The sequence below is a fragment of the Ranitomeya variabilis genome, chromosome 2 (genome assembly GCF_051348905.1).
Source record: "Ranitomeya variabilis isolate aRanVar5 chromosome 2, aRanVar5.hap1, whole genome shotgun sequence".
NCBI classification, from domain to species: domain Eukaryota; kingdom Metazoa; phylum Chordata; class Amphibia; order Anura; family Dendrobatidae; genus Ranitomeya; species Ranitomeya variabilis.
Window position 1 is genome coordinate 1,105,760,789 of NC_135233.1, and position 288,358 is coordinate 1,106,049,146.

Below are 288,358 nucleotides of genomic sequence, written 5' to 3' on the forward strand. Positions count from 1 at the left end.
ACAGCAAACTCCATCTTAACAAAAGGCAAGATCGTTTGCAAGGTGATTTGGAAAACCCGGAATACTGACATTACTCCCCCCCCCCCTAGAAACGGCCTCAGGATGGTCCCGGACCAAGCTTGTCTGGGTATCTATGATGAAACTGAGCAACCTTCAGGGGAGTATTGATGTTACTTACTGGTTCCCAAGAATCGTTTTCAGGAGAGTAACCCTGCCATCTAACAAGATACAGAAGCCGGTTCCTATGAAGTCTTGAATCGATAATGTCCTGTACCACAAATTGTTCTTTGCCATCAAACAACACTGGTGGAGGGGAAGGTACTATGCGTCCCTAAAATGTGTTATGAAAGACTGGTTTTAATAAACATGAAATACTGGGTGTACCTTTAGAGTTCTTGGTGGACAACCAAACCGAGTCTCCTACCTTATACATAGGTGCCGGTTTCCGGAATCTATCTGCCGACTTCTTGTAACGCTCCTGTGTTGCTGTCAGGGAGTCTTTCAAAACTTCAAGATTACGTTGCAACAGCACCACTCTGTCTTGAACTGCCGGTACCGAAGTAGCAACTGGAGACCTAGGCAAAATATTTGGTTGATATCCCAGATTGGCAAAAAAAGGCATTACCTTCGTGGAACTGCTCTGTGAGTTGTTATACGAAAATTCTGCTAAAGGAAATAGCTTCAGCCAATCATCCTGCAAATGACTGACGTAACAGCATACATATTGCTCCAAGGTTTGATTGGTCCGTTCGGTCTGTCCGTTGGTCTGAGGGTGGTATGCAGAAGACAAGCAAACATTAATGTGGAGCGCAGAACAAAATCCTTTCCAAAACATGGAGGTAAATTGTATTCCCCGGTCAGAGATGATCTCATCTGGTACCCCATGCAGCCCGAAAACGTTCTGGATAACAAGATCCACTGTCTCTAGCTGAGAGAAGACCAGTGCAAGGAATAAAATGAGCAGCTTTCGTTAAATGGTCCACTACCACCAAAATAGTATTTTTACCGCCAGAGTAGGGTAACTCTACAATAAAGTCCATCAAAATAGACCCCCAAGGGCGAGATGGTACGGGTAGCGGCTTAAGAAGGCCAGTAGGTGAAACACGAGGAACTTTATACTGAGCACAATCCTCACAAGAGCGGACATAGTCATTCACATCTTTCAAGCAGGTAGGCCACCAGAAAAAACGACTTAAAAATTTGTTCGTCTTCTGTACCCCCCTATGACCAGCCAATATGGAGTCGTAGACCAATTTGAGAATTTGAAGTCTCACAGCCTCTGGGACATAAATACATCAATCTCTAAGCCATACACCATTCTGAAAGACAAGATTCACATTGTCAGGTGGGGCAGCAAGAAATACGTCACCATCATAGGCCAGCTTGATCTCTTCCCACAAGTCCCAGTCCTGGAGCACTCCTACGAAATTGGCATCAGACAAAATGGTCATAGACGGGGTCCCAGGCATGGAATCCATCATGTGGATTCAGGATAATGCATCGGCTTTCCCATTATGTGAAACTGGGTGGTACGAGATAATAAAATTAAACTGGTTCAAGAACAAACTCCACCTAGCTTGTCGAGGAGAGAGACATCTGGCGGACTTAAGGAAGTCCAAATTACGGTGATCTGTGAGCACTACTACCTGTTGAGTTGCTCCCTGCAAATGGTGTCTCCATTCCTTAAAGGCGGAAATGATTGCCAAAAGTTCCTTATTTGCAATGTCATAGTTCAGTTCAGCAGATGATAACCTGCGAGAAAAGAAGGCACACGGGAGCAGCAAACCTTTGTCTCCGGTTCATTGTGAAAGGATTGCTCCCAGTGCAAAGTCAGAAGCGTCCACCTCCACAACAAAAGGCAGTGCAGGATCCGGATGCGTCAATATCGGAGCCGTGGTAGAACAAACCTTGAGGCGGTCAAAGGCTCCCTGGGCTTGTGAAGACCATACAAACTTTTTCCCCTTTTTAGTGAGGAGAGTGATGGGACGGACAATTTCCGAAAAATTCCGGATAAAACATCTATAAAAGTTAGCAAAACTAATGAATCGTTGTACCTCTTTAATGTTTCCTGGTACCGGCCAATCTATGATCGCCTGGATCTTGCTGGACTTCATATTTAATCCCTGGGGAGAAATAACATAGCCTAAAAATTGAATTTTGGAGCAATGAAATTCACACTTTTCCTTTGGTGTTGAAATGATTATCTCCCAAACGTCTGAGCACGGTCTTAACATGTTCCTGTAGGGAATCAGAGAAAATCAAGATGTCATCCAGGTAAATTACTACATAATGATTCAGTAAATCCCTGAAAATATCATTGACTAAGTGTTGGAAAGTAGCAGGAGCGTTACAGAGTCCGAATGGCATCACTAAATATTCAAAATGTCCATACAGGCATCTGAAAGCTGTCTTCCATTTGTCTCCGGGACGTATATGGAGTAAATTATATGCCCCGCGAAGATCTAATTTGATAAATATTTTAGCTTGGCGAACTCTCTCCAACAATTCAGGAATTAGCGGCAACGGGTACCTGTTACAAATGGTTACCTTATTTAGCTCCCGGTAGTCAATACAAGGTCTTAGAGTCCCATCTTTCTTCTTTAAAAAAAAGATGGGAGCTCCTGCTGGTGAAGAAGATGGTCGGATAAACCCCTTGGCTAAATTCTCATCTATGTATTCTCCTAATGTCTTTAATTCTGGAGCTGCCAATGGGTAAATATGGCTGAAAGGAATCGCTGCCCCAGGAAGCAGTTCTATGGAGCAGTCATATGGTCTATGTGGAGGGAGTTGGTCTGCCCTCCTTTTGTCACATATACAAAAAAAGGTTGCACTCTATCGTGCCAAAACACGTCAAATATGAAATACATGAAATATGAATAGCAAAATGGCTTTTTGAACATTAGGAAAAAAATTTTTGAGACGCTTAGCACAGAATTTGGCCAAATAGTGTGAGCCCATCAACCATCGTCAAGGTGGTCTCATTAAACTGATGGGTACCTGACCTCCTTGTCCAAATGTGAACACTTACCGAAGGCTAATGTCTGTATGCTTGGGTGAATGTGGACACCTCTCTCAGCAAAGCCTACATATGGGTTGGCCGGAACCAAGTGTGATTAGATGTAATTAAAAACCACATGGTGACGGGAGGAGTGCTCAGTCAGTAAGCTAACATAGAAATGACAGAAAAACGACTGGCACGTCCAAACTAGTGTGAATAGGTGCATACCAGGAGCAGCTACCTCCATATATAATATACAAAAAAAGGTTGCACTCTATCGTGCCAAAATGCGTCAAATATGAAATATGAATAGCAAAATGGCTTTTTGAACATTAGGAAAAAAATTTTTGAGACGCTTAGCACAGAATTTGGCCAAATAGTGTGAGCCCTTCAACCAATTTGGCCAAATTCTGTGCTAAGCGTCTCAAAATTGTTTTTCCTAATGTTCAAAAAGCCATTTTGCTATTCATATTTCATGTATTTCATATTTGACGTGTTTTGGCACGATAGAGTGCAACCTTTTTTTGTATATTATATATGGAGGTAGCTGCTCCTGGTATGCACCTATTCACACTAGTTTGGCTGTGCCAGTTGTTTTTCTGTCATTTCTTTTGTCACAAACGTCCGAGAATTCCTGGTAAACCAGAGGGAGCGTAGTACCTTTGTTGCCTCTTCCAAGTTCTGGGTAACTGGAGCCGTTACCGTTGGACTGATGGTAGGACTACACTTTGGGAGGAAGGATATCTCCTTGGTTTCCCAATTGATGTTTGGATTTTGTGACCGTAACCAGGGAATTCCTAAAATTACAGGAAAATGAGGAGAAGATATTAACATAAATGAAAGGGTTTCCTGATGGTTTGGTTCCATCTTACACTCCAGAAGCACCGTCTCCCTGTCTACTGGTCCGGAAACTAATGGGGAACCATCCACCGTTTACATGGTGACTGGTGAAGCTCTTAATTGGGTCTTAATACCATGTTTCCTGGCAAAAGAAGAACCCATGAAATTTCCACCTGATCCAGAGTCTATCATGGCAGAACTTGGTATCCACTGTGCTTCCCACAGAATCTGAATAGGAAGAGAACAATGTGAATATTTCTCCCCTTGATCTTTAGGGGAAGTCGACATCAGTGTTGGGGGAAACACAGCATCTAGATGTAAACTGGTCTCCGAAACCTCAGACTCAGTCTCTGTATTGTCATAATCCCCTACTGCCGCCAACACCTTGTTAGGTCGCCTGGGACATTTAGGACAATTAATGAGGAAATGGTCCGATTGACCGCAATAAAAACATAAGCGCTCCCGAAGATGATATTCACGGCGTTAATTACTCTCACATTTTTGTAGTGAGTCCATTTGCATAGGCACCTCCTCAGCCTCCCGCTGGTTCTTGCTGGTAGTTTCCCTAGATGGAAGAGCAAAATTAGTGATGCGGTTTAAAGCTGCCCATTTTTCTTGTCTGCGTTCAGTTAGGCGGATATCAATACGCACACAGTGTTGTAAAAATAACTCAAACTCCTGTGGAGACTCTGAACCAGCTAGCTCATCCTTAATTGTACTGGACAAACCCTTTCTAAAAATTGGCAATAAAGCATTGTTATCCCAGTTGGTATCCACCACTAACCTATTAAATTCAGTAATATATTCTATGACTGAACGTTTCCCCTGGCGTAAGGAAAGCAAGGCAGATTCAGCAGAGGCACGGCGGTTGGGATCATCAAACATTTGCGCCATAGCTGTCAGAAAATCATCCAAATTATTTAGACAGGTATCACAACTTTCAACCATAGGATTTGCCCAAGTCAATGCCCGCGATGTCAACAACATAATAATACATTGTACCTTAGATCTATCAGACCGGTAGTAGGAGGCATGTACATCAAAGAATAATATGCATTGATTAACAAACCCGCAGAATTGACTTCGATCACCATTAAACCTGAATAGAGGCAATTTGGGCATGCTGGGGGGGTAGTGTATGCTGAGTAGATGAGGTCTCCTGGACTTCTATCAAGCTACGTAAATCTTGGAGAGCCTGACCAAACACCTGTGTATTGTGGCCAACCTGGGACTCCATGTCTCCAATCTTATTTTGCACAGCCTCCATCTCCTGCTGCAAGGAGTTAATTTTGCCAAACTGTTTGTCTGCCCGTGTCTCTGTCATTGCCCCAGCAGAATCCTCTTTTGGCTGGAGTATCCTGTAATACTATTGTAGGAACTCGAGGATTCTGGTAGCATGGGGCAATGAACAGACAGAGACAGGTTTCTTTAGTGCAAATAGTGTATTTGTACAACAGCAATAACACCCAAAACAATATACCGATAACCCGTAGAGACCCGCAATGAACAAGTCCTTGAAACCTATATAGCAAATCGTCAGAGTTCTTAAGACAGAGTCCTCAACAAATCTGATCAAAAGATGAGTGTGACACACTGGTGGTCAAATCCAGGTATGTAGTAAACACAGGGAAGTCCAGAAACAAGTTCACAGGTTAATCTCTATGTGTGACGTGTACATAGGTAAGTCCAAAAACTAGTTCACAAGTTGATCCCAGATGCAGCGTGAAAACGGGTTAGTCCAGAAACAGGTTCACATTAAGTATTATTCTGGTGATGGTTCCAACAGCTCTCCCCGGGGAGAGTGAATGCAGGATTAAGTAACAACACACAGTTCAGAAACACAGTTCTTACCAGGAGGACTGAACCAAGGGTTAAATTCCAAGGTCTACAGGCTAATGATAACACAGAGAGTGTAGCTTACATATGCAGAGAATGTCCAGAGCCATGGGTAGAAGCACATTAAGAACAAAGCAGCTGAACTGGAAGGAACCGGAAGCAGAATACTCCAGCAAGGAAGCCGACACCTGAGCTGGGTTTTAAGCAAACGAACAGGAAGTAGGGCACACAAAAACAGCAAACGCCATCTTAACAAAGGGCAAGATCATTCACAAGGTGACTTGGAAAACCCGGAATACTGACAGGTACCTTCTGCTTTGAACTTTACCGCCATCCAGTACTCCCAGCTGCAATCATCTTTTCAAACTACTGTGTTTCTGCAACTTGCATCTACTTCCTGGAGTAGACCTGCAGATTAACTGTCTGTGGAAAACGTAATGAACTGTTATCAGGACTTATTCACACTTCAAATGCTCCTGAATCAGAGTAGATCTTCTAAAAAAATATGTTTGCTTCTTCATCTCTGCTGCCAATGGCCATTAATTTCTATGCTCATTAACCCTTCATCTGATATAATAACAAACTCTCCTCTGTGCTAGTTCACATTACAAATGCTGCTACTGGACTGACAATACATCTTCAGTTTCTGTCCTTGTCTACTCCCCTGGTTTTGTGTCTGCTGTTCCACCTATCTGCCTGCTGTCCAGCTCACCCTGTTAGCCTTGTCCATGCTGTTCAAGTTACCTGCCTTGATTCCACTACTCATGGTGTCCTACGTACATAGTAAGTGATAGCTTAGCCGCTCTACAGAATTAGGGGCATGCTGGGCTGTCAATATTGTGAGTGATAATCAAGCTGCCCTATCTGGCTGGGCTTGCTGGGTTTCCTCGAAGTGTCACTTGTTTTGGGTGATTACCTGGCTATCTAGCTGGCTGAAAATGGTTAAACTATTGCCAATTGTAGCTTTGCTCGGTGGTGTCTGTTCATTCTGCTCTGTGTTCTGCTGTTCTGATCTTTGGTGCCTAACCTCGAACTTTGCCTTTTGACCATTCTTTTGCCTTACCCTTTTGACTTTGACGTGCTCTCCTGGTATCTGACCCCGGATGACTTGACTTCCTTGTCTCACAGTTCATCTGTGAGAAGTGACTCAGAGTTACAGTACCATTCAACAAGTCCTGCCCGATTTGCTACCATGTGTTCATCCTTCAATCTCCACGTCATCTTGTGAATTACAACAACTTGTTTCTGTGTTGCTCACATGTCTGTGGTGGTGGCAGTGAGGACAGACAGGAGGACATTACATGTAGTGATTTATGAAAGGTTCCTGCCCAACAAAGCAGATATCAGCGATGGCAGATGGGGATGAGGGAGACCTGAACATTATTCCTCCTGTATGTCTATGGTTCCACACTTAATAATGGCACAAATGCCACCATATTGGCTCCAATCTTCGCCTTGCATATCAACCTTGAGTTGTTTGTTAGTCGTGAGCAGCTGCACATGGCAGCCGATGTGTTTTTGATCCTCTACAATTAATTTTCTATTTGAAAACATTATTATTTGCCACTCATAAAACATATTTGTCTCTTTCCTGCCCACAAGTGACAGCTGCCACCTGCTGCCCCATCCAAAGAAACAAACATCTGCATCTATAAGAGCGGCTCGGGAGGGTGATGGTTGGCTTCTGCGGCTGAACATCGTGTGGAGCTGGGATCACTGTAAGTAAGACTTTCCTGTGAGGTATGATAATGGGGGGATGCCTGTAGGGGACGATGTTCTCTCCTTTCTGTAAGACTTCACAGTGAGGTGTGATGACAGGGAGACACCTATAGGGGACAATGGCCTCTCCTTTCTGTAAGTAAAACTTCACTGATGGGACGACCAGTGGCATAGCTTCAAGCTCATGGGCCCCAGTGCAATAGCTCCAGTGGGGCCCCCAATTATTGCAAGTCTTTACTGGTATTGGGTACAGATAATTCTTCTATACTGATTTTCCTGCCATGACACATTGTAACGGCACAGGAGGGAGCTTTGTGCTGCTGATTATTGTCTCTAATGTTTTGTTCCTTATGCACTGTAATCTCTGTCAGATGAAAAATGTATTGCTGCATGTAGACATCTAAGGCTCTGTTCACATAGTTAGCATTGCCGAAAAAAGCCATGTGTCCATCCAGTTCAGCCTATATTCCGTCAGAATAAATCCCCAGATCTACGTCCCTCTAAAGAACCTAATAACTGTAAAATACAGTTACGCTCCAGGAAGACATCCAGGTCTCTCTTGAACCCTTCAACTGAGTTTGCCATCACCACCTCCTCAGGCAAGGAATTTGAGATACTCACTGCCCTAACAGTAAAGAATCCTCTTCTATGTTGGTGGAAAAACCTTCTCTCCTCCAGACGCAAAGAATGCCCCCTTGTGACTGTCACCTTCCTTCGTATAAACGGAGAGATATTTGTATTCTCCCCTTATATACTTATACATGGTTATTAGATCGTCTCTCAGTCTTTTTTCTAGACTATATAATCCTAATTTTGCTAATATCTCTGGGTATTGTAGTTCCCCCATACCTTTTATTAATTTTGATGCCCTCCTTTGTACTCGCTCTACTTCCATTATATCCTTCCTGAGCACCGGTGCCCAATACTGGACACAGTACTCCATATGCAGTCTAACCAGGGATTTGTACAGAGACAGTATAATGCTCTCATCATGTGTATCCAGACCTCTTGTAATGCACCCCATGATCCTGTTTGCCTTGGCAGGCACTGCCTGGCACTTGCTGCTCCAGGTAAGTTTATCATTAACTAGGATCCCCAAGTCTTTCTCCATGTCAGATTTACCCAGTGGTTTCTCGTTCAGTGTGTAATGGTGATATTGATTCCTTCTTCCCATGTGTATAAGCTTACATTTATCATTGTTAAACCTCATCTGCCACCTTTCGACCCAAGGTTCCAACTTGTCCAGATCCATCTGTAGCTGAATACTATCTTCTCTTGTGTTGACTGCTTTACATAGTTTTGTATCATCTGCAAATATCGATATTTTACTGTGTAAACCTTCTACTAGATCGTTAATAAATATGTTGAAGAGAATAGGTTCCAACACGGACCCCTACGGTCCCCACTGGTCACTGTGACCCAGTTAGAGAATCTACCATTTATAACCACCCTCTGCTTTCTATCACTAAGCCAGTTACTTACCCATTTACACCCATTTTCCCTCAGACCAAGCATTCTCATTTTGTGTACCAACCTCTTGTGCGGCACGGTATCAAGATATACCACGTCCAATGACTCACCTTGGTCCAGTCTGTAGATCACCTCTTCATAAAAGCTGATTAGATTGGTTTGACAGGAGCGATTCCTCATAAACCCATGCTGATATTGAGTTACACAGTTATTCTCATTGAGATAATCCAGAATAACATCCCTCAGAAACCCTTCACATATTTTACCATCAATAGACTTACTGGCCTATAATTTCCAGGTTCACTTTTAGAGCCCTTTTTGAATATTGGTACCACATTTGCTATGCACCAGTCCTGCGGAACAGACCCCGTCGCTATAGAGTCCCTAAATATAAGAAATAATGGCTTGTCTATTACATTACTTAGTTCTCTTAGTACTCGTGGGTGTATGCCATCCGGACCCGGAGATTTATCTATTTTAATCTTATTTAGCCAGTTTCGCACCTCTTCTTGGGTTAGATTGGTGACCCTTAATATTGGGTTTTCTTTGTCTCTCAGCATTTCACCTAGCATTTCACTTTCCATCGTGAATACCGTGGAGAAGAAGGTGTTTAATATGTTAGCCTTTTCCTCGTCATCTACAACCATTCTTTCCTACACTTTCACTTATGATTCTTTTACTATTGATATGGTTGCAGAACAGTTTGGGATTAGTTTTACTCTCCTTAGCAATGTGCTTCTCTGTTTCCTTTTTGGCAGCTTTAATTAGTTTTTTAGATAAAGTATTTTTCTACCTATAGGTTTTTAGAGCTTCACCGGTGCCGTCCTGCTTTAGTAGTGTAAATGTTTTCTTTTTGCTGTTAGTTGCCCCTCTTCTTTGTTTAGCCACATTGGGTTTTTCCTATTTCTAGTCCTTTTATTCCCACAAGGTATAAACCGCTTACAGTGCCTATTTAGGATGTTCTTAAACATTTCCCTTTTATTATCTGTATTCTTATTTCTGAGGATATTGTCCCAGTCACCCAGATTAAGGGCATCTCTAAGCTGGTCAAACTTTGCCTTCCTAAAGTTCAGTGTTTTTGTGACTCCCCGACAAGTCCCCCTAGTGAAAGACAGGTGAAACTGTACAATATTGTGGTCGCTATTTCCTAGATGCCCGACCACCTGCAGATTTGTTATTCTGTCAGGTTTATTAGATAGTATTAGGTCTAAACCAATTGTGAAAGATAATTTTTTCTTGGTTATTAGCAGAAATCTGTTGCCTTTATGGGTTTCGCAGGTCTCTGTTTCCCCGTTAATATCCGGGTAAAGTCCCCATAACAAGGACCTCATTATGGGCTGCAGCTTCATCTATCTGCCTTAGTAGTAGACTTTCCATGATTTTTGTTATATTTGGGGGGTTTGTAACAGACCCCAATGAGAATTTTGTTACCATTTTTCCCTCCATGTATTTCGACCCATATGGACTCGACATCCTCATTCCCTTCGCTAATATCCTCCCTTAAAGTGGACTTTAGACAAGACTTTACATAGAGACAAACCCCTCCTCCTCTCCGATTTTTAAGATCCTTTCTCAACAGGCTGTAACCCTGTAAGTTAACTGCCCAGTCATAGCTTTCATCTGACCATGTCTCGGTTATTCCCACTATGTCATAGTTACCTGTAGATATTTCTGCTTCTAGTTCTTCCATCTTGTTTGTCAGGCTTCTGGCATTTGCGAGCATGCAGTTTACAGAATTTTGTTTTGTTCCAATCTCCTCCCTGTGGATTGTTTTAAAAACTTTCTTACCTCCCTTCTGAGAATGTTGTCTTGGGTCTTCAGTGCCGCACCTCATATCCTTCATCAGTATAATTTCTGGCTTTATGTTCGTGTTTAACTTTTTTCTTCCCGTCCCCTCTTCTTCTAGTTTAATGCCCTCCTGATGAGTGTCGCGAGTCTTCTGCCGATTGTGTGTTTCCCAGGTTTGTTGAGGTGAAGTCTCTTATGTTTTCTGTTTGTCTGATCCATATAGAACAAATGAGACTGAACAACGGAGTCAGGATCCTGGGCATCCATGGGCTAAACGGAAGCAGAAGGGTCCCATAGTGTTACATTGTATATACACACGTGGTCAAAAATGTTGGTCCCCCTTGTTTAATGACAGATAAACCCACAATGGTCACAGAAATAACTTGAATCTGACAAAAGTAATAATAAATAAAAAATCTATGAAAATGAACAAATGAAAGTCAGACATTGCTTTTCAACCATGCTTCCACAGAATTAAAAAAAAAATAAAACTCATGAAATCGGCCTGGACAGAAATGATGGTACCCTTAACTTAATATTTTGTTTCACAACCTTTTGAGGCAATCACTGCAATCAAACGATTCCTGTAACTGTCAATGAGACTTCTGCACCTCTCGACAGGTATTTTGGCCGCTCTTCAAGAGCAAACTGCTCCACTTGTCTCGTGTCTGAAGGTTGCCTTTTCCAGACTTCATGTTTCAGCTCTTTCCAAAGATGCTCAATAGGATTTAGGTCAGGGCTCATAGAAGCCACTTCAAAATAGTCCAATGTTTTCCTCTTAGCCATTCTTGGGTGTTCTTAGCTGTGTGTTTTGGGTCATTATCCTGTTGCAAGACCCATGACCTGCGGCTGAGACCAAGCTTTCTGACACTGGGCAGCATTTTTCTGTAGTATCCCTTGATAGTCTTGAGATTTCCTTGTACCCTGCACAGATTCTAGACACCTTGTGCCAGATGCAATAAAGCAGCCCCAGAACATAACAGAGCCTCCTCCATGTTTCACAGTAGGGACAGTGTTCTTTTCTTGATATCTTTCATTTTCTGTCTGTGAACATAGAGCTGATGTGCCTTAGCAAAAAGTTAAATTTTTGTCTCATCTGTCCATAGGACATTCTCCCAGTAGCTTTGTGGCTTGTCACCATGTAGTTTTGCAAATTCCAGTCTGGCTTTTTTATGATTTTTTTTCAACAATGGTGTCCTTCCTGGTCGACTCCCGTGAAGTCCACTTTGGCTCATACAACGACCGATGGTGGAATCTGACACTGATGTTCCTTGAGCTTGAAGTTCACCTTTAATCTGTTTAGAAGCTTTTCTGGCTCTTTTGTTACCATTCGTATTATCTGTCTCTATGATTTGTCATCAGTTTTTCTCCTGCGGCCACGTCCAGGGAGGTCGGCTGCAGTCCCATGGATCTTACATTTCTGAATAATATGTGCAACTGTAGTCACAGGAACATCAGGCTGCTTGGAGATGGTCTTATAACTTTTACCTGTAACATGTTTGTCTATAATATACTTTCTAATCTCCTGAGACAACTCTTTCCTTCGCTTCCTCTGGTCCATGTTGAGTGTGATACCCACCATGTCACCACACCGCACAGTGAGTATCTGTAGCCCTATATACAGGCCACTCACTGATTCCAGGATTGTAGACACCTGTGATGCTAGTTAGTGGACACACCGCGATTTAACATGTCCCTTTTGTCACATTATTTTCAGGGGTCCTATCATTTCTGTCCAGGCCTATTTCATGAGGTTTATGTTTTAAAAAATTCTGTGGAAGCATGGTTGAAAAGCAGTGTCTGACTTTCAATTGTTCGTTTTCATAGATCTTTTATTTATTATTACTTTTGTCAGATTCAAGTTATTTTTGTGACCATTGTGGGGTTTTCTGTCTTTAAACAAGGGGACCAACAATTTTGACCCCGTGTGTATACAGGTGCTACTCATTTAATTAGAATATCATCGAAAAGTTAATTTATTTCAGTTCTTCATTACAAAAAGTGAATCTCCTATATTATATAGAGTCATTACACACAGAGTGATCTATTTCATGTGTTTATTTCTGTTAATGTCGATGATTATGGCTTACAGCCAAAGAAAACCCAAAAGTCATTATCTCAGTAAATTAGAATACTTTATAACACCAGCTTGAAAATTGATTTTAAAATCCAAAATGTTGTCCTACTGAAATGTAAGTTCAGTAAATGCACTCAATACTTGGTCGGGCTCCTTTTGTATCAGTTACTGCATCAATGCGGCGCGGCATGGAGGCGTTCAGCCTGTGGCGCTGCTGAGGGGTTATGGAAGCCCAGGTTGCTTTGATAGCAGCCTTCAGCTCGTCTGCTTTGTTGGGTCTGGTATCTCTCATCTTCCTATTGACAATATCCCATAGATTCTCTATGGGGTTAAGGTCAGGCGAGTTTGCCGCCAATCAAGCCCAGTGATACTGTTGTTGGTAAACCAGGTATGGTACTTTTGGCAGTGTGGACAGGTGCCAAGTCCTGCTGGAAAATTACATTTCCATCTCCAAAAAGCTTGTCGGCAGAGGGAAGCATGAAGTGCTCTAAAATTTCCTGGTAGATGGCTGCGCTGACTTTGGTCTTGGTAAAACACAGTGGATCTACACCAGCAGATGACATGGCTCCCCAAACCATCACTGATTGTGGAAACCTCACACTAGACCTCCAGCAGCTTGGATTGTGGCCTCTCCACTCTTCCTCCAGACTCTGGGACCTTGATTTCCAAGTGAAATGCTCAATTTACTCTCATCTGAACACAACACCTTGGACCACTGACAACAGTCCAGTTCTTTTTCTCCTTGGCCCAGGTAAGACGCTTCTGGTGTTGTCTATTGGTCATGAGCGGCTGACACAAGGAATGTGACACTTGTAGCCCATGTCCTGGAGACGTCTGTGTGTGGTGAAGCAATGACTCCAGCAGCAGTCCACTCCTTTTGAATCTCCCGCACATTATTGAATGACCTTTTCTTAACAATCCTTTCCAGGCTGCGGTTCTCCCGGTTGCTTGTGCTCCTTTTTCTACCACACTTTTTCCTTCCACTCCACTTTCCATTAATCTGCTTGGATACAGCAATCTGTGAACAGCCGGCTTCTTTAGCAATGACCTTTTGTGGCTTCCCTCCTTGTGGAGTGTGTCAGTGATGCCTTCTGGACATCTGTCAGGTCAGCAGTCTTCCCCATGATTGTGAAGCTACTGAAACAAACTGAGGGACTAAGGGACCTTTGTAAGTGCTTAGGAAGCCTTTGCTGGTGTTTTTGTTAATTCTAATTTACTGAGATAATGACTTTTGGGTTTTCATTGGCTGTAAGCCATAATCATCAACATTAACAGAAATAAACACGTGAAATAGATCACTCTGTGTAATAACTCTATATAATATATATGTTTCATTTTTTGTATTGAAGACCTGAAATAAATTCACTTTTTGATTATATTCTAATTTTGTGAGAAGCTCCTGTATATACACAGGGTCCTTCTCATTTCCGCTTGTTATTTGTAAAATAGATCTTGCAGGTAAAAGTTTTACCTCTGCTGTAAATCACCATGGCCTCTCGGACTCTTTTGCCCCTCGGCCTCTTCTGCCCCCTCTGTTTCCACTTCTCCCAGGGACCTCAGGAGGGAGATGCCGTTTATCTGTCATGTTTGTATGACAAATGGAAAACATAAATGTGCATGTGAACAGAGCTTGACAGAGGATTGTGTAGACTGGATGCTATTGGACCAATCCCTCAGCTGTGGACAGTATTCTGTATGTTCAGGGTGGCTGAATGTGAACTTTCCCATTGTCTGACCAAATGAAGACATCTTAGTAACTAGAGATGAGAGCAGTAAATTACTCGGGTGCTCGTTACTGGAACGGAGCAATTCCTAATACTCGGGGGCTCGTTTTGAGTAACGCGTGCAATGGGAACCAATGGGAAAGCCGAGCATTTTTCCGTCAGACCCTACAAAGAGGTCTGGGAGGCAGTGAAAATGTCAATGTTCACATGGATGGGAAAACTGCTGAATGGAAGGAGAACAGGATGGGGAAGAACCCTAGAAGCATCTCTGGGGTCACACTTTCACTCCACTTTAAGGATGGACAATAAAACATTCCAAACCCACGAGAAATTGGAGTTTACAGGAAAAAAAGGTTAAGAAACATTCCCTTCTGTATAATGACTTGTATATAAGGCAAAATGTAAATAGGGTGTAAAAAATATATTATTTAAGTAACCAAAATTTCAGTTTAATTTATGAAGGAAGCAAGAATTGTCAAAAGTAAGGGACTGAGATCCACCCTGTATTAGACATAAAGGACGGATCATACACATTCTGGTCACACTGTCATGTATTGGTCTCCTAGACTCATAAAGTCTATGCACTACTGAGGGTTATATACCAAGGAGATGTCCTCCAGACCACGGAATAATCTATGGGTGACAATATAATACCGATAAGGGGATGTAAACTTTCTGCATCTCTTGACAGGAAAAACGTAGCTGCAAAGGCAAGCGTTTTTGCCGGGTTTTTGGTGCAGAGAATTCACATGCAGCAGATTATTTTCTGCACCAAATCTTCAAGTCAAAAATACTCAGCATGTTCACGACACATCAGGTTTCTCATTCACTTCGCTAGCACCAGGTTTTGCTTCAGGTTTTGTCACTTATCCGCTCAGAAAAAATGCACGAAATCTGCATCTAAATTTTTGAAGATGTTTTTTGAGGATTATTTACCAACTAAATTGACTTTAGACCACGGAATAGTCTATGGGTGAGCAATATAATACAGATAAAATTTTGAACACGTTTTTTGAGACTTATATAGCAACGAAATATACCCAAGAACACGTAATACTGTATGACTGAGTAATGAAACCCAACAAAATTTGTAAACTTTCTTTTGAGTGTTATAAATCACAAAAATATACCCCAGAACACAGATTAGTGTATGGTTAAGAAATGTGAAGAAACAAACAAAATTTTCAAACGCTTTTTTTTTACTATTATGTAACATGAAAATGTGACAGAAAGCATGTCATACTGTATGGATGAGTAATCTAATCCAGAACTATCTTACTACTCTTTTTGCATGTTTTACATAACACCGTAATGCAGCAATAACTGTGTTAAACTGTATGGATGAGTCATTGAATCCACAACAACATTTTGAACAAAAATATTTTGAAATTGTAGTTGATGTACTTACACAGTCATAAAGGTTTTCAGAAAATGCAAAGCCAGACAGAAAATATGATTAGGGTCATACATAGGCCCCTGAAAGGCAACAACTGTCATGCTTCATTAAAATATTAAATATTGGAAACAGTTTATGTGCTGCTGTCATCTGGTGGTGTCAAAAAGTGTGGGCTAACCCAGGCTTAATTCGTTTTTATGAGAGTGAGCCTGTCTTCATTCTCTGTTGACAGGCAAAAGTGCCTGTCTGTTATGACCTCCCGGGCGATACTAAAATCCCGCTCAGTCAAGATACTAGCAGCAGGGCAGCACAGCACCTACAAGGCATAGAGGGACAACTCACTCATGCCTGGTGTTCAGCTTTGAAACCCAAAAAGTGAAAGTTGCAGTGGAATTAAGGAGTACGCTGGTTTTGTCAGCCAGGTATTGCTTGACGATCTTTAAAAACGAACAGACCCTCATCCACCCTGAGTTGGTTTCCCCTGAAGACCTTATCCCTGGGAATACCCTGACTGCCACCGGGATTGGGGTGTTCACCAATCAATACCGATGGCCTATATTTTCCCAGACTGGAATGTGGGGAGAGGGTTAAGGGAAATGGGGGTTTATGAGAACCTTGCAAAAAATGTTTTATTGGGAACTGATCTGGGATGCTGGGTTGCCCAATACACTCCTGATAACCCTCCCAGGCCTGGTAATTCCTATTATTCAAATGTTGATTATGTAAACGTTAATATGATACATGATGATAATCTGTCTTGTGGTAAAGGAGAACTCAGCCATGTCACCCTGTGGGGTGATGTTGCTGAGGATCCTCTAAAAGGAGCCAGCATGAATGCTAAGGGCAATGAGAACAGGCACAGAGTTCATGAAGCAGGTGATCCCGTGCAGCTGACCAGTGTCACAACAAACTGTGACATGGCCAGTGGTAGCTTCCCCATAATTGGCACCACTCTTGAGGTATTGGGGGGGTGGAAAAGTGATACCCACAGGCAGGCTGGTGTCAGGCTGGTGGGAAAGGGCTGTTATCCCCCAGGGAGACAGCCTACATAGCTGCTGTGCCCAGAACACAGGTGATGCACTGCCTTCTAGGCCCTCATCACCCAGTGGGCTAACAGAACTAGTTGCAGACTCAGAGCAGGTCCCATACAGTTTTGGTGAGGTTGGGGCCTTAGTGTTGCTTCTGGCTACCTCTAACCAGGAGATCCAGGTGTCTCTGTTCTCAGATGCCAATCTAGAGACGTTAAGGGACCTTGCAAAGAAGCCCATCTCCGAGTCCAATAAGGAGAGGGTATTCTGGGACCAGGGGAGGTTGTACCGGGAGTGAGTTCCATGTAACCCCCCTACAGGAGTGGCTGAAGGGAAAGACAGCTGATCGTGCCCTATCAGTTTAGGGAGTAGTTGTTGCGGATTGCACATTAGATTCCACTAGCTGGACACTTGGGGGTCAACAAAACCAAGGCCTGGCTGTTACACCACTTATATTGGCCCAGAATGGGGACAAATGTTGCCAATTACTGCTGCTCCTGTATCATATGTCAAAGAGTGGAGAAGTCGGGAACTGCGCCCAAAGCTCCCCTGATCCCTTTGTCGGTGATAAAGGAGCCGTTCAAGAGGATTGATGTGGACATCATTGGTCCCCTGGCCATCCCAAGCAGCTCTGGAAATCAGTTAATCATTACTGTGGTAGACTATGCTCCCCGGTATCCGGAGGCAGTAGCTCTGTCCTTAATTGGTGCCGATAAGGTGGCCGATGTCCATTTGGCCATTTTTCCACTAATAGGTTTTCCCAGGAAGATGCTTACGGACCAAGGGATAAACTAATGGTTTGTGTGAACGATTCAATGGTACCCTGAAGCAGATGATTAAGATGCTGGTTTGAGTCCCATGGGCGCCATTGGGAGTGGTACCTCCCACACCTGCTATTTGCCTACAGAGTGGTACCACAGGCTTCAACGGGGTTCTTCCCCTTCGAGTTCCCGTATGTCAGACAAGTCCGGGGGCCTCTTGGTTTGGCAAGAGAATCCTGGGAAGGGGAACTTGGCACCCTTGAAGTGTCCATCACAAAGTATGTCATTTGGCTCCATTACAAAATGCAGTCAATGATGTGGCTGGTGCATGAGAATATGATGCAGGCCAAGGCCAGCCAAAAGCAGTTGTATGACCAAAACGTGGGTGTACAAAGAGGATCAGAAGGTGTGGGTTCTAGTCTCAATGACCCAGAACAAACTTCAGGCAGCCTGGGAAGGTCCATACCTTGTATATCAGCGCCTCAATGACTTAAATTGCGTTATCACCATCGATCATGCCAGGAAGAGTCAGAAGTTCTCCCATGTCATCAAGATGGAAGCTCTTCATGACAGGGAGGCTTGTGCCCTTCCTGTTTGTGGCCTTCCCGATGAAAGTGAGACAGAAATACTGGTTGATTTACTGGCAGCAGCCCGGGATGGAGGGTATATTGAGGACGCAGAATTCAACCCGCAGCTATCCATGGACCAAAAATTCCAGCTGCAGGAGATGTTTCGGCCTTACCTGACCATCTTCACTGGTGTACCACGTGAACACAGGGAGTCACCTTCCAGTCCAGCACCCCGCTTACCGTGTCTCCCTAGAGGTGCAAAAAGACATAAAGGTGGAGATAGATGAAATGTTGTGTCTGGGAGTGATCAAAAGGTCCAAACGTGCGTGGGCCTCATCTGTATTCATGGACTGAACAACACAGTTCTGCATGGACTACAGGAGGCTAAATGCCATCACAGATCCTGATGCATACTCAATGACAAGCAATTGATAAGCTGCAGGATCGCTTAGCCAGTGCCAAGTACTTGACAGTCATGGACCTGAGTCAAGGTTACTGTCAAATTCCTATGTCTCAGGAGGCACAGGAAAGGTCTGCCTTCAGTACCCCATTCAGACTTTATGAATCCCTTGTCATGCCCTTTGGCATGAGAAATGCCCATTCCACTTTCCAGCGATTAGTCAACCAGTAGCTTGAGGGACTAGAGGGGTTTGCTGTTGCTTACTTGGATGAAATTGCCATCTTTAGTCCCTCCTGGAAGGAACACCTAGGGCACCTAGAGCAGGTTGACTATAAAACCAGGAAAATGTCAGATACGCATGACAGAGGTGAAGTACCTTGGTCACTGAGTGGGTGGCGGAACTCTGAAGTCAGAGCATGGGAAGGTTGATACTATCACCTCCTGGCCTACCCTCAAGACCAATAAGCAGGTGATGACCTTCTTAGGTACGGCAGGGTACTACAGGAAGTTTGTTCCCAAATATAGTGCCCTTACTAAGCCTCTGACGGACCTCATGATAAAGAAGTTACTGCAAACAGTCAACTGGGCAGCTGACTGTGAGTGGTATTCACAGGACTGAAGGCTGCCCTTGCCAGTTCCTCAGTTCTACAGTCTCCAGACTTTGAACTGAGTTTTGTAGTCCAAACGGAAGCCAGTGCATTTGATCTGGGTGCTGTGCGCAGCCAGGTAAATGGGTAGGGGTAAGAGCATCTGGTGATGTTCCTCAGTCTACCATGGGAAGTGGCATACGCCACTGTGGAGAAGGAGTGTCTCGCTATAGTGGGTGCCCTGAGGAAGCTGTAGCCCTACATATACGGGCATAACTTCACCATACAGACAATCCACTCATCTGGCTGCATTGGGTGGCCGATGACATTGGTAAACTACTGTGGTGGAGCTTGGCTTTACAGCAGTATGATTTTACCATTCAGCACAAGTAGGGTAGACAGCATGGCAACGCTGATGGGATGTCCCACTAGGAGAATGCTGAGAATGTAGGCTTTTGGAATGACCTGTAAATCAGCCCCCATGCCACCTCAAAAAGGGGGAGGTGTCATAGAAAATATTAAGATCCATAACACACTCCTGTGAGGGGACATTCACCCCCCTCCTCTCACACAGTATCTCTCAAAGATACAGAACTTACAGTCTAAGATTCCTTGATGTAGACTTGCACAGTGGACATAGGGAAGTAAGGAAATTAGGTATAGTTGGGAAGTGACAAATCAAATTAAAATTCATTTTGAAGCCCAGATTCCCTGGTGTGAACAAACAATTAATGCAGGATACCTATTGTGAGATTGGACATGAAGTCTGGTGCTTGTTTGATTAGAGGAGGGGCTATAGGCTCTCTCCAGGTTGAGTTGCTATGATGAAAGAACTTCGCCAGGCTTTATGTCTCCAATGGAAAGTTATGAATATTGGGACTTATATAGATTCGATATTGATAGGACATACATGTTCAACTTCAGGACTAATAGGGGAAGAATATGTATATGTTTTCTTAACTGTAACACCCGTCTATAAGTCCAAAATCAATATTGGCCAGTTCGCTGTCATGTTTGGTGTCTGGGTAACTCTAAAATCCCAATAAAAATATGATGGCTATATTGAACTCTTGTGGGTTATATCATAATTTTCTGAAACTGAAACCACATCCTATGACCAGCTCTACTATGAGTCATCAAGGTGAGGTGGGAAGATGTGTGGGTGTAACTTTGGTGCAGAATAAAGGTGAAGGCGAATTATGATCTGTGTTCATGCAGAGACATACATATCAGTGTATGCACAGTCCCATTCACTGGACGTTTCCAATTAAAGTGCTCTCCTTTATTAGCTAAACCATCTTTGTGCCCAGTATAGTCAGTTTCTTTTGTTAATCCTGTTTACTTTATGTAACTTTATATGCTGTATTAATTTGTCCCATTTGTAAAATCTTTTGTATATTTTTTATAAACACTGTCTATCATTCTGGATGAAATGTAAAATGTAATAGTTCTGTTCTTTTTGTTCTGTAAACTGCACCCCGATGCCATACACTACTTGGCAGGTGTCCAATCGTCCCGTATAAACGATTGGTGGTGGCGGAGAATAGTTCATGGGTTATTGTGGAGTTAGCAGTGACTGTACCTGGGTATATACATATTCCATGAGTTGAAATCAGAGGTGTATATACCATATGCTCAGCGTTGCTTCCCAATAACCTGCCTATTAGTGGAAACATTATTAACACGGTCTCAAAAAAATATTTTTTGCAAAAAAACATCTTTACAACAACTACAATACACACTCCCACTAGTATAGAGTGGAAGAAGATGATAAATGCAGATGTATACTTAAAATAAAATGAATTTTAATGAATATTCTAAAAAAGTAAATAGAATGCAGAATCAAGCTTCTGGAACCACACAAAAAGAAAAGACGCCCCCATTTGCAAAACTGCTCTGTCGGGGTGAGAACACTCTGTCCACTGTGACCTTCACGTTGACCAACATCTAGGTATTCACTGCACTCGTATACTGAAAGTTGCTTGTATCAGAACTTTATTAGGCTAGGACTTGTGGTGAAGTGATAAGCAAATTAACGGTTCGGCCAACCCGTGGCCTTGATCACAAAATCGCCGAATAGATTTTGTAGTTAAAGTAAGAACACTGTGTGGCTGAAGAATCTGATAGAGGACGCAGTTATATAAACCAGACCAGTATGGTCAAAACGCCCAGCTTGCCAGTGCAATATAAATGTAGCTCCAACCGGGAATGGAATTATAGACTTGAGGATTATGGCTGTAAAGGAATTAGTAATGCGGGTGTGAAAACTACAAGTAGAAAGGTATCACGGATTACCAATATGTGGGTGTTTTGAAGCCAATATAGTACCTGTCTTGCATATATAGTCAGGGCTACAGGTCAGGTTGTGTGGTCCCTGTGTAGCTTGATATAACCCGGGGGGAGCAGGGAAGGATAGCGCTGTAAACAAGAGAGCGATATAGGGCTGAGAAGTGGCGCAAAGAGTTGGTAGACTTATCTGAGAGCGTGGTGGGGTCTCACTTCCATCTCCCTTCGTTTTCCTGCACGTGGAATAAGCGTTGGTGGCCAAGTGGAAAGAGCCGACACAATCTGTGTCAATGCAGTGAGGAGGCAGATTGTGTTGGCTCTTTCCACTTGGCCACCAACGCTTATTCCACGTGCAGGAAAACTAAGGGAGACGGATATGAGACCCCACCACGCTCTCAGATAAGTCTACCAACTCTTTGCGCCACTTCTCAGCCCTATATCGCTCTCTTGTTTACAGCGCTATCCTTCCCTGCTCCCCCCGGGTTATATCAAGCTACACAGGGACCACACAACCTGACCTGTAGCCCTGACTATATATGCAAGACAGGCACTATATTGGCTTCAAAACACCCACATATTGGTAATCCGTGATACCTTTCTACTTGTAGTTTTCACACCCGCATTACTAATTCCTTTACAGCCATAATCCTCAAGTCTATTATTCCATTCCCGGTTGGAGCTACATTTATATTGCACTGGCAAGCTGGGCGTTTTGACCATACTGGTCTGGTTTATATAACTGCGTCCTCTATCAGATTCTTCAGCCACACAGTGTTCTTACTTTAACTACAAAATCTATTCGGCGATTTTGTGATCAAGGCCACGGGTTGGCCGAAACGTTAATTTGCTTATCACTTCACCACAAGTCCTAGCCTAATAAAGTTCTGATACAAGCAACTTTCAGTATACGAGTGCAGTGATTACCTTATCTTATGATTTATGGGACTCCTGGCCCCATTCACTGGCACCGTGAATTACAGTGATTGAGTGCTAGCTTTCTATGTTCTCTACAACATCTAGGTATGACGCTTTTTGTTTCAGCCATCTTATCCGCTGTCCAGATCTATGTTCACAGTAACATTTAGCACTTATGCTTTAGTTACTACAACCCCTGGTAAAAATTATGGAATCACCGGCCTTGGAGGATGTTCATTCAGTTGTTTAATTTTGTAGAAAAAAATCAGATCACAGACATGGTACAAAACTAAAGTCATTTCAAATGGCAACTTTCTGGCTTTAAAAAAGCTAAAAGAAATCAAGAACAAACAATGTGGTAGTCAGTAATGGTTACTTTTTTTAACCAAGCATAGGGGAAAAATTATGGAATCACTCAATTCTGAGGAAACAATTATGGAATCAGGAAAAACAAACAAACAAAAAAAACACTCCAACACATCACTAGTATTTTGTTGCACCACCTGTTGTGAATTCCGTTCTCGGGCTCCCTCCTGTGGTCATGAGTGGTACTGTGTGAGTTTGTTCTTGGGCTCTCTCTGGTGGCCTTTAGCGATATGGCTGGGCTCAGCTGTTTCATCTCCTGCTAGGCTGGGCCTATTTAACTCACCTGGACCTTTACTTTTCGCCTGCTGTCGGTGTATTCAGTCCTGATCCTGTGCTCTCCTGAATATTCCTTGTGACCAGTCTCCTGCTATGAGAAGCTAAGTTTGCTTGTTCAGTTTCTCATTATTTCCTTGAAAACATTTCTCTTTATATTATGAGTTCAGCCCAGCTTGCTTTCATGTGATTTTTTGGTTGCTGGTTAGTTCTGGGGTGCAGAGTGCGCCCCTCACATCGTGAGTCGGTGTGGGGGTTCTTGTATTCTCTGCGTGGTTTACTTTTGATAGTTTTTGTACTGACCGCACAGACACCTATCTTTATCTGCCTATCTAGTATTAGCGGGCCTCATTTGCTAAACCTGTTTCATCTCTACGTTTGTGTTTTCCCCTTAACTCACCGTTATTATTTGTGGGGGGCTATCTAAAACCTTGGGGATATTTCTCTGAGGCAAGTGAGGTCTTTGCTTTCTCTCTAGGGGTAGTCAGTTTCTCAGGCTGTGACGAGGCGTCTAGGTTTTCAGGTAACGCTCCACAGCTGCCTTTAGTGTGTTTGGATAGGATCAGGATTGCGGTCAGTATAGCTTCCACATCCCCAGAACTTGTCCTATATATTCAGGGTATATGTGTCAGGTCAGTTTGAGATCCTACCACCAGGATCATAACAGTACAGCAGGCCACAAAGTGTTAATGCAGCAGAAAAGGGAGAAGAGAAATCCTGAAGTCATTTTTTTTTTCCCTCTGCACTGTGTTTGGCTTCTCTCCTCCCCTTAATCTCTGGGTGGTTCTGAATTCAGTTGCAGATATGGACATTCAGAGTCTGTCTTCTAGTGTGGATCATCTCACTGCAAGGGTGCAGGGCATTCAGGATTATGTAGTCCGCAGTCCTATGTCAGAGCCTAAAATACCAATTCCTGAACAGTTCTCCGGAGATAGATCTAGGTTTTTGAACTTTAAGAATAATTGTAAGTTGTTCCTTTCTCTGAGACCTCGCTCCTCTGGTGACTCTGTTCAGCAAGTTAAAATTGTCATTTCTTTGTTACGTAGTGACCCTCAAGATTGGGCATTCTCTCTGGCGCCAGGAGATCCTGCATTGCTAAATGTGGATGCGTTTTTTCTGGCGCTTGGATTGCTTTATGAGGAACCTAATCTGGTAGACCAAGCAGAAAAGGTTTTGCTGGCTCTCTCTCAGGGTCAAGATGAAGCAGAGATTTACTGTCAGAAGTTTAGGAAGTGGTCTGTGCTCACTCAATGGAATGAGTGCGCCCTGGCGGCGATTTTCAGAAAGGGTCTTTCTGAAGCCCTTAAAGATGTCATGGTGGGGTTCCCCACGCCTGCGGGTCTGAATGAGTCAATGTCTTTGGCCATTCAGATTGATCGGCGTTTGCAGGAGCGCAAACCTGTGCACCATCTGGCAGTAATTTCTGAGCAGAAACCTGAGCCTATGCAATGCGACAGGATTCTGACCAGAGTTGAACGGCAAAACTACAGACGTCAGAATGTGTTGTGCTTTTACTGTGGTGATTCTGCTCATGTTATCTCAGCATGCTCTAAGCGCACAAAAAGGTTTACCAAATCTGTCACCATTGGTACTGTACAACCTAAATTTATTCTGTCTGTTACTTTGATTTGCTCTCTGTCATCCTACTCAGTTATGGCTTTTGTGGATTCAGGTGCCGCCCTGAATCTGATGGATTTGTCATTTGCCAGGCGCTGTGGTTTTATCTTGGAGACTTTACAATTCCCCATTCCACTAAAGGGAATTGATGCTACGCCATTGGCCAAGAATAAACCTCAGTACTGGACTCAAGTGACCATGTGTATGACTCCTGCACATCAGGAGGTGATTCGCTTCCTTGTGCTACATAATTTGCATGATGTTGTCGTGTTGGGTCTGCCATGACTGCAGTCTCATAATCCAGTCCTGGATTGGAAAGCAATGTCTGTGTCAAGTTGGGGTTGTCAGGGAATTCATGGCGATGCCCCTTTGGTGTCAATTGCTTCTTCTACTCCTTCTGAAGTCCCTGAATTTTTGTCAGACTACCAGGATGTATTTGATGAGCCCAAATCCAGTGCCCTACCTCCTCATAGGGATTGTGATTGTGCTATAAATTTGATTCCTGGTAGTAAGTTCCCTAAGGGACGACTTTTTAATTTATCTGTACCAGAACATGCCGCTATGCGGAGTTATATAAAGGAGTCCTTGGAGAAGGGGCATATTCGCCCGTCCTCGTCCCCTTTGGGAGCGGGGTTCTTTTTTGTGGCCAAGAAGGATGGTTCTCTGAGACCCTGTATAGATTATCGCCTTCTAAATAACATCACGGTCAAATTTCAGTACCCCTTGCCACTGTTGTCTGATCTGTTTGCTCGGTGCAACAGCTCTCCAGGGTGTGATCACTCCTTTTTAGATGTAGACTAACGAGCAGATCTAATTAGATGCAGGTGTTAGTTTTGGGTATGAACATTTACAGGGTGATTCCATAATTTTTTCCTCAGAATTGAGTGATTCCATAATTTTTCCCCTTTGCATGGTTAAAAAAAGTAACCGTTACTGACTACCACATTTTTTGTTCTTGATTTCTTTTAGTGTTTCTTAAAGCCAGAAAGTTGCCATTTGAAATAACTTTAGTTTTGTGCCATGTCTGTGATCGGCTTTTTTTCTACAAAATTAAGTAACTGAATGAACATCCTCCAAGGCCGGTGATTCCAAAATTTTTGCCAGTGGTTGTAGTATTAGTAATTGCAGGCCCCTGTATATTATTTTCGCTAACTTCCTCATATATATGCTGCTTATATTTTTGCACAATGCACTAGGCTGTTTTTTACATGAAGTACTTGTCAGCTTATTAATAATAATAATAATAATAATAATAATAATAATCTTTATTTATATAGCGCCAACATATTCCGCAGCGCTTTACAGTTTCAAACACAACAGTCATAAGTAACAACGTTAACAATACAATAATTAAAGCACAATAAGACACCCCTGCTCGTGAGAGCTTACAATCTACAATGAGGTGGGGGAGATACAAAGTACAGGTGTGTATTTACAATGATGTATTTACAATGATGGTCCAGCCATCTTCAGGGGGTGGGGGGTAGATGGAGATAGTGAATGGGCTACACATACACACAAACATAAAATGACTTTGATTAGTTAATGTGGTAGGCCGCTTTGAACAAATGTGTTTTGAGCGAGCGCCTAAAACTATGCAAATTGTGGATGGTCCTAAAATCTTGGGGTAGAGCATTCCAGAGGATTGGCGCAGCACGGGAGAAGTCTTGGAGTTGGGAGTGGGAGGTACGGATTAATGCCGAGGTTACTCGAAAGTCGTTTGCAGAGCGCAGCGGTCGGCTAGGCCGATAGACAGAAATGAGGGAGGAGATGTAAGGGGGTGCCGCACTGTGGAGAGCTTTGTGTTTGAGAACAAGTACTTTGAATTGTATCCTGTAATGAATGGGCAGCCAGTTAATGACTGGCGAAGAGCGGACACATCCGAGTAACGATTAGCCAGATGGCTGACCCTGGCTGCTGCATTAAGGATGGACTGGAGAGGGGAAAGTCGCATGAGGGGGAGGCCAATTAATAGAGAGTTGCAGTAGTCCAGGCGGGAGTGGATCAGGGCGACAGTGAGGGTTTTTGTTGTTTCCATGGTGAGAAAAGGGCGGATTCTAGATATGTGTTATGATCTGGTGGCCTAAGAGCAGCATGAGACGTACTCTGGAGAAGGTGGTACCTGTACTGACCGTAGACCCTGAACTTAACACCGCAAATAGAAGTAGCCGTGGAATGTACCTAGCGCTCCCTAGACATCTCGACACAGCCGGAGGACTAATTACCCCTAGAGATAGAAAAGGGAAAACTATCTTGCCTCAGAGAAAATCCCCAAAGGATAGACAGCCCCCCACAAATATTGACTGTGAGAGGAGAGGGAAAAAACATACACAGACTGAAATGAGAATTTAGCAAAGGAGGCCACTTCTATCTAAATAGAACGGATAGGACAGAGTACTATGTGGTCAGTATTAAAACACTAGAAAATATTCACCACAGAAAATACAAAATCTCCACAGCTAACTAAAGATATGGAGGGTATATCTGCATCTCCAGAGATACCAGCTTGGCTAAACAAATCCTTATACAGACCAAGCTGGACAAGACAAAAACATTGAAAAGAACTGAACAATAAGGCCACAGCATGTGGACAGCAAAAATCAAGGCCAGAACTTATCTTTGTTGAAATGAACTGCAAAGCAGAAGAGACCAGGCAGAGATGTGAATCCTCCAGGAACAATGGACAACTGGCACTGACTAAAGGGTGAAGCAAGACTAAATAGCCCAGTCAAAATTGCAAAAAGTGAACACACCTGATAAATGCTGCGATTCAGAGACAGCAGCGCTACCACTTACAACCACCGGAGGGAGCCCAAGAGCAGAATTCACAACAGTACCCCACCTTGAGGAGGGGTCACCGAACCCTCACCAGAGCCCCCAGGCCGATCCGGACGAGCCAAATGAAAGGCACGAACCAAATCATCAGCATGAACATCGGAGGCAACAACCCAAGAATTATCCTCCTGGCCATAACCCTTCCATTTGACAAGATACTGAAGCTTCCGCCTCGAAAAACGAGAATCCAAAATCTTCTCAACCACATATTCCAACTCCCCATCAATCAACACCGGGGCAGGAGGATCAACAGAGAGAACAACGGGCACCACATATTTCCGCAACAAAGATCTATGAAAAACATTATGGATGGAAAAAGAGGCTGGAAGGGCCAAACGAAAAGACACTGGATTGATAATCTCAGAAATCCTATAAGGGCCAATAAACCGAGGCTTAAACTTATGGGAAGAAACCTTCATAGGGACATGACGGGAAGACAACCAGACCAAATCCCCAACCCGAAGCCGGGAACCAACACACCGACGACGGTTAGCAAAACGCTGAGCCCCCTCCTGAGACAACACCAAATTGTCCACAACATGAGCCCAAATTTGCTGCAACCTGTCAACCACAGAGTCCACCCCAGGACAATCAGAAGGCTCAACCTGCCCCGAAGAAAAACGAGGATGAAAACCAGAGTTACAAAAGAAGGGTGAAACCAAGGTAGCAGAACTAGCCCGATTATTAAGGGCAAACTCGGCCAATGGCAAGAAAGCCACCCAATCATCCTGATCAGCAGACACAGAGCATCTCAAATAAGTTTCCAAAGTCTGATTAGTTCGCTCGGTTTGGCCATTTGTCTGAGGATGAAATGCGGAAGAAAAAGACAAATCAATGCCCAGCCTAGCACAAAAGGCCCGCCAAAACCTAGAAACAAACTGGGAACCTCTATTGGACACAATATTCTCCGTAATGCCATGCAAACGAACCACATGCTGAAAAAACAACGGAACCAAATCAGAAGAGGAAGGCAACTTAGGCAAAGGTACCAAATGAACCATCTTAGAAAACCAGTCACAAACCACCCAGATAACTGACATCCTCTGGGAAACCGGAAGATCCGAAATAAAATCCATAGAAATATGCGTCCAAGGCCTCTCAGGGACCGGCAAAGGCAAAAGCAACCCACTAGCGCGGGAAAAGCAAGGCTTGGCCCGCGCACAAGTCCCACAGGACTGCACAAAAGAACGCACATCCCGTGACAAAGAAGGCCACCAAAAGGACCTACCAACCAAATCTCTGGTACCAAAAATCCCAGGATAACCAGCTAACACAGAACAATGATCCTCCGAAATCACTTTACTAGTCCATCTATCAGGAACAAACAATTTCCCCACTGGACAGCGGTCAGGTTTATCAGCCTGAAATTCCTGAAGAACCCGTCGTAAATCAGGGGAGATGGCAGATAGAATCACCCCTTCCTTCAGAATCCCGACCGGCTCAAAGACCCCAGGAGAATCAGGCAAAAAGCTCCTAGAGAGGGCATCAGCCTTAACATTCTTAGAACCCGGAAAATACGAGACCACAAAATCAAAACGGGAGAAAAACAGGGACCATTGGGCCTGTCTAGGATTCAGCCGTTTGGCAGACTCGAGATAAATCAGATTCTTATGATCGGTCAAGACCACAATACGGTGCTTGGCCCCCTCAAGCCAATGTCGCCACTCCTCAAATGCCCACTTCATAGCCAACAACTCACAATTGCCGACATCATAATTGCGTTCCGCAGGCGAAAACTTTCGAGAAAAGAAGGCACACGGTTTCATCAAGGAACCATCAGAATTCCTCTGAGACAAAACGGCCCCTGCCCCAATCTCAGAAGCGTCAACCTCAACCTGAAAAGGAAGAGAAACATCCGGCTGACGCAACACAGGGGCAGAAGTAAATCGGCGTTTAAGCTCCTGAAAGGCAGAAACAGCCGCAGAGGACCAATTGGTCACATCAGCGCCTTTCTTCGTCAAATCGGTCAGGGGTTTAACCACACTGGAGAAGTTGGCAATGAAACGGCGATAAAAATTAGCAAAGCCCAAAAATTTGTGAAAGCTCTTCACGGATGTGGGCTGGATCCAATCATGAATGGCCTGAACCTTAACCGGATCCATTTCTATAGATGAGGGAGAAAAAATGAAGCCCAAAAAAGAAACCTTCTGTACTCCAAAGAGGCACTTGGACCCCTTCACAAACAAGGCATTATCACGAAGGATCTGAAATACCATCCTGACTTGTTTCACATGAGACTCCCAATCATCGGAAAAAATCAAAATATCATCCAAATATTCAATCATGAATTTATCAAGATAATTCCGAAATACATCATGCATGAAGGACTGAAACACAGATGGAGCATTAGAGAGTCCGAATGGCATCACAAGGTATTCAAAATGGCCTTCGGGCGTATTAAACGCAGTTTTCCATTCGTCACCCTGCTTAATACGAACAAGATTATATGCCCCTCGAAGGTCAATCTTAGTAAACCAACTAGCCCCCTTAATCCTAGCAAACAGATCAGAAGGCAAAGGCAAAGGGTATTGGAATTTGACCGTGATCTTATTCAAGAGGCGATAATCAATACAGGGTCTCAAGGAGCCATCTTTTTTGGCAACAAAAAAAAAACCTGCTCCCAATGGTGAAGAAGATGGCCGAATATGCCCCTTCTCCAAGGACTCCTTAACATAGCTCCGCATGGCGGTATGTTCTGGCACAGACAGGTTGAAAAGTCGGCCCTTAGGGAACTTACAGCCTGGAATCAAGTCAACAGCACAATCACAGTCCCTATGCGGTGGAAGGGAACTGGACTTGGGCTCATTGAATACATCCTGGAAATCTGACAAAAATTCAGGAATTTCAGAAGAGGGGGAGGAGGCAATTGACATCAAAGGAACGTCACCATGAACCCCCTGACAACCCCAACTAGTCACAGACATAGATTTCCAATCTAATACCGGATTATGCACCTGTAACCATGGAAAACCCAGCACAATAGCATCATGCAAATTATGCAACACCAGAAAACGACAATCTTCCTGATGGGCTGGCGCCATGTACATGGTCAGCTGTGTCCAAAACTGAGGTTTATTTTTAGCCAACGGTGTAGCATCAATGCCCCTCAAAGGAATAAGACTCGGCAAAGGCTGCAAGGGGAAACCACAATGTCTGGCAAATTCTAAGTCCATTAAGTTTAGAGCGGCGCCTGAATCCACAAATACCATGACAGAAAATGACGATAATGAGCAGATCAGGGTCACAGATAACAGAAATTTAGGTTGTACAGTACTGATGGTAACAGAACTAGCGATTCTCTTGGTACGCTTAGGGCAATCAGAAATAACATGAGCAGAATCGCCGCAGTAAAAACACAACCTATTCTGACGTCTGAATCCTTGTCGTTCCGCTCTAGACACAATCCTATCACACTGCATAGGCTCAGGACTCTGCTCGGAAGACAATGCCATAGTGTGCACAACTCTGCGCTCGCGCAAGCGCCGATCAATCTGAATGGCCAGAGACATAGAATCACTCAGACCAGCAGGCGTGGGGAACCCCACCATAACATCTTTAACGGATTCAGAAAGACCCTTTCTGAAGATTGCCGCCAAGGCATCCTCATTCGATTTAGTCAGTACAGACCATTTTCTAAACTTCTGGCAATATGATTCTGCCATTTCTTGACCCTGAGACAGGGCCAACAAGGTCTTCTCAGCATGATCCACTGAAATAGGTTCGTCATACAATAACCCAAGTGCCTGAAAAAAGGTGTCTACATTAAGCAACGCCGGATTCCCAGGTTCCAGGGCAAATGCCCAATCCTGGGGGTCACCATGCAGCAGAGATATAACAATTTTAACCTGCTGGATGGGATCACCAGAGGAACGGGGTTTCAGAGCAAAAAACAGTTTACAGTTATTTTTAAAGCTCAGAAATTTGGACCTATCCCCAAAAAACAAATGAGGAGTTGGAATTCTAGGCTCTAAAACCGGAGTCTGAATGATATAATCGGAAATACCCTGTACTCTAGCAGCAAGTTGATCCACACGAGAAGCCAATCCCTGAACATCCATACCAGCGCCGAACTCCTGAGCCACCCAGAGGTAAAGAGGGAAGAAAAAAAAAAAACACAACAGACTACTGAAAAAAAAATGGCTCAGCACTTTCCTTCCCTTCTTCTGAGATGTGGTTAACTCATTGTTGGCCAGTTGTACTGTTATGATCTGGTGGCCTAAGAGCAGCATGGGACGTACTCTGGAGAAGGTGGTACCTGTACTGACCGCAGACCCTGAACTTTCTGCAACTAGAAGTAGCCGTGGAATGTACCTAGCGCTCCCTAGACATCTCGACACAGCCGGAGGACTAATTACCCCTAGAGATAGAAAAGGGAAAACTAACTTGCCTCAGAGAAAATCCCCAAAGGATAGGCAGCTGTCATGATTCTCAATGGCGAGAGAACATAGCCCAGCATATATGAGAACTAGCTCTTGGAAGATGGAAACTATACTGACCATGAACTAAACCTGCCGCACAACTAGAAGTGGCCGGGTAGCATGCCTACGTTTTTTTATCCCTAGATGCCCAGCGCCAGCCGGAGAACTACCTAATCCTAGCAGAGGAAAAGACAGTCCTGGCTCACCTCTAGAGAAATTTTCCCAAAAGGCAGACAGAGGCCCCCACATATATTGGCGGTGATTTTAGATGAAATGACAAACGTAGTATGAAAATAGGTTTAGCAAAAATCGAGGTCCGCTTACTAGATAGAAAGAAGACAGAAAGGGCACTTTCATGGTCAGCAGAAAACCCTATCAAAACACCATCCAGAAATTACTTTAAGACTCTAGCATTAACTCATAACACCAGAGTGGCAATTTCCGCTCACAAGAGCTTTCCAGACACAGTAACGAAACAGCAGCTGTGAACAGGAACAAAATGCAAAAACACACAAGGACAAAAGTCCAACTTAGCTGGGAGTTGTCTAGTAGCAGGAACATGCACAGAAAGGCTTCTGATTACATTGATGACCGGCATGAAACTGACAGAGGAGCAAGGTTATATAGCGACTCCCACATCCTGATAGGAGCAGGTGAACAGAGGGGATGATGCACACAAGTACAATTCCACAAGTGGCCACCGGGGGAGCCCAGAATCCAATTTCACAACAGTACCCCCCCCTCAAGGAGGGGGCACCGAACCCTCACCAGAACCACCAGGGCGATCAGGATGAGCCCTATGAAAGGCACGGACAAGATCGGAGGCATGAACATCAGAGGCAGTGACCCAAGAATTATCCTCCTGACCGTATCCCTTCCATTTGACCAGATACTGGAGTTTCCGTCTGGAAACACGAGAGTCCAAGATCTTTTCCACAACGTACTCCAACTCACCCTCAACCAACACCGGAGCAGGAGGCTCAACGGAAGGCACAGCCGGTACCTCATACCTGCGCAACAATGACCGATGAAAAACATTATGAATCGAAAAGGATGCAGGGAGGTCCAAACGGAAGGACACAGGGTTAAGAATCTCCAATATCTTGTACGGGCCGATGAACCGAGGCTTAAACTTAGGAGAAGAAACCCTCATAGGGACAAAACGAGAAGACAACCACACCAAGTCCCCAACACAAAGCCGAGGACCAACACGACGACGGCGGTTGGCAAAAAGCTGAGTCTTCTCCTGGGACAACTTCAAATTGTCCACCACCTGCCCCCAAATCTGATGCAACCTCTCCACCACAGCATCCACTCCAGGACAATCCGAAGATTCCACTTGACCGGAGGAAAATCGAGGATGAAACCCCGAATTACAGAAAAACGGGGACACCAAGGTGGCAGAGCTGGCCCGATTATTGAGGGCGAACTCCGCCAAAGGCAAAAAAGCAACCCAATCATCCTGATCCGCAGACACAAAACACCTCAAATATGTCTCCAAGGTCTGATTAGTCCGCTCGGTCTGGCCATTAGTCTGAGGATGGAAAGCAGACGAAAAAGACAAATCTATGCCCATCCTAGCACAGAATGCCCGCCAAAATCTAGACACGAATTGGGTCCCTCTGTCAGAAACGATATTCTCCGGAATACCATGCAAACGAACAACATTTTGAAAAAACAGAGGAACCAACTCGGAAGAAGAAGGCAACTTAGGCAAGGGAACCAGATGGACCATCTTAGAGAAACGGTCACACACCACCCAGATGACAGACATCTTATGAGAGACAGGCAGATCCGAAATAAAATCCATCGAGATGTGCGTCCAAGGCCTCTTCGGGATAGGCAAGGGTAACAACAATCCACTAGCCCGAGAACAACAAGGCTTGGCCCGAGCACAAACGTCACAAGACTGCACAAAGCCTCGCACATCTCGTGACAGGGAAGGCCACCAGAAGGACCTTGCCACCAAATCCCTGGTACCAAAGATTCCAGGATGACCTGCCAACGCAGAAGAATGAACCTCAGAGATGACTCTACTGGTCCAATCATCAGGAACAAACAGTCTACCAGGTGGGCAACGATCAGGTCTATCCGCCTGAAACTCCTGCAAGGCCCGCCGCAGGTCTGGAGAAACGGCAGACAATATCACTCCATCTTTAAGGATACCTGTGGGCTCAGAATTACCAGGGGAGTCAGGCTCAAAACTCCTAGAAAGGGCATCCGCCTTAACATTCTTAGAACCCGGTAGGTAAGACACCACAAAATTAAACCGAGAGAAGAACAACGACCAGCGCGCCTGTCTAGGATTCAGGCGCCTGGCAGACTCAAGGTAAATTAAATTTTTGTGGTCAGTCAATACCACCACCTGATGTCTGGCCCCCTCAAGCCAGTGACGCCACTCCTCAAAAGCCCACTTCATGGCCAAAAGCTCCCGATTCCCAATATCATAATTCCGCTCGGCGGGCGAAAATTTACGGGAAAAAAAAGCACAAGGTCTCATCACGGAGCAGTCGGAACTTCTCTGCGACAACACCGCCCCAGCTCCGATTTCAGAAGCGTCGACCTCAACCTGAAAAGGAAGAGCAACATCAGGCTGACGCAACACTGGGGCGGAAGAAAAGCGGCGCTTGAGCTCCCGAAAGGCCTCCACAGCATCAGGGGACCAATCAGCAACATCAGCACCCTTCTTAGTCAAATCAGTCAATGGTTTTACAACATCAGAAAAACCAGCAATAAATCGACGATAAAAGTTAGCAAAGCCCAAAAATTTCTGAAGACTCTTAAGAGAAGAGGGTTGCGTCCAATCACCAATAGCCTGAACCTTGACAGGATCCATCTCGATGGAAGAGGGGGAAAAAATGTATCCCAAGAAGGAAATCTTTTGAACCCCAAAAACACACTTAGAACCCTTCACACACAAGGAATTAGACCGCAAAACCTGAAAAACCCTCCTGACCTGCTGGACATGAGAGTCCCAGTCATCCGAAAAAATCAGAATATCATCCAGATACACAATCATAAATTTGTCCAAATAATCGCGGAAAATGTCATGCATAAAGGACTGGAAGACTGAAGGGGCATTTGAAAGACCAAAAGGCATCACCAAATACTCAAAATGGCCCTCGGGCATATTAAATGCGGTTTTCCACTCATCCCCCTGCTTGACTCGCACCAAATTATACGCCCCACGGAGATCAATCTTAGAGAACCACTTGGCCCCCTTTATACGAGCAAACAAATCAGTAAGCAGTGGTAACGGATATTGATATTTAACCGTGATTTTATTCAAAAGTCGATAATCAATACACGGCCTCAAAGAGCCGTCTTTCTTAGACACAAAGAAAAAACCGGCTCCTAAGGGAGATGACGAAGGACGAATATGTCCCTTTTCCAAGGACTCCTTTATATATTCTCGCATAGCCACGTGTTCAGGCACAGACAGATTAAATAAACGACCCTTAGGGTATTTACTACCCGGGATCAAGTCTATGGCACAATCGCACTCCCAGTGCGGAGGTAGTGAACCAACCTTGGGTTCTTCAAAAACGTCACGAAAGTCAGACAAGAATTCAGGAATCTCAGAGGGAATAGATGATGAAATGGAAACCAAAGGTACGTCCCCATGAGTTCCTTTACATCCCCAGCTTAACACAGACATAGCTCTCCAGTCGAGGACTGGGTTATGAGATTGCAGCCATGGCAATCCCAGCACCAAAACATCATGTAGATTATACAGCACCAGAAAGCGAATAACCTCCTGGTGATCCGGATTAACACGCATAGTCACTTGTGTCCAGTATTGTGGTTTATTACTAGCCAATGGGGTGGAGTCAATCCCTTTCAGAGGTATCGGAGCCTCCAATGGCTCCAAATCATACCCACAGCGTTTGGCAAAGGACCAATCCATAAGACTCAAAGCAGCGCCAGAGTCGACATAGGCGTCCGCGGTAATAGATGACAAAGAACAAATCAGGGTCACAGATAGAATAAACTTAGACTGTAAAGTGCTAATTGAAACAGACTTGTCAGGCTTCTTAGTACGCTTAAAGCATGCTGATATAACATGAGTTGAATCACCACAATAGAAGCACAACCCATTTTTTCGTCTAAAATTCTGCCGCTCGCTTCTGGACAGAATTCTATCACATTGCATATTTTCTGGCGTTTTCTCAGTAGACACCGCCAAATGGTGCACAGGTTTGCGCTCCCGCAGACGCCTATCGATCTGAATAGCCATCGTCATGGACTCATTCAGACTCGCAGGCACAGGGAACCCCACCATAACATCCTTAATGGCATCAGAGAGACCTTCTCTGAAAATCGCCGCCAGGGCGCACTCATTCCACTGAGTAAGCACAGACCATTTGCGGAATTTTTGGCAGTATATTTCAGCTTCATCTTGCCCCTGAGACAAGGACATCAAGGCCTTTTCCGCCTGAAGCTCTAAATGAGGTTCCTCATAAAGCAACCCCAAGGCCAGAAAAAACGCATCCACATTGAGCAACGCAGGATCCCCTGGTGCCAATGCAAAAGCCCAGTCTTGAGGGTCGCCCGGAGCAAGGAAATTACAATCCTGACCTGCTGTGCAGGGTCTCCGGCAGAGCGAGACTTCAGGGACAAAAACAATTTGCAATTATTTTTAAAATTTTGAAAGTGAGATCTATTCCCCGAGAAGAATTCAGGCAAAGGAATTCTAGGCTCAGACGTAGGTGCATGAACAACGAAATCTTGCAAATTTTGTACCTTTGTGGCGAGATTATTCAAACCTGTAGCTACACTCTGAAGATCCATTTGAAACAGGTGAACACAGAGCCATTCAAGGATAAGAAGGAGAGAAAGAGAGGAAGGCTGCAGTATAGGCAGACTAGCAAGTGATTCAATTAAGAGCACACTCAGAACTAGAGGGAAAAAAAAAAAAAAAAATTGTAGCAGACTTCTTTTTTCTCTCCTTTCTCAGCCAGTAATTTAACCCTTTTTTTTGGGCCGGTCAAACTGTCATGATTCTCAATGGCGAGAGAACATAGCCCAGCATATATGAGAACTAGCTCTTGGAAGATGGAAACTATACTGACCATGAACTAAACCTGCCGCACAACTAGAAGTGGCCGGGTAGCATGCCTACGTTTTTTTATCCCTAGATGCCCAGCGCCAGCCGGAGAACTACCTAATCCTAGCAGAGGAAAAGACAGTCCTGGCTCACCTCTAGAGAAATTTTCCCAAAAGGCAGACAGAGGCCCCCACATATATTGGCGGTGATTTTAGATGAAATGACAAACGTAGTATGAAAATAGGTTTAGCAAAAATCGAGGTCCGCTTACTAGATAGAAAGAAGACAGAAAGGGCACTTTCATGGTCAGCAGAAAACCCTATCAAAACACCATCCAGAAATTACTTTAAGACTCTAGCATTAACTCATAACACCAGAGTGGCAATTTCCGCTCACAAGAGCTTTCCAGACACAGTAACGAAACAGCAGCTGTGAACAGGAACAAAATGCAAAAACACACAAGGACAAAAGTCCAACTTAGCTGGGAGTTGTCTAGTAGCAGGAACATGCACAGAAAGGCTTCTGATTACATTGATGACCGGCATGAAACTGACAGAGGAGCAAGGTTATATAGCGACTCCCACATCCTGATAGGAGCAGGTGAACAGAGGGGATGATGCACACAAGTACAATTCCACAAGTGGCCACCGGGGGAGCCCAGAATCCAATTTCACAACAGGCAGCCCCCCACAAATATTGACTGTGAGAGGAGAGGGAAAAAACATACACAGACTGAAATGAGAATTTAGCAAAGGAGGCCACTTCTATCTAAATAGAACGGATAGGAGAGAGTACTATGCGGTCAGTATTAAAACACTAGAAAATATCCACCACAGAAAATACAAAATCTCCACAGCTAACTAAAGATATGGAGGGTATATCTGCATCTCCAGTGATACCAGCTTGGCTAAACAAATCCTTATACAGACCAAGCTGGACAAGACAAAAACATGGAAAAGAACTGAACAATAAGGCCACAGCATGTGGACAGCAAAAATCAAGGCCAGAACTTATCTTTGTTGAAATGAACTGCAAAGCAGAAGAGACCAGGCAGGGATGTGAATCCTCCAGGAACAATGGACAACTGGCACTGACTAAAGGGTGAAGCAAGACTAAATAGCCCAGTCAAAATTGCAAAAAGTGAACACACCTGATAAATGCTGTGATTCAGAGACAGCAGCGCTACCACTTACAACCACCAGAGGGAGCCCAAGAGCAGAATTCACAACAGATATGTTCTTTACGTGTAAGCGGCACGAGCGGGCAAGAGATTGTATATGGGATGTGAAGGAGAGATTGGAGTCAAACATAACACCCAGACAGCGCGCCTGCTGCCGGGGTGTTATTATGGTGCCACCCACGGAGAGGGAAATGTCAGATTTACGGAGGTTAGTAGACGGCGGGAGCAGAAGTTCAGTTTTGGAGAGGTTGAGTTTCAGATAGAGAGCGGACATGATGTTGGAGACTGCGGACAGACAGTCACTGGCGTTCTGTAGTACAGCGGGGGTAAGGTCAGGGGATGACGTATATAGTTGTGTGTCATAAGCGTAAAGATGGTACTGAAAGCCAAATCTGCTGATGGTCTGTCCAATTGGGGCCATGTAGAGGCAGAAGAGAAGGGGGCCAAGGACTGAGCCCTGAGGTACCCCGACAGTGAGAGAAAGTGGAGATGAAGTGGAGCCGGAGAACAGAACACTGAAGTAGTACTCATAAAGATAGGAGGAGAACCAGGAGAGAGCAGTGTCCTTAATGCCAAGTGACTGGAGCCTAGAGAGTAGGAGAGGGTGGTCAACAGTGTCGAAAGCTGCAGAAAGATCGAGAAGAATGAGCAGAATGAGCTATTATACAGTATAAGACATTTAATTGCCTGCCATTTATATATGACACCTTATACAGAGGGCATATCCTTTTTATTTCCCTGAATTCAGATTTTGCCGGTCAGGCTGAAACTCATCAATTGTTTACATGCATTTCCACTTTATGTAATATGTAACATTTGATAGCTTTATTATTTTAGTATTTATGTCATACCTGTGGTGTAATATTTCATTAGCACTGACCACGTGTCCCTTTGCTTTTGTGTTCTTTTTTGTGTGGTTCCAGCAGCTTGATTCTGCATTCTATTTTGTTTTTTTAGAATAATCAATAAAATTCATTATTTTTTAAGTATACATCTGCATTTATTGTCTTCTTTAATCTCTATACTAGTGGGAGTGTGTATTGTAGCTATTAGTGGAAACAGCCTGCAGTCTCCTCCCTTAATCGTCGGTCCATTGTGTAATTGTCCTGACAATAGGGGGCAGCAGGGAGCTGTTTTTGACTAAAAGGTAACAGCGGGTGGATCTCCCATGCTCTGATCTTTGACAGTCACCATTGCTGAGTTTTCTCCTTTGTGACGCTTTGCCACTTTTACTGCAGTGACCTCAATTGTCCCTTGTTTGTGGATATTTTTGCCTTAAGTGTGGCCTTCAGCTTGTGAAATGCGGCTCGATGGGGTTGAGATCGGGTGATGACCCAGTCATTGCAGAATATTCCACTTCTTTGCTTTTGCAGGATTTTTTGGGTCATTTTTTATATGTTTTGTGAAGCGCTGTCTAATCAACCATGCTGCATTTGTTTGAATCTGAGCAGAAAATTTCACCCTGTATATACATAATTCATCCGGCTGCTATTCTAACCTGTCCATTTTTAAGGCTGATTAATGGTTGCACCTTGTAGTACTGCACCCCAGGGTCCTGTCATCACAGTGGTATTGCTTTCCTCTCAGGGAGAGTGATGCTACGTTTGGAGGCAAAGAAGGATAGCTGCATCCAGGTATCACAAACATGCAACACATTTCACACTCCAGACCACCAGGGGGAGCTTCTGCTCCTATTTATTAGGACACTCCCCATGTATATATAACTGGTTGTCTGTAGGGAAAGTTAGTCAGTTCCAGACAGGAGTCAGTTCCTGACAGAGCTCCAGTCAGGAGTTCTGGTAGGGAGTTCCAGACCAGAGTCTGAGGAGGACAGAAGGTTAAAGGAGCTGTGCATGCCCTCAGAGCTGCAGCTCCCAGAGAGAGATATTAAAAGGCAGAATTGTATTGCAGCGAGCGTGAACACATGCAGGTAGATCTACAGAGTCCACAATTAGTCCAACGGAACAGGTTCGGGGGCACCTCCCGATAATCCTTGTGCCTGCTAACAAAGCAATAGTCCACACGAGTCCAAGGGATCCCAAAACAATCTCACGAACGACGAGATATGTCCTCAGCTCAAGTCTCGCCCCGTTCGCTTCCGCAGTCCCAGATGGACGTGGGGTCTTGCCTCAGCTAAGAATCCCCACTCCTTCTCCTTCAAGGATCAACTCACATCTGATCTCAAAATAAGAATGGATTGTCTGAGCTCCTAGGATCTGCCCATGAAGGGGGGTAGGGGTCACACCTATTCAATGGTTGGGTCCATCAGAAGATTCTAGACGGGTCGTCTCCACTTAGTCTATGTAGTATGTACATTTGACTAGCCACCTGCTGTGAGGAAGAATGGCTATTCTCCACTAGTGATGTTGACAAAGCTTAATTATATTATAGCTTAGGGCTGCAAGTATTGGGGGAAGGAGACATATTGTTACAGGTGAACTGCCAGCACAAGAAAATACATAAATTACAGCTAATAGAAACCAGAGAACAGTTACATACATCAAATGGCATATTATTCAAATACAGGACAGGGCAAAAGTACATATCATGACAGAAGTCAAAGCAAAGGAGAGGATTCCAGAAGGGGACCAACCCTACACAGGCTGCCTCCTTCTGAGGCGCAACATCCCGGTAGCCGGAACACCGAGAGAGTAAGGACCTTATTTCCGAGACCGGCAGGACAGCTAATTGCAGGTTACCTGTACGCACCTACACCCAGGAGGCCCAGTGACACCTACAGAGCCGGGTTATCTAAGAGTCCCTATAAACAGGCTCAAGCCACCAGTCATACAGGGTGTGTCCTATCCTATATGGGGGACAGAGAGAGAGACATTACATCTGTGAGACCCTTATGTGAAGCCATAGCAGTAAGGGACTACTGTTATGGTCTGGTGATTAAGGAGCGACATGCGACTAGCTCTGAGCAGGTGGTAACTATACCGACCGCAGTTCCTGATCTTAACACAGACACTAGCAGAAGCCGTGGGATGTTCCTGTCACTCCCTGGACACCTCGTCTGTTATGACCCCAATGGCGAGGGTCTCAGAGAAACAAGTAAGTCTGCGACGTACAAATATCCAGCTCATAGGGCAGTGGTAACTGGGTTGACCATATATCTACTCCTAACGCCAACACTAGCAGTAGCCGGGGAACATGCCTACGTTGGTCGCTAGATGTCTCGCGCCAGCCGGAGGACTAACTACCCCTAGAAGAGGAAAACAAAGACCTCTCTTGCCTCCAGAGAATAGACCCCAAAAGTAGGATAGTAGCCCCCCACAAATAATAACGGTGAGGTAAGAGGAAATGACAAACACAGAGATGAACTAGATTTTAGCAAAGAGAGGCCCACTCACTAATAGCAGAATGTAGTAAGATAACTTATATGGACAACAAAAACCCTATCAAAATCCACACTGGAGATTCAAGAACCCCCGAACCGTCTAACGGCCCGGGGGGAGAACACCAGCCACCCTAGAGCTTCCAGCAAGGTCAGGAAACAGATTATATACAAGCTGGACAAAAATGCAAACAAAAACAAATAGCAAAAAGCAAGAAAGCAGACTTAGCTTAATCAAACAGGAACCAGGATCAGTAGACAAGAGCACTACAGATTAGCTCTGATATCAACGTTGCCAGGCATTGAACTGAAGGTCCAGGGAGCTAATATAGCAACACCCCTGACCTAACGACCCAGGTGAGTGTCATGATCTCAATGGCAAGAGAACATAGCATCAGCATATATAGGAACTAGCTCTTGGAAGATGGGAACTGAGCTGACCATGAACTAAACCTAACACACAACTAGCAGTGGCCGGGTAGCATGCCTACGTTGATTCTAGATGCCCAGCACCAGCCGGAGGACTAAATAATGCTAGCAGAGGAAAATATTAGTCCTAGCTCACCTCTAGAGAAATACCCCGAAAGGAGACAGAGGCCCCCCACATGTATTGGCGGTGAATTAAGATGAAATAACAAAACGTAGTATGAAAATAGGTTTAGCAAATTTGAGGTCCACTTACTACATAGCAGAAGACAGAAAGAACACTTTCATGGTCAGCTGAAAACCCTATCAAAACCCCATCCAGAAATTACTTTAAAACTCTGGCATTAACTCATAACACCAGAGTGGCAATTCCTGTTCACAAGAGCTTTCCAGACACAGTAACGAAACTACAGCTGTGAACTGGAACAAAAATGCAAAAACAAACATGGACAAGAGTCCAACTTATCTAGTAGTTGTCTAGGAGCAGGAACAAGCACAGAGAGGCTTCTGATAACATTGTTGACCGGCAAGCAACTAACAAAGCAGCAAGGTTATATAGCGACTCCCACATCTTGATGGGAACAGGTGAACAGAGAAGATGAAGACACCAGTTCAATTCCACCAGTAGCCACCGGGGGAGCCCAGAATCCAAATTCACAACAGTACCCCCCCCCTCAAGGAGGGGGCACCGAACCCTCACCAGAACCACCAGGGCGATCAGGATGGGCCCTATGAAAGGCACGAACCAGATCAGAGGCATGAACATCAGATGCATTCACCCAAGAATTATCCTCCTGGCCGTATCCCTTCCACTTGACCAGATACTGGAGTCTCCGTCTGGAAACACGAGAGTCTAAGATTTTCTCCACAACGTACTCCAACTCACCCTCAACCAACACCGGAGCAGGAGGCTCAACGGAAGGCACAACCGGTACCTCATACCTGCGCAATAATGACCGATGAAAAACGTTATGAATAGAAAAGGATGCAGGGAGGTCCAAACGGAAGGAAACAGGGTTAAGAATCTCCAATATCTTATACGGGCCGATGAACCGAGGCTTAAACTTAGGAGAAGAGACCCTCATAGGGACAAAACGAGAAGACAACCACACCAAATCCCCAACACAAAGCCGAGGACCAACACGACGGTGGCGGTTGGCAAAAAGCTGAGTCTTCTCCTGGGACAACCTCAAATTGTCCACCACCTGCCCCCAGATCTGATGCAATCTCTCCACCACAGCATCCACTCCAGGACAATCCGAAGATTCCACCTGACCAGAGGAAAATCGAGGATGAAACCCCGAATTACAGAAAAACGGGGACACCAAAGTGGCAGAGCTGGCCCGATTATTGAGAGCGAACTCCGCCAATGGCAAAAAAGCAACCCAATCATCCTGGTCAGCAGACACAAAACACCTCAGATATGTCTCCAGGGTCTGATTAATCCGCTCGGTCTGGCCATTCGTCTGAGGATGGAAAGCGGACGAAAAAGATAAATCTATGCCCATCCTAGCACAGAATGCCCGCCAAAATCTAGACACGAATTGAGTCCCTCTGTCAGAAACGATATTCTCAGGAATACCATGCAAACGAACAACATTTTGAAAAAACAGAGGAACCAACTCGGAAGAAGAAGGCAACTTGGGCAGAGGAACCAAATGGACCATCTTAGAGAAACGGTCACACACCACCCAGATGACAGACATCTTCTGAGAAACAGGCAGATCTGAAATAAAATCCATCGAGATGTGCGTCCAAGGCCTCTTAGGAATAGGCAAGGGCAACAATAATCCACTAGCCCGAGAACAACAAGGCTTGGCCCGAGCACAAATGTCACAAGACTGCACAAAGCCTCGCACATCTCGTGACAGGGAAGGCCACCAGAAGGACCTTGCCACCAAATCCCTGGTACCAAAAATGCCAGGATGACCTGCCAACGCAGAAGAATGAACCTCAGAGATTACTCTACTGGTCCAATCATCAGGAACAAACAGTTTATCAGGTGGGCAACGATCAGGTCTATCCGCCTGAAACTCCTGCAAGGCCCGCCGCAGGTCTGGAGAAACGGCTGACAATACCACTCCATCCTTAAGGATACCTGTGGGCTCAGAGTTACCAGGCGAGTCAGGCTCAAAACTCCTAGAAAGGGCATCCGCCTTAACATTCTTAGAACCCGGTAGGTATGACACCACAAAATTAAACCGAGAGAAAAATAATGACCAGCGCGCCTGTCTAGGATTCAGGCGCCTGGCGGTCTCAAGATAAATCAAATTTTTGTGGTCCGTCAATACCACCACCTGATGTCTGGCCCCCTCAAGCCAATGGCGCCACTCCTCAAAAGCCCACTTCATGGCCAAAAGCTCCCGATTCCCAACATCATAATTCCGCTCAGCGGGCGAAAATTTACGGGAAAAGAAGGCACAAGGCCTCATCACGGAGCAGTCAGAACTTTTCTGCGACAACACTGCCCCAGCTCCGATCTCAGAAGCGTCGACCTCAACCTGAAAAGGTAGAGCAACATCAGGCTGACGCAACACAGGGGCAGAGGAAAAACGGCGCTTAAGCTCCCGAAAGGCCTCCACAGCATCAGGGGACCAATCAGCAACATCAGCACCCTTCTGGGTCAAATCGGTCAATGGCTTAGCAATATCCGAAAAACCAGCAATAAATCGACGATAAAAGTTAGCAAAGCCCAAAAATTTCTGAAGACTCTTAAGAGAAGAGGGCTGCGTCCAATCACAAATAGCTTGAACCTTGACAGGATCCATTTCAATGGAAGAGGGGGAAAAAATATATCCCAAAAAGGAAATCCTCTGTACCCCAAAAACACACTTAGAACCCTTCACACACAAAGAATTAGACCGCAAAACCTGAAAAACCCTCCTGACTTGCTGGACATGAGAGTCCCAGTCATCCGAAAAAATCAGAATATCATCCAGATACACAATCATAAATTTATCCAAATAATCGCGAAAAATATCATGCATAAAGGACTGGAAAACTGACGGAGCATTTGAAAGACCAAAAGGCATCACTAAATACTCAAAGTGGCCCTCGGGCGTATTAAATGCGGTTTTCCACTCATCCCCCTGCCTGATTCGCACCAAATTATACGCCCCACGAAGGTCAATCTTAGAGAACCAGTTGGCCCCCTTTATGCGAGCAAACAAATCAGTCAGCAACGGCAATGGGTATTGATATTTAACAGTGATTTTATTCAAAAGCCGATAATCAATACATGGTCTCAAAGAGCCGTCTTTTTTTGACACAAAGAAAAAACCGGCTCCTAAGGGAGATGACGATGGACGAATATGTCCCTTTTCCAAGGACTCCTTTATATATTCTCGCATAGCAGCATGTTCAGGCACAGACAGATTAAATAAACGACCCTTTGGGTATTTACTACCCGGGATTAAATCTATGGCACAATCGCACTCTCGGTGCGGAGGTAACGAACCAAGCTTGGATTCTTCAAAGACGTCACGATAGTCAGACAGGAACTCAGGAATTTCAGAGGGAATAGATGATGAAATGGAAACCACAGGTACATCCCCATGAGCCCCCTTACATCCCCAGCTCAACACAGACATAGCTCTCCAGTCGAGGACTGGGTTGTGAGATTGCAGCCAAGGCAATCCTAGCACCAAATCATCATGTAGATTATACAGCACCAGAAAGCGAATAATCTCCTGGTGATCCGGATTAATACGCATAGTTACTTGTGTCCAGTATTGTGGTTTATTATTAGCCAATGGGGTGGAGTCAATCCCCTTCAGAGGAATAGGAGTCTCCAAAGGCTCTAAATCATACCCACAGCGTTTGGCAAAGGACCAATCCATAAGACTCAAAGCGGCGCCAGAGTCGACATAGGCGTCCGTGGTAATAGATGACAAAGAGCAAATCAGGGTCACAGATAGAATAAACTTAGACGGTGAGGTGCAAATGGAAACAGATTTACCAAGCTTTTTAGTGCGTTTAGAGCATGCTGATATAACATGAGTAGAATCACCACAATAGAAACACAACCCATTTTTCCGTCTAAAATTCTGCCGCTCGCTTCGGGACAGAATTCTATCACACTGCATACTCTCTGGCGACTTCTCAGTGGACACCGCCAGATGGTGCACTGGTTTGCGCTCCCGCAAACGCCTATCGATCTGAATAGCCATTGTCATGGACTCATTCAGACCCGCAGGCACAGGGAACCCCACCATAACATCCTTAATGGCATCAGAGAGACCCTCTCTGAAAGTCGCCGCCAGGGCGCACTCATTCCACTGAGTAAGCACAGACCATTTACGGAATCTTTGGCAGTAAATTTCCGCTTCATCTTGCCCCTGAGATAGGGACATCAAAGTTTTTTCTGCCTGAAGCTCCAAATGAGGTTCGTCATAAAGCAACCCCAAGGCCAGAAAAAACGCATCCACATTGAGCAACGCAGGATCCCCTGGTGTCAATGAAAAAGCCCAGTCTTGAGGGTCGCCCCGGAGCAAGGAAATCACAATCCTGACCTGCTGTGCAGGGTCTCCGGCAGAGCGAGATTTCAGGGACAAAAATAATTTGCAATTATTTCGAAAATTCTGAAACCCAGATCTATTCCCCGAGAAAAATTCCGGCAAAGGAATTCTCGGCTCAGATACAGGTGCATGACAAACAAAATCTTGCAAATTTTGTACCTTCGTGGCGAGATTATTCAAACCTGCAGTTACACTCTGAAGATCCATTACAAACAGGTGGACACAGAGCCATTCAAGGGTTAAGAGGAGGTAAGAAGCAGCTAGACTGCAATTAAGGGCTAGGCAGCAAAACTCTGAAGGGAAAAAAAAAAAAAAAAAATTTCCCTTAAACACTTCTCTATCTCCTGCTTCAGCCCAAACAATTAACACTTTGTGGGCCGGTCAAACTGTCATGATCTCAATGGCAAGAGAACATAGCATCAGCATATATAGGAACTAGCTCTTGGAAGATGGGAACTGAGCTGACCATGAACTAAACCTAACACACAACTAGCAGTGGCCGGGTAGCATGCCTACGTTGATTCTAGATGCCCAGCACCAGCCGGAGGACTAAATAATGCTAGCAGAGGAAAATATTAGTCCTAGCTCACCTCTAGAGAAATACCCCGAAAGGAGACAGAGGCCCCCCACATGTATTGGCGGTGAATTAAGATGAAATAACAAAACGTAGTATGAAAATAGGTTTAGCAAATTTGAGGTCCACTTACTACATAGCAGAAGACAGAAAGAACACTTTCATGGTCAGCTGAAAACCCTATCAAAACCCCATCCAGAAATTACTTTAAAACTCTGGCATTAACTCATAACACCAGAGTGGCAATTCCTGTTCACAAGAGCTTTCCAGACACAGTAACGAAACTACAGCTGTGAACTGGAACAAAAATGCAAAAACAAACATGGACAAGAGTCCAACTTATCTAGTAGTTGTCTAGGAGCAGGAACAAGCACAGAGAGGCTTCTGATAACATTGTTGACCGGCAAGCAACTAACAAAGCAGCAAGGTTATATAGCGACTCCCACATCTTGATGGGAACAGGTGAACAGAGAAGATGAAGACACCAGTTCAATTCCACCAGTAGCCACCGGGGGAGCCCAGAATCCAAATTCACAACAGGTGAGCATACAAGGGATGAATGACATACCCAGAGTCAAATCACTAGTAGCCACTAGAGGGAGCCAAAAGGTAAATTCACAACAGTACCCCCCCCTTAGTGAGGGGTCACCGAACCCTCACCAAGACCACCAGGGCGATCAGGATGAGCGGCGTGAAAGGCACGAACTAAATCGGCCGCATGCACATCAGAGGCGACCACCCAGGAATTATCCTCCTGACCATAGCCCTTCCACTTGACCAGGTACTGAAGCCTCCGCCTGGAGAGACGAGAATCTAAGATCTTCTCCACCACGTACTCCAACTCGCCCTCAACCAACACCGGAGCAGGAGGCTCAGCAGAAGGAACCACAGGCACAACGTACCGCCGCAACAAGGACCTATGAAATACGTTGTGGATGGCAAACGATACCGGAAGATCCAGGCGAAAGGATACAGGATTAATGATTTCCAATATCTTGTAAGGACCAATGAAGCGAGGCTTAAATTTGGGAGAGGAGACCTTCATAGGAACAAATCGAGAAGACAGCCATACCAAATCCCCAACGCGAAGTCGGGGACCCACACCGCGGCGGCGGTTGGCAAAACGCTGAGCCTTCTCCTGTGACAACTTCAAGTTGTCCACCACATGCCCCCAGATCCGCTGCAACCTATCCACCACGGAATCCACCCCAGGACAGTCAGAAGGCTCCACATGTCCCGAGGAAAAACGAGGATGGAAACCAGAGTTGCAGAAAAATGGCGAAACCAAGGTGGCGGAACTAGCCCGATTATTAAGGGCAAATTCAGCCAACGGCAAGAAGGTCACCCAATCATCCTGATCAGAAGAGACAAAACACCTCAAATAAGCCTCCAGAGTCTGATTAGTTCGCTCCGTTTGTCCGTTAGTCTGGGGATGGAAAGCGGATGAAAACGACAACTCAATGCCCATCCTACCACAAAAGGATCGCCAGAACCTGGAAACAAACTGGGATCCTCTGTCCGACACAATATTCTCAGGAATGCCATGCAAACGAACCACGTTCTGGAAGAACACAGGAACCAGATCAGAAGAAGAGGGCAGCTTAGGCAAAGGAACCAAATGGACCATCTTGGAGAAACGATCACATATCACCCAGATGACAGACATGCCCTGAGACACCGGAAGATCAGAAATGAATTCCATAGAGATGTGTGTCCAAGGTCTCTTCGGGACAGGCAAGGGCAAGAGCAACCCGCTGGCACGAGAGCAGCAAGGCTTAGCTCGAGCACAAGTACCACAGGACTGTACAAATGACCGCACATCCCTTGACAAGGAAGGCCACCAAAAGGACCTGGCCACCAGATCTCTGGTGCCAAAAATTCCCGGGTGCCCTGCCAACACCGAGGAATGAACCTCGGAAATGACTCTGCTGGTCCATCTAGCAGGCACAAACAATCTGTCAGGTGGACAAGAGTCAGGCCTACCAGCCTGAAATCTCTGCAACACACGTCGCAGATCTGGAGAAATAGCAGACACGATAACTCCTTCCTTAAGAATACCCACAGGTTCAGCGACTCCAGGAGCATCAGGCACAAAGCTCCTAGACAGAGCGTCGGCCTTCACATTCTTAGACCCTGGTAAATACGAGACCACAAAGTCAAAACGGGAGAAAAACAATGACGAGCGGGCCTGTCTAGGATTCAGGCGTTTAGCAGACTCGAGATACATCAGATTTTTGTGATCAGTCAAGACCACCACACGATGCTTAGCACCCTCGAGCCAATGACGCCACTCCTCAAATGCCCACTTCATGGCCAACAACTCCCGATTGCCCACATCATAATTTCGCTCTGCCGGCGAAAACTTCCTAGAGAAAAAGGCACAAGGTCTCATAGTAGAGCAACCAGGGCCTCTCTGTGACAAAACGGCCCCTGCCCCAATCTCCGAAGCATCCACCTCAACCTGAAAAGGAAGTGAGATGTCAGGCTGGCACAAAACAGGCGCCGAAGTAAACCGGCGTTTTAACTCCTGGAAAGCCTCCACGGCAGCAGGAGCCCAGTTAGCTACATCAGAGCCTTTCTTGGTCATATCCGTCAGCGGTTTAACAACGCTAGAGAAATTTGCGATAAAACGACGGTAAAAGTTAGCAAAACCCAAGAACTTCTGAAGACTCTTAACTGACGAGGGTTGAGTCCAATCATGAATAGCTCGGACCTTGACTGGATCCATCTCCACAGCAGAAGGGGAAAAAATGAACCCCAAAAAGGGAACCTTCTGTACACCAAAGAGACACTTTGAGCCTTTTACAAACAAAGAATTTTCACGCAGAATCTCAAAAACCATCCTGACCTGCTCCACATGCGAGTCCCAATCATCAGAAAAAACCAGAATATCATCCAGATAAACAATCAAAAATTTATCCAGATACTTCCGGAAAATGTCATGCATGAAGGACTGAAAAACTGAAGGTGCATTAGAGAGACCGAATGGCATCACCAAGTACTCAAAATGACCTTCGGGCGTATTGAATGCGGTTTTCCATTCATCGCCCTGCCTAATGCACACAAGGTTGTACGCACCACGAAGGTCTATCTTGGTGAACCACTTGGCACCTTTAATCCGGGCAAACAAATCTGACAACAGCGGCAAAGGATACTGAAATTTGACAGTGATCTTATTTAAAAGCCGATAGTCAATACAAGGCCTCAAAGATCCGTCCTTTTTGGCCACAAAAAAGAATCCCGCACCAAGAGGGGAAGAAGAACGACGGATATGCCCCTTCTCAAGAGACTCCTTGATATATGAACGCATCGCGGTATGTTCAGGTACCGACAGATTAAACAGTCTCCCCTTAGGAAACTTACTGCCAGGAATCAAATCTATTGCACAGTCACATTCCCTATGAGGAGGCAGTGCACTGGACTTAGACTCGCTGAAGACATCCTGATAATCAGACAAATACGCCGGAACTTCCGAAGGCGTAGAAGAAGCAATAGACAAGGGCAGGGAATCTCCATGAATTCCATGGGAGCCCCAACTTGACACTGACATAGCCTTCCAGTCCAAGACTGGATTATGGGTCTGTAACCATGGCAAACCCAAAACAACCAAATCATGCATTTTATGCAGAACAAGAAAACGTATTACCTCCCGATGTTCGGGAGTCATGCACATGGTAACCTGTGTCCAAAACTGCGGTTTATTTTTTGCCAATGGCGTAGAATCAATACCCCTAAGAGGGATAGGATTTTCCAATGGCTCAAGAACAAATCCGCAGCGCTTGGCAAATGACAGATCCATAAGGCTCAGAGCAGCACCTGAGTCCACAAACGCCATGACAGGATATGATGACAGTGAGCAAATCAAAGTTACAGATAGAATAAATTTAGGTTGCAAATTACCAATGGCGACCGGACTAACAACCTTAGTAAGACGTTTAGAGCATGCTGAGATAACATGTGTAGAATCACCACAGTAGTAACACAAGCCATTCTGGCGTCTATGAATTTTCCGCTCATTTCTAGTCAGGATTCTATCACATTGCATTAAATCAGGTGTCTGTTCAGACAACACCATGAGGGAATTAGCGGTTTTGCGCTCCCGCAACCGCCGGTCGATTTGAATAGCCAGGGCCATAGAATCATTCAGACCTGTGGGAATGGGAAAACCCACCATCACATTCTTAATGGCTTCAGAAAGGCCATTTCTAAAATTAGCAGCCAATGCACACTCGTTCCAATGGGTCAGCACGGACCATTTCCGAAGTTTTTGGCAATACACTTCAGCCTCGTCCTGGCCCTGAGACATAGCCAGCAAGGCCTTTTCTGCCTGAATCTCAAGATTGGGTTCCTCATAAAGCAAACCGAGCACCAGAAAAAACGCATCAATATCAGCCAATGCCGGATCTCCTGGCGCCAGCGAGAAGGCCCAATCCTGAGGGTCGCCCCGTAAAAAAGAAATAACAATTTTTACTTGCTGAGCGGAGTCTCCAGATGAACAGGGTTTCAGGGACAAAAACAATTTACAATTATTCCTGAAATTTCTAAATTTAAATCGGTCTCCGGAAAACGGTTCAGGAATCGGTATCTTAGGTTCTGACATAGGACTTCTGAAAACATAATCTTGTATGCCCTGCACACGAGCAGCAAGCTGGTCCACACTTGTAATCAAGGTCTGGACATTCATGTCTGCAGCAAACACAAGCCACTCAGAGGTAAAGGGGAAAAGAAAAAAAAATGAGAGAGAGAAAAAAAAACTCAGAACTTTCTTTCTTATAATCCCGCTTCTGCAATGCATTTAACATTTAATACTGGCCTGGCAAACTGTTATGACCCCAATGGCGAGGGTCTCAGAGAAACAAGTAAGTCTGCGACGTACAAAAATCCAGCTCATAGGGCAGTGGTAACTGGGTTGACCATATATCTACTCCTAACGCCAACACTAGCAGTAGCCGGGGAACATGCCTACGTTGGTCGCTAGATGTCTCGCGCCAGCCGGAGGACTAACTACCCCTAGAAGAGGAAAACAAAGACCTCTCTTGCCTCCAGAGAATAGACCCCAGAAGTAGGATAGTAGCCCCCCACAAATAATAACGGTGAGGTAAGAGGAAATGACAAACACAGAGATGAACTAGATTTTAGCAAAGAGAGGCCCACTCACTAATAGCAGAATGTAGTAAGATAACTTATATGGACAACAAAAACCCTATCAAAATCCACACTGGAGATTCAAGAACCCCCGAACCGTCTAACGGCCCGGGGGGAGAACACCAGCCACCCTAGAGCTTCCAGCAAGGTCAGGAAACAGATTATATACAAGCTGGACAAAAATGCAAACAAAAACAAATAGCAAAAAGCAAGAAAGCAGACTTAGCTTAATCAAACAGGAACCAGGATCAGTAGACAAGAGCACTACAGATTAGCTCTGATATCAACGTTGCCAGGCATTGAACTGAAGGTCCAGGGAGCTAATATAGCAACACCCCTGACCTAACGACCCAGGTGAGCATACAAGGGATGAATGACATACCCAGAGTCAAATCACTAGTAGCCACTAGAGGGAGCCAAAAGGTAAATTCACAACACTCGTCACAGCCGGAGATCTAGCTACCTCTAAAGGTAGAAGCAGGAAAGCTATCTTGCCTCAGAGAAAATCCCCAAAGGATAGGACAGCCCCCCATAAATAATGACTGTGAGAGGAGAAGGAAATGACATACGTAGTATGAAACAAGATTTAGCAAAGGAGGCCACTACTAGCTAGAAAGAATTAGTACAGGACAGAACACTGTGCTGTCAGTAATAAAAACTAGAAAAAGTCCACCACAGAGAAATGCAAAAATCTCCACACCTGACTAAAGGTGTGGAGGGCAAACTCTGCTGCCCAGAGCTTCCAGCTTAGCTGACTAGATACATACTGATAAGCTGGACAAATGAGCAAAACATAGAAAGTGCTAAACAACAAAGTCCACAACAAGTGAACTGCAAAAAGACAAGCAAGGACTTAGCTTTGCTGAAATGGTCAGAGTGACAGGGAAATCCTCAGAGAGCCATGACTCCAAGCTCAACAATTGACAACTGGCATTGAATTAGGGAAAAGGTCAGACTAATATAGCAGAGCCAGAAAGACGATCAGTGAAAACAGCTGCTGATGCTAAATCCAAGAAGCAGCCATACCACTCAAAACCACAGGAGGGAGCCAAAGAGCAGAACTCACAAAAATGAAAATGCTACTTATAACCACCGGAGGGAGCCCAAGAGCGGAATTCACAACAGTACCCCCCCCTTGAGGAGGGGTCACCGAACCCTCACCAGAGCCCCCAGGCCGATCAGGACGAGCCAAATGAAAAGCACGAACCAAATCAGCGTCATGGACATCGGAGGCAACTACCCAAGAATTATCCTCCTGGCCATAACCCTTCCACTTGACAAGATACTGAAGCCTCCGCCTCGAAAAACGAGAATCCAAAATTTTCTCAACCACATATTCCAACTCCCCCTCAACCAACACCGGGGCAGGAGGATCAACAGATGGAACAACGGGTACCACATATCTCTGCAACAAAGATCTATGGAAAACATTGTGGATGGCAAAAGAGGCTGGAAGGGCCAAACGAAAAGATACTGGATTGATAATCTCAGAAATCTTATAAGGACCAATAAACCGAGGCTTGAACTTAGGGGAAGAAACCTTCATAGGAACATGACGAGAGGATAACCAGACCAAATCCCCCACACGAAGCCGAGGACCAACACACCGACGGCGGTTAGCAAAACGCTGAGCCTTTTCCTGAGACAACGTCAAATTGTCTACCACATGAGTCCAAATCTGCTGCAACCTGCCCATCACAGAATCCACACCAGGACAATCAGAAGGCTCAACCTGCCCTGAAGAAAAACGAGGATGGAAACTAAAATTACCAAAAGAAAGGCGAAACCAAAGTAGCCGAACTGGCCCGATTATTAAGGGCAAACTTGGCCAACGGCAAGAAAGCCACCCAATCATCCTGATCAGCAGACACAAAGCATCTCAAATAGGTTTCCAAGGTTTGGTTAGTTCGCTCAGTTTGGCCATTTGTCTGAGGATGGAACGCCGAAGAAAAAGACAAATTAATGCCCATCTTAGCACAAAAGGCCCGCCAAAACCTGGAAACAAACTGGGAACCTCTGTCAGACACAATATTCTCTGGAATGCCATGCAAACGAACCACATGCTGAAAAAATAATGGAACCAAATCAGAGGAGGAAGGCAATTTAGGCAAAGGTACCAAATGGACCATTTTAGAGAACCGGTCACAAACCACCCAGATAACAGACATCCTCTGGGACACAGGTAGATCCGAAATAAAATCCATGGAAATATGCGTCCAAGGCCTCTCCGGGACAGGCAAAGGCAAAAGCAACCCACTAGCGTGGGAACAGCAAGGCTTAGCCCGGGCACAAGTCCCACAGGACTGCACAAAAGAACGCACATCCCGCGACAAGGAAGGCCACCAAAAGGACCTAGCAACCAAATCTCTGGTACCAAAAATCCCAGGATGACCGGCCAACACAGAACAATGGACCTCAGAAATTACCTTACTTGTCCATCTATCAGGAATAAACAGCTTCCCCACAGGACAGCGGTCAGGTTTATCAGCCTGAAATTCCTGAAGCGCCCGCCGCAAATCAGGGGAGATGGCAGACAGAATCACCCCTTCCCTAAGAATGCCAACCGGCTCAAGGACTCCAGGAGAATCAGGCAAAAAACTCCTAGAGAGGGCATCCGCTTTAACATTCTTAGATCCTGGAAGATATGAGACCACAAAATCAAAACGGGAGAAAAACAGGGACCACCGAGCCTGTCTAGGGTTCAGCCGCTTGGCCGACTCGAGGTAAATCAGATTCTTATGATCGGTCAAGACCACAATGCGGTGCTTGGCTCCCTCAAGCCAATATCGCCTCTCCTCAAATGCCCACTTCATAGCCAACAACTCCCTATTGCCGACATCATAATTGCGTTCCGCAGGCGAAAACTTTCGGGAAAAGAAGGCACATGGCTTCATCAAGGAACCATCAGAATTCCTCTGTGACAAAACGGCCCCTGCCCCAATCTCAGAAGCGTCATCCTCAACCTGAAAAGGAAGAGAAACATCCGGCTGACGCAAGACAGGGGCAGAAGTAAATCGGCGTTTAAGCTCCTGAAAGGCCTCAACAGCCTCAGAGGACCAATTAGTCACATCAGTGCCTTTCTTTGTCAAATCGGTCAGGGGTTTAACCACACTAGAGAAGTTGGCAATGAAACGGCGATAAAAATTAGCAAAGCCCAAAAATTTCTGAAGGCTCTTCACAGATGTGGGTTGAATCCAGTCATGAATGGCTTGGACCTTAACAGGATCCATTTCTATAGACGAAGGAGAAAAAATAAACCCCAAAAAAGAGACCTTCCGAACTCCAAATAGGCACTTAGACCCCTTCACAAATAGAGCATTATCACGAAGGATCTGGAATACCATCCTGACCTGCTTCACATGAGACTCCCAATCATTGGAAAAAATCAAAATATCATCCAAATACACAGTCAAGAATTTGTCAAGATAATTGCGGAAAATATCATGCATAAAGGACTGAAATACAGAAGGAGCATTAGAAAGCCCGAAAGGCATCACCAGGTATTCAAAATGGCCTTCGGGCGTATTAAATGCAGTTTTCCATTCGTCACCCTGTTTAATACGAACAAGATTATATGCCCCTCGAAGGTCAATCTTGGTAAACCAACTAGCCCCCTTAATCCGAGCAAACAAATCAGAGAGCAAAGGTAAAGGGTATTGGAATTTGACCGTGATCTTATTAAGAAGGCGATAATCAATACAGGGTCTCAAGGAGCCATCCTTCTTGGCAACAAAAAAGAATCCCGCTCCCAATGGTGACGAAGATGGCCGAATATGCCCCTTCTCTAAAGACTCTTTTACATAGCTCCGCATGGCGGTATGTTCAGGCACAGACAGGTTGAAAAGTCGGCCCTTAGGGAACTTACAGCCAGGAATCAAGTCAATAGCACAATCACAGTCCCTATGTGGAGGAAGGGAACTGGACTTGGGCTCATCAAATACATCCTGGAAATCTGACAAAAATTCAGGAACATCAGAAGAGGGGGAAGAGGAAATTGACATCAAAGGAACGTCACTATGTACCCCTTGACAACCCCAACTAGTCACAGACATTGATTTCCAATCCAGCACTGGATTGTGTACTTGTAACCATGGAAAACCCAGTACAACAACATCATGTAAATTATGCAACACCAGAAAACCGCAATCTTCCTGATGTGCTGGAGCCATGCACATAGTCAGCTGAGTCCAATACTGAGGTTTATTCTTGGCCAACGGTGTAGCATCAATACGCCTTAAGGGTATGGGACTCTGCAAAGGCTGCAAAGAAAAACCACAGCGCCTAGCGAATTCTAAGTCCATTAAGTTCAGAACAGCGCCCGAATCCACAAATGCCATGACAGAAAAAGATGACAATGAGCAAATCAGGGTCACAGACAGGAGAAACTTAGGCTGCACAGTACTAATGGTAACAGATCTAGCGACCCTCTTAATACGCTTAGGGCAATCAGAAATAGCATGAGCAGAATCCCCACAGTAAAAACACAGCCCATTCTGACGTCTGTATCCCCTCTGTTCCGCTCTAGTCAAAATTCTATCACATTGCATGGGCTCAGGACTCTGCTCCGAGGGCGCTGCCATATGGTGCACCACTTTGCGTTCGCGCAGGCGCCGATCAATCTGAATGGCCAGAGACATAGATTTGCTCAAACCAACAGGCGTGGGGAACCCCACCATAACATCTTTAAGGGCTTCAGAAAGACCCTTTCTGAAAATTGCTGCCAGAGCGTCCTCATTCCATTTAGTGAGCACAGACCATTTTCTAAATTTCTGGCAGTATAATTCTGCCACTTCCTGACCCTGACACAGGGCCAACAGTGTTTTCTCAGCATGATCCACAGAGTTAGGTTCGTCATACAATAATCCGAGCGATTGAAAAAAATGCATCCACATTAAGCAATGCCGGATCCCCTGACTCAAGGGAGAATGCCCAGTCCTGAGGATCACCACGCAGCAGAGAAATAACTATTTTTACTTGCTGAATGGGGTCACCAGAGGAACGGGGTTTCAGAGCAAAAAACAATTTGCAGTTATTTTTTTAAGTTCAAAAACTTAGATCTATCCCCGTAAAACAAATCTGGAGTAGGAATTCTAGGCTCCAAGGCCGGAGTCTGAACAACATAATCTTGGATACTCTGTACTCTTGCAGCAAGCTGATCCACATGAGAAAACAACCCCTGAACATCCATGTCCGCGCCCAAATCCACCCAGAGATTAAGAGGAAGGAAAAAGACAAAACAGACTAAAGAAAAAAAAAATGGCTCAGAACTCTTTTTCTTTTCCTTCTTTTGAGATGCATTCAGCTCATTTTTGGCCAGTTGTACTGTTAAGGTCTGGTGATTAAGGAGCGACATGCGACTAGCTCTGAGCAGGTGGTAACTATACCGACCGCAGTTCCTGATCTTAACACAGACACTAGCAGTAGCTGTGGGATGTTCCTGTCACTCCCTGGACACCTCGTCACAGCCGGAGATCTAGCTACCCCTAAAGGTAGAAGCAGGAAAGCTATCTTGCCTCAGAGAAAATCCCCAAAGGATAGGACAGCCCCCCACAAATAATGACTGTGAGAGGAGAAGGAAATGACATACGTAGTATGAAACAAGATTTAGCAAAGGAGGCCACTACTAGCTAGAAAGAATTAGTACAGGACAGAACACTGTGCGGTCAGTAATAAAAACTAGAAAAAGTCCACCGCAGAGAAATGCAAAAATCTCCACACCTGACTAAAGGTGTGGAGGGCAAACTCTGCTGCCCAGAGCTTCCAGCTTAGCTGACTAGATACATACTGATAAGCTGGACAAATGAGCAAAACATAGAAAGTGCTAAACAACAAAGTCCACAACAAGTGAACTGCAAAAAGACAAGCAAGGACTTAGCTTTGCTGAAATGGTCAGAGTGACAGGGAAATCCTCAGAGAGCCATGACTCCAAGCTCAACAATTGACAACTGGCATTGAATTAGGGAAAAGGCCAGACTAATATAGCAGAGCCAGAAAGACGATCAGTGAAAACAGCTGCTGATGCTAAATCCAAGAAGCAGCCATACCACTCAAAACCACAGGAGGGAGCCCAAGAGCAGAACTTACAAAAATGCTACTTATAACCACCGGAGGGAGCCCAAGAGCGGAATTCACAACAGACTACACCACCGCAGCGCAAGGGAAGGCTACTGATTTCCACCTGGATAAGGGAACTCTGGACTTGCCTCCAAACCGACCGGACTCTGCCTGCCCTGTGATCTGGTGCCCTGGACTGTGGATGCTGAAGTCTTCAGTAAAGGTAAAGAGACTGCAACCTTGTGTCCTCGTTCTTCTCTGCGCCTCTCACCATCCACCATCTACACACCGGGAAGCCCTGGGGATACACTTCACCTGTAGGAAGGTATACCATCTAGCTGCCATAACATCACCCCAGCGGACCCCTTAAAGCAGCGTCAGTCACCCTGACCGAATACCACACGTGGCGTCACGAACATAAACTTTATTCCCTTTAAAGACCTTTCACTTTTACACGGACATCCCAGGGCCACGGGCCGGGTCAGCCACCGTGACATCCCCCTGTGAACCGAAGGACCGAGTACCCCACGGCCCTTGGGGGGTGATCCAGTAGTAAACCCTCTGTATTTGCTCTCATGAAGTCATCTCTCTATGTTAGACATAGACTTTGGGTGCATTTTGTGGGTTCACAGCAGCAGCTTTAAACTGCAAATGCTACATCTGGTATCAGCTCCAGACCTTTTACCTGCTTAATTGATGATGGATTAATGAGGGAAAAGCCTATGCAGCTCATTAAAGAACTTTTGAGATAATCGTTCAATTACTTTTGGCCCCTTTAAAAAGAAGCAGCCACTGTACATATTAAAGAGCTGTAATTCCTTAACCTTTGCTGCAATTAGGGTGTGAAATCCGCTAAAATTAAAGCTGAGAGATGGCACTTTAGGCCCAGATTGATTATAGAACTTGTTCTTGAATATGCTTTGGAAAACAGCTAAAATGCCAAAACTTGTGTCACTATCTATCTATCTATCTATCTATCTATCTATCTATCTCTATCTATCTATCTCTATCTATTATCTATCTATCTATCTATCTATCTATCTATCTATCTATCTATCTATCTATCTATCTACCTACCTACCTACCTACCTACCTATCTATCTAGCTACCTACCTACCTACCTACCTACCTGTCTGTCTGTCTGTCTACCTACCTACCTACCTACCTATCTATCTATCTATCTATCTATCTATCTATCTATCTACCTATCTATCTATCTTCTATCTGCAGCATCTCCCCGTCCTGTGCTTCTGCATTGTAGTAATGTGTCTTTGTGTCTGATCTGAAGTCTTCTACATGTAATCCCATTAGTCTGATGTGTGGAGCTGTATTTCTGTACACTTTTACTGATTATTATTTTTATATTTACATAGGACTGACTTGAAGTGTTTTGAAACATAACAAGAGACGACATGACGGTAAGAAAATTGTCCCTTATTCCTGGTGACACTTTGTATATGCTAAATATGTAGACCAGAGAACAGAGGTCAGTGTTAATACTCATGGGGTGAGTAGGGGCCGCCCGTATCTCCAATAATGAAAGTAATGTAAATCAGCAAGATACTAGGTGTAAATTTCTATAAGAAATAAAGACAGCGGCTTATATGGCAAAAATATCTGCAATGTTGCATGCTTGTGTTTCCCTGGTGACAGATATCCCTTCTTGCCTCCAAACATAACATCACCTGCCCCGTGAGGGAAGCAATGCTACTGTGACGACCAGGACCCTGGGGCGCCACAATACCAATTCAGGGTGGATGAGAGTTCACTTGGCATCGGTGTGATTGAGCCCCACAATGACGGTGTCACCCACAGTAACCAACTCTGAGTTGTCACAGGCTGACCTGTTGTGAAATTGGATTTTGGGCTCCCCCGGTGGCCACTGGGGGAATTGAACTGGTGTGCATCATCCCCTCTGTTCACCTGTTTCCATCAGGATGTGGGAGTCGCTATTTAACCTTGCTCCTCTGTCACTTCCATGCCGGTCAACATTGTAATCAGAAGCCTTTCTGTGCATGTTCCTGCTGCTAGACAACTCCCAGCTAAGTTGGACTTTAGTCCTCGTTTGTTTTTGCATTTTGTTCCAGTTCACTGCTGTAGTTTCGTTTCTGTGTCTGGAAAGCTCTTGTGATCTGAAATTGCCACTCTGATGTTATGAGTTAATACTAGAGTCTTAAAGTAATTTCAGGATGGTATTTTGATAGGGTTTTCAGCTGACCATGAAAGTGCCCTTTCTGTCTTCCTGCTATCTAGTAAGCGGACCTCAATTTTGCTAAACCTATTTTCATACTACGTTTGTCATTTCATCTAAAATCACCGCCAATATATGTGGGGGCCTCTGTCTGCCTATCGGGGAAACTTCTCTAGAGGTGAGCCAGGACTATATTTTCCTCTGCCAGGATTAGTTAGTCCTCCGGCCGGCGCTGGGCGTCTAGGGATAAAAAACGTAGGCAACGCTACCCGGCTACTGTTAGTTGTGCGGCAGGTTTAGTTCATGGTCAGTTTAGTTTCCATCCTTCCAAGAGCTAGTACTTATGTTTGCTGGGCTATGTTCTCTTGCCATTGAGAACCATAACAGTTTGACCGGCCATAAAAAAAGGGTTAAATTAATTGACAGAGAAAGGAGAGAAAAGAGAAGTCTGCTGAAGATTTTATTTTTTTTTTTTTTCCCCTTCCCTTCAGTTTTGAGTGTGCTTGTAATTGAATCTCTTGCAAGTCTGCCTATATTGCAGCCTTTCTCTCTCTCTCTCTCCTTCTAATCCTGGAATGGCTCTGTGTTCACCTGTTTAAAATGGATATTCAGAGTTTAGCTGCAGGTTTGAATAATCTCACCACGAAAGTTCAAAATTTACAAGATTTTGTTGTTCATGTTCCTATATCTGAACCTAGAATTCCTTTGCCTGAATTTTTCTCGGGGAATAGATCTTGCTTTCAAAATTTCAAAAATAATTGCAAGTTGTTTTTGTCCCTGAAATCTCGCTCTGCTGGAGATCCTGCTCAGCAGGTCAGGATTGTGATTTCCTTGCTCCGGGGCGACCCTCAGGATTGGGCTTTTGCATTGGCTCCAGGGGATCCTGCGTTGCTCAATGTGGATGCGTTTTTTCTGGCCTTGGGGTTGCTTTATGAGGAACCTCAGTTAGAGCTTCAGGCGGAAAAGGCCTTGATGTCCCTATCTCAGGGGCAAGACGAAGCTGAAATATACTGCCAGAAATTCCGTAAATGGGCTGTGCTTACTCAGTGGAATGAGTGCGCCCTGGCGGCGAATTTCAGAGAGGGTCTCTCTGATGCCATTAAGGATGTTATGGTGGGGTTCCCTGTGCCTGCGGGTCTGAATGAGTCCATGACAATGGCTATCCAGATCGATAGGCGTCTGCGGGAGCGCAAACCTGTGCACCATTTGGCGGTGTCTACTGAGAAGACGCCAGAGAATATGCAATGTGATAGAATTCTGTCCAGAAGTGAACGGCAGAATTTAAGACGAAAAAATGGGTTGTGCTTCTATTGCGGTGATTCAACTCATGTTATATCAGCATGCTCTAAGCGTACTAAGAAGCTTGATAAGTCTGTTTCAATTGGCACTTTACAGTCTAAGTTTATTCTATCTGTGACCCTGATTTGTTCTTTATCATCTATTACCGCGGATGCCTATGTCGACTCTGGCGCCGCTTTGAGTCTTATGGATTGGTCCTTTGCCAAACGCTGTGGGTATGATTTGGAGCCTCTTGAAACTCCTATACCCCTGAAGGGGATTGACTCCACCCCATTGGCTAGTAATAAACCACAATACTGGACACAAGTAACTATGCGGATTAATCCGGATCATCAGGAGATTATTCGCTTTCTTGTGCTGTATAACCTACATGATGTGTTGGTGCTTGGATTGCCATGGCTGCAATCTCATAACCCAGTCCTTGACTGGAAAGCTATGTCTGTGTTAAGCTGGGGATGTAAGGGGAAGCATGGGGACGTACCTGTGGTTTCCATTTCATCATCTATTCCCTCTGAGATTCCTGAATTCTTGACTGAATATCGTGACGTTTTTGAAGAACCTAAGCTTGGTTCATTACCTCCGCACCGGGAGTGCGATTGTGCCATAGATTTGATTCCGGGTAGTAAATACCCTAAGGGTCGTTTATTTAATCTGTCTGTGCCTGAACATGCTGCTATGCGAGAATATATAAAGGAGTCCTTGGAAAAGGGACATATTCGTCCTTCGTCATCTCCCTTAGGAGCCGGTTTTTTCTTTGTGGCTAAGAAAGATGGCTCTTTGAGACCGTGTATTGATTATCGGCTTTTGAATAAAATCACGGTTAAATATCAATATCCGTTGCCACTGCTGACTGATTTGTTTGCTCGCATAAAGGGGGCCAAGTGGTTCTCTAAGATAGATCTCCGTGGGGCGTATAATTTGGTGCGAATTAAGCAGGGGGATGAGTGGAAGACCGCATTTAATACGCCCGAGGGCCACTTTGAGTATTTGGTGATGCCTTTTGGTCTTTCAAATGCCCCTTCAGTCTTTCAGTCCTTTATGCATGACATTTTCCGTGATTATTTGGATAAATTTATGATTGTGTATCTGGATGATATTTTGATTTTTTCGGATGACTGGGACTCTCATGTCCAGCAGGTCAGGAGGGTTTTTCAGGTTTTGCGGTCTAATTCCTTGTGTGTGAAGGGTTCTAAGTGCGTTTTTGGGGTTCAAAAGATTTCCTTTTTGGGATATATTTTTTCCCCCTCTTCCATCGAGATGGATCCTGTCAAGGTTCAGGCTATTTGTGATTGGACGCAACCCTCTTCTCTTAAGAGTCTTCAGAAATTTTTGGGCTTTGCTAACTTTTATCGTCGATTTATTGCTGGTTTTTCTGATGTTGTTAAACCATTGACTGATTTGACTAAGAAGGGTGCTGATGTGGCTGATTGGTCCCCTGCTGCTGTGGAGGCCTTTCGGGAGCTTAAGCGCCGCTTTTCTTCCGCCCCTGTGTTGCGTCAGCCTGATGTTGCTTTCTCTCGGTTTAATTTTGTGGTGTCCTACCTGCCGGGTTCTAAGAATGTTAAGGCGGATGCCCTTTCTAGGAGTTTTGAGCCTGACTCCCCTGGTAACTCTGAACCTACAGGTATCCTTAAGGATGGAGTGATATTGTCTGCCGTTTCTCCAGACCTGCGGCGGGCCTTGCAGGAGTTTCAGGCGGATAGACCTGATCGTTGCCCACCTGGTAGACTGTTTGTTCCTGATGATTGGACCAGTAAAGTCATTTCTGAGGTTCATTCTTCTGCGTTGACAGGTCATCCTGGAATCTTTGGTACCAGGGATTTGGTGGCAAGGTCCTTCTGGTGGCCTTCCCTGTCTCGAGATGTGCGAGGCTTTGTGCAGTCTTGTGACGTTTGTGCTCGGGCCAAGCCTTGTTGTTCTCGGGCTAGTGGATTGTTGTTGCCCTTGCCTATCCCGAAGAGGCCCTGGACGCACATCTCGATGGATTTTATTTCGGATCTTCCTGTTTCTCAGAAGATGTCTGTCATCTGGGTGGTGTGTGACCGTTTCTCTAAGATGGTCCATTTGGTTCCCCTGCCTAAGTTGCCTTCTTCTTCCGAGTTGGTTCCTCTGTTTTTTCAAAATGTGGTCCGTTTGCATGGTATTCCGGAGAATATCGTTTCTGACAGAGGAACCCAATTCGTGTCTAGATTTTGGCGAGCATTCTGTGCTAGGATGGGCATAGATTTGTCTTTCTCGTCTGCTTTCCATCCTCAGACTAATGGCCAGACCGAGCGGACGAATCAGACCTTGGAGACATATTTGAGGTGTTTTGTGTCTGCAGATCAGGATGATTGGGTTGCTTTTTTGCCTTTAGCGGAGTTTGCCCTCAATAATCGGGCCAGCTCTGCCACCTTGGTGTCTCCTTTTTTCTGTAATTCGGGGTTTCATCCTCGATTTTCTTCTGGTCAGGTGGAATCTTCGGATTGTCCTGGAGTGGATGCTGTGGTGGAGAGGTTGCATCAGATTTGGGGGCAGGTAGTGGACAATTTGAGGTTGTCCCAGGAGAAGACTCAGCTTTTTGCCAACCGCCGGCGTCGGGTTGGTCCTCGGCTTTGTGTTGGGGACTTGGTGTGGTTGTCTTCTCGTTTTGTCCCTATGAGGGTTTCTTCTCCTAAGTTTAAGCCTCGGTTCATCGGCCCGTACAAGATATTGGAGATTCTTAACCCTGTGTCCTTCCGTTTGGACCTCCCTGCATCTTTTTCTATTCATAATGTTTTTCATCGGTCATTGTTGCGCAGGTATGAGGTACCGGTTGTGCCTTCCGTTGAGCCTCCTGCTCCGGTGTTGGTTGAGGGCGAGTTGGAGTACGTTGTGGAAAAAATCTTGGACTCCCGTGTTTCCAGACGGAAACTCCAGTATCTGGTCAAATGGAAGGGATACGGTCAGGAGGATAATTCTTGGGTGACTGCCTCTGATGTTCATGCCTCCGATCTGGTCCGTGCCTTTCATAGGGCTCATCCTGATCGCCCTGGTGGTTCTGGTGAGGGTTCGGTGCCCCCTCCTTGAGGGGGGGGTACTGTTGTGAAATTGGATTTTGGGCTCCCCCGGTGGCCACTGGGGGAATTGAACTGGTGTGCATCATCCCCTCTGTTCACCTGTTTCCATCAGGATGTGGGAGTCGCTATTTAACCTTGCTCCTCTGTCACTTCCATGCCGGTCAACATTGTAATCAGAAGCCTTTCTGTGCATGTTCCTGCTGCTAGACAACTCCCAGCTAAGTTGGACTTTAGTCCTCGTTTGTTTTTGCATTTTGTTCCAGTTCACTGCTGTAGTTTCGTTTCTGTGTCTGGAAAGCTCTTGTGATCTGAAATTGCCACTCTGATGTTATGAGTTAATACTAGAGTCTTAAAGTAATTTCAGGATGGTATTTTGATAGGGTTTTCAGCTGACCATGAAAGTGCCCTTTCTGTCTTCCTGCTATCTAGTAAGCGGACCTCAATTTTGCTAAACCTATTTTCATACTACGTTTGTCATTTCATCTAAAATCACCGCCAATATATGTGGGGGCCTCTGTCTGCCTATCGGGGAAACTTCTCTAGAGGTGAGCCAGGACTATATTTTCCTCTGCCAGGATTAGTTAGTCCTCCGGCCGGCGCTGGGCGTCTAGGGATAAAAAACGCAGGCAACGCTACCCGGCTACTGTTAGTTGTGCGGCAGGTTTAGTTCATGGTCAGTTTAGTTTCCATCCTTCCAAGAGCTAGTACTTATGTTTGCTGGGCTATGTTCTCTTGCCATTGAGAACCATAACACTGACCCAACAGCTCCAACTACAAAAAATAACTACCTTAGTCATCTGGACCTTGGATGTGGAGCTCCCCTTCTGCATCTCCTGGCCATCAATACACCTGCCTGAAGGTCCCAGGTGAAAGATATTAAGGCCATATTTCCTATCACAATTGTATTTTTCTATACATATGAGACATGGCAAACACAACTTTATCCCCCTGACTGATATTAATTTTGGCCTAATGGGCCGGCTGCAAAGCAATCAATGTGAATGTTGCATTCAACATTGCTCCAGGATGCCAAAAACGTATAATTGCAGACAAAAATATTATTTAATTAACTGTTTATTTATTTTCTCATGTATTTAATGTACTTCTTATTTAATTATTTGTTTAATCATTATTCTAAAACTTTGCATTCTACCAAAAAAGTAATCTTAACCCCTTGACGACCAGAGGTTTTTTTGGTTTTTCATTTTCATTTTTCGCTCCCCTTCTTCCCAGATCCTTAACTTTTTATTTTTCTGTCAATATGGCCATGTGAGAGCTTGTTTTTTGCGGGATAAGTTGCTTTTGAACGTCACCATTGGTTTTAACATATCGTATACTGGAAAACGAGAAAACAATCCAAGTGCGGTGAAATTGCAAAAAAAACATGTTCACTAAATGCTAAAACTTAGCTGCCATTATGATTCTTCAGGTCATTTCGAGTACATAGACACCAAAGATGTATAGGCTCTTTTTTTATTTAGGTGGTGAAAAACAAAAACCAGATTTTGTTAAAAAAAAAAAAAAATTGCGCCATTTTCCGAGACCGGTAGCGTCTCCATTTTTCGTGATCTCAAATTGGGTGAGGGCTTAGTTTTTGCGTGCCGAGCTGACATTTTTAATTTTAGCATTTTGGTTCAAATATGATCTTTTTGTCACTCGTTATTACATTTTAATGCAATGTCGTGGCGACCCAAAAAATGTAATTCTGGCATTTTAACTTTTTTTTTTGTTACGCCGTTTAGCGATCAGGTTAATTCTTTTTTAATATTGATAGATCGGTGATTTTGAACGCAGCGATACCAAATATGTGTAGGTTTGATTTTTTTTTTAAATTGTTTTATTTTGAATGGGGCAAAAGGGGGGTGATTTGAACGTATATATATATTTTTTTACATTTTTTTCTATTTTTAAAAACATTTTTTTTTAACTTTTGGCATGCTTCAATAGCCTCCATGGGAGACTAGAAGCTGCCGTAACCCGATCGGCTCTGCTACATACAGGTGATGATCAGAACACCTGTGTGTAGCAGAAATGCTCACTTGCTATGAGCGCCGACCACCGGGTGGCACTCATAACCATCCGGCAGTGACAACCATAGAGGTCTGCTGGAGACCTCTGGTTGTCATGCCGACCCACTGGTGACCAGAGATCATATGATGGGGTCACCGATGGGCAGGATTTCCGGCGCGCTTGCCGGAAGCATGCTTTAAATGCCGCTGTCAGAGATTGACAGCAGCATTTAGCTAGTTAACAGCCTTGGGTAGATCGCGATTCCACCCGCAGCTGTACCGAGCACATGTCAGCTGTTCAAAACAGCTGACATGTGCCGGAAAAAATGTGGAGCCCACATCAAAGGGAGGGAGTCTGACATCGGCGTACAAGGACTCAACTAAAGTAAATTTCTTTCTGTGTTTTTTTTTTTTACTCATTTGTACACCAGGCTCAGCTGAAGGAGACACTGGCCTCATACATGAAACCCATGTTGATTTTGTCCATGTTTCAAAAAATGGAGGACATGACCAAACAACCAGCGTGCTCCTTAGAGGAGCCTGTCATCCCGCAGGAGTTCTCCCGAGATGGAGACATAATCATCGGTGGAGTGCTGCAGGTCTACAGGAGTGAAACGCTTTTGTATCCTAAAGATAATTATCCACGAACAGGGAACAATTGCATCTTGTAAGTATAAACCAAGGTGGATGCCCCCAGAAAAGGGGAAAGGAAAAAGTCATCTTGTTTTGATTGATGTAGATGACGCCTCCTACCTCATACACATTGCCGGGCAAAACCTTGCACCTGTGCAGAGACATTGCAGCTTGCGCCTGTACACTACACATTGCCCTACTCAGGGCAGAGCCGAAAACATAAGTGCGCATGCGCCAGCAGTAGGGAAAAGCACAGTGGGCAAGTGTAATAGAAGCACGTCACCACTTCTGCATTTATCACCCACTCCTGGTTTTGGCTTACAAATACTGATGTAAAATACTGACCAAATACTGCTAGTGTGACAGCAGCCTTAGAGGAATGTCGGCAATCCCAGCTCCGCAGTGAAGGATTATCTTGCTGAGGTTTGTTTGCATATTCCCCTTCTCAGCTCTTTTCCCATTTTATTACATTGAGGATCTGGGGGTCTTCACGTACACCAAAGGTCTTTTGGGTTCCTTTCTTTTCCTTCCCTCTTTCATGTATGATTGTGTGAACACGTCCGTAGCCCTGTGCATCACCCTTTGTCTGTGTTTATAATGTTCTGTTATCCTTGTGGGTATACTCTGTGTATAGCCGAGGGTACAGATAAGGACACTCAGGGACAGCCGACGTTGAGTCGGGCTGCCATTGGTACTTTTTGGATGCCAACTGTTATGATCCTTAGTGGTTGAGGATCACAAAATACTCCAGCTAAGTAACAAAACATAGGACAAGCTTTAGGGAGGTGGTAAACTGGACTGACCGCAAATCTGAACCTATCCAACACACTAGAGGCAGCCGGTGAATGTGACTAAAATCCTAGACGTCTCGAGCCAGCCTGAGGAACTAACTACCCCTAGAGAGAAAGAAAGACCTCACTTGCCTCCAGAGAAATAATCCCCAAAGATATAGAAGCCCCCAACAGATAATAACGGTGAGGTAAGAGGAAGGCACATACACAGGGGTGAAAGCAGATTCAGCAAAAGAGGCCCACTAGTACTAGAAAGCAGAAAATAGAGCAGGGGTCTATGCGATCAATAAAAAAACCCTTACAAAATATCCATCCTGAGATTTCAAGAACCCCCGCACCAACTAACGGTGTGGGGGGAGAAACTCAGTCCCCTAGAGCAACCAGCAAGCGAGGAAATCACATTTTAGCAAGCTGGACAAGAAACATGATGAATGCTGATAATCAAAAAATAAACAAACAAAAACTTAGCTTGTCTTGGAGAGACTGGGAGCAAGGTAGTCACAAGGAATCTGAAGAGCACTGAATACATTGAGAGCAGGCAAGGAACTGAGTATCCAGGTGAGCTAAATAGGAAACCAACCAAGGATAACGAACCAGCTGATGCTGCCAACCTGCAGAAAGACAACACTACACAGTACCGCTTGTGACCACTAGAGGGAGCCCAAAAATAGAGTTCACAACAGTACCCCCCCCTTGAGGAGGGGTCACCGAACCCTCATCAAGACCCCCAGGGCGATCAGGATGAGCCGCGTGGAAGGCACGAACCAAATCGGCCGCATGAACATCAGAGGCGACAACCCAGAAATTATCCTCCTGACCATAGCCCTTCCACTTAACCAAATACTGAAGCCTCCGTCTAGAGATACGAGAATCCAAAATCTTCACCACATACTCCAATTCGCCCTCGACCAGCACCGGAGCAGGAGGCTCAACAGAAGGAACCACAGGTACCACATATCTCCGCAACAAAGACCTATGGAACACATTATGAATGGCAAACGATGCTGGGAGATCCAAACGAAAAGACACCGGGTTAAGGATTTCTAAGATCTTATAAGGACCGATGAAGCGAGGCTTGAATTTAGGAGAGGAGACCTTCATAGGAACATACCGAGAAGACAGCCACACCAAATCCCCAACACGAAGTCGGGGACCCACACCGCGGCGGCGGTTGGCAAAGCGCTGAGCCTTCTCCTGTGACAACCTCAAATTGTCCACCACATGGTTCCAAATCTGCTGCAACCTATCCACCACAGAATCCACCCCAGGACAGTCAGAAGACTCAACCTGACCCGAGGAAAAACGAGGATGGAAACCAGAATTGCAGAAAAAAGGCGAAACCAAAGTAGCAGAACTAGCCCGATTATTAAGGGCAAACTCGGCCAATGGCAAAAAAGTCACCCAATCATCCTGATCAGCAGAAACAAAACATCTCAAATAAGTTTCCAACGTCTGATTAGTTCGCTCGGTTTGGCCATTAGTCTGAGGATGGAAGGCCGACGAAAAAGACAAATCAATTCCCATCTTAGCACAAAAAGTCCGCCAAAACCTGGACACAAACTGGGATCCTCTATCAGACACAATATTTTCAGGAATGCCGTGCAAGCGAACCACATTCTGAAAAAATAGAGGAACCAAATCGGAGGAAGAAGGCAACTTAGGCAAGGGCACCAAATGGACCATCTTGGAAAAACGATCACACACCACCCAGATGACAGACATTTTCTGAGATACTGGAAGATCCGAAATAAAATCCATGGAAATGTGCGTCCAAGGCCTTTTCGGAATAGGCAAAGGCAAAAGCAAACCGCTGGCACGAGAACAGCAAGGCTTAGCCCGAGCACAAATCCCACAAGACTGCACAATGGAACGCACATCCCGCGACAAGGAAGGCCACCAGAAGGACCTAGCCACCAAATCTCTGGCACCAAAAATCCCAGGATGACCCGCCAACACCGAAGAATGAACCTCGGAAATAACTCTGCTGGTCCATCTATCCGGGACAAACAGTCTCTCTGGTGGACAATGGTCAGGTCTATCCGCCTGAAATTTCTGCAGCACTCGTCGCAAATCTGGGGAAATGGCAGACAAAATCACTCCCTCTCTGAGAATACCAGCCGGCTCAGAAACTCCCGGAGAGTCAGGCACAAATCTCCTAGAAAGTGCATCAGCTTTCACGTTCTTCGAACCAGGCAGGTATGAGACCACGAAGTTGAAACGGGAGAAAAACAACGACCAACGAGCCTGTCTAGGATTCAGGCGCTTGGCAGATTCAAGGTAAATCAGATTTTTGTGATCAGTCAAGACCACCACACGATGTTTAGCTCCTTCGAGCCAATGTCGCCACTCCTCAAATGCCCACTTCATAGCCAACAACTCCCGATTACCAACAACTCCCGATTACCAACATCATAATTCTGCTCGGCAGGCGAAAACTTTCTTGAAAAGAAAGCACATGGCTTCATCACAGAGCCATCAGAGCTTCTCTGCGACAAAACAGCCCCTGCTCCAATCTAAAACTGGATTATGAGCCTGCAGCCATGGCAGACCCAAAACGACGACAACATGCAAATTATGCAGAACAAGAAAGCGAATCACCTCCTGATGTACGAGAGTCATGAACATGGTCATTTGCGTCCAATACTGAGGCTTATTCTCAGTCAATGGCGTAGCATCAATTCCCTTCAGAGGAATAGGAAATTCCAAAGGCTCCAGGACAAAACCACAGCGCCTGGCAAACGACAAATCCATCAGATTCAGGGCAGCACCTGAATCCACAAAAGCTATAACCGGGTAGGACGACAAAGAACAAATCAAAGTAACAGACAAAATAAATTTAGGCTGCATAGTACCAATGGTGACAGGTTTAGCGATTTTTTTTAAGCGTTTAGAGCATGCTGAGATAACATGAGTAGAATCACCACAGTAAAAGCACAGCCCATTTTGACGTCTATGACTTTGTCGCTCAATTCTGGTCAGAGTTCGGTCACATTGCATAGACTCAGGTCTCTGTTCAGAAAATACCGCCAATGGATGAGCAGATTTGCGCTCCCGCAAACGCCGATCAACCTGAATGGCTAAAGCCATAGAATCACTCAGACTTGTAGGGGTGGGAAACCCCACCATAACATTCTTAACGGCCTCAGAAAGACCTACTCTGAAATTTGCAGCCAGGGAACACTCATTCCATTGAGTAAGCACCGACCATTTCCGAAATTTTTGACAATACACCTCTGCTTCATCCTGACCTTGAGAGATAGCGAGCAACGCTTTTTCTGCCTGATTCTCAAGATTAGGCTCCTCATAAAGCAGTCCAAGAGCCAGAAAAAATGCATCTACATTAAGCAATGCAGGATCTCCTGGCGCCAGAGAGAAAGCCCAATCTTGAGGGTCGCCACGCAACAAGGAGATAACAATTTTAACTTGCTGAGCGGAATCACCAGAGGATCGAGGTCTCAGAGATAGAAATAACTTACAATTATTCTTAAAATTTAGAAACCTAGATCTATCTCCAGAAAACAACTCAGGAATGGGTATCTTTGGTTCTGACATAGGGCTATGAATAACAAAATCCTGAATACTTTGCACCCGTGCAGTAAGATGATCCACACTAGAAGTCAGAGTCTGAACATTCATGTCTGCAGCTGAGGTCAAAACCACCCAGAGTTCAAGGGGATGAAAGAAGCTAAACAGACTGCAGCAAAGGAAAAGCGGGATGAAAAAAAAAAAAAAAATGTACTCAGGTCTTCTTTTTATCCCACTTCTGCGATGCATTAACCCCTTCACCCCCGGAGCTTTTTCCGTTTTTCCATTTTCGTTTTTCGCTCCCCTCCTTCCCAGAGCCATAACTTTTTTATTTTTCCGTCAATTTGGCCATGTGAGGGCTTATTTTTTGCGGGACGAGTTGTACTTTTGAACGACATCATTGGTTTTAGCATGTCGTGTACTAGAAAACGGGAAAAAAATTCCAAGTGCAGTGAAATTGCAAAAAAAGTGCAATCCCACACTTGTTTTTTGCTTGCCTATTTTGCTAGGTTCACTAAATGCTAAAACTGACCTGCCATTATGATTCTCCAGGTCACTACGAGTTTATAGACACCTAACATGACTAGGTTATTTTTCACCTAAGTGGTGAAAAAAAATTCCAAACTTTGCAAAAAACAAAACAAAACAAAATTGCGCCATTTTCCGATACTCGTAGCGTCTCCATTTTTCGTGATCTGGGGTCAGGTGAGGGCTTATTTTTTGCGTGCCGAGCTGGCGTTTTTAATGATAGCATTTTGGTGTAGATACGTTCTTTTGATCGCCCGTTATTGCATTTTAATGCAATGTCGTGGCGACCAAAAAAACGTAAATCTGGCGTTTCGAATTTTTTTCTCATTACGCCATTTAGCGATCAGGTTAATGCTTTTTTTTTATTGATAGATCGGGCGATTCTGAACGCGGCGATACCAAATATGTGTAGGTTGGGTTTTTTTTTTATTGATTTATTTTGATTGGGGCGAAAGGGGGGTGATTTAAACTTTTATATTTTTTTTATTTTTTTCACATTTTTAAAAACTTTTTTTTTTTACTTTTGCCATGCTTCAATAGCCTCCATGGGAGGCTAGAAGCAGGCACAGCCCGATCGGCTCTGCTATGCAGCAGTGATCATAAGATCGCTGCTACACAGCAGATTTGCAGGTGTGCTGTGAGCGCCGACCACAGGGTGGCGCTCACAGCCACCGGCAATCAGTAACCATAGAGGTCTCAAGGACCTCTATGGTTACCTTCCTGACACATCGCCGACCCCCGATCATGTGACGGGGGTCGGCGATGCGCTCATATCCGGCCGCACGGCCGGATGCGGTAGTTAAATGCCGCTGTCTGCGCTTGACAGCGGCATTTAACTAGTTAATAGCGGCGGGTGATCGCGATTTCACCCGCCGCTATTGCGCGCACATGTCAGCTGTAAAAAACAGCTGACATGTCGCGACTTTGATGTGCGCTCACCGCCGGAGCGCACATCAAAGCGGGGGTCCCGACATGTGACGTACTATACCGTCACATGTCGGGAAGGGGTTAAACACTTTTTGGCCTGCTCTACTGTTATGATCCTTAGTGGTTGAGGATCACAAAATACTCCAGCTAAGTAACAAAACATAGGACAAGCTTTAGGGAGGTGGTAAACTGGACTGACCGCAAATCTGAACCTATCCAACACACTAGAGGCAGCCGGTGAACGTGACTAAAATCCTAGACGTCTCGAGCCAGCCTGAGGAACTAACTACCCCTAGAGAGAAAGAAAGACCTCACTTGCCTCCAGAGAAATAATCCCCAAAGATATAGAAGCCCCCAACAAATAATAACGGTGAGGTAAGAGGAAGGCACATACACAGGGGTGAAAGCAGATTCAGCAAATGAGGCCCACTAGTACTAGATAGCAGAAAATAGAAAAGGGGTCTGTGCGGTCAGTAAAAAACCCTTACAAAATATCCACACTGAGATTTCAAGAACCCCCGCACCAACTAACGGTGTGGGGGGAGAAACTCAGTCCCCTAGAGCAACCAGCAAGCGAGGAAATCACATTTTAGCAAGCTGGACAAGAAACATGATGAATGCTGATAATCAAAAAATAAACAAACAAAAACTTAGCTTGTCTTGGAGAGACTGGGAGCAAGGAATCTGAAGAGCACTGAATACATTGAGAGCAGGCAAGGAACTGAGTATCCAGGTGAGCTAAATAGGAAACCAACCAAGGATAACGAACCAGCTGATGCTGCCAACCTGCAGAAAGACAACACTACACAGTACCGCTTGTGACCACTAGAGGGAGCCCAAAAATAGAGTTCACAACAGCCAACCTCCGCGGTCAGGTAGGGACAAATCATGGTCAGGTTAGGGATTGCCTAGTCTGTAATGGAACGAGTAGTGTGCAGATTTAACATCTCCCATGTGAGTATTAGGGCTCAGTCATAACAAAGACAATACTTTATATACAGTCACATCAAAATAAAAGGGATATACAAAAGAAAGTTACTAGACCTATTGTCATAGGAAAGGCGCACTAAACATAGCGCTCCCCCTATATTTAGAAAATGGCGCAGTCCTTACAGCATGCCGTGTGTTGTGAACTATATTTGTTGGCTCCCTCTTGTGGTCACTAGCGGTATGACACTTGGATTATCTTTCCCCAGGTTGGTACCCACCTGGTTCGTTAGGCCTTGGGTGTTCCTATTTAGACTTCCTGGAAACTCAGTCTAGTGCCTGGAATCGATGTAATCAGTCTATGTCTGTTTTCCTCCTGACTCCTGGTCCCTGAGTTTTGCAAGATAAGCTAAGTTCTGTTTTCTTATTTTTGTCCTTTTGCATTTGCTCTTATTTTGTTCCAGCTTGTTCAAAATGTGATTTCTGCTTTTGCTGGAAGCTCTAGGGGGCTGATATTCTCCCCCCACACCGTTAGTCGGTGCGGGGGTTCTTGGATATTCAGCGTGGATATTTTTATAGGGTTTTTGCTGACCGCATAAGTCCTCTTCCTATTTTCTGCTATTAATTAGTGGGCCTCTCTTTGCTAAATCTAGTTCATTCTTACGTTTGTCCTTTCTTCTTACCTCACCGTTATTATTTGTTGGGGGCTTGTATTATAACTTTGGGGTCTTTTCTCTGGAGGCAAGTGAGGTCTTATTTTCTCTGACAGGGTTAGTTAGTTCTCCGGCTGGTGCGAGACGTCTAGAATCAACGTAGGTACGTTCCCCGGCTACTTCTAGTTGTTGTGCCAGGATCAGATATGCGGTCAGCCAAGTTACCACTTCCCTATGAGCTGGTTTTTGTGTTTGCGAACTTAGCTGGAACTCCTGAGATCCTCTACCACTAGGATCATAACAGCCGTGTCTCCAGAACTTGTTTTTACCAGGTACCAGCAGCTCCCACCTACCTCCCCCGTTGACCTCATTTGAGGTCCCATACATGAGATGTGGGCTCAGGTACCAAAAATGTTGAGATCCCCAATATTAAGGATATCTGCCCCCCTGAAGGTCTCAGGCAGGAGATATTTATGCCATATTTCCCATCACAATTTTAGCTGTCTATACAAATGAGACATGGCATATACAACTTTATCCACCAGGCCGATATTAATTCTGCCCTAATGCACTGGCCGCACAGCAATGCAAGTGAATGCGCTGGGTTCGTCACTGCACCACGATCCTGAAAATGTCTCCCTTCTCTATGGAACCTACTGGGATGTTATTCCAGGTACAATCATCAGAGGGCGAGGACGTGAGGAGAACAAAAGCTCACAATACACGAGGACCTGCAGTAGCAGAGCCAACACCGTTAGGTGGCAGTAGGTAGGTTGAACACACCAAGTCGTTAACAGCTGAGACCCCAGAGAACATGATTTGGGCTGGTTTTTACCGACCCCAGTGTTGTGATCACCGTTATTCATGGAACAAGGGCGACCGCAAAAAAAAGGCTGATTTCCCATTTAATTTCTCTCTCCTCTGATATGATCTAGCACATCAGAAGAGAGAGAAGTGGAGTCCCCCAAGACCCCCGGTACCTCCGGTGTCCTGGCCCCTTCTGTATCCCCCAGTCCTGTCCTTCTGCCAAAGGCATCTTCTTCCAGGAAGAAAATGGTGGGTGCATGAACCCTGCAACAATAGGAAATTTTTCCTATTGGTTAATTTTGACACTGTGATAGACCATATCAAAGTAATCAAAATAAAAAAAAGTAAATCAAACCTCCCTTTATCACCCCCTTAGTTAGGTAAAACTAATAAAATAAAATAATGTATTTATTTCCATTTTTCCATTAGGCTTAGGGCTAGGGTTGGGGATAGGGTTAGGGTTGAGGCTAGAGCTAGAGTTAGGGTTGGGGCTAGGGTTAGGGTTGGACCTAGGCATAGGGTTGGGGTTAGGTTTGTGTTGGGGTTAGGGTTGTGGTTTAGGTTATGGTTGGGATTACGGTTAGGGTTGGGATTAGGGTTAGGGGTGTGTTAGGGTTAGGGTTGTGGTTAGGATTATGGTTAGGGTTGGGATTTGGGTTAGGGGTCTGTTGGGGTTAGGGTTGGAATTAGAATTGGGGGGTTCCATTGGTTAGGTACATCAGGGGGTCTCCAAATGCGACATGGTGCCACTATTGATTCCAGCCAATTTTGAGTTCAAAAAGTCAAACTGTGCTCCCTCCCTCCTGAGCCCTGCCATGCGCCCAAACAATGGCTTTCCCCCACATATGGGGTATCAGCGTACTCAGGAGAAATTGCCCAACAAATTTTCTAGTCAATTTTCTCCTGATACCCTTGTGAAAATGAAAAAAAATTGGTTCCAAAGTAAATTTTTTGTGAAAAAAGTTAAATGTTCATTTTTCTTTCCATATTGCTTTAGTTCTCGTGAAGCACCTGAAGGGTTAATAAACGTCTTGATTGTGGTTTTGTGTACCTTGAGGGGTGCAGTTTTTAGAATGGTGTCAATTTTGGGTATTTTCCGTTATGTTGACTCCCCAAACTCACTTCAAATGTGCGGTGGTCCCTAAAAAAATGGTTTTGTAAATTTTGTTGGAAAAATGAGAAATCGCTGGTCAACTTTTAACCCTTATAACTTCCTGACAAAATAAATTATGTTTCCAAACTTGTACTAATGTAAAGTAGACTTGTGGGAAATGGGATTTGTTAACTATTTTGTGTGATATATTTCTCTGATTTAAGAATACAAAAATTAAAAAGTGCTAATTTTTTTAAAATTTTTGCCAAATGTCCTTTTTTTTCATAAATAAACGCAAGTCATCACAAAGAAATTGTAGCACCAACATAAAGAGCAATATGTCATGAAAAACAGTCTCAGAATCAGTGGGATCCGTTGAAGCGTTCCAGAGCTATAATCTCATAAAATGACAGTGGTCAGAATTGTAAAAATTGGCCTGGTCATTAAGTACCAAATTGTCTCTGTCACTAAGGCTGCCGTCACACTAGCAGTATTTTGTCAGTATTTTATATCAGTATTTGTAGCCAAAACCAGGAATGGAACAATTAGAAGAAAAGTATAATAGAAACATATGCTCCACTTCTGCATTTATCACCCACTCCTGGTTTTGGCTACAAATACTGATGTAAAATACTGACCAAATACTGCTAGTGTGACGGCAGCCTAAGGGATTAAAGCACCACTCTAGCATTTTTGGGATTTTTTGATTTGTTTTTGATCTAAGGTCTCTGACCGTAGTCATACAAGCATGGCCAAAAGTGCTGGCACCCTTGAAATTGTTCCAGAAGATGAAGTATTTCTCCCAGAAAACGATTGCAATTCCACATGCTTTGTTATACACTTCTTTATTGTGTTTGTGATTATTGGAACGACACAAAAAAAAAAACAGATGCAAATTGGACAGAATTTCACACAAATACCCAGTAATGGCCAGGACAAAATTGTTGGCACCCTCAACTTAATATTTGGTTGAACGCTTTGGGTACAAAAAGTATTCACACCCCTTTAAATTTTTCACTCTTTGTTTCATTGCAGCCATTTGGTAAATTCTATAAAGTTCATTTTTCCTTATTAATGTACACTCTGCACCCCATCTTGACTGAATAAAAACAGAAATGTAGTAATTTTTGTAAATGTATTAAAAAAGAAAAACTGAAAACTCCCATGGTCATAAGTCTTCAGCCCCTTTGCTCAGTATTGAGTAGAAGCACCTTTTGAGCTAGTACAGCCATGAGTCTTCTTGGGAATGATGCAACAAGTTTTTCACCCCTGGATTTGGGGATCCTCGGCCATTCTTCCTTGCAGATCCTCTCCAGTTCCGTCGCGTTGGATGGTGAACGTTGGTGGACGCCATTTTCAGGTCTCTCCAGAGATGCTCAATTGGGTTTAGGTCAGGGCTCTGGCTAGGCCGGTCAAGAATGGTCACAGAGTTGGTCTGAAGCCACTTCTTTGTTATTTTAGCTGTGTGCTTAGGTTCATTGTTTTGTTTGAAGGTGAACCTTCAGCCAAGTCTGAGGTCCAGAGTGCTCTGGAAGAGGTTTTCCTCCAGGATATCTCTGTATTTGTCCGCTTTCATGTTTCCTTCAATGGCAACCAGTCATCTTGTCCCTGCAGCTGAAAAACACCCCCATAGCATGGTGCTGCCACCACCACCATGTTTCACTGTTGGGATGGTATTGGGCAGGTGATGAGCAGTGCCTGGTTTTCTCCACACATACCACTTAGAATTACCACCAAAAAGGTCTATCTTCGTCTCATCAGACCAGAGAATCTTATTTCTCATAGTGTGGGAGTCCTTCATGTGTTTTTTAGCAAACTGTACGCCGGCTTTAATATGTCTTGCACTGAGGAGAGGCTTCCATCTGGCCACTCTGCCATAAAGGCCTGACTAGTGGAGGGCTGTAGTGATAGGTGACTTTGTGGAACTTTCTCCCTTCTCCCTACTGCATCTCTGGAGTTCAGCCACAGTGATCTTGGGGTTCTTCTTTACGTCTTTCACCAAAGCTCTTCTCCCATGATTGCTCAGTTTGGCTGGACGGCCAGGTCTAGGAAGACTTCTGGTGGTCCCAAACTTCTTCCATTTAAGGATTATGGAGGCCACTGTGCACTTAGGAACCGTGAGTACTGCAGAAATTCTGTTGTAACCTTGGCCAGGTCTGTGCCTTGCTACAATTCTGTCTCTGAGCTCCTTGGCCAGTTCCTTTGACCTCATGATTCTCATTTGGTCTGACATGCACTGTGAGCTGTGAGGTCTTATATAGACAGGTGTGCGCCTTTCCATATCAAGTCCTATCAGTTTAATTAACCACAGCAATGAAGGAGTAGAACCATCTCAAGGAGGATCACAAGGAAATGCACAGCATGTGACTTCAAAAAGGGGAAGAAGGTGGACCCAGGGAACTATAGGCCAGTGTCTATACCAGGAAAGATCTATTAAACAAATTATTAAACAACATGTATGTAAGTACCTGGATAAGAATTAGGTGATTACCCAGAGTCAGCATGGGTTTGTAACTAATAAGTCATGTCAGACTAAGTTAATTTCCTTCTATGACAGAATCACTGACTAGGTTGATCGGGGAAATGCTGCAGATATAGTATATCTTGACTTCAGCAAAGCATTTGACAAAGTATCTCACACAATCCTTATTGAAAATATGACTAGGTATGGAATGGACAAGGCAACTGTTAGGTGGATTCATAACTGGCTTAGTGATCAGACCCAAAGAGTGGTCGTAAATGGCTGCACATCCAGTTGGAAAAATGTCTCAAGTGGGGTACCACAGGGTTCTGTCCTGGGCCCTGTATTATTCAACATCTTTATCAATGATTTAGATGAAGGTAATGAGGGTAAACTGATTAAGTTTGCTGAAGACACAAAGCTAGGAAGGATAGCTAATACTAGAGAAGAGAGAGAGAGGATTCAAAAAGATATAAATAAACTGGAGCAGTGGGCAGCAAGTAACAAAATTATTTTTAACAGGGAAAAATGCAAAGTACTACATCTGGGCAATAGAAATGAAAAAAGCATATACAGAATGGGAGGAATAGGGCTAAGAAATAGCACATGTGAAAAAGACTTGGGTATAGTAATACATCACAGACTGCACATGAGTCAACAGTGTGATGCAGCAGCAAAAAGGGCAAATGCAATTCTGGGATGTATTAACAGAAGCATACAGTCTAGATCACATGAAGTAATTATCCCCCTCTACTCCTCTCTGGTCAGACCTCATCTGGAATACTGTGTCCAGTTTTGGGCACCACATTTTAAAAAAGACATCAACAAACTGGAGCAAGTTCAGAGAAGAGTGACCAGAATGGTGACCGGTCTGCTAACCATGTCCTATGAGGAACGGTTACAGGATTTGGGAATGTTTAGCTTGCAATAAAGAAGACTGAGAGGAGACTTAATAGCTGTCTACAAATATCTCAAGGGCTGTCACATTATAGAAGGATCATCTTTATTCTCATTTGCACAAGGAAAGACTAGAAGCAATGGGATGAAAATGAATGGTAGGAGACACAGATTAGATATTAGAAAAAACTTTTTGACAGTGAGGGCGATCAATGAGTGGAACAGGCAGCCACGAGAGGTGGTGAGTTCTCCTTCAATGGAAGTCTTCAAACAGAGGCTGGACAGACATCTGTCTGGGATGATTTAGTGAATCCTGCATTGAGCAGGGGGTTGGACCAGATGACCCAGGAGGCCCTTCCAACTCTACCATTCTATGATTCTATGATTCTAAATATCAGTGTCTGAGCAAAGGGTCTGAATACTTATGACCATGTGATATTTCTGGGTTTTTTTTGTAAATTTGCAAAAAATTCTACATTGCTGCTTTTTTTCAGTAAAGATGGGGTGCAGCGTGTACATTAATGTGAAAAAATGAACTTTTTTGAATTTACCAAATGGCTGCAATGAAACAAAGAGTGAAAAATTTAAAGGGGTCTGAATACTTTCCGTATCCACTGTACCTCTCAGTTGGAATTTGGACCACTCTTCTTTTGCAAATTGCTCCAGGTTTCTCATATTTGGAGGCCCCTTCTCCAAACAGCAATTTTAAGACCCCTCCACAGGTGTTTAATGGGATTTAGATCCGGACGCATTGCTGTCACTTCAGAACACGCAGCGCTTTGTTTCCATCCATTTCTTGGTGGTTCTTGAAGTATGCGTTTATTTTATTGAGATTAAAATTTTATTCTTTACAGATTCTGCAATTTTTTTTGCATGGCATCATAAAAAAAACAAGATAATAGACAGTATACCTTGGACCAACTACTCCATGCGCATGAGTTGTACATTGATCTTGTAGATGATCATTTCTAGGCTTTCCGAGAAGTGAAGTACAGTGTTGTTAGTGAGGAACATAAGTGGTTTAGCCATAACCTCCCTTCATTTGTGCTTACAGATCAGTACTCCTCATGGATTCTCCACCATCCATATTGTTGATTCCCAATATACAGTAGGTGGTCGGGTCAGTCTGGCATATCCGCTCACCTCATTCTGTTTAGTCAACCATTCACCTTCTGTCTTTTGGGTGTTGTATGTTGCAGGCCGTCTCTACAATACTTCCGACATCTCCTGGCTTTCCTTTTCGCCATTGAAGAAATAAACAGCAGAAAGGACATTTTACCGAACATTACCTTGGGTTACACAGTCTTTGCTTCTTGCACTTCGGATAGGAGCGCTCTTCTGAGCCTGCTGAGTATTATTTCAGGGCGGACGTCAATAGCCCCAAATTACAGTTGCTACCAAAGTGGTAAATTGGCCGGTATAATAGGACACAGACTTTCCTCCTTGTCCATTTCCATGGATAGTATCAGTGGAATCTATCGGTATCCTCAGGTACGTTCCTATCTTTATGTGACATTTATTAATAATGATGTTTGCCCATTTTACCAGGAATTATACACTGCGGGCAGCCTAACAATGTTTACTGTAGAAAGATAATGAATGTGTACGTGGGTGGAAGTCTCCTGAGATATGTTTTACATTTCATAAGTTACAGGCTGTTATTTTAAGGGTAATAAAACAATCTCTCAAAAGGTGATTTGCCTGGAAGATTCTCTCTTGGTGCCAAGTAGAGATGAGCGAACCTTTCAAGGTTCACTTCGGTTTGCCTCGGTGAACGTACCGATGTTTGCCGAACATGTTCTCCGAATGGTTCATCGAACATACCCGAACCCCATTGAATTCAATGGGAGGCAAAACCAAACGTATGCACAACACTTTAAAGGTGGACCAAAAGCTTGCAAACATCTCAAATTAGACACCATGAAAAATGTCATCCATTGACCCAGAGTGAAAAAAGTATAATTGCGCAGCATGTATGTGTAAGATGCCAAAGCGAGGTAGTCGTGTGCGAGCTTCTGTTCCCACTCGCTCTGGCATCCTACAGACATCTCGTGCTACAGTCCTGGTGTGCTGCTTGTGTGAGGTGCATCACACATACTTTAGGGCTGCAGGCCTCTTCTTCTAAGTCTAGGAATCCCTCTTCTTGAACCAGGGCTGCAATTCATCCAGGAGACTCGAGCTTCATAAAAACAACCAAACGTTTAGTGGTGAATAACAGTATTTACAGGCAGATGTAGAGGATAAGGCCCAATGGGTTGTCATCTTTCCCAGAGGTATCGGATGCAACTTCAGCCCTGGTTCTTGGTGTAGGTAGAATGTCCCTCTCACTGGCTTCTCCACCACTAGCAGTATATTCGGATTTCACCACCTTCCGCCCCATGTAGTCGGAGTCCATCTTTTCCTGTAGCTTTACAGACTGAGTTTGCGCCTCCCCTAGTATTAGGCCCACACTATACCTAGTAGCCTCGTGACTTAGGCCTGCTACTTCACACACTGCTCTCCACACTCTCACTGGCCCATTCACATCCTGGACTTGCTACTAACTTTCAGTTCCCCCCTCTCAAACTGGACCAGCTATTACAGTTAACCCTGTCTAAGCAAACTGCAGCCCCAATGGGTGTCATCCTTTTATAACATACATAAGCATCCAATGCATTTAACCCTTAGAGTGTCAGGGAGCAAACCACCAGCCCCCACCATTGCTACATATGCATGGGACGGGGTCTGGGAAAGGGCTTGGACCATCATTTCTAGCCTAAACATTGATCAGTAACAGGTGTATGAGTCACTGGTGTAGGCTTGGTGCTCTGAGAGCCCTGCCAAATTCATGCATCACACATGAAAGAGACCCAACTTGGAGTCCAAACATTTACAAAAATTAGGGGTAGACACCAGGAAAAGTGGCCTCAATTGACCAACAGTAGAACATTTTTATAATGGCGCAGTCAGCCATGGGCCATGCATGAGATATCACAGTCTGGGCCAACAATTATAGCTTTGAATTGAAGTTTTAATTAAGACGAGGTGGGTGAGGGATTGGTGTAGGCCTGCTGTTCTGGGAGCCCTGATACCTTATGCAACACCTCAAACTGCTTTTTTGCTCAGCCACACTCAGGTGGCACCAATATCAGCTTGGTAGATTACTAATGTTAGAAAAATGTAAGGATAGAAGCACAGGTAGTTGACTGAAAGTAGGTGCAGGCCTGACGGTCTGGGAGCCCTACTGCTACAGGAAACACACATGAAAGAGGCCCAACCAGGAGTGTTCACATTTCAAAAAATTGTCACACACCACTAAATAGAAACAGTATAATAAGCTCCTGACACAATTTCCACTACAGGTAACACACATAAATGAGACCCAACTTGCAGTCTCCACGTAAAAAAATTTTTTTTAATATTAGCAGCAGAAGCAACAGCAGGCACAGAAGACAAGACAAAGATGGTACAGACTGCAATAATGCGAGATCAGTGCATGATGCTAAAAATGACACCATCGACTGGGGTGCAAAAGTCATTGGACATCCATGACTTGTTGATTTTGATGAAAGTTAGGCAGTCTACACTTTCAGGGGACAGCCAGATGCACTTATCGGTCAGGACACCACCAGCAGCACTGAAGAAATATTCTGAGAGAACGCTGGCTGCCAGGCATGATAAAATCTCCAAAGCGTGTGAGGCAAGCTCAGGCTACTTATCTATTTTTGAAGACCAAAATGCAAAAGGGTCCAAATTCCTCTTGATAGCATTGATACTGAGCACAAGATGTTCCTGCACCATCCTCTCCAATCGTTCACAATGTGTCAGATTTGTACACTGTTCTATTTGTGCGTGGCTGGTCTAAACAATGTGTGAAATGAGTCAAAGAATTTGCTTATGCCACTTACACTATTGCTGCTGCTTATGTTTTTGCGGTGATGCCTTGATGTTCACAGGGTTGGAAGTCTAGACCTTCGATGCACACTATGTGCCTCACTGTTGTCTTGGAGAAAACCACTCTTAAGATTGTCTACTAGCATGTTTCAATATTCCAGCATGCATGTCCCTTTCCAGGGAGGAGAAGCATCCAGCGAAATTTACTCATGTACCATGGATCTAACAGAGTGGCAACCCAGTAGTCAGCACTATTTTTAACCCTAAGAATACAGGCATCATGTTGTAGATAGTGCAACAAAAAAACGCTCAGTGTGTCGGGCGCTTCCATGAGATCCAAGTCCATGGTGTGTTGGTGGCGTGGTAACACCCAAGCTTGTTTCCTCTGTCCCCTCCTGCCAACCACAGAAAATAGAGAGGGGATCATTATCCTCTTCATTTCTTGACTGTTGTGCGCCCATCATCTCTTCCTCCTCATCCTCCTTCATTTGTTCCTCGGCTCCTGCACCCCTTGATCACTGTAATCCACCTTCTCATGGCACCTGCCGTGCGATGACAGTTCGGAACTTAGAGATACTGTTATCCCTTCCGCATCCTCCTCTGCTTACTCCTCTTCCTCTGGGACCACCAGCTCAGATTACTTAAAGTGTGCTCCAGCATATAGATGACCGGAATAGTGATGCTGATGACGGCTTTGTCGGTGCTAACCATCATAGTAGCCATTTCAAAACTGTGCAGAAGGGTGCAGAGGTCCTTTGTCAGTTCCCACTCCGCAAGACTAATTTGCACCACGTCTGTACTGCATTGGCTCAGGCTGTGTAAAGGAAATAATGCATCAGGGCTCATCGCTGTTGCCACAGTCAACATATGCAGATTGGAATTCCGAGTTGCAAATCAAATGGTTAAAGTCCTCTGTAGCGATGCAACTCGATAACCTGTGGGGTGCAATTGGCGGAAGTGAGCACACAGGCACCGGGCTTTTGGCAAAAGCACATTCAAGCCGGGGGCGTGGTAGAGAAATTGCTGTACCACCAGGTTGAGGAAGTGAGCCATGCAAGGCACGCGTATGAGGTTGCCCCGGCGTAGGGCACCATGAAGGTTGCATTGTTATCGCACACGGCATTTCCCGGCTCCAGGTTCAGTGGAGACAGCCATTGTTCTAAATGGGCCTGAATAGCTGTCCACAACTCTTGAGCCATGTGACTGCGATCTCCAAGACATATTAATTTAAACACTGCCTGATTGCAGTGAGCCCTGGCTGTGCAGTACAGAGGTGGTGGGGATTCACTCTGCACTGTTGAAACATGTGTCTAAATAAGGGAGCAGTTGAGGGTGCAGGTGAAGGCCCTAGAGTAGGTGGAGGAGCAAGAAGTATTGGAGAAAGTGTTAGATACAAGGGCTTGTCACACAAGCCTTTTAGATTCCAAACCTTGTGGAGCAGTCCCTTGACCGCCTGCCCCAAAAGCCACCAGAGTCACCCAGTGCCCAGACAGCAAGATGTAATGACCCTGCCTATGTGTGCTTGTCCAGGTGTCAGTGGTGAAATGCACCCTTTATAGATTTTTTCAGGGAACTGGTGATGTCTGCAACATGCTGGTATAGCGCAGACACAGCTTTCTTAGAGAAGTAATGGCGACTGGGCAACTAGTACTGGGTGGACTCCGATGGCCATCATCTTTCAGAAACCATCTGTATCCACCAGGCAGAAAGGCAACATTTCTATGGCCAACAAATTGACGATAGTGGAATTTGGAATGTGAAGGAAGAAACATTCTTTTACATAGCCATAACTGCAAGATCGAGGGCTGGCTGTTGTACTGAGAGAAGGTGGAGTAGAGTGAACAGGACAAACTGCTGGACTGTTAGTGAGGTGCAGGTAGAGATGTTATGGTGGATTAAGAAATATGTTGTTGCAATTCCTCTGCTTAGTGAGTGATTGCTATGATGTTCTATGGAAACTGTTTTGCTGAGTATTTTGTGTCTTGATTGACAGCTTGGCTGTCCAATAATGTGATTGGCTTGCTGGGCTGTCGGTGCCTTGATTGACAGCTCTGCTGTCCAATCTATGACTGGGACATGCGGGACTTTCTCCAGGTGTTTGGTATTCTGGTGATTGTTCAGCTACTTAACTGAGCTGTCTACCCCTGATCCTTGCCAGATGTAGTTTGTGCTTCTTGGTAAGTGTTAGCCTGATTCTGCTGCTCTGAGTTCTGATCTTCTGCTGCCTGACCCTTTGGACTGTATTCTGACTAGCCCTTTGTCTTGACCTTCCACTTTTGATCCACTATCTCTTGTTATTGACCCTGGACTGTGACCCGACTTACAACTTCATCTTTTCCCTTGGTTATCTACAGTATGTACTCTCTTGGTATTGACCCCATCTGAATCTTCTGCCTCACGGCCCGTCCGTGAGTAGCGACTAGCATCACAGATGTGGTGTGCTCATTGAAACAAATATAGCAGGCATGTCCACTTCCATAACACTGATGAGCTCTCACTCACCCTGTGTGAGGTTTACTAGGGAAAAGATGGAAAGTGGACCCACTGGACCGTGATGACGATCCCCCCACGGACGAGCTGACCAGGTGGACCGCCCCCTATACAGGGAGAGTTAGGGGCAGGCCCATGAGGGACTATCACCACCGAAGCTGGGGAAGGAATATAGAACAAGCAAAAGGTTACGTGAGACCGGAGGAAACAAAAGAGGAACCAGACTGACGGGAGCGGGTGAAACACAAGACTGTGGTGATACTGGACTGATAGTACCGGGAAAGCAGGAGGACTGGTAACACAGGCATGGCAGGAGGACTGATAACACAGGGATGGCAGGAGGACTGGTAACACAGGGACGGCAGGAGGACTGGTAACACAGGGACAGCAGGAAAAGAGCACTGAGGAGAGGCCAAGAGCACAAGCATAACACAAGTGATCTTCAGGCACTGAGAGGCGGACGGAAGCCGCTTACATACCAACGCAGCAAGGCACTTCTGGGTGAAGATCCTCCAGGAAGAGAGAGAGGAGAGAAGGAGTGCCACCAGGAAGGTTAGAGGTGCGCACGCTGTTGTGAATTTGGATTCTGGGCTCCCCCGGTGGCTACTGGTGGAATTGAACTTGTGACATCATCTTCCCTGTTCACCTGTTCTGATTAGATCTGGGTGTCGCTATATAACCTGGCTTCTTTGTTAGATGCTTGCCGGTCAACAATGTTATCAGAAGCCTCTCTGTGCTTGTTCCTGCTCCCAGACATCTACTAGATAAGTTGGACATTCGTCCATGTTTTGTTTTTGTATTTTGGTTCCAGTTCACAGCTGCAGTTTCGTTACTGTGTCTGGAAAGCTCTTGTTGATCAGGAATTGCCACTCTGGTATTATGAGTTAATGCCAGAGTCCTAAAGTAATTTCTGGATGTGTTTTGTTAGGGTTTTCTACTGACCATGAAAGTATGCTTTCTGTCTTCTGCTATCTAGAAAGCGGACCTCAAATTTGCTAAAACTATTTTCCTGCTGCGTTTGTTATTTCATCTAAAATCACCGCCAATATATGTGGGGGGCCTCTGTCTCCTTTTTGGGCATTTCTCTAGAGGTGAGTCAGGTCTTATATTTCCCTCTGCTAGCATTATTTAGTTCTCCGGCCGGCGCTGGGCATATAGGGATAAAAAGTAGGACATGCTACCTGGCTACTTCTAGATGATGCGGTAGGTTTAGTTCATGGTCAGTACAGTTACATCTTCCAAGAGCTTGTTCCTATTGAGGCTTATGCTAGTTCTCTGGCCATGGAGATCATGACAGTTTGACCGGCCACTAAAGGGTTAAAATCCTTGGCTGAGAAAGGAGAGAAATAAGAAGTCTGCTGAAAATTTTTTTTTTTTTTTTTTTTTTCTCTAGTAGTTAGTGTGCTCTTGATTGGATCACTTGCCAGTCTGTCTATGCTGCAGTCTTTCTTTTTTTTTCTCTCTCCTTCTAATCTTTGAATGGCTCTATGTTCACCTGTCTATAATGGATCTACAGAGTGTAACTGCAGGTTTGAATAATCTCGCCACGAAAGTACAAAGTTTGCAAGATTTTGTTGTTCATGCTCCGGTATCAGAGCCGAGAATTCCTTTGCTGGAATTCTTCTCAGGGAATAGATCTAGCTTTCAGAATTTTAGAAATAATTGTAAGTTATTTTTGTCCCTGAAATCTCGTTCTGCTGGAGACCCTGCACAGCAGGTTGGGATTGTGATTTCCTTGCTCCGCGGCGACCCTCAAGATTGGGCTTTTGCATTGGCACCAGGGGATCCTGCGTTGCGCAATGTGGATGCGTTTTTTCTGGCCTTGGGCTTGCTGTATGAGGAACCTCATTTGGAACTTCAGGCAGAAAAAACTTTGATGTCCCTATCGCAGGGGCAAGATGAAGCTGAAATTTACTGCCAAAAATTCCGTAAATGGTCTGTGCCTGAACATACTGCTATGCGAGAATATATAAAGGAGTCCTTGGAAAAGGGACATATTCGTCCATCGTCATCTCCCTTAGGAGCCGGTTTTTTCTTTGTGTCAAAAAAAAAGACGGCTCTTTGAGACCATGTATTGATTATCGGCTTTTGAATAAAATCACGGTGAAATATCAATACCCATTGCCGTTGCTGACTGATTTGTTTGCTCGCATAAAGGGGGCCAAGTGGTTCTCTAAGATTGATCTCCGTGGGGCGTATAATTTGGTGCGGATCAGGCAGGGGGATGAGTGGAAAACCGCATTTAATACGCCCGAGGGCCACTTTGAGTATTTGGTGATGCCTTTTGGTCTTTCTAATGCCCCTTCAGTCTTCCAGTCCTTTATGCATGATATTTTCCGCGATTTTTTGGATAAATTTATGATAGTGTATCTGGATGATATTCTGATTTTTTCGGATGATTGGGACTCTCATGTCCGGCAAGTTAAGAGGGTTTTTCAGGTTTTGCGGTCTAATTCTCTGTGTGTCAAGGGTTCTAAGTGCGTTTTTGGGGTTCAGAGAATTTCCTTTTTGGGATATATTTTTTCTCCCTCTTCCATTGAGATGGATCCTGTCAAGGTTCAAGCTATTTGTGATTGGACGCAGCCCTCTTCTCTTAAAAGTCTTCAGAAATTTTTGGGCTTTGCCAACTTTTATCGTCGATTTATTTCTGGTTTTTCGGATATCGTTAAGCCATTGACCGATTTGACTAGACAGGGTGCTGATGTTGCTAATTGGTCCCCTGATGCTGTGGAGGCCTTTCAGGAGCTTAAGCGCCGTTTTTCTTCTGCCCCTGTGTTGCGTCAGCCTGATGTGACTCTTCCTTTTCAGGTTGAGGTCGACGCTTCTGAGATCGGGGCTGGGGCAGTGTTGTCGCAGAAAAGTTCTGACTGCGCCGTGATGAGGCCTTGTGCCTTCTTTTCCCGTAAATTTTCGCCCGCTGAGCGGAATTATGATGTTGGGAATCGGGAGCTTTTGGCCATGAAGTGGGCGTTTGAGGAGTGGCGCCATTGGCTCGAGGGGGCCAGACATCAGGTGGTGGTATTGACTGACCACAAAAATTTGATCTATCTTGAGACCGCCAGGCGCCTGAATCCTAGACAGGCGCGCTGGTCATTATTTTTCTCTCGGTTTAATTTTGTGGTATCGTACCTACCGGGTTCTAAGAATGTTAAGGCGGATGCCCTTTCTAGGAGTTTTGAGCCTGATTCACCCGGCAACTCTGACCCCACAGGTATTCTTAAGGAGGGAGTTATCTTGTCAGCCGTTTCTCCAGACCTGCGGCGGGCCTTGCAGGAGTTTCAGGCGGATAGACCGGATCGTTGTCCGCCTGATAGGTTGTTTGTTCCTGATGATTGGACCAGTAGAGTCATCTCTGAGGTACATTCTTCGGCATTGGCAGGTCATCCTGGAATTTTTGGTACCAGGGATTTGGTGGCAAGATCCTTCTGGTGGCCTTCCCTGTCACGAGATGTGCGAAGCTTTGTGCAGTCTTGTGACGTTTGTGCTCGGGCCAAGCCTTGTTGTTCTCGGGCTAGTGGATTATTGTTGCCCTTGCCTATTCCTAAGAGGCCTTGGACACACATCTCGATGGATTTTATTTCAGATCTGCCTGTTTCTCAGAAGATGTCTGTCATCTGGGTGGTGTGTGACCGTTTTTCTAAGATGGTCCATTTGGTTCCCCTGCCCAAATTGCCTTCTTCTTCCGAGTTGGTGCCCCTGTTTTTTCAAAATGTTGTTCGTTTGCATGGTATTCCTGAGAATATCGTTTCTGACAGAGGAACCCAATTTGTGTCTAGATTTTGGCGGGCATTCTGTGCTAGGATGGGCATAGATTTGTCTTTTTCGTCTGCTTTTCACCCTCAGACTAATGGCCAGACCGAGCGGACTAATCAGACCCTGGAGACATATCTGAGGTGTTTTGTGTCTGCTGACCAGGATGATTGGGTTGCTTTTATGCCATTGGCGGAGTTCGCCCTCAATAATCGGGCCAGCTCTGCCACTTTGGTGTCCCCGTTTTTCTGTAATTCGGGGTTCCACCCTCGATTTTCCTCCGGTCAGATGGAGTCCTCGGATTGTCCTGGAGTGGATGCGGTGGTGGAGAGATTGCATCATATCTGGGGGCAGGTGATGGACAATTTAAAGTTGTCCCAGGAGAAGACTCAGCTTTTTGCCAACCGTCACCGTCGTGTTGGTCCTCGGCTTTGTGTTGGAGATTTGGTGTGGTTGTCTTCTCGTTTTGTCCCTATGAGGGTCTCATCTCCTAAGTTTAAGCCTCGGTTCATCGGTCCGTATAAAATATTGGAGATTCTTAACCCTGTTTCCTTCCGTTTGGACCTCCCTGCATCCTTTTCTATTCATAACGTTTTTCATCGGTCGTTATTGCGCAGGTATGAGGCACCGGTTGTGCCTTCCGTTGAGCCTCCTGCTCCGGTGTTGGTTGAGGGTGAGTTGGAGTACGTTGTGGAAAAAATCCTAGACTCCCGTGTTTCCAGACGGAGACTCCAGTATCTGGTCAAGTGGAAGGGATACGGCCAGGAGGATAATTCTTGGGTCACTGCATCTGATGTTCATGCCTCTGATCTGGTTCGTGCCTTTCATAGGGCCCATCCTGATCGCCCTGGTGGTTCTGGTGAGGGTTCGGTGCCCCCTCCTTGAGGGGGGGGTACTGTTGTGAATTTGGATTCTGGGCTCCCCCGGTGGCTACTGGTGGAATTGAACTTGTGACATCATCTTCCCTGTTCACCTGTTCTGATTAGATCTGGGTGTCGCTATATAACCTGGCTTCTTTGTTAGATGCTTGCCGGTCAACAATGTTATCAGAAGCCTCTCTGTGCTTGTTCCTGCTCCCAGACATCTACTAGATAAGTTGGACATTCGTCCATGTTTTGTTTTTGTATTTTGGTTCCAGTTCACAGCTGCAGTTTCGTTACTGTGTCTGGAAAGCTCTTGTTGATCAGGAATTGCCACTCTGGTATTATGAGTTAATGCCAGAGTCCTAAAGTAATTTCTGGATGTGTTTTGTTAGGGTTTTCTACTGACCATGAAAGTATGCTTTCTGTCTTCTGCTATCTAGAAAGCGGACCTCAAATTTGCTAAAACTATTTTCCTGCTGCGTTTGTTATTTCATCTAAAATCACCGCCAATATATGTGGGGGGCCTCTGTCTCCTTTTTGGGCATTTCTCTAGAGGTGAGTCAGGTCTTATATTTCCCTCTGCTAGCATTATTTAGTTCTCCGGCCGGCGCTGGGCATATAGGGATAAAAAGTAGGACATGCTACCTGGCTACTTCTAGATGATGCGGTAGGTTTAGTTCATGGTCAGTACAGTTACATCTTCCAAGAGCTTGTTCCTATTGAGGCTTATGCTAGTTCTCTGGCCATGGAGATCATGACAGCACGCGCAGTGCTGAATCTGGTGTGCGTGCGCACCCGACGAGCAACAGAAGCTGGGAGCGAGCACAGCGATGAGGACGCCGCAGGAGAGAAGGCGTGCCGAGACACCGAAGACAGGTGAGTATAAGGCAGCAGCGGCAGCGGCGTAACAGTACCCCCGTCCTTACAACCCCCCCAACCCTTAAGGCTGGAAAGAAATCTAGCTAAAATACGAGGAGCCTGAATGTTTTCCCGAGGCTCCCAGGACCTCTCCTCAGGCCCAATACCCTTCCAGTCCACCAAAAACAAAGTTTTACCCCTACGCTTTTTCATGACTAAAATATCCTTAATCTCAAACAAAGATATTATCCGCAGAAACAGGAGAAAATGAAGACAAGGTTGAGGCATGAAACTGATTAAAGACTACAGGTTTAAGAAGAGGAACATGAAACGAATTGGGAATACGAAGAGAGGCCGGAAGCTTAAGCTTGTAAGAAACATTGTTAATACGTGCCAAGACCTCGAAAGGACCAATAAAGCGAGGACCTAGTTTGTGCGAAGGGATTTTAAGGCGAATAAATTTAGACGAAAGCCAGACCTTATCCCCCGGATGGAATATAGGGGAATCAAGACGCCTCTTATCCGCATGTTTCTTCATCCTAAGCTGAGCTAGTTCTAGAGCAGACTTGGTCTCCTGCCAGATCCTGGAGAATTCCCTAGACAGAAGCTCCGACGCCGGCACAGACGAGACAGGAGGAACCGGTAGAGGAAGTCCGGGGTTTTGTCCATAAACGACAAAAAATGGAGACTTGGCAGAGGCTTCACTGGTGTGATTATTATAAGAAAACTCGGCCCATGGTAGTAAGTCGGACCAATCACTATGATGAGCGTTGGTGAAGTGCCGGAGATAAGTTACCAGAGTTTGGTTAGTTACTTGGCCGTTGGACTGAGGATGATAGGCTGAAGAAAAGTCGAGCGAGATGTTCATCGACTTACAGAGAGACCTCCAGAACTGAGCGGTGAATTGGACACCACGGTCAGAAACGATATGCTGTGGTAGACCATGAAGGCGAAAAATATGTTGAACAAAAATCTTTGCCAACACAGGAGCTGATGGCAAACCTGGGAGAGGAATGAAATGAGCCATCTTCGAGAAACGGTCCACTACCACGAGGATGACGGTGCAAACAGAAGAACGAGGCAAATCAGTAATAAAATCTACTGCAATATGTTGCCACGGAGCAGAAGGCACAGGAAGAGGATGCAGAAGACCTGAAGGCAACTGTCTCGGAACCTTGTTCTTGGCACAAGATGGACAAGACTCGACAAAACTTCGGACATCCTTCAAAAAAGTTGACCACCAGTAGTAGCGGGATATGAGATTGTAGGTTTTCTTGAAACCAACATGGCCCGCCAGCTTGGAGGCGTGTCCCCAAAGTAAAGCACGTCTCTTGTCTTTCTCAGAAACAAAGGTCTTACCCGGAGGTAAAGAGGTCAGGGAGATTGGAGCTACCGTGATGACCCTGGTTGGATCAACGATGTGTGTGGTCTCCTGTTGTGAATTTGCTTTTTGCTCCCTCTAGTGGTTATTAGTTTTTTGACTCTGGTTTTTCTGTCATTCCTTTTATCCGCACCTGGGTCGTTAGTTAGGGGTGTTGCTATATAAGCTCCCTGGACCTTCAGTTCAATGCCTGGCAACGTAGTTATCAGAGCTAGTCTGCTGTGCTCTTGTCTACTGATCCTGGTTCCAGTTATATCAGCTAAGTCTGCCTTTTGCTTTTTGCTATTTGTTTTGGTTTTGTATTTTTGTCCAGCTTGTTCCAAATCTATATCCTGACCTTTGCTGGAAGCTCTAGGGGGCTGGTGTTCTCCCCCCGGACCGTTAGACGGTTCGGGGGTTCTTGAATTTCCAGTGTGGATTTTGATAGGGTTTTTGTTGACCATATAAGTTACCTTTCTTTATTCTGCTATCAGTAAGCGGGCCTCTCTGTGCTAAACCTGGTTCATTTCTGTGTTTGTCATTTCCTCTTACCTCACCGTCATTATTTGTGGGGGGCTTCTATCCAGCTTTGGGGTCCCCTTCTCTGGAGGCAAGAAAGGTCTTTGTTTTCCTCTACTAGGGGTAGCTAGATTCTCCGGCTGGCGCGTGTCATCTAGAATCAACGTAGGAATGATCCCCGGCTACTTCTAGTGTTGGCGTTAGGAGTAGATATATGGTCAACCCAGTTACCACTGCCCTATGAGCTGGATTTTTGTATTCTGCAGACTTCCACGTTCCTCTGAGACCCTCGCCATTGGGGTCATAACAGTTTGCCAGGCCAGTATTAAATGTTTAATGCATTGCAGAAGAGGGATTATAAGAAAGAAGATTCTGAGTTTTTTTTTTTTTTTCTCCTTCCCCTTTACCTCAGAGTGGCTATGCTTGCTGCAGACATGAATGTCCAGACCTTGATTACAAGTGTGGACCAGCTGGCTACTCGTGTGCAGGGCATACAAGACTATGTTATCAGAAATCCTAGGTCAGAACCTAAAATACCGATTCCTGAACTGTTTTCCGGAGACAGGTTTAAGTTTAGAAATTTCGTGAATAATTGTAAATTGTTTTTGTCCCTGAGACCCTGTTCATCAGGAGATTCTGCTCAGCAAGTAAAAATTGTTATTTCGTTCTTACGGGGTGACCCTCAGGATTGGGCTTTTTCGCTGGCGCCAGGAGATCCGGCATTGGCTGATCTTGATGCGTTTTTTCTGGCGCTCGGTTTACTTTATGAGGAACCCAATCTTGAGATTCAGGCAGAAAAGGCCTTGCTGTCTATGTCTCAGGGGCAGGACGAGGCTGAAGTGTATTGCCAAAAATTTCGGAAATGGTCCGTGCTGACACATTGGAACGAGTGTGCACTGGCCGCTAATTTTAGAAATGGCCTTTCTGAAGCCATTAAGAATGTTATGGTGGGTTTTCCCATTCCCACAGGTCTCAATGATACTATGGCACTGGCTATTCAAATTGACCGGCGGTTGCGGGAGCGCAAAACCGCAAATTCCCTCATGGTGTTGTCTGAACAGACACCTAATTCGGTGCAATGTGATAGAAAAACCGCAAATTCCCTCATGGTGTTGTCTGAACAGACACCTGATTTAATGCAATGTGATAGAATCCTGACTAGAAATGAGCGGAAAATTCATAGACGCCGGAATGGCTTGTGCTACTACTGTGGTGATTCTACACATGTTATCTCAGCATGCTCTAAACGTATAGCTAAGGTTGTTAGTCCTGTCACCGTTGGTAATTTGCAACCTAAATTTATTCTGTCTGTAACTTTGATTTGCTCACTGTCATCTTATCCTGTCATGGCGTTTGTAGATTCAGGTGCTGCCCTGAGTCTCATGGATCTCTCATTTGCTAAGCGCTGTGGATTTACTCTTGAACCATTAGAAAATCCTATTCCTCTTAGGGGTATTGATGCTACACCATTGGCAGCAAATAAACCGCAGTATTGGACTCAGGTTACCATGTGCATGACTCCTGAACACCGCGAGGTGATACGTTTCCTGGTTTTACATAAAATGCATGATTTGGTTGTTTTAGGGCTGCCATGGTTACAGACCCATAATCCAGTCCTGGACTGGAAGGCTATGTCAGTCTCAAGTTGGGGCTGTCGTGGTATTCATGAGGATTCCCTGCCTGTGTCTATTGCTTCTTCTACGCCTTCGGAAGTTCCGGAGTATTTGTCTGATTATCAGGATGTCTTCAGTGAGTCTGAGTCCAGTGCACTGCCTCCTCATAGGGACTGTGACTGTGCTATAGATTTGATCCCAGGCAGTAAATTTCCTAAGGGAAGACTGTTTAATCTGTCGGTACCTGAACATACCGCTATGCGTTCATATATCAAGGAGTCTCTGGAAAAAGGACATATTCGTCCGTCTTCTTCCCCTCTTGGTGCGGGATTCTTTTTTGTGGCAAAAAAGGACGGATCTTTGAGACCTTGTATTGATTATCGGCTTTTAAATAAGATCACTGTCAAATTTCAGTATCCTTTACCGCTGTTGTCTGACTTGTTTGCCCGGATTAAGGGTGCCAAGTGGTTCACCAAGATAGACCTTCGTGGTGCGTACAACCTTGTGCGCATTAAGCAAGGTGATGAATGGAAAACCGCATTCAATACGCCCGAAGGTCATTTTGAGTACTTGGTGATGCCTTTTGGGCTCTCCAATGCGCCTTCAGTTTTTCAGTCCTTTATGCATGACATTTTCCGGAAGTATCTGGATACATTTTTGATTGTTTATCTGGATGATATTTTGGTTTTTTCTGATAATTGGGATTCGCATGTGGAGCAGGTCAGGTTGGTCTTTAAAATTTTGCGTGAAAATTCTTTGTTTGTCAAGGGCTCAAAGTGTCTCTTTGGTGTACAGAAGGTTCCCTTTTTGGGGTTCATTTTTTCCCCTTCTGCTGTGGAGATGGACCCAGTCAAGGTCCGAGCTATTCTTGATTGGACTCAGCCCTCGTCAGTTAAGAGTCTTCAGAAGTTCTTGGGCTTCGCTAACTTCTACCGTCGTTTTATCGCTAATTTTTCTAGCATTGTGAAACCTTTGACGGATATGACCAAGAAGGGCTCCGATGTAGCTAACTGGGCTCCTGCTGCCGTGGAGGCTTTCCAGGAGTTGAAACGCCGGTTTACTTCGGCGCCTGTTTTGTGCCAGCCTGACGTCTCACTTCCCTTTCAGGTTGAGGTGGATGCTTCGGAGATTGGGGCAGGGGCCGTTTTGTCGCAGAGAGGCCCTGGTTGCTCTGTTATGAAGCCTTGTGCCTTTTTCTCTAGGAAATTTTCGCCTGCCGAGCGAAATTATGATGTGGGCAATCGGGAGTTGTTGGCCATGAAATGGGCATTTGAGGAGTGGCGTCATTGGCTCGAGGGTGCTAAGCATCGTGTGGTGGTCTTGACTGATCACAAAAATCTGATGTATCTCGAGTCTGCTAAACGCCTTAATCCGAGACAGGCCCGCTGGTCATTGTTTTTCTCCCGCTTTGATTTTGTTGTCTCGTATTTACCAGGTTCAAAGAATGTGAAGGCCGATGCTCTTTCTAGGAGCTTTGTGCCTGATGCTCCTGGAGTCGCTGATCCTGTTGGTATTCTTAAAGATGGAGTTATCTTGTCAGCTATTTCTCCGGATCTGCGACGTGTGTTGCAGAGATTTCAGGCTGATAGGCCTGAGTCTTGTCCACCTGACAGACTGTTTGTCCCGGATAAGTGGACCAGCAGAGTCATTTCCGAGGTTCATTCCTCGGTGTTGGCAGGTCACCCGGGAATTTTTGGCACCAGAGATCTGGTGGCCAGGTCCTTTTGGTGGCCTTCCTTGTCAAGGGATGTGCGGTCATTTGTGCAGTCCTGTGGGACTTGTGCTCGAGCTAAGCCTTGCTGTTCTCGTGCCAGCGGTTTGCTCTTGCCCTTGCCTGTCCCGAAGAGACCTTGGACACATATCTCCATGGATTTCATTTCTGATCTTCCGCTATCTCAGGGCATGTCCGTTATCTGGGTGATATGTGATCGCTTCTCCAAGATGGTCCATTTGGTTCCTTTGCCTAAGCTGCCTTCCTCTTCCGATCTGGTTCCTGTGTTTTTCCAGAACGTGGTTCGTTTGCACGGCATCCCTGAGAATATTGTGTCAGACAGAGGATCCCAGTTCGTTTCCAGGTTCTGGCGATCCTTTTGTAGTAGGATGGGCATTGATTTGTCGTTTTCGTCTGCTTTCCATCCTCAGACTAATGGACAGACGGAGCGAACCAATCAGACTTTGGAGGCTTATTTGAGGTGTTTTGTCTCTGCTGATCAGGACGATTGGGTGACATTCTTGCCGTTGGCTGAGTTTGCCCTTAATAATCGGGCTAGTTCCGCCACCTTGGTTTCGCCTTTTTTCTGCAACTCTGGTTTCCATCCTCGCTTTTCTTCGGGTCATGTGGAGCCTTCTGACTGTCCTGGGGTGGATTCTGTGGTGGATAGGTTGCAGCAGATCTGGAATCATGTGGTGGACAACTTGAAGTTGTCACAGGAGAAGGCTCAGCGCTTTGCCAACCGCCGCCGCGGTGTGGGTCCCCGACTACGCGTTGGGGATTTGGTGTGGCTTTCTTCCCGCTTTGTTCCTATGAAGGTCTCCTCTCCCAAATTTAAACCTCGTTTTATTGGGCCTTACAAGATATTGGAAATCCTTAATCCTGTATCTTTTCGTCTGGATCTTCCTGTGTCGTTTGCTATTCACAATGTATTTCATAGGTCCTTGTTGCGGCGGTACATTGTGCCTGTAGTTCCTTCTGCTGAGCCTCCTGCTCCGGTGTTGGTTGAGGGCGAGTTGGAGTACGTGGTGGAGAAGATCTTGGATTCTCGCCTCTCCAGGTGGAGGCTTCAGTACCTGGTCAAGTGGAAGGGCTATGGTCAGGAGGATAATTCCTGGGTGGTCGCCTCTGATGTTCATGCGGCCGATTTAGTTCGTGCCTTTCATGCCGCTCATCCTGATCGCCCTGGTGGTCGTGGTGAGGGTTCGGTGACCCCTCACTAAGGGGGGGGTACTGTTGTGAATTTGCTTTTTGCTCCCTCTAGTGGTTATTAGTTTTTTGACTCTGGTTTTTCTGTCATTCCTTTTATCCGCACCTGGGTCGTTAGTTAGGGGTGTTGCTATATAAGCTCCCTGGACCTTCAGTTCAATGCCTGGCAACGTAGTTATCAGAGCTAGTCTGCTGTGCTCTTGTCTACTGATCCTGGTTCCAGTTATATCAGCTAAGTCTGCCTTTTGCTTTTTGCTATTTGTTTTGGTTTTGTATTTTTGTCCAGCTTGTTCCAAATCTATATCCTGACCTTTGCTGGAAGCTCTAGGGGGCTGGTGTTCTCCCCCCGGACCGTTAGACGGTTCGGGGGTTCTTGAATTTCCAGTGTGGATTTTGATAGGGTTTTTGTTGACCATATAAGTTACCTTTCTTTATTCTGCTATCAGTAAGCGGGCCTCTCTGTGCTAAACCTGGTTCATTTCTGTGTTTGTCATTTCCTCTTACCTCACCGTCATTATTTGTGGGGGGCTTCTATCCAGCTTTGGGGTCCCCTTCTCTGGAGGCAAGAAAGGTCTTTGTTTTCCTCTACTAGGGGTAGCTAGATTCTCCGGCTGGCGCGTGTCATCTAGAATCAACGTAGGAATGATCCCCGGCTACTTCTAGTGTTGGCGTTAGGAGTAGATATATGGTCAACCCAGTTACCACTGCCCTATGAGCTGGATTTTTGTATTCTGCAGACTTCCACGTTCCTCTGAGACCCTCGCCATTGGGGTCATAACAGTTTGCCAGGCCAGTATTAAATGTTTAATGCATTGCAGAAGAGGGATTATAAGAAAGAAGATTCTGAGTTTTTTTTTTTTTTTCTCCTTCCCCTTTACCTCAGAGTGGCTATGCTTGCTGCAGACATGAATGTCCAGACCTTGATTACAAGTGTGGACCAGCTGGCTACTCGTGTGCAGGGCATACAAGACTATGTTATCAGAAATCCTAGGTCAGAACCTAAAATACCGATTCCTGAACTGTTTTCCGGAGACAGGTTTAAGTTTAGAAATTTCGTGAATAATTGTAAATTGTTTTTGTCCCTGAGACCCTGTTCATCAGGAGATTCTGCTCAGCAAGTAAAAATTGTTATTTCGTTCTTACGGGGTGACCCTCAGGATTGGGCTTTTTCGCTGGCGCCAGGAGATCCGGCATTGGCTGATCTTGATGCGTTTTTTCTGGCGCTCGGTTTACTTTATGAGGAACCCAATCTTGAGATTCAGGCAGAAAAGGCCTTGCTGTCTATGTCTCAGGGGCAGGACGAGGCTGAAGTGTATTGCCAAAAATTTCGGAAATGGTCCGTGCTGACACATTGGAACGAGTGTGCACTGGCCGCTAATTTTAGAAATGGCCTTTCTGAAGCCATTAAGAATGTTATGGTGGGTTTTCCCATTCCCACAGGTCTCAATGATACTATGGCACTGGCTATTCAAATTGACCGGCGGTTGCGGGAGCGCAAAACCGCAAATTCCCTCATGGTGTTGTCTGAACAGACACCTAATTCGGTGCAATGTGATAGAAAAACCGCAAATTCCCTCATGGTGTTGTCTGAACAGACACCTGATTTAATGCAATGTGATAGAATCCTGACTAGAAATGAGCGGAAAATTCATAGACGCCGGAATGGCTTGTGCTACTACTGTGGTGATTCTACACATGTTATCTCAGCATGCTCTAAACGTATAGCTAAGGTTGTTAGTCCTGTCACCGTTGGTAATTTGCAACCTAAATTTATTCTGTCTGTAACTTTGATTTGCTCACTGTCATCTTATCCTGTCATGGCGTTTGTAGATTCAGGTGCTGCCCTGAGTCTCATGGATCTCTCATTTGCTAAGCGCTGTGGATTTACTCTTGAACCATTAGAAAATCCTATTCCTCTTAGGGGTATTGATGCTACACCATTGGCAGCAAATAAACCGCAGTATTGGACTCAGGTTACCATGTGCATGACTCCTGAACACCGCGAGGTGATACGTTTCCTGGTTTTACATAAAATGCATGATTTGGTTGTTTTAGGGCTGCCATGGTTACAGACCCATAATCCAGTCCTGGACTGGAAGGCTATGTCAGTCTCAAGTTGGGGCTGTCGTGGTATTCATGAGGATTCCCTGCCTGTGTCTATTGCTTCTTCTACGCCTTCGGAAGTTCCGGAGTATTTGTCTGATTATCAGGATGTCTTCAGTGAGTCTGAGTCCAGTGCACTGCCTCCTCATAGGGACTGTGACTGTGCTATAGATTTGATCCCAGGCAGTAAATTTCCTAAGGGAAGACTGTTTAATCTGTCGGTACCTGAACATACCGCTATGCGTTCATATATCAAGGAGTCTCTGGAAAAAGGACATATTCGTCCGTCTTCTTCCCCTCTTGGTGCGGGATTCTTTTTTGTGGCAAAAAAGGACGGATCTTTGAGACCTTGTATTGATTATCGGCTTTTAAATAAGATCACTGTCAAATTTCAGTATCCTTTACCGCTGTTGTCTGACTTGTTTGCCCGGATTAAGGGTGCCAAGTGGTTCACCAAGATAGACCTTCGTGGTGCGTACAACCTTGTGCGCATTAAGCAAGGTGATGAATGGAAAACCGCATTCAATACGCCCGAAGGTCATTTTGAGTACTTGGTGATGCCTTTTGGGCTCTCCAATGCGCCTTCAGTTTTTCAGTCCTTTATGCATGACATTTTCCGGAAGTATCTGGATACATTTTTGATTGTTTATCTGGATGATATTTTGGTTTTTTCTGATAATTGGGATTCGCATGTGGAGCAGGTCAGGTTGGTCTTTAAAATTTTGCGTGAAAATTCTTTGTTTGTCAAGGGCTCAAAGTGTCTCTTTGGTGTACAGAAGGTTCCCTTTTTGGGGTTCATTTTTTCCCCTTCTGCTGTGGAGATGGACCCAGTCAAGGTCCGAGCTATTCTTGATTGGACTCAGCCCTCGTCAGTTAAGAGTCTTCAGAAGTTCTTGGGCTTCGCTAACTTCTACCGTCGTTTTATCGCTAATTTTTCTAGCATTGTGAAACCTTTGACGGATATGACCAAGAAGGGCTCCGATGTAGCTAACTGGGCTCCTGCTGCCGTGGAGGCTTTCCAGGAGTTGAAACGCCGGTTTACTTCGGCGCCTGTTTTGTGCCAGCCTGACGTCTCACTTCCCTTTCAGGTTGAGGTGGATGCTTCGGAGATTGGGGCAGGGGCCGTTTTGTCGCAGAGAGGCCCTGGTTGCTCTGTTATGAAGCCTTGTGCCTTTTTCTCTAGGAAATTTTCGCCTGCCGAGCGAAATTATGATGTGGGCAATCGGGAGTTGTTGGCCATGAAATGGGCATTTGAGGAGTGGCGTCATTGGCTCGAGGGTGCTAAGCATCGTGTGGTGGTCTTGACTGATCACAAAAATCTGATGTATCTCGAGTCTGCTAAACGCCTTAATCCGAGACAGGCCCGCTGGTCATTGTTTTTCTCCCGCTTTGATTTTGTTGTCTCGTATTTACCAGGTTCAAAGAATGTGAAGGCCGATGCTCTTTCTAGGAGCTTTGTGCCTGATGCTCCTGGAGTCGCTGATCCTGTTGGTATTCTTAAAGATGGAGTTATCTTGTCAGCTATTTCTCCGGATCTGCGACGTGTGTTGCAGAGATTTCAGGCTGATAGGCCTGAGTCTTGTCCACCTGACAGACTGTTTGTCCCGGATAAGTGGACCAGCAGAGTCATTTCCGAGGTTCATTCCTCGGTGTTGGCAGGTCACCCGGGAATTTTTGGCACCAGAGATCTGGTGGCCAGGTCCTTTTGGTGGCCTTCCTTGTCAAGGGATGTGCGGTCATTTGTGCAGTCCTGTGGGACTTGTGCTCGAGCTAAGCCTTGCTGTTCTCGTGCCAGCGGTTTGCTCTTGCCCTTGCCTGTCCCGAAGAGACCTTGGACACATATCTCCATGGATTTCATTTCTGATCTTCCGCTATCTCAGGGCATGTCCGTTATCTGGGTGATATGTGATCGCTTCTCCAAGATGGTCCATTTGGTTCCTTTGCCTAAGCTGCCTTCCTCTTCCGATCTGGTTCCTGTGTTTTTCCAGAACGTGGTTCGTTTGCACGGCATCCCTGAGAATATTGTGTCAGACAGAGGATCCCAGTTCGTTTCCAGGTTCTGGCGATCCTTTTGTAGTAGGATGGGCATTGATTTGTCGTTTTCGTCTGCTTTCCATCCTCAGACTAATGGACAGACGGAGCGAACCAATCAGACTTTGGAGGCTTATTTGAGGTGTTTTGTCTCTGCTGATCAGGACGATTGGGTGACATTCTTGCCGTTGGCTGAGTTTGCCCTTAATAATCGGGCTAGTTCCGCCACCTTGGTTTCGCCTTTTTTCTGCAACTCTGGTTTCCATCCTCGCTTTTCTTCGGGTCATGTGGAGCCTTCTGACTGTCCTGGGGTGGATTCTGTGGTGGATAGGTTGCAGCAGATCTGGAATCATGTGGTGGACAACTTGAAGTTGTCACAGGAGAAGGCTCAGCGCTTTGCCAACCGCCGCCGCGGTGTGGGTCCCCGACTACGCGTTGGGGATTTGGTGTGGCTTTCTTCCCGCTTTGTTCCTATGAAGGTCTCCTCTCCCAAATTTAAACCTCGTTTTATTGGGCCTTACAAGATATTGGAAATCCTTAATCCTGTATCTTTTCGTCTGGATCTTCCTGTGTCGTTTGCTATTCACAATGTATTTCATAGGTCCTTGTTGCGGCGGTACATTGTGCCTGTAGTTCCTTCTGCTGAGCCTCCTGCTCCGGTGTTGGTTGAGGGCGAGTTGGAGTACGTGGTGGAGAAGATCTTGGATTCTCGCCTCTCCAGGTGGAGGCTTCAGTACCTGGTCAAGTGGAAGGGCTATGGTCAGGAGGATAATTCCTGGGTGGTCGCCTCTGATGTTCATGCGGCCGATTTAGTTCGTGCCTTTCATGCCGCTCATCCTGATCGCCCTGGTGGTCGTGGTGAGGGTTCGGTGACCCCTCACTAAGGGGGGGGTACTGTTGTGAATTTGCTTTTTGCTCCCTCTAGTGGTTATTAGTTTTTTGACTCTGGTTTTTCTGTCATTCCTTTTATCCGCACCTGGGTCGTTAGTTAGGGGTGTTGCTATATAAGCTCCCTGGACCTTCAGTTCAATGCCTGGCAACGTAGTTATCAGAGCTAGTCTGCTGTGCTCTTGTCTACTGATCCTGGTTCCAGTTATATCAGCTAAGTCTGCCTTTTGCTTTTTGCTATTTGTTTTGGTTTTGTATTTTTGTCCAGCTTGTTCCAAATCTATATCCTGACCTTTGCTGGAAGCTCTAGGGGGCTGGTGTTCTCCCCCCGGACCGTTAGACGGTTCGGGGGTTCTTGAATTTCCAGTGTGGATTTTGATAGGGTTTTTGTTGACCATATAAGTTACCTTTCTTTATTCTGCTATCAGTAAGCGGGCCTCTCTGTGCTAAACCTGGTTCATTTCTGTGTTTGTCATTTCCTCTTACCTCACCGTCATTATTTGTGGGGGGCTTCTATCCAGCTTTGGGGTCCCCTTCTCTGGAGGCAAGAAAGGTCTTTGTTTTCCTCTACTAGGGGTAGCTAGATTCTCCGGCTGGCGCGTGTCATCTAGAATCAACGTAGGAATGATCCCCGGCTACTTCTAGTGTTGGCGTTAGGAGTAGATATATGGTCAACCCAGTTACCACTGCCCTATGAGCTGGATTTTTGTATTCTGCAGACTTCCACGTTCCTCTGAGACCCTCGCCATTGGGGTCATAACAGTCTCCTCCTCAGTGTCCATCAGCGAGAAAGATCTGGACAAGGCGTCGGCCTTGAAGTTTTTTTCACCAGGCAGAAAGCGGAGTTCAAAGTCAAATCGGGTGAAGAATAAAGCCCATCTGGCTTGTCGAGGATTTAGTCGATGCGAGGAACGGATGTATGCCAGATTCTTATGGTCCATATAGATTACAAAAGGATGGAGCGCTCCCTCCAGTAGATACCTCCATTCTTCCAGTGCCATTTTGATGGCTAAAAGTTCTTTATCGCCAATGGAATAATTTTTCTCAGAAGGCGAGAAGCTCTTGGAGAAGAAGCCATGAGGCACAAGACGACCGGAAGTGGACCTCTGAGAAAGCACAGTTCCAGCTCCGATTGCGGAGGCATCAACTTCTAAGAAGAAGGGTTTATTTGCTTCAGGGCGATGGAGTACAGGAGCTGAAGCAAAAGCTTCCTTGAGAGACAGGAAAACCTCTTCGGCCTCTGCTGGCCAATGATGAGGATTGGCACCTTTTTTCGTCAAAGAAGAGATGGGGGCCGACAAGGAAGAGAAGTGAGGAATAAACTGCTGATAATAATTTGCGAATCCTAGAAAACATTGGATTGCCTTTACTCCAAGTGGACGAGGCCAATTAAGAACGGCAGCAACCTTGCCTGGATCCATACGTAGACCAGAATCGGAGATGATGAAACCCAAGAACGGCAATGACGACTGTTCAAAGGCACACTTCTCTAGTTTTGCATAAAGCCGATTCTCTCTCAAACGAAGAAGAACTTGACGGACATCTCTTCGATGAGAAAGTAGATCCGGAGAAAACACAAGTATATCGTCCAAATATACCACAACACAGTTGTAAAGTAGAAACATCATTCACCAACTCTTGAAAGACTGCAGGAGCGTTACATAGGCCGAAGGGCATCACCAAATACTCATAATGACCATCGCGGGTGTTAAACGCAGTCTTCCATTCATCACCTGAGCGAATACGGATCAAATTGTAAGCTCCCCTGAGATCCAATTTAGTGAAGATGCGTGCTCCCCGTAGACGGTCGAAGAGTTCCGGAATGAGAGGCAGAGGATACTTATTTTTAATCGTGATACTATTGAGGCCACGATAATCAATGCAGGGTCGCAGGGAACCATCCTTCTTCTTAACAAAGAAAAACCCAGCCCCTGCAGGAGAAGAAGATTTTCGGATAAAACCTCTGGCCAAGTTCTCTTGGACATATTCGGACATGGCTTGAGACTCGGAGGGAGACAGGGGATATATACGACCTCTGGGAGGAGTAGAACCTGGAACAAGATCAATCGGACAATCGTAAGGACGATGCGGCGGTAAAACCTCTGCTTCTTTCTTGTTGAAGACGTCCGAAAATGAAGAATAATCCAAGGGCAGATTCTCTAGTCCAGGAACAGGTGGAGGGGAACAAGTAGGCTTGACGGGTAGTAGGCATCTATTCACACAAGACTGTCCCCAGCTTATGACGTCTCCAGTTCGCCAGTTTAGGGTAGGTTCATGATTTCTTAACCAGGGTAGACCAAAAAGAAACGGATGGGATAAAGACGGCAGAACGTAGAAAGCCGATTTTTCACGATGAAGAGCTCCGATTTGAATTTCAACCTCCTCGGTGACTGAAGAAACGGACTCCCGCAAAGGCTGACCATCGACAGAAGCTATTTGCCTAGGAACCTCCAAGGACCTGACAAGAATCCCAAGTCTTTTAACAACCTCGAGTTGGACGAAATTCCCAGCCACTCCTGAATCTACGTAAGCCTCTAAAGAGAAGTGGTTAGACCCCAAATGTAAAATCACAGACAAAATCAAAGGTGGAGAGGAATCATAACTACCTAGGAAGGCCTCTCTTACCTGTCCTAGGCGGAGCCGTTTCCCGGCTTCTGGGGGCAGGAACGTAGAAGATGAGAGGCACTGCCACAATAGAAGCATAATCCCTGCGCAAGTCTCTCCTTACGGCGTAATTCGGCAGACTTGAGGCGATCTACCTGCATGGGCTCAGAAGAAGAAGAGGCGGTTACTGTAGAAGTTTGAGGGATAGTAGCACCACGAGCGGCAGAAGACGAACTAGGAAGTCTCCTCTCTCTGACAACCTCCCGAGAGCGCTCCTGGAATCGCAAATCTATGCGAGTTGCCAAGAAGATTAGGTCATCCAAAGTAGTAGGAGTATCACGACCCGCCAGCTCATCCTTAATTCGGGAAGACAAACCTCGCCAGAATGCTCCCACCAAAGCTTCATTGTTCCACCCTAAATCGGAGGACAGTGTTCGGAAACGGATGGCGTACTGAGCCACAGAAAGGGTACCCTGGTGTAGGTTAAAAAGAGACTCGGTAGTAGATACCAGACGACCAGGTTCATCAAAAACCTTGCGAAAGGTATCCAAAAAGAGGTTAAGTTGGGAAACCACCGGATCACTTCGCTCCCATAGGGGATTTACCCAGGCCAAAGCCTCACCCTCTAAATGGGAAACCACAAAAGCTACTTTAGCTCGGTCCGTGGGGTATAACAGCGGGGACAACTCAAAGTGTAACTGACACTGATTGAGAAACCCTCGACAAAATTTAGGATCTCCACTATAGCGAGGAGGCTTGGCCAGACGAGGTGAGGGCTGCAGAGCGGAGACCTGGATAGGAGCTGAGGCAGCACCCTGAAGGGAGAGAAGACGATTATTGATGGAGGCCATAAAGTTCAAAATATGAGACTGAGTGTCTCGCTGTTGGCTAAGCTCCTGCTGCAGAGCCGCCAGCTGTGAGGCGTTACTTGGGTCAGAAGATTGTAAAGCTGCGAGAAAAGACTCCATATTTTTAAGGAAGGACATGATTCTCGTCTGGTTCTCACGCAGAAAAAGCAACTCTTTTTGAGTAGCGGAGACACCGGCGGGGTCCATGGCCTGTAGATACTGTGAGGTTTACTAGGGAAAAGATGGAAAGTGGACCCACTGGACCGTGATGACTATCCCCCCATGGACGAGCTGACCAGGTGGACCACCCCCTATACAGGGAGAGTTAGGGGCAGGCCCGTGAGGGACTATCATCACGGAAGCTGGGGAAGGAATATAGAACAAGCAAAAGGTTACGTGAGACCGGAGGAAACAAAAGAGGAACCAGACTGACGGGAGCGGGTGAAACACAAGACTGTGGTGATACTGGACTGATAGTACCGGGAAAGCAGGAGGACTGGTAACACAGGGACGGCAGGAGGACTGATAACACAGGGATGGCAGGAGGACTGATTACACAGGGATGGCAGGAGGACAGATAACACAGGGACGGCAGGAGGACTGGTAACACAGGGACGGCAGGAGGACTGGTAACACAGGGACGGCAGGAAAAGAGCACTGAGGAGAGGCCAAGAGCACAAGCATAACACAAGTGATCTTCAGGCACTGAGAGGCAGATGGAAGCCGCTTACATTCCAACGCAGCAAGGCACTTCTGGGTGAAGATCCTCCAGGAAGAGAGAGAGGAGAGAAGGAGTGCTGCCAGGAAGGTTAGAGGTGCACGCGCGCAGTGCTGAATCTGACGTGCGCGCGCACCCGATGAGCAACAGAAGCTGGGAGCGAGCACAGCGATGAGGACGCCGCAGGAGAGGAGGCGTGCCGAGACGCCGAAGACAGGTGAGTATAAGGCGGCAGCGGCGTAACACCCTGACTGTAATGGGTAAACAAGTGAAGGTTCTGTGAACGGAGACCTGTGTGAAATCATTTGGCATGGTGATGAGGAGGAAGAAGCAGCAGATGCGGTTGATGGGATCTGGTGGTTGGCGAGCCCTGTTAGTCCAAATTTTAGCACAGTGTGGTTACCAGACTAAGGCATGTTGATCACGCATGTGCCAGTTCATGCATATAGTAGTCAAATTATTGCAATTTTTGCCTCTACTGAATCTCTTTTTGCAAAGTTGGCAGATAACATGAGTTGGGTCATCCTTTTGCAGTCTCAAAAAAGGCCCAGGCTAGGCAACCCTGTTGCCACCCCTGCGAACTTCTGACTCGAGACCGGCACAGATGCAATGCTTATCATGGTTGCATAACTCCATGTCTGTGCAGCAGCGTAACCTCCTTGTCTTTCTCATCCTCAACCTCCTCTGCTAAGCTATTCAGCTGCATGTTTCTGAGTTCACACCAAAGTGGGATCTACAACCTCATTGTCATCCTCTCTGTTCTCCCACTCCTCACCCTGAGAGTCACCCTCCTCCTCTTCATGCCCTGACAGCACAGTACAGTCCACGTGCGACTCAGGAATCTGGATCTCATCAGTATGGTGACGAGGGTCTGCATTCTGTTCGAACCCTACTTCGTTTGGCCCCGGAGACAACAGGAAAAAATTTTGGGCATCGGTGCAGATGCTTTCCTCCTCTGGATTCTGTGAATCTTTGGAGCAGACCTCTGATGCCCATGGAATACAATGTGTGAACAACTCTGCAGAATGGCCCAACTGTGGTTCTCCACAATCAGTAATGTGGTTAGAAAGTAGAGACATGGGGGGAACATGGGTGATTGGCTGCCAACTATGAGGATTGTACTGTGTGTGATGTTAAGTTGGAGGAAGAGGGGGAGATGTCACTTGATGCAGCACTTTCCATCCACTGGAGCACATGCTCTTTCTGACCCTCTTCTTTAAGACGTACAGCTGTGCGGATGCCAAAGAAAGGGAGTAGAGTAGCCCATCCAGTAACAGAGGTCAGTTGTCTTGGAATAGGATGAGACAGTGTTTGTTCAAGTTGACCTTTCAGTAACATTAAAACCTAACCCATGTACACTTCGAAGCCTATTCCCCCTTCCACAATGACCTCGCTATTCCCACACATGTTGTATGTACCCTTTCCCTCTTTTAACCAGCGGTTTTACAACCTTAAGCCCGCACCTGTCAGTCACCTGTCTCTAAATGAACAACCACTATTTATTTTCTTACATAGTGTGTCTGAACAACACTATTATCCCTAACGATTTTAATTAGCAAATGGGGCCTCCTGATTTATGACTGCAACACAGTTTTAGCCCATGAGCAAATGTGGCCTCCTGGCTGAACCCCAATTTTATTCCTAACGATTTGGATTAGCAAATGGGGCCTCCTGAATGCAATACAGAATTAGCACAATAGATTTACATGCTAAAATTGTGGGCTGGTGGCTGCACCACAGAATCAGCACAAAGGATTTACATGCTGGAAGGTTGATTTGACACAGGATCCTATCTATCTGCACTAGCTGAGAATAAATCGCCTAGCTAACTATCTGGCTATTTGCACTAGCAGCAGCCTCACTATGCTGTTACACTCACAAAATGGCGCCGAAGCCACATGTCTGCTTTTTATATGGAGAGGGACATGTGACTTCAGCAGCCAATGACACTAGCCCTTGTATCTGGATGTTGTGGATGGTTTCTGTATCTGATTGACTGCTGGAATATCTATACATTAAGTTAATTAAAAAAAGAAGAAAAACAGTCCGCCGCTCTTCTGACCTTTCTCCGCCTCCTCCCCTCATCAAAGACGTCCCCCCATCCCACTCATCATACAGCACCACTATCCTAGCCAAAGTCCAAACAAAAACATTAGTGGAAACTCGATCATTTACTGAGCTTTGGCCAAATTTTGCCAATTTTGAGTAAAAATGCCCAGGAATCTGTACACAAATCGGAATGTGCAAGGTTTGTGCCGAATTTGAGATTGGCGAACGTTTTCCGAACAACTATGCTCATCTCTACATAGCAAATCTGACACACAGAGCTTTGTTGTTACACAGAAGGGATTAAGCACTGTAAGATAGCGCTACCTGAATGGGTTGGGGAAACTCGCTTGGCATCAGGATGAAAGCACTCAGGCACAGTTTCTCCACATAAACAGTCTATCTGGTTTATTAAACATCATAAACTGTGTCACAGTTCATTATATACGTCAATGGAACACATTAACCAACGACAGTCTGTTCCAATGGCAGATACGTCTCTGCCCGTAACCCCCTTTATCTGGAGTTACCTTACAGGAGCTCCTGCTCCTGACATTGACTCCTGTCAGTGCTGGTTCCCAGGGGAAAGCTGCCTCACTGGAGTCACCATCCTAGTGACCAGGGCACCTCAGATAGTCCAGACCCACAGTAGGAACTGTAGCTTCCCCAACACAGTAGCTGTCCCAGGCTCTGCAGATACTTCCTCTCCATGCGCTATTCAGGAAGTCCAGTCCCAGGCATTTCCAATACACAAGCCTTCAGTCCATCGTCTCACCGTGTGCTCCCAGGAATCCAGTCCATTCCAGGACATTCCAACACACTGACCATTCAGTCTATAGCCTCAGCAGGTGCTTCAAGGAATCCAGTCCACTCCAGGACATTCCAACACACAGGCTAGACAGGAACTTGCACTCTGAAAACATAACTCACACCGTGGTCACATTACATAGTTGTACCCACTCCCATAGATGGGAGGTGTGTGTGGCTAGTTTGACCCACCCAGCTCTCAAACTATCCCTGCAAGGCTCCCTTTACAAACTATACAAATACTTGTGGGACTACAGGTCCCAGAACAACAATACTACAGGCTTACAGCGCACACTCCCTCTGCGACACATACCGGCTATTTACAATCATGCCGGACACTGTTTCATTATCACTACTACAGATATGCCTCCATGCGTGTCCTAAGGAGCACATACACCGCCCCCTGGTTGTAACATGGGTCACGGGGCTTGATAGTTACACATCAGAGTTGAGAGAGCGGGCTTCATAGTTACACATCAGACTTGAAACAAGGAGCTTGATGGTTACTCATCAGAGGTCTAGTAAAAAGCTTGGCAGTCACGAAGGAAATATGACACAGAGTTTTTAGTTATACATAAGGGATTAAGCACAAAGATTGGTAGTTGAACATCAAAGTTGAGGCAGAGCTCAGTGGTTATACAGTAAATATAAGAAAGAGTATGGTGGTTGCGTAGCAGGGATTAAGCAGAGAGCTTTATGGTTACACAGCAAAGATTAAATGAATAATTTGGTTACACACCAGAGATGAACCCCAGAGCTTGGTGGATGCAGAGCAGAGACCAGTTACAATCTTTTACTGTAACTCAGGAGTTTGTAGATGTTAAGTGGCTTTCTTGGTCACTGTCTCAGATCGCTCACCTAATTCATAGATTTATCAGTTATTACTTGTGATAAGTGCATAGAGATGCAATTCTTGCCTTCCTTTCTTTTTTGTGAATAATGATTATAGCTCCATAAAATAACTAGTAAAAAGACGAAAAGAGTAGATGACACATGGACGGTAAAAACAAACACATCGACTATAAAAATTGGAACAAGAAAAAAGGGATGTGTAAATGAATAGGGAGAATACAAGAATTATCCAGCCCAATGGATCTACAATCGGTGTGACTTCCATGCTAAGATAGAGATGCTACCTCTCCGACCGTTATCACTTTGTCATAGATGACACCGGAGAGATCCCACAGATCCCACCGCTGCCACCAATTGTCATGGATATCACAGCTGGGGGGTCACACAGAACCCACCACTGTTACCACTTTGTCACATATGACACCGGAGGGATCACCCAGGTCCCACTAGTTTGTGTGGCATAGTGTTTATCTAACATATGTTATAGCATGAAACGTGTTGGTGTAGAATACAGCCTGTGTACAGCATGGAGTGTGCATGTCTGTAACATGTAGTATGTGTGTGTAGCATGCAGTTTGTGTAGTATGAGTCTGGATAATATACAGTGTGTGCATGTAGCATGGTGTGTAATATATGTAGCAAGGGGTGTGAGTGTATGTAACGTACAGTGCGTGGTATAGAGCATTTAAGTAACCTACAGATTATATTTGTAGCATGGAGTGTGTGTATAACATAGAGTGTGTGTGTATAACATAGAGTGTGTGTATAGCATAGAGTGTGTGTGTATAACATAGAGTGTGTGTTTGATGCTCCTGTGTTTGAACCATTGAGCCTGCGTTTTGTGGTTGTCTTCTCTGTCTGTTGAGCCACAGCAGTCACTCCTTTTCTCCAGGTGTTTAGGTTCTCATATTCTGGCTGCATGCTCTTTAAAATAACATAGGTGTTTTCATTGATTAATTTGTCTGTCCTATCACCTTTCGGGTGCAGCTTTATATTCTCTCCCCATGCTGGCATTTCCTGCTGGTGATAGTTTCTGGTGGATGTTCAGCCATTCTGCTGTAGCTTAAGGCCAGTCAGTGAAATTCCAGCTAGGGTTTATCACCATGCTGTTTCTATTCTTTACTCTGCACCTACCTTCTGTTTATTTTCAGGGAGCAGGCGGCATATAATTTAGCAGTATGTATTTTGTACTTTAGCTTTTATTTTGTGGGTTTCTTTACTCACTCTGGGAAACTTTTATCAGCACACTTTCCCTTTTGTCGGTAATTTTCACTCTGCTCTGCCGTTCGATTCTTTAGGAGGGACATGAAGCGCTCGACCACCTTTCAGGCAGTTTAGGTCTAAGCTCCCATCTTCTAGTCTGTGGTTAGGGCTATCTCTGCTCACACAGGAACCATTGGGGGCTGCAGGATCAGGATCTCTAATCTGTACAGGAATCGGTAGGGTCTACTGCAGTTTTTAGTTTGTTACCTATTTTACCTGGTGAGTTGCTACTCTAAAATAACAATGTGTTTAGTATAGAGTTTTAGAGTATTATTCAGACTGTGTTTAGCATAGAGTGTCTGTAATATACAGTGAGTGCATATTTGTGCAATATACAGTGTGTGTTTGACATATAGTATTGTCAAGGAGTCAGCCGGGAGATCACCAGTTGTCAGGGAATCCCGGGCTGATAGCAAACCAGCACTCCAGTGCCGTCAATCATCAAGACAGTTACACAATTAACTGACCACTGATGGACAAGACCACTGCTGTGTTCACTAGTAGGCCAATTAATGGGGAACTCACAGTGAATATTGTTCCGTTTTTCTTTTTAATAAATTTGCAAAATTTCCTACATTTCTGTTTTTTTTCCCAGTCAATATGGGGTGCAGAGTGCACATTAATGAGATAAAAAATGAACTTTTTTGAATTTACCAAATGGCTGCAATGAAACCAAGAGTGAAAAATGTAAAGGGGTCTGAATACTTTCTGTAACCACTGTATTGGGTGTAGCATGGAGTGTGTGCCTGTGTGTGTAACATACATTTTGTGTGTGTAACATACATTGTGTGTGTAGCATTGATTTTGTTCCTGTATGTGTGTAGCATGGAGTGTGCTTTGCGTTTGTCTGTGTAGCATCCACATTTAAAAGTTCTGGCATTGCAGATGAGCATTCATTAGGGTAAACATATTGGAAATCACTCAACAAATAAGGAAAACCCTAATTCATCGGATCGTTTATGCCGGAGCAAAAATCAAAATAAAAGACGCCGGTAAATAAACACCAGGGGACCTGGTTATGGATGATCGATGCTTGTTTAACAGTCTAAAGTCATCATGTGTAAATGCACAAAAAATGGTCATTTGAGCAAAAGTTAAGCATTTGGGAACCACTTTTAATATTGCCCAGGGCCACTCTTTGTTAACAACCTTCTGTCACAACCCAGCTGTCGGGTGACCTAGCACCAGGGGCTCCTTCCCTGTCCCTACCACTAGGGGGCACCATAGCTCACCCTATTCCTCTGGATAGCTCTGAAGGTGAAGATGCCAGGACCGCCACTGTTGTGAATTCTGCTTTTGGGCTCCCTCCGGTGGTTGTAGGTGGTAATGCAGTTGCCCCTGAGTTGCAGCCCTGGTCAGGTGTATCTGCTGATTGCAGATCTGACTGGGGTATTTAGGCGTGCAGGATTCATTAGTCCTTGCCAGTTGCCAATTGTTGTTGGGAGGTGTAGGACCTCTGCCTGGTTCCTCCTGCCTTTCTGCCAGATCTGCAAAGATAAGTGTCTGGTTCTTTTTCCCTGTGGTACACATGTTGTGTGCTTCACAATTCAGTGCTATTCTTTGTGTTTTCTTGTCCAGCTTAGATTGTGTCAGTATTTTCTCAGTCTTGCTGGATTCTCTGGAGTGGCAGATATACATTCCATGTCTTTAGTTAGATTGTGGAACTTTTTGTATTATCTGCTGTGGATATTTTTGGAAGGGTTTTAATACTGATCGCCTAGTTATCTGTCCTATCCTTTCCTATTTAGCTAGAGTGGCCTCTTCTGCTAAATCCTGTTTTCTACCTGCGTGTGTCTATTCTTCTCCTACTCACAGTCATTATTTGTGGGGGGCTGCCTATCCTTTGGGGGTCTGCTCTGAGGCAAGATAGCATTCCCATTTCCATCTATAGGGGTATTTAGTCCTCCGGCTGTGTCGAGGTGTCTAGGGAGTGTTAGGCACACCCCACGGCTACTTCTAGTTGCGGTGTTAGTTCAGGATTGCGGTCAGTACAGGTTCCACTGTCTCCAGAGAAAGTTTCATGCGGCTCCAAGGTCATCAGATCATAACAGTACAACTGGCCCATAATGAGTTAAATACATCTCAGAAGAAGGGAAGAAAAGTGTTGAGCCATTTTTTTTTCTGCAGTCTGTTTTGTCTTTTTTTCCTTCTTTATTTATGGGTGGCTGAGGAGTCTTGTGCCAGCATGGATGTTCAGGAATTAGCTCATGTAGACCAGCTTGCTGCTAGGGTACAGGGTATTTCTGATTATATTGTTCAGACTCCAGCTTTAGAACCGAAGATTCCTACTCCTGATTTGTTTTTTGGTGATAGGTCCAAATTTTGGGGGTTTAAAAATAATTGTAAATTGTTTTTTGCTCTGAGACCGCGATCCTCCGGTGATTCCATTCAGCAGGTTAAAATTGTCATCTCCCTGCTGCGTGGTGATCCACAGGACTGGGCATTTTCCCTGGAATCTGGGAATCCGGCCTTGCTTAATGTAGATTCCTTTTTTCAGGCTTTAGGTTTATTATATGATGAACCTAATTCTGTGGATCAAGTGGAGAAAACCTTGTTGGCCCTGTCTCAGGGTCAAGAGGCGGCAGAATTGTTTTGTCAGAAATTTAGAAAATGGTCTGTGTTGACTAAATGGAATGATGATGCTTTGGCGGCAATTTTCAGAAAGGGTCTTTCTGAATCCGTTAAAGATGTTATGGTGGGGTTTCCCACGCCTTCCGGTCTGAGTGATTCTATGTCTCTGGCCATTCAGATTGATCGGCGCTTGCGGGAGCGTAGAACTGTGCGCGCTGTGGCGTCGTCCTCAGAGCCAATTCCTGAGCCAATGCAGTGTGATAGGATTTTGTCTAGAATGGAACGACAAGGATTCAGACGTCAGAATGGGTTGTGTTATTATTGTGGCGACGCTTCTCATGTCATTTCAGTCTGCCCTAAGCGGACACAACCATCAGTACTGTACAGCCTAAATTTCTGTTATCGGTGTCCTTGATTTGCTCATTGTCATCATTCTCTGTCATGGCGTTTGTGGATTCAGGCGCCGCCTTGAACTTAATGGATTTTGAGTTTGCCAGGCGTTGTGGTTTTCCCTTGCAGCCTTTGCAGAACCCTATTCCTTTAAGGGGGATTGATGCTACACCTTTGGCTAAAAATAAGCCTCAGTTTTGGACACAGGTGACCATGCACATGACGCCAGCCCATCAGGAAGATTGTCGATTTCTGGTGTTGCATAATTTGCATGATGTTATCGTGCTGGGTTTCCCGTGGTTGCAGGTACATAATCCTGTATTGGATTGGAAATCTATGTCTGTGACTAGTTGGGGTTGTCAGGGGGTTCATAATGATGTTCCTTTGATGTCAATCTCCTCTCCTTCCTCTTCTGAAATTCTAGAGTTTTTGTCTGATTTTCAGGATGTATTCGATGAGCCCAAGTCCAGTTCCCTTCCACCGCATAGGGACTGTGATTGTGCTATTGACTTGATTCCAGGCAGTAAGTTTCCTAAGGGTCGACTTTTCAACCTGTCTGTGCCTGAACATACTGCCATGCGGAGTTATGTTAAGGAGTCTTTGGGGAAAGGGCATATTCGGCCATCTTCTTCACCGTTAGGAGCAGGTTTTTTTTTTGTTGCTAAGAAGGATGGCTCCTTGTATTGATTATCGCCTCTTGAATAAGATCACGGTCAAGTTTCAATACCCTTTGCCTTAGCTTTCCGATTTGTTTGCTAGGATTAAGGGGGCTAGTTGGTTTACTAAGATTGACCTTCGGGGGGCATATAATCTTGTTCGTATTAAGCAGGGTGATGAATGGAAAACTGCGTTTAATACGCCCGAAGGCCATTTTGAATACCTTGTGATGCCATTCGGGCTCACTAACGCTCCATCTGTTTTTCAATCCTTCATGCATGATATCTTCCGGACTTATATTGATAAATTCTTGATTGTATATTTGGACGATATTTTGATTTTTTCCGATGATTGGAAGTCTCATGTGGAACAGGTCAGGATGGTATTTCAGATCCTTCGTGACAGTGCTTTGTTTGTGAAGGGGTCTAAGTGTCTCTTTGGGGTGCAGAAGGTTTCTTTTTTGGGCTTTATTTTTTCTCCCTCATCTATGTTGATGGATCCGGTTAAGGTTCAGGCCATTCATGATTGGATTCAACCCACATCCGTGAAGAGCCTTCAGATATTTTTGGGTTTTGCAAATTTTTATCGCCATTTCATTGCTAACTTCTCCAGCGTGGTTAAACCCTTGACTGATTTGACGAAAAAAGGCGCTGATGTGGCGAATTGGTCCTCTGCGGCTGTCTCTGCCTTTCAGGAGCTTAAACGCCAATTTACTTCTGCTCCGGTGTTGCGCCCACCAGATGTTTCTCTTCCGTTTCAGGTTGAGATTGATGCTTCTGAGATTGGGGCAGGGGCCGTTTTGTCTCAGAGGGATTCTGTTGGTTCTTTGATGAAACCGTGTGCCTTCTTCTCCCGCAAGTTTTCGCCTGCTGAACGCAATTATGATGTCGGCAATCGGGAGTTGTTGGCTATGAAGTGGGCGTTTGAGGAGTGGCGACATTGGCTTGACGGAGCTAAGCACCGTATTGTGGTCCTGACCGATCATAAGTATTTGATTTACCTTGAGTCTGCCAAACGGCTGAGTCCTAGACAGGCTCGATGGTCCTTGTTTTTTTCCCGTTTTGATTTCGTGGTTTCGTATCTTCCGGGTTCTAAGAATATTAAGGCTGATGCCCTTTCTAGGAGTTTTTTTGCCTGATTCTCCTGAGGCCCTTGAACCGGTCGGCATTCTGAAAGAAGGGGTGGTCCTTTCTGCCATTTCCCCTGATTTACGGCGGGTTCTTCAGGAATTTCAGGCTGATAGACCTGACCGCTGTCCTGTGGGGAAATTGTTTGTTCCTGACAGATGGACTAGTAGAGTGATTTCTGAGGTTCACTGTTCTGTGTTGGCTGGTCATCCTGGTATTTTTGGTACCAGAGATTTGGTTGGTAGGTCCTTTTGGGGGCCTTCGTTGTCACGTGATGTGCGTTCTTTTGTGCAGTTCTGTGGGACTTGTGCGCGGGCCAAGCCTTGTTGTGCCCGTGCTAGTGGGTTACTTTTGCCATTGCCGGTCCCTGAGAGGCCCTGGACGCATATTTCTATGGATTTTATTTCTGATCTTCCGGTTTCCCAGAGGATGTCGGTTATCTGGGTTGTTTGTGACCGGTTTTCTAAGATGGTTCATTTGGTGCCTTTGCCTAAATTGCCTTCCTCTTCAGAGTTGGTTCCGTTGTTTTTTCAGCATGTGGTTCGTTTGCATGGTATTCCGGAGAATATTGTGTCCGACAGAGGTTCCCAGTTTGTTTCTAGGTTTTGGCGGGCCTTTTGTGCTAGGCTGGGCATTGATTTGTCTTTTTCTTCTGCATTCCATCCTCAGACAAATGGCCAGACCGAGCGAACTAATAAGACTTTGGAGACTTATTTGAGATGCTTTGTGTCTGCCGATCAGGATGATTGGGTGGCCTTTTTGCCATTGGCCGAGTTTGCCCTTAATAATCGGGCTAGTTCGGCTACTTTGGTTTCGCCTTTTTTTTGTAATTTTGGTTTTCATCCTCGTTTTTCTTCTGGGCAGGTTGAGCCTTCTGACTGTCCTGGTGTGGATTCTGTGGTTGACAGGTTGCAGCAGATTTGGGCTCATGTGGTGGACAATTTGGTGTTGTCTCAGGAGGAGGCTCAACGTTTTGCTAACCGTCGTCGGTGTGTTGGTTCCCGGCTTCGGGTTGGGGATTTGGTTTGGTTGTCTTCCCGTCATGTTCCTATGAAGGTCTCTTCCCCTAAGTTTAAGCCTCGGTTTATTGGTCCTTATAGGATTTCTGAGATTATTAATCCGGTGTCTTTTCGATTGGTGCTTCCGGCCTCTTTTGCTATCCATAATGTCTTCCATAGATCTTTATTGCGGAAATATGATTGAGAAGATTTTGGATTCTCGTTTTTCGAGGCGGAGGCTTCAGTACCTTGTCAAATGGAAGGGTTATGGCCAGGAGGATAATTCTTGGGTTTTTGCTTCTGATGTCCATGCTGCTGATTTGGTTCATGCTTTTCATCTGGCTCATCCTGATCGGCCTGGGGGCTCTGGTGAGGGTTCGGTGACCCCTCCTCAGGGGGGGGATACTGTTGTGAATTCTGCTTTTGAGCTCCCTCCGGTGGTTGTAGGTGGTAATGCAGTTACCCCTGAGTTGCAGCCCTGGTCAGGTGTATCTGCTGATTGCAGATCTGACTGGGGTATTTAGGCGTGCAGGATTCATTAGTCCTTGCCAGTTGCCAATTGTTGTTGGGAGGTGTAGGACCTCTGCCTGGTTCCTCCTGCCTTTCTGCCAAATCTGCAAAGATAAGTGTCTGGTTCTTTTTCCCTGTGGCACACATGTTGTGTGCTTCACAATTCAGTGCTATTCTTTGTGTTTTCTTGTCCAGCTTAGATTGTGTCAGTATTTTCTCAGTCTTGCTGGATTCTCTGGAGTGGCAGATATACATTCCATGTTTTTAGTTAGATTGTGGAACTTTTTGTATTATCTGCTGTGGATATTTTTGGAAGGGTTTTAATACTGACCGCCTAGTTATCTGTCCTATCCTTTCCTATTTAGCTAGAGTGGCCTCTTCTGCTAAATCCTGTTTTCTACCTGCGCGTGTCTATTCTTCTCCTACTCACAGTCATTATTTGTGGGGGGCTGCCTATCCTTTGGGGGTCTGCTCTGAGGCAAGATAGCATTCCCATTTCCATCTATAGGGGTATTTAGTCCTCCGGCTGTGTCGAGGTGTCTAGGGAGTGTTAGGCACACCCCACGGCTACTTCTAGTTGCGGTGTTTGTTCAGGATTGCGGTCAGTACAGGTTCCACCGTCTCCAGAGAAAGTTTCATGCGGCTCCAAGGTCACCAGATCATAACACGCCACCCTTGCCTTATCTCATCAATTAGCCCACTGTCTGTTCTGTTCCCCCACCCAGGGAAGAGGGGTGCTACTGTGCACTGCAGTACACCTTCCTGACAAACAAGGCAACACAAATAAGAGTAAACTGAAATTACCAGGCATACAAAATATTCACTCACATATAACAGAGGAATGCAATGGGGAGTGGAGGACGGGGCAAAACCAAAGTAGGAAGAGGGAAGGGAATTATCACACTTGCAAACCACGCAACAGTCACAGATAACTCCTCCAAACTCCTTCTCATATCAACAACTCTCCACCAAGCCCTGCAGCATAAGCTAGCTCTGACATGGGTTTCAGTCAGGACCCAGATTATATAGGGGATAGGTATGCCTAAGGCTAGGTTCACATTGCGTTAGTGGGTGTCCGCTGACGGAATCCGTTTCATAGTGGCACTAACACAATGTAATGGATCCGTTAGCGCACCCATTGACCGCAATGTATGTAACGCATCCCTAACGCATGCCATTTTTGGCATGTGTTAGCGATGTTCCGTTATTTTGTGACGGACCTCGAAAGCTGTCTGCAGCGTTTTTGGGTCCGTTCTCGCTAGCGCAGATCGGGCATCTGCGCTAGCGCGATCACTAAACACGATCCCTTTTTGGACATTGCGTTAACGCAGTCCGTTAGCGTATGCGCTAAACGGACTGCACTAACGCAATGTGAACCTAGCCTAACCAAGCTCAGCTGAGAGCTCAGGCTCCCAGAGTTTCCAACATGGCCAATTAACCAGTGTTCTGCCAAAAGAAATAAACACCATTTAAAAAGGTGACTTTTTTTTTTCAGCGCAGGAGTAGGAGCAATCAGACACTGCAGTCTTCTGGCTCCTCTTTGTTGCGGTAGCCCCTTGACACCTTTCCTATGTGTGAACATGATTACTACTATTTTTCAAAAATTATTAGATCCTTGACATTTTTTATGTGTTTCTCAGCTCAGTTATGCGAAAAAGGATTCATTTTTTGAACATGAAATAAGTTCTTCCTCGTTCCACCACACATTCCCTGGGCAGAGAGCTCAGCATAAAGCTCTAGTACATTTACTCCAAAATTTGGGCTGGACTTGGGTGGGAATCATTTCTTCAGAGGACGAAAGCAGCCAACGTTCCAGCGTGAAGCTGAAGGAGACATTGAGAGAAAATGGGATCTGCATTGAGTTTGCCATAACTCTCCATAAAGATGCAGTAGGTAAAGATATTCTGGCCTTTGAGACGCTACAGAAGTCCTCCTGTAATGCCGTGATTTTGAACATTAACTTAGATGAACCGATATTCTTTGAAGTTGCAAAGAAGAAAACCTTCAGAAAAGTTTTAATTTCACTTTTCTCCTTTCCGAATTTTGTCAATGCCGATATAATCAACCATCTAAATGGCTCTCTGATGCTAAGCCTGCACAAGGTGGAGATTCCTGGTCTAAAGAACTTTCTGTTGGCTGTTGATGCCCAAAAATATGACAATTATTTCATTTTGAGCAAAATGTGGAAAAAAATATTTTGGTGCTTGCCTGTTAACTTCATGGATGAGTCTGAGGATAGCTGTAATGAGACATATGGCGTTGATCTCTATGATGGATTGTTGTACGATGTGGAGAACTTTCGAGTCACATTTCAAGTCTACGCTGCCGTCTCCGCCCTGGCACATGCCCTACATGATTTGATTAAGCAAAGTGATAAGGAAGCAGCTTCACTTGATTCACAATGGAGCTGGCAACACTGGAAGGTACGGTAATATGGCTGCTTACGGGAGAAGTAATGTTAGACATGTGTAGCATGGACGTAGCTCTCATGAGTGGTCTCGTTAAAAAAAAAATCTCTGTTTAGCTATTTGAACACAACTATGGATATAGCAGCATAAAAAGCATTTTGGCTACTATCACTTTAAAGGATTTTGACCCCTTCACCTCCAGCCTGTTTTCACCTTCCTGACAAGGCCAAATTATACAATTCTGATCAGTGTCAATTTAGGCGGTAATAACTCTGGAACGCTTCAACACATCGCAGTGACCCTGAGAATGTTTTTTGTGACATTTTGTAATTCATGTAAGTGGTACATTTTGGTCGATATAATTTGCTTTTATTTATGAAAATATCAAAAATTTGACCAAAAATGTAGTAATTTTCAAACTTTGAATTTTTATACCCTTAAACCACACATAAAAGAAAAAATAAATAACATTTATCACATGTCTAATTTACATCTGCATCATTTTTCAAACATCATCTTTTTTTTTTCGATAGTTAAAAATTAAAAGTTGATCAGCAATTTTTCATTTTTCCGATAAAATTTAGAAAGCCAATTTTTTGTTAGCAACCACATTACATTTTAACTGACATTGAGGAGATTATGTGACAGAAAATACCTAAATGTGAAACCATTTTAACAACCGCACCCCTCAAAGTGCTCGAAACCACATTCAAGAAGGCTATTAACCCCTTAAATGCTTCACAGCAATTAAAGCACTGTGGAAGAAAAAATTTAAACTGTCATTTTTCCCACAAAAATGTTGGTTTAGCTCCAAATTTTTCCTTTTTACAAAAGTAGCAGGAGAAAATGGACCGTACACTTTCTTGTGCAATTTCTCCTGAGCATGCCAATACCCCTTTATGTGGTCGAAAACTACTGTCTTGGTGCATGGCTCGGAAGGGAAGGAGGGCCAATTGAATTCATCTAGGGGTGTAGTGAGTATTTGCAACCTTCTGGCGATTCACCGAATTCTATAATATTGGGCTGGGTAAATGGATAATTATCATTTGTTCCGCGAAAAATGTTGCTTTGTCCATTGTATTCTACATCTGCATGAAACCACTGCTAATAAACTTAGCCAATCACAGGAGAAACTTAACAAACCTGATACTGGTAAAAAAAAGAAGCTGATTTTTTTATTGCATTTAAAGAAAACATTGCTTCACTTTGCAGGAAAAAAAGCCTGTTGTTGATCCCAAACAAGGGATAATCTTTGGATAGCTACGAACTGTTCACCATCAATTATCTCCCCAGGTTCCTCCTCTGTCCTCGCGCGTGATAGAGACTGTGGAATTTTTCATTGTGCAGAAAAATGCATTATACGATTGTCACTTTAAGGCCATGTGCACACGTTGTGGATTTTGATGCGGATCTGCAGCGTCTTTGGACACGCAGAATTGCATCAAATCTGCAGTGTAGTGCACAACCAATGTTAATCAATGGGAAATCTAGAATTTTTGTGCACATGCTGAGGAAAAAAAAAAGCACGGATTTGCAGCGTTTTATTTTACACAGCATGTCAATTCTTTTTTTTGGATCTGCAGCGTTTCTGCACCCATTGACTTCCATTGAGTCAGTCAAATCCACAGCAAAACCGCAGGTGTAAAAAGATTTGTGGATTTGCTGCGGAGTTGAGTGCGAAAAACTCTGCAGATCGGGAGGAGGAAGAGTGTGTGGGTGGAGACTATGTGTGTGGGTGGAGACTATGTGTGTGGGCGGAGACTGTATGGGCGGAGACTGTGTGTGTGCGGATAAGATGTGCTTGTGTGTCTGCGGGTGTCTGTGTGTGTGTGTGGGTGTCTGGGGGGCCTGCGGGTGTGTGGCAAGTCTGTGTGTATGTGCAGGTCTGTGTGTAGGCAGGCATTGTCCGATGGGACTACTAGTCCCATCCGGCTATGTCTGCTGTCACATAGGACTGTGACAGCATTAGCTGATGATGGGATAGTAGTCCCATCATCCGGCTACTGTGTTGAATAGTAAAAAAAAAACACATATACACATACAGTACACAAATATACTCATACAGTACATACTTACCAGACAGCTAATCCCCAACGCCCTCGATCTCCTGCAAAAAAACAAAATAATAAACCCAAAGTATACTCCCTGTTCCGCTGTAATCCATTTTATAATGAGTGTCCCACGACGATCTCCCGTGGAGAGCTGTCACATCAGTAGATGTGACCGCTCTTCAGGAGCTCCGGTGATACAGTCGGATGGATCACTCGGCCGCCTAGAGTTCACCGGAGTTCATGCAGTTGGAGCGGCCCCCAGATGCAGAACAGCGGGGTACTCGAATCCGGGTCTCTCGGTTCTGAGGATGTCACGGTGGCCTGACCCGGTCCGTGGTCTGTTGTGATTCGGTTCGTGGGCTCCCCCGGTGGTCTCTTGTGGTACTGGTGTCCTGCAAGCTTTGCCTTCTCAGTTCACCTGTTCCTATCAGGATGTGGGAGTATCCTATTTAACCTTGCTCCTCAGTCATTCTAATGCTGGCCATCAATGTATCCAGAGTGATTCTGTTGCATGTTCCTGCTCCCAGTTTTCTACTCAGCTAAGTTGGACACTTTAGTCCTTAAGTCTATTTTTGTATGTTTTGTCCAGTTTGCACTTATGTGAATCTCTGCAGCTGGAAGCTCTTGTTGGGCTGAAATTACCACTCCAGTGGCATGAGTTGTCACATGAGTTAAGGTAATTTCAGGATGGTGTTTTGAAGGGTTTTGCAGCTGACCGCGAAGTCCTCTGTTGTATCTTTCTGCTATTTAGTTAGCGGGCCTCTCTGTGCTAAATCTGCTTTCATACTACGTGTGTCTTTTCATCTGCTCTCACCGTTATTATATGTGGGGGGCTGCTATCTCCTGTGGGGACATTCTCTGGAGGCAAGCCAGGACTGTGTTTTCTTCTGCTCCGGTATTGTGCCAGCCTGATGTTTCTCTTCCTTTTCAGGTGGAAGTTGATGCTTCCGAGATCGGAGCGGGGGCGGTTTTGTCGCAGAAAAGTTCAGATTGTTCAGTGATGAGACCTTGTGCGTTCTTTTCTCGAAAATTTTCGCCCGCCGAGCGAAATTATGACGTCGGTAATCGGGAGCTTTTGGCGATGAAGTGGGCATTCGAGGAGTGGCGTCATTGGCTTGAGGGTGCTAAACATCAGGTGGTGGTCTTGACTGATCACAAAAATTTGATTTATCTTGAGTCGGCCAGACGTCTGAATCCTAGACAGGCGCGCTGGTCGTTGTTTTTCTCCCGGTTTAATTTTGTGGTTTCGTATCTGCCAGGTACTAAGAATGTGAAGGCGGATGCCCTTTCTAGGAGTTTTGAACCTGATTCCCCTGGTGATTCTAAACCTATGGGTATACTTAAGGATGGGGTGATATTGTCTGCTGTCTTCCCAGACCTGCGACGTGCTTTACAAGAGTTTCAGGCGGATCGGCCTGATCGTTGTCCGCCTGGTAGATTGTTTGTGCCGGATGAGTGGACCAATAGAGTCATCTCGGAGGTTCATTCTTCTGCGTTGGCAGGTCATCTGGGAATTTTTGGTACCAGAGATTTGGTGGCTAGGTCCTTCTGGTGGCCTTCCCTGTCTCGGGACGTGCGTACTTTTGTGCAGTCTTGCGATGTTTGTGCTCGGGCCAAGCCTTGTTGTTCTCGGGCTAGTGGGTTGTTGTTGCCCTTGCCTGTTCCTAAGAGGCCTTGGACACACATCTCTATGGATTTTATTTCTGATCTCCCTGTTTCTCAGATGTCCGTCATTTGGGTGGTGTGTGACCGCTTTTCTAAGATGGTTCATTTGGTGCCCTTGCCCAAGCTGCCTTCCTCATCTGAGTTGGTGCCCCTGTTTTTTCAGAATGTGGTTCGGCTGCATGGTATTCGGGAGAATATCGTTTCCGACAGGGGATCCCAGTTTGTGTCCAGATTTTGGCGGGCGTTTTGTGCCAGGATGGGCATTGATTTGTCTTTTTCGTCTGCATTTCATCCCCAGACAAATGGCCAGACGGAGCGTACTAATCAGACCTTGGAGACTTATTTGAGGTGTTTCGTGTCTGCTGATCAGGATGACTGGGTCTCCTTTTTGCCGTTGGCTGAGTTTGCCCTTAATAATCGGGCCAGTTCTGCCACTTTGGTCTCCCCTTTCTTTTGCAATTCAGGGTTCCATCCTCGTATTTCATCTGGTCAGGTGGAGTCTTCGGATTGTCCTGGAGTGGATACCATGGTGGATAGGTTGCATCGTATTTGGGGGCAGGTGGTGGACAATTTGGAGTTGTCCCAGGAGAGGACTCAACGTTTTGCTAATCGCCATCGTCGTGTTGGTCCTCGTCTTCGTGTTGGGGACTTGGTGTGGTTGTCCTCCCGTTTTGTCCCTATGAGGGTCTCTTCTCCTAAGTTTAAGCCTCGGTTCATCGGTCCTTATAAGATTTTGGAAATTCTTAACCCTGTGTCTTTTCGTTTGGACCTCCCAGCATCCTTTGCTATCCATAATGTCTTCCATCGGTCATTATTGCGGAGGTATGAGGTACCACTTGTGCCTTCTGTTGAGCCTCCTGCTCCTGTGCTGGCTGAGGGTGAATTGGAGTACGTGGTGGAGAAAATCTTGGACTCCCGTGTTTCCAGACGGAGACTTCAATATCTGGTGAAATGGAAGGGCTACGGTCAAGAGGATAATTCTTGGGTTACAGCTTCTGATGTTCATGCTTCTGATTTGGTCCGTGCCTTTCATAGGGCTCATCCAGATCGCCCTGGTGGTTCTTGTGGGGGTTCGGTGCCCCCTCCTTAAGGGGGGGTACTGTTGTGATTCGGTTCGTGGGCTCCCCCGGTGGTCTCTTGTGGTACTGGTGTCCTGCAAGCTTTGCCTTCTCAGTTCACCTGTTCCTATCAGGATGTGGGAGTATCCTATTTAACCTTGCTCCTCAGTCATTCTAATGCTGGCCATCAATGTATCCAGAGTGATTCTGTTGCATGTTCCTGCTCCCAGTTTTCTACTCAGCTAAGTTGGACACTTTAGTCCTTAAGTCTATTTTTGTATGTTTTGTCCAGTTTGCACTTATGTGAATCTCTGCAGCTGGAAGCTCTTGTTGGGCTGAAATTACCACTCCAGTGGCATGAGTTGTCACATGAGTTAAGGTAATTTCAGGATGGTGTTTTGAAGGGTTTTGCAGCTGACCGCGAAGTCCTCTGTTGTATCTTTCTGCTATTTAGTTAGCGGGCCTCTCTGTGCTAAATCTGCTTTCATACTACGTGTGTCTTTTCATCTGCTCTCACCGTTATTATATGTGGGGGGCTGCTATCTCCTGTGGGGACATTCTCTGGAGGCAAGCCAGGACTGTGTTTTCTTCTACCAGGGGTAGTTAGTTCTCCGGCTGGCGCGCGGCATCTAGAGACAACGCAGGAATGCCCCCTGGCTACTTCTAGTGTGGTGTGTAGGTTTAGCATCGCGGTCAGCTCTAGTTTCCATCACCCGAGAGCTTGTCCGTTTATTCTATGCTTCTGATGTTTCCTTGCCATTGGAAACCATAACAGTGGTCCTGCTAAGGGGCGCCCAATAAAAGGTGTAGGTGGTGGTGTAGGTCACAGTAAATAATGAGGACACAAGGTTGCAGTCTCTTTACCTCTTTACTGAAGGCTTCGGCATCCGCAATCCAGAGCACTGCTAACAGGGCTGGCTGACACCGGCCAGTCCGAAGGCACATCCAGAGTTCCCTTTGCAGGTGGAAATCAGTAGCCTTCCTACTAGCGCCTGTGTGTTGTAGTACTTCCCTGCTGAGCACCACGGGATAGTCCTCACAACTGTCGTGTATGTTTCTGTTCTTTCTCTCTCCGTCCCCCAGATGATATGGATAGGACGCACCCGTATGACGGGGTAGGCCTGGAGTTATTTTATAGGGACCCTAGAGACGCCCCTCTCCCACAGTCACCTCCGTTGTCTTCGTTAGGTGTAAAGGTGAGACAGCCAACCTAAAGTTAACTGCCCGGCCGTAGTTCAAAGTAATGCGTAGAGTCTCTTACTTCCTCGGCGTTCCGGCCGCCGGCTACGCGCCTCAGAAGAATGTTGCTGATCTTGAGGCACGACTCCTTCTGGTTCTATCTCCTTTGTGCTGTGATCCCGTTTCTCACTTCTCCACAATATGCTTCGTTTCGTGTCCTTTCTTAGGAGTCTGCCGCTATAAGGCACAGGCACGGCTCCGTAACGATCTGTCCTTTTCTAGGGCTCTGCCAGGATCCCACCCCTGACAGGTCCTTTCTCGAGTTCTCCCCAGCTACTTTCTCTCTGACTTCCTATCCAACCCCCAGTTTTACCCATGTGTGAGGAGTGGCCTAGTAGATAGGACCTTTTGCTCCCCCTGGCGGCCGGAGTGTGAAGTGTAATGTGTGTCTGTGATACCTGCAAGGTGAACTCTTTTAGTGCAATCAGACGTATTATCACTCCCCTTAGTGGCGGAGCGACAGTACTGCAACGACCAGGACTCTGGGGCGCTGCACTGTCACTTGCGGCACCGCTGCGTGAGAAAATTGCTGGTGATAATGAGAACTACCATACTGTCCTCTCGCTGTAGATATGAAATTATTCCCTAAACTGCAAAAAAAATCTCTTAAAATAGTTTTTACTGCTGTTAAAATAATAAAAATGGTGTAAATTGTCATGAGCTGGATAAAATAACCTGTGTCTTTTTGTGGTTCACACTGACCCTGTCAGGGAGCTCACGAAGCTATCCCACTGCTGCCGACAATTATCAGTGCAAGCTCTCCGCTTGCCACAGCTGCCAACAATTTGTCAGGACCAACACACAATGGACTGACGATTGATGGACAAGGCAATGACTACTATTGCTACCTGGCAGGTTATTGGACGCTTCCCAGTGATCATAAAATATATACAAATCCGATTTCAAAACACAGGTTTGTATACAGTTGTGCTCAAAAGTTTACAAACCCCGGCAGAATTTTTGCTTTCTTGGCCTTTTTTTCAGAGAATATGAATGATAACAACAAAACTTTTCCTCCACTCATGGTTAGTGGTTGGGTGAAGCCATTTATTGTCAGACTACTGTGATTTTTCTTTTTAAATCATAATGACAACCCAAAACATCCAAATGACCCTGCCATCATTGGCCATTTGTTGCTTTCAAGATGGGAAGGACCGTTTTACAAAAGGACAGAAAGTACACCATGCAGTCCATTGTTCCCTCCATGTACAACTCCGTAGAAAACCAACAAGCATAGAGGACTTCGGAGTCAATGGTTTGAAAATAATCACCAACAGAGATGACTAAAGACAACAAAATCCATAAAGAAGAAGCGGCTCAGTACAAATCAATACAAACATATATAATAGACAAAAACATGGCGTAAAGATGAGCAAAAAAAAGTAGCAGCTAAAAAGGACCAGTAATAATATACTGGCAAGAAGAAACACATATCCTAAGGCATCATTCACAACGCAATGTAGTAAATAGATAAATAGGACCAATAGATATCAAAATTGGTCACATAAAATTCATAGGGCCGTGGAAGCAGTTCCTGAGATGAATATAGTCAGGCATAATAACATGTGTGATGCAGTGACCCCTATTACAGCTAGGTGGCGCTGTATGTTCTGCACAGAGGCGTATTGAGGCCATGGAAATGCATGGCAGTCGCAGGCATAACTGATAGACAGTGACTGGCATCATTGTAAATGCCCAGTATTGTCGCAGAGGAGATCCTCTGCGCTGTAAGCCAGTAATGTTGCTCTGGGACCTGTAGTCCCACAAGTATTTGTTTAGTTTAAAGGGAGGCTTACAGGGTTAGTCGAAGAGTTGGGCTGGTCTGACTAACCACACATACCTCCCACCTATGGGGGTGGTTACAGCTACATAATGTGACCATGGTTTGGGTCACATGGTCTGTGGAGAGTGCATGGACCTGAATGGTCTGTGTTCTAAGGTCCCGCGAGACAGGACAGGCCTGTGTGTTGGAAGGTCCTAGGAGTGGACTTCCTGAAGAGCACACTGAGAGGCCGTATGTGCAGAGTCTGTGACGGCACTGTGTTGGGGAAGTGTTGTGAATTCTGTTTGTGGGCTCCCCCGGTGGTGTTTTATGGTAGTGTCACTTATTTGCCTTCTTCTATCCTTGATCACCTGTTGACACCCATTAGGGGAGTTTCCTATTTAAGGCTGCTTGGCTGCTGGTCTGATGCCGGCCAACAATGTATCAGTAGCATTCTGTTGCATTCTCCTGCCTCAAGATCCTGTTCAGCTAAGTTGAATTTTGTTTCTAGTTTATGCTATTTTTGTCCAGCTATTTGCAATGTGACTCTCTGTAGCTGGAAGCTCTCGTGGACTGAAATTGCCACTCCAGTGGCATGAGTTGTCACTGGAGTTTTAAAGTAATTTCAGGATGGTGTTTTTGAGTAGTGTTTTGAAGTTGACCGTGAAGTGACTCTTTCCTGTACTTCTGCTATCTAGTAAGCGGACCTCACTGTGCTAAATCTGCTGTTCATCCTACGTATGTCTTTTCCTCTTGACTCACCGTCAATATCTGTGGGGGGCTGCTGTCTCCTTTTGGGGTTCATCTCTGGAGGTAAGGCAGGCCTGTATATTCCTCTGATAGGGGTAGTTAGATCTCCGGCTGGCGCGTGGTGTCTAGGGCATCGTAGGAAACACTCCCCGGCTACTTCCAGTGTCGTGTCAGGTTCAGGTCACGGTCACTTTAGTTCCCATCACCCGAGAGCTAGTCCGTTGTTATTTTGATTTCCCTGCCATTGGGAAAATCATAACAGTTTGGCCGGCCCACATGTGTTAAAACTATGCACTAAAGCAGGAAAGGATATGAAAAGGTTTTTTTTTCCTTCTGTGTTTGGAAAGTGCACCTTAGTGCTTATTTGTACTCCTTGCTTAAACTGCAGTCTTCAGCCTTTTTTTTTTTTTTTCCTCTCCTCTTAATCTCTGAATGGCTTTGGTTACACCTGTTTGAATCATGGATCCACAGAGTTTGGTTGCAGGTCTGAATAACCTGGCTACAAAGGTCCAGAACTTACAAGATTTTGTTATACGTGCTCCAATGTCTGAACCTAAGATCCCTATGCCTGAATTTTTTACCGGAGACAGATCCCGTTTTTTGAATTTCAGAGAGAATTGTAAATTGTTTTTGTCTCTGAGATCTCACTCTGCTGGTGATCCTGCGCAACAGGTTAAAATTGTTATTTCTCTATTGCGGGGTGACCCACAAAGTTGGGCATTTGCATTGTCGCCAGGGGATCCTGCGTTATTAAATGTAGATGCGTTTTTTCTGGCTTTGGGGTTGCTTTATGAAGAACCTAATTTAGAGATTTTGGCTGAGAAAGCCTTGATAGCTCTTTCCCAAGGGCAAGATGAAGCTGAGATATACTGCCAAAAATTTCGTAAATGGTCGGTGCTTACTAAATGGAATGAGTGCGCTCTAGCAGCTAATTTCAGAGAAGGTCTCTCTGATGCCGTGAAGGATGTCATGGTGGGGTTCCCTGTGCCTACAGGTCTGAATGATGCCATGAAATTGGCTATCCAGATTGATCGGCGTTTACGGGAGCAAAAATCTGTGCACCATATGGCGGTATCTTCTGAGCAAAAATCTGTGCACCATATGGCGGTATCTTTTGAGCAAAAACCTGTGCACCATATGGCGGTATCTTCTGAGCAAAAACCTGTGCACCATATGGCGGTATCTTCTGAGCAAAAACCTGTGCATCATTTGGCGGTGACCTCTGAAAAGGCACCAGAGCATATGCAATGCGATAGTGTATTGTCTAGAGGCGAACGACAGAATTACAGGCGCAAAAATGGGTTGTGCTTCTATTGTGGAGATCCAGCTCATGTTATATCAGCATGCTCTAAACGCATAAAGAAGGTTGATAAAAAGGTTGATAAATCTTTTTCTATGGGTACCTTGCAGTCTAAATTTCTTTTGTCCGTGACATTGATTTGTACTTTATCATCTGTTACTGTGGATGCTTATGTGGATTCTGGCGCCGCTCTGAGTCTCATGGATTGGTCCTTTGCCAAGCGTTGTGGGTTTGATTTAGAGCCTCTGGAGGTTTCTATTCCCTTAAAGGGTATTGATTCTACACCTTTGGCTAGCAATAAACCACAATATTGGACACAAGTGACTATGCATCTTTCCCCAGACCATCAGGAGATTATTCGTTTCCTTGTGTTATATAATCTACATGACGTATTAGTACTTGGATTACCATGGTTACAAATTCATAATCCAGTCTTGGACTGGAGATCAATGTCTGTGCTGAGCTGGGGATGTCAGGGGATTCATGGGGATGCACCTTTGGTTCCCATTTCTTCATCTACTCCCTCTGAGATCCCAGCATTTCTGTCAGATTTTTATGATGTCTTTCAGGAGCCTAAAACTGATTCTCTCCCTCCTCACAGAGAGTGTGACTGCGCTATTGATTTGATTCCCGGTAGTAAATTTCCTAAGGGTCGCTTGTTTAATTTGTCTGTACCTGAACATACTGCTATGCGGGAGTATATCAGAGAATCTTTGGAAAAGGGTCATATTCGCCCCTCTTTGTCTCCACTGGGGGCAGGGTTTTTCTTTGTGGGTAAAAAGGATGGTTCATTGAGACCTTGTATCGACTATCGACTTCTGAATAAGATTACAGTTAAATACCAGTACCCGTTACCTTTACTGACTGATCTTTTTGCTCGCATAAAGGGGGCGAAGTGGTTCACTAAGATCGATCTACGTGGTGCGTATAATTTGGTGCGGATTAAGCAGGGGGATGAGTGGAAGACCGCATTTAATACGCCTGAAGGCCATTTTGAGTATTTGGTAATGCCTTTCGGTCTCGCGAATGCCCCTTCCGTTTTTCAGTCCTTTATGCACGATATTTTCCGTGAATATCTGGATAAATTTATGATTGTGTATTTGGATGATATTTTGATTTTTTCGGAGGACTGGGAATCTCATGTTCAACAGGTCAGGAGAGTTTTTCAGGTTTTACGAGCTAATTCTCTATTTGTGAAGGGCTCAAAGTGTATTTTTGGGGTTCAGAGAATTTCCTTTTTGGGATATATTTTTTCCCCTTCATCTATGGAGATGGACCCTGTTAAGGTTCAGGCTATTTGTGATTGGGTACAACCTACTTCTCTAAAGAGTCTTCAGAAATTCTTGGGATTTGCTAATTTCTATCGCCGATTCATAGCGGGTTTTTCTGCCATTGCTAAACCTTTGACTGATTTGACCAAGAAGGGTGCTGATGTTGCTAATTGGTCCTCTGCGGCTGTGGAGGCCTTTCGGGAGCTTAAGCGCCGCTTTTCTTCTGCTCCTGTGTTGCGCCAGCCTGATGTTTCGCTCCCGTTCCAGGTTGAAGTAGATGCTTCCGAGATCGGAGCAGGTGCAGTTTTGTCGCAGAAAGGTCCTGACTGCTCAGTGATGAGACCATGTGCGTTTTTCTCTCGAAAGTTTTCGCCCGCTGAGCGAAATTATGATGTTGGAAATCGGGAGCTCTTGGCCATGAAGTGGGCATTTGAGGAGTGGCGTCATTGGCTTGAGGGTGCTAGACACCAGGTGGTGGTCTTGACTGACCACAAAAATCTAATTTATCTTGAGTCAGCCAGGCGTCTGAATCCTAGACAGGCGCGCTGGTCGTTGTTTTTCTCTCGATTTAACTTTGTGGTTTCATATCTGCCTGGGTCTAAGAATGTGAGGGCGGATGCCCTCTCTAGGAGTTTTGAGCCTGACTCGCCTGGTGATTCCGAACCTACTGGCATCCTGAAGGATGGGGTGATATTGTCAGCTGTCTCCCCAGACCTGCGGCGCTCTTTGCAGGAGTTTCAGGTGGATAGGCCTGATCGCTGTCCGCCTGGTAGACTGTTTGTCCCTGATGACTGGACCAGTAGAGTTATTTCGGAGGTTCACTCTTCCGCGTTGGCAGGTCATCCTGGAATTTTTGGCACCAGGGATCTGGTGTCTAGGTCCTTCTGGTGGCCTTCCTTGTCTCGAGATGTACGTATTTTTGTGCAGTCTTGTGATGTTTGTGCTCGGGCTAAGCCCTGCTGTTCCCGGGCCAGCGGGTTGTTGTTGCCCTTGCCTATTCCTAAGAGGCCTTGGACGCACATCTCTATGGACTTTATTTCTGACCTTCCTGTTTCTCGTAGGATGTCCGTCATCTGGGTGGTGTGTGACCGTTTTTCCAAGATGGTTCACTTGGTACCTTTGCCCAAATTGCCCTCCTCCTCTGAGCTGGTCCCTCTATTTTTTCAGAATGTTGTGCGTTTGCATGGTATTCCTGAGAATATAGTGTCTGACAGGGGTACTCAGTTTGTGTCTAGATTTTGGCGGGCGTTCTGTGCCAGGATGGGTATCGACTTGTCTTTTTCGTCTGCATTCCATCCTCAGACTAATGGCCAGACTGAGCGTACTAATCAGACCTTGGAGACTTACTTGAGGTGTTTTGTGTCCGCTGATCAGGACGATTGGCTTGATTTTTTGCCATTGGCAGAGTTTGCCCTTAACAATCGGGCCAGTTCTGCCACTTTGGTTTCTCCATTTTTTTGTAATTCAGGGTTTCACCCTCGCTTTTCGTCCGGTCAATTGGAGTCTTCGGATTGTCCTGGAGTAGATGCTGTGGTTGATAGAATGCATCAGATTTGGGGACAGGTTGTGGACAATCTGAAGTTGTCCCAGGAGAAGACTCAACAGTTCACTAATTGTCATCGGCGTGTCGGTCCTCGTCTTTGTGTTGGGGACCTGGTTTGGTTGTCTTCTCGATTTGTTCCTATGAAGGTCTCGTCTCCTAAGTTTAAGCCTCGGTTTATCGGCCCTTATAGGATTCTGGAGGTTCTCAATCCTGTGTCCTTTCGTTTGGACCTCCCAGCATCTTTTACTATTCATAATGTTTTTCATCGGTCATTGTTGCGGAGGTATGAGGTGCCGGTTGTTCCGTCTGCTGATCCTCCTGCTCCTGTGCTGGTTGAGGGTGAGTTGGAGTATGTGGTGGAAAAGATCTTGGACTCCCGTGTTTCCAGACGGAAACTTCAGTATCTGGTTAAGTGGAAAGGCTATGGTCAGGAGGATAATTCTTGGGTGACAGCATCTGATGTTCATGCTCCTGATTTGGTTCGTGCATTTCATAGTGCTCATCCAGATCGCCCTGGTGGTTCTGGTGAGGGTTCGGTGCCCCCTCCTTAAGGGGGGGGTACTGTTGTGAATTCTGTTTGTGGGCTCCCCCGGTGGTGTTTTATGGTAGTGTCACTTATTTGCCTTCTTCTATCCTTGATCACCTGTTGACACCCATTAGGGGAGTTTCCTATTTAAGGCTGCTTGGCTGCTGGTCTGATGCCGGCCAACAATGTATCAGTAGCATTCTGTTGCATTCTCCTGCCTCAAGATCCTGTTCAGCTAAGTTGAATTTTGTTTCTAGTTTATGCTATTTTTGTCCAGCTATTTGCAATGTGACTCTCTGTAGCTGGAAGCTCTCGTGGACTGAAATTGCCACTCCAGTGGCATGAGTTGTCACTGGAGTTTTAAAGTAATTTCAGGATGGTGTTTTTGAGTAGTGTTTTGAAGTTGACCGTGAAGTGACTCTTTCCTGTACTTCTGCTATCTAGTAAGCGGACCTCACTGTGCTAAATCTGCTGTTCATCCTACGTATGTCTTTTCCTCTTGACTCACCGTCAATATCTGTGGGGGGCTGCTGTCTCCTTTTGGGGTTCATCTCTGGAGGTAAGGCAGGCCTGTATATTCCTCTGATAGGGGTAGTTAGATCTCCGGCTGGCGCGTGGTGTCTAGGGCATCGTAGGAAACACTCCCCGGCTACTTCCAGTGTCGTGTCAGGTTCAGGTCACGGTCACTTTAGTTCCCATCACCCGAGAGCTAGTCCGTTGTTATTTTGATTTCCCTGCCATTGGGAAAATCATAACAGGGAAGCTACCGTTTCTTCTGCGGGTCTGGACTGTCGTGAGTGCCCTGGTCACAAGGACGGTGATCCCAGTTAGGCAGCTTCTCTGCGAACCAAGGACTGAAAAGGAGTCAGCGTGTGGAGCAGGAGCTCCAGGAAGGTAACCCAGAGTTGGGGACTCTGTGCACTGATGAGGGTCATGGAGTAAGGTCCAGCATGTTTAGAGACTGCAACCTAATGTCGTGCTATGAAGTATCTGAGATAAAGCCGTATGATATGGAGTGCTATAGACTATGTGTTAAGTGATGTGCAACATGGCCTATGGTGCGGTTATGAGTCTTAAACATACTGGAATAGACTGTTTTTGTGAGAAAATGTTCGTGTGTGTGTTAATCCCGTTGCCAAGCGAGTGTCCCCCAACGCACTCAGGGGACACTTTATTTGAATAAAGTGCTGTGCATACAAATCTCTACTGTGATATTTATCCATAGACATGCCCCAGGAAAAAAAATTCCAAATATAAGCCAATTATAGCTATATAATATTGCCTTGGGACATGATGTAGTAAAGATGCGGGCGTGCAAGGACACAGGAGAGCCTCGACGTGCATTTCACCACCTTCGCTTCATCAGCTGCTACTTTTTTTGCCCATCTTTATGCGATGTTTTTGTCTATTATACATGTTTAACAAAATTTGCATTGATTTGTACTGAACCCCTACTTCTTTTTGGATTTTGTTGTCTTTATTCATCTCGGTTGGTGATTATTTTGACACAATTGACTTTGAAGTCCTCTATGCTTGTTGGTTTTCAAGGTTTTGGCTTAGGGGTATGTCCCAATTGGCCACGTGGACAATTTTATAGGTTGTTATGTACAAGCTTCGTGTCTGCTCTTTATCAGGTAAACTATGTCAATTACATGTTCTCAGCAGGGGGATAGAGGTCGTAATCGATGACCCCCGCAGCCCCTGATATGCACAATTTTAACTACATTTATGACTGGTTCCAATAAATTTTACGTTTTTTTTTTTTTTTTTTTTACCAAAAGTTGACAGCTACTGAAGAATATTTAAGGAGAGGTATCTCTAGAGATTGGAGTTTAGAGGCTCACAGGAATTCTTAGGAATTCAAAGGAAAACTATATTTTTCAACTTCACAAAGAAAAGCTTACCTGGAGAAGTAATAGAGGAGACATACTTACTACCAGAATCCGATACACTCACATATTGCTTGCCAAACTGAAAATGGTGAATTCACATTCACCGGTGACCTGGCACCGAGGCTACTATTTGGCTGAAGGGTGAGGTGATTGGTTGTCGGGACATCACAATGTTTTTCTCCAGCATGGCTGTCTTCTGTGAAGCTTAAACTACAACAATGAAACCCATTAGCGATGAAAACCTTTGATTGAAATATTTTCTTTTGTTTGCAGCTCAGTCGTTATCTGAAGAACATTCATTTTGAGACCATGGGAGGCGAAGAGGTTTATTTTAACAAAGAGGGACACTTTTCCAGCAAGTTTGATATCATAAACCTTGTAGGTTTTCCAAACAAGTCTCTTCAAAGGCGGGTAGTTGGTTACTATGAAGAAAGCAGCGACCGGTTTCGCATCGACAGCGGTGCCATCGTGTGGAGTCCAAAATTTTCTCAGGTAAATGGCTCAAACCTAAAGTGAATTCTGAAACGGTTCTGCCCCCAGTTCTGTCTGAAAAGTGCCACTTAATGAACGAGGTTCATACAAAAGGTCACGTTCACAGGTGGAATCCTAAGCAAAGGCTTAAAGGGTTCATCCACCATGTAAATAGTTCCACAATAAAGAAGTAGTCTGTGGAGCAAAATGGCAGTTGATGACGGAACACGCTGATGGACAGGACCGGTCTCATGGCCTAATTGTAAAATAGCTTTCCAGTGTACAGTGTTTTTCTACTGGAGGGCACTTGTGATCAGATCTGGTCCCACGCTCATCCTTTAAGAGGAATAATGAGAACAGAAGAGCTGTGAAGACTGAGAAGAATATGTGTCAGGGATATATGGCACATGGGTGCTCGAGAAGGGATCCACTCCGTTCAGGTGATTGAATAAAAGTATTCACCAACTGATAACAAATGTATTGTGAGGCAATCCAACAGGTTCAGTATATACAGACGAGAAAATGGACCTTCATCCGATACCACATGGTAGAACAGAAGTATGTACACAGTGAGAACAAGTGTCGAAAAACAATATACAATATTGATCAACATAAGCAGAGATGATTGGATCAGGCAAAATTTGAAGTCTACTGTTGTTTGCACATTTCCCGGAAAATTTGATTTGCAGAGAAGTTTTTCACTTAAAGTGCCTTATTAGGCTCTGGGGCCACTTCAGTCCACAGATCATAAAAAACCTAATGTGTAAAAATCCTTATATCCACTATATCCCTGACCTCACTGACCCCTCCGCTCCTCAGCGCCAGTCACCTGGTCCTCGTCGCATCTTCAGATCAGCATCAGCAGCACCTATGCACATGACGACTTTTACTTACGGTGGTGCTACTTATGGACCCAGATCTTCTCTCTGGGACAACTGCCCCAATCCTCCAATACTAGTTTTCTTTCTGTAGTATCTTCCACTGAAATATTCATGTTTTATGTAACAGCACATATTGAGTCACGTGTACTGTAGCTCTGCGGTTTAGGACATTTTTTGTAGGTGACTATAAGGTGGAGAAAAATCCACTGAAATAAAAATTCTTTGAAAAATAGAAGTATTGATAATTTATTTTTTTTTAATTAAAAAAAAGCTAAGGGAATAAAGAAAAGAGAAATGTAAATCCCATCTCATCGTACCATCACCTTCATCCATTCTTCTGGATCACTTGTACACAGGTTATGGAGGATCTCGGCAGGAGATTGAGCCAAACATCTTGGAGACCTGACCCCAGAGATTCTGTGTATGAATCTTGTGCGGATCTTCTGTCTCTTCCTGTGATCCCAGACAGACTTACTGAGGGCTCTGTGGGGTTGGATCAGAAACCCCAGGACTCCTCATTATTAATAACATGGCTGACTGTTGGGGCTTTGTTGTCCAGCTGGAGAATAAATTTGGAAAAAATCAGATGCCTCCTGATGGCATGTTGGATAAAAATCTGCCTTTATGTCTCAACATAGAGGACACCATCATGATCAAAACCCCCAATTCCATGTACTGAAATGCAGCCCCAACGTTTCAGGACCCTTCATGGTGGCCTAGTGGTTAGCATTGTTGCTTTTCAGCGCTGGGGTCCTACGTTCAGATCCCACCAAGGACGACATCTGCAGTCAGTTTGTCTGTTCTCCCCGTGTTTGCGTGGGTTTCTCCACACTCCAAAGACATACTGATAGGGAATGTAGATTGTGAGTCCCGGTTGCGTCAGTGATGATGTCTATAAAGCGCAGCGTGATATGAAGGTGCTATACCATCAAAGAATAATAATAACTGCACTTCTCTGCTGCCTGCAGACACCCATTACCCAAATCTGTAAGGGCAAAATTGTTTGAAAAGTAAGAAGTGATTTTTTTATTCTCACTGATCTCAGTAAAAATAGCAAAAAAATTCCATTACATACAGTTTTTTTCACAAACACTGACTCCATAGGCTTTTTCTTGTACCGTACTTTCACCCTTTTGCGTGACCTTTGGTGGATAATTTTTGTGTAATTAGATTGGTTAGAAAGTAATGGACGCTGTGCTGCGATTGGCTTTATTCTCATGAAACTTAGGATCAAGCATGGTCAATATGTGGTCATTGAACGTTTTCTCTTTGCTCCTTGGGCAGTAACAAGGATACACGAAGCCCCCATGTGTGAATGGGACAGCTGGGATAGGACTCATCACTAGAGCCAAAAAAGTTTCGGAAAGTTTAGTTGATCCCACTGAAGTCCTCCTGCCACCGCTCTGCATTAGGCTTGGACTGATGAAGCAGTTTGTGAAAGCTCTACCGAAAGAAGGACAGACTTTTACATACCTGTGTACCAAGTGTAAGGGACTGCCTGAAATAAAACTGAAGGGAGGCATTTTTGCTGATATTTGGAAACGAATGAGGGACGACGGGTTTGAAACAAAAATGAAAACTGAATGGAAAAGGACTTGAGGTTCTTTTGAAGAAGTTGTGAAGAAATTTCTAGGTAACAAAAAAGATCCCATCTTTGAGAACATGCTGACAGGTTTCACAGTCTTGATTGTCTGATTAATTTAAAGTTATATTTTTTACATTCGCATTTGGTCTTTCCCAAAAACTTTGGTGCTGTTAGTGAAGCGCAAGGAGAAAGATTTTATCAGGATATCAAGGAGATGAGACCAAGGAAGATGGAACGTAAAGATGGTGTTGAAACATATTGGGGGGACTAGTGCTATAGATATATAGCAATTGGACTAAAATGTAACTTTTATTAATAAGAATTAAAAAGGACTAGTGTGATACCTACACCACGTGATATGACAAATACAAAGGAAATAAAAAAGAGGGATTGGCGTTCCCTCTTAGGACACAAAAGGTACGTAGGAAAAAATATATATGTGCTGATCCGTTCAAACAAAAGATCCAGCAACATACATTGGTTCCTATTCATACAAGAATAGCAATGCTAGAGAGTCGGACAGGCATGGGTACACATGTACGCCAGTGATATGTGTAATGTCTACAACAAATCACAATAGGGCATTATACCCCCAATTATCCTCGTACATGTTCAGTATCACCAACTTGAGTGCTCATTCAGTCCTTAAACTGATCAACCTAGCTATATGCCAAAACCAGATGTAAATATATATAAAGCAGCTGAGTAGGCCTAAAAAAACACATTCCTGACTGGAATAGTCAAATATATATATGCGTTTTGTGGAATAATTGTATACCCATACCAAGGGTTTCCACCTATGTCGCAACTGTATAATACTTCAGTCAGGCAAAATACAATGTGAATTCAGCCATAGCGCCTATATCACAGGCAGCTTGGAATGATCTCACCCATTTGATGTGTTATGGAGAGAAAATTGTAGACGGCAGATGGCGTCTTCCAACGCGTTTCGTCCTATCCAGGACTCATCAGGGGAATGACAGGGAACGTTACCTAACGCCCGCTTGTGCCTCCCTTATATGCAGTGTAATCGGACCGCGATGTATCGCACGCTGTTCTCATCGTGCGCTACACTTCCGGTCCTCGTGACCTCACTTCCGGTTTCGTCAATATTCAGTTTGCGCATGCGCTAGAATGGAACGCATAGGCTCCACGCAATGGAACGCAAACATTATATTCAATAGTTATCATCCTTCAAAGTACCCCGGAACATCTTTTGATGAGGACATAATGCATAGAGGTACACCTCTCCAGAACTGTAATTGCGGAGTAGTTATACCCGTAAAGTTGTTCCCGAAAATATGCTTTACCAATTTTGAAACAACCATACTTGTTGGAACCAACTTGTTTTCAAACTATACAAAGTTGTTCCATTTATCCATGGGTATGGTCCGGGTTTTACCCCGGTGTCAGACAATCCCAACATCATTAAAAAAAGGAGAGGGGGGGAGGCCAGAATTGGAGGAAAAAAGGAAAAAAAAAAAAAAATTGTATAGGCCAAAAATATATCAATATGTAAAAAAAAATTTTTTGAAAAACTTTTTGAAAAAAAAGATTACTACTAATAGGCTATCATCAATTCGTAATCGGGGACACCACGGACCATGAACAAAGCTATTCTGCTGTGCCCTACCTGACGCGGAGGTTGGCACCCTTAAAGAACCTGCGCAAATGGCACCCCCACTCAACGACGACTGTCCCTAGCTACTCATCCCTACATGACCCTGATCATAGGGGGGATAAAGGGGTATGTAAACACAGAAGATGAGTGTGGAGAACGAATAGGGGTGACCACCAAGTTGGTATCAACAGGATACCTATAATTCTGAGATTTGTAGGGAGAGTACTATTGACGCCTGCGCTGTGGTACCTAATTGCTGATACCCTACCTATAGCAGGGGTTGGCACCCTAAAGAATTTGCGCATTGTGGCGCCCCCACTCCTCGATGGCTATCCCTATATTATCCCTATTTCCACCTACAATTCTAAAGATGGGGAAAAAGGGGGTGAAGAGCCATAGGGATAAGAGTAAAGGGGTGAGAGGGGGGGGGAAATCTGCTGGTTTTCATAAAGTAGAATATATACAAGGATTACAAAAAACAACCATATGACAATTGTTCATTTAGGCCATATGGTTGTGTAGTTTTCAAGTTAAAAATCCATCTGCATTCTTTTTGCAGGATTTGTTTGTCCCAGTCACCCCCCCTGGGTGAAGGTACAATTTTGTCGATCCCGACAAATTAAATTTTCTTGGGGTCACCATTGTGATGTATATTCATGTGATTCGCCACCAGGTTATCCCTTTTATTCAGGATATCCTGGACGTGTTCACAAATCCTTTTGCGGAATTCCCTTTTGGTTTTTCCCATGTACTCCATCCCGCACACACAGGTGGCCTTATAGACCACCCCCTTGGTGCGGCAGTTGATGAAGTGTCGGATGGAGTACGAGGTACCGCTGACATTACCGCAGAAGGACTTGCTAGGAAGAATAGAGTCGCAAGCTTTGCACCTCCCGCATCTAAAGCAACCTGTAGCTTGATTTTTCAAAAAATTCTTTGTTCCCTGGTTGGATTGAAAATGACTGTGGACAAGACGGTCACCTAGGGATCTCCCCCTTCTGTATGTAATTTGCGGTATTTCTGGAAGAAACTCCTTAATGTCATCATCCATTGCTAAAACCGACCAATGTCGTTGCAAGATGGTTCTTATGTCATTGGCCCCATTTGAATATTTTGTAATGAAGCGAACCTTAGTGTCGGATTCATCTCTCATTCTGGGGACCAATAGATCCCTCCTGTCTCTTGCTACAGATTCTTTATAGGCTCTTTTCAAAATGCCTTGTGGATATCCCCTTTCCAAGAACCTCATCTGCAAATCATTGGCTTGTTCTTGAAATGTTTCAAGTTGTGAACAGTTTCTGCGCATACGCAGGTATTGTCCTTTTGGTATTCCTCTCTTGAGAGGGATGGGATGGTTACTCTCCCATCTCAAGAGGGAATTCGTTGATGTACTCTTCCTGTGTGTTCTCGTCGCTATAGCTCCACTGAAAGTTTTTTCAATGCAGATGTCTAAAAAGGACAATTTTGTGGGGTTCACTTCATACGTGAAACTAAGGCCTATATTGTTGGTATTAAGGCCATCAACAAACGAGCCAAACTCCAGAGAATTCCCTCTCCAAATGACCAGAATGTCGTTGATGTATCGAAGCCATAATATGATTTTATCATCGAGACATAACGTAGAATCACCGAAGACCATTGTCTCCTCCCACCAGCCCAGGAGCAAATTAGCATATGATGGCGCACAAGGGCTGCCCATCGCGGTGCCCCTGAGCTGGTGGTAGAGTTTCTGGTCAAAAAGAAAGATATTTTTAGTGAGGCAAAACTCCAAACTTTTCAGTATGAATTTATTATGTTTGTCAAATTGTATGCCCCTTCTGTTCAAAAAATATCTAGCAGCCGCTAGGCCCTTGTCAAGCGGAATGGAGGAATATAGAGCTTCGACATCTATGCTTCCTATTACCATATCGGGGTCAAGAAAAACACCATCCAATTTGCTTAGGAGGTCCGTGGTGTCCCGTACATACGAATTCAATGAACTGACAAAAGGTTTGAGTACCTTATCGATGTACACCCCCAATTTTTCGGTCAGACTATTGTTCCCCGACATAATGGGTCTCCCCTTTTAAGGGATTTGTACCCTTGTGAATTTTGGGGAGACAATAGAAAGTAGGTAAAACTGGATATTTGGGAAGTATGAAATCTCTCTCCTCTTTCCCAAGAATACCATCTGCGAAGCCCTGCTCAACAATCATCTTCAATTCATCAAAAAACCTAGTCAAAGGATTGGTTCTAAGGAGTTGATACTCATTAGTTTTTTCTAAAAGGCCAAGGCACAAAAGTCTATAGTCTGTTGAATTCATAACGACCACATTGCCCCCTTTGTCAGAGGGCTTTATAACGATGTTAGAGTCATTTTCAAGATTGTGGAGGCAAGTGATCTCATTTTTTGTGAGATTATAGGTGTTTCTGCCTCTTGACCCTGATAATTTGACTATGTCCTCTGTGACCAAATTTAAGAAAATATCCAAGGAGCCAATATCCCCCATTGGTGGGGGCATTTTTGAACTTTTGTTCTTTAATTTGGTGAATGGTCCTATACCTTCCTGATTAGGATCCATGTCAGCGAGATGGAACAAAAAACGTACATCACCCAGTAGGTCATCAGGTATACCCAAACTCTCACATTGTTTTCTATCCTCCCTCACAAAGTATTTCTTCCATTTAAGTTGTCTAATGAAGAGGTTTAAATCTTTGATGACCTCAAAGGTGTCCATGTCGGACGTAGGAACAAATGAAAGACCTCTACTAAGTAGTTGCACCTCTTCCCTATTGAGGGATCTGGAGGATAGGTTAATGACCTGCATGTCTATACTGGGTTGTGTGCGTTGGTGCGACTCCTGAGAGGGTAGCTGAGTTCTAAAAAACTACTTTTGGGGGGGGACCTCCTGTTTCCTCCTCGACCCCGACCGTTACCCCTGCCTCTGCCTCTACCTCTCTGGTTGTGAGTTCTCGTGTCACTATCAGAAGCTTCTGCCTCTGATGATGAAATGTCTGTCTCAACTTTACGTTGAGATCTGGTTGTCAGGAAGGTATAGGCTTTATTCTCTTTGAACTCTTGGAGGTCTCGAATAAAGAATTTATGCTTTTTTTCTTTTAAATGGTAATGAAACCTTTCCAAAGAGTTTTGTAATTGGATTTCTTTTTTTGAAAAATCTGGTTCTGCCGAAAATTTTTTGGTTATCTCTATCTGTTCCTTTAAGGCCTCGTTTAAGGTGGAGAGGTTCTGCTTCTCTTCTTCCAAAAGGAGCCTCATCAATCTTATTGAACTATCTGTGGCTTCCTTTTCCCACCGTGTCAACAGATTCGAGTTCTTATAACGATAACCAGGTGATAATGTAATTCTAAGGTGCCGAGGGACAATGCCTGATTTTATGTAATTATCCAGGCTTTGTACCTCCCACCATGAGGATATTTGCTCCTTGTACACCTTATTTAGCTCCTTAAAGGCCGCATTGAATGTGGGGATGTACTTAGTGCTATGTTGGACATATTGAGGGGACATGACATGAAACATATTGGAGGGACTAGTGCTATGTTGGGCATGTTGGTGGGACATGCCGTGAAACATGTTGGTGGGACTAGTGCTATGTTGGACATGTTGTGGACATGCGGTGAAACATGTGCCCTAAATTCTAATTGTCCTATCATTTTATACAGGTGATGGCACCCCGGGATGTCATCAAATGAATACACACAAGTGACAGATGTCAGGAATAATTAATTTGAGGCAGAGTAGGGACACATTTTTATACTCTTAAACATTTTAAAATGACTAATAAAAGCTTAATTGTATGGTTTGATAGAGAGGAATTTTCATGGAGTTAAGATACTGTGTTTCATTGTAAATGTAAATGGTGATTATCACCTGTCTGGTATAACTGGTTTCTCATACACCTGACTATAATCCTAAAAAATTCCTGACTTTGCGCAAGTTACAAGTGAGCCTAGAAGAGTTAAAGCAATTTTGAAGGTAAAGGGAAGTCACTAAATACTGATGGGTAAGATCTTTCTTTTCTTTATTCCCTTTTGAATCTCGTTAACTGATAAAAATAATCTATTAACCCTTCTGTCTTTGAGAGCTTCTTACTTTGCATTTTTTTCTATATTTTTGTAAAACTTTTGCACAATGCTATAATCTCAATAAATAATTGCTGTTTATATTTTATCCAGATGCCCACATCGGTGTGCAGTGCAAGGTGCCTCCCTGGATACCAAAAAATCCAATTGAAAGGTCGTCTGGAATGTTGCTACGATTGTGGCCCTTGTCCAGAAAAACAGATCTCTAATAAGACCGGTTGGTATCTCACAATGATAAACCATTTACTAATAATTGTAATTCTATTTACATTGCTCCAATATACAACACCTGGCAAATATTATGGAATCACCGGCCTTGGACGATGTTCATTCAGTTGTTTAATCTTGTATAAAAAAAGCAGATCACAGACATGGCACAAAACTAAAGTAATTTCAAATGGCAACTTTCTGGCTTTAAGAAACTCTAAAAGAAATCAAGAACAAAAAATGTGGTAGTCAGTAATGGTTACTTTTTTAACCAAGCAAAGGGGAAAAATTATGGAGTCACTCAATTCTGAGGAAAAAATTATGGAATCACCCTGTAAATTTTCATACCCAAAAATAACACGTGCATCAAATTAGATCTGCTCATTAGTCTGCATCTAAAAAGGAGTGATCACACCTTGGAGAGCTGTTGCACCAAGTGGACTGACATGAATCATGGCTCCAGCACGAGAGATGTCAACTGAAACAAAGGAGAGGATTATCAAACTCTTAAAAGAGGTGTAAATCATCGCGCAATGTTGCAAAAGATGTTGGTTGTTCACAGTCAGCTGGGTCTAAAATCTGGACCAAATAGAAACAACATGCGAATGGTTGTTAAAGGCAAACATACTGGTAGACCAAGGAAGACATCAAAGTGTCAAGACTGGAAACTTAGAGCAATGTGTCTCCAAAACAGGAAATGCACAACAAAACAAATGAGGAACAAATGGGAGGAAATTGGAGTCAACGTCTGTGACCGAACTGTAAGAAACCGCCTAAAGGAAATGGGATTGACATACAGAAAAGCTAAACGAAAGCCATCATTAACACCTAAACAGAAAAAACAAGGTTACAATGGGCTATGGAAGAGCAGTCGTGGACTGTGGATGACTGGATGAAAGTCATATTCAGTGATGAATCGCGAATCTGCATTGGGCAAGGTGATGATGCTGGAACATTTGTTTGGTGCCGTTCCAATGAGATTTATAAAGATGACTGTCTGAAGAGAACATGCAAATTTCCCCAGTCATTGATGATATGGGGCTGCATGTCAGGTAAAGGCACTGGGGAGACGGCTGTCATTATATCTTCAATAAATGCACAAGTTTATGTTGATATTTTGGACACTTTTCTTATCCCATCAATTGAAAGGATGTTTGGGGATGATGAAATCATTTTTCAAGATGATAATGCATCCTGCCATAGAGCAAAAACTGTGAGAACATTCCTGGAAAAAAGACACATAAGGTCAATGTCATGGGCTGCAAATAGTCCTGATCTCAATCCAATTGAAAATCTGTGGTGGAAGTTGAAGAAAATGGTCCATGACAAGGCTCCGACCTGCAAAGCTGATCTGGCAACAGCAATCAGAGAAAGATGGAGCCAGATTGATGAAGAGTACTGTTTGACCTTTCCCGGTGCCTGCACACTGCAGTACTTTGCTGTGCCCTCAACAGGGAGATAAAGTACGCCTGCGCCGGAGCCGCAGCATGAAGACAAGAAGAGGACGTGATCGTAAGAAGATGGGAGGCCTCGGACCGGACCGCAACGCCCATCGGACCGGACCGCAGCGGGACCGCCCCGGGGTGAGTACAGGTCCTTCTCAAAAAATTAGCATATAGTGTTAAATTTCATTATTTACCATAATGTAATGATTACAATTAAACTTTCATATATTATAGATTCATTATCCACCAACTGAAATTTGTCAGGTCTTTTATTGTTTTAATACTGATGATTTTGGCATACAACTCCTGATAACCCAAAAAACCTGTCTCAATAAATTAGCATATCAAGAAAAGGTTCTCTAAATGACCTATTACCCTAATCTTCTGAATCAACTAATTAACTCTAAACACATGCAAAAGATACCTGAGGCTTTTAAAAACTCCCTGCCTGGTTCATTACTCAAAACCCCCATCATGGGTAAGACTAGCGACCTGACAGATGTCAAGAAGGCCATCATTGACACCCTCAAGCAAGAGGGTAAGACCCAGAAAGAAATTTCTCAACAAATAGGCTGTTCCCAGAGTGCTGTATCAAGGCACCTCAATGGAAAGTCTGTTGGAAGGAAACAATGTGTTGAAGGATAAGACGTGCACTCTCGCTAGTGCTGGTGCAGACTGAACATGGAGGGATACTCCAAACTATAATCCTGTACAACAACAGTCGCACTCAATAAAGGAATTTTTAGAATTTCTCGTTAATCAAAAAAACGTGATTTCTTTATTGTGAACAAACACCAAAATCAGGGTATCACCGCAGTGTTTCAAGGTAGGTAACGTTTCGACCCACAGGGTCTTTCTCAAACCTTACTTTCAGAGGTAGATACCGAGAAGAGGGCATAGATCCCTGTAGAGATGCAGAAGTCCCGTTAGGGGCTGTAGTGTGAGGAAATCCGGTGTCTGCGGTACACCACCACCGCAGACACCGGATTTCCTCACACTACAGCCCCTAACGGGACTTCTGCATCTCTACAGGGATCTATGCCCTCTTCTCGGTATCTACCTCTGAAAGTAAGGTTTGAGAAAGACCCTGTGGGTCGAAACGTTACCTACCTTGAAACACTGCGGTGATACCCTGATTTTGGTGTTTGTTCACAATAAAGAAATCACGTTTTTTTGATTAACGAGAAATTCTAAAAATTCCTTTATTGAGTGCGACTGTTGTTGTACAGGAAGGAAACAATGTGGCAGAAAACGCTGTACAACGAGAAGAGGTGACCGGACCCTGAGGAAGATTGTGGAGAAGGACCGATTCCAGACCTTGGGGAACCTGAGGAAGCAGTGGACTGAGTCTGGTGTGGAAACATCCAGAGCCACCGTGCACAGGCGTGTGCAGGAAATGGGCTACAGGTGCCGCATTCCCCAGGTAAAGCCACTTTTGAACCATAAACAGCGGCAGAAGCGCCTGACCTGGGCTACAGAGAAGCAGCACTGGACTGTTGCTAAGTGGTCCCAAGTACTTTTTTCTGATGGAAGCAAATTTTGCATGTCATTCGGAAATCAAGGTGCCAGAGTCTGGAGGAAGACTGGGGAGAAGGAAATGCCAAAATGCCTGAAGTCCAGTGTCAAGTACCCACAGTCAGTGATGGTGTGGGGTGCCATGTCAGCTGCTGGTGTTGGTCCACTGTGTTTCATCAAGGGCAGGGTCAATGCAGCTAGCTATCAGGAGATTTTGGAGCACTTCATGCTTCCATCGGCTGAAATGCTTTATGGAGATGAAGATTTCATTTTTCAGCACGACCTGGCACCTGCTCACAGTGCCAAAACCACTGGGAAATGGTTTACTGACCATGGTATTACTGTGCTCAATTGGCCAGCCAACTCTCCTGACCTGAACCCCATAGAGAATCTGTGGGATATTGTGAAGAGAAAGTTGAGAGACGCAAGACCCAACACTCTGGATGAGCTTAAGGCCGCTATTGAAGCATCCTGGGCCTCCATAACATCTCAGCAGTGTCACAGGCTGATTGCCTCCATGCCACGCCGCATTGAAGCAGTCATTTCTGCCAAAGGATTCCCGACCAAGTATTGAGTGCATAACTGAACATTATTATTTGATGGTTTTTTTGTTTGTTATTAAAAAACACTTTTATTTGATTGGTCGGGTGAAATATGCTAATTTATTGAGACAGGTTTTTTGGGTTATCAGGAGCTGTAGGCCAAAATCATCAGTATTAAAACAATAAAAGACCTGACAAATTTCAGTTGGTGGATAATGAATCTATAATATATGAAAGTTTAATTGTAATCATTACATTATGGTAAATAATGAAATTTAACACTATATGCTAATTTTTTGAGAAGGACCTGTATAATCTAACCTCTTTTTCTCATCTTTCAGGTTACATCGGGGGCTTATCTCCAGCATTACAGAATGCATTACATGATGTACAATAACAATTTGTATTGTGGTACCGTGTTATCCAGAAAAATCGATGTAAATACTTTTCTGCCCAATGATGACAGAAGTATTCTAGGAGTGATACCTTTATTGGCTAACCAGAAAATAATATGTTTGTAAGTTTTCAGAGCACAGAGGCTCTTTCTTCAGGCATTTAATCCATTTGTAATCCTGCCTGAAGAAGGAGCCTCTGTGCTCTGAAAACTTACAAACATATTATTTTCTGGTTAGCCAATAAAGGTATCACTCCTAGAATACTTCTGTCATCATTGGGCAGAAAAGTATTCACATCGATAATGCATTACAGAATGCGGCAGATAAGCCCCTGATGCTGGTGGGCTTAGCTCATCGTCGATTTTGGGAGTGACAGGTTCCCTTTAACAAAACTGCTATGTGACTTCAACACATGGCCTGTCACAGAGCAGAGCGCCCTGTCACAGCTGCAGCCGGCATTCATCTTGATGTGCGTTGTCGCCAGGGTCAGCTCCAGGTTTTCATGGGCCTCGTGTGGAAGAGTATCAGTGGGCCCCTTTAACACATGCCACGATTCCTGATGCACAGATAAAAAAACAGATATAGTACAATATATAGGCACCACACAGTGCACCATACAGTATTATGGGCACCTCATAGTCCTCCATACAGTATAATGGGCAACCACATAGTGCTCTATACAGTATTATGGGCAACCACATAGTCCGCCATACAGTAATATGGGCACCATATAATGCTCCTCCATACAGTATTATTGGCACCTCATGATCCTCCATACAGTATTATGGCCAACCACATAGTCCACCATACAGTATTATTGCCCCATATAATGCTCCTCCATACAGTATTATTGGCCCCATATAATTCTCCTTCATACAGTATTATGGGCACCATATATTGCTCCTCCATACAGTATTATGAGCACCTCATAGTTCTCCATACAGTATTATGGCCAACCACATAGTCCACCATACAGTATTATTGTCCCATATAATGCTCCTCCTTACAATATTATTGGCCCCATATAATGCTCCTTCATACAGTATTATGGGCACCTCATAGTCCTCCATACAGTATTATGGCCAACCACATAGTCCACCATACAGTATTATTGCCCCGTATAATGCTCCTCCATACAGTATTATTGGCCCCATATAATGCTCTTTCGTACAGTATTATGGGCACCTCATAGTCCTCCATACAGTATTATGGCCAACCACGTAGTCCTCCATAAAGTATTATGGCCCCCATATAAAGCTCCTCCATACAGCACATCATGGGCCCCCTGCTCCTACATACAATATTGTGGGCCCTGTGCTCCTCCACACAGTATTATGCCCCCCCGCTCCTCCATACAGTATTATGGGATTCCGCTCCTCCATACAGTATTATGCATCCCTGCTCCTCCATACTGTATTATGGGACCCCGTTCCTCCACAAAGTATTATGCCCCCCACTCCTCCATACAGTATTATGGCCAACCACATAGTCCACCATACAGTATTATTGCCCCGTATAATGCTCCTCCATACAGTATTATTGGCCCCATATAATGCTCTTTCGTACAGTATTATGGGCACCTCATAGTCCTCCATACAGTATTATGGCCAACCACGTAGTCCTCCATAAAGTATTATGGCCCCCATATAAAGCTCCTCCATACAGCACATCATGGGCCCCCTGCTCCTACATACAATATTGTGGGCCCTGTGCTCCTCCACACAGTATTATGCCCCCCCGCTCCTCCATACAGTATTATGGGATTCCGCTCCTCCATACAGTATTATGCATCCCTGCTCCTCCATACTGTATTATGGGACCCCGTTCCTCCACAAAGTATTATGCCCCCCACTCCTCCATACAGTATTATGGGACCCCGTTCCTCCACAAAGTATTATGCCCCCCTCTCTTCCATGCAGTATTATGCCCCCCGCTCCTCCACACAGTATCATGCCCCCTGCTCCTCCATACAGTATTATGGGCCCCCCACTCCTCCACACAGTATCATGGGACCCCGCTCCCCCATACAGTATTATGCCTCCCCGCTCATCCACACAGTATCATGGGCCCCCCGCACCGCCACACAGTATTATGTCCCCCCGCTCCTCCACACAGTATCATGGGCCCCCCGCTCCTCCACACAGTATTATGGGACGCCGCTCCTCCACACCGTATTATGCCCCCCGCTCCTCCACACAGCCACACAGTGTTACGCCCCCCGCTTCTCCATACAGTATTATGGGTCCCCCGCTTCTCCACACAGTATTATGGGCCCCCCGCTCCTCCACACAGTGTTATGCCCCCCGCTCCTCCACACAGTGTTATGGTCCCCCCACTGCTCCACACAGTATTTTGTTCCCCCACCTCCTCCACACAGTATTATGCCCCCCGCTCCTCCAAGAGTATTATGGGTGCCCTACTCCTCCACACAGTATTATGGGCCCCCCGCTCCTCCACACAGTATTACGCCCTCCCAGCTCCTCCACACAGTATTATGCCCCCTGCTCCTCCAGACAGTATTATGGGTGCCCCGCTCCTCCACACAGTATTACACCCTCCCAGCTCCTCCACACAGTATTATGGGCCCCCCGCTCCTCCACACAGTATTACACCCTCCCAGCTCCTCCACACAGTATTACGCCCCCCCAGCTCCTCCACACAGTATTATGCCCCCCCGCACAGTATTGTGCCCCCGCACAGTATTATGCCCCCCGCACAGTATTAAGCCCCCCCGCACAGTATTATGCCCCCCGCACAGTATTATGCCTCCCCCGCTCTTTCATACATTACTATGGGCCCAATACATAAAAAAAGTAAAATCCTCACCTCTCCCGTTCCCATCGCAGGTCCCGTACACTCAGCGTCTCTCCGGCTCTGCAATGCTCAGGACAGAGAGGCTGAGCGCGCAGTGATGATGTCATCGCACCCTCTGCCCTGAGACGTCGCAGAGTCAGAGGGCGCTGAACTTCTGAAGACACTGCAGCTGCCGCCCGGAATGAAGATAGGTGAGTATTAGAAGGGGGGCCCGATGCCAGTGCTGGCACCGGACTCCCCCAACTTACGGACCCCATACTCTGTGTCCCACCCCCATTTGCCCAGGGCCCCCAGCGCTTACAAGGGTTCGCCGGGTGGTGTCGCCGGCCCTGGTCATGGCAGCGGTCGGCGCCCCTGAAGATTTAAAGGGCCCGTGTCCTTTTTTTAAAATTTTCTTCCTCCCCCTCCTCTCTGGGGCTTTTTTTGTTTGTTTTTCATGATTCCATCATTTTTTCCTCAGAATTGAGTGACTCCATAATTTTCCCCCTATGCTTGGTTAAAAAAAAGTAACCATTACTGACTACTACATTTTTTGTTCTTGATTTCTTTTAGTGCTTCTTAAAGCCAGAAAGTTGCCATTTGAAATGACTTTAGTTTTGTGCCATGTCTGTGATCGGCTTTTTTTCTACAAAATTAAACAACTGAATGAAAATCCTCCAAGGCCGGTGATTCCATAATTTTTGCCAGGGGTTGTATTCCACCATACAAATCAGAAGGGAGATGTATAAACAATATCAGACTTTAGAAAGAAAGAACCATCATTCCTAGGAAAACGTAGTAAAATGGAGAGCAAAGAACAGCTATGTTGGCTATGTGATGGGATAGGCCTGACAAAAGAGGCATATTTTTAGGGCACGCATAAAACTGTAGACACTGAAAATTAAGCGTCTTGTCTGGGGTAGTTCATTCCAGAGAACTAGTGCAGCACAGGAAAAATCTTTGAAACTGCAATGGGAGGTTTGGATTATGGAGGATGTTAATCCCAGATCATTGGCAGAATGGAGAGATCAGCAGCATGGTAGACAAATAAGGAGGAGATGAAGGGCAGTGCAGCACTATGGGGAGATTTGAGGATGAGATTAACCCTTTTCTGTCATTGGACGTACTATTCCGTCCATGTGGAGTGGGCCCTACTTCCCAAGGACGGAATAGTACGTCCAGCGCGATCAGCCGCGCTCACGGGGGGAGCGCGGCCGATCACGGCTGGGTGTCAGCTGACTATCGCAGCTGACATCCGGTACTATGTGCCAGGATCAGTCACGGACCGCCCCTGGCACATTAACCCCCGGCACACTGCGATCAAACATAATCGCAGTGTTCTGGCGGTATAGGGAAGCATTGCGCAGGGAGGGGGCTCCCTGCGTGCTTCCCTAAGATGATCGGTACAAGGCGATGTGCTCACCTTGTACCGAGCGTCTCCTCCCTGCAGGGCCTGGATCCAAAATGGCTGAGGGGCTGCATCCGGGTCCTGCAGGGAGGTGGCTTCACAGCACCTGCTCAGAGCAGGCGATGGGAAGCCTCCAGCAGTGCGCGTCAGATTGCTGATCTGACATAGTGCACAGCAAAGTGTCAGATCAGCGATCTGTCGCTTTACTGTGATGTCCCCCCCCTGGGGCAAAGTAAAAAAGTAAAAAAAAATTTTTTTACATGTGTAAAAAAAATAAATAAATAAATAAATCCTAAATAAATAATAATAATAATAAAAAAAAATATTGTTCCAATAAATACATTCCTTTATCTAAATAGAAAAAAAAACAATAAAAGTACACATATTTTGTATCGCCACGTCCGTAACGACCCGATCTATAAAACTGTCCCACTGGTTAACCCCTTCAGTGAACACCGTAAAAAAAAAAACGAGGCAAAAAACAACTCTTTATAATTATACCGCCGAACAAAAAGTGGAATAGCACGCGATCAAAAAAACAGAAATAAATATCCATGGTACCGCTGAAAACGTCATCTTGTCCCGCAAAAAACGAGCCACAATACAGCATCATCAGCAAAAAAATCTAAAAGTTATAGTCCTCAGAATAAAGCAATGCAAAAATAATTATTTTTTCTATAAAATAGTTTTTATCGTATAAAAGCGGCAAAACATAAAAAAAGATATAAATGAGGTATCACTGTAATCGTACTGACCCGAAGAATAAAACTGCTTTATCAATTTTACCACACGCGGAACGGTATAAACACCTCCCCCCCCAAAAGAAATTCATGAATAGCTGTTTTTTTGTCATTCTGCCTCACAAAAATCGGAATAAAAAGCGATCAAAAAGTGTCATGTGCCTGAAAATGTTACCAATAAAAATGTCAACTCGTCCCGCAAAAAACAAGACCTCACATGACTCTGTGGACCAAAATATGGAAAAATTATAGCTCTCAAAATGTGGTGACGCAAAAAACTTTTTGCAATAAAAAGCGTCTTTTAGTGTGTGACGGCTGCCAATCATAAAAATCCTCTAGAAAACACACTATAAATAGTAAATCAAACCCCCCTTCATCACCCCCCTAGTTAGGGAAAAATTAAAAAATTTAAAAAATGTATTTATTTCCATTTTCCCATTAGGGTTAGGGCTAGGGTCAGGGTTAGGGTTAGGGCTAGGGTTAGGGTTAGGGCTAGGGTTAGGGCTAGGGTTAGGGTTAGGGCTAGGGTTAGGGTTAGGGCTAGGGTTTGGGTTAGGGTTAGGGCTAGGGTTAGGGCTATGGTTAGGGCTAGGGTTAGGGCTATGGTTAGGGCTAGGGTTAGGGCTAGGGTTAGGGTTGGCACTACAGTTAGGGTTGGGGCTAAAATTAGGGTTGGGGCTAAAGTTAGGGTTAGGGTTTGGATTACATTTACGGTTGGGAATAGGGTTGGGATTAGGGTTAGGGGCATGTCAGGGTTAGGGGTGTGGTTAGGGTTACCGTTGAGATTAGGGTTAGGGGTGTGTTTGGTTTAGGGTTTCAGTTATAATTGGGGGGTTTCCACTGTTTAGGCACCTCAGGGGCTCTCCAAACACGAGATGGCATCCGATCTCAATTCCAGCCAATTCTGCGTTGAAAAAGTAAAACAGTGCTCCTTCCCTTCAGAGCTCTCCCGTGTGCCCAAACAGGGGTCCAATTTCTCTTGTTACCCTTGGGAAAATCCAAAACTGGGGGCTAAAAAATAATTTTTGTGGAAAAAAAAAGTTTTTTTTTCACGGCTCTGCGTTATAAACTGTAGTGAAACACTTAGGGGTTCAAAGTTCTCACAACACATCTAGATAAGTTCCTTGGGGTCTAGTTTCCAATATGGGGTCACTTATGGGGGGATTCTACTGTTTAGTTACATCAGGGGCTCTGCAAATGCAATGTGACGCCTGCAGACCAATCCATCTAAGTCTGCATTCCAAATGGCGCTCCTTCCCTTCTGAGCTCTGCCATGCGCCCAAACGGCGGTTCCCCCCCACATATTGGGTATCAGCGTACTCAGGACAAATTGGGCAACAACTTTTTGTGTTCAATTTACTCTGTTACCCTTGGAAAAATACAAAACTGAGGGCTAAAAAATAATTTTTGTAGAAAAAAAAGGATTTTTTATTTTCATGGCTCTGCGTTATAAACTGTAGTGAAACATTTGGGGGTTCAAAGTTCTCACAACACATCTAGATAAGTTCCTTGGGGGATCTAGTTTCCAATATGGGATCACTTGTGGGGGGTTTCTACGGTTTAGGTACATTAGGGGCTCTGCAAACGCAATGTGACACCTGCAGACCATTCCATCTAAGTCTGCATTCCAAATTGCGCTCCTTCCCTTCCGAGCTCTCCCATGCGCCCAAACAGTGGTTCCCCCCCTCACATATGGGGTATCAGCGTACTCAGGACAAATTGGACAACAACTTTTGGGGTCCAATTTCTCCTGTTACCTTTGGGAAAATACAAAACTGGGGGCTAAAAAATACTTTTTGTGGGAATTTTTTATTTTTTATTTTCACGGCTCTGCATTATAAACTGTAGTGAAACACTTGAGGGTTCAAAGCTCTCACAACACATCTAGATGAGTTCCTTAGGGGGTCTACTTTACAAAATAGTGACACTTGTGGGGGGTTTCAATGTTTAGGCACCTCAGTGGCTCTCCAAACGCAACATGGCGTCCCATCTCAATTCCAGTCAATTTTGCATTGAAAAGTCAAATGGCGCTCCTTCCCTTCCGAGCTCTGCCATGTGCCCAAATAGTGGTTTACCCCCACATATGAGGTATCAGCATATTCAGGATAAATTGTACAACAACTTTTGGGGTCCAATTTCTTCTCTTACCCTTGGGAAAATGAAAAATTGGGGGCGAAAAAATCATTTTTGTGAAAAAATATGATTTTTTATTTTTACGGCTCTGCATTATAAACTTCTGTGAATCACTTAATGGGTCAAAGTGCTCACCACACATCTAGATAAGTTCCTTAGGGGGTCTACTTTCCAAAATGGTGTCACTTGTGGGGGGTTTCAATGTTTAGGCACATCAGGGGCTCTCCAAACGCAACATGGCGTCCCATCTCAATTCCAGTCAATTTTGCATTGAAAAGTCAAATGGTGCTCCTTCGCTTCCGAGCTCTGCCATGCGCCCAAACAGTGGTTAACTCCCACATATGGGGTATCAGCGTACTCAGGACAAATTGTACAAGAAATTTTGGGGTCCATTTTCTCCTGTTACCCTTGGTAAAATAAAACAAATTGGAGCTGAAGTAAATTTTTTGTGTAAAAAAGTTAAATGTTCATTTTTATTTAAACATTCCAAAAATTCCTGTGAAACACCTGAAGGGTTAATAAACTTCTTGAATGTGGTTTTGTGCACCTTGAGGGGTGCAGGTTTTAGAATGGTGTCACACTTGGGTATTTTCTATCATATAGACCCCTCAAAATGACTTCAAATGAGATGTGGTCCCTAAAAAAAATGATGTTGTAAAAATGAGAAATTGCTGGTCAACTTTTAATCCTTATAACTCCCTAACAAACAAAAAAATTTGGTTCCAAAATTGTGCTGATGTAAAGTAGACATGTGGGAAATGTTACTTATTAAGTATTTTGTGTGACAGTTGGAGTGCCCCCAGACCCAGGGCCGCGGAGTACTCGGTACCAGGCCTCCCTGTCTCGGTCCTGGGGTTGTCACGGTGGCTAGACCCGGTCCGTGACCCTGCTAAGGGGCGTCCAATGAAAGGTGTGATGATGGTGCGTGGTGCAAGGTGCGATGAATAACGAGGACACAGGTTTGCAGTCTCTTTACCTCTTTACTGAAGGCTTTTGGATCCGCAATCCAGAGCACTGCTAACAGGGCTGGCTGAGACCAGCCGGTCCGAAGGCACATCCAGAGTTCCCTTTGCAGGTGGAAATCAGTGCCTACCTTCTAGCACCTGTGTGTTGTAGTACCTCCCTGCTGAGCACCACGGGATAGTCCTCACAACTGTTGTGTCTGTTTCTGATGTTCTTTCTTTCTCCGTCCCCCAGATGATTTGGCTAGGACGCACCCGTATGACGGGGTAGGCCTGGAGTTATTTTATAGGGACCCTAGAGTCGCCCCTCTCCCACAATTGCCTTCGTTGTCTGCTTAGGTGATTTAGGTGAGACAGCCAACCTAAAGTCAACTGCCCTGCCACTGTTTGAAGTAATGCATGGAGCCCAATACTTCCTCGGCGTTCCAGCCACTGGCTACGCGCCTCAGTAGGATGTTGCCGATTTCGGGGCACGACTCCTACTGGTTCTATTCTCCTTTGTGCTGTGATCTCGTTTCTCACTCTCCACAATAAACCTCACTTCTTGTCCTTTCTTAAGATACCGCCGCAATGAAGTGCAGGCGCATGTTGTGAATTCCGCTCTTGGGCTCCCTCTGGTGGTTGTAAGTAGCACTTTTGTGAATTCTGCTCTTGGGCTCCCTCCTGTGGTTTTGAGTGGTATAGCTGCTTTTTGGATTTAGCATCAGCAGCTGCTTCCACTGATCGTCTTTCTGCTCGGCTATTTTAGTCTGGCTTTATCCCTCAATCAATGCCAGTTGTCAATTGTTCTTGCTTGGAGGCACGGCTCTTTGGATTTCCCTGACACTCTGACCCGTTCAGCAAAGATAAGTCCTGCTTGTCCTTTTGCAGTCCACTTGTTGTGGACTTTATTATTCAGCACATTCTATGTTTTGCTCATTTGTCCAGCTTATCAGTATGGATCTATTCAGCTAAGCTGGAAGCTCTGGGCTGCAGATTTTGACTTCCACACCTTTAGTCAGGTGTGGAGATTTTTGCATATCTCTGCGGTGGACTTTTTCTAGTTTTTATTACTGACCGCACAGTGTTTCTTTCCTTACTGTCTATCTAGCTAGAACTGGCCTCCTTTGCTAAATCTTGTTTCATACTGTGTATGTCATTTCCTTCTCCTCTCACAGCCAATATTTGTGGGGGGCTGTCCTATCCTTTGGGAATTTTCTCTGAGGCAAGATAGCTTTCCTGTTTCTACCTTTAGGGGTAGCTAGTTCTCCGGCTGTGACGAGATGTCCAGGGAGTGACAGGAACATTCCACGGCTACTGCTAGTGTTGTGTTAAGATCAGGAACTGCGGTCTGTATAGTTACCACCTGCCCTGAGCTAGTCGCATGTCGCTCCTAAATTACCAGTCCATAACAGTACAACTGGCCAAAAATGAGTTGAATGCATCTCAAAAGAAGGAAAAGAAAAAGAGTTCTGAGCCATTTTTTTTTTCTTTAGTCTGTTTTGTCTTTTTCCTTCCTCTTAATCTCTGGGTGGATTTGGGCGCGGACATGGATGTTCAGGGTTTGTTTTCTCGTGTGGATCAGCTTGCTGCAAGAGTTCAGAGTATCCAAGATTATGTTGTTCAGACTCCAGCCTTAGAACCTAGAATTCCTACTCCAGATTTGTTTTACGGGGATAGATCTAAGTTTTTGAACTTTAAAAATAACTGCAAATTGTTTTTTGCTCTGAAACCCCGTTCCTCTGGTGACCCCACTCAGCAAGTTAAAATAGTTATTTCTCTGCTGCGTGGTGACCCTCAGGACTGGGCATTCTCCCTTGAGTCAGGGGATCCGGCATTGCTTAATGTGGATGCATTTTTTCAATCGCTCGGATTATTGTATGATGAACCTAACTCTGTGGATCATGCGGAAAAAACCTTGTTGGCCCTGTGTCAGGGTCAGGAAGCGGCAGAATTGTACTGCCAGAAATTTAGAAAATGGTCTGTGCTCACTAAATGGAATGAGGATGCTCTGGCAGCAATTTTCAGAAAGGGTCTTTCAGAAGCCCTTAAAGATGTTATGGTGGGGTTCCCCACGCCTGTTGGTTTGAGCGAATCTATGTCCCTAGCCATTCAGATTGATCGGCGCCTGCGCGAGCGCAAAGTGGTGCACCATATGGCAGCGTCCTCTGAACAGTCCTGAGCCTATGCAATGTGATAGGATTCTGACTAGAGTGGAACAGAGGGGATACAGACGTCAGAATGGGCTGTTTTTACTGTGGTGATTCTGCTCATACTATTTCTGATTGCCCTAAGCGTATTAAGAGGGTCGCTAGATCTGTTACCATTAGTACTGTACAGCCTAAGTTTCTCCTGTCTGTGACCCTGATTTGCTCATTGTCATCTTTCTCTGTCATGGCATTTGTGGATTCAGGCGCTGCCCTGAACTTAATGGACTTAGACTTCGCCAGGCGCTGTGGTTTTTCTTTGCAGCCTTTGCAGAGCCCTATTCCTTTGAGGGGTATTGATGCTACACCGTTGGCCAAGAATAAACCTCAGTATTGGACTCAGCTGACTATGTGCATGGCTCCAGCACATCAGGAAGATTGTCGTTTTCTGGTGTTGCGTAATTTACATGATGTTGTTGTACTGGGTTTTCCATGGTTACAAGTACACAATCCAGTGTTGGATTGGAAATCGATGTCTGTGACTAGTTGGGGTTGTCAAGGGGTACATAGTGACGTTCCTTTAATGTCAATTTCCTCTTCCCCCTCTTCTGATGTTCCTGAATTTTTGTCAGATTTCCAGGATGTATTCGATGAGCCCAAGTCCAGTTCCCTTCCTCCTCATAGGGACTGTGATTGTGCTATCGACTTGGTTCCTGGCTGTAAGTTCCCTAAGGGCTGACTCTTCAATCTGTCTGTGCCAGAGCATGCCGCTATGCGGAGCTATGTTAAGGAGTCTTTAGAGAAGGGGCATATTCGGCCGTCTTCTTCGTCACCATTGGGAGCAGGATTCTTTTTTGTTGCCAAGAAGGATGGCTCCTTGAGACCCTGTATTGATTATCGCCTTCTTAATAAGATCACGGTCAAATTCCAATACCCTTTACCTTTGCTCTCTGATTTGTTTGCTCGGATTAAGGGGGCTAGTTGGTTTACCAAGATTGACCTTCGAGGGGCGTATAATCTTGTTCGTATTAAACTGGGTGACGAATGGAAAACTGCATTTAATACGCCCGAAGGCCACTTTGAATACCTGGTGATGCCTTTCGGGCTTTCTAATGCTCCTTCTGTATTTCAGTCCTTCATGCATGATATTTTCCGCAATTATCTTGATAAATTCTTGATTGTGTATTTGGATGATATTTTGATTTTTTCCAATGATTGGGAGTCTCACGTGACGCAGGTCAGGATGGTATTCCAGATCCTTCGTGATAATGCTCTATTTGTGAAGGGGTCTAAGTGCCTATTTGGGGTCCAGAAGGTCTCTTTTTTGGGGTTTATTTTTTCTCCTTCTTCTATAGAAATGGATCCTGTTAAGGTCCAAGCCATTCATGACTGGGTTCAACCCACATCTGTGAAGAGCCTTCAGAAATTTTTGGGCTTTGCTAATTTTTATCGCCGTTTCATTGCCAACTTCTCTAGTGTGGTTAAGCCCCTGACCGATTTGACGAAGAAAGGCGCTGATGTGGCAAATTGGTTCTCTGAGGCTGTGGAGGCCTTTCAGGAGCTTAAGCGCCGATTTACTTCTGCCCCGGTCTTGCGTCAGCCTGATGTGTCTCTTCCTTTTCAGGTTGAGGTTGACGCTTCTGAGATTGGGGCAGGGGCCATTTTGTCACAGAGGAACTCTGATGGTTCCTTGATGAAACCATGTGCCTTCTTTTCCCGAAAATTTTCGCCTGCAGAACGCAATTATGATGTCGGCAATTGGGAGTTGTTGGCTATGAAGTGGGCATTTGAGGAGTGGCGACATTGGCTTGAGGGAGCCAAGCACCGCGTTGTGGTCTTGAGTAGTGTTGAGCATTCCGATACCGCAAGTATCGGGTATCGGCCGATACTTGCGGGTATCGGAATTCCGATACCGAGATCCGATACTTTTGTGGTATCGGGTATCGGTATCGAAACAACATTAATATAAAAATGTGTAAAAGAGAGAATTAAAATAAAAAATATTGCTATACTCACCTCTCCGACGCAGCCTGAACCTCAGCGAGGGAACCGGCAGCGTTGTTTGCTTAAAATTCGCGCTTTTCTTTCCTTACGTGAAGTCCCGGCTTGTGATTGGTCGCGTGCCGCCCATGTGGCGGCGACGCAACCAATCACAGCAAGCCGTGACGTAATTTCAGGTCATTCAGTATTTTAAAATTACGCTCCGGCTTTGTGATTGGTTGCGTCGCAGTCACATGGGCGACGCAACCAATCACAGCAAGCCGTGACGTAATTTCAGGTCCTTAAGGATTTTAAAATTACGTCCCGGCTTTGTGATTGGTTGCGTCGCAGTCACATGGGCGACGCAACCAATCACAAGCCGTGACGTCACGGGAGGCTGGACACGCGCGCATTTTAAAATGCGCGCGTGTCCAGCCTCCCGTGACGTCCCGGCTTGTGATTGGTTGCGTCGCGGTCAACCAATCACAAGCCGGGAGGCTGGACATGCGCGCATTTTAAAATGCGCGCGTGTCCAGCCTCCCGTGACGTCACGGCTTGTGATTGGTTGCGTCGCCCATGTGACTGCGACGCAACCAATCACAAAGCCGGGACGTAATTTTAAAATCCTTAAGGACCTGAAATTACGTCACGGCTTGCTGTGATTGGTTGCGTCGCCCATGTGACTGCGACGCAACCAATCACAAAGCCGGAGCGTAATTTTAAAATACTGAATGACATGAAATTACGTCACGGCTTGCTGTTATTGGTTGCGTCGCCGCCACATGGGCGGCACGCGACCAATCACAAGCCGGGACTTCACGTAAGGAAAGAAAAGCGCGAATTTTAAGCAAACAACGCTGCCGGTTCCCTCGCTGAGGTTCAGGCTGCGTCGGAGAGGTGAGTATAGCAATATTTTTTATTTTAATTCTTTATTTTACACATTAATATGGATCCCAGGGCCTGAAGGAGAGTTTCCTCTCCTTCAGACCCTGAGAACCATCAGGAATACCGTCCGATACTTGAGTCCCATTGACTTGTATTGGTATCGGGTATCGGTATTGGATTGGATCCGATACTTTGCCGGTATCGGCCGATACTTTCCGATACCGATACTTTCAAGTATCGGACGGTATCGCTCAACACTAGTCTTGACCGATCATAAGAATCTGATTTACCTCGAGTCGGCCAAGCGGCTGAACCCTAGACAGGCTCGATGCTCCCTGTTTTTCTCCCGTTTCGATTTTGTGGTCTCATATCTTCCGGGATCTAAGAACGTTAAGGCTGATGCCCTCTCTAGGAGTTTTTTGCCTGATTCTCCTGGAGTTCTTGAGCCGGTTGGCATTCTTAGGGAAGGGGTGATTCTTTCTGCTATCTCCCCTGATTTACGGTGGGTGCTTCAGGAATTTCAGGCTGATAAACCTGACCGCTGTCCTGTGGGGAAGCTGTTTGTTCCTGATAGATGGAGAAGTAAGGTAATTTCTGAGGTCCATTGTTCTGTGTTGGCCGGTCATCCTGGGATTTTTGGTTCCAGAGATTTGGTTGCTAGGTCCTTTTGGTGGCCTTCCTTGTCGCGGGATGTGCGTTCTTTTGTGCAGTCCTGTGGGACCTGTGCCCGGGCTAAGCCTTGCTGTTCCCGCGCTAGTGGGTTGCTTTTGCCTTTGCCTGTCCCTGAGAGGCCCCGGACGCATATTTCCATGGATTTTATTCCGGATCTACCTGTGTCTCAGAGGATGTCTGTTATCTGGGTGGTTTGTGACCGGTTCTCTAAAATGGTCCATTTGGTACCTTTGCCTAAATTGCCTTCCTCCTCTGATTTGGTTCCATTGTTTTTTCAGCATGTGGTTCGTTTGCATGGCATTCCAGAGAATATTGTGTCTGATAGAGGTTCCCAGTTTGTTTCCAGGTTTTGGCGGTCCTTTTGTGCTAGGATGGGCATTAATTTGTCTTTTTCTTCGGCGTTCCATCCTCAGACAAATGGCCAAACTGAGCGAACTAATCAAACCTTGGAAACCTATATGAGATGCTTTGTGTCTGCTGATCAGGATGATTGGGTGGCTTTCTTGCCGTTGGCCGAGTTTGCCCTTAATAATCGGGCCAGTTCGGCTACTTTGGTTTCGCCTTTTTTTTGTAATTTTGGTTTCCATCCTCATTTTTCTTCAGGGCAGGTTGAGCCTTCTGATTGTCCTGGTGTTGATTCTGTGATGGACAGGTTACAGCAGATTTGGACTCATGTGGTAGACAATTTGATGTTGTCTCAGGAAAAGGCTCAGCGTTTTGCTAACCGCCGTCGGTGTGTTGGTCCTCGGCTTCGTGTGGGGGATTTAGTCTGGTTATCTTCTCGTCATGTTCCTATGAAGGTTTCTTCGCCTAAGTTCAAGCCTCGGTTTATTGGTCCTTATAAGATTTCTGAGATTATCAATCCAGTGTCTTTTCGTTTGGCCCTTCCAGCCTCTTTTGCCATCCACAATGTTTTCCATAGATCTTTGTTGCGGAAATATGTGGTACCTGTGGTTCCCTCTGTTGATCCTCCTGCCCCGGTGTTGGTTGAGGGGGAGTTGGAATATGTGGTTGAAAAAATTTTGGATTCTCGTTTTTCGAGGCGGAGGCTTCAGTATCTTGTCAAGTGGAAGGGTTATGGCCAGGAGGATAATTCTTGGGTGGTTGCCTCCGATGTCCATGCCACCAATTTGGTTCGTGCTTTTCACTTGGCTCGTCCTGATCGGCCTGGGGGCTCTGGTGAGGGTTCGGTGACCCCTCCTCAAGGGGGGGGTACTGTTGTGAACTCTTGGGCTCCCTCCGGTGGTTGTAAGTAGCACTTTTGTGAATTCTGCTCTTGGGCTCCCTCCTGTGGTTTTGAGTGGTATAGCTGCTTCTTGGATTTAGCATCAGCAGCTGCTTCCACTGATCGTCTTTCTGCTCGGCTATTTTAGTCTGGCTTTATCCCTCAATCAATGCCAGTTGTCAATTGTTCTTGCTTGGAGGCACGGCTCTTTGGATTTCCCTGACACTCTGACCCGTTCAGCAAAGATAAGTCCTGCTTGTCCTTTTGCAGTCCACTTGTTGTGGACTTTATTGTTCAGCACATTCTATGTTTTGCTCATTTGTCCAGCTTATCAGTATGGATCTATTCAGCTAAGCTGGAAGCTCTGGGCTGCAGATTTTGCCCTCCACACCTTTAGTCAGGTGTGGAGATTTTTGCATATCTCTGCGGTGGACTTTTTCTAGTTTTTATTACTGACCGCACAGTGTTTCTTTCCTTACTGTCTATCTAGCTAGAACTGGCCTCCTTTGCTAAATCTTGTTTCATACTGCGTATGTCATTTCCTTCTCCTCTCACAGCCAATATTTGTGGGGGGCTGTCCTATCCTTTGGGAATTTTCTCTGAGGCAAGATAGCTTTCCTGTTTCTATCTTTAGGGGTAGCTAGTTCCCCGGCTGTGACGAGATGTCCAGGGAGTGACAGGAACATTCCACGGCTACTGCTAGTGTTGTGTTAAGATCAGGAACTGTGGTCTGTATAGTTACCACCTGCCAAGAGCTAGTCGCATGTTGCTCCTAAATTACCAGTCCATAACAGGCGCGGTTCCGTAACGATCTGTCCTTTTCGCTAGGCCTCTGTCAGGATCCCACCCCTGACAGGGACCCCCCTGAATCTTCCCAAGCAACCTCTTCTCTCACTAGGTGTTGCCTGGGCAAAACCCAGTCAGCTTTCTCCCTAACTTCCTATCCAGCCCCCAGTTTTACCAGATTGTGAGGAGTGGCCTAATACATAGAACCCTTTGCTCCCCCTGGTGGCCAGTGTGTGAAGTGTAATGTGTGACTGTGATACCTGGTCAGGTGAACTCCTTAAGTGCCATCAGACGTACCATCACTCCCCTTAGTGGCGGAGCGTCAGTACTGCAACGACCAGGACTCTGGGGTGCTGCACTCCCCCCGGTTAAATCCAGTACTCCCGGACTGGGAAGAAGAACAACAATACATGTTAGCAAAAGACATACAAAATTTTGAAATGCAATGAACAAGTAAATTTAACAGTGCTTCCCTTTATGGGAGGTGAGGACACTTGAACGTTACAAACGGAAACATATTTACATTTTTACTCAAGGCTATAAATAACACTTATGACTAACTTGACTATAAATAACCATCATTACCCAGCCGGGTATTCTATCAACTAAGTGCAAATTTTGCACAATTATTTAACTTTTCCTTTAAGGGCGTATAAGCTGAACTCACTAAAGGCTTACCATAAAACTGTAAAATATAAATTAACTTTGTCTTTATTCTCTGACTTTGAACATGCAGGAGCGCCTGGCTACTTGTCCGGGCCTACTGCCTCTTTTCTTCTATTAGCGCAATTTATATTCACAGTACAAGATCAATCAACCATCTCTCTATGGTTTCCAGGAGGACTCACTAACCCCTACGGGTTCACTTTCTTTCAACTTTTTCCTGTCCTCAATCTCTAGTATCATCATCAAGCATTTTCTATTATTTCTTAAATAACTACACACTATTCACTACTATTCAACATTCTTAAAGTAACATTATACTTAAGTGCAACACATGAACATTCCCATTAAGAGGGGACCAAGTCTCTTTGGAAGTAGTGCAGACTCTATCTGCAAGTCCGTTTAAGGCAAGAACTTCTGCGCTGTATTCAAGAACAGTCTCTTCAAAAAGTTCTCCTTTTTGTAAAACCTGTAGGGGGCACCTTTAAGAAGGTGTGAACTATTTACAACACAGTTTGTGAACCATTCACCGTCCATGATTCGGCAGTCTTTGTAAACAATGATGAACCAAAAGTAAAACAAAAAGCAAAAACAATAGGGATCCAGGGTCAACTAAGGGATCCCTTTAAGGACAACCCTGGTCGGGTATCAGCAGCAAGACAGCAGAAGACAAATAACTATTTACATTTTCGTTGTTCCAAGGTTTATCCTCATAATAGGTTGCAAGATACCAGCCGGTAGCGAACACTCCCTGACCGGGGAAGCTCCGGTCCTCTGTTCTCGGCTGATGCGGTATCAGTATCAGTGGTGCGTCTCTCAGGCGCGGCCAGGTCACTCGGTGTCTGGATTCGAATGTCAACTTTGGTTGCAAGCTCAGTAGCAGCAACAATGCACACTGTGGTAATGGTAGCAGAATTTGTCAGGTCTGAGTTAGTCGTAGTCAGGACAGCAGGTGGCGCCATTGCAGGCTCGCATCGTTGGACGTTCCGAGCGCACCATCCCTGCGCACTCCGATGGCGAGTGTATGTCACCTGGTCCCCTTTACATATTAGTGGATCGTCACATCTGTTGCGGAACGGGGTTTTCACATTGTAGCTGGTAAAGAAGATTTCAGTCGGCAGTCCCGGTTCTTGTATAGAGCCCCAACCCCTTTTCGGGTGAAAGGCTAGTACAGTCCCCCGTTTTACCAAGTCCTTCTTACCGCGTGCAGTCTTTGGGTTTTGTACTTTCGGTGGGTCACTTTGTTCTGTCTCTTTTTGGTTTTTCCAGTGTAGAATTAGGTATTGTTTATATTGTTCCCAAGTGAGCACAGCGATGCTGAGGCCCTCCTGTCTGGCCCCGTCTGGTCCGATCCTCGGGGTATCCCATTGGAAAATCACCCCCTCTGAGCTCACATCTAGCAGTTCTCCCATAGTCGTTGGTAACGGAGGCACTAGCTTTTCCATAGTGTCGGGGGTTACCACTACCAGCTCAGCGGAGAGGAATCAGTCACTGTCGGGACAGGGAGCGGTCGCTGGAGCAGGATCGGTCGGTGGGGCAGGGGCGCTTTCCATACCTGCGCCTGATGTAGTTCCGCCGATGCCGGTCTGTTCCACTGATGAGAACACTGAAGTCGGCAGCGGCTCGGACCGCGGCTCTTCCAAGGCGTCCTTCTGGCACAGCTCTGACTTCCATTGCTTCGCATCGGCTGGCTCCATGTCCGGGATAGGTTGACTCGTCTCCCCCGCCGGCGGCTCCAAGAAGTTCGGGTCCTTCAGCTGCGGTGGATTCGGATCCGCCTCCGGCCGGTGGTGATAATCCGGGATCACTCCGTCGTCGTTCAGGTACTCGCTGGTCACCTTCGCGGTCTCGAGATCGACAGCTGCACATGCACCTGGCTCCGCCATTTCTCGGGGGTCGAGCTCCTTCTTGTCTTGGTTCCCGCCGTTGCAAATCAGGGGGCGGTTCTCCTCTGCTTCGGGGCAGGTCATCATCTTGCAGCAATAGTCGGAGGGGGCGGTCACCACTTTTGGCGCCGCTTTGATAGTCTCCTCCCATTGCACGCCCTTCTTCTTCCTCTGCGCTTCTCGTGGCGCGGTAATGGCGGCGGTTTGGGCGGGAACTTTTGGTGGCAAATAGTAATACACAGTCTTTGCAATAAGTCACAGTTCAAGCACAATTCAGACACAGTTCCAAGGCACACATGACCTGATTCCTCAGGCTTAAGTAGATCCTGTTCGTGACGCCAAGTTGGAGCGCTCCCAGACGCAGGGCCGCAGAGTACTCGGTACCGGGCCTCTCTGACTCGGTCCTGGGGTTGTCACGGTGGCTAGACCTGGTCCGTGACCCTGCTAAGGGGCGTCCAATGAAAGGTGTGATGATGGTGCGTGGTGCAAGGTGCGATGAATAACGAGGACACAGGGTTGCAGTCTCTTTACCTCTTTACTGAAGGCTTTGGGATCTGCAATCCAGAGCACTGCTAACAGGGCTGGCTGAGACCAGCCGGTCCGAAGGCACATCCAGAGTTCCCTTTGCAGGTGGAAATCAGTGCCTACCTTCTAGCACCTGTGCGTTGTAGTACCTGCCTGCTGAGCACTACGGGATAGTCCTCACAGCTGTTGTGTCTGTTTCTGATGTTCTTTCTCTCTCCGTCCCCCAGATGATTTGGCTAGGATGCACCCGTATGACGGGGTAGGCCTGGAGTTATTTTATAGGGACCCTAGAGACGCCCCTCTTCCACAATTGCCTCCGTTGTCTGCTTAGGTGATTTAGGTGAGACAGCCAACCTAAAGTCAACTGCCCTGCCTCTGTTTGAAGTAATGCGTGGAGCCCAATACTTCCTCGGCGTTCCGGCCACCGGCTACGCGCCTCAGTAGGATGTTGCCGATTTCGGGGCACGACTCCTACTGGTTCTATTCTCCTTTGTGCTGTGATCTCGTTTCTCACTTCTCCACAATATACTTTGCTTCTTATCCTTTCTTAAGATACCGCCGCAATGAAGTGCAGGCACGGTTCCGTAACGATCTGTCCTTTTCGCTAGGCCTCTGTCAGGATCCCACCCCTGACAGGGACCCCCCTGAATCTTCCCAAGCAACCTCTTCTCTCACTAGGTGTTGCCTGGGCAAAAACCCAGTCAGCTTTCTCCCTAACTTCCTATCCAGCCCCCAGTTTTACCAGATTGTGAGGAGTGGCCTAATACATAGAACCCTTTGCTACCCTGGTGGCCAGAGTGTGAAGTGTAATGTGTGACTGTGATACCTGGTCAGGGGAACTCCTTAAGTGCCATCAGAGGTACCATCACTCTCCTTAGTGGCGGAGCGTCAGTATTGCAACGACCAGGACTCTGGGGCGCTGCATTTATCTCTGTGATTTATTTGTATAAAAATTCAAAGTTGGAAAATTGCGAAATTTTCCAAATTTTCCCCAAAATTTCTGTTTTTTTCACAAATAAACGCATGTAATATCAAATAAATTTTACCACTATCATGAAGTACAATATGTCCCGAGAAAACAATGTCAGAATCACTGGGATCCGTTGAAGCATTCCAGAGTTATAACCTCATAAAGGGACAGTGGTCAGAATTGTAAAAATTGGCCCGGTCATTAACGTGCAAACCACCCTTGGGGGTAAAGGGGTTAATAACATTTTACAGCAGATGGGGAACCAGTGCAATAGCTGGAGCTGGGTGGAGGTATTGGTATAGCGGCTGGAAACAAATGTGAGCCTGTCTACAGCATTCAGGGTACATTGGGAAGGGGAGAGTTTAGTGAGATGGAGACCAATTAGTAAAGAGTTGCAGTAGTTCAGGAGAGAATGAATCAGAGTGACAGTAATAGTTTTTGCAGTTCCATAGGTGAGAAAAGAGCAGATCATAGAGATGTTTTGAGGTGTAGGTGGCAAGTGCGAGTGAGTGATTAGACATAGGGCGTGAATGAAAGATTTGAGACACAAATAACCCCAAGATAGCGAGCATGTTGCTTAGGAGTCATGTTAGAACTACGCATGGAAATGTAATTATCAGGTTTAGGTAGGTCAGTATGGGGTGGAAGCAAAAGGAGCTCAGTTTCATCCAGATTCAGTTTCTATTAGTTAGAGGATATGATATTAGAGACAGACAACCCCTTATATTTTGTATTAAGGTGGGGGTGATGTCAAAAGATGTGTAGAATTTGGACTCATCAGCATAGAGATGATAGTAGAACCAAATCTGCTTATGGCTTGTCCAATAGTGGCACGGTACAGAGTAAAGAGGAGCGGACCTGGAACTGAATCCTAAGGAACTCTGCAGGTAAGGGGAACGGAGAGGTGGAGGAGGCATCAATTTAAACAGTAAAAGAAGTGGTCAGAGAGGTAGAAGGAGAGCCAGGAGATGGTTTCCTTGAGGCCGTGAGAGCGGAGCATAGTGAGGAGGAGCTGGTGATCCACAGTGTCAAATGTTGCAGAGAGATCCAGGAGAATCAGCAGAGAGCAGGTATTATTAGAATGAGCTGTAGAATGTTAGAGACTTTAATAAGGGAAGATTCTATAGCGTGTAAAGAACATAAATCCGATAGTAAAGGGTCAAGAAGGGAGTGATCTGAGAGGTGGCGGTCATGAGCCACAATTCTTCCTCGCAGTATGGCGAGTTGTGGCTAGCAGTCCAATCTGGGGCAGGGGCATGCTGAGTTGTCAGTATCATAATAGACAGCTCAGCTGTCCAATCTGAGGCTTGAGTGTGCTGAGCTATCAGTGTGGTGAGTGACTGTCCAGTCGCCCAACCAGGGCCAGGGTGTGTTGGGTTTACTACAGTTGTCTCCTATTCAGAAGGATTCTCAGGCTATTTTTCTGGCTGTCTGCCTCTTATCTCTGCTAGTTGTAGTTCTGCTCATTTTGGTATGTGTATACTCTGTGCTTTGAGTTTTAGTATTTTGATATTCATTGACCGAACTTGGATTTGCCTTTGACCATCCTTTTGCCTAGGCCTTTTACCTTGATCCTCTACCTTCTTGGAATTCTGACCCCAGACCATACTTAGCCTTTGCCTCACCCCTTTGTTTGTGACCTACTCTCGCAGCTTTCAACCTCGGACTCCCTGACTTCCCCACCTCATGGCGATTCCATAAGTGGTGACTAGTGTCACACAAGCATTCCAGAAATTTAGAGATGATGGGAGATTAGAGACAGGTTTGTAGTCAGCAGAACAGTTCTGGCTGGGGGATAGTTTTTTTTTAGCAATGGGGTGTCAGCAATGAAAAATACCAGAAGAGAGAGAAATTACATATTTTAGTTAGGTGAGTAGTGAAATTCAGGGAAAAAGGGACTGTAGGAGATGTGAAGGAAAAGGGTCATTTGTTGTAGGCAATGGTATGGGAAGAAGAGAGGAGCCAAGTAACTTTTTTTTTACTGTAAATGGTTCAAATGCAGAAAATGAATTGGATGAAGTATGGAAAGGAACTGGGTCCATGCTATGGGGGGTTTGGGAAATTATTTCCTGTTAAAAATTGCAATTTTTTTTTTTAAATAAGTGGCAAAATTGTCAATGTTGAAATTGGTGATAGGGGCCTACAGTTTAGAACTAATGTAGTAGTGAAAAGCGTAAAAAATAATTTTGGATTATTTAATAATGAGATGATGATGGTGATGATGTCACTTGTTTGGAAAGATGAAAGGCACAGTGACAAGCGTTGAATATAAACTTATAATGGATGAAGTCTTCTGACAATTTACATTCTTATATATCCTGTCCTACCTGCTCGTCAGCCAATCATAGGTAGCGCATGTCAGTACCACCCGCAGGTCACAGCTCCATCATGTTTGGACACTTTTGCCATCTCTTCATACTTGATTCATTCTCCTCTTGGATTCCGCTAACATGTTTCAGGGTTACTTTTTGATTCATGTTCTTTTCAATGTGTGATAATTTATAATAAAATGTATATTCTATTGTAATATTGCATACCTTTTGTGTGCTGATTTTTGGATACTTTGTATCCTTTTTTTGTCTGCATAATAAAAAAACAAGTACAATAATCTTGAATAAAAGCGAGTTACCGACTGGTACAGGAGGAGAGGACCCTGTCCCCGAGGACTCAAAGTCTACAATGAATGAGTGAGGTTACAGTAGGTGAGGGTAGAGGTGGTTGTGCAACGGTATGGTGAAGCGAGGGTTACTGCTGTTTGTATGCTTGTCGGAAAAGGTAGGTCTTCAGGTTCCTCTTGTATGTGATTATGGGAAGCGGACATAAGAAGGAAGTAGAGAGGGAGACTAGGAGACTAAGTAACAGATGTATGGAGAAGACAGGTTGTGGATGGCTTTGTATGCCATGGTTAGGGTTTTGAATTGGAGTCTCTGGGCAATGGGGAGCCAGTGAAGGGATTGACAGAGGGGAGAAGCCGGGGAATAGTGGGGTGACAGGTGGATTAGCCGGCTAATAGAGTTTAGGATAGATTGGATTGTGAGACTGTTAGAAGGAAGACCACAGAGTAGGAGGTTGCAGTAGTCGAAGCAGGAGATGATGAGGGTATGCATTAGTGTTTTTGCAGATTCATGGCTGAGGAATGTGCGGATCCGGAAGATATTTCTGAAGTCGTCAGGAAGTGGAAAGGGCTTGGATCTCAGGTTTGAAGGAGAGATCAGAGTCAGAATTCCCCAGAGGCAGCGAACTTGCAGGACTGGGGAGAGTGAGCTGCCATTGACTTTGATGGATAGGTCACTTGGGAGGGTTGAAAGAGATTGTGGAAAGATGATGAATTCAGATTTATCCATGTTAATTTTTAGAAATCTAGCAAAGAAGAAAGATAAAATAATGGACAGACATTGTGGGATTCTAGTTAGTAAAGAGGTGATATCAGGTCCAGAGAGATAGATCTGTGTGTCATCAGCATAGCCGAAGGTATAGATGGAAAAGAGCAGGAGTCCTAGAACTGATCCTTGGGGGACACCGACAGATAGGGGCAAGATGAGGAGGTGGTGTGTGAGTGGGAGACGCCGAATATCCAGTCTATTAGGTATGAGGAGATCCAAGATAGGGCCAAGTCTGTAATGCGAAGAGATGAGAGAGTCTGTAGTAAGAGGGAATGTTGCTTGGATGTGGCAGTTAGTAGGTCATTGGTGACTTTATTCAGGGCAGTTTCTGTCTAATGGTGCTGTTGAAAGACTGATTGTAACAGGTCAAAGAGGGAGCAGGAAGAAAGGTGGGAGGGCACGTGTTGTTCCAGTAGTTTTGAGGCATAGGGGAAAAGTGATATGGGGCGATAGCTGTATACAAAGGATCGGTCAACGGAGGGCTTTTTGAGAATGGGTGTAATCGAGGTTTGTTTGACGCATGAGTGGAAAACAACATTTGTCAGTGACAGGTTGCAGAGGTTGCTTAGGGTTGGGATGAAGACTGTGGTAAGGTTTGGAATGAGACAGGGCAGGATCAGGTCAAGTTCACAGGTGATGAGATGTGATTTGGAGAGTAATGAGGAAAGTTGATGTTCCGTGACGGTGGAAATGTTGGTTTTGGAGGAGGAGAGTTTAGTGGTTATGAGGAGGGCCTGTTGAGACTTTAGGCAAAAGCTTTGCCTTATGTTGCCAATCTTGGAGATGGAGGAGGTGCTGGCGGATGGAGGATAGATTTGAAAGTACTGAATAGCTGTTTAGAGTTGTGAGACAGGGATGATAGGAGAGATGAGAAGTGAGTTCGTTTTACTGCAGTGAGTAATTGAGCAGCATTTTGACAACTTCTGTTACTGGATGTGTGACTCGATTACCTTGTAGATGAGGGCCAGAAAGAACATGTCGCCCAGTGGATGGCAAGCTCGGCTTCAAGTAGCTTCCCCTCCTCTTTCTCCACCTTAACATCACACACAGTACAGCGCTCACTGGTGGCACCCCAATTACCTTTGTTTCCCCCAGCATCACAGCTCTCCAACCGGCCAACTGACTGTGGGCAACCACAGATGGACGAGTCTGCAGAGCTGTTTGCACATTCTATTCCATGACATCAGAGGTCTGCTCCAAAGATTCACAGACTTGAGGAAAGCATCTGCACCTATGGGCAAATTTTGTTCAGTGGGATGAGGGGCCGGACGAAGTAGGGTCAGAGCAAAATCCTGACCCTCGTCACCAGACAACTTAAATTACACTTCATGCTTGTTTGAAAGAGAAGAATTGACAATATTAAAAATAAATAATTAAAGATTAAGGTTTTTTAACTGTTTGACTAGTTTCACTTAACAATCATAACCTATAACCTAACATGTTGATCCAGTGGAAGGCAAAAACCCCTTGAGGCAAATGTTAATTTCCCAAATTTAGGAGAAAATTTCCTTCTTGACTCCACATATGGTATAATTGAATGGTCAATGTGAAGAATATGGGGGGATATAATTTAATTCCAATCAACTTTCTCATATCTCCTCCAAGATTACCTTTCTACTTCAAAGTGTGAAGCTGATACAAGACATCTAGCTTAGCAAGTGGCCCAGCCTCAAAAGCTTCAAAGTGGAAAAACCTCAAAGTGAAAAACTTCAAAGTGGAAAAACCCAGCGGCTAAGCTTTTAGTGTATGTGCACACGTTGCAGATTTCTTGCAGAAATTTCCTGAAGAAAACCGGAAATTTTCTGCAAGAAATCCGCATTTTTTTTTTTGCGTTTTTTTTCCGGTTTTTTTGCGTTTTTTTAGCATTCTGCAAGCGTAATTAGCTTGCAGAATGCTAAAGTTTTCCAAGCGATCTGTAGCATCGCTTGGAAAACTGACTGACAAGTTGGTCACACTTGTCAAACATAGCGTTTGACAAGTGTGACCAACTTGTTACTATAGATGCTGCTTTTGCAGCATCTATAGTAAAAGATAGAACGTTTAAAAATAATAAAAAAAATAAAAAAAATGCTTATACTCACCCGCAGACATCAGATCTCCTCACCGGCGTCCGTTCCGTATAGATGGTGTGTGCGCGCAGGGCCTTCCATGACGTCACGGTCACGTGAGCGGTCTCGGCCAATCACAGGACAGTGACGTCATTCGGCAAGGTCCTTCACCGCACACCAGCTACAGGAACCGAAGCCAGCGTGCAGCACAGAGGCGGGAACACTTCGGGGGCCATCAGAGGGTGAGTATAGGACTATTTTTTATTTTAATTCTTATTTTTTTACCAATTATATGGTGCCCAGTGCGTGGAGGAGAGTCTCCTCTCCTCCACCCTGGGTACCAACCGCACATAATCTGCTTACTTCCCGCATCGTGGGCACAGCCCCGTGCGGGAAGTAAGCAGATCAATGGACCCCTAGGTGTGCGGAATCCCCTGCAATTCCGCATTTTAATGAACATGTTGCTTTTTTTTCCGCGATGCGATTTTTTCGCGGAAAAAAAGGCTACATTTGCACAAAAAATGCGGAATGCACTGAAAATAATGGGAGGCATATGTTAGCGTTTTTTTCGCGTTTTTATCACGTTTTTATAGCGAAAAAACGCGAAAAAAACGCGAAAAATACTGAACGTGTGCACATGGCTTTACAGTACCAAGGCCTTCTTGGAAGGATGAACCCCTGCCGGGAGCCAAGATTCTTCATTGCTTGAAAGAATTCCCCCAGGCAAATGGGAGCCATAATTTCATAAGGAGCTTTGGAGTTATTGTACGTCCTAGCTGTATACCGGTTGCATTTTCAACATCACGAGAAAGTGCCGAATGCCCGCCTGGGTCTCACCCTGTTCTAGCACCCCAAGTGGGGTGATACGTAGAACGGCTAGTAGCAGCCAGGTAGCAAAGCCGTGCTTGGTCTCCAAGAGTAACGGAATCCTGGTTGGAACCTATTGTGCTAAAATTGCCTTCCTAAATGAGAAGTTTGATCCATCATAGGTTTTGGAGTTTCAGCTGCCAGAGCCAAGGGGAGGGAGGTTGGGGCCATCCCAGGGTTGGGAGAGGGAGTGACCAACCGAGGAGTTAAATGCGCATGCAGGGCTTGGCCCTTGGTTCACATCTAAGGGAGGACACACCGGGTATTATGTTGGAAGGAACCAGAAACAGCTGGCACCCCACATCTACCATGTGGCTGCCAGCAACACGGCCTAACATCAAGATGGTAATTGACTTGTGTATCGTCTGCTTATACTTCTTGTACTACCACCTCTATTTACATATCTGACCATTGTATACGTATATCCATTGTGTATATAGTATTTTGTCTAGTGTGCCCTTAAGGAAATTAAATATCCAGCTTAACCTTGGGCTGCTCTTTTTTCTTGATCCATGAATGCACTGCACAAGACTGTTCTCGGTTCAACTTCACATGCTAGCAGAGCTGCTTTCTGGCTCATTATAATCCTTTTAACAGACCGAGTTTATATCTAACGAGGAAATAGTGGCAGAGATACTTGGCTGGAGAGTCTCTGTTTCACTGGTGCAAAAAAGGGGGTCTGTCTGCTGGCTTCTATAAATTGCGAGGGCCGCCTGCTGGCCCTCCAAGTTTCAAACTTTACAGCAATAATGCGAAAAAGAAAATTTGCCCACCTCAGATGGATAAATTATATTGCAGCAACAATATATAGCTAGGCAAAGCATAGTTGTCTGCTGGCACTCCAAAAATGATTAGTGAGGGTTGGCTGTTAGCCCTCCAAAATTGGAATGCGGGCTGCCTGCAGGCCCTCTAACAATAGTGACGGTCAACTGCAGGCCCTCTAATAATAGTAAGGACCGCCTGATGGCCCTCTACAACTAGTGATGGCTGTCTGATGGCCTTGACAAAAAAAATGATGACTTTCAGAGTCCCTCCTTCATAACTTAAACAGAATGTGTCTGATCATGTTTCGTATACCACATGGCCAGATAAGGTATTAAAATAATAAAACTACATTTCCTGTTGAATGTTTTTTTCATCAATGAAAGCAACGCAAACGTCCAAAACAGAAGCAAAAACACTACATGTGAACATAGCTCAAGGAGTGGAGGATAATTTTTTTATGTTATTTATTTGGCCTCATATAAAAGTCATTATATTCAGGGAACTGAAGGGAAACTGATCAAATTTGCAGACGATGCAAAACTAAGAGTGATTGCTAACACTAGACAATACAGAGAAAGGATTCAGAAGGATCCTGATAAGCTTGAACAAAGGGCAGCGACTAATAGAATGGTATTTAATGGGGAGAAATGCAAGATCCTATATCTCACCAAGAAAAACAAAATTACATCTAACAGAATGGGAGGAATAGAACTAAGCAACAGCATGTGTGAAAAAGATATACTAATAGATCACAGACTGTACATGAGTCATCAGTGTGATGCAGCAGCAAAAAGGTCACAGTTCTGGGATGAATTAAGAGAAGCATAGAGTCCAGATCACATGAAGTCATTATCCCCCTCTACTCCTCCTCAGTCAGGCCTCATCTGGAATACTGTGTCCAGTTCTGGGCACATTGTAAGAAAGACATTGAAAAACTGGAGCAAGTTCAGAGAAGAGCGACCAGGATGGTGAGCAGACTACAAAGTATGTCCTATGAGGAACGGTGAAAGGATCTGGGAATGTTTAGCTTGCAAAAAAGAAGACTGAGAGGAGACTTAATAGCTGTCTACAAATATCTGAAGGGCTGTCACATTGTAGAGGGATCATCATTATTCTTATTTACACATAGAAACACGAGAAGCAAAGGAATGAAACTGAAAAGGTGAAGATACAGATTAGATATTACAGAAAACTTTTTGACAGGGCGATCAATGAGTGGAACAGGCGGCCATGAGAGGTGGTGAGTTCTCCATCAATAGGTGTCTTCACCCAGAGGCTGGACAGACATCTGTCTGAGATGGTTTAGTGAATCCTGCTTTGAGCCGGGGGTTGGACATGATATCCCTGGAGGTCCCTTTCAACTCTAAACTTAGTAGCAATGCCACAAAAGAGGACTAAAAATCCTCCAAAAATTTAAAAATACAGCTGACAAAGGGAAGCACCGCTTACCTGCCCAGGTCTCTGAACAAATGCACTCTAGGATGCAGCCAGCCCTCCATGAACGGGTAGGTTGTGAGTGGCTGTCTATTTAGTATTTTGAACCTGTGTTTTTCAACATCTTCCCTTTCAACTCTAACATTTTAGGATTCTATTACCCTGGAATGAACGTTTATTCATATTTTTTTCCAGTAAGATCCATTTTATCTTCGATTTTTTGTTCGTTTTATTGTCCGTCCATAAAAATGGCGTAATATACTCTGACATTGTACCCAGCAGCGATCTGGGATTCATAGATGCTTCCAGGGGTCTTCCCCATGCTGTTCCCATGCCATTTCATTTCTGTTTCTATCGATTTCAGCAATTGTTAGACCCCTTTCAGATCTCCGGGAGGGGGGAAGTCGGAAAAATGCTCGAGTTTCCCATTGACTTCCATTATACTTGTTACTAGAGCACCCGAGTATTATGATTTGCTCAACTCAAGTAATATGTACCCAAGCATTTTAGCGTTCACTCATCACTACAATATACAGTACATGAATACACTACCTACAGTATCACAATCAAAATCCCAATAGCAATGTTTTCACGGGGTGTCAACCATCCACTCATTACTTGTGCAGTGGCTTAAGGACTTCAATGTAAGGTGATAACAGTCACGTTACCATTTTCTCTACAGTGCATTAATATTCTGCATAGCATCCCAACTTTGTATGAGAAAATGTCGGCACCCATTTCACACTCTCATATAAATGTTCATTGTCTCTGATATATCAACATTAGAGCCCCTAAAATTGTGTATTGGAGAATGGAAGAAAACCACAAAGTTCCACGAGAACAAACTCAATGTAGATCTTGCGCCGTATCAACTGCAATTTGCTAATCACTTGCTATGAAGTATCAGAGCTAGAAAGAACTTTTTTTGCCGACATATTTCCTGCTTCTTGAATCTCTTCAAAGTCATGTAATAAAGTAATAATTTGTTTTTCAGATATGGAAAGATGTTTGAAGTGTCCTGAAGACCACCGGTCCAATGAGGCCAGAGACACCTGCATCCCAAGAACCCTCGAGTTCCTGTCCTACAATGACCCCCTGGGGTTATGTCTCATTGTCATTGCTCTACTCTTCTGCCTCTTGACGACTCTTATATTATGGATGTTCAGTAAGTACAAACACACAGCGATTGTCAGAGCCAATAATCGTAACCTCAGCTTCATCCTTCTCCTCTCCCTTCTTTTATCCTTTCTGTGCCCTCTGCTATTTATTGGACAGCCCACAAAGATGTCCTGTCTAATCAGACAAGTAGCTTTTGGGAACATTTTTACAATTGCTGTCTCTTCGGTTTTGGCCAAAACCGTTACCGTTGTCTTAGCCTTTAGAGCCACCAAACCTGACACATCCCTGAGGAGGTATCTTGGGAGACATCTTGCCACATCTCTCTTGTTAGTGTCTTGCTTTGGTGAATTCCTCATTTGTGTTTTTTGGTTATGCCTCGCTCCACCATTCCCAGTATATAACACAGAGCTAGAGGTAGGAAAGATAATTCTACAATGCAATGAGGGATCTACCATTGCTTTCTACATGGCCATTGGATACATTGGATTTCTGGCTGTGTTGAGTTTTATAGTAGCCTTCATGGCCAGGAGACTTCCGGACACCTTCAATGAGGCTCAGTACATCACCTTCAGCATGCTGGTCTTCTGCAGTGTGTGGATCTCTTTCATCCCAGCCTATCTCAGCACCAAGGGGAAATATATGGTGGCTGTGGAGGTTTTCGCCATCTCAGCTTCCAGTGCTGGACTTCTGGGCTGTATCTTCATTCCCAAATGTTACGTTATTCTACTGAGACCAGAACTGAACACGAAGTCCAATTTAGTTGTAAGAAATGTGAAAAAAAACTTAAAAATTAGTCTACATGTGTAATGGGAACGGTATAGGGAACAGGCCAGAAATGCATGAGAAGAATTGCGATGTTCACGTAGGCAGCTTCATAGTTGGAAAAAAAATCTATAATTCTTTCAGTTAATCACTAGATTGTATTTTTTTCTCTAAATGATATAATAAAGATATGTTATTCTGTGTCAAGGTTTTGGTTTTCATTAAAGCTGATTTCTAGTGATACAGCTGAGCCAAGAACAGAAAGGCTCTTAAGAGTTACTGCCCATGAAGACCCTCAGGGGGATTTTCATTTCTGGCTTTGTGAAATACTGACATATACCTTGTGATCTCCATGGGTTTCTCCCAATTTTTTGTGCTGTTTTTGTGTTGAAGGTGTCAGATCATCAAAACGATATAAATCAGAAATGGGCCCTTTGACCCCCTGGTTCCCTGTGCACAGGGTGATATGTCCGCCCAGATGCTGACGGAAGTCTTTTCACTTATACCGCACAGTGAACAGGACATCTGCCTCGCATTGCTGCACATGTCATAATTAGTGTTGAGCATTCCGATGCTGCAAGTATCGGGTATCGGCCGATACTTGCTGTATCGGAATTCCGATACCGGGATTCCGATACTCTTGTGGTATCGGGTATCGGGTATCGGAACAACATTAATGTTAAAATGTGTAAAATAGAGAATTAAAATAAAAAATATCGCTATACTCACCTCTCCGACGCAGCCGGGACCTCAGCGCAGGAACCGGCAGCGTTGTTTGTTTAAAATTCCCGCTTTTACATGGTTACGCGAAGTCCCGGCTTGTGATTGGTCAGGGCGGCCATGTTGCCGGGCCGCGGACCAATCACAGCAAGCCGTGACGAAAATACGTCACGGCTTGCTGTGATTGGTCCGCGTCCCGGCAACATGGCCGCCATTAACCAATCACAAGCCGTGACGTCACGGGAGGCTGGAAACGCGCTCATTTTAAAAAGGGCGCGTGTCCAGCCTCCCGTGACGTCACGGCTTGTGATTGGTTGCGTCGCGGTCAACCAATCACAAGCCGGGAGGCTGGACACGCGCCCATTTCAAAATGAGCGCGTCCAGCCTCCCGGCTTGTGATTGGTTGATCGCGGCGCAACCAATCACAAGCCGTGACGTCACGGGAGGCTGGACACGCGCCCATTTCAAAATGAGCGCGTCCAGCCTCCCGGCTTGTGATTGGTTGATCGCGGCGCAACCAATCACAAGCCGTGACGTCACGGGAGGCTGGACACGCGCCCATTTTAAAATGAGCGCGTGTCCAGCCTCCCGTGACGTCCCGGCTTGTGATTGGTCAGGGCGGCCATATTGCCGGGACGCGGACCAATCACAGCAAGCCGTGACGTAATTTCGTCACGGCTTGCTGTGATTGGTCCGCGTCCCGGCAACATGGCCGACCTGACCAATCACAAGCCGGGAATTCACGTAACCAAGTAATAGCGCGATTTTTAAACAAACAACGCTGCCGGTTCCCTCGCTGAAGTCCCGGCTGCGTCGGACAGGTGAGTATAGCAATATTTTTTATTTTAATTCTTTCTTTTACACATTTATATGGTTCCCAGGGCCTGAAGGAGAGTTTCCTCTCCTTCAGACCCTGGGAACCATCAGGGATACCGTCCGATACTTGAGTCCCATTGACTTGTATTGGTATCGGGTATCGGTATCGGATTGGATCCGATATTTTGCCGGTATCGGCCGATACTTTCCGATACCGATACTTTCAAGTATCGGACGGTATCGCTCAACACTAGTCATAATTAATGATGAGTGAACGTGCTCCAATAAGGTGTTATCCCAGCATGCTCCGGTGCTAACCAAATGACGTTGGCGTGCTCGAAAAGAGATTGAGTCTCTGCGCCTGCCTGGCTATTTGTAAGGCAATCCCTGCATGTGTTGCTGCTAGTGTTGAGCATTCCGATACCGCAAGTATCGGGTATCGGCCGATATTCGCGGTATCGGAATTCCGATACCGAGTTCCGATACTTTCAGTATATCGGATACCGGAATCGGAAGTTCCCATAATTCAAAGAGCCAGAATTCAGCCAATGAGGAATGATTAGAAGTGTGGGCACATCCTGTTCTGCATGGTGGGCATGGAAGTACTGGCATGGCTGTGATTGGCTGCTGATATGATGTCATGATGCAGTATAAAAGTCGCCGCCGCCATTTAGGGTTCACTCTGCTGTGAATTCAGTTAGGGACAGGATGCTGTGTTCTGACTGAGGGCCAGTTTAGAGATAGCGATTTGCTTCATTGTGCTTTCCCAGGCTAATATAGCAACAGACCCAGGAACATCTCCACCCATGGAAGAAGAAGAAATGAAAATTCACACTGTTCTTGGAGATTTTCCCCAGTCTTGGACTCAAATACATCAGGCCATAGTGATACCTGTCTTAACTTTTCCCCAGCCGGAAATACAAGAAGAAGTGACTCAGGACCATCCTGAACCAGAAGAGACTTCACACCAGCAGGTTCAAGCAGCCAATGTCACCCCCAGCAGTGGAACCAGAGAATCCACCCTCTGCTATTGGTGAAACTGTCAGACCTATGGTGAATCTGAGAACTCGCAGACAATTACCCTGTCTACCCACACAATGCAGGTCTACACATGGTACACGTACTAGTGGGTACACTACAGCAGACATGGTATACCAGGAAATACGTAGGTCTACTCGTGGCACCAAGGGTCAAATCCCAGCCCGTTACACGGACTGTCAGTAATTGGTGTTACCTGTTTAAAATGTTTGCATGTATTCCATTACAGGTTTATAATGCACATTGAGGTAATGGACAGTGATTACCCAAAAACTTTTATTGTAAATAGTTTGCCACCCTCAAGGTGCACCCTGGTTCTGCCCACTTGCCGGCGTGGGTAGAGCCTTCTTTGTTTCAGCAGACCGAAGGTAAAACCGTCTGGTGTGGTAAACACCTGCTCAGGATATGCCTTGAAGCCCGCCCAAATCCTACGTTGAGGGTTTATGACAGGTCCCTCGCATCGGTACTGTTTAACTTATGAACATGGACACCCAGGTATAGGGCCAGATATACTTTTATAAATTGTTTGCAACGTTCAAGAACCGTGCCTCCTGTAAGGGATGAAAAGTTTAACCTGTTTTGATGTATTTCAAATGTATTTACAAAAATTTCTATGTTAACCTGTTGTTTATGTTTCTTTTCCCAGTCCAGGAGTACTGGATTCAATGGGGGAGAATGCAGCACCCCAGGAGTTCGGGTACCATAGTAGTGCTGCCTTCCTCTCAGGGAGGGTAGTGCTAAGTCTGGAGACAAGTGAGATTCCCTTTGGTAAGTTATCACACACACAACACCTTCCAAATCCAGGCCAGGAGGGGGAGCTCAAAACTCTGTTTTAGGGCAGCTTCCCTGGATAAAGATCCTGGTTTGGAGGTGGAGTTAGTTGAGTTAATGCAGTCTGTGTGTGAGGAAAATCTGTGTGTGAGGAAAATCTGTGTGTGAGGACAGTCTGTGTGTGAGGACAGACAGTGATGGAGCATAGTGGAGATACAGGACTCCAGGAGTGGACTAGGAAGGCCTCCAGGGAGTCAGAGCGCAGTAGCCAGGTACCGGGAGCCCGAGGTTTTTGTGGACTATAAGACACAGAGCAGAACTGGAGGACATTGAATTACATGGACTTTGCCCATAGCTACCTGTGGCACAATAGCACCTTGGAGCCTGGAGTCACCATGAAAGGACCCCAGTAGGCACGGTTTTAAGCTGCCTGCCATACAGGTACCTGTCTCTGGACAGGAGAATGATTAAAGACTTTGCTTAGGACATTTAGTGACAGCAGGGACCTCAGAGACAGTGAGCGCAGAGCGGAAGGCTCCTACCTGACCTGCTAAGGGGATTCCACTCGTCTCTGGACTACCCGGACTTCTAATTCACCTGTTGCCGGTGCCCTGGACTGTGGCCTGTCACCCACAAGTAAACCAGGTAAAGACTTACAACCTGTCTCCTCCATTTATTCACCGGCTTTACCATCAACGCCACACACCACATGACCCCTGGGGACCCCGCTTCACCTGTGGGAAGTGTAACATCTGGGCTACCACATCCCCCAGGGGACCCCTCTAATGCAGCGTCAGGCCCCCTACTAACCGAACTCCACAGGTGGTGTCACAACAAACTTTGAACATTTAACCCCTTTTATCGTTGATGCCCAGGGCCATGGACCGGGTCACAGCCACCGTGACATCCCCCTTTGCGATCGGACCCGGTACTGAGTATCCCACTGCCCTGTGGTTGCGTTAGGAGCAATGAGGGAGCAATGAGGGGAACAATGAGGGAACAATGAGAAGAACAATGAGGGAACAATGAGGGAACAATGAGGAGAACAATGAGGGAACAATGAGGACCAATGAGGAGAACAATGAGGAACAATGAGGAGAGCAATGAGGGAACAATGAGGGAACAATGAGGAACAATGAGGAGAACAATGAGGAACAATGAGGACAGCAATGAGGGAACAATGAGGGAACAATGAGGAACAATGAGGAACAATGAGGAGAGCAATGAGGGAACAATGAGGAACAATGAGGAACAATGAGGGGAGCAATGAGTGTCATGGTTCTCAATGGCAAGAGAACATAGTAAAGCATACAAAAAGGACTAGCTCTTGGAAGATGGGAACTCGAGCTGACTGTGAGCTAAACCTACCGCACAACTAACAGTGGCCGGGTAGCGTGCCTATGTTTTATCCCTAGACGCCCAGCGCCAGCCGGAGAACTGACTGACCCTAGCAGAGGAAAATACAGACCTGGCTTACCTCTAGAGAAATTGTCCCCAAAAGGCAGACAGTAGCCCCCACATATATTGTCGGTGATTTCAGAGGAAATTGACATACGAAGTATGAAGATAGGTTTAGCAAATTGAGGTCCGCTTACTAGATAGTAGGAAGACAGAAAAGGGAACTTCACAGTCAGCTGAAAACCCTTTCAAAACACCATCCTGAAATTACTTTAAGACTCTAATATCAACTCATGACACCAGAGTGGCAATTTCAGCTCACAAGAGCTTCCAGCCTCAGAAATAATCAATCGCAGAGAACTGGAACAAAAATGCAAAACAAACTTAGGACTACAAGTCCAACTTAGCTGATAGTAGTCTAGGAGCAGGAACATGCAACAGAAAGGCTTCTGGTAACATTGTTGGCCGGCATAGAAATGACTGAGGAGCAAGGTTAAATAGAAAACTCCCACATCCTGATGGAAACAGGTGAACAGAGGAGATGAAGCACGCAAGTGCAGTACCACCAGAAACCACCGGGGGAGCCCAGAAACCAAATTCACAACAGTACCCCCCCCTCAAGGAGGGGGCACCGAACCCTCACTAGAACCACCAGGGCGATCAGGATGAGCCCTATGAAAGGCACGGACCAAATCGGAGGCATGAACATCAGAGGCTGTCACCCAAGAGTTATCCTCCTGACCGTAGCCCTTCCACTTGACCAGATACTGAAGTCTCCGTCTGGAAACACGGGAGTCCAAGATCTTCTCGACAACGTACTCCAACTCACCCTCAACCAACACCGGAGCAGGAGGCTCAACGGAAGGCACAACCGGTACCTCATACCTGCGCAACAATGACCGATGGAAGACATTATGAATAGAAAAAGATGCAGGGAGGTCCAAACGAAAGGACACAGGGTTAAGAATCTCCAATATCTTGTACGGGCCGATGAACCGAGGCTTAAACTTAGGAGAAGAAACCTTCATAGGGACAAAACGAGAAGATAACCACACCAAGTCCCCAACACAAAGACGAGGACCAACACGACGACGGCGGTTGGCAAAATGCTGAGTCTTCTCCTGGGACAACTTCAAATTGTCCACCACATGCCCCCAAATCTGATGCAACCTCTCCACCACAGCATCCACTCCAGGACAATCCGAAGACTCCACCTGACCGGAAGAGAAACGAGGATGAAACCCCGAATTACAGAAGAAAGGAGAAACCAAGGTGGCAGAACTAGCCCGATTATTGAGGGCAAACTCCGCCAAGGGCAAAAAGGTAACCCAATCATCCTGATCCGCAGACACAAAACACCTCAAATAAGTCTCCAAGGTCTGATTAGTTCTCTCGGTCTGGCCATTAGTCTGAGGGTGGAAAGCAGACGAAAAAGACAAATCAATGCCCATCCTAGCACAGAACGCTCGCCAAAATCTAGACACGAATTGGGTTCCCCTGTCAGAAACGATATTCTCCGGAATACCATGCAAGCGCACCACATTTTGAAAAAACAGAGGAACCAGCTCGGATGAAGAAGGCAATTTAGGCAAGGGAACCAAATGGACCATCTTAGAGAAACGGTCACACACCACCCAGATGACAGACATCTTCTGAGAAACAGGGAGATCAGAAATAAAATCCATGGAGATGTGAGTCCAAGGCCTCTTCGGAATAGGCAAGGATAACAACAATCCACTAGCCCGAGAACAACAAGGCTTGGCCCGAGCACAAACATCACAAGACTGCACAAAACCTCGCACATCTCGCGACAGGGAAGGCCACCAGAAGGACCTAGCCACCAAATCCCTGGTACCAAAGATTCCAGGATGACCTGCTAACGCAGAAGAATGGACCTCCGAGATGACTCTACTGGTCCAATCATCAGGAACAAACAATCTACCAGGCGGGCAACGATCAGGTCTATCCGCCTGAAACTCCTGCAAGACCCGTCGCAAATCTGGGGAAACAGCAGATAATATCACTCCATCCTTAAGGATACCTGTAGGTTCAGAATTACCAGGGGAATCAGGCTCAAAACTCCTAGAAAGGGCATCCGCCTTCACATTTTTAGAACCCGGTAGGTAAGAAACCACAAAATTAAACCGAGAGAAAAATAACGACCAGCGCGCCTGTCTAGGATTCAGGCGCCTGGCGGACTCAAGATAAATCAAATTCTTGTGGTCGGTCAATACCACCACCTGATGTCTAGCCCCCTCAAGCCAATGACGCCACTCCTCAAAAGCCCACTTCATAGCCAAGAGCTCCCGATTACCAATATCATAATTTCGCTCACCGGGCGAAAACTTACGAGAAAAGAACGCACAAGGTCTCATCACGGAGCAGTCGGAACTTTTCTGCGACAAAACCGCCCCAGCTCCGATTTCTGAAGCGTCGACCTCAACCTGAAAAGGAAGAGTAACATCAGGCTGACGCAACACAGGGGCGGAAGAAAAGCGGCGCTTAAGCTCCCGAAAGGCCTCCACAGCAGCAGGGGACCACTCAGCAACATCAGCACCCTTCTTAGTCAAATCAGTCAAAGGTTTAGCGACATCAGAAAAACCAGTTATAAATCGACGATAAAAATTAGCAAAGCCCAAAAACTTCTGAAGGCTCTTAAGAGAAGAGGGTTGCGTCCAATCACAAATAGCCTGAACCTTGACAGGGTCCATCTCAATGGAAGAGGGGGAAAAAATGTACCCCAAAAACGAAATCTTTTGAACCCCAAAAACGCACTTAGAACCCTTTACACACAAGGAATTAGAGCGCAAAACCTGAAAAACCCTCCTGACCTGTTGGACATGAGAGTCCCAGTCCTCCGAAAAAATCAAAATATCATCCAGATACACAATCAAAAATTTATCCAAATATTCACGGAAAATGTCATGCATAAAAGACTGAAAGACTGAAGGGGCATTTGAAAGACCAAAAGGCATTACTAAATACTCAAAATGGCCCTCAGGCGTATTAAATGCGGTTTTCCACTCATCCCCCTGCTTAATTCGCACTAAATTATACGCCCCACGAAGATCAATCTTAGAGAACCACTTGGCCCCCTTTATTCGAGCAAACAAATCAGTAAGCAGTGGCAAAGGATATTGATATTTAACCGTGATTTTATTCAAAAGCCGATAATCAATACACGGCCTCAAAGAGCCATCTTTTTTAGATACAAAGAAAAAACCGGCTCCTAAGGGAGATGACGAAGGACGAATATGTCCCTTTTCCAAGGACTCCTTAATATATTCCCGCATAGCAGCATGTTCAGGCACAGACAGATTAAATAAACGACCCTTTGGAAACTTACTGCCCGGAATCAGATCTATAGTACAATCGCACTCTCTGTGCGGAGGTAGTGAACCAAGTTTAGGCTCCTCAAAAACGTCACGATAATCAGATAAAAATTCCGGAATCTCAGAGGGAATAGATGACGAAATGGAAACCAAAGGTACGTCCCCATGAGCCCCCTGACATCCCCAGCTTAACACAGACATTGCTTTCCAGTCGAGGACTGGGTTATGAGATTGCAGCCATGGCAATCCAAGCACCAACACATCATGTAGATTATACAACACAAGGAAGCGAATAATCTCCTGGTGATCCGGATTAATACGCATATTTACTTGTGTCCAGTATTGTGGTTTATTACTAGCCATTGTCATGGACTCATTCAGACCTGTAGGCACAGGGAACCCCACCATAACATCCTTAATGGCATCAGAGAGACCCTCTCTGAAATTCGCCGCCAGGGCGCACTCATTCCACTGAATAAGCACAGACCACTTACGAAATTTTTGGCAGTATATTTCAGCCTCATCTTGCCCTTGAGACAGGGCCATTAAGGCTTTTTCAGCCTGAATCTCTAAATGAGGTTCCTCATAAAGCAACCCCAAAGCCAGGAAAAACGCATCCACATTGAGCAACGCAGGATCCCCTGGTGCCAAAGCAAATGCCCAGTCCTGAGGGTCGCCCCGGAGCAAGGAAATTACAATCCTGACCTGCTGTGCAGGATCTCCAGCGGAGCGAGATCTCAGAGACAAAAATAATTTACAATTATGTTTGAAATTCTGGAAGCGAGATCTATCCCCGGAGAAAAATTCAGGTAAAGGAATTCTAGGTTCAGATATAGGAGCATGAATAACAAAATCCTGTAAACTTTGAACCTTCACAGCGAGATTATCCAAACCTGTAGCTAAACTCTGAGGATCCATATTAATCAGGTGAAATCAGAACCATTCAAGGATTAGAAGGAGAGAGAGACGAAGGCTGCAGTAAGCAGAGATGCAAGTGAATCAACTAATGAGCAAACTCAGGAAAAAAAAAAAAAAAAATTCTCTGCAGAGTTCTTTTCTCTCCTTTCTTCTGCCAATTATTTTAACCCTTGGCCGGCCAAACTGTCATGGTTCTCAATGGCAAGAGAACATAGTAAAGCATACAAAAAGGACTAGCTCTTGGAAGATGGGAACTCGAGCTGACTGTGAGCTAAACCTACCGCACAACTAACAGTGGCCGGGTAGCATGCCTACGTTTTATCCCTAGACGCCCAGCGCCAGCCGGAGAACTGACTGACCCTAGCAGAGGAAAATACAGACCTGGCTTACCTCTAGAGAAATTGTCCCCAAAAGGCAGACAGTAGCCCCCACATATATTGTCGGTGATTTCAGAGGAAATTGACATACGAAGTATGAAGATAGGTTTAGCAAATTGAGGTCCGCTTACTAGATAGTAGGAAGACAGAAAAGGGAACTTCACAGTCAGCTGAAAACCATTTCAAAACACCATCCTGAAACTACTTTAAGACTCTAATATCAACTCATGACACCAGAGTGGCAATTTCAGCTCACAAGAGCTTCCAGCCTCAGAAATAATCAATCGCAGAGAACTGGAACAAAAATGCAAAACAAACTTAGGACTACAAGTCCAACTTAGCTGATAGTAGTCTAGGAGCAGGAACATGCAACAGAAAGGCTTCTGGTAACATTGTTGGCCGGCATAGAAATGACTGAGGAGCAAGGTTAAATAGAAAACTCCCACATCCTGATGGAAACAGGTGAACAGAGGAGATGAAGCACGCAAGTGCAGTACCACCAGAAACCACCGGGGGAGCCCAGAAACCAAATTCACAACAAATGAGGAAAAATGAGGGAAGAGGAACAATGAGGGAACAATGAGGAGCAATGAGGAACAATGAGGGAACAATGAGGGAACAATGAGGAGAGCAATGAGGGAACAATCGGGAACAATGAGGGAACAATGAGGAACAATGAGGAGAGCAATGAGGAACAATGAGGGGAGCAATGAGGAACAATGAGGGAACAATGAGGAACAATGAGGGAACAATGAGGGAGCAATGAGGAACAATGAGGGAACAATGAGGGACAATGAGGAACAATGAGGGAACAATGAGGAACAATGAGGGAACAATGAGGAACAATGAGGGAACAATGAGGAACAATGAGGGAACAATGAGGGAGCAATGAGGAACAACGAGGGAACAATGAGGAACAATGAGGGAACAATGAGGAACAATGAGGGAACAATGAGGAACAATGAGGAACAATGAGGGAGCAATGAGGAACAATGAGGGGAGCAATGAGGGAGAATGAGGGAGGGGAACAAGTTTCCCATTGTCTCTCTTTGCTGGCCCATTATGACAATGAGGGAACAATGAGGGAGCAATGAGGAACAATGAGGGAACAATGAGGAACAATGAGGGAACAATGAGGAACAATGAGGGAACAATGAGGAACAATGAGGAACAATGAGGGAACAATGAGGGAGCAATGAGGAACAATGAGGGAGCAATGAGGGAGCAATGAGGAACAATGAGGGAACAATGAGGAACAATGAGGGAACAATGAAGAACAATGAGGGAACAATGAGGGAGCAATGAGGAACAATGAGGGAGCAATGAGGAACAATGAGGGAACAATGAGGAACAATGAGGAACAATGAGGGAACAATGAGGAACAATGAGGGAACAATGAGGGAGCAATGAGGAACAATGAGGGAACAATCGGGAACAATGAGGGAACAATGAGGAACAATGAGGAGAGCAATGAGGGAGAAATGAGGGAGGGGAACAAGTTTCCCATTGTCTCTCTTTGCTGGCCCATTATGGCGGAGGCCTGCGGTGCGGAGCAATGAGGAACAATGAGGGAGCAATGAGGAACAATGAGGGAACAATGAGGAACAATGAGGGAACAATGAGGGAACAATGAGGGAGCAATGAGGAACAATGAGGGGAGCAATGAGGAACAATGAGGGAACAATGAGGAACAATGAGGGAACAATGAGGAACAATGAGGGAACAATGAGGAGCAATGAGGAACAATGAGGGAGCAATGAGGAACAATGAAGGAACAATGAGGGAGCAATGAGGAGAACAATGAGGGAACAATGAGGAACAATGAGGGAACAATGAGGGAGCAATGAGGAACAATGAGGGAACAATGAGGAACAATGAGGGAACAATGAGGGAACAATGAGGGAGAAATGAGGGAGGGGAACAAGTTTCCCATTGTCTCTCTTTGCTGGCCCATTATGGCGGAGGCCTGCGGTGCGGAGCAATGAGGAACAATGAGGGAGCAATGAGGAACAATGAGGGAACAATGAGGAACAATGAGGGAACAATGAGGGAACAATGAGGGAGCAATGAGGAACAATGAGGGGAGCAATGAGGAACAATGAGGGAACAATGAGGAACAATGAGGGAACAATGAGGAACAATGAGGGAACAATGAGGAGCAATGAGGAACAATGAGGGAGCAATGAGGAACAATGAAGGAACAATGAGGGAGCAATGAGGAGAACAATGAGGGAACAATGAGGAACAATGAGGGAACAATGAGGGAGCAATGAGGAACAATGAGGAACAATGAGGGAACAATGAGGGAACAATGAGGGAGAAATGAGGGAGGGGAACAAGTTTCCCATTGTCTCTCTTTGCTGGCCCATTATGGCGGAGGCCTGCGGTGCGGAGCGGCACCGCTGAACATGGCGTCCTGTGCACACTGTGAGGCCTTGCAGCTCCGCAGCCACATAGATGGCGGTTGCACCCTGAGGCTGGAGACCTACACAGAACACAGGACATTTCTACATGTCACACACCACAGAAGGGATAGAGCCGCACACATATTACATGTGGATTTATAAAGTCTGCATGCCCCTGGTACTGTGCCAGGTGTTTGTCGCGTAATATCATCCTTCCATATCAGGACTTTCCTCCTCTAATGTCGCCATAATCTGCAGAAGTGAAAAATAAACCAAAATCATTTAGAAGGGAAAATGAAAAATAACCAAACTACAATAATATGATTGCATAAGTGTGCACACCCTCCTATAATCGGGGCTGAGGTTGTGTTCAGAAGCAGCCGATCACATTTCCCCTATGTTACATAGTAGTCAGCGCTCGGCCGCCGTCACGTACAGTGATTCTGATTAGCCCCGGAGAAAGTGTCGCTGCTCCAGGAGGATTTTCCTGGCATTTTCTTGTCTGTAATCAGCTGACCACACAGCAGAGGATCTCACTGATCTCAGCCATCTCCAGCTTCAGGTTCTGAGCTTTTTGCTCCATTCTGGCTTATTGTGAGCGGTGCCGTCATGCAGTGTAATTACAGGAGGCGGCCGGCAGATGGCGCTGCGCCAACCCTCTGCATTGTGCACTGTGCATCTCGCAGTCTACGTGTAGCATTGACATTTGAGCATGCGCAGTTCTTCTAGTGCAGTCCTGCGCATGGGAGTAGTAAGATGGCGCCAATGATGGGCGGAGCCAGCGCAAGTTCACTTCCATCCGCATCCGCTCGCGCACCGGAAACGGAAGCTGAGTAGGTGACGTGTCCGCAGTTCTGGAGGAGAGCGGCTGATTCCTCACTGACAGGTACCGGGGTCTGTGCGACGTGAGCGGTGTACAGGGGGAGCAGAGCGGTGTACAGGGGGAGCAGAGCGGTGTACGGGGGGAGGTACAGGGGGAGCAGAGCGGTGTACGGGGGAGATACGGGTGGAGAGCGGTGTACAGGGGGAGCAGAGCGGTGTACCGGGGGAGGTACAGGGGGAGCAGAGCGGTGTACGGGGGGAGGTACAGGGGGAGCAGAGCGGTGTGCGGGGGGAGGTAGAGGCGGAGGAGAGCGGTGTACCGGGGAGGTAGAGGCGGAGGAGAGCGGTGTACCGGGGAGGTAGAGGCGGAGGAGAGCGGTGTACCGGGGAGGTAGAGGCGGAGGAGAGCGGTGTACAGGGGGAGGTACAGGCGGAGGAGAGCGGTGTACAGGGGGAGGTACAGGCGGAGGAGAGCGGTGTACAGGTGGAGGAGAGCGGTGTACGGGGAGAGGTAGAGGCGGAGGAGAGCGGTGTACCGGGGAGGTAGAGGCGGAGGAGAGCGGTGTACCGGGGAGGTAGAGGCGGAGGAGAGCGGTGTACCGGGGAGGTAGAGGCGGAGGAGAGCGGTGTACAGGGGGAGGTACAGGTAGAGGAGAGCGGTGTACCGGGGAGGTAGAGGCGGAGGAGAGCGGTGTACCGGGGAGGTAGAGGCGGAGGAGAGCGGTGTACCGGGGAGGTAGAGGCGGAGGAGAGCGGTGTACCGGGGAGGTAGAGGCGGAGGAGAGCGGTGTACAGGGGGAGGTACAGGTGGAGGAGAGCGGTGTACGGGGAGAGGTAGAGGCGGAGGAGAGCGGTGTACGGGGAGAGGTAGAGGCGGAGGAGAGCGGTGTACAGATGGAGGAGAGCGGTGTACAGGGGGAGGTACAGGTAGAGGAGAGCGGTGTACCGGGGAGGTAGAGGCGGAGGAGAGCGGTGTACAGGTAGAGGAGAGCGGTGTACCGGGGAGGTAGAGGCGGAGGAGAGCGGTGTACCGGGGAGGTAGAGGCGGAGGAGAGCGGTGTACCGGGGAGGTAGAGGCGGAGGAGAGCGGTGTACAGGGGGAGGTAGAGGCGGAGGAGAGCGGTGTACAGGGGGAGGTAGAGGCGGAGGAGAGCGGTGTACCGGGGAGGTAGAGGCGGAGGAGAGCGGTGTACTGGGGAGGTAGAGGCGGAGGAGAGCGGTGTACAGGGGGAGGTACAGGCGGAGGAGAGCGGTGTACAGGTGGAGGAGAGCGGTGTACGGGGAGAGGTAGAGGCGGAGGAGAGCGGTGTACGGGGAGAGGTAGAGGCGGAGGAGAGCGGTGTACCGGGGAGGTAGAGGCGGAGGAGAGCGGTGTACAGATGGAGGAGAGCGGTGTACAGGGGGAGGTACAGGTAGAGGAGAGCGGTGTACCGGGGAGGTAGAGGCGGAGGAGAGCGGTGTACAGGTAGAGGAGAGCGGTGTACCGGGGAGGTAGAGGCGGAGGAGAGCGGTGTACCGGGGAGGTAGAGGCGGAGGAGAGCGGTGTACCGGGGAGGTAGAGGCGGAGGAGAGCGGTGTACAGGGGGAGGTAGAGGCGGAGGAGAGCGGTGTACAGGGGGAGGTAGAGGCGGAGGAGAGCGGTGTACCGGGGAGGTAGAGGCGGAGGAGAGCGGTGTACTGGGGAGGTAGAGGCGGAGGAGAGCGGTGTACAGGGGGAGGTACAGGTGGAGGAGAGCGGTGTACCGGGGAGGTAGAGGCGGAGGAGAGCGGTGTACCGGGGAGGTAGAGGCGGAGGAGAGCGGTGTACCGGGGAGGTAGAGGCGGAGGAGAGCGGTGTACAGGGAGAGGCAGAGGAGAGCGGTGTACCGGGGAGGTAGAGGTGGAGGAGAGCGGTGTACAGGTAGAGGAGAGCGGTGTACCGGGGAGGTAGAGGCGGAGGAGAGCGGTGTACCGGGGAGGTAGAGGCGGAGGAGAGCGGTGTACGGGGGAGGTAGAGGCGGAGGAGAGCGGTGTACAGGGGGAGGCGGAGGAGAGCGGTGTACCGGGGAGGTAGAGGCGGAGGAGAGCGGTGTACCGGGGAGGTAGAGGCGGAGGAGAGCGGTGTACCGGGGAGGTAGAGGCGGAGGAGAGCGGTGTACCGGGGAGGTAGAGGCGGAGGAGAGCGGTGCACCGGGGAGGTAGAGGCGGAGGAGAGCGGTGTACAGATGGAGAGCGGTGTACCGGGGAGGTAGAGGCGGAGGAGAGCGGTGTACAGGGGGAGGTACAGGCGGAGGAGAGCGGTGTACAGGGGGAGCAGAGCATTGTATGCAGGGGTGCTATACAGTGGGTAATTTTTCACTCTGTTTCATTGCAGCCATTTGGTAAATTCAAAAAAGTTCATTTTTTTTCTCATTAATGTACACTCTGCACCACATCTTCACGGAAAAAAAAAACTGTAGAAATTTTTGAATATGTATTAAAAAAGCAAAACTGAAATTTCCCATGATCATAAGTATTCAGACCCTGTGCTCAGTATTGAGTAGAAGCTCCTTTTTATTATTAGTTATTTATATAGCAGCATTGATTCCATGGTGCTGTACATGAGGAGGGGCTACATACAGATTACAGATATCACGTACAGTAAACTAACAATTACAGACTGATACAGAGGGGCGAGGACCCTGCCCTTGTGCGCTTACACTCTACAGGATGGTGGGGATGGAGACAATAGGTCGAGAGTTGCAGGAGCTCCGGTGTTGGTGAGGCGGTAGCTCCGGTAGTGATGAGGAGGCAGCGGGGGTCAGTGCAGGCTGTAGGCTTTCTTGAGATGGGTTTTCAGGTTCCATCTGAAGGATCCGAATGTATAGTCTGACGTGTTGGGGCCCAGAATTCCAGAGGATGGGGGATATTAAGGCGAAGTCTTAGGTGAGGAGCGAATAAGTGTGGAGGCGAGAAGGAGGTTTTGGGAGGACCTGAGATTACGTGAGAGAAGATATCTGGAGATTAGTTCAGAGATATATGGAGGAGACAGGTTATGGATGGCTTTGTAGGTCAGTATTAGTCATTTGAACTGGATACGCTGAGGGAATGTGAGCCAGTGAAGAGATTTGCAGAGGGGGGAAGCAGAGGAGTAGCGAGGAGAGGTGTGAATTAGTCGGGCAGCAGAGTTAAGGATGGACTGGAGGGGTGCGAGAGTGTTAGCAGGGAGGCCGCAGAAAAGGATGTTGCAGTAGTTGAGGCGGGAGATGATGAGGGCATGCACAAGCATTTTAGTAGACTGAGGGTTGAGGAAGGGATGGATTCTGGAAATATTTTTGAGCTGGAGGCGACAGGAGGTGGAGAGAGCTTGGATGTGCGGTTTGAAGGACACGCCAGAATCAAGGGTTATTCTGAGGCAGCGGATATCCGGTACGGGGAAAGCATGATGTAATTTATTGTGATAGATCAGATAAGGAAGATATGCGAGATGGAGGAAAGATGATGAGTTCAGCTTTGTCCACATTAAGTTTGAGGAAGCGAGAGGAGAAGGAGGAGGATATGGTTGATAAGACACTCCGGGATTCTGGAGAGCAGAGAGGTGACGTCTGGGCCAGAGAGGTAGTGCCGAGTGTCATCAGCATAAAGGAGGTACTGGAATCCATGGGAGTTTGAGTTGTCCCAGGCCAAGTGTATAGATTGAGAAGAGTAGGGGTCCTAGAACAGAGCCTTTGGAGACTCCAACAGAGAGAGGGTGGGATGAGGAGGTAGTGTGTGAATGGGAGACGCTGAATCTGCGGTTGGAAAGGTATGAGAAGATCCAGGATGGGGTGAGGTCTTTGATGCCAAAGGAAGAGAGGATCTCTAGTAGGAGGCAGTGGTCAGCTGTGTGGAAAGCAGAGGACAGGTCTAGAAGAAGGAGTATAGAATGTTGTCCGTTAGCTTTGGCTGTAAGTAGGTCGTAAATAATTTTGGTCAGGGCAGTCTCTGTGAAATGATGGGGACAGATTGTAGATTGTCAAAGAGAAAGTTAGATAAGAGGTGGGAGGAAACTTCAGCGTGGACATGCTGCTCCAGGAGTTTGGAAGCTAGCTTTTGAGCTAGTACAGCCTTGACTTTTCTTGGGAATGATGCAACAAGTTTTTCAGACCTGGATTTTGGGATTCTCTGCCATTGTTCTTTGCAGATCCTCTCCAGTTCCATCAGGTTGGATGGTGAACGTTGGTGGACAGGCATTTTCAGGTCTCTCCAGAGAGGCTCCATTGGGTTTAGGCTCGGGCTGGGCCAGTCAAGAATGGTCACAGAGTTGTTGTGAAGTTGCTCCTGTGTTGTTTTAGGTGTGTGTTTAGGGTCACTGTCTTGTTGGAAGGTGAACCTTTGGCCAAGTCTGAGGTGCAGAGCACTCTGGAAGAGGTTTTCATCCAGGATATCTCTGTACTTGGCCACCTTCATGTTTCCTTCAATGACAACCAGTCGCCCTATCCCTGCAGCTGAAAAACACCCCCATAGCATAATGCTGCCACTATGTTTCACTGTTGGGATTGTATTGGGCAGTTGATGAGCAGTGCCTGGTTTTCTCCACATGTACCTCTTAGAATTATCACCAAAAAGGTCTATCTTCGTCTCATCAGACCAGAGAATCTTATTTTTCATAGTCTGGGAGTCCTTGATGTGTTTTTTAGCAAACTCTATGCGGACTTTCATATGTCTTGCACTGAGGAGAGGCTTCCGTCGGGCCACTCTGCCATAAAGGCCCGACTGGTGGAGGGCTGCAGTGATAGTTGACTTTGTGGAACTTTCTCCCTACTGCATCCCTGGAGCTCAGCCACAGTGATCTTGGGGTTCTTCTTTACCTCTCTCACTAAGGCTCTTCTCCCACGATTGCTCAGTTTGGCTGGACAGCCAGGTCTAGGAAGACTTCTGGTGGTCCCAAACTTCTTCCATTTAAGGATTATGGAGGCCACTGTGCTCTTACGAACCTTGAGTGCTGCAGAAATTCTGTTGTAACCTTGGTCAGATCTGTGCCTTGCCATAATTCTGTATCTGAGCTCCTTGGCCAGTTCCTTTGACCTCATGATTCTCATTTGGTCTTACATGCACTGTAAGGTCTTATATAGACAGGTGTGCGCCTTTCCAAATCAAGTCCGATCAGTTTAATTACACACAGCTGGACTCCAATGAAGGAGTAGAACCATCTCATGGAGGATCACAAGGAAATGGACAGCATGTGACTTACATATGAGTGTCTGAATACTTATGTCCATGTGATATTTCAGTTTTTCTTTTTTAATAAACTTGCAAAAATTTCTACTTTTTTTTTTTCTTTTCAGCCCACATGGGGTGGAGAGTGTACAATAATGAGAAAAAAATGAACATTTTTGAATTTACCAAATGGCTGCAATGAAACAGTGAAAAATTTAAATGGGTCTGAATAGTTTCCGTACCCACTGTAGGTGCAGCAGAGCGGTGTATGCTGGAGTGGTATAGGCACAGCAGAGCGGTGTGTGCAGGGGTGGTACAGGCGCAGCAGAGCGGTGTGTGCAGGGGTGGTACAGGCGCAGCAGAGCGGTGTGTGCAGGGGTGGTGTAGGCGCAGCAGAGCGGTGTATGCCGGGGTGTTACAGGCGCAGCAGAGCGGTTATGCCAGGGTGTTACAGGCGCAGCAGAGCGGTTATGCCAGGGTGTTACAGGCGCAGCACAGCGGTGTGTGCAGGGGTGATGGTACAGGTGCAGCAGAGCGGTGTGTGCAGGGGTGGTGTAGGCACAGCAGAGCGGTGTATGCACAGCAGAGCGGTGTATGCCCGGGTGTTAGACTGAGCAGAGCCGGTTTATTCCCGGGCGTTACAGGCGCAGAAGAGCGGTGTGTGCAGGGGTGGTGTAGGCGCAGCAGAGCGATGTATATTGGGGTGTTACAGGCGCAGCAGACCGGTGTATGCCGGGGTGGTATAGGCACAGCAGAGCAGTGTGTGCAGGGGTGGTGTAGGCGCAGCAGAGCGGTGTATGCCGGGATGGTACAGGCGCAGCAGAGCGGTGTGTGCCGGGGTGTTACAGGCGCAGCAGAGCGGTGTATGCCGGGGTGGTATAGGCACAGCAGAGCGGTGTGTGCAGGGGTGGTGTAGGCGCAGCAGAGCAGTGTATGTCGGGGTGTTACAGGCGCAGCAGAGCGGTGTGTGCAGGGGTGGTACAGGCGCAGAAGAGCGGTGTATATTGGGGTGTTACAGGCGCAGCAGAGCGGTGTGTGCCGGGGTATTACAGGCGCAGCAGAGCGGTGTATGCCGGGGTGTTACAGGCGCAGCAGAGCGGTGTGTGCAGGGGTGGTGTAGGCGCAGCAGAGCGGTGTGTGCCGGGGTGGTGTAGGCGCAGCAGAGCGGTGTACGGGCGATGCAGCTCTGGATATGACTGCAGTATTCTCAATCTCTTGTCTCCCTCTGCAGGATGATCACGGACGTGCAGCTCGCCATCTTCGCTAACATGCTGGGGGTGTCGCTCTTCCTCCTGGTCGTTCTCTACCACTATGTCGCAGTCAATAATCCAAAGAAGCAGGAGTGATGTGTGAGTGGGGGAGGGGCAGCAGGCAGTGACGCTGTGTAGTTGTCAGCACCTTTTTTACGCTCGCTGTGTTGTCGCCTTCTCTTGCTGCTTGGATGTGATGGAGTCGCCCTTCATGCAGGATGGGAGCTGGCACCTGAGAACAGTCGCTGGTTGTGGGCTTGTAGTAGCTTCCAGGACTTCTCCCCACCTGGGTGGGTCTTCATGTCGGGGCAGTATGACTGCCTGTGCATTCACTAATAAAGTCTCTTCTCTCCTCAGGTCGGATGTTCATCAGGAGGCCCCACACCCTTGGATGTGGATGAAGTCCCACCCCCTTGGCGCACATTTCCTCTATTGTACAGATATTTTCTAGATTTGATGTTTTCTTGCTGTAGATGAATAAACTCTGGACGTTGCGTCCATGACTCGTCGCCATCAGCGCAGTTTATCTGGGAGGTGGTGGGAGACGGCGGCGCCCCCAGCAGGAGCACGCTGAGACCAGCAGAGATTCTGGTGCCACCCGATAATGAGGTTTTGCAGTTCTCGGTGGCTTTTGCTTTCCATGCCCTCTAATTGCTTCCATTCACCCGGAGTCTGTCCTGGTCTCGGTGATCAGAGCTGTCCATCCATCTCGTAACCAGGACAGATTCATTGTGAGTGATGGCAAAGATCTTGGGACATGTAGTGCTTCGTGTTATCCTGAGAATTACCGTCACTGATGGGGCAATGGCCCTCTCACCAGAGTGGTGACGTTTATGAAGATGGCTTGTCTCAGGCCAGGGGATTGTATGCTGGTAGAAATTGCCGCAGGAGATGTGGAGACAGCGGACTCGCAGCAAAAAGGGATGAACTGACGGTTGGGTCACGGAATTTAGGGGGAACTTGATAGGAGCGGTCAGGTTCTGCAGGATTATTCATGGGTGGTTCCAGACATTGATAACGTGCTGCAATGATTTCACACCGGAATAAACCAAGAGCGGCGACCACAGCCTTCGTATCATATAAATACAAGATTTTATTTCGCTTTCTCCAGGACAGGGCACAGTGGGTGGAGAAATCACACATGGACAGGACCTAACAATAGCCCAGTGACAGCACAGGACTCTGCAGGGGCAGAAATTGTCCATTGCTGGGACAGGACCCAGAGCTTGCTCATTTTACAACCACAGCGTTAAAATCTCATAAAAAGTTCTCTATCAAAGTTCACTTGAAAAATTAAAAATACTGAAGACGAATCCACAGGACTGGAGAGTAGAAAACGTCACCGTGTACAAACCAGGGGACGGGTGTGAGAGTAACGTGAAGGAGGCCAAACACCGCCAGCACCAAAACCGTGATCACACAAGTGCAGAAGAAGAGGACATGACGGCACAGCCAGTGGTGACACACGAGAAAAAGGGGTATAAACATAGTGGTTCTTGGTCCAGTTTCACAATACATAGCACCATGGAAGAAATTGGTAACCGAGGAAGATCCTCAGCCCTCCGCACAGAACGACAGCACAGCCTGATACGGGGAGAGGTGAGCGCTCTCCGTAGAGACAACCGGAAAACCCTGGAACAAAGAAGGAAGAGATGAGGTTAAATGGAAATTGAGAGACTGAATGTGACTGGGCAGGCGTGGCAAAGTGACGCAGAAGGTGGCGGTGGGCAGGTGCGACAAAGTGAGGCAGAAGGTGGCGGTGGGCAGGCACAGCAAGAAAGTAAGGCAGAAATTGACAGCGGGGAGAAGATGCGAGAAAGAAAGGTGGCGATGAGCAGGCAAGAACACAAGGCGGAAGGTGACGGAGGGGTGAGCCAAATAGGGATGGTAGAATGTCAGACCAGGACGCTGTACAGTCACCTGCTCCTTAAGATCTGTGGATTGGTCACAAATGTAGAGCGGTTTTTCTGCCTTAGATCTGAGAAGTGGTAGCGAGCACACAGTCAGACTGGACGTCACTGTCGCCAAATCTGCAAAGAATATAAACACATGTCAGAGAGAACTTGTAGATTCCAATCAGCGCATTTCCTGGAACCATAGAGCACCGCGTTTCCCGTGACCGTAGCGCACCCTGTGCATGATGAGAGCACTGCGTTGCCCGTGACTGTAGCGCACCCTGTGCATGCTGAGAGCACCGCGTTGACCGTGACCGTAGCGCACCCTGTGCATGCTGAGAGCACCGCGTTGCCCGTGACCGTAGCGCACCATGTGCATGCTGAGCAATGCGTTTCCTGTGACCTTAGCTCACCATGTGCATGCTGAGCACTGCGTTTCCTGTGACCGTAGTGCACCTGTGCATGCTGAGAGCACTGCATTTCCTGTGACCGTAGCGCACTCTGTGCATGCTGAGCAATGCGTTTCCTGTGACCGTAGTGCACCTGTGCATGCTGAGAGCACTGCATTTCCTGTGACCGTAGCGCACTCTGTGCATGCTGAGCAATGCGTTTCCTGTGACCTTAGCTCACCATGTGCATGCTGAGCACTGCGTTTCCTATGACCGTAGTGCACCTGTGCATGCTGAGAGCACTGCATTTCCTGTGACCTTAGCTCACCATGTGCATGCTGAGCACTGCGTTTCCTGTGACCTTAGCTCACCATGTGCATGCTGAGCACTGCGTTTCCTGTGACCGTAGTGCACCTGTGCATGCTGAGAGCACTGCATTTCCTGTGACCGTAGCGCACTCTGTGCATGCTGAGCAATGCGTTTCCTGTGACCGTAGTGCACCTGTGCATGCTGAGAGCACTGCATTTCCTGTGACCGTAGCGCACTCTGTGCATGCTGAGCAATGCGTTTCCTGTGACCGTAGTGCACCTGTGCATGCTGAGAGCACTGCATTTCCTGTGACCGTAGCGCACTCTGTGCATGCTGAGCAATGCGTTTCCTGTGACCTTAGCTCACCATGTGCATGCTGAGCACTGCGTTTCCTGTGACCTTGGCTCACCATGTGCATGCTGAGCACTGCGTTTCCTGTGACCTTAGCTCACCATGTGCATGCTGAGCAATGCGTTTCCTGTGACCGTAGTGCACCTGTGCATGCTGAGAGCACTGCATTTCCTGTGACCGTAGCGCACTCTGTGCATGCTGAGCAATGCGTTTCCTGTGACCTTAGCTCACCATGTGCATGCTGAGCACTGCGTTTCCTGTGACCTTAGCTCACCATGTGCATGCTGAGCACTGCATTTCCTGTGACCGTAGCGCACTCTGCATGCTGAGCACCGCGTTTCCTATGACTGTGGCACACCCTGTGCATGGTCTTGAATTCCAGCGCATTTTATGCACCTGTAGTTCAGGATCTCTGTGCACAGGGCCCTTACCTGTGAGTGTGCAGTGCTTCAGCGCCTGCTCGGAGGTGTATTTCCAAACTCTGAGAATAGGAGAGTCCCGCTCGTTGGTAACATGGAGGAGGCTCTGGGAGTGCAGGAGAGCGCCCCTCCTCACTGGGATCCGGCTGGGACGAGTACCCAAACTTTCCAGAGACCTTTGGGGAAGAATAATGCAGATGGCAGACATGCAAGAACCATGACAATGATTGGGGCTTGGTTGGACATTATGGAGGTAGAGGAGACACAACAGACACCACCAGTGAGGCTATGGACAGCTCTGAGTATAAGGGGGCAGCATGTAACCCGTGCAGGACACCATACCTGGAAAACTCTGAGGTATTATGGCCGCAGCTTTTCTGTAAATGCTAAAAAGAAAATCAAACGACAATTGTGTTACACAAGTGATCAGAAGACACAGCCGCCAGTACTGTCCCCGCCTGGCACTGCACTGTCTGTCCCGCTATGGCACCTCCGACTGGTGGGGGGTGAACCAACTACTTTCTTAGTGATTGTAAGTTCTGGCTCAGGTGGTATAAAGTCTGGAATCAGCCACGTAGCGAATTCTCCACCAGGATGTTGTGTGGATATAAACACCACGGCAGGCGTCCGGCTCTGCCGATGGCAAGGAAGGTGAGGGTCAGCCATGTTGGTTAAATCTGCTGATCCTCACAGATGGGAGCTCTATGGCAGCGGCTTCCTATTGTCTGTACACCATTGCCCACCTTCTGTACCTGTATCAGGGGGATCTGAGTGTTGGCACGGATCGCTGGTTTGTGGGGGTCTCCCTCCCGTAGACTCTTCTTCACTGATGCTGGACTTTTGGTTTTGCTGGCTGAGGTGAAGCTGCTGAATCCACTGCCTGGTGGAAGGGAAATGGGAGAAGGGGTCATCACTGACTCTCTACGACCAGGCAGTCTGCTTGCAGAAGGAAGACTAAGGGTACAGTTAGGTCCATATATATTTGGACAGAGACAACATTTTTCTAATTTTGGTTATAGCCATTACCACAATGAATTTGAAACAAAACAATTCAGATGCAGTTGAAGTTCAGACTTTCAGCTTTCATTTGAGGGTATCCTCATTAAAATTGGATGAAGGGTTTAGGAGTTTCAGCTCCTTAACATGTGCCACCCTGTTTTTAAAGGGACCAAAAGTAATTGGACAGTTGACTCCAAGGCTATTTCATGGACAGGTGTGGGCAATCCCTTCGTTATGTCATTCTGAATTAAGCAGATAAAGGGCCTGGAGTTGATTTGAGGTGTGGTGTTTGCATTTGGAAGGTTTTGCTGTGAAGTAAACATGCGGTAAAGGAGCTCTCCATGCAGGTGAAACAAGCCATCCTTAAGCTGCGAAAACAGAAAAAACCCATCCGAGAAATTGCTACAATATTAGGAGTGGCAAAATCTAGTTTGGTACATCCTGAGAAAGAAAGAAAGCACTGGTGATCTCATCAATGCAAAAAGACCTGGGCGCCCACGGAAGACAACAGTGGTGGATGATCGCAGAATAATCTCCATGGTGAAGAGAAACCCCTTCACAACAGCCAACCAAGTGACCAACACTCTCCAGGAGGTCGGCGTATCAATAACCAAATCTACCATAAAGAGAAGACTGCATGAAAGTAACTACAGAGGGTTCACTGCACGGTGCAGCCACTCATAAGTGTCAAGAAAAAGGCTAAAGAACATCTAAAAAAGCAGCACAGTTCTGGAAGAACATTCTGTGGACAGATGAAACCAAGATCAACCTCTACCAGAATGATGGAAAGAGAAAAGTATGGTGAAGGCGTGGTCCAGCTCATGATCCAAAGCATACCACATCATCTGTAAAACCCGGCGGAGGCAGTGCGATGGCTTGGGCATGCATGGCTGCCAGTGGCACTGGGTCACTAGTGTTTTTTGATGATGTGACACAGGAATTAATTCTGAGGTCTTCAGAGCCGCCATACTGTGTGCTCAGATCCAGCCAAATGCAGCCAAACTGATTGGTCGTCGTTTCATACTACAGATGGACAATGACCCAAAACAAAGCCAGAGCAACCCAGGAGTTTATTAAAGCAAAGAAGTGGAATATTCCTGAATGGCCAAGTCAGTCACCTGATCTCAACCCAATTGAGCAGCATTTCACTTGTTAAAGACTAAACTTCAGACAGAAGGGCCCACAAACAACCAGCAACTGAAAACCACCGCAGTGAAGGCCTGGAGAGCATCAAAAAGGAGGAAACACAACGTCTGGTGATGTCCATGAGGTCAAGACTTCAGGCAGTCATTGCCAACAAAGGGTTTTCAACCAAGTACTAGAAATGAACATTTTATTTACAATTATAGAATCTGTCCAATTACTTTTGTTCTCTTTAAAAACAGGGTGGCACATGTTAAGGAGCTGAAACTCCTAAACCCTTCATCCAATTTTAATGTGGATCCCCTCAAATGAAAGCTGAAAGTCTGAACTTCAACTGCATTTGTTTTGTTTAAAATTCATTGTGGTAATGTCTATAACCAAAATTAAAAAATGTTGTCTCTGTCCAAATATATATGGACCTAACTGTATGTGCACACGTTGTGGATTTGGCTGCGGATTGTCCGCTGTGGATTTGCAGCCGTTTTCCATGCGGTTTACAGTACCATGTAAACCTATGGAAAAGCAAATCCGCAGTGCCAATGGTGTGGAAAATACCGTGCAGAAACGCTGCGGATTTCGCAGCAGTTTACACCTGCTCCTTAATAGAAATCCACACAAAAAACGCAGGAAATCCGCATGTAAAACGCAGTGTTTTACCTGCGGATTTTTCAAAAACGGTGTGGGAAAATCTGCACACAAATCCGCAACGTGGGCACAGCATTACACGCAGCACTCAGTCCTGAAGTACCAGTCACCCACCGCAGGGATCAGGTTCAGTGGTATGATGCCGTTTGCGCATCATCAATTTACTGCGTATGGCAGAGATGGACACTCGCCTGACATGCTGAGTGACACCGGGAGGCTGTAAGATGGCTTCTGGTAGACCGTAGAGCGTGGGCTTCCCCGGCTGATCAGCGCCGCCACATGAGGGCTCTGGGTAGCGGGGATCTGATGGCTCCTGGTTGGGCTGTGGACGGCGGCCCGAAGGAGTGACTGGTGGTGCTGGCGCCGTTTCTCCTGCGCTTTAGTGTCTGTCAACAGTGGAAATTATACAAATTAGATGGATGACAGCGGTCATGACTAAGGGCTGGATCAGCAGATAACGGCTGGAGAATGTGGCCGCAGGATGGACAGCAATGGCCATGTCATTTAATCCTTCTTTGTTTCAGGTTATAGCTAAAATAGAGAAATGTATAGAGAGATCGGCTAGTAAAGAGCTCCCCAAACCCAGCGGGGTCCTGTAGTAGGAGTCACCAGTGTAAAACCTCTGCCATTACTAACGTGACATCGGCCAGTGGTGAAGAGCTGCCTGATACCAGATCGGCCGGTGGTGCAGAGCTCCCTGATATCAGCGCGGTCCTGTAATAGGAGCCACCGGTGTATAACCTCCACCATTACTAACGTGACAGATCGGCCAGTGGTGAAGAGCTCCCTGATACCAGCACAGTCCTGTAATAGGAGCCACCGGTGTATAACCTCCACCATTACTAACGTGACAGATCGGCCAGTGGTGAAGAGCTCCCTGATATCAGCACGGTCCTGTAATAGGAGCCACCGGTGTATAACCTCCACCTCCACCATTACTAACGTGACAGATCGGCCAGTGGTGAAGAGCTCCCTGATACTAGCACGGTCCTGTAATAGGAGCCATCGGTGTATAACCTCCACCATTACTACCGTGACAGATCGGCCAGTGGTGCAGAGCTCCCCGATACCACCACGGTCCTGTAATAGGAGCCACCAGTGTATAACCTCTGCCATACTAACATGACAGATCGGCCAGTGGTGCAGAGCTCCCCGATACCACCACAGTCCTGTAATAGGAGCCACCGGTGTATAACCTCCACCATTACTAACGTGACAGATCGGCCAGTGGTAAAGAGCTCCCTGATACCAGCACGGTCCTGTAATAGGAGCCATTGGTGTATAACCTCCACCATTACTAACGTGACAGATCGGCCAGTGGTGCAGAGCTCCCCGATACCACCACGGTCCTGTAATAGGAGCCATTGGTGTATAACCTCCACCATTACTAACGTGACAGATCGGCCAGTGGTGCAGAGCTCCCTGATACCACCACGGTCCTGTAATAGGAGCCACCAGTGTATAACCTCTGCCATTACTAACGTGACAGATCGGCCGGTGGTGAAGAGCTCCCTAATACCACCACAGTCCTGTAATAGGAGTCACTGGTGTATAACCTCCATCCCCCGCCATGACTACCATGTACTAGAGGGGCAGAGCTCAGTAATAGCAGCGCAGTCCTGTAATAGGAGCCATCGGGGTAATAAGTCCGTCCATGAAATTACTTCCTCCTGAATACTCCCACATCACCTATGAGTGATATTATTGAGAAGTCGATTGAGACGTAGCAACTCCGCCACAGAGTGGAGACCACCGAGCGGGGAAAGCAGGAACGTCACCAGCACTCTGCTGACCCCATGACTGCAGAATCCAGACCTCTGGTATCGGCACAAACACTGCTCCCCACCGGGAGATTCAAGGCCGAGAAGTTGCATGCAGCCTTACATCACCAAACACAATGCCGAGCGTCGGAGTGGTGTAAGGCCGCCACCACTGGACTTTGGAGGAGACGCGTTCTGTGCAGTGATGGATCACACGTCTCCATCTACGTCTGATGGAGGAGTCTGGGTTTGCTGACTCCATGAGGACGTTACCCCGACTGCGTTGTGCCTCTGTACAGATGGTGGAGGAGGATATTGCTATGAGATATCGGGGCGGCTGCAGCCCCTCAGCTCCAGTGATGGGAAATCTTAACCTTGAAGCACAAGACGTAGATAGTTGCAGCTTCAGCTTTGTGGGAACAGTTTGGGAAAGACCCTTATCGGTTCTCCATGATGGTGCCCAGTACACAAGCTCCATACAGATATGGAGGGGCCATTTGGCGGAAGAACGTGACCTACAACACAGGTTAGACCACAACCCCATCCAACACCTATAATGGAAATTGTAAGCCTGGCCTCCACCAACATCAGGGCCTGACAAAATGATGAAAAGGCAGAAATTCTCACCAACACTTCCACAATATTGTAGAAATCCTTTCCAGAAGGGCGAAAGCTGACGTATCTGCAGAGGAGCAGACTTCATATTAATGTCTATGGAGGACAAAACAAACAAAAAAAAGCCCCTGGTGGTGGATGTGGAAGGGGCACATACATTTCACAGGTCCAGTGTGGTGCCTCCAGGGCTGCTTCAGTTGTTGACCAGCAGCAGTAGTGACCTGCTGACAGCACTGCAGCGGATCACAACGCTTAGCTGATGTTGACGTGATGTCACCTCTCATGTAATCAACAAGGACTGAATCAGCGCTGGAATCGGATGGGTAAGTAATACTCAGCTTGCCATTTTACACATCACTGAGCTTGCCAGCTAACATTTCAGGAGAGGGGACGAGCCTTTTAACAAAGCCTCAAGGGGCTCTCACACCTGAAGCAACAGCCAAAGAAAAACATGAGGCTCTTCATCTTGTACGGAGAGCGGTAGGATCTAGGATGGACAATGAGAAGAGAAACGGCAAGAAGGCGACATGGAGGGATCACAGACCCAAATAATAACCCATCAGTCAACAATCCTCCGTCTGCCTTGAGAACAAATATACAGTCAGTGTAAGGACACAGGACCATCTGTACGGCAGAGGAGCCGGGTCCACCACCGATGGAGACTCTACAGTGAACGTATATCAGATACTCATGACTGGTTGATTACGTATATACACTCACTGGCCACTTTATTAGGTACACCTGTCCAACTTCTTGTTAACACTTAATTTCTAATCAGCCAATCACATGGCGGCAACTCAATGCATTTAGGCATGTAGACATGGTCAAGACAATCTCCTGCAGTTCAAACCGAGCATCAGTATGGGGAAGAAAGGTGATTTGAGTGCCTTTGAACGTGGCATGGTTGTTGGTGCCAGAAGGGCTGGTCTGAGTATTTCAGAAACTGCTGATCTACTGGGATTTTCACGCACAACCATCTCTAGGGTTTACAGAGAATGGTCCGAAAAAGAAAAAAAATCCAGTGAGCGGCAGTTCTGTGGGCGGAAATGCCTTGTTGATGCCAGAGGTCAGAGGAGAATGGGCAGACTGGTTCGAGCTGATAGAAAGGCAACAGTGACTCAAATCGCCACCCGTTACAACCAAGGTAGGCCTAAGAGCATCTCTGAACGCACAGTGCGTCGAACTTTGAGGCAGATGGGCTACAGCAGCAGAAGACCACACCGGGTACCACTCCTTTCAGCTAAGAACAGGAAACTGAGGCTACAATTTGTACAAGCTCATCGAAATTGGACAGTAGAAGATTGGAAAAACGTTGCTTGGTCTGATGAGTCTCGATTTCTGCTGCGACATTCGGATGGTAGGGTCAGAATTTGGCGTAAACAACATGAAAGCATGGATCCATCCTGCCTTGTATGGAGCATCTTTGGGATGTGCAGCCGACAAATCTGCGGCAACTGTGTGATGCCATCATGTCAATATGGACCAAAATCTCTGAGGAATGCTTCCAGCACCTTGTTGAATCTATGCCACGAAGAATTGAGGCAGTTCTGAAGGCAAAAGGGGGTCCAACAGGGTGGATAAAAATCAATGTTTTTTTAAAAAAATCAAAAAAATCGGATTTTTTTTAATTTAAATCGGATTTTTTTGATTTAAATCGGATTTTTTTCAATAAACTGCTTTTTGAGGAAAATATTTTACCATCCAAAGGTTCTTCCATCATGAGATAAAGCTGAGTTGTTTAACTCAGTAGAATAAAGGCTGTATATGTGTAACATTCACAATGCCATGCTCTTCCAGAGGTTTCTGTAGGATGCTGACTATCCAACAAGTTTGGGCATGTCAACTGAATGGAAAAAGAAACTAAACCAAAAGTGAAACCAAGCTAGAAGTGTGGAATTAAAGGGGCAGTATGAACAAAATGTGGAGGCTATTAATAGTTTATACAATTAAGACATGCTGCTTTTAAACACCTACCTATTGCCATATAGTAAAACAAAAAAGATTTTCTTACTTTGGGGTCCCCCCCTCACCCTGGCGTTAGATCGTTGCCCCTAGTTTCGTCCGTGTAACTATGGGCGCACATGCGCACTGCTCTCACTTCTCATTTTAATCGTGATTTATATTAAAAAAAACCCTTTTGATTTAAATCAGTGATTTAAATCATGATTAAAATCGATCCGATTTAAATAGAAAAAAATCTTTTGATTTAAATCGTGATTTAAATCGGCGTGATTTAAATCAATCCACCCTGGGGTCCAACCCGTTACTAGCATGGTGTACCTAATAAAGTGGCCGGTGAGTGTATATGTATATATGTATATATATATATATATATATATATATATATATATATATATATATATATATATATTATATATATATTATATATATGTATATATATATTTATATATTATATATATGTATTATATATATATATATGTATTATATATATATATATATATATATATATATATATATATATATATATATATATATATATATATATATATATATATATATATATATATATAGTCTTTTCATATTTTTTTCCTTCAAACTCACTGGGAAACCACAGTGAATCAATTTTACTCGTTTCAAAGACTTTGTTTTAGTTATCTGGACCCTATAATGTGGCCTAAGCTCTTGTTTTCCATGTATAAAGGAGGGCATTACTGGTTGTTTGCCGTTACTATATACACTGCTCAAAAACAAAGGGAACACTAAAATCCCACATCCTAGATGTCTGAGTGAATTATTCCTGTTGCAAATTTTTATTCATTGCATAGTGGAATGTGTTCAGAACAATAAAACATCATTATCAATGTAAATCAAAACGAATATCCCAAGGAGGTCTGGAGTTGGAATGATACTCAAAATCAAAATGTGGAAAATCAAATTACAGGCTGATCCAACTTCAGTGGAAACGCCTCATGACAAGGAAAAGATGCTCAGTATTGTGTATGGCCTCCACGTGCCTGTATTACCTCCCTACTGTACATTGCCTGGGCATGCTCCTGATGAGTTGGCAGATGGTCTCCTGAGGGATCTCATCCAAGACCTGGACTAAAGCATCCGCCAACTCCTGGACAGTCTGGTGCAACGTGACGCTGGTGGATGGTGCGAGATATGATGTCCCAGATGTGCTCAATCGGATTAAGTTCTGGGGAACGGGCCGGCCAGTCCATAGCTTCAATGACTTCATCTTGCAGGAACTGCTGACACACTCCAGCCACATGAGGTCTGGCATTGTCCTGCATTAGGAGGAACCCAGGGCCAACTGCACCAGCATATGGTCTCACAAGGGGTCTGAGGATCTCATCTCGGTACCTAATGGCAGTCAGGCTACCTCTGGTGAGCACATGGAGGGCTGTGCGGCCCACCAAAGAAATGCCACCCCACACCATTCCTGACCCACTGCCAAACTGGCATGCTGAAGGATGTTACAGGCAGCAGATCGCTCTCCACGGCGTCTCCAGACTCTGTCACATGTGCTCAGTGTGAACCGGCTTTCATCTGTGAAGAGCACAGGGCACCAGTGGCGAATTTGCCAATCCTGGTGTTCTGTGGCAAATGCCAAGCATCCTGCATGGTGTTGGGCTGTGAGCACAACCCCCATCTGTGGACTTTGGACACTCAGACCATCCTCATGGAGTCGGTTTCTAACCGTTTGTGCAGACACATGCACATTTGTGGCTACCTGGAGGTCATTTTGCAGGGAGGAGGAGGTAGCGGTCCTGCTGCTGCGTTGTTGCCCTCCTACGGCCCCCTCCATGTCTCCTGGTGTACTGGCCTGTCTCCTGGTAGCGCATCCAGCCTCTGGACACTACGCTGACAAACAGCAAACCTTGCCACAGCTCGCATTGATGTGCCATCCTGGATGAGCTGCACTACCTGAGCCACTTGTGTGGGTTGTCGAGTCCATCTCATGCTATCACGAGTGTGAAAGCACAACCAACATTCAAAAGTGACCAAAACAGCCAGAAAGCATTGGCACTGAGATGTGGTCTGTGGTCCCCACTTCTTTATTGAGGGTGTCTTGATATTTGCCATCTGTTGTCTATTCCATTTGCACAACAGCATGTGAAATTGATTGTCAATCAGTGTTGCTTCCTAAGTGGACAGTTTGATTTCACAGAAGTTTGATTTACTTGGGAGTTATATTCTGTTGTTTAAGTGTTCCCTTTATTTTTTTGAGCAGTGTACTATAATAACTAGATGGGTATTTCCTGAAGGAACTACAGATAGTGCTTTGGAATGGTGCCCGGGCTGCCCCTGCAAGACTTTCACACTTGGGTGCCCCTCAGATGCTGGTTTGGTAGTTGTAGCCCCTCAGGGTTGAGGATTTGGTGGGCGGGGCCACTCTGGGTCCGATTTGGGGGGTGGAGCCACTCTGGGTCCGATTTGGTGGGCCGGGTCACTCTGGGTCCGATTTGGTGGGCCCGGGTCACTCTGGGTCCGATTTGGTGGGCCGGGTCACTCTGGGTCCGATTTGGTGGGCCGGGTCACTCTGGGTCCGATTTGGTGGGCCGGGTCACTCTGGGTCCGATTTGGTGGGCCGGGTCACTCTGGGTCCGATTTGGTGGGCCGGGTCACTCTGGGTCCGATTTGGTGGGCCGGGTCACTCTGGGTCCGATTTGGTGGCCCGGGTCACTCTGGGTCCGATTTGGTGGGCCGGGTCACTCTGGGTCCGATTTGGTGGGCCGGGTCACTCTGGGTCCGATTTGGTGGGCCGGGTCACTCTGGGTCCGATTTGGTGGGCCGGGTCACTCTGGGTCCGATTTGGTGGGCCGGGTCACTCTGGGTCCGATTTGGTGGGCCGGGTCACTCTGGGTCCTATTTGGTGGGCCGGGTCACTCTGGGTCCTATTTGGTGGCCCGGGTCACTCTGGGTCCTATTTGGTGGGCCGGGTCACTCTGGGTCCGATTTGGTGGGCCGGGTCACTCTGGGTCCGATTTGGTGGGCCGGGTCACTCTGGGTCCGATTTGGTGGCCCGGGTCACTCTGGGTCCGATTTGGTGGCCCGGGTCACTCTGGGTCCGATTTGGTGGCCCGGGTCACTCTGGGTCCGATTTGGCGGGCGGCGCCACTCTGGGTCCGATTTGGCGGGCGGCGCCACTCTGGGTCCGATTTGGCGGGCGGCGCCACTCTGGGTCCGATTTGGCGGGCGGCGCCACTCTGGGTCCGATTTGGCGGGCGGCGCCACTCTGGGTCCGATTTGGCGGGCGGCGCCACTCTGGGTCCGATTTGGCGGGCGGCGCCACTCTGGGTCCGATTTGGCGGGCGGCGCCACTCTGGGTCCGATTTGGCGGGCGGCGCCACTCTGGGTCCGATTTGGCGGGCGGCGCCACTCTGGGTCCGATTTGGCGGGCGGCGCCACTCTGGGTCCGATTTGGCGGGCGGCGCCACTCTGGGTCCGATTTGGCGGGCGGCGCCACTCTGGGTCCGATTTGGCGGGCGGCGCCACTCTGGGTCCGATTTGGCGGGCGGCGCCACTCTGGGTCCGATTTGGCGGGCGGCGCCACTCTGGGTCCGATTTGGCGGGCGGCGCCACTCTGGGTCCGATTTGGCGGGCGGCGCCACTCTGGGTCCGATTTGGCGGGCGGCGCCACTCTGGGTCCGATTTGGCGGGCGGCGCCACTCTGGGTCCGATTTGGCGGGCGGCGCCACTCTGGGTCCGATTTGGCGGGCGGCGCCACTCTGGGTCCGATTTGGCGGGCGGCGCCACTCTGGGTCCGATTTGGCGGGCGGCGCCACTCTGGGTCCGATTTGGCGGGCGGCGCCACTCTGGGTCCGATTTGGCGGGCGGTGCCACTCCGGGTCCGATTTGCGCCACTCCGGGTCCGATTTGGCGGGCGGTGCCACTCCGGGTCCGATTTGGCGGGCGGCGCCACTCCGGGTCCAATTTGGCGGGCGGCGCCACCCTGGGTCCGATTTAGCGGGCGGCGCCACCCCGGGTCCGATTTGGCGGGCCGCGCCACTCCGGGTCCGATTTGGCGGGCGGCGCCACTCCGGGTCCGATTTGGCGGGCGGCGCCACTCCGGGTCCGATTTGGCGGGCGGCGCCACTCCGGGTCCGATTTGGCGGGCGGCGCCACTCTGGCAGGCGGCGCCACTCCGGGTCCGATTTGGCGGGCGGCGCCACTCCGGGTCCGATTTGGCGGGCGGCGCCACTCTGGGTCCGATTTGGCGGGCGGCGCCACTCTGGGTCCGATTTGGCGGGCGGCGCCACTCTGGGTCCGATTTGGCGGGCGGCGCCACTCTGGGTCCGATTTGGCAGGCGGCGCCACTCTGGGTCCGATTTGGCAAGCGGGGGCACTCTGGTCCGATTTGGTGGGCTGGGTCCGATTTCGTGAGCGGGGCAATAATTATAAGACTACAGATAGTGTTTTGGAATTGTGCTGTACTGTCACTTTAAGAGCGGACATTATCTGACAAAACTTGTGACCTGGTGGGCTGATGTAGAGTTTATAGGCGTTGGCATAGTAACTGGGTCTCACTGCGCATATCAATGAGGTAATCAGCCAGGTGGCAGTTATTTTTAGAAATTGCCTCAGAAATCAGGCCCATTATAAACGTATTGGAAAATTTCCCTATTGAAACGCATTGAGACACTTTTTTCAAACGCAAATTGCGCCAAAACTACAAATCCGATCGACACGAAAAATACTTAGCACACCTCTCAGGGACGCTGGCTTCGAAATGACACCTCACTGGAGTCTGTGAGTTTAGCGGTTCGGGCCGCATTACGTGCGGACTGAATAATAAGAAGAACTAGATGGGCATTTCCTGAAGGAAATACATGGTGCTTGAACAGCGCTGCCAGCTTTACAGCAGCACTTTTCACACACGGGACCAGGGGGGCCACTTACTTTTCCACACCCGGGACCGGGGCGCACTAACTTTTGCACACGGGGCCGGGGGCGCACTTACTTTTGCACACGGGGCCGGGGGCGCACTTACTTTTGCACACGGGGCCGGGGGCGCACTTACTTTAGCACACGGGGCCGGGGGCGCACTTTCTTTTGCACACGGGGCCGGGGGCGCACTTACTTTTGCACACGGGGCCGGGGGCGCACTTACTTTTGCACACGGGGCCGGGGGCGCACTTACTTTTGCACACGGGGCCGGGGCGCACTTAATTTTGCACACGGGGCCGGGGGCGCACTTACTTTTGCACACGGGGCCGGGGCGCACTTACTTTTGCACACGGGGCCGGGGGCGCACTTACTTTTGCACACGGGGCCGGGGGCGCACTTACTTTTGCACACGGGGCCGGGGGCGCACTTACTTTTGCACACGGGGCCGGGGGCGCACTTACTTTTGCACACGGGGCCGGGGGCGCACTTACTTTTGCACACGGGGCCGGGGGCGCACTTACTTTTGCACACGGGGCCGGGGGCGCACTTACTTTTGCACACGGGGCCGGGGGCGCACTTACTTTTGCACACGGGGCCGGGGGCGCACTTACTTTTGCACACGGGGCCGGGGGCGCACTTACTTTTGCACACGGGGCCGGGGGCGCACTTACTTTTGCACACGGGGCCGGGGGCGCACTTACTTTTGCACACGGGGCCGGGGGCGCCCTTACTTTTGCACACGGGGCCGGGGGCGCACTTACTTTTGCACACGGGGCCGGGGGCGCACTTACTTTTGCACACGGGGCCGGGGGCGCACTTACTTTTGCACACGGGGCCGGGGGCGCCCTTACTTTTGCACACGGGGCCGGGGGCGCCCTTACTTTTGCACACGGGGCCGGGGGCGCCCTTACTTTTGCACACGGGGCCGGGGGCGCACTTACTTTTGCACACGGGGCCGGGGGCGCACTTACTTTTGCACACGGGGCCGGGGGCGCACTTACTTTTGCACACGGGGCCGGGGGCGCACTAACTTTTGCACACGGGGCCGGGGGCGCACTTACTTTTGCACACGGGGCCGGGGGCGCACTTACTTTTGCACACGGGGCCGGGGGCGCACTTACTTTTGCACACGGGGCCGGGGGCGCACTTTCTTTTGCACACGGGGCCGGGGGCGCACTTACTTTTGCACACGGGGCCGGGGGCGCACTTACTTTTGCACACGGGGCCGGGGGCGCACTTACTTTTGCACACGGGGCCGGGGCGCACTTAATTTTGCACACGGGGCCGGGGGCGCACTTACTTTTGCACACGGGGCCGGGGCGCACTTACTTTTGCACACGGGGCCGGGGGCGCACTTACTTTTGCACACGGGGCCGGGGGCGCACTTACTTTTGCACACGGGGCCGGGGGCGCACTTACTTTTGCACACGGGGCCGGGGGCGCACTTACTTTTGCACACGGGGCCGGGGGCGCACTTACTTTTGCACACGGGGCCGGGGGCGCACTTACTTTTGCACACGGGGCCGGGGGCGCACTTACTTTTGCACACGGGGCCGGGGGCGCACTTACTTTTGCACACGGGGCCGGGGGCGCACTTACTTTTGCACACGGGGCCGGGGGCGCACTTACTTTTGCACACGGGGCCGGGGGCGCACTTACTTTTGCACACGGGGCCGGGGGCGCCCTTACTTTTGCACACGGGGCCGGGGGCGCACTTACTTTTGCACACGGGGCCGGGGGCGCACTTACTTTTGCACACGGGGCCGGGGGCGCACTTACTTTTGCACACGGGGCCGGGGGCGCACTTACTTTTGCACACGGGGCCGGGGGCGCACTTACTTTTGCACACGGGGCCGGGGGCGCACTTACTTTTGCACACGGGGCCGGGGGCGCACTTACTTTTGCACACGGGGCCGGGGGCGCACTAACTTTTGCACACGGGGCCGGGGGCGCACTTACTTTTGCACACGGGGCCGGGGGCGCACTTACTTTTGCACACGGGGCCGGGGGCGCACTTACTTTTGCACACGGGGCCGGGGGCGCATTTACTTTTGCACACGGGGCCGGGGGCGCACTTACTTTTGCACACGGGGCCGGGGGGCACTTACTTTTCACACACGGGGCCGGGGGGCACTTACTTTTCACACACGGGACGAGAGGGTGTCATAGTCACTTTATTCTGATGTTTGACTTTGATAAATGATCATGTCCTAAAATGGACACCGTACATTTGCATAGCTGCCATCTTTGGAAGGTCAAGTTGGGGGTAATGGAAAGTTCGCCATTATTTCCTATGGGAAATTTTTTTTTTTAAATGCGATTTTTTAAAAAACTACATATCGGATCGACTATAAAAGTCATAGCACACCTGTCCCCACCGAGGCCTTTGAAACGCCGCCTGAACGGGGTCTCTGCGCCGAGCGGTTCGGGCCGCATTAATTGCGGAAAACGCGGAGAAGAATAATAAAATATAAGAAATCGGATTACAATATGTTGCTTGAACCTAGGAGGTTCAAGCACCATAATAATAATAAGAAGAAGTTTACCACGGTGGAATAACAGTATAGTGCTTTGTTCCAAAGCACTATAATTACTGCTATGACATTAGATCTCTGGTGGGAAAATTCATCTCGACCCCTGAAGGGTCACCAAATAAAAAAAAGAATAGTATGAGAAAGCAACAAAAATGAGTCAACCTGTCCCCTAACGGTCAGACCACCCCAAAACACATGGAGGGGACCTGCTGCCTCTGACCCGCACCTAGGACACTATTACTATGTCCGATCCTCTGTGCACCGCGGGGGGGCGGTGGTGTATCCCATGAGTGATATCTCGTTTGATGAAGAGATCAACTATTTTTTCAGTTCTTATCAAGTTAAAGCCCACATCAGTTTCCCAAAATTTGCTATAATTTTGGCATGAAATGTCTGTACGAGAAACTGATTCTGCCCTTAGAAACCGCACTCGATAATAGCTCATATAAAATGGGTATGTTCCCCCTAAATTATGAACCTGGGGTGAAGATAGAACAGAATCTGCAAAGAACCAGAAAGGTCATTTCAGAGATATTGTGGAGATGGCGGGGACACTAGAGGAGTCTGATGAGACTTCACCTGCCACTCCAGGGCAGCGAGGATGAGCAGCCGGGGACCCGCCTGTCCAACCTTTCTCCCCTGTGGCTCGGTCCATAGCTGTTAAAGTACAAGTCTCTCTGAAAAGATTCCTAGCCGAGATCCTACAGACAGTGCCCATGTAGTTTGGGCAGCATGATTACCTGTCAGGTTCCCGGAGACTGATATAATGGCGCCAGTAATGTAGATCACACTGCATCCTGTCCTAGTCATGTGTCAGACTGAGGACATAAAGCTCCCGGAGACCAGGGTCTCATCTGACAGAAGAGCTGGCTCACACACGTCCTACACGGAGACTGACAAACCCTTAGGACAATGAAGCTGGTGATATGACACACGCCAATTTATCACAATTCCAGAGGACCTCATTTAGAGCTTCTTCTGCTACTACACTGAAAAGGAGTAATATTCCACTGTATGACCGTAACAGACACCATATTAATAAACAGAAGCGCTTTCTCGGTATCTGATAAGTATAGCCAGGGCTGTGGAGTCAATAAGCCAAACCAACAACTCTACAGCCCTGAGTGTAACACTACGTCATCCACATATAATAAGAGCTTGTCCACTCTCCCACCACAAAAGAAAAATATATCCCCAAATCATTGGAAAAGTGTGAGCCCAATGTGTAATATGCCCCTCCGCCCTTTCAGGCGCACCCAGAGAAAGGATGGAGCGATCCAGGAAACCTAAGGACACTTTGAGGAACAAAACCAGAGACATCCCCACATGCGACGACGGTAATCTCCCTCGTTTCATCTTGCTGACAAAACTTTCACTACCAATTCGAAATCTGGTTGTTAAACTGGGGCCTATAAGAATCAATTAAGGTTTCTGATTTTTTTTTTTTTATAGCCAAGAGTGATAACTGGATTTGGGTATTTTTTTCATCCAATAGGTGATTAGTTAAAGGGATCTATTGCAGGAGTGAAGTGGCCATACTGCATACAGCTTTCTTCGCCATAAGGCCGGGATCACACATGCGAGAAACACGGCCGAATCTCACATGTTAATATCCGGCATTGCTGTCATCACTTAGGAGTGGAGCGTGCGGCCGCACAGCATAAAATGGAGCCGCACGCTCCGCTCCTGAGTGCCGGATATTAACATGCGAGACTCGGCCGTGTTTCTCGCATGTGTGATCTCGGCCTAACTGCAACTCACAACAAAGAGCTGTGCTGGTAACGTCCGGCACACCATCCATGTTAATCTGGTGTTGTGAAGCCATGAACAGCTGCAGCTTACAAGGCGCCGGTTCTTTCATGTCCTAAAGGATAGAGGCAAAGCTGCCATGTTTCTTATATGAACTTACTGTCTGGTCACGCACAAAGCTGCAAGTTCAAAACCAATCCAAGATTGTCCGAAAGATGCAGTGACAACCAAGGAAAAACTGCAAAAAAGAAGCGGACTTGCATGCTCATGTTGCGGAAGGCTGAAATAGAAATAAGGGTCACTATCCAAATTAAGCGAGCACCCAGTGTAGGTCGGCCCAGAGAGAAGATACCTGCCATGAAACATGAAGAAGGCTCGAGTGGTGTTGGTAGAAGACCAGCATGTCACTGCCTGACATTATTGTGCTCTGAGGTGACCTCCTGCCAGAGAAACCAGGGACACAAGTTCTCGGGTTATTTTGTCACACACACACACTTTTGACCACAGTTGGAGACGATGACTTGGCCATTTTCCTGTGGGAGGTGCGGTGAATGAAAAGCAACATTACAATTTACCAATTTCATCATTCCCTGAGATGTCAGGTACACAGTATCGGAGCAGGCAGAGCTGCCTTACAGCATCCTTCAGGTTTACTGGCAGCGATGCCAATCTTCTTCATGTGAGATGAGTTTTTTGTGTTCACAAGCTTGATGTGATTCACTAAACATCTTTAAATTTTGATCCATCTCCCAAAAGGTCATTCTCCAGGAGGGATTGGGACCAAAACACTCTCACGTGGCAGACTTATTGTAGCATTCCTTTAGGGTTTGGATTTGAAGGCCAGCTTGGGCCCTACCCCAAATTGTCCTCCTCGCTACATATATTCAGGGCCAGAGGGAGTCACACCCCTGAAGACTGCCACGCAATGTTTCCTCCCCATATCTACAGTACAAGCAGTGTGATCTGCACTCCCTGAAGGCTTGGATACTTTCCTCCGTCTCCGTACTCTGATCTGCTTAAAAAAACAAACAAAAAACCTCCTTTCCTTCCTTGGATGTAAAACATTAAAAAGGAAAGCAAGGAGCAAACACAGGTCGGTACGGTGTAGGAGCCAGCAGCATCGCCATTTATATACAAGATGCACACACTTTACAGAAGAAGCATTATTATGGGCTTTGGACATATTGGCACCAAGTAACCTTTTCAGTCAATGGCCATCCAAATAAATTGTGTTGCCTGCGTAATAATGACATGACTGGTCCTCCAGAGGAAAGGAAAGCTCTTCACATTGGCTAAAAGAAGAGGATCCTGAACAAAGGACTCTCCTCAATTATCTCTCTGAAGGGGTAAATGACATTTTTTTACACATTTATTAATTACAATAGCCACAGATGTCTTATATTTTGGGATTCAGGGGACCACCTGTAAGGAGATCAATAACGTTTAAAGTCAAACTTTCTTTGGAACATATATCTGTGTGGGGTACCACAATGGGTACGGACAAGAGCCCATATTCCAATGCAGGAACAAAGAAAAATTCCAAATAAAAGGGGCCTGTGTTCTCATCACAAACTACTTCACCGCCCTCTTAATCTTCTGGGCTCTCCTCATTCTAACGCTGCTCTACTGGTGAAATGTGCTTGTTAATTTTTTTTACACAGATATACAAGAATGAAATGTAAGGTACTTGAAGCGACACAGAGGCAGCGTGTATCATCAGCCTGAGCTCATTTATTATTGACGCTTATACAGACAACAGTTATTACATTACACTTGTTAGTCACTCACAGGGCACATTTACTGGGCCATCTTTGCCCTTATGGTCGAGTGTTAGTCGTTCTGAGCTCTGACATGAGATACACACATGATGACACAAACACATGCAGTATTATCACAACAGTGCCCGCTATCTGCAGGGCACATACACACAAGCAAGTGTGGATCCCAGAGGAGGTAAATAAGGACACTTCACCATACAAAAACAAAAGCTCCACAACAAAACTTCATTCAAGTATATCAGGAAAGAACAAATAACCGCAAATGGTAAAAAAGAAAAAACAGCAGCAAAAGGACAATTAAAAAAACAAAACAAAAACATACACACATGGACGTGAAAGAAGCCACGTTAGATTCTGAGGAGAAAATGTGAGACGCTCCCTCTGATACAGATGAGTGGCTGCAAGGCTGAGATGTCTGGGGTCGGTGCCATTGCAATGACCGGACAGTGACGACGCCTAACAGCAGACATTCCTGTAAACATGTACCCTTATAGGAGGGTAAAACGGGGGATGGCTGAACTGAGAATCTTCATGTAGGGAAAGGCTCATGGTGCAGCTTTTGGGAGCGATCTCTCAGACATCATAGCTTGCTGTGCTCTGAGGAGACATGTCCAGACCATCAACCCCAGCGCGCAGGTTACACTGATGTCTGTGCGTTTACCTGACTGAAGAGCTGGTCAAATCACTAAATGGAAGCAGCTGATAGCACAGGGAGGTCTTCACCTCTGCTCGGCCCAACAACGCCAGATGTATCCTAAGCGGGCGAGGACAGGATGCCAGCAATGTGCAGAGCTCAGCTTACCTCGCACTGGACCCAGGAGCTTGTGACCACCTCCCTTTGGGGGGCTCTGGCCGCAGATGAAGGTGAAGCTGGGGGAGGGTCTGGTCTGGGGCGAGTTTTGTTGGCTGCTGCTGCTGCTGGTGCCATTGCTGAAACTCCTCGCTCGGCTCACGTTCTCCGAAAAGGAGGATGAGGCAAAACTGGAGATAAAAAACAGGAAAAGAAAAATGGAGAATCTGACGAGAAGAACCAAGAACGGAAACACAGACACAATGATGGCAGCCCCAGAGAGCCTGGGGACACCAGAGAGACGACCCCTTTATTGCCTGGGGGTTTGACACTGGCATCCTACCTGCTGGGCTTTGGTGGGGTCTTGATGCCCTTCTTCCGGGACCCTCCGATAGAGATGGCTTTGGAGTTTCGGACGTGTTTCAGCATCCACGCTCGCAGGTTGGAGAGTCCGCTGTACTCTGACAGGACGAGTCGAGGCCACGGGTTACAATCTTCTATATCCAGAAGAGCAACGGCAACTGCTCTGCCAACCTGGATGAAAGATGGCGATTAGTCATCTGTAGACATTGCGACTTATGACGGCTGCTCACCAACAAGCCAGGACCTGATCACCAAGGTGAGGACACCACACAACATTGCTGCTGCTGCTCACATAACAGTATCCCACAATGCCGTGATGGCGACGGTGCCCGAGGACTTCACCCAGTGATCCCGATGCCACCTCTGAGCCATAAATCGCACAGGACATGGGCATAGACTGGCACATCACTGGGACAACACCTGATAATGAGGATTACCTGCTCGAATATGTCAGTGGTGAACTTGGGTGGGAAGGCAGGCGGTGGGGGAGGGGTGGCTCTCCCGCTGTCGTGGCATGCACCGGGGATGGTGTTGACGCAGCGGCCGGTGTTGTAATTGCACTCCAGCGTATAGCTGAAACAAGAACATCGCATAAGCGTCAAGTGCCACAGACACAACCGGGGCCCCAACACCGACCAAGGGCCACAGCATCACAATGACCACAGCATCACAATGACCACAGCATCACAATGACCACACTGCAGCCGCCTTCTTACCTGTGAATGATTCCTGTGGCTTTGTGAATGGACACACGACCGCTGCCCTCCTTGGACTGACCGTCTCGCTTGTCCTTCGCGTACATGTTCTTCTCAGAGAAATTACAGCCCATAAAATCGAAGTGAGCGGAATTCAGAGAGATGAGCTTAGGGTACAGGAGGTTCTCCACCTGCAGAAAGGATGGTACGGGGCATGATAGCACCTCTATTTCTGAACACGGAGGGCTGCATTATAGCACCCATCTTTCTGTACACGGGGGGTGGGGGAAGGCATGATAGCGCCTCTACACCTGTACATGGGGTCGGCACCATAGCGTCCCCATTCCTGTACATGGGGGCGTTATAGCGCCTCTAGTCCTGTACATGGGGGAACGGCATTATAGTGCCGATATTACTGCACGTGGAAAGCGGCATTATAGAGCCCATACTCCAATAAATGGGGGGGGGGGGGGGGGGGGGGAGGTTCGGCATTATAGTGCCCATACTTCTGTTCATAGGGAGGGGGGAGCACGGCGCATTATAGTGCCCATACGCCTGTACTTGGGGGGGGAGGGGGGGAAGCATTACAATGACCATATTCCTGTACATGACGGGCATTATAGTGCCTGCATCATTGTACATAGAGGACAGTATTGTAGCAGTTGTATTCTTGTACATGGGGCAGTATTATAGTAGTTGTATTCTTTTACATAGGGGGCAGTGCTATAGTAGTTATATTCCTGTACATAGGGGCAGTATTATAGTAGTTATATTCTTGTACATAGGGGCAGTATTATAGTAGTTATATTCCTGTACATAGGGGCAGTATTATAGTAGTTATATTCTTGTACATGGGGCAGTATTATAGTAGTTATATTCTTGTACATAGGAGCAGTATTATAGTAGTTATATTCTTGTACATAGGAGCAGTATTATAGTAGTTATATTCTTGTACATAGGGGCAGTATTATAGTAGTTATATTCCTGTACATAGGGGCAGTATTATAGTAGTTATATTCTTGTACATGGGGCAGTATTATAGTAGTTATAGTCTTTTACATAGGGGCAGTATTATAGTAGTTATATTCTTGTACATGGGGCAGTGCTATAGTAGTTATATTCTTGTACATAGGGGCAGTATTATAGTAGTTATATTCCTGTACATAGGAGCAGTATTATAGTAGTTATATTCCTGTACATAGGGGCAGTATTATAGTAGTTGTATTCTTTTACATAGGGGTCAGTATTATAGTAGTTGTATTCTTGTACATAGGGGGCAGTATTATAGTAGTTGTATTCTTGTACATGGGGCAGTATTATAGTAGTTGTATTCTTGTACATAGGGGGCAGTATTATAGTGGTTGTATTCTTGTACATGGGGCAGTATTATAGTAGTTGTATTCTTTTACATAGGGGTCAGTATTATAGTAGTTATATTCTTGTACATAGGAGCAGTATTGTAGTTATATTCTTGTACATGGGGCAGTACTATAGTAGTTGTATTCTTTTACATAGGGGTCAGTATTATAGTAGTTATATTCTTGTACATGGGGCAGTATTATAGTAGTTGTATTCTTGTACATAGGGGCAGTATTATAGTAGTTGTATTCTTTTACATAGGGGTCAGTATTATAGTAGTTATATTCTGTACATAGGAGCAGTATTATAGTAGTTATATTCTTGTACATAGGGGGCAGTATTATAGCAGTTGTATTCTTGTACATGGGGCAGTATTATAGTAGTTGTATTCTTGTTCATGGGGGCAGTAATATAGTAGTTGTATTCTTGTACATAGGGGACAGTATTATAGCAGTTGTATTCTTGTACATGGGGCAGTATTATAGTAGTTGTATTCTTGTACATAGGGGACAGTATTATAGCAGTTGTATTCTTGTACATGGGGCAGTATTATAGTAGTTGTATTCTTTTACATAGGGGTCAGTATTATAGTAGTTGTATTCTTGTACATAGGGGGCATTATTATAGTAGTTATATTCTTGTACGTAGGAGCAGTATTATAGTAGTTATATTCTTGTACATAGGAGCAGTATTACAGTAGTTATATTCTTGTACATAGGAGCAGTATTACAGTAGTTATATTATTGCTCCCACCTGGTCGTTCTCTTCGGTGAAGCAGTTCCCATACATGAAGCATCCTCTCTTAGATGCGTGGCCATGTAGATCCACATAGAAGGCAATTCCGCTTTCCTGAGGGGGTATAGATGATGTTGGGTCCTTGCTGCTGTCGCCAACTAGGCGGCACTCACAATTGTCACACACTTCAGCCTTGAGATCCGGCCCCAAGGCCCACATGTCCTTTTCCCTGATGAAATCCTCATGCTCCGGTAAGATGGTGGTTTCCTGTTCAAGGCCCGGGGATCCGGCGTGTGGACCCTTCTGGCCCATACTGTTTATCAGGTTGTTAGTCTTCTCCAGGTCAGATAAGTCATTTTCAGGGGGGTGCTGTGGAGGGGAATGATTGGAAGTCTTTGGTCGTAGTGCGGGGTTGGTAGGGGGAAGGGGTACAGAATTTCTCCAGTCTGGATCGCTGGCACGGACGCGGTTGTGGACATGGTGGTAGAGGAGAACGGACTTGGCTCCATAGACAGATGGGTGAAGCTCGAAGTCTGGGGCGAGGTACTGCCGGTTCAGGTTTACTCCACGGGTGTCTGTCCTATGAAACGATAGAAGAGCCTGTGACATGAATATAAGAATGGGCCGTCATCCTGGCAGGGGGTCCCATCACACAATGCTCACCTGTAATGTCCTCGCACCACCCCATCGGGATTCAGCATGGGGATGAGCTTGAAGACGTACATGCGCCTCAGCATTGCCGCCCGCGGGTCGTCCCGTCTCAGGATAAACTCTAAGAAGCCATTAAACACGAAGCTGGAGGGGGTCTCACCTGGGTGAACGCGGCTGCTCAGGAAGAATACCTGTGAATGGTGGGACAGCAGTGAGCATCTGGCGGTCCACTGTGCTAAGGGGAGGATAGACTGGCAAACTGACGCTAACCTTCTTCCCGGAGAAGCGGAACGGACGAGGACAGGAGCGGTCGGGGAACAGCTTGTCCAGTCTGGGCTCGCGTTCCTCCATCATCCCATGGCAGGAGCTGATAGTAAGAAGGTCGATACGAAGCCCCTCCAGGGAGTGACACAGCAGCTCCCGCTGGTAATAGATGGAGTGTGGGGGACTGCTGCACACAGTAAATAAAGGGGTTCTTAAAGGGACACGTCATTGTATGCAAATGTAACGCATCTCTGCATAAGAGGCAACATGTACAATTGTAAAGTGATGACCTGGTTCCTGTCCCACCCCCAAGACCTTCAAACCACTATGTCCCCCTCCCCACTGCGCCAACTTCCCAGCACACCCGCCGTACCCCTCGGTTGCCCCTCCATCATGCCATCATTTCAGACTTGTCCTCCCATTCCCTCAGTTGCCTACATAGATGTATGGAGGCGTATCTCTATATACCCCCTTCCCATGTGAACCTCCACAGTGGCAAAAACCAGATGCGCCAGAGTCTAGGAATGACGTGAATAACCCTTATTACTATGGTGACTGACATGACCTCGCCCTTAGCTATAGGTGGCCGGTTACCTCCCGGGAGACATGAGCCGGCTGTCGCTGAATCGGTCATCCAGTCCAGCCAGCAACTCCTGACTCTCCTCATAGGAGAAGGGGAAGCAGAAGGAGAAGTAGGTGGTGGCTCCGCGGCAGTCGAGGAAGCGGTGGACAAACGACAGGACAAACTGGTTCTCCACCATCTGTAAGGAGAAAGCGGAAATCAGCGGTGCCCCCAGAGGAGACCCGGAGGATGTCACGGTCCTGCCGGCTAGGTCTGACTCCAGGAATATTGAGCGGGGTGTAGAGGGCACAAGATGCAAGTACCTGGAAGGTGGGCCGGTCGCGGACACGCTCCCAACGTGAGCGGATAGGCACAGTGCGGACGAATGGCGCCATCCCCTGGCCGTATAGCTTGCTCTGCTTGTTCATGTTCATGATGTTGATTTTGATTTGCTTCCCCGGTGTGCCGCCCCTCACGCTGAAGAAAAACCAAGACCTGCGAGGAGATGCGAAGATAACGGGAAGTCTGCCCAGAACCCCTATTATCACCCAGCGCCCTCCGCATCACCCACCTGTTCCCATTTTCATACTCCGTGTCCGCGCAGTCCGGCCTTGTCCAGACATTGAACTCATAGTCGGGGGCAGGAGCGCTCCCGCCATTACTGCTTGGTGTGTCACCATCTCCATCTCTCTGCTCCACCTTCTCCACACGAGCCAAATTACCGGAATCAAACTTGGAGCTGAATAGAAGCCCCCCGCAGCGGACCTCCATCACCACAGGATGGCACCAGAGAGGAGGCTCATCCTCCAAGACCCTGCAAAGCAGGCAAGAGACATGTGACAAGCCGGAAACCAGAAGAGAGACCCCAAAACACAACACCGGAGATACCGACTGTCTGCAGCCGCTCTGCTAATGCCTTGTGTCCTAAGGACTCAATCTGAGCGAGGAGAACAGTAGAGATCCTGGACCCCCACAGCTCATAACACCCATTACTACCCCCTCCTATTGCTCCCAACCCACTATAAATACCCGAAATCTTGCCCACCTCAAATCCGTGCCCATGACGCCCACCCCCCTGCACCCTCTCTCTGGATAACTATGGAATGCCCGCGCCATCTGCAATAAACTCCATGTGATTCACGACCTCTACCTCTCGTAATCTTTTCTTTCTGGGCATCACCGAAACATGGCTGACACCCTCTGACTCCGCCTTCCCCGCTGCACTATGTTACGGTGGCCTCCACTTCACCCACACTTCTCACCCTGGAAATAAACATGGTGGAGGAGTGGGCCTTCTCCTTTCTTCCAACTGTACCTTTAACCCAATCCCACCTCTACCCTCCCTTATCCTCCCTTCTTTTGAAGACCACACTGTCCTCCTCACCCATCACCCATGTCCAGCAACATGCTCACCCACGCAGGAACCTCGCACACCTAGACACCCACACGCTCTCTGACTCTATCCTACCACTAGCATCCATATCCTCACTCCACAACACAGCCACTGCTTTGTACAATGCCACTCTTGCATCAGCCATTGACACGGTCGCCCCTCTCATGCATAGCAGAGTGCGACAAATCAATAGACAACTCTGGCACAATAACATCACTAAAAAGCTTTGGCAAGCATCCAGAATTGCAGAACGGCGTTGGAAGAAAACACATTCACAAGATGATTTCACGGCACTCAAACAAGCAACACTCGCATTCAAATCAGCTCTCACCTCTGCTAAACAGGCCTACTTCACAACCCTCGTATCTTCCTTATCCCACAACCCCAAACAGTTGTTCAACACCTAACTCCCTCCTCCGCCCACCACTGCCCCCTCCGAGTTTCCTAATCGTTGCAGAGGACTTTGCCACGCACTTCAAAAATAAGATCGACCAAACAAGGCAAGTCCAACCACCACAACCCCTTTGTATACCAGACCAATGCCCAAACCCCATAACTTCCCTTTCCAAAATCACTGAAGGGGAGCTTGCTCATCTTCTCTCCAAATCACACCTCACCACTTGTGCACTTGACCCGATCCCACCTCCTCCCCAACCTCACCACCACACTAATCCCATTCCTAAACCATCTCTTCAACCTATCACTAACTTCTGGTACCTTTCCCACTGCTTTCAAACATGCAACAATCACACCTATCCTCAAAAAGCCATCCCTTGACCCAAGCACTATATCCAGCTATCGCCCCATATCTTTGCTCCCATTTGCATCTAAACTCCTTAAGCAGCACGTCCATGCTGAACTTTCCTCTCACTTTGCATCTAACTCTCTTCGACAACCTACAATCTGGCTTCCGTCCCCACCATTCCTCTGAGACTGCCCTGACCAAAATTACTAACGACTTACCGTATATACTCGAGTATAAGCCGAGATTTTCAGCCCAAATGTTTGGGCTGAAAGTGCCCCTCTCGGCTTATACTCGAGTCACGGTAGGCGGTGGGGTCGGCAGGTGAGGGGGAGAGGGCGCTGAGGCATACTCACCTAGTCCCGGCGCTCCTGACGCTCCCCCTGCCTGTCACACTGTCTTCGGGTGCCACAGCTCTTCCCCTGTACAGCGGTCACGTGGGACCGCTCATTAGAGAAATGATTATGGACTCCACTCCCATAGGGGCGGAGCCGCAAATTCATTTCTCTAGTCAGCGGTGCCGGTGACCGCTGACAGAGGAAGAGCTGCGGCACCCGAAGACAGTGTGACAGGCAGGGGGAGAGCCAGGAGCGCCGGGACTAGGTGAGTATGTCATATTCACCTGTCCACGTTCCACACGCCGGGCGCCGCTCCATCTTCCCGGCGTCTCTCCGCTCTGACTGTGCAGGTCAGAGGGTGCGATGACGCATATAGTGTGCGCGCCGCCCTCTGCCTGATCAGTCAGTGCGGAGAGACGCCGGGACGGGACGCTGAGGAGCTGCAAGCAAGAGAGGTGAGTATGTGTTTTTTTTTTTTTTATTGCAGCAGCAGCGTTATATATGGCACAGATTTATGTGGAGTATCTATGGGGCAACGGTGCAGAGCATTATATATGGCACAGATTTATATGGCACATCTATGGGGCAACGGTGCAGAGCATTATATATGGCACAGATTTATATGGCACATCTATGGGGCAACGGTGCAGAGCACTATATATGGCACAGATTTATATGGCACATCTATGGGGCAACGGTGCAGAGCACTATATATGGCACAGATTTATATGGCACATCTATGGGGCAACGGTGCAGAGCATTATATATGGCACAGATTTATATGGCACATCTATGGGGCAACGGTGCAGAGCACTATATATGGCACAGATTTATATGGCACATCTATGGGGCAACGATGCAGAGCACTATATATGGCACAGATTTATATGGCACATCTATGGGGCAACGGTGCAGAGCATTATATATGGCACAGATTTATATGGCACATCTATGGGGCAACGGTGCAGAGCACTATATATGGCACAGATTTATATGGCACATCTATGGGGCAACGGTGCAGAGCACTATATATGGCACAGATTTATATGGAGCATCTATGGGGCAACAATGAACAGTGCAGAGCATATAAGGCACAGCTTAATAAGGAGCATCTATGGGGCCATAATGAACGGTGCAGAGCATTGTATATGGGGCATCTATGGGGCCATAATGAACGGTGCAGAGCATTGTATATGGGGCATTTATGGGGCCATAATGAACGGTGCAGAGCATTATATATGGCACAGCTTTATAAGGAGCATCTATGGGGCCATAATGAACGGTGCAGAGCATACTATATGGCACAGCTATATATGGAGCATCTATGGGGCAATAATCAACAGTATGGAGCATTATATATGGCACAGCTTTATATGGAACCTCCTTTGGGGCAATAATGAACGGTATGGAGCATCTATTTTTATTTTTGAAATTCACCGGTAGCGGCTGTATTTTCCACCCTAGGCTTATACTCGAGTCAATAAGTTTTCCCAGTTTTTTGTGGCAAAATTAGGGGGGGTCGGCTTATACTCGGGTCGTTTTATACTCGAGTATATACGGTACTTACAGCCAAAGCTAACAGACAATTCTCTATAATCCTCCTTCTAGACCTGTCCTCTGCCTTTGACACAGTTGACCACTGACTCCTACTACAGATCCTCTCTTCCTTTGGGGTCAAAGACCTCGCCCTATCTTGGATCTCCTCATACCTTACGAACTACACATTTAGCGTTTCCTACTCCCATACTACCTCTTCATCTCGCCCCCTCTCTGTTGGTGTCCCTCAAGGCTCTGTCCTTGGGCCCTTACTCTTCTCAATCTATACACTCGGCCTGGGACAACGCATAATGTCCTATGGCTTCCAGTACCATCTATATGCTGATGACACGCAGATCTACCTCTCTGGCCCAGATGTCACGTCTCTGCTCTCCAGAATCCCAGAGTATCTATCAGCCATATCCTCCTTCTCCTCTCGCTTCCTAAAACTCAATGTAGACAAATCTGAACTAATTATCATTCCTCCATCTCGATATCTTCCCTACCTGATCTATCTATCTATCAAAATAAATGAAATCACACTTTGCCCTGTCCCCAAAATCCACTGCCTCGGAGTAACCCTGGACTCTTCCCTGTCCTTCAAATCGCACATCCAAGCTCTCGCCATCTCCTGTCGCCTCCTCTCCCCTCTGTACCAGTCTGTCATTGTTAGTTTTGTTTACTGTAAGTGATATTTGTATTTTGATGTAACCCCTTCTCATGTACAGCACCATGGAATTAGTGGTGCTATATAAATAAATAATAATAATAAAGATACAGAGAGATGGAACGAAACCATCAGTGAAGTATTTCTCCCAGAACATTATCACAATTCCCCATGATTGGTTATACTCAGGTTTACTCCCGGTTTATTGGAACAACAGATAAAACAGAAAAAAAAAACAAACACAAAAAGGGGTCGGACAAAATTGTTTGCACCCTCCTCAATATTTGGTTGCCCCCTTTGCAATAAATAACTGCAATCCATCGCTTCCTATAACCATCCACAAGCTTCTTCCTCCTCTCAGCCGGGATCTTGGACGTCTCTTCTTACAATCTGCTCCTGGTCTCATATTTCGTCTTCTCCAAACAGAGATTGTAAGATCTCTCCACAGGGGATCTATGGGATTTAGATCCGGACTCATTGCTGCCACTTCACAACTCTCCAGCGCTTTGTTTCCATCTATTTCGGGGGGCTTCTTGAAGGATGTTTGGGGTCACTGTCCTAGCGGAAGACCCATGACCTACGACACAATCCCAGCTTCCTGACACTCAGCACTACATTGTGATCCAAGAGCCAATGGTAATCTTTAGATTTCATGAAGTCTTGCACACTGTTAACACCCCCAGTGCCAGCAAAACATCTCTGAACCTCCATCATATCTGACTGTAGGTACTGTGTCCTTTTCTTTGTAGGCCTCATACCGTTTTCAGTAAACAGTAGAATGATGTGCTTCACCAAAAATCTCCATCTTGGTCCCATCTGTCCACAAGACGCTTTCCCAGAAGGATTTGTTACATACATTTTGGCAAACAGCAGTGCAGCTCTTTTTGTCCCTTTGTCAGCAGTGGGGTCCTCCTGGGCCTCCTACCATAGCGTTTCATTTCCTTCACATGTGGTTTGCTCTGACACTCATGGACCCTGAGCCTGAATTTCTTTGGACCTTGTTGAGAATTATCCACCATCCAGACTATTCTGCGTTGCAACCTTCCATCAATTATCTGCTGTCCACATCCAGGGACATTAGTTACAGCGCCAGGGGTTGTAATTCTCTTATGTTGAGCTCCGTGGACGAAGGAACATCAAGATCTCTGCAGATGGATTGTAGCCTTCAGATTGTGATATTGTTCAAGAGTTTTGGCTCTCGTGTCCTCAGACTGTTCTCTTCTATTTGTTACGCTCTCCATTCTTAGTGTGGCACAGACAGACACACAACGCAAAGATGGAGTCAACGTCTCCCCTTTATACACCATGTATACATATCAGCCCCTCAGTATACAGCGTATATATCAGTACATAGCGCCCTCCCCTCAGTATACACCGTGTATATATACAGTTAGGTCCATATATATTTGGACAGAGACATTTTTCTATTTTTGGTTCTAGACATTACTACAATGAATTTTAAACAAAACAATTCAGATGCAGTAGAAGTTCAGACTTTTAGCTTTCATTTGAGGGTATCCACATTAAAATTGGATGAAGGGTTTAGGAGTTTCAGCTCCTTAACATGTGCCACCCTGTTTTTAAAGGGACCAAAAGTAATTGGACAATTGACTCCAAGGCTATTTCATGGACAGGTGTGGGCAATCCCTTTGTTATGTCATTCCCAATTAAGCAGATAAAAGGCCTGGAGTTGATTTGACGTGTGGTGCTTGCATTTGGAAGGTTTTGCTGTGAAGTAAACATGCGGTCAAAGGAGCTCTCCATGTAGGTGAAACAAGCCATCCTTAAGCTGCGAAAACAGAAAAAAACAAGCCGAGAAATTGCTACAATATTAGGAGCGGCAAAATCTACAGTTTGGTACATCCTGAGAAAGAAAGAAAGCACTGGTGAACTCATCAATGCAAAAAGACCTGGGCGCCCACAGAAGACAACAGTGGTGGATGATCGCAGAATAATCTCCATGGTGAAGAGAAACCCCTTCACAACAGCCAACCAAGTGAACAACACTCTCCAGGAGGTCGGCGTATCAATATCCAAATCTACCATAAAGAGAAGACTGCATGAAAGTAACTACAGAGGGTTCACTGCACGGTGCAGCCACTCATAAGCATCAAGAGGAAAAAGGCTAAAAACATCTAAAAAAGCCAGCACAGTTCTGGAAGAACATTCTGTGGACAGATGAAACCAAGATCAACCTCTACAAGAATGATGGAAAGAGAAAAGTATGGCGAAGGCGTGGTACAGCTCATGATCCAAAGCATACCACATCATCTGTAAAACATGGTGGAGGCAGTGTGATGGCTTGGGCATGCATGGCTGCCAGTGGCACTGGGTCACTAGTGTTTATTGATGATGTGACACAGGAATGAATTCTGAGGTCTCCAGAGCCGCCATACTGTGTGCTCAGATCCAGCCAAATGCAGCAGAACTGATTGGTCGTCGTTTCATACTACAGATGGACAATGACCCAAAACATGAAGCCAAAGCAACCAGGAGTTTATTAAAGCAAAGAAGTGGAATATTCTGGAATGGCCAAGTCAGTCACCTGATCTCAACCCAATTGAGCAGCATTTCACTTGTTAAAGACTAAACTTCAGACAGAAAGGCCACAAACAAACAGCAACTGAAAACCACCGCAGTGAAGGCCTGGCAGAGCATCAAAAAGGAGGAAACACAGCGTCTGGTGATGTCCATGAGTTCAAGACTTCAGGCCGTCATTGCCAACAAAAGGTTTTCAACCAAGTACTAAAAATGAACATTTTATTTACAATTATTTAATCTGTCCAATTACTTTTGGTCCCTTGAAAAACAGGGTGGCACATGTTAAGGAGCTGAAACTCCTAAACCCTTCATCCAATTTTAATGTGGATACCCTCAAATGAAAGCTGAAAGTCTGAACTTCAACTGCATCTGAAGTGTTTTGTTTAAAAGTCATTGTGGTAATGTCTATAACCAAAATTAGAAAAATGTTGTCTCTGTCCAAATATATATGGACCTAACTGTATACACTGTGTTCCAAATTATTATGCAAATTGGATTTAAGTGTCTTAAAGATTTAATTGTTTTGTTTTTCAAATAAACTCGTGGACGGTATTGTGTCTCAGGGCTCAATGAATCACTGAAATCAATCTTAAACACATGTGATAATTGGTTTTCCAGGTGATTCTAATTAAAGGAAAACTACTTAAAAATGATGTTCCACATTATTATGCAGGTCACAGGTTTCAAGCAATATGGGAAATAAAAAGGATCTCTCTGCTGCTGCTGAAAAGCGTTAAATAGTGCAATGCCTTGGACAAGGTATGAAAAAATTAGATATTTCACCAAAACTTAAGAGTGATCATCATACTCTGATGAGATTTGTGACTGAAACAGAGCACAGACAGAGTTCATGCAAATAAAGGCATAATGAGGAAGGTTTCTGCCAGACAAATTCATTAGATTAAGAGAGCAGCTGCCAAAATACCATTACAAAGCAGCAGTTATTTGAAGCTGCTAGTGCGTCTGGAGTCCCTCGAACCTCAAGGTGTAGGATCCTTCAAAGGCTTGCTGTGGTGCATAAACCTACTATTCGGCCACTCCTAAACAGTGTTCACAAGCAGAAATGGTTGTATTGGGCCCAGACATACATGAAGACTAATTTTCAAACAGTCTTGTTTACTGATGAGTGTCGAGCAACCCTGGATGGTCCAGATGGATGGAGTAGTGGATGGTTGGTGGATGGCCACCATGTCCCAACAAGGCTGCGACGTCAGCAAGGAGGTGGAGGAGTCTTGTTTTGGGCTGGAATCATGGAGAAACAGCTGGTGGGGCCCTTTAAGGTTCCTGAAGGTGTGAAAATGACGTCAGCAAAGTAAATAGAGTTTCTGACTGACAACTTTCCTCCATGGTATAAAAAGCAGAAACGTGCCTTCAGGAGCAAAATCATCTTCATGCTGACAATGCACCATCTCATGCTGCAAAGAAAACCTCTGAGTCATTGGCTGCTATGGGCATAAAAGGAGATAAACTCATGGTGTGGCCACCATCTTCCCCTGACCTCAACCCTATAGAGAACCTTTGGAGTATCATCAAACAGCTCTGGGAGGGAAGAAATACAAGCAGAAACTCTCCGAAAACTCACAAGTTCAATGGATGTAGGAATTGTGAAGGTGACATCAAAGAAGGGTCCTATGTTAACATGTAACTTGGCCTGTTAGGATGTTATGGAGTTAAATAGCTTTTTTGATCAGTGAATGTGATCTCCTAATGCTGCAAATTCCACAAATGAGCTTTTTCAGTTCTTTAAAACATATCAAATGATACTACTGTGCCTAATAATTTGGAACAGTGCATTTTGAGTTTTTATTCATTTTGGAGATTATACTGTTATCATTGGGAGGTTTCTCAATAAAATTCGATGTATAATCTAACGGTGATGACTTTTATTAGACTGACTGTCATTTGCACTGAACATTTAAGAAAAATGTCGTTTGCATAATAATTTGGAACAGTGTGTGTGTGTGTGTGTGTGTGTGTGTGTGTGTGTGTGTGTGTGTGTATATATATATATATCAGCCCCTCAGTATACAGTGTATATATCAGTACATAGCGTCCTCTCCTCAGTATACACCGAGTATATCTGCTGTCTGCTTTTTTCAAGTAGAAGATTGATAACATCAGAGACAGTTTTGGTCAACAACCCCCAGAGCCCTTCCTCCCGACTTCCCAGCCCACCACCTTCAAAACCAACTTCTCCACCATTACAGAAGATCAACTCTCCACTCTACTCTCAAGATCGCATCTCACCACCTGTGCACTTGACCCGCTCCCATCCCACTTCATCCCAAACCTCACCACAGTCTTCATCCCAACCCTAACCCATCTCTTCAACCTATCACTAACAACTGGTGTTTTCCCCTCAATCACACCTATCCCTCAAAAAGCCCTCTCTTGACCCATCCTCTGTATCTAGCTATCGCCCTATATCTCTTCTCCCTTATGCCTCAAAACTACTGGAACAACTTGTCTACCTTGAACTGTCCTCCCATCTCTCTTCTTGCTTTCTCTTCGACCGCTTACAATCTGGCTTCCGGTCACACCACTCCACTGAAACTACCCTAAGGTCACCAATGACCTCTTAACCGCCAAGAGCAAGCGACACTACTCTGTCCTCCTCCTCCTCGACCTGTCGGCTGCCTTTGACACAGTGGACCATTCCCTATTATTACAGACCCTCTCATCCCTTGGCATCACAGACTTGGCCCTATCCTGGATCTCCTCATACCTAACAGACCGGACATTCAGCGTCTCCCACTCACACACCTCCTCCTCACCTTGTCCCCTATCTGTCGGAGTCCCGCAAGGTTCAGTCCTTGGGCCCCTGCTCTTCTCCATTTACACCTTTGGCCTGGGACAGCTCATAGAATCTCATGGCTTTCAGTATCACCTCTATGCTGATGACACACAGATCTACATCTCTGGACCAGATATCACCACCCTACTAACCAGAATCCCTCAATGTCTATCCACTATTTCATCCTTCTTCTCCGCTAGATTTCTGAAACTTAACATGGACAAAACAGAATTCATCGTCTTTCCCCTATCTAACGCGACCATACCAACGAACCTATCCATTACAGTAAATGGCTGCCCACTCTCCCCAGTCCCACAAGCTGCCTCGGGGTAATCCTTGACGCTGATCTCTCCTTCAGACCACATATCCAAGCCCTTTCCACTTCCTGCCGACTTCAACTCAAAAATATTTCCCGAATCCGTACATTCCTAAACCAAGAATCTGCAAAAACCCTAGTCCATGCCCTCATCATCTCTCGCCTTGACTACTGCAACCTCCTGCTCTGTGGCCTCCCCTCAAACACTCTTGCACCCCTCCAATCTATTCTAAACTCTGCTGCTTGACTAATCCACCTGTCCCCCCGCTATTCTCCGGCCTCTCCCCTCTGTCAATCCCTTCACTGGCTCCCCATTACCCAGAGACTCCAGTACAAAACCCTAACCATGACGTACAAAGCCATCCACAACCTGTCTCCTCCTTACATCTGTGACCTCGTCTCCCGGTACTTACCTACACGCAACCTCCGATCCTCACAAGATCTCCTTCTCTACTCCCCTCTTATCTCCTCTTCCCACAATCGTATACAAGATTTCTCTCGCGTATCACCCCTACTCTGGAACCCTCTACCACAACACATCAGACTCTCGCCCACCATCGAAACCTTCAAAAAGAACCTGAAGACCCACCTCTTCCGACAAGCCTACAACCTGCAGTAACCACCGATCGACCAAACCGCTGCATGACCAGCTCTACCCTCACCTACTGTATCCTCACCCATCCCTTGTAGATTGTGAGCCCTCGCGGGCAGGGTCCTCTCTCCTACTGTACCAGTTATGACTTGTATTGTTTAAGATTACTGTACTTGTTTTTATTATGTATACCCCTCCTCACATGTAAAGCGCCATGGAATAAATGGCACTATAATAATAAATAATAATAATATATATATCAGCCCCTCAGTATACAGTGTATATATCAGTACATAGAATCCTCCCCTCAGTATACAGTGTATATATATCAGCCCCTCAGTATACAGTGTATATATATCAGCCCCTCAGTATACAGTGTATATATCAGTACATAGAATCCTCCCCTCAGTATACAGTGTATATATATCAGCCCCTCAGTATACAGTGTATATATATCAGCCCCTCAGTATACAGTGTATATATCAGTACATAGCGTCCTCCCCTCAGTATACAGTGTATATATAGCAGCCCCTCAGTATATGGTGTATATATCAGTACATAGCGCCCTCCCCTCAGTATACAGTGTATATATATCAGCCCCTCAGTATACAGTGTATATATATCAGCCCCTCAGTATACAGTGTATATATATCAGCCCCTCAGTATACAGTGTATATATCAGTACATAAAATCCTCCCCTCAGTATACAGTGTATATATATCAGCCCCTCAGTATACAGTGTATATATCAGTACATAGAATCCTCCCCTCAGTATACAGTGTATATATATCAGCCCCTCAGTATACAGTGTATATATATCAGCCCCTCAGTATACAGTGTATATATCAGTACATAGCGTCCTCCCCTCAGTATACAGTGTATATATAGCAGCCCCTCAGTATACAGTGTATATATAGCAGCCCCTCAGTATACAGTGTATATATAGCAGCCCCTCAGTATACAGTGTATATATATCAGCCCCTCAGTATACAGTGTATATATAGCAGCCCCTCAGTATACAGTGTATATATATCAGCCCCTCAGTATACAGTGTATATATATCAGCCCCTCAGTATACAGTGTATATATAGCAGCCCCTCAGTATACAGTGTATATATATCAGCCCCTCAGTATACAGTGTATATATAGCAGCCCCTCAGTATACAGTGTATATATATCAGCCCCTCAGTATACAGTGTATATATAGCAGCCCCTCAGTATACAGTGTATATATATCAGCCCCTCAGTATACAGTGTATATATCAGTACATAGAATCCTCCCCTCAGTATACAGTGTATATATCAGTACATAGCGTCCTCCCCTCAGTATACAGTGTATATATATCAGCCCCTCAGTATACAGTGTATATATATCAGCCCCTCAGTATACAGTGTATATATATCAGCCCCTCAGTATACAGTGTATATATATCAGCCCCTCAGTATACAGTGTATATATCAGTACATAGCGTCCTCCCCTCAGTATACAGTGTATATATATCAGCCCCTCAGTATACAGTGTATATATAGCAGCCCCTCAGTATACAGTGTATATATAGCAGCCCCTCAGTATACAGTGTATATATAGCAGCCCCTCAGTATACAGTGTATATATATCAGCCCCTCAGTATACAGTGTATATATAGCAGCCCCTCAGTATACAGTGTATATATATCAGCCCCTCAGTATACAGTGTATATATAGCAGCCCCTCAGTATACAGTATATATATATCAGCCCCTCAGTATACAGTGTATATATCAGTACATAGCGTCCTCCCCTCAGTATACAGTGTATATATATCAGCCCCTCAGTATACAGTGTATATATAGCAGCCCCTCAGTATACAGTGTATATATAGCAGCCCCTCAGTATACAGTGTATATATAGCAGCCCCTCAGTATACAGTGTATATATATCAGCCCCTCAGTATACAGTGTATATATATCAGCCCCTCAGTATACAGTGTATATATAGCAGCCCCTCAGTATACAGTGTATATATATCAGCCCCTCAGTATACAGTGTATATATCAGTACATAGCGTCCTCCCCTCAGTATACAGTGTATATATATCAGCCCCTCAGTATACAGTGTATATATAGCAGCCCCTCAGTATACAGTGTATATATAGCAGCCCCTCAGTATACAGTGTATATATAGCAGCCCCTCAGTATACAGTGTATATATATCAGCCCCTCAGTATACAGTGTATATATAGCAGCCCCTCAGTATACAGTGTATATATATCAGCCCCTCAGTATACAGTGTATATATAGCAGCCCCTCAGTATACAGTATATATATATCAGCCCCTCAGTATACAGTGTATATATCAGCCCCTCAGTATACAGTGTATATATAGCAGCCCCTCAGTATACAGTGTATATATAGCAGCCCCTCAGTATACAGTGTATATATCAGTACATAGCGCCCTCCCCTCAGTATACAGTGTATATATATCAGCCCCTCAGTATACAGTGTATATATATCAGCCCCTCAGTATACAGTGTATATATCAGTACATAGCGTCCTCCCCTCAGTATACAGTGCATATATAGCAGCCCCTCAGTATACAGTGTATATATCAGTACATAGCGCCCTCCCCTCAGTATACAGTGTATATATAGCAGCCCCTCAGTATACAGTGTATATATATCAGCCCCTCAGTATACAGTGTATATATCAGTACATAGCGCCCTCCCCTCAGTATACAGTGTATATATAGCAGCCCCTCAGTATACAGTGTATATATCAGCCCCTCAGTATACAGTGTATATATAGCAGCCCCTCAGTATACAGTGTATATATAGCAGCCCCTCAGTATACAGTGTATATATCAGTACATAGCGCCCTCCCCTCAGTATACAGTGTATATATATCAGCCCCTCAGTATACAGTGTATATATATCAGCCCCTCAGTATACAGTGTATATATCAGTACATAGCGCCCTCCCCTCAGTATACAGTGTATATATATCAGCCCCTCAGTATACAGTGCATATATAGCAGCCCCTCAGTATACAGTGTATATATCAGTACATAGCGCCCTCCCCTCAGTATACAGTGTATATATAGCAGCCCCTCAGTATACAGTGTATATATCAGTACATAGCGTCCTCCCCTCAGTATACAGTGTATATATATCAGCCCCTCAGTATACAGTGTATATATCAGTACATAGCGCCCTCCCCTCAGTATACAGTGTATATATAGCAGCCCCTCAGTATACAGTGTATATATCAGTACATAGCGTCCTCCCCTCAGTATACAGTGTATATATATCAGCCCCTCAGTATACAGTGTATATATATCAGCCCCTCAGTATACAGTGTATATATCAGTACATAGAATCCTCCCCTCAGTATACAGTGTATATATATCAGCCCCTCAGTATACAGTGTATATATATCAGCCCCTCAGTATACAGTGTATATATCAGTACATAGCGTCCTCCCTTCAGTATACACCATGTATATATATCAGACCCTCAGTATAGTGTATATAGCAGTCACCTCAGTATACAGTGTATATATCAGTACATAGCGCCCTCCCCTCAGTATACCGTGTATATAGCAGTCACCTCAGTATACCGGGTATATACGCTGCTCCGGTCTCCGGTGACAGTTCAGTTCCGTAACCCAAACAAACCCCCTCTCCTGCTCTGCGGGGAGCTGTAACAAGCCGCGCTCTGATTGGCTTTCACAAACGTCTGTGAGTATGAAGGCTTTTAATTCGCTGTTTTCCTTCTTCTCTGCGCTCCACGCCTCACTGTGAGATCAGGGCGGGGACACGAGTCTCGTTTCCATGGACACTGAGGCAGAGAAATGACTCTCTCTCAGTATGAGGGAGGAGCCTGGGGAAATCACTGTGTCCGCGATGACTGCAGCTGGCACTGCCGCCTGGCGTCTACAGAGCTGAGCTGGGAGAGCGGAGGAGGAGAGTGCGGAGAGGAGGAGAGTGCGGAGAGGAGGAGGAGAGTGCGGAGAGGAGGAGGAGAGGAGGGGAAGAGTGCGGAGAGGAGGAGGAGAGTGCGGAGAGGAGGAGGAGAGTGCGGAGAGGAGGAGAAGAGTGCAGAGAGAAGGAGAAGAGTGCGGAGAGGAGGAGGAGAGTGCGGAGAGGAGGAGGAGAGTGCGGAGAGGAGGAGGAGAGTGCGGAGAGAAGGGGAAGAGTGCGGAGAGGAGGAGGAGAGTGCGGAGAGGAGGAGGAGAGTGCGGAGAGGAGAGTGCGGAGAGGAGGAGAAGAGTGCGGAGAGGAGGAGGAGGAGAGTGCGGAGAGGAGGAGGAGAGTGCGGAGAGGAGACTGCGGAGAGGAGGAGAAGAGTGCGGAGAGGTGGAGGAGGAGAGTGCGGAGGAGAGGAGGAGAAGAGTGCGGAGAGGAGGAGAAGAGTGCGGAGAGGAGGAGAGTGCGGAGAGGAGGAGAAGAGTGCGGAGAGGAGAAGAGTGCGGAGAGGAGGAGGAGAGTGCGGAGAGGAGAAGTGTGCGGAGAGGAGGAGGAGAGTGCGGAGAGGAGGAGAGTGCGGAGAGGAGGAGGAGAGTGCGGAGAGGAGGAGGAGAGTGCGGAGAGGAGAGTGTGGAGAGGAGGAGAAGAGTGCGGAGAGGTGGAGGAGGAGAGTGCGGAGGAGAGGAGGAGAAGAGTGCGGAGAGGAGGAGAAGAGTGCGGAGAGGAGAAGAGTGCGGAGAGGAGGAGGAGAGTGCGGAGAGGAGGAGGAGAAGAGTGCAGAGAGGAGAAGAGTGCGGGGAGGAGGAGGAGAGTGCGGAGAGGAGGAGAAGAGTGCGGAGAGGAGGAGTAGAGTGCGGAGAGGAGGAGAAGAGTGCGGAGAGGAGGAGGAGAAGAGCGCGGAGAGGAGGAGGAGACTCAGGAGAATGCGGAGGAGAGGAGAGTGCAGGGAGGAGGAGAAGAGTGCGGAGAGTAAGAGGAGACTCAGGAGAGTGCGGAGGAGAGTGCAGGGAGGAGGATGAGAGTGCGGAGAGGAGGAGGAGGAGAAGAGTGCGGAGAGGAGGATGAGAGTGCGGGGAGGAGGAGAAGAGTGCTGAGAGGAGGAGCATGAGAGTGCGGAGAGGAGGAGGAGACTCAGGAGAGTGCGGAGAGGAGGAGGAGAAGAGTGCGGAGCGGAGGAGAAGAGGGCGGAGAGTAAGAGGAGAAGCGTGCGGAGAGTAAGAGGAGACTCAGGAGAGTGCAGGGAGGAGGAGAAGAGTGCGGAGAGGAGGAGAAGAGTGCGGAACGGAGAAGGAGAAGAGCGTGGAGAGGAGGAGAAGAGTGCGGAACGGAGGAGGAGAAGAGTGCGGAGAGGAGGAGGAGAAGAGTGCGGAGAGGAGGAGGAGAAGAGTGCGGAGAGTAAGAGGAGACTTAGGAGAGTGCGGAGGAGAGGAGAAGAGTGCTGGGAGGAGGAGGAGAGTGCAGAGAGTAGACTCAGGAGAGTGCGCAGGAGAAAGGTGGGGAGAGGAGGAAAAGAGTGCGGAGAGGAGGAGAAGAGTGCGGAGAGGAGAAGAGTGCGGAGAGGAGGAGGAGAGTGCGGGGAGGAGGAGGAGAGGAGGAGGAGAGTGGGGAGAGGAGGAGGAGAGTGCGGAGAGGAGGAAAAGAGTGCGGAGAGGAGGAGGAGAAGAGTGCAGAGAGGAGAAGAGTGCGGGGAGGAGGAGGAGAGTGCGGAGGAGGAGAGTGCGGGGAGGAGGAGGAGAGGAGGAGAAGAGTGCGGAGAGGAGGAGTAGAGTGCGGAGAGGAGGAGAAGAGTGCGGAGAGGAGGAGGAGAAGAGCGTGGAGAGGAGGAGGAGACTCAGGAGAATGCGGAGGAGAGGAGAGTGCAGGGAGGAGGAGAAGAGTGCGGAGAGTAAGAGGAGACTCAGGAGAGTGCGGAGGAGAGTGCAGGGAGGAGGATGAGAGTGCGGAGAGGAGGAGGAGGAGGAGAAGAGTGCGGAGAGGAGGATGAGAGTGCGGGGAGGAGGAGAAGAGTGCTGAGAGGAGGAGCATGAGAGTGCGGAGAGGAGGAGGAGACTCAGGAGAGTGCGGAGAGGAGGAGGAGAAGAGTGCGGAGCGGAGGAGAATAGGGCGGAGAGTAAGAGGAGAAGCGTGCGGAGAGTAAGAGGAGACTCAGGAGAGTGCAGGGAGGAGGAGAAGAGTGCGGAGAGGAGGAGAAGAGTGCAGAACGGAGGAGGAGAAGAGCGTGGAGAGGAGGAGAAGAGTGCGGAACGGAGGAGGAGAAGAGTGCGGAGAGGAGGAGGAGAAGAGTGCGGAGAGGAGGAGGAGAAGAGTGCGGAGAGTAAGAGGAGACTTAGGAGAGTGCGGAGGAGAGGAGAAGAGTGCTGGGAGGAGGAGGAGAGTGCAGAGAGTAGACTCAGGAGAGTGCGCAGGAGAAAGGTGCGGAGAGGAGGAAAAGAGTGCGGAGAGGAGGAGAAGAGTGCGGAGAGGAGGAGAAGAGTGCTGAGAGTTAGGCTATGTGCACACGTAGGAAAAGAGGTGCAGAATTTTCTGCACAAAATCCGCAGCCGCGTATTTGCCGCGGTTTTTATGCGGATTTTGCGCGGTTTTTATATGGATTTTCTGCAGTTTTTACCCCTGCGGATTTCTATAATGGAGGGGTGCAGAAACGCTGCAGATCCACACAAAAGAAGTGACATGCACTTCTTTGAAATCCGCAGCAATTCCGCACTGATTTTTCCTCACCATCTGCACAGCTTTTTTTTTTATCCCATTGAATAACATTGTACTGTACATCACACAGTGCTGATCTGCAGCTTTTCTGCGTGGAAAAATCCACTGCGGATCCGCAGCAAATCCTCATCGTGTGCACATAGCCTAAGAGGAGCCTCAGGAGAGTGCGGAGGAGAGGAGAGTGCAGGGAGGAGAAAAAGAGTGCGGAGAGAGGAGGAGGAGAAGAGTGCAGAGAGTAAGAGGAGACTCAGGAGAGTGCTGAGGAGAGGAGAGTGCAGGGAGGAGGAGAAGAGTGTGGAGCAGAGGCATGGGGAGGGGAGGAGAGCAGAAGATTTCAGAGCGAAGGGGTGGAGAAGAGTGTGGAGCAGAACAGTGGAGAGGAGAGTGAAGCACAGGAGTGCAGAGGGGAGCGGAGGAGCGTAGTGTGGATCAGAGCGGAGGAGCGTAGTGTGGAGCAGAGCGGAGGAGCGTAGTGTGGAGCAGAGAGGAGGAGCGTAGGGTGGAGCAGAGGGGAGGAGCGTAGTGTGGAGCCGAGCGGAGGAGCGTAGTTTGGAGCAGGGCGGAGGAGCGTAGTGTGGAGCAGAGCGGAGGAGCCTAGTGTGGAGCAGAGCGGAGGAGCGTAGTGTGGAGCAGAGCGTAGTGTGGAGCAGAGCGGAGGAGCCTAGTGTGGAGCAGAGCGGAGGAGCGTAGTGTGGAGCAGAGGAGGAGGAGCGTAGTGTGGAGCAGAGCGGAGGTGCGTAGTGTGGAGCAGGGTGGAGGAGCGTAGTGTGGAGCAGAGCGGAGGAGCGTAGTGTGGAGCAGAGAGGAGGAGCGTAGTGTGGAGCAGAGCGGAGGAGCGTAGTGTGGAGCAGAGGAGGAGCGTAGTGTGGAGCAGAGTGGAGGAGCGTAGTGTGGAGCAGAGCGGAGGAGCGTAGTGTGGAGCAGAGCGGAGGAGCGTAGTGTGGAGCAGAGCGGAGGAGCGTAGTGTGGAGCAGAGCGGAGGAGCGTAGTGTGGAGCAGAGGAGGAGCGTAGTGTGGAGCAGAGCGGAGGAGCGTAGTGTGGAGCAGAGCGGAGGAGCGTAGTGTGGAGCAGAGCGGAGGAGCGTAGTGTGGAGCAGAGCGGAGGAGCGTAGTGTGGAGCAGAGCGGAGGAGCATAGGGTGGAGCAGAGCATAGGAGCCTAGTGGTGAGCAGAGCGGAGGACCCTAGTGTGGAGCAAAGCGGAGGAGCGTTGTGTGGAGCAGAGCGGAGGAGCGTAGGGTGGAGCAGAGCGGAGGAGCGTAGTGTGGAGCAGAGCGGAGGAGCATAGTGTGGAGTAGAGCAGAGGAGCGTAGTGTGGAGCAGAGCGGAGGAGCGTAGTGTGGAGCAGAGCGGAGGAGCGTAGTGTGGAGCAGAGCGGAGGAGCGTAGTGTGGAGCAGAGCGGAGGAGCGTAGTGTGGAGCAGAGCGGAGGAGCGTAGTGTGGAGCAGAGCGGAGGAGCGTAGTGTGGAGCAGAGCGGAGGAGCGTAGTGTGGAGCAGAGCGGAGGAGCGTAGTGTGGAGCAGAGCGGAGGAGCGTAGGGTGGAGCAGAGCGGAGGAGCATAGTGTGGAGCAGAGCGGAGGAGCATAGTGTGGAGTAGAGCAGAGGAGCGTAGTGTGGAGCAGAGCGGAGGAGCGTAGTGTGGAGCAGAGCGGAGGAGCATAGTGTGGAGTAGAGCAGAGGAGCGTAGTGTGGAGCAGAGCGGAGGAGCGTAGTGTGGAGCAGAGCGGAGGAGCGTAGTGTGGAGCAGAGCGGAGGAGCGTAGTGTGGAGCAGAGCGGAGGAGCGTAGTGTGGAGCAGAGCGGAGGAGCGTAGTGTGGAGCAGAGCGGAGGAGGGTAGTGTGGAGCAGAGCGGAGGAGCGTAGTGTGGAGCAGGGCGGAGGAGCGTAGTGTGGTGCAGAGCGGAGGAGCGTAGGGTGGAGCAGAGCAGAGGAGCGTAGTGTGGAGCAGAGCGGAGGAGCGTAGTGTGGAGCAGAGCGGAGGAGCGTAGTGTGGAGCAGAGCGGAGGAGCGTAGTGTGGGGCAGAGCGGAGGAGCGTAGTGTGGAGCAGAGCGGAGGTGAGTGGAAAGGAGCAGAGGAATGCACATCGGAATTGTGTAGAGCTGAAGACTGCAGAGGGGAGGAGTGCAGTGGAGAAGTGTGAAGGGGAGTAGAGGACTGCAGTTCAGAGATGTGTAGAGCAGAGAAGTATGGAGAGGAGTGTAGAGCGGAGGAATGCAGAGTGGAGGATGTAGAGCAGAGGACTGCAGAAGTAAGCGGAGGAGTGCGAAGCAGAAGACTAGATCGGAGGAGTGCAGAGCAGAGGACTGTGGGGAGTGTGAAGCAGAGCTCAGAAGTGCAGAAGTGAGTGGAGGACTGTGGAGAAGAGGAATGGAGATGGTGAAGGTGAAGTGCGTCTAACCAGTTCCAGAGTAGGAAAAATTAGACGCTGCGGTCTTCTGGCTCCTCTCTGTTTCAGTTAACCCGTGACAGTACCCCCACTTCTATGAGCGACCTCCGTAACCTCAGAACCGGATTTATCAGGGTGTCCCACATGAAAAGACCAGATCAGCCTGGCCGCATGGATGTCGGATGCTGGTACCCACATCCTCTCCTCAGGACCGTACCCCCTCCAATGTACCAGATTCTGAAGCGACCGACGAACTAAGCGAGAATCAACGATCTTTGCTGTCTGAAATTCTGAGTTTCCATCCACAATGACCGGAGATGATGGTACAGAGGACGCAACGTATTTTTTTAGTACAAATCAATGAAACACATTATGGATCCTAAAGTGAGCAGCAATGTGGAACGCTATGGGATTGACGACGGCCACAATCTTATAAGATCGCAAGGAATGAAAACATTGGAGCACTCACCCGATCCTTCGTGATGTATATCGTTAATCCACAATTAGGATGACATCAAAACTTCTTCAAGTGCGGTGTGCAGGTGTCAGGGGAGATTTGGAGGGGAAAAAGCCTGAAGGACCTCGGCCGTTACATGCTTAGTTTGCGCTTCTATGGGTCAGCGCGAAATGGCCGTTGTCCGTCAGGCTTTTTTTCCCTGCAAAGTTCCCCTTCCACCTGCACACCGCACTTTAAGAAGTGTTGATGTCATCCTAATTTTGGATTAAAGCTATACATCACAAAAGATCGGGTGAGTGCTCCAATTCTTTCATTCCTTGTTATCTAGTTACAATTATTGTTTGAGCATGCACCACCCTGCAAGGATCCTGAGAAGGTTTATGAGGCTTTGGGTTAACAGACACGTGTAAGCTGCATTAATTGGTACCTAGCTCTTTCACATGAACAATCTTAGAAGAAACCTTCTAAACTGGGACCCAGTTTCTATGAAGGAACCTTCAACTTAATGTTCCTTGAGGACAACTACACCAAGTCACCAACACACAGGTCCAGACCCACCAAACGACTCCGATCAGCAACACTCTTCTATTTGGACCCCATCTTCCTTAAATTATCAATAACCCCTTGACACACAAACGTAATTGATGATGAAGACCGTTTGGCTTTACGTATTCCCGAAAAATGATTCCTATTAAAGGAGCTGAACTGAGGATGAATCCCGTATACCCTGAAAATCGAGGACTTACCAGTAGACTCATGACAACGATTACTGTTGTGAATTCGGTTTGTGGGCTCCCCCGGTGGTCTGTTATGGTAGTGCCTCTTATGTGCCTTCCTCCATCTCTGATTACCTGTCGCCACCCTCTTGGGGAGTTTCCTATTTAAGGCTGCTTGGCTGTTAGTCACATGCCGGCCAACAATGTGCTAGTAGCATTCTGTTGCATTCACCTGCCTCAAGTTCCAGTTCAGCTAAGTTGAATTTTGTTTCTTGTTTTGCTATTTTTGTCCAGCTATCTGCAATGTGACTCTTCAGTGCTGGAAGCTCTTGTGGACAGAAAATTACTACTCCAGTGGCATGAGTTGTCACTGGAGTTTAAAGTAGTTTCTGGATGGTGTTTTTGAATAGTGTTTTTAGGTTGACCGTGAAGTAACACTTTCCTGTCCTTCTGCTATCTAGTAAGCGGACCTCACTGTGCTAAATCTGCTGTTCATCCTACGTATGTCATTTCCTCTGAACTCACCGTCAATATCTGTGGGGGCCTACTATCATCTTTTGGGGTTCCTCACTGGAGGTAAGGCAGGCCTGTATATTCCTCTTATAGGGGTAGTTAGATCTCCGGCTGGCGCGTGGTGTCTAGGGCATCGTAGGTACACTCCCCGGCTACTGTAAGTGTTGGGTCAGGTTCAGGTCACGGTCGACCTTAGTTTCCATCACCCGAGAGCTAGTCCGTTTTGTATTTTTATTCCCCTGGTCATTGGGGTAACCATAACAGTTTGGCCGGCCTGTAAAAAATCTATGTGTTAAAATATGCACTAAAGCAGGAAGGAGAAGAAAAGGTTTTTTTTTTTCTGTGTTTGAAAGTGCACCTTAGTTTGATCATTTGTATTCCTTGCTTAAACTGCAGTCTTCAGCCTTTTTTTTTTTTTTTTCCTCTCCTCTTAACCTCTGAATGCTTGGGTTACACCCATTTGAAACATGGATCCACAGAGTTTAGTTGCAGGTTTGAATAACCTTGCGACAAAAGTACAGAACCTACAAGATTTTGTTATACGTGCTCCAATGTCTGAACCTAAGATTCCTCTGCCTGAATACTTTACCGGAGACAGATCCCGGTTTTTGAGTTTCAGAGAAAATTGCAAATTGTTTTTGTCTCTGAGATCTCACTCTGCTGGTGATCAGACTCAACAAGTTAAAATTGTTATCTCTCTACTGCGCGGCGACCCACAAAGTTGGGCATTTGCATTATCGCCAGGGGATCCTGCGTTGTTAAATGTAGATGCGTTTTTTCAGGCTTTGGGGTTGCTTTATGAAGAGCCTAATTTGGAGATTTTGGCTGAGAAAGCCTTGATAGCTCTTTCCCAAGGGCAAGATGAAGCTGAGATATACTGCCAGAAATTCCGTAAATGGTCGGTGCTTACTAAATGGAATGAGTGCGCTTTAGCAGCTAATTTCAGAGAAGGTCTCTCTGATGCCGTGAAGGATGTCATGGTGGGGTTCCCTGTGCCTACAGGTCTGAATGATGCCATGAAATTGGCTATCCAGATTGATCGGCGTTTGCGGGAGCGCAAATCTGTGCACCATATGGCGGTATCTTCTGAGGAAGAATCTGTGCACCATATGGCGGTATCTTCTGAGCAAAAACCTGTGCACCATATGGCGGTGTCTTCTGAGCAAAGACCTGTGCACCATTTGGCGGTGACCTCTGAAAAGGCATTAGAGCATATGCAATGCGATCGTGTTTTGTCTAGAGGCGAACGTCAAAATTACAGGCGCAAAAATGGATTGTGCTTCTACTGTGGAGATCCAGCTCATGTTATATCAGCATGCTCTAAACGTATAAATAAGGTTGATAAAAAGGTTGATAAATCTTTTTCTACAGGTACCTTGCAGTCAAAATTTCTTTTGTCCGTGACATTGATTTGTACCTTATCATCTGTGACTGTGAATGCTTATGTGGATTCTGGCGCCGCTCTGAGTCTCATGGATTGGTCCTTTGCCAAGCGTTGTGGGTTTGATTTGGAGCCGTTGGAAGTTTCTATTCCCCTGAAGGGTATTGATTCTACACCTTTGGCTAGCAATAAACCACAATATTGGACACAAGTGACTATGCGTCTTACCCCAGACCATCAGGAGATTATTCGTTTCCTTGTATTATATAACCTACATGATGTCTTAGTGCTTGGATTACCATGGTTACAGATTCATAATCCCGTCTTGGACTGGAAATCTATGTCTGTGTTGAGCTGGGGATGTCGGGGTATTCATGGGGATGCACCTTTGGTTCCTATTTCTTCATCTACTCCCTCTGAGATCCCAGCATTTCTGTCAGATTTTTATGATGTCTTTCAAGAGCCTAAAGTTGATTCTCTCCCTCCCCACAGAGAGTGTGACTGCGCTATTGAATTGATCCCCGGTAGTAAGTTTCCTAAGGGTCGCTTGTTTAATTTGTCTGTACCTGAACATACTGCTATGCGGGAGTATATCAGAGAATCCTTGGAAAAGGGTCATATTCGCCCCTCGTTGTCTCCACTAGGGGCAGGATTTTTCTTTGTGGGTAAAAAGGATGGTTCATTGAGACCTTGTATCGACTATCGACTTTTGAATAAGATTACAGTTAAATACCAGTACCCGTTACCTTTACTGACTGATCTGTTTGCTCGCATAAAGGGGGCTAAGTGGTTCACTAAGATCGATCTACGTGGTGCGTATAATTTGGTGCGGATTAAGCAGGGGGATGAGTGGAAGACCGCATTTAATACGCCTGAAGGCCATTTTGAGTATTTGGTAATGCCTTTCGGTCTCGCAAATGCCCCTTCCGTTTTTCAGTCCTTTATGCACGATATTTTCCGTGAATATCTGGATAAGTTTATGATTGTGTATTTGGATGATATTCTTGTTTTTTCGGAGGACTGGGAATCTCACGTTCAACAGGTCAGGAGAGTTTTTCAGGTTTTGCGAGCTAATTCTCTTTTTGTAAAGGGCTCAAAGTGTAGTTTTGGAGTTCAGAGAATTTCCTTTTTGGGATATATTTTTTCCCCTTCATCTATGGAGATGGACCCTGTCAAGGTCCAGGCCATTTGTGATTGGATGCAACCTACTTCTTTGAAGAGTCTGCAAAAGTTCTTGGGTTTTGCTAATTTCTATCGCCGATTTATAGCGGGTTTTTCTGCCATTGCTAAACCTTTGACTGATTTGACCAAAAAGGGTGCTGATGTTGCTAATTGGTCCTCTGCGGCTGTGGAGGCCTTTCAAGAGCTTAAGCGCCGCTTTTCTTCCGCTCCTGTGTTGCGCCAACCTGATGTGTTACTTCCGTTCCAGGTTGAGGTGGATGCTTCGGAGATCGGAGCAGGTGCAGTTTTGTCGCAGAAAGATCCTGACTGCTCAGTAATGAGACCATGTGCGTTTTTCTCCCGAAAGTTTTCGCCCGCTGAGCGAAATTATGATGTGGGAAATCGGGAACTTCTGGCCATGAAGTGGGCGTTTGAGGAGTGGCGTCATTGGCTTGAGGGTGCTAGACACCAGGTGGTGGTCCTCACTGACCACAAGAATCTAATTTATCTTGAGTCGGCCAGGCGTCTGAATCCTAGACAGGCGCGCTGGTCGTTGTTTTTCTCCCGATTTAACTTTGTGGTGTCATATCTGCCTGGGTCCAAGAATGTGAAGGCGGATGCCCTCTCTAGGAGTTTTGAGCCTGACTCGCCTGGTGATTCCGAACCTACCGGCATCCTGAAGGATGGGGTGATATTGTCAGCTGTCTCCCCAGACCTGCGGCGTTCTTTGCAGGAGTTTCAGGTGGATAGGCCTGATCGCTGTCCGCCTGGTAGACTGTTTGTCCCTGATGATTGGACCAGTAGAGTTATCTCGGAGGTTCATTCTTCCGCGTTGACAGGTCATCCTGGAATTTTTGGCACCAGGGATTTGGTGTCTAGGTCCTTCTGGTGGCCTTCTTTGTCTCGAGATGTGCGCATGTTTGTGCAGTCTTGTGATGTTTGTGCCCGGGCCAAGCCCTGCTGTTCTAGGGCCAGTGGGTTGTTGTTGCCCTTGCCTATTCCTAAGAGGCCTTGGACGCACATCTCTATGGACTTTATTTCTGACCTTCCGGTTTCTCGTAGGATGTCTGTCATCTGGGTGATTTGTGACCGTTTTTCCAAGATGGTTCATTTGGTACCTTTACCCAAATTGCCCTCCTCCTCTGAGTTGGTTCCTCTATTTTTTCAGAATGTGGTGCGTTTGCATGGTATTCCTGAGAATATAGTGTCTGACAGGGGTACTCAGTTTGTGTCTAGATTTTGGCGGACGTTCTGTGCCAGGATGGGTATCGATTTGTCTTTTTCGTCTGCATTCCATCCTCAGACTAATGGCCAGACTGAGCGTACTAATCAGACCTTGGAGACTTACTTGAGGTGTTTTGTGTCCGCTGATCAGGATGATTGGCTTGACTTTTTGCCATTGGCAGAGTTTGCCCTTAACAATCGGGCTAGTTCTGCCACTTTGGTTTCTCCATTTTTTTGTAATTCAGGGTTTCACCCTCGGTTTTCGTCCGGTCAATTGGAGTCTTCGGATTGCCCTGGAGTGGATGCTGTGGTTGATAGGATGCATCAGATTTGGGGACAGGTTGTGGACAATCTGAAGTTGTCCCAGGAGAAGACTCAACAGTTCACTAATCGTCATCGGCGTATTGGTCCTCGTCTTTGTGTTGGGGACCTGGTGTGGCTGTCTTCTCGATTTGTTCCTATGAGGGTCTCGTCTCCTAAGTTTAAGCCTCGGTTTATCGGCCCTTATAGGATTCTGGAGGTTCTTAATCCTGTGTCCTTTCGTTTGGACCTCCCAGCATCTTTTAATATCCATAATGTTTTCCATCGGTCATTATTGCGGAGGTATGAGGTGCCGGTTGTTCCTTCTGCTGATCCACCTGCTCCTGTGTTGGTTGAGGGTGAATTGGAGTATGTGGTGGAAAAGATCTTGGACTCCCGTGTTTCCAGACGGAAACTTCAGTATCTGGTTAAGTGGAAAGGTTATGGCCAGGAGGATAATTCTTGGGTGACAGCATCCGATGTTCATGCTCCCGATTTGGTTCGTGCATTTCATAGTGCTCATCCAGGTCGCCCTGGTGGTTCTGGTGAGGGTTCGGTGCCCCCTCCTTAAGGGGGGGGTACTGTTGTGAATTCGGTTTGTGGGCTCCCCCGGTGGTCTGTTATGGTAGTGTCTCTTATGTGCCTTCTTCCATCTCTGATTACCTGTCGCCACCCTCTAGGGGAGTTTCCTATTTAAGGCTGCTTGGCTGTTAGTCATATGCCGGCCAACAATGTGCTAGTAGCATTCTGTTGCATTCACCTGCCTCAAGTTCCAGTTCAGCTAAGTTGAATTTTGTTTCTTGTTTTTGCTATTTTTGTCCAGCTATCTGCAATGTGACTCTTCAGTGCTGGAAGCTCTTGTGGACAGAAAATTACTACTCCAGTGGCATGAGTTGTCACTGGAGTTTAAAGTAATTTCTGGATGGTGTTTTTGAATAGTGATTTTTAGGTCGACCGTGAAGTAACACTTTCCTGTCCTTCTGCTATCTAGTAAGCGGACCTCACTGTGCTAAATCTGCTGTTCATCCTACGTATGTCATTTCCTCTGAACTCACCGTCAATATCTGTGGGGGCCTACTATCATCTTTTGGGGTTCCTCACTGGAGGTAAGGTAGGCCTGTATATTCCTCTTATAGGGGTAGTTAGATCTCCGGCTGGCGCGTGGTGTCTAGGGCATCGTAGGTACATCCCCCGGCTACTGTAAGTGTTGGGTCAGGTTCAGGTCACGGTCGACCTTAGTTTCCATCACCCGAGAGCTAGTCCGTTTTGTATTTTTATTCCCCTGGTCATTGGGGTAACCATAACAGATTACTGCAAATTCAGCTAGAGGTAAGTAGGTAACCCAGTCCTCCTGATTCTCAGACACAAAGCACCTAAGATAAGTCTCAAGATTTTGGTTAACCCGTTCAGTTTGCCCATTAGACTGCGGGTGAAATGCAGAAGAAAATGGCAGGATCCCCAAACGAGTGCAAAACACCCTCCAAAATTTGGAAATAAACTGCATTCCCCAGTCAGACACAATATCGTTTGAGATCCCATGTAATTTTATAAACTCATGAAAATTTGCGCCAAGGGTATTTTATTGCGGGTAGCGCAATAAAATGTGACCTTGTACTGAATCTGTCCACCACCATCAAATTTATAGTATTCCCCGCCGACGATAAAATGGACCAAAAAATGAGTCCGAAATCTACTGGGAATTGCCAATGGTTGGAAAGACCCAGACATACCAGTATGAGAGGTTTTAGAATGCACACAGACACTGCAGGGGGCTACATACTCCCAGACCTCCTGATGTACCCCAGATCACCAAAAATGCCAAGTGAGAAGATCTCTGGTGGCTTTATTACCGGGGTGCTTGGCCAAGACCGAAGCACGATGTTTACTAAGGACTCTCAGACCACAATTCACAGGTACAAAGAGTTTTCCTAACGGACAGGCAGCAGGAGCGTCCCCCTGCGTCTCAACAACCTCTTTCTCAAGATTGGAGCATATAGATGTCATGACCACCCCTTTTTGTAGTATAGGAACCAGTTCACAATTCTCTCCACCCCCAAAAAAACCAAAGAGATAAGGAATCCGCCTTATTGTTCCCCGGCCTATATGTAACAAAAAAGTTAAACCTGGTGAAGAACAATGCCCATTTTACCTGTTGAGGTGATAGGCGTTTTGCAGACTCTAGATATAGGAGATTCTTATGATCCGTGATAACCATAACTGAATGAACTGTCCCCTCCAGAAAATGATGCCACTCTTGAAAGGCCCACTTGAATGCCAAGAGTTCCCTGTTACCAAGGTAATAATTGCTCTCCGCAGATGATAGTTTTTTTTTAGAAAAGTATGCACATGGACATGGAGGCCATTTACCATGAGACGCACCCTGCGACCATACAGCCCCCACTTCAGACGCGTCAACTTCTCCAATATAAGGCTGACGTCAAGCTGTATGAGAATCGGGCAGATGGAAAATACTCCTTCAAGGTATCGAATGCTTCTCTGGCCAGACTGGACCACTTGGAAAAGTTTGTCCCTTTCCTTGTTATATTCGTCAAGAGGTTTGGCCACTACCGAAAAGTTTTTGATGAACTTACGATAGTAGTTGAGCAAACGCAAAAACCTTTGTAACGCCTTCAAATGCTCAGGACGATCCCAATTCAGTACCTCCTGGACTTTCGCAGGATCCATGCGAAAAAACGGTGGACGATAAAACATATCCTAGAAAATGGATTTCCTCAACCGAGAACATTTCTCTAGTTTGACAAATAATTTATTATCTTTGACTCACGTTCAGGTGAATAAATTAAAATGTCATCATGATAGATAACCATGAATCTGCCTACCAGGTGAGATATCTTTTATAAAGGTTTAAAGGATGACGGGAGCGTTCGGTAACCCAAATGGCATCACAAATTTCTCAGAGTGTCCCTCAGGCGTATTGAAAGTTGTTTTCCACTCATCTCCCTCTTTAATATGAATGAGATTATACCCCCCTGAGATCCAGTTTAGAAAAACATTTTGCTCCTACAATCTTATTAAAAAGAGGTCCAGGATGAGAGGGCGCGAATCCGGATCCCGTGATCACATTGAGTTCGCGTAAATCTATGCAGGGGCGTAATCCTCGTCTTTCTTCTTTACAAAGAAAAACCCGCAGCAACGGGACATGAGGATGGTCTGATATGACCCTTTGCCAGACTCTTGGCAATATAGTCCTTCATGACCTGCCTCTCTGGATCAGAAATATTATATTGTCTGCTCTTTGTCAATTTGGCCCCAAAAACAAGATTAATTCATAAGGACGATGAGGAGTAAGTTCTTGGCACTCCTGCCCTGAAAACACATCTGCAAACTCAGACAGGTATTTAGGCACAGACTTGGTATCCACTCTTGCAAGCCAGGTGTCCAAGCAGTGTCCTTGACAATACACCCTCCACTTTACCACCTCCCGAGTCTGCAAGTCTACCACAGGATTGTGCAGAATGAGCCAAGGAACTCCAAGAACCGCAGGAGAGGAGAGACTTCTGGCACATAACATTCAGGATTTTTTTTTAGTACCGTTCCGCGTGTGGTGAAATTGATAAAGCAGTTTTATTCTTCGGGTCAGTACGATTACAGCGAAACCTCATTTATATAGATTTTTTATGTTTTGCCACTTTTACACAATAAAAGCTTATAGAAAAAATCATTTTTGCATCTCTATTCTGAGGGCTATAAGTTTTTTATTTTTCTGCTGATGGAGCTGTATGGCTGCTTGTTTTTTGTAGGACAAGATGACGTTTTCAGCAGTACCATTTTTATTTATATGCGTCTTTTTCATCACGTTTCTTGCACTTTTTGTTCGGCAGTATAATGATAAAGCATAGTTTTTTGCCTTTTTTTACAGTGTTTACTGAAGGGGTTAACTAGTTTTATAGAGTAGGTCATTATGGACGCGGCGATACCAAATATGTGTACTTTTATTTTTTTTTAATTACATAAATAAATGTGTTGGAAAAATATATATATTTTTTTTCTTTAGAGAGTTAAAAAAATATATTTTTGCACCTTGTAATATTTTTTTTTTACCTTTCTACATTGTCCCACGATAGGATATTACTATTTTACATCAGATCCCTGATCTGACGCTGCACTGCAGAGCATCAGATCAGGATCTGACAGGCAGGGAAGGAGGCATCTCAGGCCTGCTCTCAGCAGGCGCTCACAAGCCACCTTCCCTGCAGGACTCGGAAGGACCCCATGGCCATCTTGGGGTCAGGGGTCTCTATAAAGACAATCAGGACAAGGTGATTGCATTGCATTGTCCTGATGGAAGTGTGCAGGGAGCCCCCTCCCTGCGCGATGCCCCTCTATGCTGCTGTCACTACTGACAGCGGCATCAGAGGGGTTAAATGCCAGTGATTGGTGCTAGCACCGATCGTGGGCATTGCTGCTGGGTGTCGGCTGTCACATACAGCATGAGACCACGTCATTGGTGCGCCGTACTAGTGCTGCTGTTTGTGGGAATGTAATTCCTGCAGAGCAGTACTAGTATGGCGCATGCCAGGATCCACTTCACTCTCCACGCCAATCTTTTCCCTTTGGACTAGACCAAGATTGCCTTCATGGTCTCTCTGCTGTCAGGACGAGCCCTGGCTTGTGCAAACACTATTTGGGGCATGGAGGTCCCGAGACTCGCAATGTTTGGAGATTCTTGGAGATGGTCTCGGCAGTATTCGAAGAACCTGGCCACACCTCGTCTTCAGCCTTGTTCCTGCTGATTCTAAGACAGGGCATGGCACGATGGCTCAGTATGTCTTACGCTTTCGCAACCTAGCGGCAAAGCTGTTCTGGAATGAAGAAGCCCTGGTGGCAACCTTCTGGCAGGGCCTGTCTGGTTGCATCAAGGACGAGTTAGCAGGCAGAGGTCTACCATCCTCTCTGGATGCCCTTATACACCTCACTTTACGTTTGATTTCCTTTTCTATGAGCAAACTCTAGAACAGGCTCAAGAGTCTGTTTTTTGGGGGGAACCTCCCAGATTGGTTCCAAACTTTCAGTACCCTTTGCTGCTGAAAGTGCCACCTCCTGCTGTAGAGCTGATGCAGTTAGTGTGAGCCAAAATCTCTGTACAAGAGAGCCAGCAAAGGTATTAAGACATTGTGTGAATGTACTGTGGGGACAAGGGACATTATCTTCATATGTGCCCAGTGAGGTCAGGAGGCCTCCAGAACCGAGTTGGAAAGATAACTCTGGGCTGGACATTTACCTCTCCAAAACTGCTGATCCAAGTCACCTTAGTTTGGGGAAAGAAGTCTCTTTCCATGGCAGCCCATTTAGACTCTAGATCAGGGGGTCCCCAACCTGTAGCTCGGGAGCCACATGTGGCTCGCGGTCCCATGAATTGTGGCTCACGACTGTCTGCCTGCTTGGTGCATTAGCTCCATATCTAGCAAACTGGTATGAAGAGAACATCTCAAAATGGTGAATTTTGTGAGTTGCCCTGCACAGAAGTGCAGATCTGGATGTACATTTACTGGTTTTAGGGGTTTAGAGATGTTTTAGGTATGGTACACTAGAAGGTGGTACTACCTGTTAGAGGATATGCTCAAAGCTGGATGTGACTGTGTTGGGAGTCCTTGATGGGAGAATACAGAATGGGGGTACTGTGGTAACCCATGGATCTCAGTTTACTGCTTTGGAGTGATTTATGTGCAAAGGTTTGGTTATTATACCTGTAATGGGGGCTTTGGTTGACACAACTTTGAAGGGGGTGGGAGCTGGATGTGGCTCACGACCCTCTCTCAGTGCTGAATGTGGCTCGCGACCCTCTCTCTAAGCTGAATGTGGCTCTCAATGTCAGAAAGGTTGGGGACCACTGCTCTAGATCCATTGCCGACCTCATCCACCCCAACCTGGTTTGTCAGCTAGTGCAGCTCCCAAACACAGTATAATTCAGCACCCACACAGCATAGTGGAGGGATTTCCTGAAATCCCGTCTCCACTATGCAGTAAAACACGCAGGTGGCAGACGCGCGTAAACGGACATGCGGCTCGTCTTTTCAGAACGCAACATGTGTTTACAGTTTACACTCAGTAAATTTACCATAGATAATCATTAGATGCGGTAAAACCACATCTAATGATTAGTCACATGCGTAAACGCACCTTACTACGCATGTCTCCTAATTTACATGCCGGCTAACCTGCCCCGTCGCCGGAAGTCCCGCGACCACTGCATGTCAGGACTCTGAACATTTTTTACCTTTTGTGCATTACTGCCCTTTTCCAAGATGGCGTCTTTAGTCTCATGTGCACTGTGTCTTCCTGCTATAAAACTCCACCCCAGCCTTCAGTCTGTCCTAGAGTATTCTGCCTTGCATCCAGCTCCTGACCTCTGATTACTCCCTGGCTATACACCTGCTCCTGTGAACCTGTGTGGTGATCCTGCTACTCTGCTCTGAGTTCCTGCTGCATTCACAACTTTCCAGTAATCCTCCTTCATCTGCTGCTCGTGTTTACTTCATCTGCTGCTCATGTTTACTTCATCTGCATTTGCTGGACATGGAAGCTGCTGCTGCTTTGCAATAACCTGAGACTATTAACCAAGCCTCCCTGGTTGAGCTAAGATATGATTTGAACTGCCTTATAAGCATATCTATCTGTGTTTGGACTAAGACAAGGATTTATTCGTGTCAAGTTTCCTCAAGAATAACTGTGCTTCATAGACTTTCTGCTTGATTGCATTTCCCTCTGAAGTTTCCTATAGACTGCTAAGCTGCGTTTATTATTTGCACCAAGTGTTGTGGACTTGAGTTTCTCTCTCCACCTATTTGAATCACCGTGTGATAATATAGACTTTACCACTTATAAAACTGTGTCCTGTAGTTGTCTTGTTCCACGCAAAGAGTCTCCTGAGTTATCCCCTATAATTATTACAGGATACTCTAGCATAAAAAAAAGGAGACTTCTGGAACAATGACTGCAGAAAGCAGATTAGAGCAGGTGTTTTCCATAATTAGATCACTGCAGAAAGATGTGGAAGGTCTGCAAAAGAAGTTTGGAAGCTTTGAACACAATCAACAAGTGTTTGGACAAACTTTGCAGGACTTAAGCAACCGCATGGCAGCCCAGGAAAACAAACTTGCTGGCATAGAGTCCCAGTATGGACGGACTTTTCAGGACATAAGCACGCAAATAGCTGCACAAGTGACTTTACCCTCTGGGCAACCGCCACCAGCTAGCCCACCTAAGTTGCCCCATTCAGATTTAATGGTGATCGCGACAAATTTTTGTGGCTTTGTGAATCAATGTATGCTATATTTTGATGTGTATGCTGACCGTTTTCCTACTGATAGATCCAAAGTATTGTGTGTAATAATGCTACTGACCTCACGAGCGCTCGCCTGGGCGAATCCGATGATTGAGTCTCGTGACCCACGGTTAAATAACTTGGATGATTTCTTGGCCACTATGGCATTAATGTTTGATGACCCTAATCGCCGTGCAACCGCTGAATCTGCTTTGTTGTCTTTACGCCAGGCTAAACGTTCTGTTATTGAGTATGCCACTGAATTCAGGAGATTATCGGTAGATACCAATTGGGACAGTTATGCACAATTGCCTATTTTTAAAAGGGGTCTGTCTAGTATTGTAAAAGATGAACTAGCCCACTCTGAGTCACCACAAGAGCTAGAGACATTTATACAGCATTGTGTGCGCATAGACATTCGCCTTACTGAGCGTAGGCAGGAGAAATTTGCTGCATATAACCGTGTTTCTAACTTTTCCCTTCCTTCCAAAGAGCCTGCAGGTAAAACCTCTCGGGAGGTGGAGGAGGTGCCCATGCAAATTGATTCCATTCAGAGGCGCGAGATCAATGAGCATCGGGAGCATCGCCTTCGTGAAAGTCTATGTTTCTACTGTGGCCAGTCTGACCACTTCTTGATCAATTGTCCTAAGTGTCCTAGACGGCCTAACAAGGTGCTAGCAGCAATAGGGGAGTATGACAACTGTGATGATGAATCTGACATCTCTGAATGTAGCCTGCCTTTAAACGCTGTATTCCATTCACTTTCTATTACTTCATCCCCCAAGGAGCTGAAGGAAAAGAACTCTCACTGTTCTCTCCCTATTAAGATCCTGTGTTCAGGACAGTGGATTTCCAGTGCAGCTATGATTGACTCTGGTGCAGGTGGCAATTTCATGGATATCGCATTTGCCAAGGAACATGGTATTGAAATTCAGCAAAGAGCCTCTCCAATTATCATGGAAACAGTGCATGGGTCACCTTTAATCTCTGGGCCTGTGGATCAGGAGACCGTACCCCTTGAAATTTTGTTGGAGCCTAATCATCAGGAGCAACTTTCTTTCTTGCTAATTTCTTCTCATTTTCCTGTGATTTTAGGCATTCCTTGGTTGTGTTCTCAGAACCCAATTATCAACTGGGAGACCAAGGAGATTATCTTCCCAACAAGGAGCAACTCAGTGCTAACAGAAGCTGTCCCTGAGTCCATGGCTACGGAACCACATGTACAGGTATTTTCTTTACCTCCAGCATATAAAGAGTTCTCTGACATCTGTGACAAGAAGAATGCAGATCAGCTTCCTCCATTATGACTGTCCCATTGGCATTATGACTGTCCCATTGAGTTGCTTCCTGGGGCAGCTATTCCTTTTGGTAACGTATACCCTTTGGCGGCACCCGAGCTTCAAGCCTTAAAGGAGTATATTGATGAAAATCTGGCCAAAGGCTTCATACGTCCTTCTTCCTCAACAGCAGGGGCACCTATCTTTTTTGTAAAAAAGAAGGATGGGACCCTGAGACCCTGTGTTGACTATCGGGAACTCAATAAGGTAACCATACGAAACCATTACCCTTTGCCTCTGATTCCCGAATTACTGTAAAGAGTCCACCATGCTAAGGTGTTCTCTAAAATGGATCTTCGTGGGGCTTATAATTTGGTGCGTATTCATCCAGGGGATGAGTGGAAGACAGCATTCAGATGCCGGTATGGACACTTTGAATCTCTTGTGATGCCCTTTGGGCTTTGTAATGCCCCTGCAACGTTTCAACACCTTGCTAATGACATTTTCAGAGATTTGTTGGACCAGTTTGTAGTGATCTATTTGGACGATATACTAATCTTTTCTGACTCTCTACAGGACCATGAAGAACATGTCGAAATTGTTTTAAGACGTCTGAAAGAGAACCATCTGTATATTAAGCTGGAGAAATGCGAGTTCCATCGTTCTGAGATACACTTCTTAGGTTATATCATCTCTCCCCAGGGGCTGAACATGGAATCTGGTAAGATTCAGGCTATCCTTGACTGGCCGGTACCCAAGATCGTTAAGGAGGTCCAACGTTTTATTGGTTTTGCAAATTTCTACAGATGCTTCATTCGAAATTTTTCTGATATTGTCCGTCCCATTACTTCCCTGACAAAGAAGGAAAAGCCCTTTAAGTGGTCATCACAGGCTCAAGAAGCTTTTGATCGGCTTAAGATTTGTTTCACGTCAGCACCGCTGTTGATACACCCAGATCCAACACATCCTTTCATTGTGGAGGTGGATGCTTCTGATAATGCTTTGGGGGCTATTCTCTCCCAAAGAACTGGAGAGAAGGGTCTGCTACATCCTTGTGCTTTCTTTTCCCGTAGACTAACCTCAGCAGAGAAGAATTACGACGTGGGAGATAAGGAATTGCTGGCTATTACTGCGGCTTTCAAAGAATGGAGGCATCATCTGCAAGGAGCTGCACAACAGATCATAGTGCTAACTGACAATCGCAATTTAGAGTTCCTTAGATCCGCTAGATGTATTTCTCCTCATCAGGCTCGTTGGAACTTATTTTTAAATCAATTTAACTTTGTTATCTCGTACCGTCCAGGTTCTCGTAATGGGAAGGCTGATGCTTTATCCCGAATCCATGCTGCGGATTCCGTACCTGGAGCCCCGTCCAAGACCATTTTATCTGATGCCAATTTCATCGGAGTTATCCACGATCAGGACTTGTGGAAGGAGTGCAGGGAGGCCTATGAAGGTGATGTATTTCTGGCCAACCCACCTGTGGATATTAATCTTGTCTTTAAGGTTGCATGTGCTTCAGAGATCGACGTATCTACGTCCCTGGGGTCATCCGTCTGCAGATCCTCAAGTTGGTACATGACTCCAAGTTGGCTGGTCACAGGGGGGTACAGAAGACACAAGAGTTCCTGAGCCGATTCTTCTGGTGGCCAACTTGCCTGAAGGATACCAAGGACTATGTCCTCTCTTGCGAGGTATGTGCCCGTTAAAAGACTCCTCATGTGGCACCTACGGGTCTTCTACAACCATTACCTGTTCCGTCCCGCCCTTGGGGGTCTATATCAATGGACTTTATTGTGGAGCTGTCTACATCAGGGGGCATGAATGCAATCATGGTGGTAGTTGATCGCCTGACTAAAGCTGCTCATTTCGTTCGGTGCACCGGCCTCCCCTCAGCTAAAGATACAGTGAACTTGGTTATACAGAATGTCTTTCGGTTGCATGGGGTTCCGGATGAGATCATCTCTGACCGTGGAGTACAGTTCACTTGAAGATTCTGGAAGGGGTTTTGCTCTGCACTCAATATTAATGTCTGTCTCTCTTCTGCTTACCATCCCCAGACAAATGGCCAGACTGAGCGTACCAACCAGACGCTGGAACAATATCTAAGATGCTATGTCAGCCATCTCCACGATGATTGGTTGGAGTTGCTGCCGTTAGCCGAATTTTCATATAATAATTCTCAGAGCGCCTCCACTAAATTTACACCTTTCTTTGCCAATCTGGGTTATCATCCGTGTATTTTACCTAGGTCTCCAATTAATTCTCTGGTTCCAGCAGTGGAGGAAAGGCTGACTGCGATGAGACAAAATCTGGAGGTTCTGAAGGAATCCCTGACTACAGCTCAAGAACGTTATAAGAGATCGGCTGATAGATTCCGTAAACCTGCACCCATGTTCAAGGTAGGAGATTCCATGTGGTTAGAAACTAAGAATCTGAAGTTAAACGTTCCTTCACAAAAACTTGGACAGAAATTAATTGGCCCTTTCAAGATCAATGGTATTGTGAGCTCTGTGGCCTGCCGGCTGAAGTTGCCTAGGACTATGAAGGTACACACAGTTTTTTATGTATCTTTACTAAAGCCTGTATCTCCTAATACCTTCCAGGGACGTGTTGTGCCACCTCCGCAGCCTGTGGTGATTGATGGGCAAGAACAATTTGTGGTAGAGGAAATTATTGATTCCAGTGTTATGGACCTGGTGGTTAGGTGCACCAGGAATGACCTGATAGTTAAACACGGAATCAGGACGAGCTCTGGGGAAATGGGAACTCTGCTGACCGCAAACCCTACTCCTATCAACACAACTAGAAACAGCCGTGGAGCGTGCCTGACTCTGCCTAGACGCCTCTTCACAGCCTAAGAGCTAACTACCCCTAAAGAAAGGAAACAAAGCCTTACTTGCCTCAGAGAAATTTCCCCAAAGGTAAAAGCAGCCCCCCCACAAGTGTTGACTGTGAGATAAGAGGAAATCACAAACACAGGATGAAATAGGTTTTAGCAAAGAGAGGCCAGTCTAACTAAACAGATTGAGGATAGAAAAGGGATCTTTGCGGTCAACACAAAAAGCTACAAAAACCACGCAGAGTGTGCAAAAAATACCCCCGCACCGACTCACGATGCGGTGGTGCCACTCTGCACCCCCAGAGCTTCCAGCTAGCCAGGTAGTTTCATGATAGCAAGCTGGACTAGAACTTAGCAAGAAAAACCATATGTAACAAATGAACAAGCAGGAACTTAGCTTGTGCTGGAGTAGACAGGTCCTCAGAAAGATCCAGGAGAGATCTGAACCAGTACTAGAACATTGACAGCTGGCATGGAGTAACGATCTGAGTGGAGTTAAATAGAGAATCAGCCTAGCCCCAAACGAGGGCAGCTGGAGAAGGAATCTCAGAACCAGCAGCTCCACTCACAGCCACCAGAGGGAGTCCACGGACAGAACTCACCGAAGTACCATTCATGACCACAGGAGGGAGTTCGAGAACGGAATTCACAACATTCCAGGATTCGCAGGAATCGGCTCCAATATCTGATAAGATGGCAGGGATATCCCCCTGAGGAAGACTCTTGGGAACCTGTGGAAAACATCAATGCCCAACAGAAGATTTCTCGTTTTCATCAGAGATTCCCTGAAAAACCAGGTCCAGGATCGTCCTGAGGCCGCTTCTAAGGAGGGAGTAATGTCAGGACTCTGAACATTTTTTACCTTTTGTGCATTACTGCCCTTTTCCAAGATGGCGTCTTTGGTCTCATGTGCTCTGTGTCTTCCTGCTATAAAACTCCACCCCAGCCTTCAGTCTGTGTTAGAGTATTCTGCCTTGCATCCAGCTTCTGACCTCTGATTACTCCCTGGCTATACACCTGCTCCTGTGAACCTGTGTGGTGTTCCTGCTACTCTACTCGGAGTTCCTGCTGCATACACAAGTTTCCAGTAATCCTCCTCATCTGCTGCTCGTGTTTACTTCCATCTGCATTTGCTGGACATGTAAGCTGCTGCTGCTTTGCAATAACCTGAGACTATTAACCAGGCCTCCCTGGTTGAGCTAAGATATGATTTGAACTGCCTTATAAGCATATCTATCTGTGTTTGGACTAAGACAAGGATTTATTCGTGTCAAGTTTCCTCAAGAATAACTGTGCTTCATAGACTTTCTGCTTGATTGCATTTCCCTCTGAAGTTTCCTATAGACTGCTAAGCTGCGTTTATTATTTGCACCAAGTGTTGTGGACTTGAGTTTCTCTCTGCACCTGTTTGAATCACCATGTGATAATATAGACTTTACCACTTATAAAACTGTGTCCTGTAGTTGTCTTGTTCCACACAAAGAGTCTCCTGAGTTATCCCCTATAATTATTACACTGCAGTTCTCGCGATAACTTATCGTGAGAACTGCCATGCACGTGACCGGGGGTTATCTCCGGTCAGTAGTCTGGTTCTCACAATCAGCTGATCAGCTGGCTATGCAGCATCAATAGTAAAAAGATATAATGTTAAAAATAATTAAAAAAAATTAAAAATCATGCTATTCTGACCTTCCGTCGCCTCCGCAGCTTTTCCGCTCCTCCCGATGCTCTTGGCAGCTTCCTTTCCCAGAGATGCATTGCGAAATTACCCAGATGACTTAGCGGTCTCGCGAGACTGCTAACTCATCTGGGTAATTTCGCAATGTATCTCTGGGAACGGAAGCTGCCGGCCGCATCGCGAGGAGCAGGACAGCTTCGGTGGATGACGGAAGGTGAGTATATAACTATTTTTTATTTTAATTCTTTTTTTCACAGGGATATGGTGCCCCCACTGCTATATACTATGTGGGCTGTTATATACTACGTGGGCTGTGCTATATACTACGTGGCCTGTATTATATACTACGTGGGCTGTGTTATATACTACGTGGCTGCTATAGATTACCTGGCTGCTATATACTACATGGCTGTGCTATCTACTGCGTGGGCTGTGTTATATACTATATCGCTGTGCTATATACTACGTGGCTGCTATATACTACGTGGCTGCTATATACTATGTGGCTGTGCTATCTACTGGGTGGGCTGTGCTATATACTACATGGCTGTGTTATATACTACGTGGGCTGTGCTGTATACTACATCGCTGTGCTATATAACACATGGCTGTGCTATCTACTGTGTTGGCTGTGTTATATACTGCGTGGACTGTGTTATATACTACATTGCTGTGCTTTTATACTACGTGGCTGTGCTATATACTACGTCGCTGTGCTATATACTACGCGGCCGGCCGCGACCAGTCAGCGATATTGGCTCGAAATTTAACCCCCACTCACAGCGCGACGTACATACATACATACATATTTTAGAATACCCAATGCGTTAGAATCGAGCCACCATCTAGTATATATATAATCATCTAAGGGTCTGTTTGTCTGTAATGGAATTCCTGCATCGCTGATTGGTCGCGGGTGGCTGGCGCGACCAATCAGCGACAGGTGCTGTTCGGCCGCGAATTGGCGCGGGATTTAAACCATGCTTCGCTGATTGCTCGCGCCTGGCCGGCCGTGACCAATCAGCGATATTGCAGCGGGATTTAAACACCACTTCGTAAATAAACTACATACATATTCTAGAATACCCGATGCGTTAGAATCGGGCCACCATCTAGTAGATATGTAATAGCAAGGCCGATGTTATTAATGAATGTTTAATTAAAAAAAAAATGGCGTGGGCTCCCGCGCAATTTTCTGCACCAGAGGGGGAAAGCCAATGGCCTGGGGCCAATATTTGTAGCCTGGGAAGGGGTTAATACCCATGGCCCCTCTCTAGGCTATGAATATCAGCCCGCAGCTGTCTGCGTAGCCTTTACTGGCTATTAACCCCTTCATGACCTTGGGTTTTTCCATCTTCGTTTTTTGCTCCCCTTCTTCCCAGAGCCATAACTTTTTTATGTTTCCGTCAATATGGCCATGTGATGGCTTATTTTTTGCGAAACAAGTTGTACTTTTGAACAACATCATTGGTTTCACCATGTCGTGTACTAGAAAACGGGAAAAAAATTCCAAGTGCGGTGAAATTGCAAAAAAAAAAAGTGCAATCCCACACTTGTTTTTTGATTGGCTTTTTTGCTAGGTTCACTAAATACTAAAACTGACCGCCATTATGATTCTCCAGGTCAGTACGAGTTCATAGACACCTAACATGACTAGGTTATCTTTTATCTAAGTGGTAAAAAGAAATTCCAAACTTTGCTAAAAAAATAAAATCGCGCCATTTTCCAATACCCGTAGCGTCTCCATTTTTCGTGATCTGGGGTCTGGTGAGGGCTTATTTTTTGCGTGCTGAGCTGATGTTTTTAATGATATCATTTTGGTGCAGATACGTTCTTTTGACCGCCCGTTATTGCATTTTAATGCAATGTCGCGGCGACCAAAAAAACGTAATTCTGTCGTTTTGAATTTTTTTCTCGCTACGCCGTTTAGCGATCAGGTTAATCCTTTTTTTTATTGATAGATCAGGCGATTCTGAATGCGGCGATACCAAATATGTGTAGGTTTGATTTTTTTCATTGATTTATTTTGAATGGGGCGAAAGGGGGGGGATTTAAACCTTTATATTTTTTTTATTTTCTTAACATTTTTTTAAACTTTTTTTTTTTACTTTTGCCATGCTTCAATAGCCTCCGTAGGAGGCTAGAAGCTGGCACAACGCGATCAGCAGAAATGCAGGTGTGCTATGAGTGCCGACCACAGGGTGGCGCTCTCAGCAGACCGGCAACAGTAACCATAGAGGTCTCAAGGACCTCTATGGTTACAATGCAGAAGCATCAACGACCCCCGATCATGTGACGGGGGTCGGCGATGCGCTCATTTCCGTCCGGAAGCGCCAGTTAAATGCCGCTGTCAGCGTTTGACAGCGGCATTTAACTAGTTAATAGCGGTGTGTGAATCGCGATTTCACCTGCCGCTATTGCGGGCACATGTCAGCTGTTCAAAACAGCTGACATGCCCCGGCTTTGATGCGGGCTCACCACCGGATTCCTGCATTAAAGCGCGGTATCTGACCTCGGACGTACTATCCCATCCGAGATCAGAGAGAGGTTAAATTAAGGGGACCCCCCAAAAAAATGACGTGGGGTCCCCTTATATTTTATAGCCAGAAAGGCTACGCAGACAGCTGCAGGCTGATATTCATAGCCTAGAGAGGGGCAATGGTTATTGGCCCCCCCGGCTACAAATACCAGCCCCCAGCCGCCCCAGAAATGGCGCATCTGTAAGATACACCAATTCCGGCACTTAGCCCCTCTCTTCCCACTCCCGTGTAGCCGTGGGATATGGGGTAATAAGGGGTTAATGTCACCTTGCTATTGTAAGATGACATTAAGCCTGGTTAATAATGGAGAGGCGTCAATAAGACGCCTATCCTTTATTAATCCTAGAGTAGTGAAAGGGTTAAAAAAAATAAAGACACAGCCAGAAAAAAGTTTTTTAATATTCTTCATTTAACCATACTTACCATACTCGATCGCCTGCAAAAAATTAAAATAATAAACCAACCGTATACTACCTGTCCGCTGTAGTCCAATTAATAACGAGTGTCCCACGACGATCTCCCCTATAGCACAGTGACATCGGGTGATGTCACTGCTCTATAAGACCTTCAGTGACACACTGACAGGAGACAATGGCTCCTGCTGTGTATCACTGAGGTTACCTGAGTTCAGGGTCTCACTTTCTGGCAAAACCTGCGTGGTAATTTTCCCACACAGCAGTGCCACAAGTGAGACTAGGGACTATTTCTCACGGGCGTAGGAATACATTGCTGAAGGATACCTTCTGTCATTGTATTCCTGGAGCCCCTGGAGAGCGGTCACATCAGCTGATGTGGCTGCTCTCCACGGGAGATCGTCGTGGGACACTCGTTTTAATTGGATATCTGTGGACTCAGGGAGTATAGTGTTTGTTTATTATTTTAATATTTTTTTACAGGTGACAATGGCTTTGGGGATCAAGGTGATGGTGAGTATGTACTCTATGTTTAATGTACTGTATGTCTATATGTATGTAGTGTATGTATGTTGCATGGTGCATATCGTATAGTGCATGTCGCATGGTGTATGTCGCATGTTGTATGTCACACGTTGCATGTCGCATGGTGTATGTCGTATGTTGTATGTAGCATGTCGCATGGTACATGTTGTATGTCGCATGGTACATGTTGTATGTCGCATGTCACATGTTGTATGTCGCATGGTACATGTTGTATGTCGCATGGTGCATGTCGCATGGTGCATGTTGTATGTCGCATGGTGCATGTCGCATGGTACATGTTGCATGGTGCATGTTGTATGGTGCATGTCACATGGTACATGTTGTATGGTGCATGTCGCATGGTACATGTTGTATGGTGCATGTTGTATGTTGCATGTCGTATGTCGCATGGTGTATGTTGCATGTTGTTGCATGTCGTATGTTGCATGGTGCATGGTGCATGTTGTATGTTGCATGTCATATGTCGCATGTTGAATGTCGCATCTCTCATGTCGTATGTTGCATGTCGTATGTTGCATGTCGTATGTTGCATGTCGTATGTTGCATGTCGCATGTTGTATGTCGCATGGTTTATGTTGCATGTTGTTGCATGGCGTATGTTGCATGGTGCATGTTGTATGTTGCATGTCGTATGTCACATAGTGCACGTTGTATGTCGCATGGTACATGTTGTATGTCACTGTTGCTTGTCGCATGGTGCATGTTATATGGTGCATGTCGCATGTTGAATGTCGCATCTCATGTCGTATGTTGCATGTCGCATGTTGTATGTCGCATGGTGTACTGTATGTTGCATGTTGTTGCATGGTGTATGTTGTATGGTGAATGTTGTATGGTGTATGTTGTGTGTTGTATGTGCACACAGTCTAGATGAGTCCGGCTCTGCTACATCTGGATGCCTGACATCCAGATGTAGCAGAGCCTGTAGATGATCGCCGGAGATAACACTCCAGTGATCGCCTACACTGCAGCATTCTCACAATCAGCTGATCAACTGTTTGTGAGAACCAGACTAGTGACCGGAGATAACCCCCGGTCACGTGCACGGCAGATCTCACAATAAGCTAAGTTATCGCGAGAACTGCAGTGGACGAGGGACTTCCGGCGGTGGGACAGATGAGCCGGCAAACATGCGTAGTAAGCTGCATTTACGCAGTTACTACTACTACGCATGTGACTAATCATTAGATGCAGTTTTACCTCATCTAATGATAGTCTATGGTAAATTTACGGCGCAGCAACGGAGCGTCGCCGCATTTTAAACAGACATGCTGCGTTCTGAAGAGACGCGCCGCATGTCCGTTTACGTGGGTCTGCCGCCTGCATGTTTTACCACATTTCATTCATGAAATCCCCCCCACTATGCTGTAACATCTGGACGCTGCGTGTTTGATGCTGCGGCTCTACGCAGCATTTCCTGAACGTGGAAACACGCCCTTACACACATGTTACACACATCTCCCTGCAGATCATTTGCTCTTGATAAGCGGATTCCGGTGAGGCACAAATGTACTTACATGTGTGTGTTATGTTAGGGTATGTGCACACGTCCGGATTTCTTGCAGAAATTTCCTGAAGAAAACCGGAAATTTTCTGCAAGAAATCCGCATTTTTTTTTTTGCGTTTTTTTTCCGTTTTTTTCGCGGTTTTTTAGCATTCTGCAAGCGTAATTAGCTTGCAGAATGCTAAAGTTTTCCAGGCGATCTGTAGCATCGCTTGGAAAACTGACTGACAGGTTGGTCACATTTGTCAAACATACTGTTTGACAAGTGTGACCAATTTTTTACTATAGATGCAGCCTATGCAGCATCTATAGTAAAAAATAGAATGTTTAAAAATAATAATAATAATAAAAAAAAAAAAATGCTTATACTCACCTGCAGACCTCAGCGGCGTCCGTTCCGTATAGATGGTGTGCGCGCGCAGGACCTTCCATGACGTCGCGGTCACGTGAGCGGTCACATGACCGGTCTCGACCAATCACAGGACCGTGACGTCATCGCAAGGTCCTTCACCACACACCAGCTATAGAAACCGAAGCGGCAGCATGCAGCGGAGAGGCGGGAAGACATCGAAGGTGAGTATAGGACTATTTTTTATTTTAATTCTTTTTTTTTTTACCAATTATATGGTGCCCAGTCCGTGGAGGAGAGTCTCCTCTCCTCCACCCTGGGTACCAACCGCACATAATCTGCTTACTTCCCGCATGGTGTGCACAGCCCCGTGCGGGAAGTAAGCAGATCAATGGACTCCTAGGTGTGCGGAATCCCCGCAATTCCGCATTTTTAATGAACATGTTGCTTTTTTTTCCGCGATGCGATTTTTTTCGCGGAAAAAATCACAACATTTGCACAAAAAATGCGGAATACCCTGTAAATAATAGGAGGCATAGGTTAGCATTTTTTTCGCGTTTTTATCACGTTTTTATAGCGAAAAAACGCGAAACAAAACGCGAAAAATCCTGAACGTGTGCACTTGGCCTTAGAACAGTACTCAAGGTCTGGGGGAAAATGGCTACTTTTGCCCAGAAACCAGGGGGGCGTCTCTAGTCAGACCACAGACTTAAAGTGATGTACTCCTGAATACAGAACATGATAAATGTGTACCTAATGACCTCTAATAGTGACAACTGGTACTACATTGTGAATTAACTTGTTGCACATTAATGGGCAGAACAAGGATGGGGGACATATATATATACCACAAAGGAGCCCAGGATGGGGACATTGCTACATACTGGGGGGGTGCAACTCGTATGTCCTTATAGGATTTAGGATGCTACAATGGCCTATACATCTGACCTGGGCTCAGGTTCAAATTTTGCACTGGGCCCATCGGATTCTGGTTACACCACTGAATAATGAATATATAGGGCTGGGGCGGCCATGTACAGGACTGCAAATATATATTAGATAATACTACGCAGCATATAACAGTAGATGTAAAATGTGCATCCATTAACACAAACTAATTTATACATCTGCACCTTAAAAATAAAACTGCTGTTTAGCCGTGGTCTCAGTTAGGTCCCATGATATCCAGTCCTCAGAAGGGTCTCACGATATCCGCTCTTCAATCACAGTCCTCATACAGGTCACATGATCTCTGCTCCTCAGTCAAGTCCCACAGTCCCACAGTCTTCACTCCTCAGTTACATCCCGCGATCTACGCTCCTCAATCATGTCCCACAATCTCCACTCCTCAGTCAGGTACCACAATCTCCACTCCTCAGTCATGTCTCACAATCTCCACTCCTCAGTCAGGTCCCACGATTTCTGCTCAGACAGGTTGAACGGTGTCCGCTCCTCAGATCCCACAATCTGCGCTCCTCAGTTAGGTCACATAACTTCCACACCTCAGTCAGGTTACACGATCTCCTCTCCTCAGTCCGGTCCTACAATCTCTGCTCCTCAGTCAGGTCTCACGATCTTTATTCCTCAGTCAGGTCCTATAATCTCCGCTCCTCAGTCAAGTCCAATGGTCGCCATTCCTCAGTCATGTCCCACAATCTCCACTCCTCAGGTTGCATGGTATCTGCTCCTCAGTTAGATCCCACGATCTTCGTGCCTCAGTTAGGTCACATGACATCCACCCCTCAGTCAGGTCACATGATCTCTCCTAAGTCAGGTCCCACAATCTCCACTCATCAGTCATGTCCCACAATCTCTATTCCTCAGTCCCACAATCTCCACTCCTCAGTCATGTTCCACAATCTCCACTCCTCAGTCAAGTCCCACAATCTCTACTCCTCAGTCATGTCCTACAATCTCCACTCTTCAGTCAGATCCCACGATCTCCGCTCCTCAAACAGGACTCGTGAGCTCCACTCCTGAATCAAGTCCAACGGTCACCGTTCCTCAGTCATATCCCACAATCTCCACTCATCAGTTAGGTTGCATGGTGTCCGCTCCTCGGTTAGGTCCCACGATCTCCTCCCCTCAGTCAGGTCTTACAATCTCCACTCCTTTGTCAGGTTCTATAATCTCCGCTCCTCAGTCAGGTCCTACAATCTCCGCTCCTCAGTAAAGTCCTATAATCTCCGCTCCTCAGTCAGGTCCTATAATCTCCGCTCCTCAGTCAGGTCCTACAATCACCGCTCCTCAGTAAGTTTTCACGATCTCCATTTCTCAGTCAGGTCACACGACCTCGTCCCCTCAGTCAGGTCCTACAATCTCTGATCCTCAGTCAGGTCCTACAATCTCCACTCCTCAGTCAGGTCTCATGATCTCCATTCCTGTCAGGTCATTATCTGGGTGTTCTCTGCTTGTGTTACTATATCAGTTGCTTTGTGACCACACAATATCAGTTGCTTTGTGACATCACACAATGTTGCCCCTCCCCCTGTGATGAGTGAACGCTTTCCTGCTGTTAGAGCATTATTTTTGGCTTGTTACTGTAGGTTGTCTGCTCTCGATGTAGCATTGTGTACTGTGAAGTTTATTACAGTAACGTGACATCCGTGTCACCCACAACTCTGGTCTCCACCCCTGAATATCAGACATCTCAGGATAACTAATCCTGTCATTTGGTTTTACAACTTGTCATGACTCATTCTGTATTAAATCTTCTCTACCAGACATGGTGACTCAAGCCTTCGATAGCTCAGCTGGTAGAGCGGAGGACTGTAGAGGAGATGCAGATATCCTTAGGTCGCTGGTTCGATTCCGGCTCGAAGGACATTTTGTTTCAAGCTTCCTCTTCTTTGGCATTGAAAGTGACTATTGAGGATATGAAGAATCTGTTGTGTGTATTATTTTCTTGTGAAGTAGAATACTGACCTTCTCTTCCCTCTATAAGCGGTGAAGCTTTTTTTAAGATGATTACTGTACTTCGTGCAACTTGGTCACACATTGGTCTTTATTCTGGGGATGCTGCTTAGGTCCACTGCAGGGGGCAAAGAAGGGGTTAATAATTCTGACAATTACACTGAACGAATTGCAGCACAGAGACTGTGTGGCCAGCTGGTAGAGAAGGTCCAAGAGTTCTGTATGGTTTAGAAGCTAGGATTTCAGGTCTTCAACCAGGTGGCCTTTGATTGACATCCTGTATGGGAAGTTGTGCACTTTTTTCAGTCCCGATTCTCTCAAAATAAATTAAAAAAGTAGAAGATGGGAAAGAACAATATAAAGAATTATCCAGATTCTCGGAGCCGCAGCTTAACCTGTTGCTGCCCAGGACCACAAAAAGGAGGCAACCAGGACGGTGATTATGAGTGATGCAGAGGTGGCCTTAGTACCAGGGGACTAGGATAAAAAGAAGAGTCCCTCTGCAATATAATGCACCAGTATTACAACTGACACATGGAGGGTAGGGGGCACATTACACCATTTTATGTCGGGACCTAGGAGTGCTGGGAATAGAAGAGCGGGGGAGGGGTAGAGGTGGGGACAGTGGTATACAGGGTGGGCCATTTATATGGATATATCTAAATAAAATGGGAATGGTTCGTGATATCACCTTCCTCTTTGTGGCACATTAGTATATGGGAGGGGGAGAACTTTTTAAGATGGGTGGTTACCATGGCGGCCATTTTGAAGTCTGCCATTTTTGAACCAACTGTATTTTTTTCAATGGGAAGAGGGTCATGTGAAGCATCAAACTTAATCAGAATTTCACATATCAACCATGTGCTGCAGACTGCTAACTGGCCAAGAAACGCTGTCCCCTGCTTGAGGCGTCATCTCTGCCTGCTCTGCATCACCCCACCCTCGCTCTACATACTGACTACTAGAGCATTGTGTACCTCCCTCCTCTGGACAGATGTCTTCCTCCTCCATTGACTCCTCCTCACAAAGTGACCCCTGCCTAGGCCTTTGTGAGGAACCACGTAGCGCTGACTGTCCAGAAGCAGATGGCATTTGTGACTCCTCATCCTCCACCTCTTCCACAACCTCATCCCTTAGTGCTTGCAGTGTTTTTTCAAGCAGGCAGATAAGGGGGACAGTCATGCTGACTAGTGCATCATCTGCACTCGCCATCCGCGTGGAATCATCGAAGGCACGCAAAATGTGGCAGACGTCCTTCATAGTGGCCCACTCAGTGGTGGTGAAGTGTGAACGGCACGCAGTGCAACTTGTTTGCGCCTGATGCAGCTGGTACTCCAATACTGCTGCCAGCTGCTCACACAACCTCTCCAACATATGTAACGTGGAATTCCACCTGGTAGGTAGGTCACATATGATGCGATGTTCCGGTAGGCGGAATCGGCGCTGCAGAGCTGCAATGCGCGATCTTGCCATGCTGGAACTCTGCAAGTGAGCGCACTCTATGTGGACCTTGTGCAGCAGTGCATCAAGATCCGGATAGTCCCTAAAACAACTCTGCATGACCAAGTTGAGCACATGTGCCAGACATGGGATGTGAGTGAGGTTGCCTAGGCCCAGAGCTGCCACCAGATTTCGGCCATTGTCACACACTACCATGCCTGGCTGGAGATTCGCTGGCACAAACCACACATCGCTCTGCTGCTTGATGGCATTCCAGAGCTCCTGCGCTGTGTGGCTTTGATTCCCCAAAGAAATTAATTTCAATACAGCCTGTTGACGTTTGGCCACGGCTGTGCTCATATCGGTCGTGACAGGTAAGCGTTCAGGGGTCCATGTGGAGGTGGACTGTGACGGCTCCTGCAGCGCTGATTCAGAGGAACTGGAGTATGAGGAGGAGTCAATGTGTACAGAATGGATTCCTGCAATCCTTGGAGTTGGCAGAACACGTCCTGCGCCACTCTCAAGATCTGCACACGGCTCAACAACATTAACCCAATCGGCAGTGAGGGAAAGGTATCGCCCCTGTCCATGGTGACTGGTCCACGCATCGGTGGTGAGGTGGACCTTGCTACTGACGGCGTTTAGTAGCGCATGTTTAATTTTTCCCTCCACATGCTTTTGCAGGGCAGGGACAGCTTGCCTGCTGAAATAAAAGCGGCTGGGCATGTTGTATTGTGCCATGAAGTTACGGAAGGTGTCAGTCTCCACCAGCCTGAATGACAGCATTTCAAGGGACAGTAGTTTTGCAATGCCAGCATTCAGAGCCTGTGCTCGGGAGTGGTTTGCCGAGAATGGCCGCCTTTTCTCCCATGCTTGTGCTACCGATGGCTGTAGACTGGGCTGGAAGTGTGAGGATGACTGGGAACGTGGTGCTGTGGGTGGAATGACACTGTATCTCTGTACAACAGTGCCAGAGGTTCTTCCATGGCGATCCTGTGAGGAAGCCGAACCAGCTGTGTGTGAGCTGGAGGAAGAGGCTACAACACGAGCTGAAGAGGTGTGTTGTGAATTCTGCTCTTGGGATCCCTCCGGTGGTTGTTGGTAGTAATGCAGTTGTCCCTGGGTTGCAATCCTGGGCAGGTGTCCCTGCTGATTGCAGCTCTGACTGGGATATTTAGGTGTGCAGGATTCATTAGCCCTTGCCAGTTGTCCATTGTTCTTGGAGGTTTTGCATCTCTGTCTGGTTCCTCCTGCCCTGCTGCCAAATCAGCAAAGATAAGTGTCTGGTTTTGTTTCTGCAGCACACATGCTGTGTGCTTTACAATTCAGTACTATTCAATGTTTTTTCTTGTCCAGCTTAGACTGTGTTGGATATTTCAGTCAAGTTGGATTCTCAGGAGATGCAGATATACATTCCATGTCTTTAGTTAGATGGTGGAATTTTTGTATTATCTGCTGTGGATATTTTTAGGGTTTTAATACTGACTGCTTAGTATTCTGTCCTATCCTTTCCTATTTAGCTAGCGTGGCCTCTTTTGCTAAATCCTGATTTCTGCCTGCGTGTGTCTTTCCTCTAATACTCACAGTCAATATTTGTGGGGGGCTGCCTATCCTTTGGGGTTCAGCTCTGAGGCAAGATAGAATTCTCATTTCCATCTATAGGGGTATTTAGTCCTCCGGCTGTGTCGAGGTGTCTAGGATGTGTTAGGTACACCCCACGGCTACTTCTAGTTGCGGTGACAGTTTAGGGTTTGCGGTCAGTACAGGTACCACCTACTCCTGAGAAAGTCTCATGCGGCTCCAAGGTCACTGGATCATAACAGAGGTGGTAGGTGGCGCTGTAGGTTGGCCTAGGTCTTCAGTGTGTTTTTGTAACCACCACGTGCTTGGTCCGCACATGTTTCCACATATTTGTGGTATTGAGGTTGCTGACACTTTTCCCTCTTTTGACTTTCTGATTACACAGCTTGCATTTGACAAAGCAAATGTCATCTGCAACTGTGTCAAAAAAGGACCAGGCACTGCAAGTCTTGGGAGCGCCCGTTTTGGGTTTGGAAGATGCATGCTCCGTGACATCTGGAGCGCCCCCAAGGGCAGCAGGATACTCGGTACCAGGTCCTTCGGTTCACAGGGGGATGTCACGGTGGCTGACCCAGTCCGTGGCCATGCCTGGGACGTCCGTGTAAAAGGGAAAGGTCTTTAAGGGGAATGTTCGTGACGCCACCTGTGGTATTCGGTCAGGATGACCGACGCTGCTTTAATGGGTCCGCTGGGGTGATGTTATGGCAGCTAGATGGTATACCTTCCCACAGGTGAAGTATGTCGCCAGGGCTTCCCAGTGTGTAGATGGTGGATGGTGAGAGGCGCAGAGAAGAACGAGGACACAAGGTTGCAGTCTCTTTACCTTTACTGAAGGCTTCAGCATCCACAGTCCAGGGCACCAGATTACAGGGCAGGCAGAGTCCGGTCGGTTTGGAGGCAAATCCAGAGTCCCCTTGTCCAGGTGGAAATCAGTAGCCTTCCTCTAGCGCCTGGGTGTTGTAGTCCCTTACTGCTAAGCTTCTCATAAGGTCCTCACAGATGTTGTAGATGTTATGTCTCTCTCTCTGTCCCCCAGGTGGATAGGACAAACCCGTATGACCGGTGACTTGAGGCGTTTTACAGGGACTCTATCATGCCCCAGCCTCTCGTGGGTGCCACCTTGCCTCCTGGGTGTAGGGGCGGACAGTTAATGTGAAATTAGCTGTCCTGCCGGTCTCTGGAGCAAGGCATAAAGGATCGTTGCTCCCTTGGTGTTCGGGCTACCAGGATCCTGCGCCTCAGAAGGAGGCAGCCTGTGCAGGGATGGTCCCCTTCTGGTATCCACTCCTTTGCTACAACTTCTTCACTCTCTCTACAATACAGTCCTCCTTCAGTGTCTTTTTCTAGAAGCTGCCGCACTTAGGGCAGGCACAGCTCCGTGTCCTTCTCGATCTCTGACAGGATCCCACCCCTGTCAGGGACCAACTCACTGAGCGAAGCTCAGCCAGCATCTAACTAACTTCCTCCCCAGGCAACCAGTTTTTCCTAAGTGTGAGGAGTGCCCTAATAAATAGGAGCATAGCTCCCCCTGGTGGCCTGGAGTGTGAAATGTGTTGCATGTTTGTGATACCTGGATGCAGTTGTCCTTCTTTTGCCTCCAAACGTAACAACACTCCCCCCTAGAGGAAAATGACATTACTGCAACGACCAGGACCCTGGGACGTTCCACATCCCCCTGTATACCGCAGGACCCGGTACTGAGTACCCCACAGCCCAGGTGAAGAATCAGCAAGTGGAACACAATTGTGAAGTTGAATGAAATTTATTGGTTATTTTAAAATTTTAAAGATAAAAAGGGGAAACACTGGTGCTACAGGCAGTTGCTGGTGAAGAGACAATTGCTTACTGCAGAATACTGCTGGTTAATACAACAGGTTCTGTGTGGACCTGTTAGATAAGGCTACTTTCACACTAGTGTCGTGCACTGCACGTCGCTATGCGTCGTTTTGGAGAAAAAATGCATCCTGCAAAAGTGCTTGCAGGATGCGTTTTTTCTCCATAGACTTTTATTAACGACACAGTGCGACGGTTGCGTCGTGTTGCGTCGGACCGTCGCCACCAAAAAACGTTGCATGTAACGTTTTTTGGTGCGTCATCTGCAGCATTTCCGACCGCGCATGCGCGGCCGGAACTCCACCCCCGCCTCCCCGCACATCACAATGGGGCAGCGGATGCGTTGAAAAACAGCATCCGCTGCCCCCGTTGTGCGGCGCTTCCACACTATGCGTCGGTGCGCTGCAATGTCGCATAGCGACGTGCAGTGCACAACTCTAGTGTGAAGGTAGCTTAAGTAGTATAGATACTTGGTAAAAAAATATATATAGCATTCACCTGCGCTGTCTACATTACATAAGCAAAAAATAAATGTGTGTAGTAAAGTGGATATAAGTTCAAAAAGCACTTACTCATTAGATCATCATTGATGATGAGGTAGATTTTTTGATAAACCCTTTTATAGGTGCTGGTACAATCTTTTTAAAGGATAAGAGAGGAAAAAGAAAAAAAAATAGCAGATGCTTTTATGTTAATCAAATTCATAAATATAGTAGAATAGTGGGATATAGAATTTCTACTCACTTAGGTACTGAATGGCAATATGCGGTAGGGGACCGTGATTCTTTTGTGTCCACAATTATTACTGGTGTCGTGATAGCTAAAAGTGCTTTTTTCCAAGGCTGAACGGTTCCTCCTGCTTAGGGCTTGTTTCCACTTGCGAGAAACACGTCTTTGTCTCGCATGTGGAAACCAAGCTCTGGCACCGGCACTCCAGAGCGGAGCGTGCTGCTCCATGTATTGCTATGTGGCCACAAGCTCCGCTCTGGAGTGACGGCGCCAGAGCTTGGTTTTCACATGCGAGACACGGACGTGTTTCTCGCAAGTGGAAACAAGCCCATAGAAGAACATACGCCCTTTTACAAGTGTGATTCTAAATGTCTGTGATCCAGTTCTCACAGCGTTAAGTATACTTACTACTGATAACGTCAGGAGTGAAGCAAGGTTTTGTTGGTGGTGAGTATGTAAGTTGCCGTCAGGTGGTGTTTGAAGTAAGTTACTTTGAATAGAGACAGTTACCCGTGCATAAACAATGAGTGGTAATCTCCCTATGGGAGGTGGAGCCGCATATTCATCACTGTAATGAGCGGTACCACGTGACCGCTCACACAGGACAAGCTGCCGGCGCTGAGAGGAGGCATCGCGGGAGCTGGGTGAGTATTTCTCTGCAAGCGGGCGGGCGTACAGGGGGTGGGGAGAGGTGGGAAGCGGGAGGTGACCCCAAACTTTATTTTAAACAAAAAAAAACTTGATCTTTCATCCCTTCTCTCCTGCTAGCGCTGCTTTCAGCCGAGCAGGACAGAAGGGATGAATGCCGGCTTCAGAACCACATGCAGGGGACAGCGCTTAACTGTAGCGCTGTTCCTCCTGCGGCGGTACGTGCACACGGAGGAGAGTGCACACTGTTCTCCGTGTGCACGTGTGCGGGACGCTTTGCGGACCATGCTGCCGGAGAAACATGGACATGTCTCCGTGTTTTGCACACGGACACACGGTCCGTGAAAACACGCAGGCATGTGCATAGACCCATTCATTTGAATGGGTCTACGTGTGTCAGTGTCTCCGGTACGTGAGAAAACTGTCACTACACGTACCGGAGCCACTGACGTGTGAAACCGGCTTTAGAGTCTGACGGCTATAGTGACCTGTTCAGAAGTTAGTGACATTTAGGTGGTAAAAATCAACCTTTTCATTGCTATCATGCCACTTTGCATTAATTCCTGAAAAGCAAAAAATATATTATATATTACTCGCGCTGGAAGTAGATATATACAATATCCACTATAAGGACCAGAAATGGAAAAAGTAATGACTATACTAAGTAGCCAAGGAAATAAACAATTCAAAACTAATAGGATATATCTAATGTCTAATTGAATCTATTGCCAAAACATTATGAAGTACTGTGGCTGGAAAGAGGAAGATGCGTGCACGGAAAATACCTTTGTAAAGATATGATGCTGTTGACAAGTCTCTAGTCCTTCAGGTAATCTTTTTCCTGCATCTCGTTACGGCCACAGTGGATCTTGAACAATGCCTTCTGAGGAGCGAGCTGTGGACACTGCCCCGGCCGGTAGCAGAGTGTCCTGCGCCCGCTTCCTCCGTGCAGTGAGGTAGCACTTCTGGTTTCAGCCGTTAGGTTCTCTGCATCCGCAGGACCTTTCGTGACGTCACGGTCACGTGTAGATACACGTGACTGGCTTTGGAAGGCTACAGAGGGAAAGAGGGACCAATTCCTACGCGTTTCGGTAACAAACGTGTACCTTCTTCGTGTACCTGAAGAAGGTACACGTTTGTTACCGAAACGCGTAGGAATTGGTCCCTCTTTCCCTCTGTAGCCTTCCAAAGCCAGTCACGTGTATCTACACGTGACCGTGACGTCACGAAAGGTCCTGCGGATGCAGAGAACCTAACGGCTGAAACCAGAAGCGCTACCTCACTGCACGGAGGAAGCGGGCGCAGGACACTCTGCTACCGGCCGGGGCAGTGTCCACAGCTCGCTCCTCAGAAGGCATTGTTCAAGATCCACTGTGGCCGTAACGAGATGCAGGAAAAAGATTACCTGAAGGACTAGAGACTTGTCAACAGCATCATATCTTTACAAAGGTATTTTCCGTGCACGCATCTTCCTCTTTCCAGCCACAGTACTTCATAATGTTTTGGCAATAGATTCAATTAGACATTAGATATATCCTATTAGTTTTGAATTGTTTATTTCCTTGGCTAGTTAGTATAGTCATTACTTTTTCCATTTCTGGTCCTTATAGTGGATATTGTATATATCTACTTCCAGCGCGAGTAATATATAATATATTTTTTTCTTATCCTTATTGGCACAGATGTGGTACTGTGCCCATACTTGCTGCAGGACACACCTGGTTTGAAGCGCTACTGGCACATATATATTTAATTCCTGAAAAGCACCTGAAGGGTTAATAAACTACCTGACAGCAGTTTTCAATATGTCAGGGGGGTGCTGTTTTTAAAATATTATCACTTTTGTGGGTTTTCCAATATATAGGACCCCTAAAGGCACTTCAAACATGGACAGGTCCCTAAAAAAATAAATTTTGCAAATTTCCTTGAAAAAAAAAATGAAAAATTACTGCTACATTTTTAAACCTCCTAAAATACTAACAAAATAAAATAACATTTTAAAAATGGTGCTGATGTAAGCAGGCATGTGGGAAATGTTATTTATTAATGTTTTGTTGTGGTGTGATTATCTGGATTAAATGGATAATCATTTAAAGTTTGAAAATTGCTAATTTATTAACATTTTTCTCAAATTTCTGATATTTTTTTTTATACATAAACACAAAACATATTGACCTAAAGTTACCATTATCATAAAGAACAACGTGTCACGAAAAAACATTCTCAAAATCACTGGGATATGTTGTAGCGTTCCAGAGTTGTTACCACATAAATTGAAACTGGTCAGATTTCAAAAATGTGGCTCCGTCACTAAGGGCATTTCTCAATCCATTCGCCCCTTTTCTCTTGTTGCTTCCAGACCCATTTGCACCCATCAAAGAAATCTATTGACTTTCGTCTCCTCTCTCCAAGTCACCCATTTCCAGTCTTCTAGTGTTCACTTTTCGTCTCATGATGATTCTTCACTTGTTTTTGGTCCACCATTCCAGACTTGTGTAGGGTGCGGTCCACCGTTCTGGCATGGACATCTCTGATCTCACTATTATGAAGCTTCAGAGTCTCCTCCTGCATTCATGTTGATCAGGATGTGGTTGGAAAGGCCGGGTGTGCTCCTGAACTTTGTCCACACCCGAAATGAAGTTCATGAGGCTGGGTTAAAAGGTTTGCTACTATATATAAGTGTTATTGAATTTTTATTAGTAGGAATTGTATTGTCTTTTTATGATACCTGAAGAAGGATATATACTGTATCCGAAACGCGTTGTACTTTATCAATTAATAAAAAAGAAAAAATTCTAAATATCATCTTTGGATGTGAGTCCTGGGAAGCGCTGCCGTGCATGGGCTGGTTGTGTTCGTTTTGATTAAGCCTCCTCCACGGCCGTGTTTGTCGCACCAGAACCGATAGACCTTGTGATGAGCTTCTCACCCAACCAAATCAGATCTTGCGCTTTGCACTGATGAGTCTCAGTACCCCGAGACAGTGTCTGCAAAGTAAGATTCTGTTTTTGGCTTTTACCCTAAATAAAGTGACAAGGCTCATTAAAGAGTTCCAACAGGTGGCGCTAGAGTTCCAGACATCTTCCTCTCTGAAGAGACAATTTGCATATTTAATTGAAAGACCAAAAAAACCCCTTCACTTTCCAACTCACGCTGAAGGGCAGACAGGTGATCATTCAGGAGCTACAGAGACCGGCGCTGAGGAGCTGCTATTAGTGACATTACGGCTGCCACACATCCTGACCAGTGTAAACAGTGTGTTGTGTATTCTCCCATATGGTCTAGCGGTTAGGATTCCTGGTTTTCACCCAGGCGGCCCGGGTTCGACTCCCGGTATGGGAAGACTTGAATTTTTTTTCCTTCTAATTCATAAAAATCGTCCATCTCACAACGCAGGAAAGCGACAGCACATCCATCCCACAACGCAGGACAGTGACAGCACATCCATCCCACAACGCAGGACAGCTACAGCACGTCTATCCCACAACGCAGGACAGTGACAGCACGTCCATCCCACAACACAGGACAGCGACAGCAAGTCGATCCCACAACCCAGGACAGCGACAGCACGTCTATCCCACAACGCAGGACAGCGACAGCACGTCTATCCCACAACACAGGACAGCGACAGCACGTCTATCCCACAACCCAGGACAGCTACAGCACATCCATCCCACAACGCAGGACAGCGACAGCACGTCTATCCCACAACACAGGACAGTGACAGCACGTCCATCTCACAACGCAGGACAGCGACAGCACATCCATCCCACAACGCAGGACAGCGACAGCACGTCTATCCCACAACGCAGGACAGTGACAGCACGTCCATCTCACAACGCAGGACAGCGACAGCACGTCCATTCCACAACGTAGGACAGTGACAGCACGTCCATTCCACAACGTAGGACAAGGTATGAAGAGCAAATCTCAAAATGGTGAATTTTATGAGTACCCCTGCACAGAAGAGCAGATCTGGATGCACATATAGTGGCCTTAGGGGTTTAGAAATAATTTAAATATGGTATGCTGAAGACAGGATGATACTACCGCTCAGTGGAGGTGCTGGATGTGAGAATACTGAATGGGGGTGTCACGGGGTCCTTCTCCGATACCACACAATCAACAGAGCGAGGGAAGTGTCAACAATCCCAAGACCTTTATTATAGGCAAAACTAAAAGCTCCATAAACAATCCACCACACTGAGGATACAATAGTCCAGAACACGAATGCAGTTCAGTAACAGGATAAAATGTCCAAGGAGATGAGAGTCCAATAATCCAGCAGACAGAGGATAAAAAATCCATATGCTTCCCTTTCTCTCTGACGTGCTGTGTTCCCACCAACCTCACCACACGGGACTGACTTCCAGCTCCTGTCCTCCCCAACCCCCTCCTCATGAGATGGGGTAGTCAGACAGGTTGGGGTGATTTTCAGGCCTCCCAGACCTGACAAATGTGCCTCGGAGATTAAGGGGGTCATCAGGAGGCATAGATACAGTCAGGCTGCAAACAGTAAGTGAGCTAATTCAATTATCAGCCTTTTGGAAGGTAATTGAGTCTCTAGACAGTATGGGGAATTCGTGGAATGATAAAGGGCAACAAGAGAACACTATGAAAATCAGTAAAATATAGATATACACAAAATTATATCCACATAACATCACACTGTCACAGGGGGTATTGTGGGGACCTCTGGATCTTGGGCATACTGCATCAGGGTGATTTCTGTGGAAAAGGTTTGGTTATCATTATACCTGTAATGGTGGCTTTGGTTGCCACTACTGTGAGGGGGTAGGAGCTGAATGTGTCATGCGACCCTCTCTTAGAGCTGAATGTGGCTCTCCAGGCCAGAAAGGTTGGGGACCACTGGTTTAAACAAATGAGTGCGGTCCCTATTTTTTTTCATTGTGCATTTTACCTAAAAGCATGAGTCTTGCGACATTGTACACATTGTCCTCGGTGGGGTCAGTTTTCATCATAGAAGCTAGACACAGATCGGACACACGGTGCCTGGGCACAGATGTGACACACGACGCCTGGACACAGATTGGACACCCGGCACCTGGGCACAGATCGGACACAAAGCGCCTGGACATAGGTCGGACACAAAGCCCCTGGACACAGATCGGACACCCGGCGCCTAGACACAGATCGGATGCACGACATCTGGACACACGGGGTCTGGACACCCATCTGACACACGGTGACTGGACACAGATGGGACACACAGTGGCGTAGGAAGGGGGGTGCGGGGGGGGGCGGACCGCCCCGGGTGGCACAATGCAGGGGTGGGTCACCGGGCCGCGGCCGGCGCTGCAGGCTGCAGCTGTTTAACGCTATTGACGCGCGGCACGCCCGCACGTCAATAGTTAACAGCCGCCAGCCAATCTGAGGCTGGCAGCTGACATCAGTCCCAGCGTGCATGTCGCCGGCGTCTGACGTCATTGTCAGTCGCCAGCGAGTGCACGCCCCTCATGTGCAGCTCCGCCGCCTGCTCCGCTCTCTGCCGGGAGAGGGACAGCAGCTCCTTCTCGTTGTAGCGCATCCTGAGCACATAGCCCAGGGCTGAGCGGATGAGTACTAGGCTCTGGCTTGATCTTGCACTGACTCCCTCGTCATACAGCTCCTTGCACGGAGCAGGAGGGGTAGGATGCAGCACAGCGCTTGTTTGTGCGATCTTCTAGTCTGGAACACTCGACATTGCAACAAGTGTAGCTAGTGGTGCCGCTCCTGAGGAGAGCTCCTGCCCAGAAGCTTCCAGCGCAGCAGTTCCACCACGCCCGCTCTGCAGACAGTGACACTCTGAGAGAAGACGGCGCAGGGTGAGTGGGGGGGCGCCAAACTCGGGAACAGCCCCGGGCGGCAAAAGCTCTAGCTACGCCCCTGGGGACACACAGCCCCTGGACACAGATCGGACACACGGCGTCTGGACACAGATCGGACACACAGCCCGTGGACACAGAGTAGACACAAAGATCGGACATGCTGCGTCTGGACACAGATTGGACGCACGGTGTCTGGACACAGATCGGACACACAGCGCCTGAGCACAGATCGGACACACGGCATCTGGTCACAGATCGAACACATGGCACCTGGACACAGATCGGACACACGACCCCATGGAACTCCGGTAAACTCTCTCACAGCAGCTTGGTGATACAATGCAGGATCGATTACCTCCTGTCAGTGTATCGCCGGCAGTCGGGTAGAGCGGTCACATCTCCCGATGTAACTGTTCTACACGTGAGATCGCTGTGGGATACTCGGGATTACGTGGATTACGGTGGAAAGGTTAGTATATGTTGGTTTATTATTTTACATTATTTCTAGTCAACGACGGCGTTGGGGATTTGGCGTTAGGTGAGAATAATGGGTTTTTATTTTTATTTGAATATGCATGTAATTTTACTGTTTTTTTCAGTGTGAGCACAGGCGCCGGCAGATGAGACTACGTCTCCCATCAGTGGCACCTGCTGTCACTGTTCTCACAGCTGTTATTTCAGTCCTTGCACACTAAGTGCAAGGGCTGAAAAACATTTAACCCTGGGGGTATACATGTATATATGTAAGAGAATTTTAGAGGTAGGCCTCTAAAAATTATATAGGCGGGCATCAAAGACACCCGAGGGTCGGATCATGACCCTGTAGATATGGTGGAGGACGAGGAGGACAAGAAAAAGAAGAAACCATGAACCATATACTCTTTTATGGGTGGGAAGGGGTGCATGGAAATACACCATAAAAAAGAACATCAGAATTAGCTTTATGTTCGGCTGCTGTCTCCCTGTGGGGTTGAGAACTTTGGCCAAATCCAGGCCTTGTTCATTTTGTTAAGGGTTAGCTTGTCAGCATTTCAGTTGAGAGGCAGATGCACCTATCAGGTAACAAAACACTAGCGGCAGGGCAGGCCAACACCTCCAAGGCATAGAGAGACAGTTCATGCCATGACAGTTCATTAATTGCAAAACCAATTATGTTGTGTATTGAATACAATGTAATTTGTGCAATATTAACTATGTGAGATGTAAAGTAAAAAAAAAATAACACTTACAAAATATTAGCAATAAAAACCAAACATTTTCAGGATAACAAAGCATTTAATAGAGACACATAATGGTAACATCCAGGGCTTTACCTTCTTTTGGATGAAGACGTTTAATTGTCCAGATAGAGGAGGAGATTGGCGAAAAACATTACTTCTCAGAGAAAAGTTCTGAATAATAAACTTGATACCAAACAGCCTGGGGGGATGAAATACAGAAGCGACACCGTGCTGATTTATTGGGAGTTATCTCTGGCTTCTTCCACATTGCTGTGTATATTATTCTATGGTGACTTTATTATATATCTTGTATAATAGTATTTCTGTTCTGTGTTCTCATCTGTATTTAGGTTCCCACGATTGGTTCTTTGTTGTTTTATAGGAAATATCCCATGATTCCCCGATATACTCTCTGACCAAGGTCGTTAACTCCAGGAATGCGTTGGGTACGTGGTTATCCCCCATCGTGGACTTTTTACTATTTTATCCGGGATAAATTAAAACCTTGAAGTTTTATTCAGCTCCACCGCAGTCCGGAATTCTTTCTTGCACTGTTTTTGAAGCCATTCGTAGTTTTTGAAGCAGAAACCTCTTTAGGAAAAGATTGTGGCGTTTTCTAAGAGTTTTTCCCGGCAGCACTTGAGTAGGACATTGTATAGTTTGGTGAAGTTTCCTTCAAGGGCTACTGGTAATAATAATATAGTCGGTTTCTTTTCTTCCACGCATTGATGAAAACCTCTTCAGGAAAAAAACAATTGTAAAGAAGATTTCTCATGTGGACCTAGTATTGATATGAATAGGAAGAGTTTTCCAAACATTTTTACAACAGATTCTGTGACCAATTTCAGGTTTTGGATGATTATAAGATAGAGAAAAAGGAGAAAGTGTTCACCAGGAGTCTAAATGTGTGATATGAATAAGGACAGTTCATGATGAAGGAATAAAGACACTCTTTGGCCAGGAAACAAACCAGGGTCAACTACTTGGCAGGAAGCCATGCTCACCACTATACCACCAACGCCTATAAAACAAGCTCCTCTCCAGCTCTAAAAGACCAGATCTCTTCTCTGAGAACATTAGTCATGGATCACCATGTGACAGTAGTGTGCTTATGGTGTAGAGCAGTGATTGTCCACAGCCGCCCCAGTGACTCCCAGTTAGCGGCTGCAGGGAATAGATATCTCTTCGTCTTCTTGATCTTTTTCCGTTTAGTTGCTGCAGATGAGCACACAGGAGATTTCCTGCAGATTTGCTCTGTGGCCACTGTTAAAAAGCTTTCCTGCCTACAGGTTCCCATTAAACATTTTTTGTGGACTACAATTGTGGCCAAAAGTTCTGAGACTGACACACATTTTTGTTTTCACATTTTGCAGCTTCAGTGTTTTTTTGCTCTTAGTCGTCTGTTTCTCTGGTTACTGACCGACAATTATTGACATTTCAGATGGCCGCCCATTCTTGTCTTATTAGAGCTTGGAGATTATCAGAATAAGATCTGGGGAGTTTCCTGGATGCAAAATATCAATATTCTGCTCACCGAGCCACTTAATTATCATTTGTGCCTTGTGACATGGTGTTCATCATGGGGAAAAATTCATCACCACATTGTACTTGATGATGGGAGAAGTTCCTCTTGGGGGAGGTTTACATCTCGTTCTTTACTCATGGCCGTGATTTTAGGTAAAACTGAAGGGGCTTAATCAGAGAAAATACCTGCAGGAAGTACAAGAATGAACTGCAGAGGACATGAAGCATCATCCAGGTCAGGCATCGGTTCCTCGACCTTTTCAACAATAATATGGCAAAAGAAAGCAACAAAAACAAAGAAACAATTGCAAAATCCCAGGAATTCTCTAGTCTCAGATGTCACCAGAGGAAAGTATCTCATGGGTGCCAGCAGGATCTCATGTGGAGGATCCATGTCTCCTCCTCTGAGCACATTATGGGGTTGGTCTCTAAGTCAGTGACCGTAATGTAACCTCACACCTCAGTGTAGTGAGTGATATGTTTGCAGGTAATGAGCGAGTGACAATGCATGAAAACAGCTGCATCAGCCAGTAGTCGTGGCCGAGTGGTTAAGGCGATGGACTTGAAATCCATTGGGGTCTCCCCGCGCAGGTTCGAATCCTGCCGACTACGAAGGAAGCTTTTGTTGAACAATAATATGAGGAATTGTGTCCTCTAGTGGCACTAACAGGACAGAATTTTTCATTTTGGAGAGGAGTTTAGATACTTGGATATTTACAGAAAGTCTCGTAAGGAGAATCAGGAGCTTCCATGGATTCTGAAAAAGCTCTGATTGTAGAAACCTCCCTCATTGGTGATTACCATAATGTACTGATGTAACATCCACCATCAAGAGACTTTCTGGGGGATGCCAGCTCTTCTGTCTTGTTCTCCATGGGGTCCAGTTCCAGGTTGCCGGTCTGTGCAGTGTATGGAGTCGCTGGATTCACAAAGGCTGCTCCATGATTGTGGTTCCTATTAGTAATTGCTTGGTGTAACATCCAGAGAGTTAGGAGATGACATCAACTGTCTGTTCGGCCCCCTGAAATTACTGCATGGAGACTAGATGGAGCTGGTGCACGACAGCATTGACGATCATGATACTTAAATGACCAAACATCAGTGATCTGAGTCCCCTCCGGTCGCTGCTGTTTTAGGCCGGTACAACATTGCGTTTGAGGCGGAAACTTCTGCTTCTTCTCTGCTGCCCGTACGTCTGATGTTCTCCTACCCATGTTGTCAGCTGCATGTCAGATATTATCCCCTCATGTGACTGCTGTCTCTTTTGTGTCACCTTTTATTCTGTCCATGTGATCTCACTCCCGTCCTTGTGTATAAGGCTGGTATCTGATTTCTGGGATCTTGACAAATTTTTGCCTTCTAATGAAAGGTAATGTCTGTCAGAGAGTTACCAACAAAACAGGAAACAACAACGCCCAGAGATGATGCAGAATCGCTGCTCTGTCCTGTTGTTGGAAACCCCCTGTAGACACAGGAGACATCCCGCTGCCTCCCGTATTAATGGGGTCATTCTCATTAAGAATAATATGTGCCAGTAATTGGTGAATCTTCAGGAATTAGATTTACCCAAATCATCTGAATTTGGCAGAGAAATTGGATTTTGTGAGGTTATGGCCGCTCACTAAAGATTATAGGACAAATGGACATAGAGTCCTTCACCTCTACGATACGAGAGAGAAACT

The 288,358-nt window shown here is 46.3% G+C and overlaps 3 protein-coding genes and 3 non-coding genes across 9 annotated transcripts; 5 read left to right on the top strand and 1 right to left on the bottom strand.

The window, feature by feature from the left end:
- The first annotated feature begins 5,916 nt into the window (after nt 1-5,916).
- LOC143810244 (vomeronasal type-2 receptor 26-like) lies at nt 5,917-179,167 on the top strand. Its single transcript, XM_077293111.1, has 8 exons — nt 5,917-5,979; nt 7,277-7,392; nt 59,557-59,601; nt 67,152-67,387; nt 81,162-81,453; nt 136,360-136,578; nt 144,818-144,941; nt 178,074-179,167. The coding sequence occupies exons 3-8, from the start codon at nt 59,596-59,598 to the stop codon at nt 179,003-179,005; spliced, it is 1,809 nt and encodes a 602-aa protein (XP_077149226.1). The 5' UTR covers nt 5,917-5,979; nt 7,277-7,392; nt 59,557-59,595; the 3' UTR covers nt 179,006-179,167.
- Nucleotides 179,168-191,485: 12,318 nt separating this feature from the next.
- On the top strand, nt 191,486-198,467 carry OST4 (oligosaccharyltransferase complex subunit 4, non-catalytic). The gene is made up of 3 exons (XM_077291909.1): nt 191,486-191,621; nt 197,946-198,063; nt 198,322-198,467. The coding sequence occupies exon 2, from the start codon at nt 197,947-197,949 to the stop codon at nt 198,058-198,060; it is 114 nt and encodes a 37-aa protein (XP_077148024.1). The 5' UTR covers nt 191,486-191,621; nt 197,946; the 3' UTR covers nt 198,061-198,063; nt 198,322-198,467.
- Nucleotides 198,468-199,037: 570 nt separating this feature from the next.
- On the bottom strand, nt 199,038-239,459 carry AGBL5 (AGBL carboxypeptidase 5). Of its 4 annotated transcripts, none has more exons than XM_077291905.1 (17): nt 239,324-239,459; nt 225,396-225,638; nt 225,148-225,319; nt 224,857-225,023; nt 224,269-224,449; nt 224,011-224,189; nt 223,366-223,927; nt 221,275-221,444; nt 220,996-221,131; nt 220,539-220,729; nt 220,208-220,386; nt 204,306-204,500; nt 202,080-202,207; nt 201,670-201,713; nt 201,340-201,503; nt 199,885-199,994; nt 199,038-199,596 (listed from the first exon to the last, which is right to left on the bottom strand). In XM_077291905.1, the coding sequence occupies exons 2-17, from the start codon at nt 225,593-225,595 to the stop codon at nt 199,519-199,521; spliced, it is 2,856 nt and encodes a 951-aa protein (XP_077148020.1). In that variant the 5' UTR covers nt 225,596-225,638; nt 239,324-239,459; the 3' UTR covers nt 199,038-199,518. The 4 variants fall into 4 exon arrangements, with proteins under 4 accessions (XP_077148020.1, XP_077148022.1, XP_077148021.1 ...); XM_077291907.1 differs by having other exon boundaries at nt 202,080-202,203; nt 204,302-204,500; XM_077291906.1 differs by having other exon boundaries at nt 239,334-239,440.
- A 32,239-nt stretch (nt 239,460-271,698) lies between these two features.
- Nucleotides 271,699-271,784, top strand: TRNAY-GUA (transfer RNA tyrosine (anticodon GUA)). Its single transcript is given in 2 exon segments — nt 271,699-271,735; nt 271,749-271,784. It is a non-coding gene; the product is annotated as a tRNA-Tyr (tRNA).
- Nucleotides 271,785-281,374: 9,590 nt separating this feature from the next.
- TRNAE-UUC (transfer RNA glutamic acid (anticodon UUC)) lies at nt 281,375-281,446 on the top strand. Its single transcript has one exon. It is a non-coding gene; the product is annotated as a tRNA-Glu (tRNA).
- A 5,760-nt stretch (nt 281,447-287,206) lies between these two features.
- Nucleotides 287,207-287,288, top strand: TRNAS-UGA (transfer RNA serine (anticodon UGA)). Its single transcript has one exon. It is a non-coding gene; the product is annotated as a tRNA-Ser (tRNA).
- Nucleotides 287,289-288,358: the final 1,070 nt, after the last annotated feature.

Bases quoted from the DNA above. Each gene is read 5' to 3' on its own strand.
- LOC143810244 (XM_077293111.1), top strand. The intron at 81,454-136,359 runs GTACGTTCCTAT...TTTTGTTTGCAG, and splicing joins GAATCTATCGGTATCCTCAG to CTCAGTCGTTATCTGAAGAA. The intron at 144,942-178,073 runs GTTGGTATCTCA...TTTGTTTTTCAG, and splicing joins ACAGATCTCTAATAAGACCG to ATATGGAAAGATGTTTGAAG.
- OST4 (XM_077291909.1), top strand. From the start codon at position 197,947: ATGATCACGGACGTGCAGCTCGCCATCTTCGCTAACATGCTGGGGGTG.
- AGBL5 (XM_077291905.1), bottom strand. From the start codon at position 225,595: ATGGAGGTCCGCTGCGGGGGGCTTCTATTCAGCTCCAAGTTTGATTCC. The intron at 225,320-225,395 runs GTGGGTGATGCG...ATCTCCTCGCAG, and splicing joins GAGTATGAAAATGGGAACAG to GTCTTGGTTTTTCTTCAGCG. The intron at 199,597-199,884 runs GTGACTGTACAG...TCTTTGTTCCAG, and splicing joins CCACAGATCTTAAGGAGCAG to GGTTTTCCGGTTGTCTCTAC.